The sequence below is a fragment of the Haliotis asinina genome, chromosome 5 (assembly GCF_037392515.1).
Source record: "Haliotis asinina isolate JCU_RB_2024 chromosome 5, JCU_Hal_asi_v2, whole genome shotgun sequence".
NCBI classification, from domain to species: Eukaryota; Metazoa; Mollusca; class Gastropoda; order Lepetellida; family Haliotidae; genus Haliotis; species Haliotis asinina.
The window spans coordinates 3,539,152-3,826,482 of record NC_090284.1 but is presented as its reverse complement, the minus strand read 5'-3'; the positions used below and the strand labels follow the sequence as shown (position 1 = coordinate 3,826,482).

Genomic DNA, 287,331 nt, shown 5'->3' with positions numbered 1-287,331 from the left:
ACATTCAACCCACAGTTTTTTCGAGGCTTGAGTGCACCATATTATATAAACGGACATAACTCTATGCAGCGATTTGGACGGCATATTCCAGCTATGTGTTCCAGTTTTACCAAATAGTTTTAAGGCAGGGCAGAGAGATGAAGCATTCCCCGCAATTCGAGACACTACCATATCTGCATCAATTGGAGGGTGACAGGTGCTTGCTACTGGTCCAGCAGTAGCCTCGATATGTATGTAGTGAAGGAAGACACGCGTTTGTCGTTGGTCTGTATGTAGGAAGGTTGGGAAGGTTGGTAAGGGTCTCTATGTACGGTAGGGCGATAATCACTTGTTGCTGGTCCATCAGTGGCATCAATTTGTTTGTAAGGACTTGTGACAAGCGTGATTGGTGAAAAGCGCTTGTTGCCTGGCTGTATGTAGGGAGTTGTTGTTGGTCTCTATGTAGGGGCTGGTGACAAGCGTTTGCTGTTGGTCTGTATGTGAGGAAGGGTGACAAGTGTTTGTTACCCTTCTGTATATAGGGAAGGTTGAAGAGCTTGTTGCTCGTCCAGCAGTTTCTGACAATCCATCTAACTACAGTTAGAAGAACAAGTGGGAAAAAACTTACGTGGCAATTACCCATGTTGTCACATAAGAGTTAAGACATTATGAATATACTGGACATTTAATTGTCCCCTTTTTTCAGCAGACCTTACACGAATTTGTACATACATACATATGACCTATTGTGGACTTCAGTGGATGTGTCTGTTATTGTTTAGTTATCTGTATCCACAAAGGAGGTGATTTCGTTTCTAACAATGGCATAATCTATATAATGATTGTTAAAGAACTTTGTTATCGCTACGTTGATTAAACGCTTTGTTACAACGATTTCACATTAGCCAGACAGACACTGTTATATTTGTGAACAAAACACAGTTAATTACTTGCCACGAAACTCTGGACCTAAATGCGTTTGCCCCTACATTGTTTCACCTTAGCCTAAGCTTTGTCTAGATAGTTCAACAGTTCACTATATCTATGCCTACAGTATCCCTTTCTATCCACTGTCTACTGCTTGGGAAAGAGTCGCAACTGTATGGCCTTCTACTTTGTCCATCTCCCCTGCAGGATCTACTCACCACGTTCCACATTACCCGAGCTATAATGACCTTTCTCCATCCGACACACCCCAACACACCATTCTCACATACCCCCACCCACCCCCACCCCACCCCACCCCACCTAACAGCAACCCCGATGCCTTTCATCAGTCCGTGACAATCCCCACCAGCCACTATATTAACTCAACCCACGTGTTCTCCTGATACAGTGATTTTCCACTTTCTTCCCAACAACAAATTCATTCTGTTTCCTCCCCCGATCCAGGCCCCGTCTCTCCATTGTTAACTCTTTTAAGAACCTACTGCTTTGCACTGCGAGGGGAGCAGGCATTTTCAAATCAACTCTTCTATCCCCGCCCCTGGACCTCATTTACGTGGGGTGTTAAGCTTCGGTATACAAAGTTTTTTAAACAGAAACTCATAATTTCAAACACAAAAATAAATTTGGGATTCCTGCAAGAAAATCAATAGCCCCTTCTAGTAATGCGCGTTAAACGCCCGATCATTCCAAGAGGTCTATTTGTTATGCAGTATTTGTGATATCGATGTACGGTTTGTCTTTGGTGTCTGTTCTGTGTCACATGCCGACAACTCGTTGTAGAAGGCACAATGCCAAACACTCCAGAATCATCTACAATTCAGCTTGCAAATGAACTGCAAATCTTTCCTACTGAATTTCAATTACATATTAGTGTCTATACAGATTGAAACTAAACTGCAGCCGGCGTGGGAAGGCTCCTCGGGGTGCTGTTCCGATCAGCAGCAGTAGTTGTCTGTGTTACATTGCTGGTGTGGTAGCCGATGTCCATGCTGTAGACGACACGTACTCGTGGTGGTAGTGAGGCATTTCCTGATCCTCTGCAGGTCTATTGTGTCTACACCCATCTTGTATCTGCAGCTCAAGTTGGTCCATTGTTGGGTTTCGTAAACATGCAGGTTAGATCAAGGTAACGCTCCCTCCACTTCATATTTCTACTGTTGATAGGAGTGTGTGTCTGTCGACTTGACGCTTCTGTTGATCAGCTGGCAGGCCGACTGTGTGGCTAGCAGCCACGTCCTATGTAGATGTGTAAGGCGCCTTTTTCTTCTTTCTTCTCGGTAGCTCAGTGTAAGGAAACAGCACCCAGTCATCCATCCTTGGCTCTTATTCAGTGGCACACACCCACACAGTGGCACAACACAACAGACTACTGATGCATGCCACCCAATCCCCACCCAGCTCCTCCATCAGAGACATAAATACACACTACCATCTCAGAAGCAAACACAATAACCTATGACCCGGAAATTGTACCATACACTGACCTTGACCCATCACGTGGTGACACAGGCAGGCATGGCGTCACACCAACAGCTCTCGGCACAGCAGTATGCAGTGTAAGGAATGTTCAGATTGATGCATGTTAGAGAGTGGCGATGTTTGGATTCGTATGTCTGTCATTCGAAGTAGATGTCTATTTGTTTCTGGAAACCGTGAATTTGTTACGTGAGGTTTACACTGAAGAAAACTGTTGACATAAACATTTCCAAGCATCTGCATGTAGACACGATCCCATTCAGACGAGGGAGAAGATTTACACCGAGGGCCAGGAACAAGATTATTCATGTTGAGAAATACCCACGTATATATACAAAATAGTAGACGAAATCCCAAAATGGAGCCCACAACAATGAATTACCAGGGACTGAGATTTGAATTTGTCATATCATTTCATATCATTTCAGATTTGAGTTTGATTCGTTTTTCAATTAATTGTTTGCTTCGGAGTATAGGGAACTGAGGTTCCATCAACTAAATATATTATGGTATCGTTTTTTATGATGAGTTTTGGAATATGTTAATGATTAATCTAATGTGATGGACAGTTGCAGAATGTGAGACCTCAAATCAGTACACCATAAGATTGACTGAGCACTCTGCACGCTATATCAGTCGGTATTTATAACGACCTGATTGAAGTAGGAAGACTGGTATTTGCTTACTGATAGAGAGTGTTACTTGTTTCAGCTTTGGGAAATTAGCAGTTTGTTCTCCGTGTGCAGCGAAGAGAACCTAGTGCCTCTTTGGTAGTCCTCACTGCACGTGTATGTCTGGAGCAGACTGGATAAATGGTCGCCTGATGCGTGTAGAGTAGAATGTCTTTTATTTGAATAGACGACTGTGTGTCTGTTGGAAGATACAGACTGTCTGTTGTGGGAACGAAGTAGCCCCGAATAATGGGTCCTGACTAAGCTAAATTGACTCAAAATGTGTGTGTGTGAGTGTGTGTGAGTGTGAGTGTGAGTGTGTGTGTGTGTGTGTGTGTGTGTGTGTGTGTGTGTGTGTTTGTGTTTGTGCAAGCAAGCGCCTGTTGGTGTTAATTCGCACATTTGGACACCTGGAGTCCACGTACCTGTAGTCATGTTCTTATAAACGGTCAGGCGTGACGAATCTGACTGTAGTCACTCAAACACTGCAAATGTCAGACCTCAAACACAAATATCATTCCAGCATCATTCTAAGCTAAATTGACTCAAAATGTGTGTGTGTGAGTGTGTGTGAGTGTGTGTGAGTGTGTGTGAGTGTGTGTGTGTGTGTGTGTGTGTGTGTGTGTGTGTGTGTGTGTGTGTGTGTGTGTGTGTGTGTGTGTGTGTGTGTGTGTGTTTCTGTGTATGTTTCTGCGTATGTCTCTGTGTGTGTGCACGGTCGTTTGTATGATGTGGGACTAAATGTAATCAACTGATCTGCGTCCGTTTGTAGGATAGACTGTTTTGGAATAATTGGAATTATCGGAGCCGACTTATGTGTGTATGCAGTGTGAATGAACTGTGTAAATGTAATTTTAGCTGAGTGATGTGTATTTGTGGGTAAGACAAACTGCTGTGTTAGTGAACAGGTACAGCAGACATGTGTCTGTGTGGAGACCGGGTTGTTCTGTGCGTCAAACGCATTGAGTGAAAGAAAGACCTGACGTCTTTAGCGGATTCTTGTTGAATGATATAGTCTGTATGTGACGTAGAGCGGTCAGCCATATAAGCTATAATGCTGTCATGTGTTAATTTGTATAGAGCATTGTGAAACACAGGATGACCCACGAAGTGTACCAGTAGCCCATAAACGTGTGTGTGTGCGTGCTTTTCCAATATTTGTTATTGAGTGAATGTGAGAAAAGTAATCTCCCCTTGGTGAAGGCTGCCGTGTACTGTCGTGAATGTGTCATCCACATACCAACAAACCCCACTGTCCCAACCATCCACACCAAAACAATGACACCAACCACCCCGATCACGAACCTGCAGCACCTACCCTTCAGATTCTTCTTTCTTCACACACACAACCCCCAAACACCCCCCCCACCCCACTACTGGGTCAACCCAACCGTCACCAACAAAGCTGTCCACACCCACCCTTGCTCGCCTAGACCTATGCTACTCCAACATGTTGTTGACAGTCCAGTGCTCAAATGTGTGCCATTATTACAAATTTCATTTTGCACGTTTCAATATCAATATGTAGTTAAATGCAAAAGTTCGGAACAATTCGGGAAAACTGAGCGTTTTTTACTCAACTGTTTATGTGTCGACGTGGTGATGCTATCGTGAACATGTCTAGTCACGTGACCTCGTCTATTTCGCCAACATTGTCGTATATGCCTGTGAAAGCCTAACTGAAAATATTCTCATTCGTACTAATATGAGTTATCTCCACCTTCACCCGTGCTTCTAAAGCAGGTGTCGAATAATACCTAAGTTAAGGAACATCAAATGATCCCATTTTGATAAAAGTATTTAATGAAGACTTTTCTACTTTCTTCCCGAACCATGACATATTGTATATGTTTATTGGTCTTCGACCTATCAGTATTCATACCAGAATAAGGGAGATAACCCATACGCGTACTTCTAGTACTCTAGCCTAATGCGTGTGATGAAGCATCTCGTGCTGGTATCTAGTCACGTGCTTTATATCTAGAGGTTGCGGTCAAGCTGACCGCCACATATTGCAGGTCGTGGATATTTACAACTTTTGTTCTTGGTTATATTTACGTATAGTCACTTATATAATTTTCTTATTTTGTAGCACTTGTTTATTTGTATCTGTCGACAACCGCGTTTAGATTGGTTCTACTTGTTTGTGACTGTATTGAACTGCTACTGTGTTACATATACAGAAGCCACGAATAAAGCTGTTTTGTCAGATACAGTTTCACTTTTTCATTGTGATGTGTCGAAAAACGTGATATGTGTGGAAAAATACATATTTCACTTTAGCCGCGAAAATGTGACATTCTCCTTTCTCTAAAGACGTCATTTACGCATCGTTTGCTGCGAAACTCATATTGATATGATACAATGTCGCATGTCAAATCAGCATCTAAGACATGATCTTTCAGCAATATCTGCATGCTACATTTTAGCATTCAAATATGTGTATACTTGCCTGGCTGTTTTGTGAATGTATTCGTATTCACCACGTGACCAGCAGAATATACAAGAGGCAGGTTTATGTGTTAGTGATTTGAACTACATTTCATGTTTGGCACGACATATCATATTGGTCTGAAATAAGAGGAATGCTGGGATGCTAGTGGTAAGACTAGAGGTATAATCACAGTGGATCTGAAGTCGAACCAAAATCATCTGTATCTGACAAAGGGTGAAAACTCTGCAGGACGAAAATCGGCGACCTAGACGACTGTGTCCCTTGTGCTTCCAGACATACGGAGGTGTGTTACAGGCATAAGGCAGTGATTAAGTGAGTAAAAGGGTGAATGAGTGAACGAGTTTGTGAATTAGAATGAATGAGTGTACTACTCAGAAATGTGCCTATGTCCGTGTTAGTATGTCTGTATGCCTGTGTGTGTTTGAGGGATTGACTCACTGAGTCTAGCATGATATTGTAATTCCAGTCAAGACGTATATTCACACAAAACATACGTGTTATGATCCCACGATGTTCATTATGAGGTGCTTTGCCTACAAGACTACCCACACCTCTGCAGGAATTTCCACTGAACACGGAAGATTGACCGAGTTGAGATGCTGTATAAACAATAACAAGGTATACAGTGGTATATTTAGCTGATACTGGGAAGTAGCTACAACCAATTCATGTCTCCGGAGTTTACTTCAAGGCAAATTAGTAACAAAGTGGCCACAAGGAACCACTTGTTCACTACCAACTACCAGTAAACAAGTCTAACAATAACACAAGCAACTACCTCTAACATTAACACTTATAACCCTCCGTAACACTACCAGGTGTAACCGTCAGTAACACGTGTAACCACCAGTAACACTATCACTACCCTGTAACCAAATGTAACATTAACACGTGTAACCACCAGCAACACTAACACGAGTAACTAGCAGTAACACCATCACTACCCTGTAACTATCAGTGAAAGTATCGCTTGTAATCGTCAGTAACACAACCATCCTTAACACCATTAATAGTAACCACCTGTAACCCCATTACCAGTACCAGTAACACTAGTTGCGGGCAGTAACACTGTCATTTGTAACTACCAGTTACACCGATATCACTTACACCGCCACCTACTAGTAACACTACCGCCGGTAACAGTAACACTGTCGCCAGTTTCCTTCATATTTCGGACACACATATATACTGAATAGCAAAAGAAAAGCAAGTCCCGAAAAAAAGAAATTTCACAAAAGTTAGCGTTCATGCTTGTGTCTTCTATTTTAATACCTGACTCAAAGACAGGTTGCGTTTCGTTTGCTGTTCCGGATACAATAAGAGAAGTATGAATGTCCTTAATGTCCTGCTAACATTTAAAATCCAAATTTATCAAACCTGTGCAGTCACTTAAAGATTGAAGCTCAGAGATTAGTGATATGTATTCAACTCGCATGCACGTGCCACTTTCCATGAAGTCAGTGGTTTCGTCCTTGAGACGTGCAATACGTTGTTGCACGTGCATTCCGAGAACGAGAAACAGACCAAATGAATGCCACACGATACTGTGACTTTGGAAACCTCAACCTCTGCTCTTGCGATCTTTAAAAAAATTAAACGGCTTTTGAAACGCATACCGTGCCAAGGCTAACGTCTGCACAACGTCATGACGTCATTGGGATGGTCCGTTGGCGAATGTCTCAACGACGAATGTCTGCACATTTCCACTGCCACCGGAACACTATTTCTGCACTGCGCTGCACCAGAATACAAATGACGTCATCGATCGACCACGTTGTGGACGTCCACGTGTAGCAACGCCAAGACAGGACGGGTGGATAATGCCCGGACCATCCCAGGACGTCGCCGTATTCACCTCAACACAGCTCGACAACGTTTACGTCATCATGGTATCAGACAACGACATCCCGCCATACGACCTATCCTGACAAACGTCATTGACATGCTCGCCGAATGTGGTGCCGAAATCATGTCCACAGACCCTTGTTATGTTGGAGAACTGTTGTTTTTACAGACGAGCCCCGGTTCAACATTTTTCATAGTGATATGTGTCAACGTGCCTGTGTCTTGGAGAAGGTATACCTTTGGTGGTCTTTCCGTGATGATTTTAGGTGGAATAACAGCACGCCAAAGAACTCCTTTGGTCATTGGTGCCGGCTACACGGATCAGATTCTTCGACCTGTGGCAATTCCTTTCTGCAACGTCAAGGCCCTCGGTTAACATTCCAACAGCACAATGCCCGCCCTTATGCGACAAGAGCTGCTATGGATTTCTTGCAACACTACAACGTTAGTGCCTTGGCCTGCAAATTCACCGGATCTCTTCCCAATAGAGCATGTTTGGGACGAGATGGATCGACGTCTACGCCGTCTTCCTCATCCGCCAGATATCGCCGTTGACCTTGCAACAGAACTTGAGACAATCTGGCTTGACATCCCACAAGCCTTCTTTGCACGTTTGATAGGCTCTATGCGTCATCGATGCACTGTTGTTCTCAATGCCGATGTTGGACATACCCGTTGTTGAGTTTGTGACGGGGTCGTTTGATCCTTGTCCCGCTTGTGGACTCGTGACGTTATTGTGACTGACCCTTTTAATTGAAATTCTCCCGACTTGGTATGATGGCATGATCCCTCAATTAAAGTTTATATATATCTTTGACATTGTTATCATACGTATCAACCGGGATAATATTTTTATAATACACAGTTTCTTTACGTGGCTAGTATATATTTCGCAGCACGCCAGTACGACTACCTTCAAAAGAGGTTGCACGCACACATGTAGACCTCTTTTGGTTCTTGTAAGTGCAACACCGTAAAACGTAAGGCTTTGTGGACAATCTCCTTCAACCTTTCAACAGCTGTCATGTGTAAAACATTTCTCAGGTTATGTTAATTCTGAATTAATCAACATGAATAATCTTGGCATCAGTAAGTTTTGTTATCGAGTGATGGTCTGAACTTTCCTTTATCTCAGACAACTGCCAGAATATTCTGTCAGCATACTCCACATAACATGGTGGTACTTACTTTCGTTGACTGTGTAGATTCTGTCATTTGTTGGTGCTGTTCCGTGGACTGTACAGCCTCTGTCATCCGTTGGTGCTGTTTCGTGGACGGTATAGCCTCTGTCATCCGTTGGTGCTGTTCCGTGGACGGTACAACCTCTGTCATCCGTTGGTGCTGTTTCGTGGACGGTACAGCCTCTGTCATCCGTTGGTGCTGTTTCGTGGACTGTATAACCTCTGTCATCCGTTGGTGCTGTTTCATGGACGGTACAGCCACTGTCATCCGTTGGTGCTGTTCCGTGGACTGTATAACCTCTGTCATCCGTTGGTGCTGTTTCGTGGACGGTACAGCCTCTGTCATCCGTTGGTGCTGTTTCGTGGACGGTACAGCCTCTGCCATCCGTTGGTGCTGTTTCGTGGACTGTATAACCTCTGTCATTCGTTGGTGCTGTTTCATGGACGATAGAGCCTCTGTCATCCGTTGGTGCTGTTCCGTGGACTGTATAACCTCTGTCATCCGTTGGTGCTGTTTCGTGGACGGTACAGCCTCTGTCATCCGTTGGTGCTGTTTCATGGACGGTACAGCCTCTGTCATCCGTTGGTGCTGTTTCGTGGACTGTATAACCTCTGTCATCCGTTGGTGCTGTTTCATGGACGATAGAGCCTCTGTCATCCGTTGGTGCTGTTCCGTGGACTGTATAACCTCTGTCATCTGTTGGTGCTGTTTCGTGGACGGTACAGCCTCTGTCATCCGTTGGTGCTGTTTCGTGGACGGTACAGCCTCTGTCATCCGTTGGTGCTGTTTCGTGGACGGTACAGCCTCTGTCATCCGTTGGTGCTGTTTCGTGGACTGTATAACCTCTGTCATCCGTTGGTGCTGTTTCGTGGACTGTATAACCTCTGTCATCCGTTGGTGCTGTTTCGTGGACGGTACAGCCTCTGTCATCCGTTGGTGCTGTTTCGTGGACGGTACAGCCTCTGTCATCCGTTGGTGCTGTTTCGTGGACGGTACAGCCTCTGTCATCCGTTGGTGCTGTTTCGTGGACGGTACAGCCTCTGTCATCCGTTGGTGCTGTTTCGTGGACTGTATAACCTCTGTCATCCGTTGGTGCTGTTTCATGGACGGTACAGCCTCTGTCATCCGTTGGTGCTGTTTCGTGGACTGTATAACCTCTGTCATCCGTTGGTGCTGTTTCGTGGACGGTACAGCCTCTGTCATCCGTTGGTGCTGTTTCGTGGACGGTACAGCCTCTGTCATCCGTTGGTGCTGTTTCGTGGCCTGTATAGCCTCTGTCATCCGTTGGTGCTGTTTCATGGACGGTACAGCCTCTGTCATCTGTTGGTGCTGTTTCGTGGACTGTATAACCTCTGTCATCCGTTGGTGCTGTTTCGTGGACGATAGAGCCTCTGTCATCCGTTGGTGCTGTTTCATGGACGGTACAGCCTCTGTCATCCGTTGGTGCTGTTTCGTGGACTGTATAACCTCTGTCATCCGTTGGTGCTGTTCCGTGGCCTGTGTAACCTCTGTCATCCGTTGGTGCTGTTTCATGGACGGTACAGCCACTGTCATCCGTTGGTGCTGTTTCGTGGACTGTATAACCTCTGTCATCCGTTGGTGCTGTTTCGTGGACGGTACAGCCTCTGTCATCCGTTGGTGCTGTTTCGTGGACGGTACAGCCTCTGTCATCCGTTGGTGCTGTTTCGTGGACGGTACAGCCTCTGTCATCCGTTGGTGCTGTTTCGTGGACTGTATAACCTCTGTCATCCGTTGGTGCTGTTTCGTGGACTGTATAACCTCTGTCATCCGTTGGTGCTGTTTCGTGGACGGTACAGCCTCTGTCATCCGTTGGTGCTGTTTCGTGGACGGTACAGCCTCTGTCATCCGTTGGTGCTGTTTCATGGACGGTACAGCCTCTGTCATCCGTTGGTGCTGTTTCGTGGACTGTATAACCTCTGTCATCCGTTGGTGCTGTTTCGTGGACTGTATAACCTCTGTCATCCGTTGGTGCTGTTTCGTGGACGGTACAGCCTCTGTCATCCGTTGGTGCTGTTTCGTGGCCTGTGTAACCTCTGTCTTCCGTTGGTGCTGTTTCATGGACGGTACAGCCACTGTCATCCGTTGGTGCTGTTTCGTGGACTGTATAACCTCTGTCATCCGTTGGTGCTGTTTCGTGGACTGTATAACCTCTGTCATCCGTTGGTGCTGTTTCGTGGACGATAGAGCCTCTGTCATCCGTTGGTGCTGTTTCGTGGACGGTACAGCCTCTGTCATCCGTTGGTGCTGTTTCGTGGACGGTACAGCCTCTGTCATCCGTTGGTGCTGTTTCGTGGACGGTACAGCCTCTGTCATCCGTTGGTGCTGTTTCGTGGACTGTATAACCTCTGTCATCCGTTGGTGCTGTTTCGTGGACTGTATAACCTCTGTCATCCGTTGGTGCTGTTTCATGGACGGTACAGCCTCTGTCATCCGTTGGTGCTGTTTCGTGGACGGTACAGCCTCTGTCATCCCTTGGTGCTGTTTCATGGACGGTACAGCCTCTGTCATCCGTTGGTGCTGTTTCGTGGACTGTATAACCTCTGTCATCCGTTGGTGCTGTTTCGTGGACGATAGAGCCTCTGTCATCCGTTGGTGCTGTTTCATGGACGGTACAGCCTCTGTCATCCGTTGGTGCTGTTTCGTGGACTGTATAACCTCTGTCATCCGTTGGTGCTGTTTCGTGGACTGTATAACCTCTCTCATCCGTTGGTGCTGTTTCATGGACTGTATAACCTCTGTCATCCGTTGGTGCTGTTTCGTGGACTGTACAGCCTCTGTCATCCGTTGGTGCTGTTTCGTGGACGGTACAGCCTCTGTCATCCGTTGGTGCTGTTTCGTGGACTGTATAACCTCTGTCATCCGTTGGTGCTGTTTCGTGGACTGTACAGCCTCTGTCATCCGTTGGTGCTGTTTCGTGGACGGTACAGCCTCTGTCATCCGTTGGTGCTGTTTCGTGGACTGTATAACCTCTGTCATCCGTTGGTGCTGTTTCGTGGACTGTATAACCTCTGTCATCCGTTGGTGCTGTTTCGTGGACTGTATAACCTCTGTCATCCGTTGGTGCTGTTTCATGGACGATAGAGCCTCTGTCATCCGTTGGTGCTGTTCCGTGGACTGTATAACCTCTGTCATCCGTTGGTGCTGTTTCGTGGACGGTACAGCCTCTGTCATCCGTTGGTGCTGTTTCGTGGACGGTACAGCCTCTGCCATCCGTTGGTGCTGTTTCGTGGACTGTATAACCTCTGTCATCCGTTGGTGCTGTTTCATGGACGATAGAGCCTCTGTCATCCGTTGGTGCTGTTCCGTGGACTGTATAACCTCTGTCATCCGTTGGTGCTGTTTCGTGGACGGTACAGCCTCTGTCATCCGTTGGTGCTGTTTCGTGGACGGTACAGCCTCTGTCATCCGTTGGTGCTGTTTCGTGGACTGTATAACCTCTGTCATCCGTTGGTGCTGTTTCGTGGACTGTATAACCTCTGTCATCCGTTGGTGCTGTTTCGTGGACGGTACAGCCTCTGCCATCCGTTGGTGCTGTTTCGTGGACTGTATAACCTCTGTCATCCGTTGGTGCTGTTTCATGGACGATAGAGCCTCTGTCATCCGTTGGTGCTGTTTCGTGGACTGTATAACCTCTGTCATCCGTTGGTGCTGTTTCATGGACGGTACAGCCTCTGTCATCCGTTGGTGCTGTTTCGTGGACGGTACAGCCTCTGTCATCCGTTGGTGCTGTTTCGTGGACGGTACAGCCTCTGTCATCCGTTGGTGCTGTTTCGTGGACGGTACAGCCTCTGTCATCCGTTGGTGCTGTTTCGTGGACTGTATAACCTCTGTCATCCGTTGGTGCTGTTCCGTGGACTGTATAACCTCTGTCATCCGTTGGTGCTGTTTCGTGGACGGTACAGCCTCTGTCATCCGTTGGTGCTGTTTCGTGGACGGTACAGCCTCTGTCATCCGTTGGTGCTGTTTCGTGGACTGTATAACCTCTGTCATCCGTTGGTGCTGTTTCGTGGACTGTATAACCTCTGTCATCCGTTGGTGCTGTTTCGTGGACGGTACAGCCTCTGTCATCTGTTGGTGCTGTTTCGTGGACTGTATAACCTCTGTCATCTGTTGGTGCTGTTTCATGGACGATGGAGCCTCTGTCATCCGTTGGTGTTGTTTCGTGGACTGTATAACCTCTGTCATCCGTTGGTGCTGTTTCGTGGACGGTACAGCCTCTGTCATCCGTTGGTGCTGTTTCGTGGACGGTACAGCCTCTGTCATCCGTTGGTGCTGTTTCGTGGACGGTACAGCCTCTGTCATCCGTTGGTGCTGTTTCGTGGACGGTACAGCCTCTGTCATCCGTTGGTGCTGTTTCGTGGCCTGTGTAACCTCTGTCATCCGTTGGTGCTGTTTCGTGGACGGTACAGCCACTGTCATCCGTTGGTGCTGTTTCGTGGACGGTACATCCTCTGTCATCCGTTGGTGCTGTTTCGTGGACTGTATAACCTCTGTCATCTGTTGGTGCTGTTTCATGGACGATGGAGCCTCTGTCGTCCGTTGGTGCTGTTTCGTGGACGGTACAGCCTCTGTCATCCGTTGGTGCTGTTTCGTGGCCTGTGTAACCTCTGTCATCCGTTGGTGCTGTTTCGTGGACGGTACAGCCTCTGTCATCTGTTGGTGCTGTTTCATGGACGATGGAGCCTCTGTCATCCGTTGGTGCTGTTTCGTGGACGGTACAGCCTCTGTCATCCGTTGGTGCTGTTTCGTGGCCTGTGTAACCTCTGTCATCCGTTGGTGCTGTTTCGTGGACGGTACAGCCACTGTCATCCGTTGGTGCTGTTTCGTGGACGGTACAGCCTCTGTCATCCGTTGGTGCTGTTTCGTGGACGGTACAGCCACTGTCATCCGTTGGTGTTGTTTCGTGGACGGTACAGCCTCTGTCATCCGTTGGTGCTGTTTCGTGGACTGTATAACCTCTGTCATCTGTTGGTGCTGTTTCATGGACGATGGAGCCTCTGTCATCCGTTGGTGCTGTTTCGTGGACGGTACAGCCTCTGTCATCCGTTGGTGCTGTTTCGTGGCCTGTGTAACCTCTGTCATCCGTTGGTGCTGTTTCGTGGACGGTACAGCCACTGTCATCCGTTGGTGCTGTTTCGTGGACGGTACAGCCTCTGTCATCCGTTGATGCTGTTTCGTGGCCTGTGTAACCTCTGTCATCCATAGGTGCTGTTTCGTGGACGGTACAGCCACTGTCATCCGTTGGTGCTGTTTCGTGGACGGTACAGCCTCTGTCATCCGTTGGTGCAGTTTCGTGGACTGTATAACCTCTGTCATCCGTTGGTGCTGTTTCGTGGACTGTATAACCTCTGTCATCCGTTGGTGCTGTTTCGTGGACTGTATAACCTCTGTCATCCGTTGGTGCTGTTTCGTGGACGGTACAGCCTCTGTCATCCGTTGGTGCTGTTTCGTGGACGGTACAGCCTCTGTCATCCGTTGGTGCTGTTTCGTGGCCTGTGTAACCTCTGTCATCCGTTGGTGCTGTTTCGTGGACGGTACAGCCACTGTCATCCGTTGGTGCTGTTTCGTGGACTGTATAACCTCTGTCATCCGTTGGTGCTGTTTCGTGGCCTGTGTAACCTCTGTCATCCGTTGGTGCTGTTTCGTGGACGGTACAGCCACTGTCATCCGTTGGTGCTGTTTCGTGGACTGTATAACCTCTGTCATCTGTTGGTGCTGTTTCGTGGCCTGTATAACCTCTGTCATCCGTTGGTGCTGTTTCATGGACGGTACAGCCTCTGTCATCCGTTGGTGCTGTTTCGTGGACTGTATAACCTCTGTCATCCGTTGGTGCTGTTTCGTGGACGGTACAGCCACTGTCATCCGTTGGTGCTGTTTCGTGGACTGTATAACCTCTGTCATCTGTTGGTGCTGTTTCGTGGCCTGTATAACCTCTGTCATCCGTTGGTGCTGTTTCATGGACGGTACAGCCTCTGTCATCCGTTGGTGCTGTTTCGTGGACGGTACAGCCACTGCCATCCGTTGGTGCTGTTTCGTGGACTGTATAACCTCTGTCATCCGTTGGTGCTGTTTCATGGACGGTACAGCCACTGCCATCCGTTGGTGCTGTTTCGTGGACGGTTCAGCCTCTGTCATCCGTTGGTGCTGTTTCGTGGACTGTATAACCTCTGTCATCTGTTGGTGCTGTTTCGTGGACGATAGAGCCTCTGTCATCCGTTGGTGCTGTTTCGTGGACTGTATAACCTCTGTCATCTGTTGGTGCTGTTTCGTGGCCTGTGTAACCTCTGTCATCCGTTGGTGCTGTTTCATGGACGGTACAGCCTCTGTCATCTGTTGGTGCTGTTTCGTGGACTGTATAACCTCTGTCATCCGTTGGTGCTGTTTCATGGACGGTACAGCCACTGTCATCCGTTGGTGCTGTTTCGTGGACTGTATAACCTCTGTCATCCGTTGGTGCTGTTTCGTGGACGGTATAGGCTCTGTCATCCGTTGGTGCTGTTTCATGGACGGTACAGCCTCTGTCATCCGTTGGTGCTGTTTCGTGGACGGTACAGCCTCTGTCATCCGTTGGTGCTGTTTCGTGGACTGTATAACCTCTGTCATCTGTTGGTGCTGTTTCGTGGACGATAGAGCCTCTGTCATCCGTTGGTGCTGTTTCGTGGACTGTATAACCTCTGTCATCTGTTGGTGCTGTTTCGTGGCCTGTGTAACCTCTGTCATCCGTTGGTGCTGTTTCATGGACGGTACAGCCTCTGTCATCTGTTGGTGCTGTTTCGTGGACTGTATAACCTCTGTCATCTGTTGGTGCTGTTTCATGGACGATAGAGCCTCTGTCATCCGTTGGTGCTGTTTCGTGGACGGTACAGCCTCTGTCATCCGTTGGTGCTGTTTCGTGGACTGTATAACCTCTGTCATCTGTTGGTGCTGTTTCGTGGACGATAGAGCCTCTGTCATCCGTTGGTGCTGTTTCATGGACGGTACAGCCTCTGTCATCCGTTGGTGCTGTTTCGTGGCCTGTGTAACCTCTGTCATCCGTTGGTGCTGTTTCGTGGCCTGTGTAACCTCTGTCATCCGTTGGTGCTGTTTCATGGACGGTACAGCCACTGTCATCCGTTGGTGCTGTTTCGTGGACTGTATAACCTCTGTCATCCGTTGGTGCTGTTTCGTGGACTGTATAACCTCTGTCATCCGTTGGTGCTGTTTCGTGGACTGTATAACGTCTGTCATCCGTTGGTGCTGTTTCATGGACGGTACAGCCACTGTCATCCGTTGGTGCTGTTTCGTGGCCTGTATAACCTCTGTCATCCGTTGGTGCTGTTTCGTGGACTGTATAACCTCTGTCATCCGTTGGTGCTGTTTCGTGGACGGTACAGCCACTGCCATCCGTTGGTGCTGTTTCGTGGACGGTACAGCCTCTGTCATCCGTTGGTGCTGTTTCGTGGACGGTACAGCCTCTGTCATCCGTTGGTGCTGTTTCGTGGACGGTACAGCCTCTGTCATCCGTTGGTGCTGTTTCGTGGACTGTACAGCCTCTGTCATCCGTTGGTGCTGTTTCATGGACGGTACAGCCACTGTCATCCGTTGGTGCTGTTTCGTGGACTGTATAACCTCTGTCATCCGTTGGTGCTGTTTCATGGACGGTACAGCCTCTGTCATCCGTTGGTGCTGTTTCGTGGACTGTATAACCTCTGTCATCCGTTGGTGCTGTTTCGTGGACTGTATAACCTCTGTCATCCGTTGGTGCTGTTTCGTGGCCTGTGTAACCTCTGTCATCCGTTGGTGCTGTTTCATGGACGGTACAGCCACTGTCATCCGTTGGTGCTGTTTCGTGGACGGTACAGCCTCTGTCATCCGTTGGTGCTGTTTCGTGGACTGTATAACCTCTGTCATCCGTTGGTGCTGTTTCGTGGACTGTATAACCTCTGTCATCCGTTGGTGCTGTTTCGTGGCCTGTGTAACCTCTGTCATCCGTTGGTGCTGTTTCATGGACGGTACAGCCACTGTCATCCGTTGGTGCTGTTTCGTGGACTGTATAGCCTCTGTCATGCGTTGGTGCTGTTTCGTGGCCTGTGTAACCTCTGTCATCCGTTGGTGCTGTTTCATGGACGGTACAGCCACTGTCATCCGTTGGTGCTGTTTCATGGACGGTATAGCCTCTGTCATCCGTTGGTGCTGTTTCGTGGCCTGTATAACCTCTGTCATCCGTTGGTGCTGTTTCGTGGACTGTATAACCTCTGTCATCCGTTGGTGCTGTTTCATGGACGGTACAGCCACTGTCATCCGTTGGTGCTGTTTCGTGGCCTGTATAACCTCTGTCATCCGTAGGTGCTGTTTCGTGGACTGTGTAACCTCTGTCATCCGTTGGTGCTGTTTCATGGACGATAGAGCCTCTGTCATCCGTTGGTGCTGTTCCGTGGACTGTATAGCCTCTGTCATCCGTTGGTGCTGTTTCGTGGACTGTACAGCCTCTGTCATCCGTTGGTGCTGTTTCGTGGACGGTATAGCCTCTGTCATCCGTTGGTGCTGTTTCGTGGACGGTACAGCCTCTGTCATCCGTTGGTGCTGTTTCGTGGACTGTATAACCTCTGTCATCCGTTGGTGCTGTTCCGTGGACTGTATAACCTCTATCATCCGTTGGTGCTGTTTCGTGGACGGTACAGCCTCTGTCATCCGTTGGTGCTGTTTCGTGGCCTGTATAACCTCTGTCATCCGTTGGTGCTGTTTCGTGGACTGTATAGCCTCTGTCATCCGTTGGTGTTGTTTCGTGGACGGTACAGCCTCTGTCATCCGTTGGTGCTGTTTCGTGGACTGTATAACCTCTGTCATCTGTTGGCGCTGTTTTATGGACTGTACAGCCTCTGTCATCCGTTGGTACTGTTTCGTGAACTGTATAACCTCTGTCATCCGTTGGCGCTGTGTCTCACCAGTGCAGCTCAGTAAGGCTAACTCGCAGAATAAAATTAATCCCCTTACCTAATCACAGACTTAAACTGGTAATCCTTCAAAAGTACGAGTCCACTGATTAGGCCAGTGGCTATGGAAACTCAGGATAAGGCTTATTATAATCGGATGTGTGTACTCGTAACTCGGCCATCTCTGTTTTTATGAAATGTAAGAGATAGTGATTAGCCAGTATAACGTCTTGTGGCTGTCTAAACCATGTGACTGATCAACGATTGTTCGACTACGCATCTGTATCTATCTACCTAAACGTGTCACAATGTTCATCGTATTACAGGCACACCCAGACGTCCTTGGAAAAGAGTGCACTTATGTTTCGCCAAACCAAGCGCCATCACAGGCACATCACAAGGTATTTACTTAATCACATTATGGTTAAGAAGGCTAGTGTTTGATGACAAAAAATAGTTGGAAGGTCGTGTAACCTCTGCTCTGGAGACTGACTCGGCAAATGTCACAAATGGGACGCCTCATAGCCTCTGCTATACATTAAAACTGCAGGTGATATATACAATGTAACCGTGCTCATTGGACGGGTGCATAAGTGTTACCTGATTATGTCGAAGACGCAAGTTCCTCATGAGTAAAACTTTGCTGTTGAACTTAATACTTCTGACCGCAATATAATAGAGCGCTTCGGTCCACACTTAGTACATGGATGGTAAAAGAGTGAAATAAAGAGGAAAAAAACAGAAATCACATGTAGATCCCAATCCTGTAGAACTGAAATGTAATAGTATCTATATGCAACAACGCAAGTCCTTGCCTTGTAAAGCCAACGCTGTGAGGCAAGAACGCATGTTCTCATCTTCCATGAGACTTGCGAGTCTAGCTCCTTGTTTATTAATCAAACATGACATTTGCCCGTTTATCTGGGTTAGAAGCCGGGGGTATGGGATCTGATCAGCCGCATGTGTGTAGTTTATCGGGGGATCTGCTGTATCTTACAGTCATAACAGGATGAAGCACACCCATCCGTACGTCACACTTAATGCTTACTTTCGCTGCTTAATCCAATTACAGCTATGATAAATGAAGGAATTTCTCTTTTTCTAAAGGTTTTGACAGAGTTTTTAATGCACTTCGCATAACGTCGCAGGAAAAATAGATTTAATCTTTGTAAAAACACAAGTCTTGTCGTGTACGAAAGCCAGACGCTGGTGTTCTTGTCAGGTTTCTGTGGCTTCGCCTTAGTGCTCAGAGCTTATCACAAACAAATTCTCTGCTGCTACGGCCTCATTGACAGACAAAAGATAATCAGTATTAAAAGAGCTCATGGTGAAAATATCCCAATTATTTTGAATGTTTACGTTGAAAAAAGGACTGTGAAGACAACCAAACAGCATCATGTGAGTATATGAGTGGACGTACGAGGAGCTCTGGGTAGCTTGCATGGAGTTCTCGTTACATGCGCATTGAGCATAAAGTATTGCAAAGAATATATTGGTGTGTAATAGTGCATCAGTCACAATTCTCGTGGTATGTAACACCTCATCCCTTCACACTCATGTTTATGTAATACTGCTACACTTGTTATGTTCAGACACGTTTATGATATATTTGTTTTGCGTTATTCATGCATATTGTGTGACATTTAACCGAATCTTCTCTATTTCCACTACATTAGTCGATATGTCAATCAAAATGTTAAAATATATTTTGCAAACATCGACCTATACCTCTGAGACCTATAGAGTGCCATTCGCCCATGTGCTTTACTGAAACGTTGCAACACTGCAACGAATGAGTCACAAAGACATTCTCATGACTCCGTTCAAGACATGGCTTCACAAAAATTACGATGAGTGTTAGACAATGTTTCTGCTAACATTCTACAGATGGCGTTGGGGAAATCCCTCGTGCGTTTGTTAAATGCCGGGAGACCTTGCTGCCGGCTACTAATCAACTAAACACCTCCACTCACCAGGTTATGTCAACTGCGCCGGTTTCTGCGCAGCCTCCAACAGCAAGATGCAGACTGGCAAAATGCACGATGAGAAACTGTTTAGACTTCTGTCCTCGCGTGCAGAATAGCGTCTTCTGAGCCCCCTTTAGTTTGTTTGCAGGAGGCACAAACCTCCAGGTGTTAAGGATAACCTTCTAGACGATATAGTCCTGTACTGTAGACGCTGGCATCCTAATGTTGGATTTAGGTGCTTAACATTTCATCGATGTCTGAGATAAAGACTTTCGTCAGTCTACAAGGAAATATTGTTAGAGGTACATCAGGCTGATCTGCTGAATGAAGCCTACAGACTATTCACTTAGGGGAGACAATTTACCTGCAGACTTGCTGTATGATGGGATAGTTCGATATCGTCGGGTAGCGCTCTTGAATCAATTCCACTGTTCTGCTTGGGCACCACTATTGAATCTCCTTCCATGAATTAAATATTTCCTCAGAGCAGCCCGGGTATTGATGCTTTAACTGTGCCTGGGATCTTTCCACCACAGCCGCATCTCAGCCTTTGATCTCTCCGGGCACAGCTATTCCATCTCTTCCTTTGAGCTATTGCATCTCCTCTGTTATTGTCCACCTGTTGCATGTCCTCCTGTGATCTCTTATTGTGCACAATTGGAGTGCTGTGGAATAAGCCCCTATCCCATTGTCTACCTGACAGAGCTGTGGAATACACCCCTACCCCATTGTTTACCTGACAGTGTTGTGGAATGAACTCTACCCTATTGTCTACCTGACAGTGCTGTGGAATAAACCCCTACCTCAATGTCTACCAGACAGTGCTGTGGAATAAACTCAACCCCATTGTCTACCTGACAGTGCTGTGGACTAACCCCTACCCCATTGTCTACCTGACAGTGCTGTGGAATAAACCCCTACCCCATTGTCTACCAGACAGTGCTGTGGAATATACCCTAATCCCTTGTCAGACAACATTACAAGTACAGGTCAGTGGTAGGCTGGCAGTGACAACAGGTGTGACAATGAAGGACAATGCTGCTCAAATGGAGATTAACGATGCAGTAGGTAAAGACTTCCGCGGCATGAAGTCAGTCAGTCACAGAATGCTGGCGACCTGTGATCTATAGGTTACTGTAAACATATCTAGGCCATGTTCCAGCAGCTAAAACAATGAAAACATTGAACAGCTCCGTGACTGCCCACTTTCTTTAGCTGCACTTCGCACCAGACACAGCCTCCACCTTCATCTTCACGAGCCTCGTTCCCAGTAATACAATTCAAATTCAATTTATATCCTATCAAAGTTGAATGCAAAACCTTTGATTTCAATACAAAAATAAAGTGACTTGAGTGTTGAAGTCATTACAGCAGATGGATACGTCGAAAGCCTGTGTTTAAAGTCAGCCCCAGAGACGTTGGTTTCAACGTAAACTCGATTTCTTCTGTTCTAAAGAGAGTAGGGCCACTGGAAAGCTGACCTTCGTGTCGAAAGGGATTTGAAGGTCACAGACCAAACTCACGCATAGGAGCCAAAACAAAAATGCATTTGCAGGATAGTTTATATTGTGAACCACTACTTCATCAACTTTCTTAACATTAGTTTCCAGAGGCGCTTGCAGTTATTATCAACACCTCGAGCGGTGCATACTGATGCTTTCAATACCACAGACATTAATATAGTGAGGAGGTATTTGCTTGACAATGGTGTGCATGCATACCAGAGTCTGCATTGCGAGAATGGTGTTGCATAACAAGGGTCACCTTACATACGGTGATGGTTTATATGCATCGCGTTAGCTGACGCATGGTTGGTAGATTAATAAATGCATGTCGACGTTGTGCATGCATACTGAAGTGGTAATGCATGTCAGGTGTTTGTACGCTGAGGCCCTAATCTTCCTGTGTCAAAATGGTAGTTCATAGAGAAACTTTAGCAAAGTTTTGTTTAACACCAAAGGAATCTAAATCCATATAATCCTGTTTCTCTATGCCAGAGTTTGATTACAACTCAGTAATCTAGAACTGACAGTCCACCGCATGATCCTTTCCAAATAACCAAGATTGATATTTTAGAATTAGCTTTATGAACACAACAGTATCAAAAGTGATACTTCAAGCTATTTTGACAGATCTTTTCAAGTGATGGCAGATTTCACGTATTGATTGACACATTACCGTTTCGAGGACAGGAAGGCGGGATCTTCCCGACAACTTCTTAATAATCCGTTTCAAAATCAAATGTGTTTGTGTCAGGTCTTTATCCCTTCACATAGGGAAGTGGAGAATGGATGGGTTTGATTGCCAGTGATGACAACGTCATAGACGGCTAAGCACATTATTACACGATGACGATATGGCTAAGATACGCCGTGATGTCCTTATCCCTGGTCTGTAATCCCCCTGTTCGGAATATGTGAGATTATTTTGTGGTAGAAACGATGCCAACTTGTAGCAATGTCTGATGGAGGGCGATGTCACAAGGCATTGCATGTCTGATGGCAACTACCAGCACAAGACAATGGATTGTGTTCCAGAAACAGAAAAAGATCTTCTGCAAAATATTGGGAGTGTCATTTTGACTGAGGTAGAGCTCATACGACCTTTGTTTGCAGGAGGATAATAACCTTAGACCTGTTGTGTCTATGTCTGTTGGGAAGGGATGTGTGATAAGATTAGACCTTATGTGTGGGAGAATTATGTCATTAGTACTGAATGTGTCTGTGGGAGGAGGATGAAATCAGAACTGATGTGTCTTTGTCTGTGTGAGGGTGATGCCATCAGACCTAATGTGTCTTTGTCTGTGTGAGGGTGATGCCATCAGACCTAATGTGTCTTTGTCTGTGTGAGGGTGATGCCATCAGACCTAATGTGTCTATGTCTGTGTGAGGGTGATGCCATCAGACCTAATGTATCTGTGTCCGTGTGAGGGTGATGCCATCAGACCTAATGTATCTGTGTCTGTGTGAGGGTGATGCCAAGTGACCTGATGTGCATGTGTCTCTGGCAGGGTGATGCCATTAGTCCTGATGTATCTCTGTTTGAGGGAGGATGGTGTCCAAGGACCTCTTGATTCTATGAAAGAGGGAGGGTTATGCAATTCTGCCTGGTGTGTCTATGTCTCTAGGAGGGCGATGCCATCACACCTGATGTGTCAGTGTCCCCGTTAGAGTGATGTCATTACACCTGATGTGTCTGTGTCTCAGGGAGGGTGATCCCATCAGACCTGACGTGTCAGTGAGCGGGTGATACCATTAGTCCTGGTGTGTCTATTGAATCCATTTTGTAGTTTAGAAAAACACTGCCATGAAGCTGGTTATTTCGTTTTGTTTGTTGTAGCTGTGGTTTAGTTTAGATAAAAGTGTCATGCAGTGATGATATGGTTTTTAGGTTGTTGTAGCTTTGATGTAGTTTAGATAGAACTTCCATATAGCTAATATAGTTATTTTTCATCATGTTTTTATCGCCCAATTCTGTCTATATATATCTTCGTACTGCAATACTCTCATTATCCCAAAAGGCAAATCTCACCTCTGACTTCTGTACTATGAAGAACCTCCTCGTAACCCCTAAACTTCATACTACCTCCCCTGTCCCCTAACCCGTCCTAGGACCTATTCCCATCTCCTTTTAATCTCCCGATCACATAAAAGCATGATTATTATCGTAGTAATGATATTAATCGCGTATCGCACTTCTCATCCTCCTTCAGACTACAATCCCTTTATTCAGATATTTCAACGTTTTAAGAATGCGTTAAATGAACGTGCGGAAGGCACGAGGCACCGCTACGTCAATTGCTAACCTAACGCACAGTTTACAAATGATTCCGCTCTGCTATTTCAAGAATCAATTTTGACCACTATGGTTTTACTTGTAACAAGACGATTGTGCGTTTATTCCATTAAATCATTGAGGTAACTCTTAACAGTAAAGGCCGGTTTGGCATCCCTGACTGCCCTCAAATCGTTAGATAGAGCCCCTGTATATACTCAGCTTCTTTCAAGACAATCATATCCTCGTTGCTTCAAACTTGCCCCACAATCGCTGGCAAATTAGTCTGAGTCGGCCGAAGCGCAGTAATAAGCATGGCGCAAGAATCAAAAGAAATCATTGATCCAGAAGTCTTTGCTATGGAAATGTTCTTCTGTAACATTCGCTATCTTCTTCGTCTGTTTACCACAACGGATCGAGTGGATCTCCTACCGTGGTAAATAGATAAACAAAGAGAGACCCCAATAACACTCCCTGAGTTCCGCTTCCGCGGCTGCCAATGAGTATTAAGGAACATCATATTAAGGAACGCTCTTCCTCCGCGTCAAAATAAATCTTTTATTGTTCCATCATACTGGACAAATATTTTCCACGGAAGAAATATGTGCTTGTCAAAACAGCCAGTATTCCAAAAGAGTTATTACGCGGATATGTGGGTATCGACAAATAACCAAAATCGAAATTCATACTTGAGGAGGCGATTCTTAACAAAACGTGGAAAAACGTTAAATTTTACAAATGTAATTTTGAACGAATGAGTGTGCATTTAGGACGACTTAGAACATCCATTACAAGTTGTGTTCAGGGCATACAGATATATACCTCTTGTTCCAGGCATACAGATCTATAGCTGCTGTTCCAGGCATACAGATCTATAGCTGCTGTTCCAGGCATACAGATCTATAGCTGCTGTTCCAGGCATACAGATCTATAGCTGCTGTTCCAGGCATACAGATCTATGTCTGGGGTTCTAGGCATACAGATCTGTAGCTGCTGTTCCAGGCATACAGATCTATAGCTGCTGTTCCAGGCATACAGATCTATAGCTGCTGTTCCAGGCATACAGATCTATAGCTGCTGTTCCAGGCATACAGATCTATGTCTGGGGTTCTAGGCATACAGATCTGTAGCTGCTGTTCCAGGCATACAGATATATAGTTGGTGTTACATAGATACAGATATATAGCTGGTTCTACTTAGATACAGATATATAGTTAGTGTTACACAGATACAGACGAATGGCTGGTGTTACATTTATATTATTGGGCATCTTATCTATCTCTATTCTATATTGCTATGAAAAACATTCATACATGATAAAAAACCATATTGCAGATGAATGCATTCACACATGACTGTAAAGGAAAACATCACACATAATACAACAATATATTGCACAGGAAAACATTCATACAAGATGCAACACCACATTGCACAGGAAAAGATTTATACATGATAAACACCATATTGCACAGGAAAACATTCAGAGATGATACAACACCATATTGCAGAGGAAAACATTCATACATGATACAACACCATATTGCACAGGAAAACATTCAGACATGATATAACACCATATTGCACAGGAAAACATTCATACATGATACTACACCATATTGCACAGGAAAACATTCTTACATGATACTACACCATATTGCACAGGAAAACATTCAGACATGATACAACACCATATTGCACAGGAAAACATTCATACATGATACAACACCATATTGCACAGGAAAACATTCATACATGATACTACACCATATTGCACAGGAAAACATTCAGACATGATATAACACCATATTGCACAGGAAAACATTCTTACATGAAACTACACCATATTGCACAGGAAAACATTCTTACATGATACAACACCATATTGCACAGGAAAACATTCATACATGATACAACACCATATTGCACAGGAAAACATTCTTACATGATACTACACCATATTGCACAGGAAAACATTCAGACATGATACTACACCATATTGCACAGGAAAACATTCATACATGATACTACACCATATCGCACAGGAAAACATTCTTACATGATACTACACCATATTGCACAGGAAAACATTCAGACATGATACAACACCATATTGCACAGGAAAACATTCTTACATGAAACTACACCATATTGCACAGGAAAACATTCTTATATGATACTACACCATATTGCACAGGAAAACATTCAGACATGACACTACACCATATTGCACAGGAAAACATTCAGACATGATACAACACCATATTGCACAGGAAAACATTCAGACATGATACTACACCATATTGCACAGGAAAACATTCAGACATGATACAACACCATATTGCACAGGAAAACATTCATACATGATACAACACCATATTGCACAGGAAAACATTCTTACATGATACTACACCATATTGCACAGGAAAACATTCAGACATGATACTACACCATATTGCACAGGAAAACATTCTTACATGATACAACACCATATTGCACAGGAAAACATTCTTACATGATACAACACCATATTGCACAGGAAAACATTCAGACATGATACTACACCATATTGCACAGGAAAACATTCTTACATGATACTACACCATATTGCACAGGAAAACATTCAGACATGATACAACACCATATTGCACAGGAAAACATTCAGACATGATACTACACCATATTGCACAGGAAAACATTCAGACATGATACTACACCATATTGCACAGGAAAACATTCAGACATGATACTACACCATATTGCACAGGAAAACATTCTTACATGATACAACACCATATTGCACAGGAAAACATTCTTACATGATACAACACCATATTGCACAGGAAAACATTCTTACATGATACTACACCATATTGCACAGGAAAACATTCAGACATGATATAACACCATATTGCACAGGAAAACATTCATACATGATACAACACCATATTGCACAGGAAAACATTCTTACATGATACTACACCATATTGCACAGGAAAACATTCAGACATGATACTACACCATATTGCACAGGAAAACATTCTTACATGATACTACACCATATTGCACAGGAAAACATTCAGAAATGATACTACACCATTTTGCACAGGAAAACATTCTTACATGATACTACACCATATTGCACAGGAAAACATTCAGACATGACACTACACCATATTGCACAGGAAAACATTCAGACATGATACAACACCATATTGCACAGGAAAACATTCTTACATGATACTACACCATATTGCACAGGAAAACATTCAGACATGATACAACACCATATTGCACAGGAAAACATTCATACATGATACAACACCATATTGCACAGGAAAACATTCTTACATGATACTACACCATATTGCACAGGAAAACATTCAGACATGATACTACACCATATTGCACAGGAAAACATTCCTACATGATACTACACCATATTGCACAGGAAAACATTCTTACATGACACTACACCATATTGCACAGGAAAACATTCAGACATGATATAACACCATATTGCACAGGAAAACATTCAGACATGATACTACACCATATTGCACAGGAAAACATTCATACATGATACAACACCATATTGCACAGGAAAACATTCAGACATGATACTACACCATATTGCACAGGAAAACATTCAGACATGATACTACACCATATTGCACAGGAAAACATTCTCACATGATACAACACCATATTGCACAGGAAAACATTCATACATGATACTACACCATATTGCACAGGAAAACATTCTTACATGATACTACACCATATTGCACAGGAAAACATTCAGACATGATACTACACCATATTGCACAGGAAAACATTCTTACATGATACTACACCATATTGCACAGGAAAACATTCAGACATGATACTACACCATATTGCACAGGAAAACATTCTTACATGATACTACACCATATTGCACAGGAAAACATTCAGACATGATACAACACCATATTGCACAGGAAAACATTCTTACATGATACTACACCATATTGCACAGGAAAACATTCAGACATGATACAACACCATATTGCACAGGAAAACATTCATACATGATACAACACCATATTGCACAGGAAAACATTCTTACATGATACTACACCATATTGCACAGGAAAACATTCTTACATGATACTACACCATATTGCACAGGAAAACATTCTTACATGATACAACACCATATTGCACAGGAAAACATTCATACATGATACAACACCATATTGCACAGGAAAACATTCTTACATGATACTACACCATATTGCACAGGAAAACATTCAGACATGATACTACACCATATTGCACAGGAAAACATTCCTACATGATACTACACCATATTGCACAGGAAAACATTCTTACATGACACTACACCATATTGCACAGGAAAACATTCAGACATGATACAACACCATATTGCACAGGAAAACATTCTTACATGATACTACACCATATTGCACAGGAAAACATTCAGACATGATACTACACCATATTGCACAGGAAAACATTCTTACATGATACAACACCATATTGCACAGGAAAACATTCTTACATGATACAACACCATATTGCACAGGAAAACATTCAGACATGATACTACACCATATTGCACAGGAAAACATTCTTACATGATACTACACCATATTGCACAGGAAAACATTCTTACATGATACAACACCATATTGCACAGGAAAACATTCTTACATGATACTACACCATATTGCACAGGAAAACATTCAGACATGATACTACACCATATTGCACAGGAAAACATTCAGACATGATACTACACCATATTGCACAGGAAAACATTCTTACATGATACAACACCATATTGCACAGGAAAACATTCTTACATGATACAACACCATATTGCACAGGAAAACATTCTTACATGATACTACACCATATTGCACAGGAAAACATTCAGACATGATACAACACCATATTGCACAGGAAAACATTCTTACATGATACTACACCATATTGCACAGGAAAACATTCAGACATGATACAACACCATATTGCACAGGAAAACATTCATACATGATACAACACCATATTGCACAGGAAAACATTCTTACATGATACTACACCATATTGCACAGGAAAACATTCTTACATGATACTACACCATATTGCACAGGAAAACATTCTTACATGATACAACACCATATTGCACAGGAAAACATTCATACATGATACAACACCATATTGCACAGGAAAACATTCTTACATGATACTACACCATATTGCACAGGAAAACATTCAGACATGATACTACACCATATTGCACAGGAAAACATTCTTACATGATACTACACCATATTGCACAGGAAAACATTCTTACATGACACTACACCATATTGCACAGGAAAACATTCAGACATGATACAACACCATATTGCACAGGAAAACATTCAGACATGATACTACACCATATTGCACAGGAAAACATTCAGACATGATACAACACCATATTGCACAGGAAAACATTCAGACATGATACTACACCATATTGCACAGGAAAACATTCTTACATGATACAACACCATATTGCACAGGAAAACATTCTTACATGATACAACACCATATTGCACAGGAAAACATTCAGACATGATACTACACCATATTGCACAGGAAAACATTCTTACATGATACTACACCATATTGCACAGGAAAACATTCTTACATGATACAACACCATATTGCACAGGAAAACATTCTTACATGATACTACACCATATTGCACAGGAAAACATTCAGACATGATACTACACCATATTGCACAGGAAAACATTCAGACATGATACTACACCATATTGCACAGGAAAACATTCTTACATGATACAACACCATATTGCACAGGAAAACATTCTTACATGATACAACACCATATTGCACAGGAAAACATTCTTACATGATACTACACCATATTGCACAGGAAAACATTCAGACATGATATAACACCATATTGCACAGGAAAACATTCATACATGATACAACACCATATTGCACAGGAAAACATTCTTACATGATACTACACCATATTGCACAGGAAAACATTCAGACATGATACTACACCATATTGCACAGGAAAACATTCTTACATGATACTACACCATATTGCACAGGAAAACATTCTTACATGATACTACACCATTTTGCACAGGAAAACATTCTTACATGATACTACACCATATTGCACAGGAAAACATTCAGACATGACACTACACCATATTGCACAGGAAAACATTCAGACATGATACAACACCATATTGCACAGGAAAACATTCTTACATGATACTACACCATATTGCACAGGAAAACATTCAGACATGATACAACACCATATTGCACAGGAAAACATTCATACATGATACAACACCATATTGCACAGGAAAACATTCCTACATGATACTACACCATATTGCACAGGAAAACATTCTTACATGACACTACACCATATTGCACAGGAAAACATTCAGACATGATACAACACCATATTGCACAGGAAAACATTCAGACATGATACTACACCATATTGCACAGGAAAACATTCAGACATGATACAACACCATATTGCACAGGAAAACATTCAGACATGATACTACACCATATTGCACAGGAAAACATTCTTACATGATACAACACCATATTGCACAGGAAAACATTCTTACATGATACAACACCATATTGCACAGGAAAACATTCAGACATGATACTACACCATATTGCACAGGAAAACATTCTTACATGATACTACACCATATTGCACAGGAAAACATTCTTACATGATACAACACCATATTGCACAGGAAAACATTCTTACATGATACTACACCATATTGCACAGGAAAACATTCAGACATGATACTACACCATATTGCACAGGAAAACATTCAGACATGATACTACACCATATTGCACAGGAAAACATTCTTACATGATACAACACCATATTGCACAGGAAAACATTCTTACATGATACAACACCATATTGCACAGGAAAACATTCTTACATGATACTACACCATATTGCACAGGAAAACATTCAGACATGATATAACACCATATTGCACAGGAAAACATTCATACATGATACAACACCATATTGCACAGGAAAACATTCTTACATGATACTACACCATATTGCACAGGAAAACATTCAGACATGATACTACACCATATTGCACAGGAAAACATTCTTACATGATACTACACCATATTGCACAGGAAAACATTCAGAAATGATACTACACCATTTTGCACAGGAAAACATTCTTACATGATACTACACCATATTGCACAGGAAAACATTCAGACATGACACTACACCATATTGCACAGGAAAACATTCAGACATGATACAACACCATATTGCACAGGAAAACATTCTTACATGATACTACACCATATTGCACAGGAAAACATTCAGACATGATACAACACCATATTGCACAGGAAAACATTCATACATGATACAACACCATATTGCACAGGAAAACATTCTTACATGATACTACACCATATTGCACAGGAAAACATTCAGACATGATACTACACCATATTGCACAGGAAAACATTCTTACATGATACAACACCATATTGCACAGGAAAACATTCATACATGATACAACACCATATTGCACAGGAAAACATTCTTACATGATACTACACCATATTGCACAGGAAAACATTCAGACATGATACTACACCATATTGCACAGGAAAACATTCAGACATGATACTACACCATATTGCACAGGAAAACATTCTTACATGATACTACACCATATTGCACAGGAAAACATTCAGACATGATACTACACCATATTGCACAGGAAAACATTCTTACATGATACAACACCATATTGCACAGGAAAACATTCATACATGATACTACACCATATTGCACAGGAAAACATTCTTACATGATACTACACCATATTGCACAGGAAAACATTCAGACATGATATAACACCATATTGCACAGGAAAACATTCAGACATGATACTACACCATATTGCACAGGAAAACATTCTTACATGATACTACACCATATTGCACAGGAAAACATTTAGACATGATACAACACCATATTGCACAGGAAAACATTCTTACATGATACTACACCATATTGCACAGGAAAACATTCATACATGATACTACACCATATTGCACAGGAAAACATTCAGACATGATACTACACCATATTGCACAGGAAAACATTCTTACATGATACTACACCATATTGCACAGGAAAACATTTAGACATGATACAACACCATATTGCACAGGAAAACATTCTTACATGATACTACACCATATTGCACAGGAAAACATTCATACATGATACTACACCATATTGCACAGGAAAACATTCCTACATGATACTACACCATATTGCACAGGAAAACATTCTTACATGACACTACACCATATTGCACAGGAAAACATTCAGACATGATACAACACCATATTGCACAGGAAAACATTCTTACATGATACTACACCATATTGCACAGGAAAACATTCAGACATGATACTACACCATATTGCACAGGAAAACATTCTTACATGATACAACACCATATTGCACAGGAAAACATTCTTACATGATACAACACCATATTGCACAGGAAAACATTCAGACATGATACTACACCATATTGCACAGGAAAACATTCTTACATGATACTACACCATATTGCACAGGAAAACATTCTTACATGATACAACACCATATTGCACAGGAAAACATTCTTACATGATACTACACCATATTGCACAGGAAAACATTCAGACATGATACTACACCATATTGCACAGGAAAACATTCAGACATGATACTACACCATATTGCACAGGAAAACATTCTTACATGATACAACACCATATTGCACAGGAAAACATTCTTACATGATACAACACCATATTGCACAGGAAAACATTCTTACATGATACTACACCATATTGCACAGGAAAACATTCAGACATGATATAACACCATATTGCACAGGAAAACATTCAGACATGATACTACACCATATTGCACAGGAAAACATTCTTACATGATACTACACCATATTGCACAGGAAAACATTCTTACATGATACAACACCATATTGCACAGGAAAACATTCTTACATGATACTACACCATATTGCACAAGAAAACATTCAGACATGATACTACACCATATTGCACAGGAAAACATTCAGACATGATACTACACCATATTGCACAGGAAAAAATTCTTACATGATACTACACCATATTGCACAGGAAAACATTCAGACATGATATAACACCATATTGCACAGGAAAACATTCAGACATGATACTACACCATATTGCACAGGAAAACATTCTTACATGATACTACACCATATTGCACAGGAAAACATTCTTACATGATACTACACCATATTGCACAGGAAAACATTTATACATGATACTACACCATATTGCACAGGAAAACTTTCAGACATGATACAACACCATGTTGCACAGGAAAACATTCTTACATGATACTACACCATATTGCACAGGAAAACATTCTTACATGATACTACACCATATTGCACAGGAAAACATTCTTACATGATACTACACCATATTGCACAGGAAAACATTTATACATGATACTACACCATATTGCACAGGAAAACATTCAGACATGATACAACACCATATTGCACAGGAAAACATTCTTACATGATACTACACCATATTGCACAGGAAAACATTCTTACATGATATAACACCATATTGCACAGGAAAACATTCAGACATGATACTACACCATATTGCACAGGAAAACATTCTTACATGATACTACACCATATTGCACAGGAAAACATTCTTACATGATACTACACCATATTGCACAGGAAAACATTCTTACATGATACTACACCATATTGCACAGGAAAACATTCTTACATGATACTACACCATATTGCACAGGAAAACATTCTTACATGATACTACACCATATTGCACAGGAAAACATTCTTACATGATACTACACCATATTGCACAGGAAAACATTCAGACATGATACAACACCATATTGCACAGGAAAACATTCTTACATGATACTACACCATATTGCACAGGAAAACATTCTTACATGATACTACACCATATTGCACAGGAAAACATTCATACATGATGCAACACCATATTGCACAGGAAAACATTCATACATGATACAACACCATATTGCACAGGAAAACATTCTTACATGATACTACACCATATTGCACAGGAAAACATTCAGACGTGATACAACACCATATTGCACAGGAAAACATTCTTACATGATACTACACCATATTGCACAGGAAAACATTCATACATGATATAACACCATACTGCACAGGAAAACATTCATACATGACACTACACCATATTGCAGGGGAATAATTTCGTATGTGATATAATGTCATATTGCCGGAAATGCAGTCATACTCGATTGAGCACCATATTGCAGGGAATTGCATAACACCAGGGTGCAGGGGAATATATAACATATATATAACATTTATACACAATATAGCTCCACATTTCAGAGAAAAAACTATCATACATTATTGCACGCTATCGTGGACAGGAATGTATTCACATATAATATAACACAAAATTGCAGCGGAAAACATTTGTTCATGGCTTAAAGCATTCACACACGATATGGTACCATAGTGAAGAGGAAAACTTTGATATATGATATAACACCATATTGCTTGGGAATACATTCACACATGATATAACACCTTAATGCAAGGGAATATATTCACACATGATATGATACCATATTGCTTGTGAATATGTTCACACATGATATAGCACCATAATGCTTGTGAATACATTCACACATGACGTAACACCATAATGCCGGGGAATATATTCACACATTACATAACACCATAATGCCGGGAAATATATTCACACATGATATAGCACCATAAGGCAGGCGAATACATTCACGCATGATATAGCACTATAATGCCGGTGCATGTATTCACACACATGGGGCTACAGAGACCATGGAACAACTCCATTCTACAGAAGAAGTTCAGGAACTTCCATCTCGCTTCGATCACGAGGACAATCAATTAGCTTCTACAAGTCATATTTAATTTTCCTAAGATGTTATTGTGCGAGATTAATGTCCTTGAAGCAAGCATGGGTCTGTCGCGGGGCACGTCCACGCGCCTCACAAGCAGTTCCACAATCGTACTCGCTACTCGCAAGGGGCTATAAATACCTTTTTAAATGGCTTTACTTTGAAAGTTTTCTCATAAAACGTGCTTTTCTCAAAGACCTAGCATTAAAAGGGGCCAGGGAGCGAAATCTGCAGCAGCTCTACTCGTCACTGCACACGAGCAGAGGTCTGTGCAGTGACGTGAGGAGGAGATCTCGCCTGAACGGAAACCCTGTCTCATGGCGAATCAGAGATGCTAGTTGTTCGGTTCCTAACCCCACACAGTCCGCTGCAAGCCACAACAGTCCAGATTAATCCCGGAGCTACACACGTTATCGCTACAGCTAGCTTACAGTTCATACCTGTGTAATGCATTTATCTCTGTTGTCTGTGCCAACCTATCATCCACACGTACTCAGATGTGCCACTGGTGGCATGGGCAACCTACGCCGTGTGTGCAGAACACCTGTACTGTCTGCACCTCGGACTGGGATGACTGTCGAAGTTTTGAGACTTTTATTTTGCATAAATTAATTATATTACCTTCCCTGGATATCCCAGAAACAGTGTTTGTGCACTCTTGTCTTTTATCGTTCGAGGTAATCTACAGTGTAAGCTCACTGCAATGCAAACAAATGGTATAGACTTTCAACCTTCCATGAAAGTGTCAAACTAAGGAACCATGTTCACTTTTGGACCCGAAAAGTATCGGGTAGGTGGTTTTGCAGACTTGGGAATTTTCCTTGGGAAGGAGGTGTCTTGATCTAGAGAACTTGCACCTAATCCCTTTAAACTGTTCGTACATAGACTACGTTTAAGACAATGTAACCAAATTTGACCACAGTGTCATGTTTGTCTTTGGCATGTATTCTTGTTTGTCACTTGCTGTAAGCATTCATAGTTCGTGGACGTTTCGTCAAATTCACTTGCGATCGGTCGTGGTATGGATAAAATCAAGTTTGGTTGTCTATTATTTTAGTTATTTTTAGATTACTTTCGCTTTCCTGTATCTCTACTTTTCCATTTGTGAGGTCAACAGGCGTGTCTTGCTGCAGTGAATTGCTGGTGTAAGTTTTGCTGTAGTGTAACCTTTGCTGTAGTGTAAACCTTGATGTAGTGCAAGTCTTGGTGCAGTTTAAGCATCGCTGTAGTGTAAGTCTCGCTGTATTGTGCGCCCTGCTCTAGTGTAAGCCTTGCTCTATTGTAAGTTGTGCTGTATTGTACGCCTTGTTCTAGTGTATGACTTGCTCCATTGTATGTTCTACTGTATTGTACGCCTTTTTCTAGTGCAAGCATTGATCTATTGTACGTTCTGCTGTATTGTACGCCATGCTCTAGTGTAAGCCTTGCTCTATTGTAAGTTCTGCAGTATTGTATGCTTTGTTCTAGTGTAAGCATTGATCTATTGAACGTTCTGCAGTATTGTACGCCCTGCTGTAGTGTAAGTCTTGTTCTAGTGTACGCTCTGCAGTATTGTACGCCCTACTGTAGTGTAAGCCTTGATCCATTGTACGTTCTGTTGTATTGTACGCCCTGCTCTTCTGTAAGCCTTGTTCTGTTGTGAGACCTGCTGTTTTGTACGCCCTGCTCTAGTGTACGCCTTGTTCTATTGTGAGACCTGCTGTTTTGTACGCCCTGCTCCAGTGTACGCCTTGTTCTATTGTGAGACCTGCTGTTTTGTACGCCCTGCTCTAGTGTACGCCTTGTTCTATTGTGAGACCTGCTGTTTTGTACGCCCTGCTCTAGTGTACGCCTTGTTCTATTGTGAGACCTGCTGTTTTGTACGCCCTGCTCTAGTGTACGCCTTGTTCTATTGTGAGACCTGCTGTTTTGTACGCCCTGCTCCAGTGTATGCCTTGTTCTGTTGTGAGACCTGCTGTTTTGTACGCCCTGCTCTAGTGTACGCCTTGTTCTATTGTGAGACCTGCTGTTTTGTACGCCCTGCTCTAGTGTACGCCTTGTTCTATTGTGAGACCTGCTGTTTTGTACGCCCTGCTCTAGTGTACGCCTTGTTCTATTGTGAGACCTGCTGTTTTGTACGCCCTGCTCCAGTGTATGCCTTGTTCTATTGTGAGACCTGCTGTTTTGTACGCCCTGCTCTAGTGTACGCCTTGTTCTATTGTGAGACCTGCTGTTTTGTACGCCCTGCTCCAGTGTATGCCTTGTTCTATTGTGAGACCTGCTGTTTTGTACGCCCTGCTCTAGTGTACGCCTTGTTCTATTGTGAGACCTGCTGTTTTGTACGCCCTGCTCCAGTGTATGCCTTGTTCTATTGTGAGACCTGCTGTTTTGTACGCCCTGCTCTGGTGTATGCCTTGCTGCAAGCCTGTGGTCGTTGCCTCGAATGCCCGATACCCTCTTACTATAAATATTCCTTGCCTTCGAGACAGTCACAAATTTCTATGACCTGTATTTTTCAAGATGGACACCGATATTAACTTTACACCCGCGCGATAAGGGGTGATGCCGTTTCTAAACAGTGTTCAAGCTCACAGCTCAATGTGAGATTCTAAGTTTGTTGGTTGTTTAACGCCAAGCTCAGCAATATTCTAGCTGTACGATGGCGGTCTGTGTATCACCGAGTCCCACACACAATGCAGTGATCATCAGTATTATTATACGATGACATGTGTCAACCAAATCAACGAGCCCCAAAGGCACGATTTCGTTTGTCGCCTCTTACGACAAGTATGGGTTACTGAAGAACCCAGACCTAAGCGGGTCCCAGTGTAAGAGTGAAGTCGGAATTGACGCAAGTCTTTGCACAACGAAATCTGGCGTCTAAGACGACTGACCAAACGCCTCGGCCCCACACTACCACCACCCGTGCCACAGGTCGTCGTGTTAATGAAATACTGTTCATTTCCCTCAAGGTAACTGTTGGGTATGCCGACACTTCAGTCAGACCATAAGGCCGACCCCGGACGAGTCTAAAGCTGATTCATATACCACAATGATTGATCGCTCTGTTTCGCAACTATAGCAAATTTAGATCGTTATTGTATCTCTGTGTATGTCTCACTGGCATCTCGCTTCTGCATGGACGCCCCCAGTTCTCTAAATCCGAAGATAGTCAATCGCTAACCCAGTTGTAAACCGTAAAGGTTTGACTAGTTACCAAGTGAGCCCAGAAGCTCAGCGTTTTGACATGTACAGCTAAGCACAACGCGTTGCCTTGTCAAACAGAAGTGTATTTCTAGCTCTCCCCATAGCCATATTGAACTCTTAGCTTAAATGTAATGCCTAATCTAACAAGCAGACAATATATTTCACTTTTTGTCATAACACTCAGTTTTCTTTAAAGAATAAAATACAAATGATATTTGTCTTACTGTTACGTATTTAAAGACATTCTATCATTTATTCGTCCGGGTGTCGTTGCATAGTGAATTGGCAGAACCGTTCCCTCATCGGGACTTGTGTCAGGGTTCGATTCGCAACACTGGCACTATGTGTTAGCAAATTTCTGATGTCTCCCTGGTATAGTTAATGTATAAATGAAATATGGTTAAATCAATATTTCTCCATCCATTGATTGTCTCGTGTTACACAAAGTTGTCTGTAAATACTGATATAACTTCACTTTTACGTGTAACCCGCTGATGTTCCTAATGATGACACGAATCCACACTTGGACATTAATTTCGCCAAACCAAAACCATTGCCCCGTTTTCACATGTTGTCGGCGTGTTTACTCCAATAGACCAAGACGCTTCTTGGTTTGGGTTTTTTCAAAAAGAAAGACACAACATTACATCCCAAATTCGATGTGTAACACTACTGTATATCCCAAATATATCATGTATACTCAGTCCCGTGTTTAACCCATAAATTTCCCTAGTACCATTCATAATCCACCGTACTTCCCAATACTTCATGTAACCCACTTAATTTCTATGAAGCATTTAACTCTTGTATACACTGAACCTGAAACTGTGGATGTATCAGGGGGCTGAGTGCTGAGCCTCCAAGTTCTGCATTCCATATCTATATAGGATAACCACCTGCTGTGAAGGTATGGAATATTTGGCATGTACTGTAGGAAGCCTGCTATTGTATTGGGACAGCGTCCAGTCATTGCAGTTAAGATTCATTCAAATTCAGGAGACCTCTCTCAGGGTTATTTCATCATAATCTGCTTCAGTGCCCAATGTCTGCTTATGCGATTGGTGTCTGTTCAGTTTGAATCAATTTCTTTTTTCCCTTATAAAACCGCTCTTTCTGAGTTGCATGTCGACCTTAGATTCCAGCGTGCTGCTTCGGTGTAGCAATTCTGCTCCTGTTTAGGGGCGGTCCAACAGGACTTAGTGTTTGCTGATATCCATCTCGGCTTACATTTCTTGTGTTTGCTCAATCTAAAATCTTAACTTAATGGTCTTGACGATACCAACCAATGCATGTTTTAGAGTTAGAGCCCAGAAGCCGAATCAATAAGGATTTTGTAATACAGCGAGCTCCAGTGATTCTGAGAATACATTAGAAGGTGGTCTTAAACACAGCCAAAGTCGTACTTCTAAAGATGTAAAGGCTCGAAGAAAATCCGCGTGCCTGTCATACGTAAGATGATTACCACTACATTACCATGTTAGCATGTTATCATCTGTGTTATCTATATTATCTGGGAGGTACTCGGATATTATCTGGATGGAATAGTCGGTTGAGTGGGGATGGCATCCGTGATAAGATATTAACACGTCACAATTTAATTCTGGACTCACAAAAGTCCAGAAACTCTCAGCACTGTGGCCACTCTCTCACAAGGGATTTCGCAAAATTAAACAGGCAGCTGTTATGTATATGTGCTAAGGATGAAAAAATGAAAAAAAAATTTTTCGAAAACTCAAAATTTAAACTCGCTCGCCCATGGGCACGCCCATGGGCGAACAGTGGCCAATGGGTAGGCCCATGGGCAGGCCCATGGGCGAAAGTGTTTAATTTCATCCAGAATAAATGTTTTGGAGGTTGTAAATGAATGAAAAAATGTTAATAAGTATCATGACACAAATGTCAGCTTGTTGTGACTTGACTCTGCTAACTGACAGCGATTTTAAAAAATCTCGCCCATGGGTGAAAAACATATTGGCCCATGGACGAGAATAATTAATTTCATTGAAACTACATGGTTTTTTTCCAGGCTTTGCAGTTTTTCAATAAATGAACGTGTATTTATTATTGTCTTGACACGAAATTAACCTTAGTTTGACTTAATTCGGCTAATTTAAAGTGATTTTTCAAAAAGTCTCGCCCATGGGCGAAAACCATTTGGCCCATGGGTGAGAATATTTACTTTTACTCAAAATACACCTTTTCCCATGTTTTGGAGGTTGTGAATGGATGAAAGTATGTTCATAAGTATCATGTCACAAAATTCAACTCATTTTGAATTAATTCCGTTAATTTAGAGCTATTTAACAAAATCTCACCCATGGGCGAAAAACATTTTGGCCCATGGGCGAGAATATTTCCTTTTACCCCAAACACATCTTTTCCAATATTTGGAGGATGTAAATGAATGAAAGTACATTTATGAGTATCATGACAGAAATTTCAACTCATTTTGACTTAATTCCTCTAAATGAGAGCAATTTTGAAAACTCTCTTTCTCCCATGGGCGAGAATATTTGCCTTCACTCAAAATACATCTTTTCCTGTGGCTTGGAGGTGTAAATGAATGAGGATATATTTGTAAGTATCATGGCACAAAATCCAACTCATTATGACTTAATTCTGCTAATTGAGACCGATTTTCAAAAACATATCGCCCATGGGCGAAAAACATTGGGCCCATGAGCAAGAATATTTCCTTTTCACTCCAAATACATCTTTTCTAATGTTTTCGAGGATGTAAATGAATGACAGTGCCATTATGAGTATCATGACACAAAATTCAACTGATTTTGACTTACTTTTGCGAGTTCAGGAAGATTTTTAAAAAATATGCCAGAATAATTACTTTTACTCAAAATACATCTTTTCCTGTGTTTTGGAGGTTGTAAATGAATGAGGATATATTTGTATGTATCATGGCACAAAATTCAACTCATTTTGACTTAATTCTGCTAATTTGTAACAAGTACAAGAATCTGGACTTCCACTTAAATTTTCATAGTTTTTTTTTATTGTCTTGGGGGTTGTAAATTTATAAATGAAAGTGTGTTTATAAGTATCACGACAAAAAAAATGAAATCATTCCGGTCTTAATTCAACTAATCTCGCTCATGGACGAAAATATTTCGTTTGCTCGTTTTCTTTATTTTGCAAACATGTGGTTTAAAAATAGATGACATTCTAATGACAATTCAGTTTAATTTCGTGAGTTTAGTTTTATGCAATATCCCAGCAATATGGCGGCGGTTTCTAGATAATCGAGTTTGGATCAGACAATCCAGTGATCAACAGCATGAGCATCTACCTGCACAATTGGGAACTGATGACATGTGTCAGCAAAAGTCAGCGAGTCTGACCACCCCATCCCGTTAGTCACCTCTTACGACAAGCATAGTCGCCTTTTATGGCAAGCATGGGTTGTTGAAGCCCTCTTCTACTCCAGATCTTCACGGGTCCCGAACACAGAGCTTTACTTCCAGCAACATATACAGTACACTTAGAATACCTAGCCTTGAGATTCTTTTGAATTTAGGTATTCTATAAATATAACAAAATTCAACCTATATCTATGAAGTTGAAGTTATTTGTGAAAGCCCTAATCAAGAGTGACCAAACTCCAGTGACTATGCTGGGACACATTAATAAACGGTGTTGTGAGATCTTTAAACTGTATTGAAATATGTCTTGTCAATTCCACTGACATTCGCCAAATGTACCTACCTAGTAGTTATAAGTGTACCTACCCAGTTTAGCAAGTTTCGTTTTAATAGTGTGGTCTCCATTTTTAGTAATTCCCGTTTGCCAGTCCCGGCTTTTTTTCGTCCGAGGTTTTATGGGGTATTCTCCTATTTGTCAGACCAGAAATTATCTACAACAGGGGTAGGTCACTCGCTTGTTTTCTTTACTATTTGTACTAATTAGTATGCGCCTCCTCGTGCTCCAATGCACACAGTGACCTGATTCGTCTCCATCGCAACTTAGGCTGCGTTTAACAGTACTTCAGCCAGTTTACTGTATCAGTCGAAATCTTACAATGAATGAATGAATGAATGAATAGCAAGAAGTATATGTGAATGAATGAAAGAAATGATAAAAGAAAGAAGTACATATGTGAATGAATGAGAAAGATATAATAAAAGAAAGAAGTACATATGTGAATGAATGAAAGAATAAATGATACACCACGGCCATCCCTTCCAAAAGAACGCAAAACTATCGTTAGATCACATGTGTTAACATCAGCTTGTTATTGTCTTCCTGGTCAGACGTAACAATTGTCAGACAGGTTAAAACAACAAACTATCTGGTTGACTGCACAGCTGCCTGTTGACGTAGTATACCCACATCACCTACTTTTCCTGCGTAACCTTCATCTACATCACCACCCTTAATATATTGAGCAGAGAGCACAGAAGGCCCTATAGCTGTAACCACTGAACCGTGGCGTCTCTCTGCTCCCAAGTTCCCAAGTGGGGGTGTCCTTCTCTACCTCTTCCATTAATCTTTAAAACATCTAACAAGCTCAACGCATGCATTTTTTTACTCAAATGTGATGTTATACATATCATAAGAGTATTTTTTTATGTATTATTCAGTTGATAAATTATTATTTCATGATACATATATGTACAATATTTTGCTTCGATTCTGTAACTACCCACATTATGACATTGAGACCATTCTGATTTATCGAGTAAAATACGATTGTATAGTTTTGAGTTTGAATCTTGGCATATTTTACCGGTTTGCCACTTTTGCACTCTGCCCTTTTAAAGGGGGCGTGCATATTTTGGTGGTTTTTAGCATTCCATCTATTCATTTGGATTTATTAATTTATTTGTTTTTGTTTTGTTTTGTTTTGTTTTTTACTGCTAGTGGGCCTGTTAGTCTGCTTTGATAACTGTAAATTTATTCTGACGTTTGACGAGCGAAACATGAAGTGTTGTTATCATGTATGTTATGTAATTATATTATTGGTATGGAGCGGCATTGATATGTATGTTTATGCTTGCCAATCCAGTCCCGATTACTTGAGGAGATTAGTTTAAACTATAGACTACCGTATCCATACTATTAATGTGTAATCATTATATCGGGCTATGAGGAATACGTAATGTAATCAAGATTGACTTTGCGTTTATGTTTCTATTCTTTAAATAAATTTTCAAATTTAAATTAGCAAAACACTCGAAAAGATTTACTTTGGCCTTCGTGATTGTGGTCTCTAAGTATTTTAGAAATTATGTTGTTGAGACAACTAGAACTGTTGATCTGCAGTCTTTCAAAATTCATTTTCACGAGATATATTCTCCCTTTTTACCAGTTCTCAAAAAGAACATATAGCTGTTTACACAAAGGTATCTTCCCGTAAAATAAGTAGGACATAGCATAGCAGCGCATTTGCCATAACTGAAGTTGTTAAAATGATCCTGAAAACTGTCATTTTCAACATTCACCTTGCAAGCAATTTTATCAAGAAACTAAATAACTCATTACTAATGGAAGGAGTGAACTGAAAGCCCATTTTATTAACTGAAGTCACTGATTGAACTCGCTAACATCGATTCACTTACATTCTGGTACACGTGTCTTATTTCGTTTCCTGAGGACACACATTTTACTTTTTTTATAGAAAATTCGTGTCTAATCCCATAAAACAACACCGTTGTCACTACACCAAACGATTTTGACCTCGACCTAAAACAAAGGTTTAACTGACAGGACTACCTGTAAGATATCCCTTTCTTGATAACGAGTTTAACAGCTACGCCGAAATGCTGCTTACCTTATAAGAAGTTGTATATCAATAGAACCTTCGTGTTTTTTTCCAAATGATCATGACCTGAACAGATATTACTTTGTCAAAGACTTCATGAGTGATTTTCAAGTTCTAATCCACACACTGATTTCCACTTTTTCATCATTTTGACTTTTATCTCAGTTTGTTGAGTATCTCCGCATAACTCGCAAAGACAGAGGAAACAGAGCGGAACGATGACGCTTTCTGTTTCTTCCGCGTTCACTTACGTAATTTCCGCAAAGCGCCTACGACAATTTCCACCGAAAGTCATGTCTCGTCCGCTGGTTTGTTTATTGGAGTAAAACAGCTGCCGCTTTCAAGTGTATTTTACTTGTCATATACAAAATTCATCCATGGATCACATTAGGTCATTAGGGGACACCAGCTTTGAAATGAACAGGTGTTCGTGAATGTATATGGATGAAAAAGACTGATTGCGCAAGACGCGCAGCCAAATATCTCACATTCAAAGGAAATCTCGAATTGATTGTTTTATAAGGCGTCGAGCTGACCAGTTGGTTTTGGTGTTGTGTATAAACCTCCTTTGCAAGAACTTTGTCAAGCAAACCTGCTTTGTCCTTTTGCAAGACCTGCACATATTAGTGTTTGAAAGACATTGACATTTATGTGCATGTGCTCTGGAAAACCTTGTCCGGCACGATTTTCCTTCCAATTTAGTTATTGTGTGCATGCTGCATTTCAATTTTGGAAATGTGCTTAAAACATATTTTGACTCTCAAAGAACGTGGTTCGTTTAGCAAGTAAAATATTGCTTAACACTTCACCAGTACTATGCAATATTACAGAATACACAAAACCGGATACACAAACACGACAAATTATAGCATTGTTATTAGGGGTATATGGGGTTATAGGAGTCCCTTTTTATACACCGAGACAAGTCCTACACGCCCTGGTGGGGTGTGGATTCGGGGGAGGGGGTAACGGAGGAGATGACCAAGAAACACGTACTCCATACGCTATCATGGTCTTCCTTACTGCTTGAAGATCGACCTTTTCTCACAGTGGTCTATGATGCCTTCGGTGAACGGAAAAGAACTTATTCACTGTGAAAACCAGAAAATAGTTGAATCCGTCCACGATTTTATCATAAAACACAAACCATGATTTTTAATTTTTTAACAGGAAACTAATTAACTTGTCAAAAACCTTCTCACAAATGTTCAGTGTTTCTACAAAGAGCTAGTCAGACACAACAAACCATAACTCTATTTTTCATGTTTACTTATATGATAGTTGTATTTTATGTAATGATATGTATGCATATGTTATTATATGATAGTTCATATGGATGACGACACATGCTTCATTTATATTTTGTATTATATGCTGTATGGGTGAGGTACTGTTCCGGACATGAAGGAAAACCAAATACGTTATAAAGTACAGTAATGTGGTCACTATGAGCGAGGCAGACGGTCTGATGAGCACAGCTCATTACGGAAATCTCTTGTCTTTGGAGCTGCTCGTTGAGTCGCTGAAGCCTTCTGTCAAGTTCTTCTTTATTCTTTATTGTGGCCACTGTGTCACAATATGCTGTTTACAATGCTCACAGACCCTCGATTCACGATGACGCCAACTTTCTCGACTACTGTTCGTGCGACGACTATCTTTCAGGAATTGGTTCCACAGCTCATTCTTTCACCGATGTCTTTGTGTATGTGTTTGTGTAATTAGCGTAGAGACGAGTCTTCTGCTATTCTCGGGCACAAGTTCTCCAAGGCAGTCGACGCTCCGGGTGTCATTAGAACAGTGTTGAGCACTGTCACACTCCACTGCTTTTCGACAGTCCTGTTGTGTATTTGATAAAACAATCGACAATCCGGGTGTGAACCAAAAGAGGATACCACCATTCTCATCGGTGGATGAAATGGGATGAAGAAAACCCGCATACTCTTCATCACATTGCTACACAGTATTTACCATAACGAATGTTTAAATATCACTTTATGTAAATAGAGCATCAAAACAAGCTGGAACCATGTATTATATTAAGATGGTACTAACTATACTCGATTCGAACCACTGCTTTACTGTTCACTGACTGCCGTGTATGCAGGCTTTTCCCACGTGGCGGGGTAAAACTTAATGATCTATTATCCCTCGCAAGGCCACGTGAACCAATCAGAAATGGACATTCTTAAATGGGGTAGGAGAAATGTGCCCTGTACGTCCTTATGAACCTTGATCTTTCAGGTACATCTCATCAGTTGTGTACAAATACTGGTCTAGAATAATGTTTCAAACACTTTAATACGTACTGATGCAGGGGCTCATTATATATGTTCTTGTTTACTTCCCTCTCGTCAAACGTCAGAATAATTTTGCAGGTACCAAGGCAGACTCACTCGCTGGGCCACTAGCAATAAAAAAAACAAACAAAGCAAAAACAGATAAATCAATTAATTTAAACAAATGGATGGAATACTAAAAATCACCTAAATATTAATATGCATGCGTCATTTAAAAAGATAGAGCCCTAAAGTGGCAAGATTCAAACTCAAAACTATTCAATCGTATTTTACTGGATAAATCAAAATGGTCCCAATGTCATAATGTGGGTAGTTACAGAATCAAAGCAAAAAATTTTACATGTCTTAGTAACGATTTATTTAGCAAAGCTAGAAAAATCCCCGACAAACACGGCCGCTTCTCCTCAATATGTGGGTTTGTGAGAGTGAGGGTACTCCCTACAAGGCTCGCTCCCATTAGTTAACAAGGAGTCCTCCCATTTTATGTATTTTTAACTCGATAGGTACGGAAAATTAATTAGGCGATGTGGGTACGTCATGACTGGTTGATTTCTCAGGATTAGGTGAATTGGGTATGGTAGAGTCGATATACTATGATCATAGGGGATTTAGCAACCATGTTGGAGTGAAGGAATCACAAAACTCTGTGATAGATTAATGAGTGTCTTTTTTAAGCATTATGAAAATGGTAATGGTAAATTAACGCAAAATGCCCTAAACCTGTCCAGCGTGTCATATATATAATTTATCAACTGAATAATACATAAAAATACTCTTATGATTATGTATAACATCACATTTTAATAAAAAGATGCATGCGTTGAGCTTGTTAGATGTTTTAAGATTAATGGAAGAGGTAGAGAAGGACACCCCCACTTGGGAACTTGGGAGCAGAGAGACGCCACGGTTCAGTGGTTACAGCTATAGGGCCTTCTGTGCTCCCTGCTCAATATATTAAGGGTGGTGATGTAGATGAAGGTTACGCAGGAAAAGTAGGTGATGTGGGTATACTACGTCAACAGGCAGCTGTGCAGTCAACCAGATAGTTTGTTGTTTTAACCTGTCTGACAATTGTTACGTCTGACCAGGAAGACAATAACAAGCTGATGTTAACACATGTGATCTAACGATAGTTTTGCGTTCTTTTGGAAGGGATGGCCGTGGTGTATCATTTATTCTTTCATTCATTCACATATGTACTTCTTTCTTTTATTATATCTTTCTCATTCATTCACATATGTACTTCTTTCTTTTATCATTTCTTTCATTCATTCACATATACTTCTTGCTATTCATTCATTCATTCATTCATTCATTGTAAGATTTCGACTGATACAGTAAACTGGCTGAAGTACTGTTAAACGCAGCCTAAGTTGCGATGGAGACGAATCAGGTCACTGTGTGCATTGGAGCATGAGGAGGCGCATACTAATTAGTACAAATGGTAAAGAAAACAAGCGAGTGACCTACCCCTGTTGTAGATAATTTCTGGTCTGACAAATAGGAGAATACCCCATAAAACCTCGGACGAAGAAAAGCCGGGACTGGCAAACGGGAATTACTAAAATGGAGACCACACTATTAAAACGAAACATGCTAAACTGGATAGGTACACTTATAACTACTAGGTAGGTACATTTGGCGAATGTCAGTGGAATTGACAAGACATATTTCAATACAGTTTAAAGATCTCACAACACCGTTTATTAATGTGTCCCAGCATAGTCACTGGAGTTTGGTCACTCTTGATTAGGGCTTTCACAAATAACTTCAACTTCATAGATATAGGTTGAATACCTAAATTCAAAAGAATCTCAAGGCTTAGTATTCTAAGTGTACTGTATATGTTGCTGGAAGTAAAGAGCTTCAACAGCCCATGCTTGCCATAAAAGGCGACTATGCGTGTCGTAAGAGGCGACTAACGGGATGGGGTGGTCAGGCTCGCTGACTTGGTTGACACATGTCATCAGTTCCCAATTGTGCAGGTAGATGCTCATGCTGTTGATCACTGGATTGTCTGATCCAAACTCGATTATCTAGAAACCGCCGCCATATTGCTGGGATATTACTGAGTGCGACATAAAACTAAACTCACGAAATTACACTGAATTGTCATTAGAATTTCATCTATTTTTAAACCACATGTTTGCAAAATAAAGAAAACAAGCAAACGAAAATATTTTCGTCCACGAGCGAGATTAGTCGAATTAAGACCGGAATGATTTCATGTTTTTTGGTCATGATACTTATAAACACACTTTCATTCATATATTTACAACCCCCAAGACAATAAAAAAAACTATGAAAATTTAAGTGGAAGTCCAGATTCTTGTACTTGTTACAAATTAGCAGAATTAAGTCAAAATGAGTTGAATTTTGTGCCATGATACATACAAATATATCCTCATTCATTTACAACCTCCAAAACACAGGAAAAGATGTATTTTGAGTAAAAGTAATTATTCGGACATATTTTTAAAAATCTTCCTGAACTCGCAAAATTAAGTCAAAATCAGTTGAATTTTGTGTCATGATACTCATAATGGCACTTTCATTCATTTACATCCTCCAAAACATTAGAAAAGATGTATTTGGAGTGAAAAGGAAATATTTTCGCACATGGGCCCAATGTTTTTCGCCCATGGGCGAGATGTTTTTTGAAACTCGGTCTCAATTAGCAGAATTAAGTCATAATGAGTTGGATTTTGTGCCATGATACTTACAAATATATCCTCATTCATTTACAACCTCCAAACCACAGGAAAAGATGTATTTTGAGTGAAGGCAAATATTCTCGCCCATGGGCCAAACTTTCTTTCTCCCATGGGCGAGAGTTTTCAAAATTGCTCTCATTTAGAGGAATTAAGTCAAAATGAGTTGAAATTTCTGTCATGATACTCATAAATGTACTTTCATTCATTTACATCCTCCAAATATTGGAAAAGATGTGTTTGGGGTAAAAGGAAATATTCTCGCCCATGGGCCAAAATGTTTTTCGCCCATGGGTGAGATTTTGTTAAATAGCTCTAAATTAACGGAATTAATTCAAAATGAGTTGAATTTTGTGACATGATACTTATGAACATACTTTCATCCATTCACAACCTCCAAAACATGGGAAAAGGTGTATTTTGAGTAAAAGTAAATATTCTCACCCATGGGCCAAATGGTTTTCGCCCATGGGCGAGACTTTTTGAAAAATCACTTTAAATTAGCCGAATTAAGTCAAACTAAGGTTAATTTCGTGTCAAGACAATAATAAATACACGTTCATTTATTGAAAAACTGCAAAGCCTGGAAAAAAACCATGTAGTTTCAATGAAATTAATTATTCTCGTCCATGGGCCAATATGTTTTTCACCCATGGGCGAGATTTTTTAAAATCGCTGTCAGTTAGCAGAGTCAAGTCACAACAAGCTGACATTTGTGTCATGATACTTATTAACATTTTTTCATTCATTTACAACCTCCAAAACATTTATTCTGGATGAAATTAAACACTTTCGCCCATGGGCCTGCCCATGGGCCTGCCCATGGGCCTACCCATTGGCCACTGTTCGCCCATGGGCGTGCCCATGGGCGAGCGAGTTTAAATTTTGAGTTTTCGAAAAATTTTTTTTTCATTTTTTCATCCTTAGCACATATACATAACAGCTGCCTGTTTAATTTTGCGAAATCCCTTGTGAGAGAGTGGCCACAGTGCTGAGAGTTTCTGGACTTTTGTGAGTCCAGAATTAAATTGTGACGTGTTTATTAATGAAGCATGGCAATGAAAACATTCAGTGTAGTGTGTTGCGTAAATAAATAATAGAATTTCACTAGAATTACTAGTGATTATTCTTAAATATTTAATTTACGTACACTATTAAACTGACGTGGGGAGGTCGTGTTGAATTAAGACTTAGGATAAGTATTTTTCGTCGATGTCCTAATTGAGGCGTATAAAGAGGAGGTAACCTCGTGAAACAGGCGTCCAGGAAAAAGGTTTGCAACACTGCAAAGCTTAACCCAGTTCTTGGGATAATACTCAATCAAACAAACAAGAATTGTCTGGGTTCACAATAGATCCTGGCACACAGTCCCTCTTTAACATATTATTAAGTTGTATCTGAGAATATAGTGTTAGAAATAGACAGTAATAATACATATATTGTATGTACGTATGTTACGCTCATGATAAGTTGTTTGCAACAAGCAATGTAATATTTGTTTGCTAAAGTGTATGCTACAAAGTAAAGTTGAAGATATACCTATGCCAATACTGCTTGTCATCTTCTATTTAATTAACAGGACAGGGGTGACAACCATTACTGGCATGAGTATAGGTTGTATGTAGCAATGGAGCATGAACGATACGCTCAGTGATGTATACATGTAAGAGAATGTGTCAATGAAAAGAAATTGTATATAAAATAATGTAACATTGGGGAATACATTGTGTGTAACAATGTAGCAATGACGCTAAAATTCATGTAACAATGACGCACTGGAGGTATTTCAGGTAGCTTTGAAGATAAGCGATATGTCCTATTGTCATAGAGCGAATGTTTCAGATAAGTAGATGAGGAGAGGTGAAATAGGTGGAACGTCGTACTTGACAATATTTCGCTCATATGAACGAGTGAGTGAGTTTACGCCGCACTCAACAATATTCAAGGTATATGGCGGTGGTCTGTAAATAATTAAGCCTGGACGAGACAATCCAGTGACCAACAACATGAGCATCGATGTGCACAGTTGGGAACGGATGACACGTGCCAACCAAGTCAGCGATCCTGACCACCCGATCCCCATAGTCGCCTGTTACGACAAGCATACTCGCCTTTTATTCTTATGACATGTGCATGCCTGTGTATGTGACGCTGCTTGTACTAGCCCTGCCTCGTGCTGATTTTAAGATAAACAAGTACTTATGAAACAATGTTACAACAAAGGTACTCAATGTCATAAATGGGAGGTTGAAAAGAAATTGATGCTTGTTTCTTATTATACAGTTACGTATTGAACTACACCAGATACCGACTACTGATCAAATGTGCCGTATTTGTTCCTGGACCGGTTCATCTATATGCTTTCCAAGTACCATTTTGAAGATCATGCATGGGATGTTGCAGTTCCGACAGCAAAGTCGCGATGGCGTTTGGACGTGTCCACGCACTACGATGTATTCACCGGAGAGTGTTTGTCGTTTGGGTGCCGCTTGCTATGTCCACATACCAGTGACACATTCATCTGTCAGTGTTGTAATCCAAGTGACGCTGGGTGACGCAAATCTCTTCATATATTCATCTGATAAAATATCCAGTCTATATGACGCTGGGTAAGATCACACTTATTGACAATTTCACCTGATAACATTTAAAGTCCAAGTGACGGCTGTCTGTCGTTCCAGTGACATCGGATTGGTCTACTCTTAATGACATATTCATCTGATAGCATGCTTAGTCCAAGTGCCGCTGAGTGTGAGCACACCATATGACATTCATCTGATAACATGTATAGCCTAAGAGACGCTGGGCGTGTCAACACTTAGTGACACATTTGAGAGTGTTTGTCGTTCCAGTGACGTCGGACTGGTCTACTCTTAATGACATATTCATCTGATACCATGTATAGTCCAAGTGACGCTGGGAGTGACCACACTTAATGACACATATACTTTAGAATGTCTGTCGTTCTAATGGAATCGTAGTTGCCTACTCTTCATGGTATATTCATATGATCATAACATTTGCAGTCAAAATGACGCTGGGTGTGACCACACTGTATGACAGATTCAACTGATAACATTTATAGTCCCAGTGACGCTGGTCGTGTCAACACTTAATGACATATTCATTTGAGAGTGTTTCTCGTTCCAGTGACGTAGGGCTTGTCTAGTCTTTATGACATATTCACGTGACAGTGTTTCGGCTTGCCATATGATCCGCAAATAGATCTAATTTTAGCTGTTTGATGTGATGGCTTTGTGTGTAGTATGTAAACAATGGCAGGACTGGGATCTGGAGATCACATGCGCTTCGCTGCCTCCCGTCGTCCCATAGCGATTCCCGGCTTATTTACGGGCCGTTTGCAGAATGAGATTGTTAGGACGCCAACTTTTACGATGGGTTCGTGGCTGTGATGAGGGCAAGAAGAAGCCTGTTAAATACGAAGACATAAAAATGTGAACAAACATTGAAAGGCCCCCTCCCCCACCCTTCCTGATCTATCTGGCGCAGCTCTGCTAGTCGTTGTCCATATAGCTTAAGTCCAGCGTCCGGTGCTAGCTGATAAGACCGCTTCCACCACACCAGTAATTTGCTCAAATTAAGCTATCAATAGGACTGGCGTGAGGAGATTTATCTCGTGTAAATGGTGATGATGTGTACGGCGAGCCTGCTCAGGGCGGCTAATTGTAACCCACACTGCCCCGATCCTAGCCCCCTTGCACTTGACTGGCTCGTCCCTCTCCCACAACAGCCAGCGCTTCCAGCCAGCCATTTAGAAAGTCATTTCCGAGCTGGGATCGTTTAGATAAATGAAAGTCCCATGAAATAGACACTAAGGAAATGTTGGGGGGAATTATTCGCCACCCCGACTGACATCGTTTTAAATTGTAGTGGTCACAACCGACGGGGCGATCCGTTGTCACTCAGGTTAGCATTGTTTTTGTGAGTTGCGCCCACAATATACCAAATTTGTTTTCAAACTGTTGACTAATCGATACATTTCAGTCTTAAACGTGGAAAGGGCAGGTTATGTTAGCTTGATACAAATGCTGCAAAACAGTTTCAAGGGGAAAAAACATAGTTTGCGAAATGTGTAATTAAGATTCCGAAATGAGAAAGGAGACACTTGGGATAAATTGTTTCAAAGAAGATGAGACATCAAATGGCAGGACAGGATGATTGTTTCACTCCTCAGGGCACTGGAATTATTTTACAAGGTGTTAACCGCTACAGATATTGTTATTCTTTGAATTGGAAACACGCTGCATGTTTTTGCCGCATTACATTTTCATTTAATTAGCGAGTGGGGCCAGACTCAGGTCTCCTAACGCGGACTACTTCCGGTCTCGCGATATCTGGCGTCCCCTTCCTGGGACCAGCCACCAGTCAACTATAGTTTCGTAACTCGGGCTTTCCTCGTATCAGACACATTTGCTCCATCACCAGGTGCGTAATCCGGGTTTCAGTCACTCTGCCTTGAACCTACTTTCTTGACATGTAAAACTTGCGTTAGTGGTCTGACCAGTGTCTCAAACGCCCCTTCGGGAGACACTTAAACAGAGCAACAAACATTTATTCTTGAACTTCCTAACCAGGATCACAAACACGCCATTTTGAGATTCCTAACGAAAGCGACAATAAACGTCATCATGAGGTTTCTGGCCACGGCAACAAGCATGTCTTCTTGAGATTCCTAGCGGGAGAAACAAGCATGTCATCTTTAGGTTCTTAGCTGGTTCAACAAGCATGCCTTTTTGAGGTTCCTAGCTGGGGGAGGAAGTATGGCTTCTTGAGGTGGTGCCTAGCTGGGGCAACAAGCATTTCATCTTCAGGTTCCTGGTTGGGGCAACAAGCATACCTTTTTGAGGTTCCTAGCTGGGGCAACAAGTATGGCTTCTTGAGGTGGTTCCTAGCTGGGGCAACAAGCATGGGTTTTTTAGGTTCCTAGCTGGGACAACAAACACGCATTCATTGGGCTCCCTCACCAAACGTGGTTTCATGGAATACCTAACCAGAGCCACAAACACGTCTTCTTAGTACACGTGGCCTGGGCAAAAAGCATGTAATCTGGAGGTTCCTAGCGAGGTCTACAGACACGTCTTCTTGAGTTAATGAACCAGAGCAACAGATATGCACTCTTGGGCTTCCTAACCAAGGTCACAAACACGCCATCTTGAGGTTCCTAGGCAGGGCAACAAGCTCACCCTACCGAACATCCTAACCCTGACTGCCCTGAAGGCTTCTCCTTATATTGTGTAAATACGACATAATGTGATTTATTCATTTTGTTTTAACATGCGAAACAACCCTCAGGAAATCGCACTCGTATTTGAAATTGCCCAGTATTGCCTTACCGAATTTCTTAAAAAATACATTTGAAGATGAAAGCCGGAAATAACAGTGATTACCAATGATTTTAGAGTATCACAATTGATTTGTTAATATGTACTGGGTTCTTTCAGGTTACTCCAATCTGATTCACTTGTTTCTGTAATACTTAAACTGTATCAGATAAAACGTGCTTTGTGTTCATGCAGTCGTAAACCTATTTGAAATACCTATTTTCTGCTCCAACTGCAACAAAAATTACCGAAGTGTCATTATCATGTAACCTCTAATTTTGTCAAGAAGAGAACATTACTCATAATGGGCCACGGGGCAGTAATCAGTGTTCACAAGATATCACCTGTGTGCCAAACATCATGATGATATATGTTTTTCTTGGCTTCTCAAATCGACCAATTTTACAAACTGAGCCGTTTCCAGCCTGTCGCTGTCGATCAATCCACACATGACATGAATTTTCCAGTTCCGTTTGAGGGATTAGTTGGAGTTAAATATTGATTTACATAGTTATGATAATAATTTATTTACCAACACAGCCAACAGCACTTCAGTGCTATATCGAGGACCTGAGAAGACAAGAATCTGACAGCCAGTGATATTATGATCATCTACAGGGTGGAATGTTATACATCCAGCAAGCGCAGCGTCACCGAGCCTAGCCACCACTGTCAGTCTGTATTACTCTCATGTGTATTCTATGTATCTGGTCTTCGAGAGGAGATGTACTCTGCGGCAGTTAATTTTTAGTATTCATTGTCGTTGTTCAGTATACAGTACTGTGTGTTTGTTCGTGGTTTCCAAGAGGGCGTATACTCTGTGTTTGTTCGTGGTTTCCAAGAGGGCGTATACTCTGTGTTTGTTCGTGGTTTCCAAGAGGGCGTATACTCTGTGTTTGATCGTGGTTTCCAAGAGGGCGTATACTCTGTGTTTGTTCGTGGTTTCCAAGAGGGCGTATACTCTGTGTTTGTTCGTGGTTTCCAAGAGGGCGTATACTCTGTGTTTGTTCGTGGTTTCCAAGAGGGCGTATACTCTGTGTTTGTTCGTGGTTTCCAAGAGGGCGTATACTCTGTGTTTGTTCGTGGTTTCCAAGAGGGCGTATACTCTGTGAGCAGCTACTCCTAAGTACTCGTTGTTATTGCTCTGTATACAGAATTCGGCATACAGTGTATAAAGTTGTAATTATTATGTGTTCACTGCATTATTTCGTATGCAGTTTTGAGAGTACAGTTTTATATTTACAGTGTTCGGTATGTAGTATTTTCCGTACATGTGTTTATGTAGTATTCGGCATACATTGTTCAGTATACATTGATTGATACACAGTGTTCAGGATAAAGTATTAAGAATGTGATGTGCAGTGGCCAGTGTTCTTCTTAAAGTATTCTGTATTCAGTACACGAGACTTCAGGCGTATAAAAACTGATCTGGCACAATGGATGTCATCAGTTTCCAGGCCATCACACATTCATTTTACAGGGATTGACAGATCACACATCTGTTATTCGAACCATGACAGATCACACGTTTGTCTTACCGGTCATGACAGATAACACATTTGTTTTATGGGCCATGACAGATCACACATTTGTTGTCCAGGACACGACAGATTACATTTGCTTTACAGACCGTGACAAACAACACATCTATTTTACAGGCCATTACAGATCGCACATTTGCTGCCCAGACCATGACAGAGTACACATTTGTTTTACAGGCCATGGCAGATCATACATTTGTTTTACAGACCATTGCAGATTTTACAGGCCATGACAGGCAACACCTTTATTTTACAGGAAATGAAATACAGGCCACGAACATCACACACTTGTTTTACAGGCCATGACACATCGCACATTTGTATACAGGCCACGACAGACCACACATTTGTTTTTCAAGCCCTGACAGACATTTATTTATAACTTAGATTTATTTCGCAGACCGTGAAGATCACATATTTGTTTTACAGACCATGTCTGACAACACTTTAGTGTTACATGCCATGACAGGTCACGCATTTGTTTTGCAGGCCATGACAGATCACACACTTGCTTTCCCGACCACGACAGATCATACATGTATTTTACAGGCCATGACAGATCACACATCCACACGGAAACATCCACACTATACATAAGGGACACTTTCCTGTAACAGACACACAGAGAGACTGATGGAGATCTGTGTTTATTTAGACATCTTCGTCATGTCACTGAACACAGAACCAGAAACATTAGAATTTCACACAGTGACCATCACAAAGTGGGAAGGACTTGTTCGCTGTAACAAAAAATAAATCTTTCGTGTACAGAATTCTCGTTAGTAGCTATCTGCGAAAAACCAAAACACTGTCTTAATACGTGGGCAAATATTACTTTCAAATAATTAGTTGAATGACTGCACATCCTAATCGCTAAATGTGTGTCAACATATAGCACAAGTCTATTTAAAACCGAGTGAAGATTTGGTCATTCTGATGTCAATCAGCAAGCCTATGTACGGAGTAATTACCACTGTGGTGTAATGTGCACGTGCGACCGATGACCCCGTGGGTGAGGATGTGTGTCTATGGTGCTGCTAACCAATCTGTATGGTTTGGGTCGAGAGTCTGATGAGGGCTTGTTGCAGTTACATAGAGCTCCAAGTCTGGTCAATTACAAAGTACTTCATTCTTACTACCGGGGTGTTACCGCTTTGCTAAGCCTTATTGCGTGTTCCTAAAACGGACGTTGGAGGGGCGAATGAAACACCCTTGCTAATCTCGGCCTCACCCTGGCTAATATACATGGGCAGTGGGCGAGAACTAGACAGTGTTTCATCACAAATAGACCTCCTTCCTGTCTGTGCTGGATATAGTTAAACATTGTCATGGCTTTGTGAGTGCAGCAACGTACCTGTGTCACAGAAATGTACATGACGTCAGCTATGTTTCGTGTAGTGTGTGCAATTCGCGCTGCATAACTGGCACACAGCTTCCATGATTGATGCGTCATATCTGCACCATAATGAAGAGATTTGATGCGTCTTGCGTAGTACAGTGTCTATGATTGATGCGTCCTAGTTTTGTTATATTGTGTCTATGACTGATGTGTCACAGTTGTGTTCTACAGTGTCTATGATATTTGCGTCATAGACCTGTTGTAGTATGTGTATAACTGATGCGTCATGGTTTTGTTATACCGTGTTTATAGTTGATGCGTCCTTGGTGTGTTATTTAGTGTAGATAGGGAATGGCTGTATCTTATTTTATGGATGATTGATGTGTCATAGTTGTGTCACAGAATGCACAGGGGCCAAAGCTGTGTTACATCGTAGAGATGATCGATGTGTCACATTTGTGTCATAGAATGTAGAAGGGTTAAACTGTTACATCTGAGAGATGGTTGATGTGTCATAGTTGTGTCATATAGAATTATAATATTCGGTTTTGTCATTGAATAATGAAGGAGAAAATTTTTGTGGATGAAATTTGAAATCATGACATAAAGATAATCACAAAAAATGCATTTTATTATATTATATACCGGTTCTCAGAAATAATATTGCAATACGTATCGTCTGAAAAGCGTATTGCGATATACCTGTACACGGTAATACCGTGTAGCAATACATAACACTGATAGTCGTCTCCATTATGACGGTTGGTAAGTAGCGCATGACACCAAGCACGGAGATGACCCTTTTCTCATTTGATGTGTACTTCGGTTCCAGTTATCAGATGAGGGTTTGCAGCACTTAGACTCGCCGTTTCAGCTCGATTTCATAGAGCCTGATTTGGACCATTCCACCCTGTACTGTCGTCAACGCTTCGGGTTTGTTGGTATGTTTTCATTACCTGCTTATCATAGACTGTGAACCACTGAACATCTTGGCCACTGCACGGCGACTTCTTCTGATGCCCAGTTGCCATCAGCTCGAAGACGCTCCTCACGTTTCTGCCAGGGAGTGAAATCATGTTGATCACTAAAGTAAATCGAGCCAAATCAATCAGGCTGACAGAAACAGTGGAGCAGAGATTAATAGAGAGCTCGATTCAGATACGTTTTAGTAGGTTCCAATATTCTGTACAAAGGTGTAAAATACAATTCAAAATTTTGAAGATATCATGCTAAATCAAATGAGTGAATTTAAGTGCCGCTGTGTGCAGTATTTCATACGCAGAAAAACTTTGGTAAATCCCCAGACAAGGCTATGCTGCTGGCAAACTTAAAGACGATTCGAAACCATGAAAACATAATCACGTCCAAGGGAAGCATCTGTGGACAGCAATGTGCCACCCATCTGAAAACCGGTCTAACATCTGTCCCAGTTCATGTTAGTTTTAACACTGTACTTTTTATAAAGAGGTAAATAATCATGAGTTTCTTCGGCACAAAGGACATCCTCGTGCCGCTTCCTAAACGTTTCAGGGGATATTTACCTCCTTTCTAGTAAATAATTACTCCAATTCATCGCTATAATTATGATGTTTGGAATCTGTCATTTTTCCCTACTCACTCATAATCGAGTACTAGTTTTTGCTTCGTCTCAAGGTGACGTAATAGGGACCTGACATTTTTAGCTCTGAGAATTGAAATCATGTCACAATGAGGCAGTTGTATGATCCAGGACGTTTTCCACTGCAAGGGGTTGCACAACACCGCAGATTACACAGTAATAGAGGCTATAACACGAGAAACTATGCGTTCGTGGTCGTCTGCGACTGTCTGTCTGTTTCGGCACGCGTGAGATGAGCGCGATGACAGGAATACCTTTGCCATACAGAAACAAATATTACGCGATTTTTTCCCGAACAGATCTACACGACTACAAGTCGAGCTCCTGTGATAATCACTTCATATCGCGGCCAATGTGAATGTCGCTTGTTTCATCCACTTTGCCTGCATGTGTCTAACGACATCCAGACTTGCAGGGGGGAGGACGTTAACTTAAGTATTTTCATAACTACACTAGCGGGGAGTTGAGATCAATATATCTATATTTATTCTGATCATATTTCCGAAAATATCACAACAATATACTGGTGAGCCACAGTTTACATGGGCACAGTGAGGGATTTGCTGGGAGCATAATACTCACACACGTGGTCTCTGAATAATTATTCAGCATTCAGAATCTCATAAGACACAATTTTTAACCTTAATTAACGTTTCCACAATGCTACGACTAACGGGTCATTGCGTCTTCGGAACGTGGAAGTACTGTGAAAAGCATTTTATTCTTTAAAATGTTCTTCAACCCACAATACACCTGTTGATAGGTGTGCCGTCAACAAGACAACCATATTCGGTTGGTGCATACTAAAGTGACTATCAAACTGGCACATAAATAGATGGGTATTGTCACAACATCCAACTCCGATGTTCACCCCAATGTAATCAGTCTTTAAGGTGGAGAGTACAATGTCCTCAGTCATTGGGATGGAGAATACAATGTCGTCAGTCTTTGCGGTTGAGAGTACATTGTCGTGAATCTTTGGGGTGGGCCAGCGCAATGTCGCGTCGCGGTTTGGGGGTATGAATGAAATGCTATATATGACATGACAACTCATGAGAGAACACAAAGCAACGGCTTGGTGTTCCCCTAGACCCCTCTAGTTTGGAAGGGGTCTAGAATGAGACTGACGTTACCTACGACATGACGATAACCGGCAAGCTTCAATCTGTGGTTGCCTTTTGAAAAACAGTTATATTCCAGAGGTGTCTTAAATGAGCCGCTGCTGCCTCAGTTGGCACAAATGGTGTATACGCCCGACATTCTTAAGTGAATCGTTGCACCTACACTCACGCTCAGGATTGGCATCGGTGTATCCAGTTACTAGCTTGGACCTTGCTGGTCAGTTTGCTATGACCAAAAATGAAGCACGAGCAAAGACTATTCTGTTATTAAATACCATGATGTATGACCACCACATCTACCATGTGTGGAATCCTACAAGACAATCTGACCGACACGAGTCTGCAGTTGTATCATTCGAACCAAGATTGGTATAATATTTCTCTTCTGGTGAAAGTTCTGTCCGGCTTTATTTTTGAACTCTGTAAACATTTTGACAAAACCTACCTACCAACGCCCATAACAACGACCGACATGTCACGTGTTGGGTGGGATATGATCACGTGGAATGACGCCATTGTGTATTTGCACTTGCAATATGACGGAGAAACACGGTATGCTGATATCTTATACGGTCACCTCCTTCCAACAGCCCGACCACTGTTTGAAAAGAGCTGGAATTTTCAGCATGAAAACGACCCAAAAGACATTACAGTCTACAAAAACAGTTGTTGCTGCACGAACATGTTTTAGGCCAGGTCAGCTACAACGCAGATATTAACACTACTGAGTATGTGTGAGGACAAATGAAGGACAAAATAGATCACGAAGGACTATTGAAGAACTATGTGTTCGAATATTGGGATACGCTATCATACGATTTCAGTCGGTTTGGTCGATGGTGTACATTGGCGCATTCAGTTGTGTATTGCAGGGCAAGGAGGTCTCACAAACTAAAGAAAAGGCACGTGGACTGTTAGAGAATCCCACCTCAACATATTCATATAAGTAAAACGGCTGTAGTTCATTAGAAATTTGCAGGAACAACTTTCTCAATAATTTATGGCTATACTATAAACACTGAAACAAAAGACTCGACTGCCCTCTTGGGGAGACAACAATGTTCAAGTGCTGAACACTAACACTTTGCTATGAACATGTTCAGTGTTACCTTTTCAATGTGAAGAAAGTTTTTCTTTGTATGTAATCGAAATGTAGCTGTTTTGCTGGAGCAACTACATACAGTCTTAATTTAAGAGAAAGATGTGGAGAAAGAAGAACTGTCGCTTATCGTGATATCCTCTCAAAACATCACAAAAAGAAACACCAAAACATCAATTTTATGGCCGATCATGAAACTAAATAGAATTTGCTGAGATTACCAGCGGAGTGTATATTGTATGCTGTCTGCTCTGCACTCAAGGATAATAGGGATCAAAACTGCTTCACCGACTCTTCTCATCTTAACGGGTCGATACAAGAATAGCAAATTGCTTAAACTGTACTCTGGATCGGCGTACTTTTTGTGTGTGAGCAAATATGTTATGGATGTGTTGTTAGTGTGATATAAGTCTCTGTTATTACCTTTTGAATGAGTTATAGTGTGACGTGGCTGTGTTCTTCAGAGTTCCCGGTGTTTGTTACCGAGTTGTGTGTCAGTGTTTCTGTGTTGCGTGTGTGTGTTAATGTGTTGCTATTATGGATGTGTGTTGCTGTGTTGTCTGTGAGTGTCACTGTGTTTAGGTTCTGTGTAAATGTGCTATGTATGTGTTACTGTGTTGTGTGTGTTAATGTGCTGCTCTGATGGATGTTTTATGATGTGTTGTATATGTGTGTTAATGTTCTGTGTATGTGTTACTGTGTTGTGTGCTTTACTGTGTTGTCTATGTGTGTTTATGTGCTGTGTATGTGTCACTGTGTTGTGTGTGTGTGCTAATGTGTCTGTCTATGTGTGTTAATGTGTTGTTTATGTGTGCTGATGTGTTCGAATCAACTCGCAATCGCATCTCCTCATATACCGTCAGCCTCCGGACCCTCCCTTGGTGTCTAACGTCGTGTCACATCCACCCTGCGGTATCAAACCTTTTGTCACATCCATGCCCAGGCATTAAACGGCATGTCACGAGGTATTCAACATCGGGTCACATCTATCCCGGGGTATTAAACAGTATATCACATTCGTCCCATGGTATCAAATGACATGTCACATCCATCACAGGATATCAAACGTTCTATCACATCCATCCCAGGGTATTAAACATCGCACGACATCCTGAGGTATCAAACGTCAAGTGTTCATCAGTCCCATAGTATCAAACGTCATGTCACATCCATACCGGGGTATCAGACGTCATGTCACATCCATACCGGGGTATCAGACGTCATGTCACATCCATACCGGGGTATCAAACGTCATGTCACATCCATCCCGCGGTATCAAACGATGTGTCACATCCAGACCCTGTATCACATCCATTCCGGGTTGTCAGACACCACGTCACATCCATCTTGTGTATCAAATGTCATGCCACACACGTCACGGATATCACATGCCAAGCCAAATTAATCCTTGGGTATCAAACGTCATGTCACGTGCATCAAACGTAACATATTCATTCCCTGTATCAAGTGTCATGTCACACACATCCCGGGATCTCAAGCATCATGTCACATCCGTTCCAAGATATCAAACGTCATGTCACATTCATCCGGGAGTGTCAAGAGTTGTGTCACATCTATCTCTGGCATCAGACGTTGAGTCACATCCATTCCCTTTATCAAACGTCATGTCACATCCGCCCCGTGTTATCAAACGCCGTGTCACATCCATCGTGCTGTGCCAAACGTTATGTCACGTCCATTCCCGGTATCAACATCTTGTCACATCCCTCTCGGGTGTCGAACGTCATGCAACGGTCCAAAACTATGCATGTTCCATCAACCATTCTTCATGTCTCTCTGCCTCTGTCCTATTCACTATGGGTAACAACATTCCTCTCTACTTTCTCATTCTCCCCTATAGCCATTACGTTTACAACGCGTAACATCATTCCCCTCTTCGCCCGCCTCATCCACCCACGAGATCAACACTCCCACACTCTAGCGTTCAGCGTACATACACGGCAGCACCAGACAGTGACTGTTTACTGTGCGGCAAAGTGATATATCTTCCTTTGTCATGTGCAGTGTAATTATAATTATATTATAGCACCAGATGATCTATGTAGTCTTCTCTATGTCGAAAACTGTATATACCATGAAAAGAGACAACCTGTCACTGTCTCTCTGGCCGGCTGTCAGCTGGAAGAGATCCACGTGTTATTCACAGAAATGACGCATCAGTCACGTTTGACTTGTCAACCCGGGTCGGAAATCAGCCATAATAATGCTGTCGATAGTCAAGTCTTGTTACGTGATTTATGGTGTTCCTTTGTAAATGTGTTAACGTGGAGAGTTCCGACTGTTGTTTCCTATTATTAAGCTCACATTTCTGCAAATCTCACAGATGTGGGCATTGGGGTGAGCGTCTTTGACATCTGAGGACAATATCTTTGGTATAAGCACCACCCTGGAAGACATATGATGCCCTTGCAGTATGCCGGCTTGGTTGATACCAATGTTTGAACGTGTGTGCATCAATATGCAATTATCACAACTATCCGACTGATCATGTGACCTTTATTATGATATACTCAATTTGTCTAATACTTCATCTCAATAAATTTGTCATAGATCATGCTTAAATAGATTCGGTAAGTTGATTACCGCCACCGCTGGTATGATTTGATAGCGATTATAGGGCTCTAGAGGGTGAATGTCAAGGTCAGCGTTATTGCACTTTACGGCAGGGGGGAGGGGGTTGGCTGTGAGGGTTGAAATGGGGACAAAGTACAGTCAAAGCAAAATCCACAAAAACCTGTATGTGTCAACAACATAAGAAAACAACCACGATGTGCTAATTCAAAACGGTGCACAGATTACCAGCACAGTTACACAGATTTGAAACACAATAACTCACGTACATATCCATACTTTCACACAATATTCTAGCATTAGACCAAAAAAACACATCAATGCACCACCACAACAAAGTAACATACTTTCACAACACAGCAACACAGTACCACAAATTGACAACACAGTAATACATTAACACGTGTAGACAACACAATGCCACACATAGACAGAATATTAACAGATTCACACACAACACAATGCCACACAAAGACAGCACATGAACACACACAGACAACACGGTAACACATTAACACACACAGACAACACATTAATACACATAAACAACACATTAACACACAAACAACACGGTAACACTGACACACATGCATAACACAGTAACACACACAGACAACGTAGTAACACATTAACACACATACACAACACAGTAACACACATCGACAACACAGTAACAGAAATATACATCACAGTACCACATTAACACACATAGACAACATATTAGCAAACTTTGACAACAAATAACACACAGAGACAACACAGTAACACAGATAGACAGCATATTAACACGCATAGACAACGCAGTAACACATTAACACACATACACAACATAGTTATACACATCGACAACACAGTAACAGAAATATACATCACAGTACCACATTAACACACATAGACAACATAGTTATACACATCGACAACACAGTAACACAAATATACATCACAGTACCACATTAACACACATAGACAACACAGTAACACATTAACACACACAGACAACACATTAATACACATAAACAACACATTAACACACAAACAACACGGTAACATTGACACACATACATAACACAGTAACACAGATAGACAGCATATTAACACACACAGACAACGTAGTAACACATTAACACACATACACAACACAGTAACACACATCGACAACACAGTAACAGAAATATACATCACAGTACCACATTAACACACATAGACAACATAGTTATACACATCGACAACACAGTAACACAAATATACATCACAGTACCACATTAACACACATAGACAACACAGTAACACACATCGACAACACAGTAACAGAAATATACATCACAGTACCACATTAACACACATAGACAACATATTAGCAAACTTTGACAACAAATAACACACACAGACAACACAGTAACACAGATAGACAGCATATTAACACGCATAGACAACAAAGTACTACACTTATTGTACTCTGAAGTACCTCCTAGAATTCTGTCGACACATGAAGTCTAAATGAAGCACACCACGGCCCCCTACTGAGAATGCATCACACTTGGAACTATATGTTTCACAATCAATGGTACTGTCATATAACAATATTTGATTTATAAAATAGTTGATTCCGTCACGGAAAGCTTAATATAAAATATATAAAGATTTAGTTTTTCAAATTGATATTTTTAAACAACGATTGGGTGATGGGGGTGAGGGGTGAGGCGGGGGGGGGGGGGGGGTAATATTATTCAGTTTAGTGGAAACCATTTTCCTTGCTGTTCCAAAATATCCACCCGGTGCTACGACATCATTGTACTAGTCGAAATAAACAACGACTACAGCGTTCTCAGTGAGAAGCCGAGCCAAGAGAATAAGGCATGTACAGATGTATGTAACCAGGGAAATATCACACACATGCTATGATGCACCTGATGAGAAAACAAAGCTTTCGTTAGACTCTGGCGTCTCTTAGTCCTATTTTCAAAATAAACAGCTTAACGTGATTTGTGTGTTTTTTGGTCTTTCGGAAGAGAGTTTACCTTAACGAAACCTTGAGACCACGTTTCCAACTGAAGGGGCGGTATTTTTGGCGGTAATGTCAAAAGAGTCCATTGTTCTGTTTGTTGCATGTTTAATTTGATCTTTATTGAACTGGCGGCTCAAGGCTTAGTGTACAGTTACAAACCTTGCAAGAACCCTTTCTTAATCAGCTTCAAACAGATGGCAGTTGACAGTGAAACAACTTGCTAACAGATTCGGGTGTCTGTGGATATCCCTCTAGGATATCTTGTAATGTCCACAACAAAGGATTTCACCACAGTTAGTTTATTCTGTGTGAGGCAAAAAGTACATCAAACAACATCTGTGACATCTTGTAATGCCAACGACAACAGACTTCACAGTACACAGTGCATCGTGTGTGAGGCTTCTATCATATCAAACAACATCTGTGACATCTTGTAATGCCAACGACAACAGACTTCACAGTACACAGTACATTCTGTGTGAGGCTTCTATCATATCAAACAACGTTCGTATTGCCATGTTTCACGACACACTTGAAGATTGATACTCAGAATGGAAATAGCATGATATCTGATACCTATGTTTGTTGTTACGTGATATACTCAGGTGTCATAACAGAATAGTTGATCCTTGGACTACATGTGACAAGTAGTTGATTCTTTTCATGTGTGTGACCCGAAAGCTGATACTCGGAATGGATGTGAATTGACTGCTGATACTCAAAATGGATCTGACTTGACTATTAGTACCAGGGTGGGTCGGGTGGATTTAAGCCGTTAGTATGTGTGGCAGACCACAATGGGTTAATCAAAATGACGGGAGTTTGCAAGTTATCATCTTTGTCGTCATGTAAACACATCGGAAGACAAGCGACGTTAACCAGACCGAGCTCCGTCTCTGCAATTGCTTTATGCATGCGTCTTTCCCCATGTATTGACGGCCGAGGGTTACAGCAAGTCGCAGTGGGCGCGGAGTCGGCGAATCCAGTTGAAAAACACCAACATCACATCTAGGACAGTTTTTTTTCAAATTATTGATTTTAGGCAATAGGCCTTGGAATTTTGAAACGATCTGTGTGTTCTTTTTCATTCTGATACAACACAGAACCATATTTTTGTCGTTCTTTCTCGCATTAAGTGATAAATGGTATGTTTAGCGTGCCCTTTACATTAATCATATCGAGGAGGTTATATCCCATTGGCGGTCTGAGACATCATGTTATTTAAAGAGATTCATTCTGTGACTTCTCTACAATTCTACAGAGACGAATAATCATGAACCATTTTAATGTCGTTCGCGACTGGATTTCGGTGTACGTTTATCAGTACAAGAGCCCTACTAAAAGCAACTGGTCGAACCACGCCGGATTCACATTTGGCAAATTGAACCTAGTAGATAATCTAGCTGGAAACCTCCACCGTTGCAACAGCAAGCAGCCGACTTGGCACCGTATCTTAGCCAGCGCACAATCTCACGGAGAGTGATTCCCCTCTCGGGATCTGCGAAACTAGTCTAAGGGAGACAACTGCTGGTCTACAACTCAAATCAATTGACTTTCGCAGTTGGGACGAGAGAACAGAAAGCCTTCACTAGTTGTAAAACTTGAGTCACTGTTCATATTAATTATGAGGCAAATCCAGCGTCTAAGCGATAGAGCTACTGATAAAATTTCAATTTGTCTTATCGAGACTGTTATTAAATAGGTTCATAAAAGTTCAAAATGAATCCTCCGGATTAATCAATACCTATACTGCCTTCCTCTGGGCCCCTCGGGTCTTCCCCCTCCCCCCCTCCCCCCTCCCCCTTCCCCCCTGCTACTCTTCACCCGCCACACTCTTATTACTCCCTGTGGTACAGAGAGAACGCCTGCAGCCGACTACGACGATTTGCCGTAATCTTTAGAAAAGCAAACGCTACATTTAGCAATCTCGGTTAACTGGCGGGGCAGAATCTCGTGGTGGAAATGTGGCAGACGACCAGAGAGTACGCTACCGGACATGTCTTGTTATTCCCCGCAATACAAGCAGAGGGAGGCGTACTATCGTCCCGACGTCGCACTTACAGCAGTCTGTCGTGCATGACGTCCCGTGGCATCATAGATTAGGAGGCAGCGACGCTACGTACAATCACGTCAAACTGAAAATCGCGCGTGACGTCAACAATATCCAAGAGGAATTAACATTACTGTGTACGTGACGTTACTTCAGTCTAACCAGTCGTCTACGGTTTGAGACGTTGCCGTATACAGTTTTGGGTTAACGTTCTACCGTCAATGACGTCGACTACCAATTGTCTGGCGTATACCACATCTTCTAGAATGTCAAGAACAAGGGGTCTCGTGTATAGAGGGTCACTGGGTGAGGGTATTTAGAATATTAAGGACGTGCTTTTACCTACGACAGTGTCTCACATACTATAATGAAATATGTTTATTTACCTAAAACCATCTTACAACGTATTGGTGGATGAGACAGGGATTAACCACGTTGGTCTGGCTTCGACTCACTAAACAATAACAAACAGACGCTTTAATCATGTTCTGAAGGCTAGATATTAGACACTGTACGTAGATTCTTACTCCGATCCCCACAGGAATACGAGATCGATACTCGCCATGAAACCGCTGATAGGGCGATGCGTTCTGTCTATAGAAGAAATGTTACCCAAGCGCCTGCTGTCATCAAGCAGCTCCTGAGCGGCGAAACATGGCGATATTAATACATGTACATGGATCAAACGTCTGGGCCGCCGACACTTCGTTAGGGTACGGCGTATATTAACTTCCTCACCTCCATCTCATGCAGGACCTCTAGCCAGCATTCAACACGCTTACACTTTGAGTTCGTCGAACTTGCCTTCTACTGCGATTTACAAGATTGGTTTGAAAATTCTAAAGTTGCTTGCAATTTTGTACTCACGAACCAGTGAACAGGCCATAGACTAGGTTTGAGAACCCTTACCAACCATAGACCCTAATATAGTTCCTAGCAGTTCTGGTCACTGTTCTGTTATTCATGCGCACTATATGGTACAATGTGTGCGTACGTCTGTCCGTACATGCCTACGATGAACTCGCCAGTCTACGGTACTTCAGCTTCCATCTGTGTAATGAACACACACAACAACAACACCATACAGCGGTGACGTCACTTTTGTACGTGTGTTGTATGCATTCTAAAATCGGAAACAGTGAATTAGGTAATGGCGACATATGACTCTGACTTAGAATATTGAACAGATAATCTATGGTGTTTGTCTTGTTCGTTTTGACATCTATATGTTATAATCAATAGCGATGTCCAGACAATTTACACAAAAATGACGTTTTCGGGGAGGCAATTTTCAAAATGAATGATTCACTCGGTCAGTTTACAAATTGATTAAACATTTGACAGGTTGCCTGATGGGAATCTGTTGACTGAAGTCTGTGTTCAGACCAAAGCAATATCACGTTTAAAAGAGTAAAAAATAAACGGGAGTCAAAAGTGATTTAATCCGTTTCCACTTTAGATTAAAAGGCAAAGGGTATTTTCGCATGCAATTTGTGCCCAGAATGGAATCTAATGGCTGAAAGGCTTCGAAAGATTTCGTTGAGAGTTTGCAAGAACCAAAGGTCATTATTAATTAGCCTACCTCAAGGGATAGAGCATACTTATTCCATGTAATTACCTCATTAGACACTCAATGTTAAATGTACTGCACCCACAACCAACATAGCTTACGTGTTGAGGTACAGTCTGTCTCACAGTCGCTGAACCGTGCAAGGCACAACACACAATCCGATCTGTGTTACAGGGCACAACACACAGTCTGATCTGTGTTACAGGGCACAACACGCAATCCGATCTGAGTTACAGGGCACAACACACAATCCGATCTGTGTTACAGGGCACAACACACAGTCCGATCTGTGTTACAGGGCACAACACACAACCCGATCAGTGTTACAGGGCACAACACACAGTCTGATCTGTGTTACAGGGCACAACACACAGTCCGATCTGTGTTACAGGGCACAACACACAACCCGATCTGAGTTACAGGGCACAACACACAGTCCGATCTGTGTTACAGGGCAGAGCACACTGTCCGATCTGAGTTACAGGGCACAACACACAGTCTGATCTGTGTTACAGGGCAGAACACACATTATTATCTGTGTTCCAGGGCAGAACATGCAACTAGATCTGTGTTACAGGACAAAACACGTAACCCGATCTGTTTTACACGTCAGAACATACAACCCGATCTGTTTTACAAGGCAAAACATACAGCCCGATCTACATGTGTTACAGGGCAGAACGTGCAACCAGATCTGTGTTACAGGGCAAAACACGCAATCCGATCTGAGGACACAACCATATCTGTGTTACAGCCAGAACACACAACCCGATCTATGTTACAGGTCAGATCACAGGACCCTATGTTACAGCTAGGGCAGAACACACAACCCGATCTATGTTACAGGTCAGATCACAGGACCCTATGTTACAGCTAGGGAAGAACACGTAACCCGATCTGTGTTACAGGGCAGAGCACACAACCCGATATATCTTACAGGGTCAACAGAAGGATCACATGCGACGTAAAACACAACTTTGCTGATTCTCATACCTTTCGGTGTGCACTTACCGAAACAAAACGTAAACAAATGCCAATTCAACCTTTAAAAGTTGAAAAAACGCGATGAAAATAAAGTGCGCTAAATCGAAGTTCAAATGATTCACTAAATTTCCCCCAGCGCTATGTAAAAACTGGTTTTTACATAACGCATGCGTAGTGAATAGGTTCGCGGAGCTTGAAACAGTATGCATGCCCGGAGTATGAGGTCGTGAGCAGTAGTCTAACCTTGGTTGTGTACACAAACAAGTAAATAATCTACTCGTTACTTAAAAAACAATTGTTGATTTTGGTAAGCAGCGTATGCAAACATTTTTCATGACTGGATCTGAGGGAAACTGTTGCAAACTGTTGTCATTTTAAGTCTGCGTGGTACTTGGACGAATGACAGTTTCCAGCCAGGCAGTAGTTCACCATCTCTACTGACATGATTTTCGATTGGATCGAACGCAAATTCAGAGTATGTAATTACAAAACCCGACATCTCTACATACATTCTTTATGGATAAAAACTTCTTTCAGTGTATATGACTTTGTTTGACAACGGTATATGAATCCATACTAAAACGAGTACAATTAAAGAAGTTGTTATCCATAAAGAATCTTACTTTCTTGTGACTCGCCATACTTCTAAAATGCCCATCAAACGCATCATCTTTCTGTACACAATGAGTCCTCAGCATATCAGCAAATGAACCAGTCAATCGGAAGCCGTCGTTACGCTTGAGTGCACTCCCAACCCCTTGACTGGGTTCGGTCTCCCGAGGACTTCGTTTCGAGGGAAGAAAGCCCTCATGAATCGCGATTGTAGGCTTATAATTTTGTTTATTTGTTTTTTACAAGCAGCAATGTATCTTATATGTCATGAATAAGTGAAAATTGTGTTTTAATTATGTTTGATTTTTTGGTTGCATGCGACCATTAACAATGTCCAAGAGGTCAAGAGGTTACGTGTTACGATCTGATTTCAAGATTGTCGATATGATTCCAGCGTGTTTCTTGACTAAGTTGACCGTAAGAAACTCCGAGTAGAGGAACGGTTGTGATTCGGTAAGATTCTCAAAATAGGTCATTGTCGCTAACAACCTAAGATCGCAGTCGGTTAAGTGAGTGAACTGATTGCAGTACATGCACAGACGCATGGTGAGAACTCAAAAATCAATACATCATACAAGCAGCTTACCATCAACTCATAATCCAGTCATAACCCTTGCGTTTATACTACAGGTTTCACCTGTTAGCGTTTTATACTCTGATCTTACCCCCCCTCTAGTTACCTGGCTTCTCCCTCTAACTAGAACTCTATTTAAATCAACTGCATAAACACACCATCATATTTGTGTATATGCCCCTAAACCCATACTCTCTACGTCACTTGCTTCATAACGGTGTTACATCCAACACCGAAACGTACATTATGACGAGGAGGTTGTCCATCCATGCATTCTTATCCTTCTTCATGATCAGATGTCCAACTTCTAAATACCTCTCAAGGATGTAGTTTGTAAGCCAGCTGTAAGTATCAGAATGTATTCATCGCATATTGTTGTTGTTTCCAGGATCACAGAATCAAAAATGTCTGTCATTTTCAGATATTTGAAGTCAGTTGGTGTTATATACAGAAGCAAGAGATAAGCGGAAGGTAACAGAGATGACATCGGGTATGATATCAGGTTTTGGCGTTCAACTGTTGCCCGTCATCGTTTTGTCATCCTCATAGCAGGCGCCACATACGGTACTAACCACTGAAGGACATCTCGTAGAATTTCCTACGGCAGTGAAATGGAGGTAGGATTATGTTTTCTTAAGCATCTCATACTCACATGGTTTGACGAGCCATTTCTACTGTCAGTTTTAGAAAATATATATTTTGTTACGTTTTAGTGAGATAACTCTGCATATGAGTGAATATTTTCCGCCATTTCATAAAAACGAACAAATATATTTTAATTAACGTCCTAAGGGAATTTAGATTTAGCAGTGTCAGATTTTCCAGTTGAATGTATTGCGAGGCCCTCTATGTGTACATACAATGGTTATATAGTGATTCAATCGTCGTAAAATGATCACCATAGCCTTCCAATGAAAAGATTCGGGGAAACCGGTTTCAGTAAACTTGAATCGGAACGAAGCTTCTGATGTACCATTGGTTAATACTTTGACATCCGCTTCCGGTAACGCAGTCTCTGTCGCTCTGTAGTGACATTCCAAACAAATACGAATCTTCACGTCTGGTTGATCTCACACTAACACCGTAAAGATGGTATGTTGTTTCTATTTTATTAATCAAAATAGTTTGACACGACATATCACGGACATACAACACTAATTCTGGTTTAGGATTAGTTTAGGATTCTTAAATGGCTGTATATTCCTGTTGATGCTTTCGTTGCTAGATTTTCGAAATAACAAGTGATTTCACAGCGATTCACGTTTATCAGTGTTATCGAGTCGAAGGAGTTCTCACTGATGCTATTTAGGTATATAGTTATGCAGACACAACCGGCTCCTAAAGATCTGTGTCCACTGATTTCAAATTTAGGTTCACATCTCACCCTCCCGAAAATAAGGCACAGGTCCAACCAAAAAATCCAGATGTACGCACTGTTAATGACAAAATAAGCATCTCACAAGTTATCATCTACACAGATATCCACTGTATAGGACGATTTCTTGAGCTTTAATTTCATTGACATACTATTATCTGCAATGCAGAAATATATTCAAGTAGTGTATGCATTTAAAAGGTTGTGATTTAGCCAGTACGTATAACTAGGAAATCAGATGTCAGCTGACGAACTTAAACAACAACATCCTTCCATTGATTGTTTCTTAGCACTTCAGAGTTATAAATGATGTTTTATTCATAGTCCACATGGTCAATACAGTTTTGGGTTTTTTTTAATGTATTTTTCAGATGCTGTCACGGATGAAACCGGCCATGGGGCCGGGGGCTGCCACAGGAGGAAAGGAACAGAAGAAAAAGAAGAAGTTTCCAAAGTTAGATGAGTTTTTGTCAGCTCGAGATTACACAGGTGCCATCACACTGCTGGAGGTACCTAGTCTTTTTCTTGCCTCTTTTCAGCATGCTAGCCATCACTTGTCAAGCATACTGTTTAGCAGTGCCATGTTTCAACAGTTTATGTCATATAATGAACATTGTTGTATGTACTCCAGTGAGAATAGTGAGCCATGGTTAAGTGTGATCCGCCATGATGTATACTGACAATAGTTCACAGCTGCATTTGCATTTTAAGTAAATTTGTGTCACCATGTTTTCTTACAGTTTAGCCGTAACAGTGGAAAGGGAAATGAAGAAGTAGACATGTGGATTGCATACTGCGCCTTCCACCTGGGAGACTACAAAAGGGCTATGGAGGTACGTAACCAAACCATTTTTGTACAACTTGTAAAGTTGAGGTAGCATAACAAGGGGGACAACTGTTTGAGGGTTCAGGACAACTCAGCTTCTGAGTACTGTTGTAAGAAACAATGTTTACTTATCATGGTTATCCTAGTTGATTGTGAAGTGATTGTTGTTCATGGATCTTGACTAGTGACTAACTTGACCAAATTGTGTACAGGAGTATGAGAGACTGTCCAAGAGGGATGGCTGTCACCCAGACATCTTCGCTTTCCTGGCCTGCTGCTACTTCTTCCTGGGGATGTATTCAGATGCTGATACAGCAGTAGCACGATGTCAGTACCCACTTTCTCTTGATCATGTGAAACAACAGTGCTTTCACCATGTCCACATGTTCCTAAGCATGAGTTAGCACAAATTCAGTTATCATATATATAGCATTAATTCCTGTACTATCAGAAAGCAGATGAATAATATACTATTGTGCATACAGCATACAAGTTTGACTTAATGGGCAAAATGGCCATGTCCACTGGTGGTGCTTTTTCATGATTTGTTGTCTGTGAGTGTGAAGTGCTCCTCAGGAACATGCAATTTATGTGCTAAACAAAGAATCGTGAAAAAGACAATGGTAGCACCAACATTTTGACTGATATGTATGTGCTTCCAGCACCCAAGAGTCGTCTTCAGAACCGCCTGCAGTTCCATCTGTCTCACAAGTTCAATGATGAGCGTCGGCTGATGGGACACCATCAGGCCCTGCAGGATATCATTGAGGACCAGCTATCCCTAGCCTCCATCCACTACCTGCGTTCACACTACCAAGAGGCCATCGACATCTACAAGCGCATACTGCTCGATAATCGGTAAGAAATACCAAATACCTGTCAATATTTTGACCATCTTTTCTCTATACTGTTTCACACAATGGATATGCAGACTTCTGATGCATAATAGAGAGGGAATGATGATGATGAGCTGAAATAATATAAATAATACATCTTTGTTTGGGAATGTTTCTGAACACCTGCCTCTGGCATGAGGTCACCTACCAGTCTTGGATTATGCCGAGATACGTCTCTGCAGGATCATGCAGAAATACAGGCCTTGAACACGAAAAAACATTGTTCTGTACTTTTCCTAATTTGAATTGAAATAAAAGGGTAATTTATTTGTTTATAGTTTGTAAGTAATTTACATATATATGTTTGGATGAGCACTGACAGAGCAACTATTTCTATACATTGTGAGGATTATCTTACACTAAATTGTGCGTATGTGATCTCAGACAGGTTCTACATGAGCAATGTCTTTACTTGCAGAGACTTCCTGGCTCTCAATGTGTATGTGGCGCTGTGTTACTACAAGCTGGACTACTATGACGTGTCACAGGTAGGAACCATGTGTCCATGTTGAACTGGCCATCTGCAAGAAAGAATACCTGGGTTCCACCCCTTTAAAATCATATAATTAAATTTCACCACTATTTTGATACAGGGACTAGGATCTCTGAATGTACCATTAGCAAGAAAAAATATCAGGTGCATTGGAATCCTGTTTAATATTTGCTGGAAAATGATGAATGTAAGTACCAGCTACCATGGTTATTTTTTATTTTTCTGTACCTACAACCATCAAGTCATTAATTCTTCTCTGTCTGCATCCTGCTGTCACAGGTTTCTTTTCTTCTGTAGGAAGTGTTGGCAGTCTACCTACAGCAGTTTCCAGACAGTGCCATTGCTCTTAATCTGAAAGCTTGCAACCACTTCCGGTTATACAATGGCAAAGCTGCAGAGGTCAGTAGTTCATCAGGGGCAGCCAACAAGTCTTAACTAGCAATGGAATGTAGAACCAGTACTAAACTTAACATTGATGGGACTTACAAACTCTAGTTTCTTAGTGACATGCTTAAAAAAGCTTCCACAGGTGTAGTCTGTGAACTCCACAGAAATGCCCATATGATGTCTCCACCAGCCCATGCTTGCTATAAGTAGGCACTAATATTAATAAATCAGATGCCTGGTTGATTGTTTGAAATTTGAAAAGAAGGTCATGATGTCAGTCACTGTATGTGTGTTCCAGACTTCATAACTGACATGTTTTAATGATATTATACCTGAAGTACATGCTGGGACAGTGACAAACAGACTACAACTTTGATGTTCTATCTCTGTGCTCTCTGCTTTAGCTATTTGGCATCGACTGGTCACTACTACATAGCTATGAATCCCTCCAACAGATCAGATTAAGTGTTGATATGCCTTTGCTAGCTATTGTTCCATCAGTTGCTGAAGTTGTTTTTGCTTCATATTCAGGCTGAACTAAAGGCTCTACAGGAAATGTCTTCACCATCGTTTACCTTCGCCAGGGACCTCATCAAGCATAATCTGGTATGTGGCTAAAAGTTTCACCATGCTATACGTCCATTTACATGTATTTGAGCAACTGCTCCAGTACAGTTCTCAATAATTTCATATCATTCATATATGCCTGTTCATATAAGCCTGTTCATGTGTGCTTTATTTTAATAAGTAATTAGGTGTGTCTTGTTCAGCTCATTGTAAAAACTGCTGACCAAAAATGTTTTCACTGGCCCTGCAGTATATTACACATGTCGGTCTGGGTGTCTGTCATTTGAAAATATCTGAAATTTTCCTTATACTAACTCATGCCTGTTATGTTTATCTACTCCCTCTTTGCAAAAATAGTGCAACACTTGAAATCCCTTGAAGTTCCCTTCTAAATGAAGCAGATGTACAATACACTCATCCACCTGAAGCCTAGTAGTCTTCAGCTACTAGGACAATGAAACTACACTCTACAGCTTCTACAAAGTCCTTCAGCGATGAGATCATCTCTCCCAACGAGCATCACATCTAGGACAACCCTCCACTAGCTCTACCTGAGGCATAGCTCATCAGCACTCCTGATCAACGTTCAGCATCTGCTAGACCTTCATCATCTACATTGACAACAACACTGCAACCTTCAGAAAGTCTACTTTCTGTGCCGACATCTACAACGTCTACACTCCTTTGAGTCAGATGCTTATATGAATCAACCGTCGCCACATGCACTGCAGTCACTGGACACCATCCTCTTCATGCAACAGTTCACCACTCATATGATGAATCTGATGGATCTCCATTTTGAAGAGGAATGGAACCGCCAGTTCATCAGCTGCACTAGCAGGGAATGGTTCTACCATTGGGAATGTCTTTGGCCCCGTGGCTATTTGCTTGGGTCACCAAACCAATTGTCACCTACCTGCATCGGCAGGGTCTTCGCAGCCCCTTTTAAGCGGACGACAGTATTCAAGCTAATCACAAGACAAGTCAACTCAGACTACAGTTAGACTTCACCATCAGGCTGCTGACTCGACTATGATGGCTTGTGAATCTATGGAAATCAGAATTAGAGCCACAGGAAGATACAACTGATTTGGTCGTGCCCTAATGGCGAGAGAGAGATTGATTCTCAGTACTCAGCAAGGAACTAGGACAACCAACACTGCAACTGCCAGAGTGGAAGAACCTACTCCTCCATCCGCACTTCAAACAAGCATGCAGCAAACCAAAATCATTCCACCTTCATGTCTGGATCATATCAGAGCCTGCTTAAAACATCAAGGATATTCTTTTAGAGCAGTGAAGACAGTCACCTGAGCTCTACATAGATCAACCCACACCTTATATGATAAATGATGAATGGATGAAGTTTGAAAGATATGTGATGAAGAAAGGCTTCACAGCAACAAATACCACACATTCTCAAGTAGCGCACTATTTATGTCATCTACGACATACCAGAGGACTGAAAGGCTCTTCACTCTCGACATACTTGGCAGCACTCAGCTCTGTTATCACCATGAAAACAGGGATACACGATACACAGGATTTATCATTATGCCCTGTCAGAGTGTTTAAAGTATATTTCCAATGAACTAGAACAAAGAGACAACATTTCAAGCGCCTATTCGTCCCATTATCTATTGAGACACCTACGGAAGTAATCCACAACACTATCTCAGTATGGATGAGAGGCATCATACTTAGGGCCTGCAAAGCAACAGAACTTGAACCTCCGAGAGCTTTCAATCCACACTAAGTGAGAGCCTTGGATTTGACACTGGCTCTACATGGAAACTGCTCGCTAACAACTATAATGGAGGACTGCCTTTGGAAATCAAATATGGTGTTTGACAACCACTACCCATGAGACATTCACCAATTCGGGCCACTTGTCGCAAAACAACTAACTTTTCCAAAAAGGTGCAGAGTTTCACTTACCTTTTATCTCATGACTTGATTGAGATCAAGATGCTCTGTGGAGTATAATGGTTGAAAGTCCATGTGCACATCTTGAACAGGCTAGTGACTATGGCCCTGTATTCTTAATGAAGATACCTGTACATGAAGAAGGGTCGTGACTGGTCTTGATAGAAATCTTGACATACTGTTGTAGCAGACACTAGGACGCAAGCTGATCAATATATATCATCACGTTTCAGTCAATGAATGCTTCACGAGAAGACTCTTTCGACTGGATGTGATTCCGTATTTCACAGATGAATATTTGAAGAACAGGAGCGAACTATTGCCATTATAGTTCCCGAAGGGGGAAAGTACTGGACGTACTTATATGGCAGTCAGCAGAATCCAGCATGACCTGACCCACCCCATTCACAGTAATTCTCATTTTGGGCTTATGATGAGATTTTGGAGAGAACGACAAGCATGGCTGGTCATCTGACTGTATTGGCAGGAAAAGGAGGCTTTTCCGGTGTTCCCCTGTCTTCTCATAGAGGGAGGAGATAAAGCATAATAAGCATGAGTCAGGAAAAGTATAAAATATCAATTCTATTCAGCAAATTACATTTTAAAACACTATTTTGAGTCAACCAGTGTGTGAACTGAAGCATTATAATCTGTTTATGTATACATAGGTTAATGAGTTATAAATATTTCACTTATTCATTTTGTAAACCTTTAAAGCTGAGCTGAGACCTTATTATGCAACTAACATACATGGTTTGATCAGTACATCAGGTACATATGTTAAGCAAGCCTGTAGCGTAAGTGTAACACTGTAGGCCAGCCCTGTCACACAGATACATCATGTGTACCTTATTGTTGATTCCGTCTGAGTCCAAAACTGAGTCATGTATAATCCCAGGTGGTGTTTCGTGGTGGCGAGGGGGCTCTTCAGGTGTTACCTCCCCTTATCGATGTTATCCCTGAAGCCCGCCTCAATCTGGTTATCTACTACCTCAAGCAAGGTGAGTGATACTGCCTGTACAACAGGCATTCTTTGTTAATGTCAGCAGGCTCTGTGTTTAGTGACTTGCACTATCAAGTATTAGAGTACTAAAGTGACATGTTTTCAGTCTATCATCAGTGTATAAATGAAAGGTGAAATGATTCAAAGTTCATGATAGGCTAAATATGGAAATGACAGAACTGAATGGATTAGATGCCAAGTGTTCATATCAAAGTATAACAGCTTCTTGTAGTCTTGTGTGACAAAATAGCATTCAGTTGCATCTTCAGTGGAATGTACAAGGTCCTTATTTTGATAGAAAAATATATAACTGTTTATGTTTTTATCCATATGCCTTTATATGAACAAACCTGTTAACATAGTGAGGGATATCCCAGAACAGAATCTCAGAAATAGTGATGGTATATGACGAATTTGGCATGGCAGTTAATGTATATATCTAGCCTTGTTATGATTATAGAGTACACGGGCAGTTGGGTACTGTAGGGTTGAAAGCATTTGTTCATATGGAAAACCCGGGTTCGATTCCCCACATGGGTACAATGTGTGAAGCCCATTTCTAGTGCCTCTGCCATGATATTGCTGGAATATTGCTAAAAGCAGCACATACTATCTCATAATACCTCTTCTTTAGATGCAGCAGCCATGACTTCTTACATATCTAGAAGTTAATACACTGAATACCAATGGTGTATAGGGTTTATGGTATCTGGATGTGAATGTTACAGATGATGTAGCTGAAGCATACAACCTGATCCGAGATCTGGAACCCACCACACCACAGGAGTACATCCTCAAGGGAGTAGTGAACGCTGCACTCGGACAGGAGCAGGGATCAGTATGTGCTCGCTGTGTCACTCTCATGTTCTTAACCATTAATTGATTTGTACCATTTATCTGTACCATATATGTAAACTGAAAAGCCTCTTTAGCCATAGGGATTGGGTAATGCAGAAATTATGAGAAGCTGTTGATTCTAGTTTGGGAATAGATAGAATTGAGCTATTTCTCTGGCAAGGACTATGGTGTGGTTAATGTATACCCACTCTCTCTATATATAAATTTGTAAATTGACCCAGAGGTTCAGAAAGGCCAGTAAATTCTTCACTTAAAAGCATCTGAAACTACAGTATTGTGACGTTCTTATGATGGTTTAAATGTTGTTAAAGGTACTAAGCATCCTATGCTAGACAATAAATGGCAAGAGGTAAATGGATCCCATGGTCAGATGCTCTGGGACCTTGTACGTGATAATATCCACTGGGATGTCATCAATATTCCCCAGAATAGAAGTGTTGGCAGTGTGACTTTCGGCATTAATGCTGATACAAGCCCTCTGTTTGGTTTTCAGAGAGAGCACTTGAAAATAGCACAACAGTATTTCCAGCTTGTGGGAGGTTCGGCCAGTGAATGTGGTATGTATGTACACAGGCGCTAGGTAGTCATAGATAGTCTCTCCAGAATCAAAGGTGTTGGTTCAACTCCTGTTACAAAATAGCTACCATTCATAACTTCAGTGATTGACACACTCAGTATGTCTGAAATGTTTTATATTTTGTGTACAAGTATCTCAGGTTTCTAAGGCAATGTTGTGCAGGGTTGTCTCCCTTTGAATCCCATTCAAAGATTCATTAACCCATGTGGATTCACTCACTGAATCGCCCATCTGTCTTAGCAATTGTTGTAAAAAATTTTGTTTTGTAAGATTAAGGTCTTTGTCCTAGCTTCACTGCATAAAATATTCACACCATTTGCCTTGTGTCTGAGTGTGGAGGCATAATGCTGAGTTGTCTCTGTCTTAGACACCATCCCTGGACGTCAGTGTATGTCAGAGTGCTTCTTCCTTCTCAAGCAGTTTGAAGATGTGCTCATCTATCTCAACTCAATTAAGGTACTTCGGTATTTCATTAAAGTCTTGTCTTCTATATCAGCAGGTTTTATTTCATCTAAAATGTTCTGTGTATAATTCGCAAAGACTGCTAGATTGTTAATGTTAAGTTTTCCATGATGGCATCAGGTATTCTGATTCAGTATTCCATGTTACAGAGCTACTTCTACAATGACGACATGTTTAACTTCAACTACGCACAAGCCAAGGCAGCTGTGGGCAACTTCAAAGAAGCAGAGGAGGTAGGTGATACCTCTCAAGCTTCAGATCAGCTCTTGTTCACATTAGCAGTACCAATACCATTTGTTTCAGATGTGTACAGTAGGTGATTCCTGTCACGTGTGCCAGATGATGTATGTACAAGACAGGTTAATGGTGATGTATCATATCTTATGCCAAAGTATCTGATGGAGCAAGTACCTTTCTTCAGTTTCTTATCGTTTGCAGGATGCATGCTGTCATGTAAATATTTGTGTTTCAGATATTTATGCTGATACAAAGCGACAAGGTGAAGAATGACTACACCTACCTTAGCTGGCTGGCCCGATGTTGTAAGTCATCACTTCAATAATCCCTTCAACACAGCTATTGTAAAGCACATGGCACTGATGTTGTTCACTTATTCTCACAATTTTCATATCTGCAGTGAAATTTGGTATACTTGTCATGTTGCTTGCTGAAGAAAGATGTGTCAAGGTTTTTGCCTATGCCATTTACTGTTTTTGCAATCACATATATTTAATTGCACATGTGGCAGATTTGGCCTATGCAAGAATCATCGTTATGCAGAGTTGTCCCCCTTTGTTATGGTAACGCATGGTCCTCAATCACATTCTCAGACTTGACCTGTTAATTGTTCATCTCTTTTATAAACAGTTGAATCTTTCATAACGTTTCCCTCATAATTGTGTGGGTGAATATGTTTTTTCAGTACTTTTGGCAATATTCAAACACAATCATCACAAGGGCCATCAGAGACAATCAGGGATAAATCTATCCACGTGTCCTGTGTAATATACGCTTGAAAATTTGAAAGGGCACACAAATATTTTACATGTGCATCATGTGGATGCATACTTATGCACTAATCATATATGTTTGGGCAACAGGTCCACAATAAAGTTGTCAAACAGCAAAGTAATGACGTTTTGTGTCAAACATACATAATAACATACTATTTCCATCTTTCTTGAGTGATCGTGTAATGTAATTCAAGAGACATCTCAGCTTTCGTCGCCTTAAATATGATGTTTAACGCGAAAATATTAGCATGAAGCATTTTTGTCACAGGTCATAACCTAGCATGATACGTCTGCTAAGTCCCATACATGTAGGTGGTGATTTTATTTTGCGTAACATGTTGAGAATACCATGATTTTACCCAAAACTTCTTTCAGAATCTATAAGTTTTTGTTTACTAGTACGATATGCATTGCTGTAATACGACTGGTTGCCTTAGGATCAAGTGCATGATTTCGACTAATCACAGTCTTCATAGTAAAATGTGCAAGATAAGCGTCATTAGAAACCAATCTTTGTCCAATAAAATCATTCCTTACAACTGTGGAAATACTTTTGGCAAGAGTACAGTGATATTGTTGATGTTCAGAGCTTTTGAATGACATCCACCATCAAACGAATCGAAAGTGGAGGTATTTTCCACTGTTGTGTCACGTTACTGAGCTGAAAGGCACTGATATCGGGAAACAGATGACCATACCTTTTATTTGAGAAATCCAATAAGACATACATAAAAATGAAACAAAAATAAATGAAAAAGGTAAGGGATATTATGGCAAGTTACAAACATTGGAAAACATTGCCACATTTTTGTCTTCGTTTGTGGTTTATCCAGACAGTATAATTGTGTAAACTTAACTGTCATAAGTTTTAGTTGTAATATTTGAATAATATGATAAAGGATAAAATGTTTAGGTCTATAGCATATTACCTCAAGCTTCACTTAGTAGGAGATCTGATGGAGTTGAATTGCTATTCAATCTTGAATGGCTACCTCGCAATCAACAACTGTCATGATACGGAAATATCTGGATCTCACTACTGCGCACACGCGCAGACTCCATGAGAACTTCGCTTTTACTTCAAGCGTTGTCTGATCGAGACATGTTTGGGATGCTAGATGTATTTTTCAGAACTAATATAGTTTGGCCATTCTACGCTTTTGTGCTGATTCTGTTCAGTTTTTTTGTGTGTGGTATGTGTATTTTTCAATCTTCGTGTCGATTTCAACGATTATTTTCATTATTGTACACTTGTAGGCTACCTTGTAAGGGGCATGGTAACGTGTCTCCTATTTTCGTTGTTGCCTCCATAATTTGTTACCGGATCGGTTTTAATTGTTAGTGGACTGTTTCAATGGATACTTGTTGTATCTGAGCTTTGTATTACTTAGCGCTGTATTTAGTGTAAATTTTGCTGTTCCTATTTGAAGAGGCAGCTATTTCACTTGTCTATTGCAAGCATGCTGCTGCACGGGTGAGTGGAACAGTCCATTATAGGGCAGGGGTATTTTTCTTCTGCCCTTATTATCACGTTGTGATTTCGGTTTATTACAGTTGTTGATGCATGACACGTCACTTTTGTGAAGTTTGTAAAAGCCTGAAGCTGGCAAGGACCCACACCCGTATTGTCCGGACTGTGCTGCTGTAACCTGCACCATCCTACAGCACTGTGCAGCATGTTCGGGACTGTCTATTCCGGTGTTCAAAGCGTTCTTGGCGGTAGTGAGGAAAAGGAATACGCAGAAATTATGGAAAATGTAATGGTCTCCTGCATCCTCTTCTGCTTCTAGAGTATCTCTACCTTGTACGCCGGAGATACAGACAGCACTGGAGATACCTGGAGCGGCATTGGATACTTCTGCTCAGGTGGAGACAGAATCATACAACGCTGCCGATGTCGATTCCGACGCCGACACCAGCCACCCAGCCAGGAGGTTGGATGGATTTGTGAAGACTTGACACTTTGGCACACCTGGAGGTGCAACGTATTTTAAGAGCACTACTTATACCTGCCCCATCAATGACGCCAGGCGCATCTCAAGAACAGGCGGCACCTCCAACCAGGGCGCCTCCGCTGATCCTGGACATTCAAGAGACGAGGCCGAGAGAGGAGCACATCTGATTACCGGCGCTGATGCCTGTGGGCACATCCCAAGCTACTGTTACACCCAACGCAGAGAAGTCAGCGCCAGGGTCGGGCGCACTAGCGTTTGGAGCACCACGAGGCGCCACAAGGGTTACCAGTGACAGGAGGAGAACAGGACGATCGGGCGTCAGGAGGTTTAGATCCAGAAGTCCCTGGAGTAGTTCCTGCAGTGTTTGTTGGCGCCGCCGTACGCTGTCTAGGTCACTGGATCGCAGGGGCAGATCCCTCCACCGCAGATGAAGGAGTTAGCGGTCGCGGTCCCGGTCAGCGTCACCTCCTCGTGTCAGACAGTCAACACACAGGAAGCAGGCGCTGGAACGCAAGTTGACCATTTCATGGAATACTGACGAAGAACAATACTTCTCCCCAGACTATGATGAGGACCCTGCTCTTGTGGAGGAGGAAGAGGTATTGTACCTGCCTTTGGATAGCTTGAGTGCCCTTCTCCGACGTCAGGGGTAGACAGCGCCAGAGCTATCAGGGTGGAACCCGAACTGATGATCCCGCCACATCCCATGGTGGCTGACACATATAAGAGTTTAAACGGCGTTTGATTAGAACTCCTTTCTCCTCTCAAGCCCTCTTCGGGAATGCCATTCCAGAGGTTTACAAGGAACGTGATGAATTAACAAACACGGAGGTGTCTTTGTCAGCATTTAAAGCCCTCTCATCTGCTTTTCATGTTAAAACAGGAACGCAGAGGAAAGAGACGTTACATCCTGAGGAGAGAATCTGTCAGATCTGCCTTTACAAGAGGTCGCGGCCAGGGCTTCGCAACAACCTGTCATCGCAAGCTATCACACACAACCAGGGATGCCTCCGCCAACACCAATAGAGGGAAGGGGAAGCGCCCCTGTTCAAGACGTTGAGGGTGTCATCTGTCACCTCGAAGCCAGAGCTCGTCATATTCCAGGTTGCAGAAACGTTCTAGCCGATGCTCTCTTGCAACGAGGGAAGCCGTCCCAACAGAGTGGATGCTTCACCAGGAGATCCAGAATTGTGCCGCCTCGCAGAAAGAGATCCATTTTGGCTTCCAGATCAGTTGGAATCAGTTGCTGCTCCATTCCCACAGTCAAACACTGCACCCGGACCAGCACGGTTTCATCTATGCACCTGGACCATTTGCAAAGGACCTTGAGGGCCAAGGGATACTCATTTCGCACAGGGCTTCCACTCAATCACTCTATGATGACAAGTGGGCTACATTTGAGAAGTTCTGTGCCCGAAAGTCGCAAGACCTGCTGTTAGCGTCACCCCCAATTCCTGGCGGAGTTTTTACGTTACTTGCAGTGCTCGAGGAAGCTCATGGGTAGCACTATCGGAAGTTACCTGTCAGCACTGAATTCAGTGTTAGCTGTCAGAGGAGATAGGAAGGTTTCAAAGATCCCAGAATTGGTCGCTATGTTACAGGCGTTCAAGCTGGAGGACCAAAAGATGGGACCTGAATGCCAGCATGGGACCTGAACATTGTGCTACAGCAGTTTAGAGGTCACCCTTACGAGTCACTAGACAGGGCATCATTTGACAACCTAACTAGGAAGATGGTGTTTGTGTTGGCGTTAGCTACACCGGCGAGAGTTAGCGAGATTCATGCGCTGGACGTGACCAGGATCCGGTTTGAACAGTCCAGACATGGGGCTCCACACTTTGCCTCCTCTGGGATTTCCTGGCAAAGAACCAGCTGCCAGGTCAACCAGACAGATTATCCACCATCTCGCCTCTTACCGCCATTGTTCGTCCGGTTCAGGCTCTCAGATTGTACATCAACAAGTCCTCTCCTCGTTGGGGAACCAGGAGGAGATTGTTCCTGCCTTTTTCGGCGACAGCTAGAGGGGAAGTCACCAGGAAGACAGTAGCGTTATGGTTGAGGCAGACCATCCTTGAGGCTTGCAATGCATAGAATCTTCCTCACCTGCACGAGATTCGGGCGTTAGCTTTCGACTATGGCCCTGCACAGGAACTACACAGTTCCTGACATTATGGCTTAGCGTTTCTGGCAGTCCTCGCCAGTATTTGCTAGCCATTACTTGTGGGACTTAGTGGTGGAAGATATGGAGGGGCTGCAGTCTTTTGGATGGAACAGACCGTCCTGTCTGTTGTATCCCATATGCTATAGACCTATGGTAAGGTAAGTAAAAATTTGTTAAAATCTAAATATCTTAGATATTTAAATACTTACCTTACCATAGGGCATTCAGTCCCTCCCAACGCGGGATGCTCCTCCCCTCTGCGGACTCTTTGGACTGAGAAGTAAAAGTGAAGTTCTCATGGAGTTTGCGCATATGCGCAGTTGCTCCCCAACAGATATTTCCGTATGATGACAGTCATTGATCGCAAGGTAGCCATTCAAGATTGAATAGCAATTCAACTCCATCAGATCTCCTACTATGCAAAGCTTGAGGTAATATGCTATAGACCTTGTAGATTTATCACTGGACAATATGTCCATGTGGAGAATAAAACCTAGGGCATCGATATGGTGAGCAAAACATCTGATCACGAGATAATCCCATTGCCCCCTACTCTACTGTACTGTACAAAAAGGCTTTATACCCAGTTACTTGTTTCTACCAGATATTATGAACCACAAAGCGAGGTTGGCCTGGGAACTGTACCTGAAGATGGAGACATCAGGGGAGTCATTCAGCCTGCTGCAGCTCATTGCCAATGACTGCTACAAGGTACTTTAGCTTGACATGACATACTCTTACTTGACATCGTTTATAGATACAGTAGAATACTTTTATAGCGAACACGGATACAACGAACTGACGGCTATAGCGAACTGTTTTAAAAGTCCCGAATAAACCACTATATGTTATCATATACAAAAGTCGTGAATAACAAATTCTCTATAACGAACTTACCGGCTATAGCGAACTGATTTGCAATCCCCGCACGTCCCAGGTAACACTAATTTACAGTGTGAATAACGAACTGAGCGAACTCAATCAGTGTCATTGCCAGTTAGCGATGCTCACTTTGAAATCCTCAACAGTTCCAATTAACACTACTTAATGGTGTGAATAGTCAATTGAGCAAATTCAGTCTGTGTCAATTAGTGGCGCCCACTTTGAAATCTGACCAATGAGTTAGACATCAAAACACACTCCAGTTTTTACACCCATGTGAAGTTGTAGTTTGTATTATTAACCAATCAGATTGCCGGAGGCCATAAAGCCCGTCGCTGATGTCCTAGTTTTGTATACTTCTGGCACAGCAACTCGGTCTTTGGCAATTTAATAGAAAATGACAAGTGCATCCCCTCAAAAGGCCTGTGTATATGCCACCCACACACATCAGAAATGTGGACAGAAGCTTTTGATACTCATGAGACTTTTAAAATATGATTTATTCAATGACAAGTGCGTAGTGACGAGTGACCTGTGTAAGATGACTGACTTTGTAGTGAAAAGAATGTAATATGAATGAATGTACAAATAAACTGAATACGAATGGGTTGTACTGTATAGTTTGTTTTACTGTTCTTTCAGTGGATTTTCGCGACTAGCGAACTACGGATATAACAAACTAATTTCAGTGGTCCCTTGTAGTTTGTTATAAAAGTATTTTACTGTAGAATATGCTAATTTTGTATTGTATCATTATAATATCTTACTGATTAAGAATCTGTCAGGCTTTAGAAGACATCTTCATCAACGCCTTCTATTATATTGATGAGTATATTTGCCTCAGCTAAGTAGATGTGAGTCACAATTTGTAAAACCACTTACTGGAGAACTGATATTTCTGTGCCCATGCAACCTTTATAACCTCCTGTTTTACATCATGTATGTAGAGTTTTGTCACTTCGGCAGGCCAGAAACCTCTGATCACAGGTTAACATCTGTGTTCTTCAGATTTTTATCCACCACAAAGTGTTTTGGAGTGGGGTGAGGTGTGTATTATAATGCACACTGTCCGGCTGTCCCTCTGTGCATGCATCCGTGCACATTCGTCTTTTCTGGACCAAAACTTCAAAACCGTTCACTAATTTTTTACCAAACCTGGCACTTAGATAGATCTGGTTGTATTCTGGTGCCTTTTGGAATTTGGTGGTAGTGTTCCATTCTGGAGCAGAAACTTTCAATACTCTCCTTCCACCTTGCCACATACACACCAAAATATTTGACATCATAACTAGTCAGAGGTTTAAAAATCCCATCGCCTGACCCCCGGGGCAAGTCAGTTTTCATTTCAGACAATCAAATAATGGTGTCTTACTTGTCCGTGGACTACCAGATAATTTCCACTTGTGGCATCAAACTACATATAATCTTGGATTTCATTTCATATCTGCTCATGATAAAGCTATTAAATTTTGTAATAATAATAAAGTAGAGCTAGTAGAGAGGGAAGTCATCATTCTTTGATAAATAACCAATGAACATTAACATCAAGCATGGTGTCATAAAACCAGGGCAAGTGGAAAATTAGTCAGGACATGTTACTTTGTTGAAGTCACTTGTCCTATGGCAAGTGGCTTTTCAACATATTTTTGAACCCCTGCTAGTAGATATATTCTTGAAGAGTATTTTGCCATTGCAGGGGATATTGATTACTTTTTCTTCTTGTTTACATTTGGACTTTTCCTCACATATCAAACTGATGTGCTGTACCTGAGTTGCAGTACTCGAGCTACAGCTCTGTCGCTGATGTGTTGTTATATTCTTATGTGTTGTGGCAGATGGGTCAATTCTACTATGCAGCTAAAGCATTTGATGTTCTGGAACGCTTAGACCCTAACCCCGAGTACTGGGAGGGCAAACGAGGTGCCTGTGTTGGCGTGTTCCAGATGATTATTGCCGGTCACGAACAGAGGTAAGTTCAGAACATGGCTACATTACACCGTGGAGCTTCCTCACCACCATGTACAACATGGTACAGTCCCTCCTGGATTTGGCGGCAGATTTAAGCAAATTCTGCACACCATCTTTCAATATTATGCAAAACATTCTGCGGTTATGGCATTTACAAAAAAACAACAAAAACTTTATACAGACCTTCATAGGTTAATTCTCAAGCACAGACATATAAAGTCAAGTTGACAATACATCTTGAGTAAGTTTAATGACAAAGCACCCACACCTTTTTCTGTGTTTGAGAATTAAACACTTGCAGAAAGTTACTTCTCTCCTCTCATTCGTAACTTTGATGCAGACGAACAACTGTTCAGTTTCATGCAAATAACAATTTTGTATTTAAATGAAATCTGAAATAATTTCAATTTTCTAAATGATTGATTTTGAGAACGTAATTGTAGTGTCAAATTCATCTAATATTATTTCAAAGATTCCTAAAACTTGCCTTATTAATAAAGTGTCTATAATCATGATTATTTTTAAAATGTTACAATAAATTTGTCAGTACGTTTTATGTGTCACTGATCCTACTTCTGACATGAACTCTACTTTTTGTTTCGGCTGACAGCCTGTTTTCACTCAATTTTTAAAATAAACTAATTCCGCGGCAGAAAAGTAGCAAATTCTGCAAGGATTCTGCATGAAAATACGTTTTCTGTGGACCAGACGTTTTTCTGCATGGAAAGGTAAATTCTATGATTTTTTTCTGCAAACGCAGAATCCAGGAGGGACTGATGATACAATAACACAGACCTGTGAAATCAGGGAATGAAGCAGAGCCCCTGTGGTACCACAGTACATGATTGTGGTGTATTTTTCTACAACATATCCAGCACTGGGATAGTGGAAAATGGCACCCCTCAAGTATGTGGTGTGTTGTTTATCGAGGTTACAGCATCTCCCATACCCAGTATGCTATATTTCCTTTCTGTTCTGAGAGATACCCAAGACCTACTTGTGGCACTGGGTCAGTTTCAGGCCTGTTTGAATGTCAAAAGAACTCAAATTATGCTTGAGGTAATTTTCATGTCAGGTAAGGGATGATAGAGAATAAGATGGCATTTCACTTCTGAAATGAAAATATGGTTGCAGGTATTGCAGGATAATTATCTTCATGAAAGTGAAATAAAATACAATGGGCATTAGGTTGGATGAAGACGGATAGTCTGTTTCAGATCAGGGCACAATGGAACAAAACAGAACAATGTCTTATCCTTTGTATCCATGTTTCTGTATATGACCAACAGGCTCCCTCCCCTACTATGGCCCATTACTGACCACAAGGATCCTTTGGTCTGTTGATCCTAGTGTAACTTTTCTTCAACTAGAGTTTGAGCAAGGCTGGAGTGATGGGGAATGAATGTTGTAGTGTGGAGATATGTGATAGGACTTATGTTAAAACCAAGTGTTTTTGACATGATTTCGTAGTGACTGGAGAATGCTGAGAGATTTGACATCGTGATAGTGAAAATTATAGCTGGACAACTTCAGTGGCAGTGAGGGTATCAATGTCGTGTGATCGTGGCATCATGGTAACTGAAGATGTCACAAAGGTCTAAATACACTAACTCCAGTAAAAGCAGTTTAATTTAATTTAAAGATAAGTGATGTGACATTCCTAGTGGCAGCTGCTTACTACTAACCAACTGCTTCACCTCCCACCTCAGTACCTACCATACACTAACTAGCACCCTGCACTGTCCCCTCAACCCATCCGCAGTCATGGGTGGCTGACAAACATGCTATATACCTACATGTAGTATCCTTGACTACAGGAAAAACACTATTTAGAACCATGTTCATGAAATTCTTAAGATGATATTTCTGCACAAATGCCCAAGCTTTGGTAGTACCTCCCTGTTTTCAATATGTCATACTGGAGGTCTTTATCCCTTTGCAGATGTTGAAAATATGTCCATTAATTTAACACCTTCGGGACCTTCAGACCTCATAAGACGGGCTCCCTCCCCTACTATGACAACTGACTAATCACCCCTATTGTGACTACAAACTGACTAATCACCCCTACTGTAACTACAAACCAACTAATCACCCCTACTGTCACTACAAACTGACTAATCAGCCCTACTGTAACAACAAACTGACTAAGCACCCCTACAGTGACTACAAACTGACTAATCACGCCTACTATGACTACAAACTGACCAATCACCCCTACTGTAACTACAAACCAACTAATCACCCCTACTGTGACTACAAAGTGACTAATCAGCCCTTCTGTAACAACAAATTGACTAAGCACCCCTACTGTGACTACAAACTGACTAATCACCCCTACTGTGACTACAAACTGACTTATCAGCCCTACTGTCACTACAAAGAGACTAATCACCCCTACTGTCACTACAAACTGACTAATCAATCCTACTGTGACTACAAACTGACTTATCTTACCTCACACATGAATGTCACTTTCTGATTGGCTAAGCACTATTCTTTTATTTTCAATGTACCCCGCTTACAGGCGATGTATTATTTTCAATGTACACAGTCAGGAATTCCGAACTCTTCTGGTGCTTCATGGTAGTACTTCTTTGTCTCGAATACCATTGAATCACGCATGATGCACGGAAATTACTGATGTTTTGCGATTGAAAATTGATGGAAGGCAGATAAATCTGTTTAACTTGTGTCATCTGCAAAATTCTGATTTGCCTCACATTCAGCAGAAGTGTTTCAAACAGTTCAAAATTAAAATTCAGGTGTTCAGTAAGATGTTCAGTTGTTCACTGGTCCCTCGGGGTCCATGGCCTCGGGGTCCATGGGCTCATGTTTGTTTATGATCGTGACCAGTCACCAAACTGGTGACTACAAACTGACTAATCACTCCTACTGTCACTACAAACTGACTGATCACTCCTACTGTCACTACAAATTGACTAATCACCAAGACTATGACTTCAAACTGACTAATCATGCTTTTCTAACTTTCTTCTTCCTTCTAAAATCTCCCATCCCTCACCTTCTACCCCTAGATCTCCTCTGCTGGAGGTGCAAGGTTAGTTATGGATGACAAGGTATACACAGTCTAGAAGTTTTCAGATCGGTAGGATAGTGAGGATCAGGCTGTAGGAATCCTTGCACTTCCAGTGGTGGTCATGCAGTGTGATGGTCCCCTGCTTGCTAGTAACTTGGCTGTGCTATTTGCCTCTGCAGGGAAAACTTACGTGAAGTTCTGCACCTCCTGAGAAACACCAGCAATCCACAAGTGGAATACATCACAAGGACCATGAAAAAATGGGCCCGCGACAACAAAGTTCATGTCTAGCAGACTGTGCCCTAGTTGTCTACTTTCTACCCGTTCACTCATTTCCTTGTGTTTATTGCCCTCTATCTAACACTCTTTTCCCTGTATCTAACATTCAACATCATGGCAAGCTTCAAAATTACTTGTAGTAACTCACTGCCAAAGATATATTTACAACTGTAATGGCAGAATGAAAATACACAATGTCCTGAAGGTTAGGGTTAGTTACAGTCAATATTCAGAAGTATGTTTTATAAATTTCATGAAAAGGTACATGAACTGACTTTCGAAGTTACAGTTGCCTTTTACCTAGGCCACAGTGTTTCTTCATTTGGACACAATGCCGAAAGCATAATAAGCATCCCTGTTAGCGCCCAGTGGTACACTTAGAAAGTGTACCTGTCCCTGCCTTAGGATGATCTTCACTCACCACAGTTCACGTGTCCCAAACATCATGGTTTGCATGGCCCTTGGCACCATCACAACTCTTGCTTCAGCGTCTCTATGCAGTAGTTCCTGGAGGCTTGTACAGGGTAGCATGTGTAATCCTAGCATTTGCTGTAGGGACCAATACCAGTCTTCAATCAAAGTATCTTTTTTGTGTACTGAACCTGATTTTCCACAATTCTCTGATTGATTTCCAGTCTTTGTCTATGTCCTGTTTGCATGCTGCGTGTGTGTCTTGTCATGTTGTGTCATGTGGACCATGTTTTAGGGAGATGCTGCGTGATGTCATCAACATGCTGCGTAATACCAGCAACCCGCAGGTGGAATACATCATCAGGACCATGAAGAAGTGGGCCAAGGAGAACCTGGTTCCTCTGCCCTGAGAATCACTCATCTCTGTACAGTCAACATGATCACTAAAGTACATGGTCATCTAGATCTCCATCCATTGTGCCACTCATACACTGGTTCGTCCAACAGATGACCACACACTTGAACCATATTCTACTAGCAAAGTCATCATTACCACCGTCACAAGTCTATGTTCATATACAGACTAACAAACAGTTGTTAGGTTTGCTCTGAAGATGGAGTACAAGAGTGAATTTATGATTAGGTTCCAACTTCGATCACTTGTGGACAATGTGAAATATTCTCACCATATTTTGTTGTGTTGCTCATTTCTGCAGAAGAAAGGGCAAACTGGATAAACACTTTTATTTAAATACAAAGAAATTTTTTGGATATTTTTTGTACCTCTAAGGCAATGTGTATGTTTGAAACATATGAAATCCACATTCAAAATGACATGGTTCTTCTGTGTTATTTGTTAACACAAAAAGTATGTCTTGAATTGAATTCAGACCAATCCTATATGGTTTCTTCTGAAGTTGATTGTTTCCAGGCTCACTTCAAACAATTTCACATTTTAGACACTAGCAACACTTACACAGAGAGAAGCTTGTATCTCATCTCTGTGATTAACTTATCATTGTTGATGAGTATTGTGGGACACAGCCAACTAGATTGTGGGTGTTCTTGGACTTATTTCCAGTAGTATACTTGTGTCATATTGGCAGTCTGTAAAAATAGTCATATTGTCATACTATTTATTGTCATCTACTAGTTTTCATGCTAACTGCAATGCAAGAAACACGGCCCATTATGAGATGCATCATACATGAGCGCTCAGACTGAAGTTGTTACTGACATACCTATATTCTGGTGAAGGCAATGTCACTTACAACAGGGAAGTATCCTGATATCCTACCAGGATGTGTTCTAGCCTTTCCCTAGGACACTCAAGAGAAGATATGAGGTTGTATTGTCTTTGTTCCCAAAATTCTGAACAACAAAAGAAATCTAATTCTGGCTTTTTCTGAATTTATTAGATAGAAGGCATAAACATGAACGCTAACTTTTCTGAGATTTAATTTTTTCGAAATTGCGTTTCTTTTGTAAGTGTGTACATAAGGTGTACAAATATAATAAAAGTTTTACATGTGCCTAAGACTTGTAATTTTGTAAAGATATCCGTCCATCTTTATTTATTGTTAATCTGCACATTCCAAGATTGTGTGCTTAATGCTTTGTCAAAAGTGATATTTATATGAATAAATGTTTTGAAAAGATCCTTGCATTGTTTATTCTGCTTTTGGTACTCAATGCCCTTTCAAGGAAAAACTGACTAATGTCAGTGTGTTTAAGCAGAATTCTATTATTAATGTAACAGGGAAGTTAAATTGGGATTAGCCAGAGACAATTAATGAAACCAGTGGTGGGGATGGATGAAGCAGGGTTTTCTTATATGTTTATGCATTGATATCTGTTTGTGGTTGGTTTGTCTCATAGGTGCATGAATTCTTATCTTACCTTCATTTAATCATTTCAATTTCATTGTTCAATGATGCTATAATAAGTTTTTGTGTGAACCCTCCCAGAAGGGTGACAGCTGGAAAAATATTACCCGATGCCACAGTAACTGTTGAGGCAGATGCCATTTAGTTTACATTTCATATAGCATCAGCGATCTTCAAGTTAATGTGATATTGTGTGCATTTAACATAGCGGTAAGATCTGTTGGTGAAAGGAATGTATTGGAGTACATGCATTGACATACATCTGTTGGCGGAAGGCTTATCTCATAGGTACTTGCTTTGACATCTCTTGGCGGAAGGCTTGTCTCATAGGTACTTGCTTTGACATCTGTTGGTGAAAGGCTTGTCTCATAGGTACTTGCATTGACAGTTGTTGGTGAAAAGCTTGTCTCATAGGTACTTGCTCTGACATCTGTTGGTGGAAGGCTTGTCTTAAGGTACATGCATTTATATCTGTTGGTGAAAGGCTTGTCATAAAGGTACATGCATTGATATCTGTTGGTGGAAGGCTTGTCTTAGAGGTACTTGCATTGACATCTCTTGGTGGAAGGCTTGTCTTAGAGGTACTTGCATTGACATCTGTTGGTGGAAGGCTTGTCTCATAGTAAGTTCGTCTCTTGCCTGGCTATATCCTGGTCAGGCTTGTTGATTATTTTTAGGCTGTCATGAGATGAATGTAAGGTGACTGAAACATTGATGAGACAAGATGCACACATGCTGAGATAATTGCATGCTAAGTCAATGATAATTTCTGTTTCATTTCTCACTGTTACTTAGACAATGATAATTTTAATCTCATTTCTCACTGTTACATGAAAGACAGAATCCACAGTATACGTCACATGATGTAGTGGAGCATATCTGCCACTGAAACCTATCACCAGGTCATAAATCGTTTACTGTATCCGTTAGTGAGGACAAGGTTTTCCTCATCACCTCAAACAGCTGGGTTATACCATCAGCTCAGGTCTCATTCAGATTTGGTTTTCCAGTTGCAGGATATTTACTCCAACAGTTCATTTGGACCCATTTTGAAATTGAAAGTGGGAAGTATATAACTTTTCACCGTAGCAGGATTTCAAACATGTTTTCAGTTCCCATTATGTGACATGTAATACATGGATAACATGTAACCTACATCCAATATATGTTGAGTTGTTTCCTCATATCCCAGGGTCTAGTTGTCTCATATGTTTTACAGTATTTCATAATAAACATTACATATTTCTGAAAATTAGTATACCTATAGACTATTTTTTTATATACCTGTAAAAGAATAAATCTGGATTAAATGTAAAAACTAACTTTGTCAATTATTAACCATCTGTACAAATAATGAGGAAATTTGACTTCTGCACTTAATTTTAATTACAACTGCTGTATTGATTTTGCAGTTTGTACTGCATTTAGCAATATTCAAGCAACATATGGAATGTGGGTGGGGGGAGGAGAGGGTGAGTGGGGTGGGGTATGTGTTCATTCACGCTTGATATTCGATGGAGCGTGGTGCTACAGTGGTAAGCCATCTGCTAATCATACTGAAAGCCTGGGTTCGATCTCCAGTGAAGGCACCTAGGTTCAGGTCCCGAGGTGGGCACATTTGCGTAATATCCTTGGACACGATAATTACATCCACATTGTCTCAGTTCACCCAGTTGTAGAATGGGTACCCATGAGGATGTGCTGGCAATATGAGTGTTGAGTTCATTGCTGCTAAACAGGCAGCAAGGCTCCCTGCTTTCCATATGTTTGAAAAAGTACTAGTATCCGTAAGTACGACCGTGACCTATGGCAGGGGATAGTAATGTACGTATGTGGCTTGTATACGCTCACTGTGGGCAGGCAGTGAGCTTGGGTAAGAGTACCATGTAAGCAGATTATTACTAGTACTATTTACATGACACTCATGTTGGGAATGGAACTGGGGCATGATAACATTGCACTCCGACCACCATGTGTGTGCCCCCTACTTTTCATGTGAGAGCATAATATCTTTGGACAATTTAAGTAACCGATGGGGCTGTAAACTGTGTTCACCTATATTGTCATGTTGATTTGTTTTTCAGTTTGTAACTTCCATGTCTCACATGTTCTAATGATGTGACATGCCTGACAACTGACGGTCCATTTTTTGACTCATGGACTATCGGTGAACAGAGTTTGGCCTGATCATTCTTAGTAAAACAAGAAACACTGTTTGACTGTGAGTGAATCATCCCACCTTTAGTGTTACACCACTTTTAACATATTAGAGACTCTGGGAGAAACATCAAGCATAACACTGTAGTAAGACGGGGCGAGACATGAAGTGTAGCACTGTAGTAGGAAGGGGAGAGACATTAACCGTAACACTGTAGTAAGAGGGGGAGAGACATCAAGTGTAGCACTGTAGTAGGAAGGGGTGAGACATCAAGCATAACACTGTAGTAGGAAGGGGAGAGACATTAACCGTAACACTGTAGTAGGAAGGGGAGAGACATTAACCGTAACACTGTAGTAAGACGGGGAGAGACATCAAGTGTAGCACTGTGGTAGGCAGGGGTGAGACATCAAGCATAACACTGTAGTAGGAAGGGGAGAGACATTAACCGTAACACTGTAGTAAGAGGGGGAGAGACGTTATCCGTAACACTGTAGTAGGAGGGGGAGAGACATCAAGCATAACACTGTTGTAAGAGGAGGAGAAACATCAAGTGGAGCACTGTAGTAGGAGGAGGAGAAACGTCAAGCGTAACACTGTGGTAGGAAGGGGAGAGACATCAATCATAGCATTGTAGTAGGAGGTGCGAGAGAGACATCAATTCTAACAATAGTAATAAAGGAGAGGCATCAAGCATAACATTAAAATAGAAAGGAAGAGAGCCACCAAGCATAACACTGTAGTTGGAAGGGGAGAGGCATCAAGCATAACCATATACTAGAGGGAGAGATACATCAAGTATGACACTGGTAGAAAAAGAGAGACATCAAGCGTAACACTAGTAGGAAGGTGAGAGACATCAAGTTTAACACAGGTAGGAAAGGAGAGACATCTAGTGCAACGCTGTAGCAGGAAGGGGAGAGACATTGTGGTAACAGTGTAGTAGGGTTAGAGATACATCAAGCATAACACTTTAATAAGAAGGGAGAGAGGCATCAAGCGTAACACTGTAGTAGGAAGGGAGAGAGCCATCAAGCATAACACTGTTTCAGTGGTGATAAATACGTAACAAATGTAGCACTGTTATAGGAGGGAAGTGGGGTCAGATACCTCTAGATAACACTATTGTTGTGGTTACAGATACCCCAATAATAACACTGTTAAGGGAAGGGTCAGATACCCCAAGTGTAACACTGTTGAAGGAGGGAACAGATACCTCAAGTGTAACATTGATAGGGGGGGCCAGATACCTCAAGTGTAACATTGTTGAAGGAGGGGCCAGATGCCTCAAGTGTCACACTGTTGAAGGAGGGGCCAGATACCTCAAGTGTAACACTGTTGAAGGAGGGAACATATACCTCAAGTGTAACATTGTTAAAGGAGGGGCCAGATACCTCAAATGTAACACTGATGAAGGAAGGGGCGGATACCTCTAGTGTAACACTGATGAAGGAAGCGGCAGATACCTCAAGTGTAACATTGTTAAAGGAGGGGCCAGATACCTCAAGTGTAACATTGTTAAAGGAGGGGCCAGATACCTCAAGTGTAACATTGTTAAAGGAGGGGCCAGATATCTCAAGTGTAACACTGTTAAAGGAGGGGCCAGATATCTCAAGTGTAACACTGTTAAAGGAGGGGCCAGATACCTCAAGTGTAACACTGTTGAAGGAAGGGTCAGATATCTCAGGTGTAATACTGATGAAGGAAGGGGCAGATGCCTCTATTGTAACACTGATGAAGGAAGGGGCATATACCTCAAGTATAACACTGATGAAGGAAGGGGAAGATACCTCAAGTGTAACATTGTTAAAGGAGGGGCCAGATACCTCAGGTGTAACATTGTTAAAGGAGGGGCCAAATACCTCAAGTGTAACACTGTTGAAGGAGGGAATAGATACCTCAAGTGTAACATTGTTAAAGGAGGGGCCAGATACCTGAAGTGTAACGCTGTTGAAGGAAGGGTCATATATCTCAGGTGTAACACTGATGGAGGAAGGGTCAGATACCTCAAGTGTAATACTGATGAAGGAAGGGGCATATACCTCAAGTGTAACACTGATGAAGGAAGGGTCAGATACCTCAAGTGTAACACTGATGAAGGAAGGGGCAGATACCTCAAGTGTAACACTGATGAAGGAAGGGGCATATACCTGAAGTGTAACATTGTTAAAGGAGGGGCCAGATGCCTCAAGTGTAACTGCTGTAGGAAGGAATAGGTACCTCAAGTGTACAATTATTGTAGGATATATCAGACGCCTAGCTAAAAGGAATGGATTTGTAGAATGGACCAGACACAAATTATGATGTAACATCAATCCGCCAGTTGGATACTATGCGCTATTCCACAAAACATGTATTCCTGACCACATCCTGTCTGCAATGTCTGTGACGCCTACTTCCGCCCCTGCTCACAAAGTCAACATGAATATGGCATATTGTAGGTGTCAGCTTCCGTTTATGTTCAGATGGGACTGGCATCCTGTGTGACTGCAGGGGTCTTTATATCGCCTATACATAGTAACTGCATGTCGACGGAATAGTTACATGGAGGAAAAAAGTCGTTTGACAATTCCAGGAAAATGTTTGAATGCATTAAACGATTAGCATTCACCCGGAGGAAACTTGTCGAAAATATACTTCTGCGTGTTTCGTTGTAGCAGTTCTTGAACTCCTGTTACCTGCAGCAGTGACAAGCACCTGAAGATGAGGGTGAACAAGTCAGATTGCGGGTGCTATGTTAGGTTGACGCCGCAATAGTCATCAACAGTTATACCGAGGAAGCAAACGTAAGATGCATACTGGACATAACGAGCCTGTCAAGGATAGAGTCACTGAAGTGATTCAGGAAATCTGAAGGACAGCTGCGTTACTTTGAGGCGGTGGTGAGGTCCCGTACTGAAGTAAAAGGTCGGTGTTGCCGCCACTGCCTTCAATGGTCGCGTACCATTTAACGACTTCTACACAGGACTGATACTGACTTTGACGAAAGTGGTATTTTGTGAAATCCATGATGAGCAACTACATGTATGGCAGGCTGGTAAAGCTGGTCTATGACGAACAGGTACGTCCAGGAATATAGCGTTAGGTCGGTTGTATGTACAGGGATATTGCATTGGTGCGATTGTACGTCCAGGGATATAGTGTTAGTCTGATTGTACGTCCAGGGATATAGCGTTAGTGTGATTGTACGTCCAGGGGTATAGTGTTAGTGTGACTGTACGTCCAGGGATATAGTGTAAGACCGATTGTACGTCCAGGGGATTTGCTTTACTGTGATTGTACGTCCAAGGGATTTGCTTTACTGTGATTGTACGTCCAGGGGATTTGCTTTACTGTGATTGTACGTCCAGGGGATTTGCTTTACTGTGATTGTACGTCCAGAGGATTTGCTTTACTGTGATTGTACGTCCAGGGGTATAGTGTTAGTTTGATTGCACGTCAGGGATGTAGCGTTAGTGTGATTGTACGTCCAAGGATATAGTGTTAGTCTGATTGTACGTCCAGGGATATAGTGTTAGACCGATTGTACGTCCAGGGGTTTTGCTTTACTGTGATTGTACGTCCAGGGATATGGTGTTAGTGTGATTGTACGCCCAGGCATATAGTGTTAGGCCGATTGTACGTCCAGGGGATTTGCTTTACTGTGATTGTACGTCCAGGGATATAGTGTTAGTCTGATTGTACGTCCAGGGATATAGCGTTAGTGTGATTGTACGTCCAGGGGTATAGTGTTAGTGTGACTGTACGTCCAGGGATATAGTGTTAGACCGATTGTACGTCCAGGGGATTTGCTTTACTGTGATTGTACGTCCAGAGGATTTGCTTTACTGTGATTGTACGTCCAGGGGATTTGCTTTACTGTGATTGTACGTCCAGGGATATAGTGTTAGTGTGATTGTACGTCCAGGGATATAGTGTTAATGTGATTGTACGTCCAGGGATATAGTGTTAGTCTGATTGTACGTCCAGGGATATAGTGTTAGACCGATTGTACGTCCAGGGGTTTTGCTTTACTGTGATTGTACGTCCAGGGATATGGTGTTAGTGTGATTGTACGCCCAGGGATATAGTGTTAGACCGATTGTACGTCCAGGGGATTTGATTTACTGTGATTGTACGTCCAAGGGATTTGCTTTACTGTGATTGTACGTCCAGGGGATTTGCTTTACTGTGATTGTACGTCCAGGGATATAGTGTTAGTCTGATTGTACGTCCAGGGATATAGCGTTAGTGTGATTGTACGTCCAGGGGTATAGTGTTAGTGTGACTGTACGTCCAGGGATATAGTGTTATACCGATTGTACGTCCAGGGATATAGTGTTAGTTTGATTGCACGTCAGAGGTATAGCGTTAGTGTGATTGTACGTCCAGGGGTTTTGCTTTACTGTGATTGTACGTCCAGGGGATTTGCTTTACTGTGATTGTACGTCCAGGGGTATGGCGTTAGTTTGATTGTACGTCCAGGGGTTTTGCTTTACTGTGATTGTACGTCCACGGGTATAGCGTTAGTTTGATTGTACGTCCAGGGGATTTGCTTTACTGTGATTGTACGTCCAGAGGATTTGCTTTACTGTGATTGTGCGTCCAGGGGTATAGTGTTAGTTTGATTGCACGTCAGGGATATAGCGTTAGTGTGATTGTACGTCCAGGGATATAGTGTTAGTCTGATTGTACGTCCAGGGATATAGTGTTAATGTGATTGTACGTCCAGGGATATAGTGTTAGTCTGACTGGACGTCCAGGGATATAGTGTTAGACCGATTGTACGTCCAGGGGTTTTGCTTTACTGTGATTGTACGTCCAGGGATATGATGTTAGTGTGATTGTACGCCCAGGCATATAGTGTTAGACCGATTGTACGTCCAGGGGATTTGCTTTACTGTGATTGTACGTCCAGGGATATAGTGTTAGTCTGATTGTACGTCCAGGGATATAGCGTTAGTGTGATTGTACGTCCATGGGTATAGTGTTAGTCTGACTGTACGTCCAGGGATATAGTGTTAGACCGATTGTACGTCCAGGGGATTTGCTTTACTGTGATTGTACGTCCAAGGGATTTGCTTTACTGTGATTGTACGTCCAGGGGATTTGCTTTACTGTGATTGTACGTCCAGGGGATTTGCTTTACTGTGATTGTACGTCCAGAGGATTTGCTTTACTGTGATTGTACGTCCAGGGGTATAGTGTTAGTTTGATTGCACGTCAGGGATATAGCGTTAGTGTGATTGTACGTCCAAGGATATAGTGTTAGACCGATTGTACGTCCAGGGGTTTTGCTTTACTGTGATTGTACGTCCAGGGATATGGTGTTAGTGTGATTGTACGCCCAGGCATATAGTGTTAGACCGATTGTACGTCCAGGGGATTTGCTTTACTGTGATTGTACGTCCAGGGATATAGTGTTAGTCTGATTGTACGTCCAGGGATATAGCGTTAGTGTGATTGTACGTCCAGGGGTATAGTGTTAGTGTGACTGTACGTCCAGGGATATAGTGTTAGACCGATTGTACGTCCAGGGGATTTGCTTTACTGTGATTGTACGTCCAAGGGATTTGCTTTACTGTGATTGTGCGTCCAGGGGTATAGTGTTAGTTTGATTGCACGTCAGGGATATAGCGTTAGTGTGATTGTACGTCCAAGGATATAGTGTTAGTCTGATTGTACGTCCAGGGATATAGTGTTAGACCGATTGTACGTCCAGGGGATTTGCTTTACTGTGATTGTACGTCCACGGGTATAGCGTTAGTTTGATTGTACGTCCAGGGGTATAGCGTTAGTTTGATTGTACGTCCAGGGGTTTTGCTTTACTGTGATTGTACGTCCACGGGTATAGCGTTAGTTTGATTGTACGTCCAGGGGTATAGCGTTAGTGTGATTGTACGTCCAGGGGTTTTGCTTTACTGTGATTGTACGTCCAGGGGATTTGCTTTACTGTGATTGTACGTCCAGGGGTATAGCGTTAGTTTGATTGTACGTCCAGGGGTTTTGCTTTACTGTGATTGTACGTCCACGGGTATAGCGTTAGTTTGATTGTACGTCCAGGGGTATAGCGTTAGTCTGATTGTACGTCCAGGGGTTTTGCTTTACTGTGATTGTACGTCCAGGGGTATAGCGTTAGTTTGATTGCACGTCAGGGGTATAGCGTTAGTGTGATTGTACGTCCAGGTGATTTGCTTTACTGTGATTGTACGTCTAGGGGTATAGCGTTAGTTTGATTGTACGTCCAGGGATATAGTGTTAGACCGATTGCACGTCCAGGGGTTTTGCTTTACTGTGATTGTACGCCCAGGCATATAGCGTTGGTTTTTACTGTACGCCCAGGGCCCATGTTGTTCTGATTGTACGTCCAAGTGTATGGTATTAGTCTGATTGTACGTCCAAGTGTATGGTATTAGTCTGATTGTACGTCCAAGTGCATGGTATTAGTCTGATTGTACGCCCATGAGTTTAGCTTTAATTTGATTTTACGTCCAGGGGGTTTAGCGTTAGTCTCATTGTACATCAAGGGATATATCGGTAGTCTGATCGTATCTCCAAGGATGTAGCGTTAGTCTGATTCTACGTCCAAGGATATAGCGCGTCAATCTGTCTGGGAGTTTAGCTTTAGTGTAATGGTAGGTACATGTAGATATACAGCGTTACTTTGATTGTACGTCCACACAGTGGCTGGTTCATTTCGCATGACGAAAAACGCAAGTAAAATTACCTACTCAGGGCATGCGTTAGTCTGTCAGTACGTCTAGGTGTAGAGCCTTGGAGTGCCAACACGTTCAAATACATTGTTTATTGTGTCGTGCAGGTACAGACTTTCGGATGTCAGTACAGCATGCCGCTACAGACTACGTGGTTGTCATGTAAATATACAAGTGACATAAAATGGAAACGGTTACTGTGAATATAAGTGTCACGGACGTCAACATGAACTACAGCAACTGCAGTGCTGCTTCCGCTGACACGATGTCCGCCGTGGAAGTGGTCACCGTCCTCATCAATCTGGTGTTGTGTGTGATCATCTGTGCAGGCAATACGCTGACCATTGTCGCCGTGTGGAAGACCGTCTCTCTGCGCACTGTGCCAAACATGTACGTGGTGTCTCTAGCCGTCGCGGACCTCCTTGCCGGGTTCATGTCATTGTACCAGTGTGTAAAATTCCTTCCAGACATGCAGAAAATATTTGACTGCTATAAATTTATGTGTCTGACTCGACACATGCTGCTTGTGACTTCACTCGGAGCTTCTGTGCTGACCATGGTTGTGCTGGCAGTTGACCGGCTAGTGTATATTAAATTCTGTCTATATTATGACCGGATGATAACCCCACGCCGAGCGCTTGTGATTCTGGGTGCCGCGTGGGGTTTGGCCATCCTAGTGGGGAGCGTCTCTCTTTATCACAACTCGTGGGAAACAGCGTCTCAATGTACAATGTTCGAAGTATTCACTATCTACCTCCACCTGTACACCCTGGTCCCGGCATACATTGTCTGCTGTATCGTTATCGCTTGCTGCTACTTGTACATCGGCTACATCTGCTACAGACATCGTCGTGACATTTTACGTCAGGAGCAGCTGACGGCACCAGACGTCGCCCACACATCGTCACGACTTCGTCAGGGGTGGAAACTGATACAGTTGTTCATGATGGTTTTCGGGACTTTCATTGTGTGCTGGACGCCGTGCATGGTGGCGTTAGCTGTCGGTTACACCAGTGGAATCAGCACAGACGTCATGAACTTTCTCGTTCCCCTCGCAGTGGCCAACTGCGGCATGAACTTCTTCATCTACGCTTTCAAAAACTCAGACTTTAGGCGTGCGTTTAAGAACATTCTGTGTGGAAGACATCGTAAGGCAGATGACTATTAGTTTTCTGCTGTGGTAATATTGCGTCGAGATGCTCCATTGTTTACTAATAATGAGTAAATGTGTTTGATGACGTTTATTGACCTGCACAGGGCGCCTTATGTCCAGCACGGGTCGTGTAAAATATTCAGTGGTTTGACGATTGCATCAGAATGCTGTATCATTTCCAACATTATATATTTAGTGTTTTCTATAAATATTGTCTACCATACAACTCTCACAGCGGACTCTCTAAGGTAGTGTAAGTGGCGAGATTCGGTGTGGCTGTACCCATGTCAGTTCCGTCTGTTTACAGTGCGTCGGCAGATTACTGTGTCCAAGATAAACTTATCCATCATTGATGTTACATAGCTAGGAACATAATGTAGTAGAATAAACAAGTGTCCTATCGTGGCTTTAGAAAATCGATCAGTAAGTCTGGCTGTCGGTAGGAGACGTGCGAAGGCAAAATGTATGAGTGAGTGAGTCAGCTGGTCAGCTGGACTTAAAACAGCTTTGATCAGTATGCCTGATGTGGAAGGAATGCTGGACATTGTGTAGCATTGAAACGTTTACTACTTTGGCGAGACCTGCGAACGTTGGAAGGTGATTGATTTTCAGCATTGAAACGTTTACTACTTTGGCGAGACCTGCGAACGTTGGAAGGTGAATGATTTTCAGCATTGAAACGTTTACTACTTTGGCGAGACCTGCGAACGTTGGCGAGACCTGCGAACGTTGGAAGGTGATTGATTTTCAGCATTGAAACATTTACTACTTTGGCGAGACCTGCGAACGTTGGCGAGACCTGCGAACGTTGGAAGGTGATTGATTTTCAGCATTGAAACGTTTACTACTTTGGCGAGACCTGCGAACGTTGGAAGGTGATTGATTTTCAGCATTGAAACGTTTACTACTTTGGCGAGACCTGCGAACGTTGGAAGGTGATTGATTTTCAGCATTGAAACGTTTACTACTTTGGCGAGACCTGCGAACGTTGGAAGGTGATTGATTTTCAGCATTGAAACGTTTACTACTTTGGCGAGACCTGCGAACGTTGGAAGGTGAATGATTTTCAGCATTGAAACGTTTACTACTTTGGCGAGACCTGCGAACGTTGGAAGGTGATTGATTTTCAGCATTGAAACGTTTACTACTTTGGCGAGACCTGCGAACGTTGGAAGGTGATTGATTTTCAGCATTGAAACGTTTACTACTTTGGCGAGACCTGCGAACGTTGGAAGGTGATTGATTTTCAGCATTGAAACGTTTACTACTTTGGCGAGACCTGCGAACGTTGGAAGGTGATTGATTTTCAGCATTGAAACGTTTACTACTTTGGCGAGACCTGCGAACGTTGGAAGGTGATTGATTTTCAGCATTGAAACGTTTACTACTTTGGCGAGACCTGCGAACGTTGGAAGGTGATTGATTTTCAGCATTGAAACGTTTACTACTTTGGCGAGACCTGCGAACGTTGGAAGGTGATTGATTTTCAGCATTGAAACGTTTACTACTTTGGCGAGACCTGCGAACGTTGGAAGGTGATTGATTTTCAGCATTGAAACGTTTACTACTTTGGCGAGACCTGCGAACGTTGGAAGGTGATTGATTTTCAGCATTGAAACGTTTACTACTTTGGAGAGACCTGCGAACGTTGGAAGGTGATTGATTTTCAGCATTGAAACGTTTACTACTTTGGCGAGACCTGCGAACGTTGGAAGGTGATTGATTTTCAGCATTGAAACGTTTACTACTTTGGCGAGACCTGCGAACGTTGGAAGGTGATTGATTTTCAGCATTGAAACGTTTACTACTTTGGCGAGACCTGCGAACGTTGGCGAGACCTGCGAACGTTGGAAGGTGATTGATTTTCAGCATTGAAACGTTTACTACTTTGGCGAGACCTGCGAACGTTGGAAGGTGAATGATTTTCAGCATTGAAACGTTTACTACTTTGGCGAGACCTGCGAACGTTGGAAGGTGATTGATTTTCAGCATTGAAACGTTTACTACTTTGGCGAGACCTGCGAACGTTGGAAGGTGATTGATTTTCAGCATTGAAACGTTTACTACTTTGGCGAGACCTGCGAACGTTGGAAGGTGATTGATTTTCAGCATTGAAACGTTTACTACTTTGGCGAGACCTGCGAACGTTGGAAGGTGATTGATTTTCAGCATTGAAACGTTTACTACTTTGGCGAGACCTGCGAACGTTGGAAGGTGATTGATTTTCAGCATTGAAACGTTTACTACTTTGGCGAGACCTGCGAACGTTGGAAGGTGATTGATTTTCAGCATTGAAACGTTTACTACTTTGGCGAGACCTGCGAACGTTGGAAGGTGATTGATTTTCAGCATTGAAACGTTTACTACTTTGGCGAGACCTGCGAACGTTGGAAGGTGATTGATTTTCAGCATTGAAACGTTTACTACTTTGGAGAGACCTGCGAACGTTGGAAGGTGATTGATTTTCAGCATTGAAACGTTTACTACTTTGGAGAGACCTTCGTACACTGGAAGGTGATTGATTTTCATCAATGAGCTACCTTGACGGGGATGGGAAGATGTTGGCAGGGGGTTTGTCTGTAACAGAGCAGTGTCGAACAGATCTCCAAAGACCAGGTTTTACACAAATGGCATACCTCCACGATGCAGAGCCTCAGGTCTTCTTTTTACCGTATCCTTAAAAAATAAATATAGAATTAGAGAGATATCTCTTTCTACCAAAACATCTTCCTCGATTTTACGATTCAGAACAATAATCACCACCTCCCTATAGACGTTGGCCGCAGGGCAAATGTTCCTACAGAATATCGTCTGTGTAGTTTATGTAGCTCTCATGCAGTGTGAGATGAACTCCATTATCTGTTCAAATGCGATGCTTTAACAGTACAAACATGTTTACCTTACCTGAATTCAATAAACTTGTGAAAAGTCGTCAAACTGTTTTCGTTTACACAAGCGCACAATCTTAACAATCTTGCTATGTACATTAATGTAAAATTTAAGTCTACAAAGATACATTAACTTTTGGTTCTCTTTCGCTTTTATCTGCCATTTTGGCATGTGTATAATTATATGACTACAGTAGTATTGTATTCTAATGTACCACCGTTGGTGGTGATTTGAGAGGAAAGATCCCCTTGAAGATCCGGGGTAGAACAGGTCTTTAGCAACCCATGCTTGGAAACATAACACTAACCTGGCTGTCGTGACAGGCGATTAACAGGATAGTTTGGACGGGCTTACTGACTTGGTTGACACATATCATCGGTTCCCAGTTGCACAGATCGATGCTCATGCTGTTTGTCACTGGAATGTCTGGTCGAGTCTCGGTTATTTACAGACCGCCTCCGTAAGGCTGGAATATTGCTGAGTGCGGCGTAAAACTGAACTGACTAACTCACCCAGTGTCAGCAGTATTGAAGATATTTTACCGCAGCTTCAAACAGTTGACACCATTACTATACTACCGTATAGCTTTAAATGCTTTCTTCATCTTTTGTGTTGGATGTACTCAAATTGCGGGTACACCAAAACTATTGACGGCCACGTGGACATGCATTACCGAACATATTACTGGATACATACTTGATATACAGGCAATATTTGGTGTTACTGGACATGTTGTACATATGCATGCATTGTCGAACATATTACTGGACACATACTTGACATAAAGGCAATACTTGGTGTTACTGGACATGTTGTACATATGCATGCATTGTTGAACATATTACTGGACACATACTTGACATAAAGGCAATACTTGGTGTTACTGGACATGTTGTACATATGCATGCATTGTCGAACATATTACTGGACACATACTTGACATAAAGGCAATACTTGGTGTTACTGGACATGTTGTACATATGCATGCATTGTCGAACATATTACTGGACACATACTTGACAGAAAGGCAATACTTGGTGTTACTGGACATGTTATACATATGCATGCATTGTCGAACATATTACTGGATACATACTTGATATACAGGCAATATTTGGTGTTACTGGACATGTTGTACATATGCATGCATTGTCGAACATATTACTGGACACATACTTGACATAAAGGCAATACTTGGTGTTACTGGACATGTTGTACATATGCATGCATTGTCGAACATATTACTGGACACATACTTGACAGAAAGGCAATACTTGGTGTTACTGGACATGTTATACATATGCATGCATTGTCGAACATATTACTGGACACATACTTGACATAAAGGCAATACTTGGTGTTACTGGACATGTTATACATATGCATGCATTGTCGAACATATTACTGGACACATACTTGACAGAAAGGCAATACTTGGTGTTACTGGACATGTTATACATATGCATGCATTGTCGAACATATTACTGGACACATACTTGACATAAAGGCAATACTTGGTGTTACTGGACATGTTATACATATGCATGCATTGTCGAACATATTACTGGACACATACTTGACATAAAGGCAATACTTGGTGTTACTGGACATGTTATACATATGCATGCATTGTTGAACATATTACTGGACACATACTTGACATAAAGGCAATACTTGGTGTTACTGGACATGTTATACATATGCATGCATTGTCGAACATATCACTGGACACATACTTGATATAAAGGCAATATTTGGTGTTACTGGACATGTTATACATATGCATGCATTGTCGAACATATTACTGGACACATACTTGACAGAAAGGCAATACTTGGTGTTACTGGACATGTTATACATATGCATGCATTGTCGAACATATTACTGGACACATACTTGACAGAAAGGCAATACTTGGTGTTACTGGACATGTTATACATATGCATGCATTGCCGAACATATTACTGGACACATACTTGACAGAAAGGCAATACTTGGTGTTACTGGACATGTTATACATATGCATGCATTGTCGAACATATCACTGGACACATACTTGATATAAAGGCAATATTTGGTGTTACTGGACATGTTGTACATATGCATGCATTGTCGAACATATCACTGGACACATACTTGACATAAAGGCAATACTTGGTGTTACTGGACATGTTATACATATGCATGCATTGTCGAACATATTACTGGACACATACTTGACAGAAAGGCAATACTTGGTGTTACTGGACATGTTATACATATGCATGCATTGTCGAACATATCACTGGACACATACTTGATATAAAGGCAATATTTGGTGTTACTGGACATGTTATACATATGCATGCATTGTCGAACATATTACTGGACACATACTTGACAGAAAGGCAATACTTGGTGTTACTGGACATGTTATACATATGCATGCATTGTTGAACATATTACTGGACACATACTTGACATAAAGGCAATACTTGGTGTTACTGGACATGTTATACATATGCATGCATTGTCGAACATATTACTGGACACATACTTGACATAAAGGCAATATTTGGTGTTACTGGACATGTTGTACATATGCATGCATTGTCGAACATATCACTGGACACATACTTGACATAAAGGCAATATTTGGTGTTACTGGACATGTTGTACATATGCATGCATTGTCGAACATATCACTGGACACATACTTGATATAAAGGCAATATTTGGTGTTACTGGACATGTTATACATATGCATGCATTGTCGAACATATCACTGGACACATACTTGATATAAAGGCAATACTTGGTGTTACTGGACATGTTATACATATGCATGCATTGTCGAACATATCACTGGACACATACTTGATATAAAGGCAATATTTGGTGTTACTGGACATGTTATACATATGCATGCATTGTTGTACATGTTACTGGACACAATTGATATACAGGCAATGCTTGGTGTTTCTGGACATATTAGAAATATACATGCATTAGTGAGTGAGTGAGTTTAGTTCTACGCCGCACTCAACAATATTCCAGGTATATGGCGGCGGTCTGTAAATAATCGAGTCTGGACCAGACAACCCAGTGATCAACAACATTAGCATCGATCTGTGCAAAAGGGAACCGATGACATGTGCCAACCAAGTCAGTGAGCCTGACCACCCGATCCCGTTAGTCGCCTCTTACGTCAAGCAGAGTCGCCTTTTATTGCAAGCATAGGTTGCTGAAGGCCTATTCTACCCCGGACCTTCACGGGTCATTACTGAAAACATCACTGGACACATACTTGATATGCGGGCAATATGTGATGTTACTGGACATATACATATGCATGCATTGCTGAAGATATTACTGGACACATAATTGATATGTAGCCAATATCTGGTGTTACGTACTGGACATAAAATTTATTTACATGTATTACTGAACACATTGACTGTGATATACTGGCAATACTTGGTGTTCTGGAAAAGAAATTACACATACATGTGTTACTGACTATGTTATTTTCGATGACTTGACACATACTTGATATACAGGCAGCACTTGATGTTACTGGACATGTTATACCTGTGCATGCATTACTGAACACATTCCTTTACACGTACTTGATGTGCAGGCAATGCTTTGTGTTGCTGGACATATTACACCTGTGCATGCATTACTGAACATATTCCTTGACACATAATTAATATACTGACAATACCTGATGTTGCTGGACATATTATTCACGTACAGGCATTAGTTGACTTATGTTTGATATCCATGCATTACTGGCTGTTTCTGAAACCCATATGCCGCACATGTATTATCACAGATACTGCACTATACGTATAGTCACCATTGTTATCTTCATGGTGGTATGTTGTGAATGTAACTTGCCATGCGTACACCATTCTCTCAGCTGATATTAACGCCGTTGAACTGTATGCATCAATAATCCATCCGATTCAAATCTCCGCTTGCTGGAGCGTTTCGGGTTCACATTATAATGTCTACCGGCTTGACCTATTTAACTGAACTCGAGCAAATGCAGGGGTGTGTACACTGGTTGTGGTATGTATATAACCCATGGATATATCCTCTGTCTGTACTACCTGCCGACCTCACCACACAATGAAACCAAGGGAGACTCATCATAACTCACTTATGGTGTCCTCTCCTCTATCTCTCCCTCCCCCTCTCCCCTCTCTCTCTCTCTTTGCCCTCTTTCTCCCCTCTCTCTCTCTTCCCCTCTCTCTGTCTCTCTCTCCATCCCTCTCTCTTCCCCTCTCTCTCTGTCTCTCTCTCCACCCCTCTCTCTCTCGCACACACACACACACACATACACGTACGTTTGCTCTCTTTCACTGACGCTCACCACTCTTGTGTACACTTAAAATGTAAAAATATGAGACAAAAATAATACACTGCGTACATGAAGCGTAGCCTGGGTCTGATGTAAAAGACAAACAGCTAACTGATCGTGTGTTGGCGCCTGCGCTCAATGTTATTTAAACAATTCACTACTGGGCTACAGCCATTAAAGGCTGAGTGGGTATGTAACCTCTCGTTCCCCAGCTGATCTGTCCGGAATAGATAGCTGACCCACATCAGACAACTCCCTCGACATGACTCGCGCCTTCGAGTCCTCACGTGCCCCCAGTAAGTGTAGGGACGGAGGGGGAGGAGGGTGTGACCACTGACTGAGTCACTCCACGTGGGTGCAACTACAGGATACCGAGTGATAGTCACTGTGTCTCCCGGTTGTTGTTGTTTCTCACACTAGGAAGGAAGTGTCGCCAGTTGCGTTGTATCGAAGAAGTTAATGTCACTTGGAAGTGTTTAACTGTGTTCAATGATCCTTAACTTGCTACATTGAAGCAGATCTCGGGACGATATCCAGTTTGATCAAAGACTGTGTCCTCGACAGTAAAGCAGCCACAGCGACACTACTGTGTTAAACAGTAACTACAATAATTATAACGGATGCAAACATCCGTTCGTGGACAGCCTCTGGAGCTGGGTTAAAGCAGGATGATTCCATTATAATCTCGCTTCATCATCAAAGCGGGCAGACGGATTCTCGCTAGTGGAGTTCTGTGATTGTGTATGGACCCACGACAACTGACTGTGAATTGAACAACTTACAGAGATTGTACTACCATTTTGTAAGCCGGTGTGATTAACAAATTTTCACTTGTGTGGCAAGTTCTGTGCTTGGTGATGTATATGGACCTCGGACAATTACTGTGAATTCCACAACTTCTGGAGATTGGACTACCGCTTTTTAAGCCGGCGTGAGTAAGATCTTTGCACCTTTGTAGCAGGACGTCTTATCGGAATGGAGTTAGCGACCGCGGCTCATGGTTCAACACCCGAGTACACCTTAAACAGTACGTATGCTATATCAAATACGAGCAGTGTCACAGAATCTGGGAATGGTTTAAATGTCGTTAACGCTGTCGTAATCGTCATACAGATGTTGATAGCAACCGTCATCATAGGCGGCAACATACTCACCATTTTAGCTGTCAAGAGAACACCCCGACTCCACACTGTGCCGAACATGTATGTTGTATCTCTCGCAGTCGCGGACTTAATCGTCGGACTAGTCCTGCCCTTCTATGCTATGAAAATGTTCCCTGGATTGGAAAACCTGTATAATGAAAACAAATATTTATGCCTCAGCCACCCGGTTCTCCTGATAGTATCCGCAGGGAGTTCAATTGTGTCGATGGTCCTCATATCCGTGGATCGCCTCATATACATCGTCTGCCCTTTAAGGTACGAGCACATCGCAACAGCTCGTCGAGCTCGCATCATCATCGGCACAACCTGGTGTATATGCATCTTCTACGGCACCCTACCCTTATACTACAACACATGGAGTCGTGAGAAACCGTGTGAATTGTTCAATATCCTACACATGGAGTACCAGTTGTATGGTCAGGTGACTATATTCTGCGGCTGCTGTGTAGTGGCAGGAGCTTGTTATGGATACATCTTTAAAATCTCGTACCATCACAGGAAGGCCATGCTCGATGTAACCCGTCAAAGTTTTGATACAGACACCAGGGCCGTGGTGTCCACGTTTAAGAGAGAATGGCCCATGATCAAAATGTTTGTTTTAGTGTTTGGTGTGTTCTTTGTCTGTTGGTGTCCGGCGATTGTGGGGATTGTACTGGGAACAACAGTCGGGATCAAAGTAACCACCATGAATTTATTAGTATTGTTTTGTATGCTCAATTCTGGAATGAACGTCATCATATATGGTGTGAAAAACCAAGATTTTCGCCGTGCGTACTGCCTCCTGCTATGTTCTACACGGATCGGATATTATGAACGCTCGGACACTGAGAACAGGTCCGCCTCTGGCAATGAGCTCATACATACGTGATACAGTGTGAATGGTACAGTGGTACAATACATGATACAGGGATAATGTGGTAGAACCATAGAGAATCTAACCCAAGTGTTAACTTATATCAAATATATCAACACGAGTTGATAAAGTAACAAATATCCGAGGATATTTTTACCTTTATCAACGAGTGTTTATATAATCGATATCAGTAGACACGAGGGTGGGAGTCTATTTATTATCCAAAATCATTCTTCATTAGTTTTCAATGAAAAATGTACATCTCTGAACACAGCGCTGGCATTAGATTTGCAGTCCCAGGATGTCTTAGCATTGTGACATCATCAAGTTCATGACGTCATAGCATTGTCATGCATTGTACAAAATCTACTGTCAAAGCGATAACTCCTAGGAGATATTTTCTGATCTCACACAAGCGATATCTCCTGTGGAACACAGTTTTGGATGATACATGTTTGTGTCTTAGTAGAGATGGAATCTCGATACAATGTGGATGGTACAGTGGTACAATACATGATACAGTGGGCCCGATACTGTGGTAGAGACATGGCTGTGACTTTATAGATGGAGTCTCGATACAATGTGAATGGTGCAGTGGTACAATACATGATACAACGGGCCCGATACTGTGGTAGAGACATTGCTGTGTCTATACAGATGGAGTCATACAAAATGAATGATACACTGATGTACAAGTGATGCAACGTGGATGATGCTGTGTACATGCCTCAGTCACACTGATACAGACAGTAATCACATGGAATGATTACTGATGACATAGTGAATTATTACTGATGCAGTCTGGATTTTGCGGTATTGCATAATCGACACAACATTGATGTTGCGGTGTGTATTACATGGTTATAATACTAAACATGGTTCATAGGTGCTGCAGACACGGAGAGAAACCTCATTGTCATCTGAAGGGATTTAGTCAAAGTTTGATACTATTATAATATAATGGCACGGAAGTGATGCTCGCAGGGAATGACAATGTTAGCTGTCAACACAATCAGGGTGCAAGGAGAAGTAACGGCCCCAGTCTGGTATCGCGAGTGTACATATGCCACGCGAGATAACACTGCACATTCTCGAGGTAACATTGACTGATGAGAACAAAGGACTTGGACGAGAGCTGTTCAGCGATCACGTGTGTTCATCCAATATGGTGATTTATTCACGAGAAACAGTCCGCTTCTGTAGCAGAATATGTGTTGTGTTCAAAAGTCAGCAATCATCACAACCCATAACAACACATTCCCAGCGAAACAGTAGGTATCAAATTACAACACGTTCTTTGTGAAGTGTCCAATGTGAAGACGAATGTTCCAACATTCACTCTGAGTCCAATGTAAAGATGAATGTTCCATCATTCTAAGTGTGTCCAATGAGAAGCCAAACGTCCCAACATTCTCCTTGTTTCCAGTGTGAAGAGGAATGTCCCAACATTCTCACTGATTGCAATGTGAGGACGAATGTCCCAACATTCTCACTGAGTCCAATGTGAGGACGAATGTCCCAACATTCTCACGGAGCCCAATGTGAGGACGAATGTCCCAACATTCTCACTGAGTCCAATGTGAACGCCTTAAATGAAGTAACGTGATGAAGAAGTACACAATATTGTGTGTATTCCATACCTTTTTGTTGTTTGGGTTTTTTCTGTCAAAATGTGATATACTTGAATAAACTGGTCCGAACTGACTATATATATATATATATATTGAACTCAGAACTGATGTTTGTCGGGTTTGTTCTTGTCGGGGTTTTCTAATGCTTGTCGGGTTTGTTCTTGTCGGGGTTTTCTAATGCTTGTCGGGTTTGTTCTTGTCGGGGTTTTCTAATGCTTGTCGGGTTTGTTCTTGTCGGGGTTTTCTAATGCTTGTCGGGTTTGTTCTTGTCGGGGTTTTCTTATGCTTGTCGGGTTTGTTCTTGTCGGGGTTTTCTAATGCTTGTCGGGTTTGTTCTTGTCGGGGTTTTCTAATGCTTGTCGGGTTTGTTCTTGTCGGGGTTTTCTAATGCTTGTCGGGTTTGTTCTTGTCGGGGTTTTCTAATGCTTGTCGGGTTTGTTCTTGTCGGGGTTTTCTAATGCTTGTCGGGTTTGTTCTTGTCGGGGTTTTCTTATGCTTGTCGGGTTTGTTCTTGTCGGGGTTTTCTAATGCTTGTCGGGTTAGTTCTTGTCGGGGTTTTCTAATGCTTGTCGGGTTTGTTCTTGTCGGGGTTTTCTAATGCTGGTCGGATTTGTTCTTGTCGGGGTTTTCTAATGCTTGTCGGGTTTGTTCTTGTCGGGGTTCTCTAATGCTTGTCGGGTTTGTTCTAACGGTAGACAGAGGTGGAGACTACTCGGCCACTCTATGCCTGACTTTTGGATCGTTTCTCAATCGGTCACTGGTTAGTGTGATTCAGACTGAAATCATCAAGAAGTGATGTTATAAATCAGGGCCTAGATTTGGAAGCCCTCTTAGCACTGAGATAGTCGTAAGTGCCATACATTAACATTAACTTACGACTATCTCCTAAAATCTAGGCCCACAACTATTTCTGACTTTAGGTACTGCATATCTCTGTCTACAAAGCATACGGTCCGTGAGAGTGATGGCATTGGGAGTGAGCAGTTGCATGAATGGTAACATCCACGGTAACCGAAAGAACACAAGCAGGGAACATGCACTGAGTAGACTTCTGGTCGCTACTGCATCTCGGTACATAGCAAAAGGATGATCCGAGCTTGTTCCTGTGACAAATTAATCATCATTAGCGGCAGACTTTGCATGGCTGAGTATTAAGACTCTAGCAAGGTTCTGAAAACAAATCAGATAATGGTGATATAAAATGTACTGTAGTCGATGTAGGCGTGCTGCACTAACAGACTGTTAACACCGTCAAGTCCACTGACGTCCATTGAGGCGCGGGGAAGATCCATATTATCATCAATAGTAAAGGTTGTGGTAAAGATCAGGCTTCTTGGCGTGTGATGGGTGGAAGTGTACACGGGTATAGGATCACAGTACCGCCCCGCTAGTGGCATTAACATTATGAATAACGAATATGGGAATTGATTGGGCAGAACATCATAACATGAGGCAGCGTCAGTGGGATTCCAGTTATTTATCCACATTATAGCAGAAGGGTGTTAGGAATGACGGCTGAAGCAAATGCATATTAATTATATTGTCAGAACTGTACGATCACCTCTGTTTCTAGCAGATGTTTTATGGATGTGGAAAGGGTTTTGTTGGTTCTACGTATAAATGTACACGTATCGTTATGACCCGGTTGCAACATTGGAAATAGGGGCTGACCTTTGGCTACAAGACCAGTCCTGGGTCTCTTCCCGAGTAGAAATGACTATCTCTTTGCTTCTAAGATCAGGATTACTCAGGTCGGCCCACAACAATGCTTGTCGAAATGATAATCCTCTGGGTAGTGTCACGCCAATCAACACTACTGAATACCGAGGCATGAATTCTGGTCTGTGTACTGTAGCCTCGCCATCTGCAACCCTGCAAGTTGAGAGGCTTATCGTCGACTTCATTCAGGACACATACACAGCAAGACAATACCTCTCCGGATCCTGTGAGTCCACAGTCGTTATCAATACTCATTCATCTACCGAACATGCAAGTTATGAGCATCGATTTTGTATTGTATTACCATATTTTCCATAAACACGCACGCACGCAAGCGCACGCGCACGCAAGCGCACGCACGCGCGCACACACACAAATATGCATCTGGCAGTTATAAACGTGTGTATTATAGTCCTAGGCAACTGAGTGAATTTCCATTCAATTATTCGTGGTGGTTGCTCAGCAAATGACTGGAAACCCACATGTATTTCATTATCCATTCTTTCAGACCGAGATGAGCAACAGAATTGTTGGTTTGGATGTTTTTACGCTTAGTTGCTATGACAACTTATATTATTCGTATTTATCGTATGAACTGACATATCAATATGACTGCTTCACATCGTACGATCAGACAAGACAGCACTACTTGACGTTGAACGTAAAACACGTATTCTCTAGACAATGATGAGGCAGATCACTATAGCTCGCAGAAGTAGACACATCCCACCCAAATCCATGCGTGCATGTACAAAGTGACCTTCGTATGGAATTAAGGAGGTTGGATACAAAATATCACAATGTCAAGAAATGGCTAAATTTGTATCATTTTGTAGAAAAATGTGCCCCGAATCTATTTATTATAATAAAAATTGAAAGACATTTTTTCAACTTATCAAGTAAGTTTTGACTTATTAATTAACTTGTAAACAAATCCAAGGAATTTAAAATAAGTATTGATTCATCAATACCAATAAAGATTTTTACACGATTTTTCCATGAAATGAAATTTTATGCAATAAATTCACATTTGTATTCCAAACCCCTCCAAACACATACTCCTGGATCCACCTATACAGTTTCTTACAGTATCTTACTGTGAACAGACGGATCCAAGTTTATATAGACATCGTTGGTTCCCGGTTTCCATGAGACAAGATCGGCCCAGTATAAACATTCGGGGTGGGGACTTACTGATAGAGGAGAACAGATGGACCATAGTATAAATGTAAACAAATGGATACTATTATAAATGTAAACATGTCTAGGTATTATTGTGCACAACTGGATCCCAGTATAAATGTGAACAGAGGTATCGTAGTAGATATCTGATTATAGTCGTAATCATTACGAACATGGTCCATAGAGGTGTCTTGTTTCTTCACTATCCCACGTCGGAGCTATACTCCCTTATCAGACAATTCTGAGAACACTTTTTTCTTCACATCCCCCAAGTTTTCTACGTGACGCACTGCAGCAAACAGTTACACTGATATCATGACCTTGAGAACGAGATAGTGTAAAGTGTAAACGAATTATCCAGACATTCTATAGCAAGTGCACCAGAACTGATATTCGCACATTGTAAAATGAAGAAGTTGTTATACGTGTTCACCAACGTATAGTCGAACTGTTGTTGCAATTGATGTAGCTTCATAGGTCCACGTCCCTGACTCGTCCAGGTTAATGTGTCGAGTTAATGTGTCGAGCTCGTCACAGGTTAACTAGGTGTCAATGCAATGTTCAGTGTTGTTTGAAGTTCTTCCTTTGGCTACCAAAAAGTACTGACGATTTAAGATACGAAAGGGGAAGAAAGTATAGCGAGTGTGTCAGGTGAAATCAAACTCGAAAAGAGAATAAAATGTTTAATCTGATTATGTCTATCCATCACTCATTCCGGCAACAGATTGTAAATGAAGAAGAAGAAGAGGAACTCAAGAAGTTGCTATTCATAAAATTTGTCCTGTATTGCTACGCCAACTTCTAACTGCCTTTGAAGAATCACAACAGATTGTAAAGATTGATTTGTAGTTTAATTAGTAATTGGTAAACTAAAATGTTATCCCATGAACTTCTTATGGAATATTTTGCTTTCTTAAAAACTATAAATTAGGTTACATTTAATGAAGGAGTATTGTTGGAGGGTTTTATACTTTTGTCTTTGTGGGTATAAAATCACTAACATATTTAAAAATTAAAACTAAACATTTGATGAAGACATTTGAGGTATCCCTTTTCTGCTCTGTCAGGAGAGTAGTTTGTGACTCGACGCTTTCTGGTGCTTTCGTGTACAAATGTTCAGAACAATCGTTAAACGCTGCGAAAAGTGGGTAGTGTATATGATATGATTGCTAATTTGAGTGCGTGATAACCAGATGGTCAACTGGTTTCAAGGCTTTCATCGACTGCAGCAAATTTTCTCGGACATAAAGAAAGTCAGTGTTTAAATCGATAGGGCTCCCTGCAGAGAGCTATGTTCTGTCTGAGATATAACTCCGCCAAACGGAATCGTTGAGTTTCTCTGAGAGGCATTTAGACAGGGTCGTGTAACTGATACTTTTTACAACCCACACAGCGATCCTTCATCGTTGAAGTGTTCATAGCTTCTACACTTTAATGAAGGTTACGAAGAACTAGCTCTTACTAGAATGCAGAAACCGGTATTCGTTGTGTGTATGGTATAGTTTACAAACAATCAGATAGAAGTGTATTTGGTCGAAGAAATAAAACGGTTTCGTTGTGTGAAGAATACACAATGCCTTTTACAAAGTTGCCAGATTAACAAATGTTCCATTTGCAATTCCTACATCCCAAGGAACGTACATAGTCTGATGCATTTTGGTGTGTGTGTGTTGTGGTGTGTGTTGTGGTGTGTGGTGTGTGTGTGTGGTGTGTGTGTGTGTGTGTGTGTGTGTGTGTGTGTGTGTGTGTGTGTGTGTGTGTGTGTGTGTGTGTGTGTGTGTGTGTGTGTGTGTGTGTATGTGTGTGTGTGTGTGTGTCCCACATTTTAACATCCACTTACTTTGAATGAGTGAGTAACATTGGTGTGGTTCTAAACTGATATCTGATATACAACAAACAAACGGGTACTGCGGTTGGACTATGAAATTTATATTCTTTGAATTATTTCACTTATAAAAGCCTATAAAACACAAAATAATTCTAAAGTAATGTCTTCATCTTTTAGTTATGTGTACACCAATTATGCCCGCATTAAACACTCTCGGCTCTACCCCTGATTATCCCACGTGCCACATCTCCACCATGCTAGGGTGAAGAGCAAAGATATGATGGAGAAGTGGCAGGGTGTATTTTGTGACAGAATCGTGATACGATACACTAAATCAATGATGTTGTCACGAACACAGATAGTTGTACAGCAATATTCTGATGCCTCGTGTCCATGTGGCCCTAACAAGTTGATTAAACATGATCCCGCTTGTCAATCGGCTTCGATGCCTTGTGCTGTTGTTTTGGAATCAGTTGGGAGATAGACAATAGCCGCTCGTCACAGACTGATGCAGACATGGTAATGTACTCCTAATGACTATTATTGATACAGTGACGGAAGGGAGCTATGTCCATACAATAATCATGAGGAATAATCATGGGCAAAATAATAGTTTCCTGAGAAAGATCAAATACTTTGTTTGGCCAAATTCGGCTTATTAGTATTGATGTTGCTAGATTGAGCACCGAACCACACGAATGTTTGTGTTTGTGAAAGTACCAGAATGACGATTATATAGATGGATCGTTGTCCGTCGATCCCAAATGCAACCACCTCAAGCCGTGACTAGAGGAGCAATATGCATGGTGATACAGGAGTGTTATATACAAATGTTCATTAGCCAAGCAACACGAACATATACTACCCATAGAAAATTTAGACTCACCTAAATTAAAGCACTCACTGTGTTATGTATGTGTGAACATATATGGTCACATCGGAGATCAATTTCTCTACTACCTTGGAGGAACCAACTGCAAACCATATGAAGATGAAATTCACGAGAATCATGCATCAGACTGCTGACTGGCATATGCAAACATCGTGGATGTAAACAGCTACCTTTTTATAACGTTTTGTTAAGAATTCTCCAATTTTCACTGAGTTTCATCATTTACCGATTTAATGACAATGATCTTTTCAGCGTAGAGAATGTGTTTTACTATACATCAGTTCATGTGTAAACAGTACCTTTAAACAGTATAGGATATTTTCAAAGTCTAGTTTAGAAAAGCTGCCTGAAGTAAGAGACTATATTTACACTAAAGATCTGAACTTTTGATGGGTAGTATACATCATCAGCATGTATCATACCCTTGTAAGATGCCCCGTTACAGCGCTAACATATGCTACAACGACCGTTGTCCAACCTCTTCAGCTGATGCCTAGGCATGGGTTACGGAAGATCTGATCTAACCCGGATCTTCACGGGTATCACTGTCAAGATCATAAGAGTGACAAGACCAGCGAACCAGCGTGTCAGTGGTCGCCCCATGAGATCGGAGATCCTTACGGATAGACAAACAAGTGGCACAGGTTGGCAGACAGGTGAACAACGGTTGGCAGACAAGAACACCGGTTGACGCTCAAGAAGACATCTTTTACGACGAGCACGGGTTTCTGAAAATCAGTTGTTACCCAGGTCTTCACAGGTGACATATCACTAAGAAAAACTCGTCTTTCAATTACAATATTGTAATATGTAGACTATTGAAACGCAACATTATAAATCGGCTTCATCGGCTCCTACTTTAGCTCTTAACTCATTAAGCCCGAGAGCTCGAGGACTTTTTTCACGGACTTTCGAAACGTTTTATATTCTGTGAAAGATTGTGGAAGACACATTTAAATTTACGAATCGGTGAAAAATAGATGGGGGGCCAATTCTGCTTTTGCCTTTCACTGTATATTTACTTTTTTTCAGGCGAACATTTCTCTAGCTTTTCATTGTGCTATAGGATCACCTGGACTAATGACTCTTTGATCGCGATCATTATCATAGTGACGATGCTCACAATACTGTCCCACCGGTACAATCGTCTGGTTTTTGTCTTGATTCGTTTGTGGATATCGGACAGATGTATTACTTTTATTCCCTCTTGAACTTGTATCATGTATATTTCAAGTCCAGACAGTATCTCTTTTCCAAATACCATTTACTATTTTTTGTCATAACATGTTTGAAAGATCTACTAGAACTGTTTACCCTCTGTTGCTTATCTGTTGCAGTGTTTACGGTTATTGTCGTTGTTGAATCCACAGGTGCGGGCATGGCGCAAACAAGACGGACATTGAGTTTGGAAACAGAAAGACAAGTCGTGTTAGTCAAACGTAACGATGGTTCGGTATGACCTCACACTAGCTTTCGACAACTCGCTCAGTAATTAAGATTCCAAGACAGTCTCACATTTCCAACAGAACAGGATATAGTTAAAGACGACGCGACCTCAAGATCACAAAACACATGTGTAAAACACCCCTTTCATCTTGCAACCTACAAATCTTCTATTAGACGTGTAAAGTGAAGGTCACAGCATGCCCAGCCGGTGCCCGAACGAACGGTGCCTGCTTTTCTCCTCATACAATTACACTGAACCAATTTAATCATGGGAAATCCGTGATATGGTCTGGCGCCGGTTTCGAGTAAATTAGTAATGCAGTAATCATCATAATAGCAGTTGGCTGCTATTCGTCTCTCCAAACACCTGAATTATATCAGTGTTGGGCCAGAAGACATAAGCAAAGACTACTTTCAGGTGGTTCCCAGTAGGGTCATATAAAGACACAGCACCCTTGGGTCATAGACGTATGACACGCGGAAATATGTACGTGTGTCTCACAATGAACGTGTGGTAAATGATTTAGAGGAGGGTTGTAAATAATGATCCCACTGGAGAACGTGAGTGAATAAAACAGTAAATGGTTAATAAAGGTGCATTACAAATGTGATATATCTATTTTTATCGCACATCTTCAAAGAACACCCCGGTTACTGATTAATACATGTGTTTTATCGCAAAAAGGTGACTTCCAGATGAACGCACAGGTGAGCAGACGCTGACAAACAGGTGAACACACGTGGACAGACAAACGACATAAGCTGTCTGACAGGTGGGCAGACATACTCAGGTGAATAAAAATTGACATAAGATTGTTGACAGACATTGACATACAGTTGACAGAGGAGGCTTGCTGGGGTTTTTTTTGTTCTTTAACGCCACAGTCCGCAATATTCCCAGTGATCAACATCATGAACATCGGCAAATGGGATACGACATGTGTCAACCAAGTCAGCGAGCCTGACCACCCGATTCTGTTAGTCGCCTTATACATCTGTCACAGTAACATCACATGTGCATATTATAGTCGCCTCATCAGCGCTGTCTGGCTGCATTATCGTAGACCAACATTCGTGGATAATGTACACATAGCACGTTATATACGTTGCATATTCATATGAGATAACGCTAACTACACACAATCGGAGCCAGGGGACTTGATCGAAGGCTGCTTGATCAACGCTCGCATGTGTTCATGCATTCGAAACACTGGGGAGACAAGCTCCACTCAACTGATGTTTAATAAATTACAGAGCCCTGGTGGCGTGTTTGGAAACACGCTGAGTTGCATTCTGATATATATATTTATAGATAGGTTCATTTTCAGCAACAGTAAAACTAGATCATGGCACAAGATATACAGAGTTTAGGACCGGTTTTGTAGGTATCATGCTTCATGACAAAGCATATTATGAAAATACAAAAGGGTGAGTTTACTTGTTACCTGACTATAATGTAGTGACATTATGTGGATACGCACAATATTATCGCACCGTACGATTTCATCCTGTTCATTTCATTTGGAGGAAATTGACTAGCAGTAATGACATTTACCGATGCCATTACACTTACAGGTGCCATTATAATTACAGGTGCCACTACACGCACAGGCGCCATTACACTTACAGGTGTCATTACACTCACAGGTGCCATTACACTTACAGGTACCATTACAGGTGCCAGACGCATTGATATGACTGAGTAGGATGTGGTAACATGGTGTTTGTCACTGTGGGTCGCCAGCGCCTTATACTTGTTGTCATTGAGGGTAGTGAGTCGGGATTAACGCCGAGAAGCACCCACCCCTGTCAAATCACGGGGTGGAAGCAGAACTTCCCAACGCTGTTACAAGAGCCGACATAAATGTTGATTGGGCCCTCAGTCTATGTAGTGTGAGTCGTTACTGTGAGTCACTGGTTAGTCTGCCCCACGCTCAAGGCTGATTTGAAATATCAGAAATATGACTGAGTTTAGAGCTGTATCCCTCTTTAGAAACCACATACAACCTGGTGTTCGCGAACAAGTGTTCGCATGAGGAGCGAGCGGTTCATTAAGTGACCACGCCCAAAAAAGCCCACGGGGACAGACTTCGTTTGAATGAACATGAACTGGGAACACGCACAGAATAGATTTCTTGTCGCCAGTGCAACTCCGAGTAAAGACGATGATTGCTTGTTTGGATTGTAAGGATGCTGGGATAATGCATGGTAGCAGCACTCTGATCATGGTTGGGCTTCGGAAATCAAGTTTATGGAGATAAACGGGAAGTTGGTCACTGCAGGATGCGATATTTTGGAAATGCAGGAAAACCGTAACCGGATCGAAACGCCGTACGATTCCTTACAATAAGAGAACGACAAGTAGCGTCACACTGTGAACACCCACTTCCTTCCTGATTACAGAGGGTCCTCTTTGCATAAGTTTCATCGACGCATTTCTATGGACCTTAGGGTATGGGATATACGACTAGTGGTGGTGGGTGATCACCAGTTTCAGATTCAAGAACAAGGAAAACACACAGCTCATCTGATAAACATTGACGCATAGCCCTGGCATTGATCATACATTGAATCAGCAGTCCTTATTGGCACATAATCTACATGTCAATCCGTGCCGTTACATAACTGTTCAACATGCAAGTTATGAACATTCATTTGGTATTCAGTTCCCTATTTTTCCATAAGTATATACACGCACCTGCAAGTGGCTGTTATAAACGTGTGTACTTTCAAGTAATAGGCAACAGAGTTTCCATCCAATTATTTGTAGTGATTGTTCAACAAATGTCTGGAATTCCTCATGCATGTTTTTCATCCTGTCACAACGACATGAGCTACAGACTTGTTGATTTATCTTTGGATGCTTAGTTGCTATGACAACTATTATCCGCTTTTTTCGAGGTAGTGATGCATCGCTATGACATTGCTACACATGGCACTACCAGACAATGACCATGCCGGACACAGCAGCTCCCAGGAGGAGGTACATCCGACACAAATGCACGTGATTAGTTAATGACATATACAAAAGCAATGTGACCTTTATGGAATTGATCAGATGGAACTATCCCATACAGTACCATAGTGGAGGTGTAAAACACTTTCTGGGTTCCATAAAACGCCAGATCACATCAATAAAGTATACGGTTTTGTTTTTCACCTTTTGTTCGTAATGAACAGCCTAGTGGTTAGTGCGTTCGCTATTCAAACCGATGATCCGGGTTCGATGTCCCACATGATTACAATGTGTGAAGCCCATTTATTGAGTGCCCTGTTGTGAAATTGTTGGACGATTGCTTTAAGCGGCGTAAAACCAAACTCACTCACTCACTGACGGATACATTCGGTCGGTACGATCTGATAGAAATGTATATTTTGGTGAAACCACGTCCTCAGGTATCGGCAATCGGCACACATCGGAATCTATCGGCCATTGGTTTGCCTAGCCTTGCTTCAAGAATTACAGACCACAACGTTAAGTTAATTGACTGCAGCGCTCGTTTACAGAGCATAGTTGGAAGTGCACTGGATCTAGTTTACAGAGCACATTTGGTTGTGTAGATGTTCTACTTTACACAGCACATATGTTTTGTAGATGTTCTAGTTTACAGAGGATAGTTGGGAATGTACTGGATCTAGTTTACAGAGCATAGTTGGTTTTGTATATGATCTAGTTTAGTAAGCGAGACTGACTGTGTATATGACCTAGTTTAGTAAGCGAGACTGACTGTGTATATGACCTAGTTTAGTAAGCGAGACTGACTGTGTATATGACCTAGTTTAGTAAGCGAGACTGACTGTGTATATGACCTAGTTTAGTAAGCGAGACTGACTGTGTATATGATCTAGTTTAGTAAGCGAGACTGACTGTGTATATGATCTAGTTTAGTAAGCGAGACTGACTGTGTATATGGCCTAGTTTAGTAAGCGAGACTGACTGTGTATATGATCTAGTTTAGTAAGCGAGACTGACTGTGTATATGATCTAGTTTAGTAAGCGAGACTGACTGTGTATATGACCTAGTTTAGTAAGCGAGACTGACTGTGTATATGACCTAGTTTAGTAAGCGAGACTGACTGTGTATATGATCTAGTTTAGTAAGCGAGACTGACTGTGTATATGATCTAGTTTAGTAAGCGAGACTGACTGTGTATATGACCTAGTTTAGTAAGCGAGACTGACTGTGTATATGACCTAGTTTAGTAAGCGAGACTGACTGTGTATATGACCTAGTTTAGTAAGCAAGACTGACTGTGTATATGACCTAGTTATACAGAGCATGGTTGATTCTGTATATGATCTAAGAAGAGCGAGATATGGATGCCAGATTCTTTATTGTGAATAACACGACGTTTCGGAAGGTATGCCTGTTCCTTCATCAGGTGATTGGTAGGAAGTATATATTTTATCTGGTATACAAACCAGTGTTGGTTACTGTTGGCCAAAACATAGTGTGTCAATACTGAAAGCATACACACATAACTTTCCTACATCACCAGATGTCTGTCCAGTCACCATGTGTATGTCTTTCCCTAGTCAAGCCTTAAAGCATACACACATAACTTTCCTACATCACCAGATGTCTGTCCAGTCACCATGTGTATGTCTTTCCCTAGTCAAGCCTTAAAGAGGCCAGTTCCGGCGGTCACTGATCCACAGACGTGACTGTCTTCCTGGTACATTCACATACACTCTGACTCATGTGGTTATACATAAAGCAACATCGATACTCATACGCCGAATTTGGCCACACAATGTATTTGATTTTCACAGAATAATCCTCAGATTTTTTTGTGCAGACATGACTCCCTTAAATCTGTAAACAATACTAGTCATTAGGAAAACATTATCAGCTCAACCGGTGACGCATGGATATTGTGTACGGCCCAAAGTTATTGTAGCATGATAACACACGACATCAATATGGATCAAGTGCAGTAAACTCACTTTGATATACATGTACTTTGTGCATTAGAATGTGTAATGCATCTATTTGTCACGGTTTGGGAACTCAAAACACTGGCGAAAGGACAGGAAAAGACATCATCGACAATGCAGCATATCTGGATTCTATCACAGAAATACTTCGAGCATGTCGCCATGATAGGTTTTTCATCACCCTATGATTTTGGAAATATGGTACGGGGGTGATGGAGGGTAGAGAACGGAGTGCTTAATGTATGGAGACAAATACGAAGCCACTTTTCTTAACATATTTCTATTATTATTGACGTTTATACAAAATAATACAAGTAATACACCGTTAGAAAAGTAGGGAATATTCCATTTTGCGAGCATACCATTAGCCAATGCCGATACATGTGAGAAAGAGGTAATATATATCCATACAGATGAAACATTTCCAAAGGAATGGAATAAATTGTCACATTTTACCTTAATTCCTTAATTTCTCTTAATCTTTTGTTTCCTCCTTAGCTTCATCATTTGCATTTTATGAAGCTTGTTAATCCGATATCCCTTGCATATTTAAATGGTATAATATATTTGATACGAAATGTCAAATGTTAAGGGGTACGTTTCGTGCACTTCAGTGACACAGCACTCTGACTTCACTTTAATATGCTTTGATAATATTGTTATTCTCACACTTTTTGTTAGCATATTTTCATTTAGAAGGAGGTTCCAGATACAGAAGATATCATGTATTTTGGCCAACAACTGAGAACAGGCGATAGTGCTTTAAAAAAATGCACAATCTATATGATCTCGTTGCGATATTCCTGAAGATCTGATTTATGCCACGATTAACGCTGGATCCCATTGTGGGACTCCGACTAGGAAAACGTATGTCATGAAGCACATTCACTATTATTAACGCATACCATTGAAAATCAGTCTTCGTTGACTCCTAGTGTACCACATACAAAATCAAGCAAAATCAAGAAATTGTTCATTTGCTTCAGAAGGTTGTATGGTTCACAGCGACATAAGAAAGATATTTTGAAATTTAACGAACACCTTAAGTGCGAGACAATTTTACTTCTGACGTGTACCGTGTATTCGCCTTTTTTCTGGTGAACAATTGACTTGTGTTGACAACGGATGCCACCGATAGAACAGGCTGTTTATCGATTCGTGGACACCTGGAGTCATCACTGTTTTATAGTCATTTATAAGCTCCTCATCATACAATCATAATCGTACAGTAAGCCATGCTGGTCAATCGAGGCGACTAACGGGATCAGGTGGTCAGATTCACTGACCTGGTTGACACATCTCATCGTAATGACTGTTGATCACCGGGTTGTCTGGTTCAGACGCCAGAACTTACAGACCGCCGCCATAGAGTTGGGATGCTACTGACTGCTGCGTTAAACAACCAACCATCTTATGCTATGGAAAGGGTGTGACTCTTATTATCCCAATCAACGTGTGTATTTCAAGTTCGAAAAGGACACACATTTCTTGCAAGTATAGTTTGCAAGAGAACTGATATAATAGAGCTGAAGTTCTTTCGGTTGCTGCGCTTTTATAAAACACTGTATGACTGGAACACCTTGTCCTTCGCCGATATCGCATGTTTGAGGGGAAAATATACACACAACTTAAAACCAGTATGTGCTCTAAAATATTCTGAACCGATGCAAAGACGACAGAACCAAATGTTCACTTTTCCTGGCATGGCAAGACGTCGACTGTCAGAAAACACACGATGGCGTGTGTTAATGGCAGGCATGTCCTGAGCTAACTTGAACATTCACCACACCAAGGAAGACGAATCAGCGTGACCTCGTCAGTCTCCATGCATTCTCATAACCCGTGTTGTGAAGGCAATGGAGAGTTGGGAGTCTCACCACCAGAAACCCCAGAGACGTACCTCCAATTACCCCCAGTAACCTCTGAGACTCAGCGCCAGTTACCCCAGGGACTCACCAACAGTAGCTCGATGGACTCACCAACACTAACCCCAGAGACTCGTCACCAGTAATCTCAGAGAACCACCACCAGTAACCCCCAGGGACTCACAGTAGCAGTAACCTCAGAGACTAACCTCTAATAATTCGAGGCGACCACCACCAGTTACCCCAGGGAATCACTACCAGTAACCTCAGGAACACACCAACAGTACCTCGAGGTACTCACCACAGTAAAAATAGAGAGAATCACCTACAGTAACCTATCAGACTGTAAATCCAGGGACTCGCCGACGCTAACCCCAGAGACTCACCACCAGTAATCCCAGAGACTAACAACCAATAACCCCAGAGACCCACCAACAGTACCTCTAGGTACTCACCACAGTAAAAATAGAGAGAATCACCGACAGTAACCTATCAGACTTACCACCAGAGTTCGGTGGTGAGGTGTTGCTTGGTGGAACAGATATTGTGGGCTCGTCGTACAAGGGTGGAGATGATTTTTTTCTTGACTTGGGGTGGATGGTTGGAAGCAAAGTGAAGGTACTGGTCTGTGTGGGTTTGTTTCCGGTACACTGTAGTACTGTAGCACTTAGATGATACTGTCAGTCACACAGACCACTACCTTAACATCGCTTCCAACCATCCTCCCCAAGACTTCATTACTTCATTAAGCTCAGCGAGGGTGGACATCAAGGACAAGTTACATCACTGTCAGCAGGCACTGGGTTTTACAATCTCTTGACAACAGGCAATAATTGACTTCATCATTCATGTCTGTTTAGGAAAAGACATATGATTTATTGTGCTATTTTTGCAGCACTTGGTGTAAAGGCAAGAGCTTCTCACACTATGGACAACCGGCACAGAAATGTGTATCTCCCAGTGTAGCCAGTATCATTATTACATGCCCATTGTATGACTGTTCAAACTAGTGTGTGATTGTTGTTTCAGTTGTATATGGAGTTAAGACAAGACATGTTTATCAATATCAGGGGCGTAGCTACGTGCCTGGATGCTTTGTTTAAACCAACATAACAATCGGACAGCTAGGCCACATATTTTCAACACCACTTCCTTCTGGGTGGGTGTAGATGACAAACAGTCGCTCCGAATTCAAGCCAACATTTACTACTGGGCTAAACGTTGACTCTGTCCTCACAAGGAACAAAAAAGATGACCGCGAAGCTTTGGTTCAGCTGCTTCTGTTGTTAAATCTCCTGTACAACTGTATTTGTCTAGCCTCTCCTACAGCTGCTTGTCTAGTTTGTACTGCAGCTGTATCTAGAATCACGCATCACGCACTGTCAGTCTCCAGTGCAGCTGTATGGTCAAGCCTCTACTACTACATTTGCGTCTAGTATCAAACGTCTGCTCCAGGTGCATGGCTTGTCAAGTCTAAATATACAGCTGTATTTGTCAAGCCTCTACTACAGTTGTATCTAGTATCAAACATCTGCTCCAGGTGCATGCTTTGTCAAGTCTACCGCTGTATTCGTCAAATAGTTGTTTTCCTAGCCCATACTACACCTGTATCAAGTATAACACATCTACTACAGCTGTTTGTCTAGCCTCTACAACAGGTGTATCTGTAGTCAAGCGTCCAGTACAATTTTACCTGACTAGCCTCTTCTACAGCTGTATCCAGTTGATATATACTGAACCGCAAAAGAAACGTCACCTTACCAAATTTTTTTTATCCAGATGTTTCATCTTAATCTCAATTTTTTTTCACCTGTCATGTATTAGCTCGACCTAGTTCGTAGCCAGTTTCCAAAAATTTGGTTTCAAATTCTGTATTTGATACAGGTTTTTCTATGCAAAGTTCATGAAAATGACAATGCCGAGATGTCATCCCTATTAGAAGAGCCAACGAACATGCAGCGAATCAATTACTGTTCGACAGTAGCAACATGCTAGGATTATCAAGGGAACAGATTGACCAAACGACTGGCTAGACTGCAAGACATGTTGTAACTCATATTTCTCTTCATGTTCGAACAATGTACAACCTGTAGCAATAAGTCAAAGCCACTGGAAAGCACAGCCAACGCAGTGGAATACCGCCATTGATAAAGCTGCGGCAAAATCGCAGACTGTCCGACATCACCTGTATAATCGTTTCGCTGTGGCTACGGAAACTACACGGACAACCATTGACAATCACCGGAGACCAATCAGTGCCGACACAGTGCGGAGGCGTTTCAGGCAGAGAAACGACAGATGTCACAGGCCTTACCGGGGTCGGATCCCCACCGTTCCACATCTTTGAGCTCGTCTTCAGTGGGTCACACATTATCGGAATTGGCGTCACCAGAAGTGATGAAAAACGAAAACCGGTACTGCATTTCGCTGATGGCAGAGCGAGAGTGTGGCGACGACGCGGGGAAGGTTTTGCAGATGATGTCCTTGAAAGAGAGTCGTGGAGAGGTCAGTGCATAATGGCGTGCGTTGCTGTTGCTCCCAATCACAAACTAGGCCCTATCGCGTTCCAGAGAACTGGTCCTCGTAGAGGAAATGTAGCATCTGCCCGTTACATTGATCAGGCGCTGAGACCCTTTGTCGTGCCACATTTTGATCTTCATGGGGAAAAAACATGCAACGCGTGTGCCCATACTGCCAGAGCAACTAGAGACTTTCTCTGTCAACACGGCAAAGAAACTCTTCATTGGCCTGCCCTCAGTCTCAAAGCCGATAGGGGCGAGATTCAGAGGACGCTAATTATGTTCGACCAAGGGCTGACAACAGCAGTTGAACTCTCTCAGCCGTATTGCCGAGTCTGGACATAAGTTCCCATGGCCTTCGTCAACCGTCTGATCCACTCCATGTACAGACGATGGAACGCTACTATCAACGCTCTGGGAGGCCATACACGCTATTGACTTTCGGATCGCTCTGTCGCGCCACCTGTCGTCATTTTGACTTTTGATTGTCTGAAATTCGTCTGTAAGTATTGATGATAAACCACGCCACATTTGAAATCTTTCCGACAATTATTATGTTATTTACTTGTGTTTGAATTAAACGGTGTACTAATTTCAAAAAGCGAATGACATTTTTGCAGACTACAGACTACAGTGGCATGGCCCGAGTGCACCAGGGTCATCTCCCAGTAGGATGTGGTGGTGAAGTGGGAAAGATGTAACATACGTTAAGTATGCAATATGGTGGCCTGACTGGGTGTAAAATATATAGCTTGAGATGTACTGGATAATGGTGTGAACTGTCAGTCTTACACTAAGATGTGTTGGATAATGGTGTCAAGTGAACCTTAGAGTAAGATGTGTTGGATAACGGTGTCATGTCAACCTTACAGTAAGATGTGTTGGATAACACTTTCATGTCAACCTTACAGTAAGATGTGTTGGATAATGGTGTCATGTCAACCTTAGAGTGACATGTGTTGGAATGTCAAAAATGTGGGACGTACTATGAATTCTGGATGGTTTCAAAGTTTCATCCATTTTTTAACACTAAAAGGTCAGAAGTAAAGGAGGTCTAGCTAACGGGATGCACTTAATTTGGAAATAGTTATTACAACATGATCACCTATATATAATGCTTACTTTATGCAATTGCTGGTAGCACAGCAGACATGCGTATGTCTGTGACTGTGTTAAGAGAAGCTGTCGGAGGGAACCAGCTGCTGTGATCATATTCCAGTTTTATTATGGCAACATGGACATAAGCAATGACAACGCTGGCCGTAAACACTGTATAGTTTGTTAAGCTAAAGACTGGACAGATGATCTTGAAAATTAGTAAACATTAAAAAGTCAGTGAAAGGCTGGTCATAATCAAAACATCATACCAACTCTGAAAGGTTTTTGCAGAATATTTGTTCTAAACATAAAACAGCTGTTTTACAAACCATCATCAAAATATCAACACAGTTCACTATTTGTTACTTACAGGGAAGGAGTACAGAGATAGGGTCAGCCAGCCAGCCATTGCTGATATCTAATCACCATTTCAGAGATAATGAAATATGGTGGTCCAAATCTTCTATTCCATGTATAGTCAAGAAACACAAGAGTGAACAAAACATCTGGACTCATTGTTGTGTTTATTACAGTAGATGCATCATTTATTACACAGTATTCACGCCTGCATGGTTACAGGCTGCCTCACTCACTTTCAAGATACACTCAACATTCATCCTTCACTCACACCCCTTCTACACACAACACCATATGTCAGCCCAGCTGTTTCAACTTGCGTTTCTGTCCATTTGAACCTTTCTTCATTTTCTTCCTGCTGCCTGGTGACTCAGAGACAGAAACTCTCAAGTCAGTCTGTACACTCAATGACCCCTTCTTGGAACTATTTTTCTTCATCTTCCTGCTACTTGGGGCATCACTGACAGAAACTCCTGAGCTAGCCTGTTCACTCAATGACCCCTTCTTAGAACTATTCTTCTCCATCTTCCTGCTACTTGAGGCATCACTGACAGAAACTCCTGAGCTAGCCTGTTCACTCAATGACCCCTTCTTGGAACTATTCTTCTTCATCATCTTCCTGCTACTTGGGGAATCCTCCTGGCAGACCTGTCCTGCTGAGAGTGATCTCTTCTTGCCTCCACTTGACAAAACCTAGAACACCCCAATGTTAGACCTAAACATCAACCATAAAGCCATAGTCACCACAGTAGTACCAGAAGACAGACAGGGTACAGGACAGAATATTGTAGTGTGCTCTACACATACTTCATACATGCATACTTATCACAGAGGACATGGACAGCCAGTCATTTGAGATGCAGTGTTTAGCTGTGCAACCATTGTTAGGGCAAAACAGAGATTGTTTTAAAGAATCCTTTTTCACCTGAATCATATTTTTGAATTTTCTGAACCATAAATCCAAGTTTCTCCAATATAGTAAATGTTTAAGATCTTCAATATCAACCGCCCTATCTTTTGAAGTGGACCTACCACAGTATAGACAGATTAATGTTCATTGTTAAACAAACTCCATACCAGCTGACAACATAAGGATACTCTAACTGACAACTGTGTCATGAATCCTTGAACATGGTAATTATTCCACAGTTTTCTGATCAGCTGATGATAGCATTTCATGCTTCTCATCTTTTCTGTTCTCCCTGCCAAACCAAACTTTTAAAATAGCGTTTCCTACAGCATTCCTTGATGTCTGCATAACACTGACCTTAGTTCCCTGTACAGGTTCATCCTTGCCTTCACTGTCAGACAAGTCTTCCGTCACATCGACTCTGTTTTCTGTTGTCTCAGATTCTGAATTCAAATCTGAGTCTGAGTCTGAGCCTGACCTTGAACCTGAGTTTGACTTTGATCTATCCCTTGTATTCCTGAGTGTCTTTTGAGAAAGTGCCTCTTCTCCCAAAGCTTCAGGCTGTGAACTGTTTACCCAAAACAGGACTTTCAACAACATTACAAAGGAATACAAACAGTGTCAGTGCAATGATGAGTAAAGCAAAGTTGCTTCCATCATTTATGAAAAGTAAATGTCAAACAAAGTCAAATGTCATCTCATGGGGAAACGAGAACATGAACTTTCTGCACCTGGTTCCAATGGACACAGTGTCTCTACATACCTGAATGCACTAGTGGAGGTGGTGGCTCCAACGGTACGGCTACACTGCCAGGTGTACTCAATGAAGCGGGACTGCTGGAACAGTTGAGTGAGCCGGTGGAAATGTCGCTCTAAAAGGAGGAGAGGAGGAGAACAACAGGTCATTACAGATCAGGTAACAGAGAACTTGTTTCTGTGCTTAGACTGGTGTCGGCAGGTGAAAGGGTCTACTTACCTGTATATGGCAGAAGTCCCTCAACAGTAGAACGGATGTTGGGGAGGTTGCCGATGTCGGCAGGTGAAAGTGTCTGAAGCACCACTCGGAGAAGAAGCTGTGCAATATGACAATGTTTACTGTTGGTGTTCCACTCAACGCTGAACCGGAGGATGGCATCTGTGAATACACAGGTCAAACCGATTCTCACAAGAGCATGAAGTCAAGCATCTCACAAGAGAACAGGAGGCATAAATAACGATACATATACGTCTGTCAACACATGAGCAGTCTACACAACCGGTCAGTCAAGATGATGACACACTGCCATTTAGGAAATGGTCAAATGTAACGTGTTATAATTGGGATTACACTTTCTTAGTAAAGTACAAATCGTACTTATTTCAGAGTCCCTTTCAGGATTCGAAAATGCAACCTCAGAGTCAGGCACCTAATCACCAGCACACAAAGTCAACATCCTACTGCACTCAGCCACTGCGACTTACACAGTCTAGACTACCAGTTGTCTGACTTCCATTTGTGGCTGGTCTCTAGTGGAGAATCTAGCAGAGGATCTAGCAAAGAGTGTAGCAGTGTTCTCTAGAGGAGGATCTAGCAGTGGTCTCTTGCAGAGCATAAAGTAGATACAACGGAAGATCATGCCTGTTGTAGTAGTTCAGTGCATACCTATCTGATCAGGACGCAGTCTGGACAAGGCCTCTTCCAGTTTTTTATGACCATCAACATCAAACAGAATTTCTACAAACAACAAATAGAAATACATAACATGGCATTGTAATACATCATGTTTAAATCTAGAATGAATAGTACATTAGAGGGTCCTGAGATATAATGTAATACAGTCATCCCTCGCAATAACGTGCTTCGTGATACCGCGGATTCGGTTAAACCACAGGGTAATCCGTGGCTCCCATAAAAAAAGTTGAACTGTGATCACACCTTTCACGAAATCGAAAATAGCTCATCAACAAATCCACTGTTGCACTCTATTAAATAATGTAAACCAGTGAAATTCAGTGCGGATGGCAGCTAACAATGTTTATCGTACATATCCATTGCTTTTCAGATGCTTAAAACATGCAGCTTTCTCAATAATAATCAAACCATCAGCGAAATAGCTTAGTAACTTATTAAAGATAAGACATGCCATCAGTCGAATACTTAGAATGTTTGCTGTGTGCAACACATCGTGCAATAGCATGGGTAAACACAGTCATCCGAGAACTTATGGTGTCAGAAAACACATCTTATTTAATTAAATTCAAGCACATTTTTTTCATTAAAACTGTTGACAGAAACAAGGGAGAGACCATGGCATTACCTCATTCCATACGCGTACAACTTCCGCTTACCACATTCCTGAGGGTCTGTTTTTTTTGCGCCTACCATGATAGCACCAATGGCTTCACACTCTCAGCAATCAAGAACAGATTACAGCCTCGTAATCTATGAACTCAGAGACCTGCGTTACTGAGCCATGGAAGTAATTTTTAAAAATTAAATGGACAACATTTTGTTTTTTACAAGTTCTGTGGGATGTCAGCGGTGACTTGTCAGATTGTCTCCTACGTAAAATGTATCCAGACAGGTAACGGCCTGTGTTCATTGTTATGTTAAATATGTTTGCAGAAAACATGCATTATGTACTAAATCGATAGCAATATATAATATATCTGTTACAACAACTGTTTAATATATAAAATATTCTGATAAAGGAATAGAAATTCATTGATGTAATATTATCGGATCATTTTTGACTGAGATCACCGGTACATTGGAACAAAACATCTGTGAACAGCTGATTTCTATTTCCTGCTTAGTTGAATAACAGGTAGCATAACATGAACAACAATTAAATTATCATGTCTAGTGATTTTTTAATTCAAGTGTCCCATACATATTATATGTTTTTATTTTCAAAGTTTGTGTATTTTCACCTTCAATGATACAATATAGCTTTGACTAAGCACAATACACAAAATAGCAGTTTTGCCATGTCTTTGGAAAATACAACTTTACTTGGTCTTTGTTCCACATTATGTAATAGGTACTATAACGCGGATCTCTAATAACGCGGGGGGTCATCTGTGGACCCCAAGACCCGCGTTATTGCGAGGGATGACTGTATATTGATATCCTATCCATACTGAAAGTTAAGCCCTTTACAGGAAGGATCTTCCAACATTCTGGATAATTGTGGCCAGCATGGATGTGGAGACAAATTGTATGCACTAGCTTACCCTTCATAACAGTCAGAGCTCGGTATGGCTGCTCCAGCGTGATGGCTAGCCCGATGGCTTTCAAGTACCGCTTCTCATGGATCAGGTTAGATAACTCTTGTTGTCTGCAACAGCACACAGAAGGACATACAGAAATTTGTAAATGTCTTACCAGTGAGGACGGTATTAGTGCAAGTGATGGGACCAATGTCAGCCTACCTGTATGTCATGTCACTATTCATGTTGTTATCTACCTTGCATGTCATGTCTCTATCCACGTTGTTATCCAGCTTGCATGTAATGTCCCTATCCATGTTGTTATCCTGCCATGAGATCACATCACTATCCATGTTCTTATTTTGCTTGCATGTCATGTCACTATCCATGTTGTTATCCTCCCTGCATGTAATGTCACTATCCATATTGTTATCTTCCTTGCATGTTATGTTACTATCCATGTTGTTATCCTGTCTCTATGTCATTACTATCCATGCTGCTATCCTGCTTGCATGTCATATCACTATCCAAGCTGTTATCAAGCTTGCATGTCATGTCACTATCCATGTTGTTATCCTGCCAAAACATCATGTCACTATCCATGTTATTATCCTGCCAAAACATCATGTCACTATCCATGTTGTTATCCTGCCAAAACATCATGTCACTATCCATGTTATTATCCTGCCTACATGCTATGTTACTGTCTATGTTTTTATCCTGCTTGCATGTCATGTCACTATTCATGTTAGTTTACATGTATGTCATGTCATGTTGCTATCCTGTACAGATCTCATACCATTTTCCACATTGTTAACCTGAATTCATGTCTGAAGTAATTTGCAATTACCGGTAATCATCAATTGTTTAAGGAAACACTTTTACTTAAAATAAAACTATTCTTCATATTTGAAACAATCTACTTAATAAAAAGGAACAAGAATTGTTAATGACATTTAAGAATTAAAAACAAATGTTTGGGAAAACTGTAAACAATTAGAAGAGAGAAAAAAAAGCCATTAGAAGACATTCATGAGATCAGATGGAAAAGAGGAGAACAAGTGAGCCATTATACACTTGCAATATTGTTGAGAACTGCAATATTGTTGGGAACAGCAACACGAGGACACAGATCTACTTACTGCAGTACTTGTTGTTCTTGCTGCAGGAGGATTTCCTCACCTTCCTGCTCTGACACATCCTGCAACACACCCTCTCAAATTACAGGATCTAAAAACATCTACTCCCATCTGGTCACCATACATACATATAAAGAAATTACAAAATACATTTAATCATCATTGTCTAGCGCAAACACATAAGTTGTCTGAAGTTCTGAGGGCCAACTTCTAAACCAATGTACACCCTATGCCTTTCTGCATCCATATATTTTCTTCTTGCCACAACACCCCAGTACAAATGTCTCAGCTCTTTTGCATTCACACACTTCCTTCTTGCCACAACACCCAAGTCAGAATATCTTAGCTCTTCTGCATCCATATACTTTCTTCTTATCCACACACTTTCTTCTTGACACTACACCTCAGTGAGAAAGTCTCAGCTGTTTCTGCATCAACATACTTTCTTCTTGCCACAACACCCAAGTCAGAATGTCTCAGCTCTTTCTGCATCCACACACTTTCCTCTTGCCACAACACCCAAGTGAGAATGTCTCAGCTCTTTTTGCATCCACACACTTCCTTCTTGCCACAACACCCAAGTGAGAATCTCTCAGCTCTTTCTGCATCAACATACTTTCCTCTTGCCACAACACCCAAGTCAGCATGTCTCAGCTCTTTCTGCATCCACACACTTTCTTCTTGCCACAACACCCAAGTCAGAATGTCTCAGCTCTTTTTGCATCCACACACTTTCCTCCTGCCACAACACCCAAGTGAGAATGTCTCAGCTCCTTTTGCATCCACACACTTTCTTCTTGCCACAACACCCAAGTCAGAATGTCTCAGCTCTTTTTGCATCCAAATACTTTCCTCTTGCCACAACACCCAAGTCAGCATGTCTCAGCTCTTTCTGCATCCACACACTTTCTTCTTGCCACAACACCCAAGTCAGAATGTCTCAGCTCTTTCTGCATCTACATACTTTCCTCTTGCCACAACACCCAAGTCAGAATGTCTCAGCTCTTTTTGCATCCACACACTTTCCTCTTGCCACAACACCCAAGTCAGAATGTCTCAGCTCTTTTTGCATCCACACACTTTCCTCTTGCCACAACACCCAAGTGAGAATGTCTCAGCTCTTTCTGCATCCACACACTTCCTTCTTGCCACAACACCCAAGTGAGAATGTCTCAGCTCTTTCTGCATCAACATACTTTCCTCTTGCCACAACACCCAAGTCAGCATGTCTCAGCTCTTTCTGCATCCACACACTTTCTTCTTGCCACAACACCCAAGTGAGAATGTCTCAGCTCTTTTTGCATCCACACACTTTCCTCTTGCCACAACACCCAAGTGAGAATGTCTCAGCTCTTTCTGCATCAACATACTTTCCTCTTGCCACAACACCCAAGTCAGCATGTCTCAGCTCTTTCTGCATCCACACACTTTCTTCTTGCCACAACACCCAAGTCAGAATGTCTCAGCTCTTTTTGCATCCACACACTTCCTTCTTGCCACAACACCCAAGTCAGAATGTCTCAGCTCTTTCTGCATCCACACATTTTCTTCTTGCCACAACACCCAAGTGAGAATGTCTCAGCTCTTTTTGCATCCAAATACTTTAATCTTGCCACAACACCCAAGTCAGCATGTCTCAGCTCTTTCTGCATCCACACACTTTCTTCTTGCCACAACACCCAAGTCAGAATGTCTCAGCTCTTTTTGCATCCACACACTTTCTTCTTGCCACAACACCCAAGTCAGAATGTCTCAGCTCTTTATGCATCCACATACTTTCCTCTTGCCACAACACCCAAGTCAGAATGTCTCAGCTCTTTTTGCATCCACACACTTTCCTCTTGCCACAACACCCAAGTGAGAATGTCTCAGCTCTTTTTGCATCCACACACTTCCTTCTTGCCACAACACCCAAGTGAGAATGTCTCAGCTCTTTCTGCATCAACATACTTTCCTCTTGCCACAACACCCAAGTCAGCATGTCTCAGCTCTTTCTGCATCCACACACTTTCTTCTTGCCACAACACCCAAGTCAGAATGTCTCAGCTCTTTTTGCATCCACACACTTCCTTCTTGCCACAACACCCAAGTGAGAATGTCTCAGCTCTTTCTGCATCAACATACTTCCTCTTGCCACAACACCCAAGTCAGCATGTCTCAGCTCTTTCTGCATCCACACACTTTCTTCTTGCCACAACACCCAAGTCAGAATGTCTCAGCTCTTTTTGCATCCACACACTTTCTTCTTGCCACAAAACCCAAGTCAGAATGTCTCAGCTCTTTCAGCATCCACATACTTTCCTCTTGCCACAACACCCAAGTGAGAATGTCTCAGCTCTTTTTGCATCCACACACTTTCTTCTTGCCACAACACCCAAGTCAGAATGTCTCAGCTCTTTCTCCATCCACATACTTTCCTCTTGCCACAACACCCAAGTGAGAATGTCTCAGCTCTTTCTGCATCCACATACTTTCCTCTTGCCACAACACCCAAGTCAGCATGTCTCAGCTCTTTCTGCATCCACATACTTTCTTCTTGCCACAACACCCAAGTCAGAATGTCTCAGCTCTTTTTGCATCAACACACTTTCCTCTTGCCACAACATCCAAGTGAGAATGTCTCAGCTCTTTTTGCATCAACATACTTTCCTCCTGCCACAACACCCAAGTGAGAATGTCTCAGCTCTTCTTGCATCCACACACTTTCTTCTTGCCACAACACCCAAGTGAGAATGTCTCAGCTCTTTTTGCATGCACACACTTTCCTCTTGCCACAACACCCAAGTCAGAATGTCTCAGCTCTTTCTGCATCAACATACTTTCCTCTTGCCACAACACCCAAGTCAGCATGTCTCAGCTCTTTCTGCATCCACACACTTTCTTCTTGCCACAACACCCAAGTCAGAATGTCTCAGCTCTTTTTGCATCCACACACTTTCTTCTTGCCACAACACCCAAGTCAGAATGCCTCAGCTCTTTTTGCATCCACACACTTTCCTCTTGCCACAACACCCAAGTGAGAATGTCTCAGCTCTTTTTGCATCCACACACTTTCCTCTTGCCACAACACCCAAGTGAGAATGTCTCAGCTCTTTCTGCATCAACATACTTTCCTCTTGCCACAACACCCAAGTCAGCATGTCTCAGCTCTTTCTGCATCCACACACTTCCTTCTTGCCACAACACCCAAGTCAGAATGTCTCAGCTCTTTTTGCATCCACACATTTTCTTCTTGCCACAACACCCAAGTGAGAATGTCTCAGCTCTTTTTGCATCCAAATACTTTAATCTTGCCACAACACCCAAGTCAGCATGTCTCAGCTCCTTCTGCATCCACACACTTTCTTCTTGCCACAACACCCAAGTCAGAATGTCTCAGCTCTTTTTGCATCCACACACTTTCTTCTTGCCACAACACCCAAGTGAGAATGTCTCAGCTCTTTATGCATCCACATACTTTCCTCTTGCCACAACACCCAAGTCAGAATGTCTCAGCTCTTTTTGCATCCACACACTTTCCTCTTGCCACAACACCCAAGTGAGAATGTCTCAGCTCTTTTTGCATCCACACACTTCCTTCTTGCCACAACACCCAAGTAAGAATGTCTCAGCTCTTTCTGCATCAACATACTTTCCTCTTGCCACAACACCCAAGTCAGCATGTCTCAGCTCTTTCTGCATCCACACACTTTCTTCTTGCCACAACACCCAAGTCAGAATGTCTCAGCTCTTTTTGCATCCACACACTTCCTTCTTGCCACAACACCCAAGTGAGAATGTCTCAGCTCTTTCTGCATCAACATACTTCCTCTTGCCACAACACCCAAGTCAGCATGTCTCAGCTCTTTCTGCATCCACACACTTTCTTCTTGCCACAACACCCAAGTCAGAATGTCTCAGCTCTTTTTGCATCCACACACTTTCTTCTTGCCACAAAACCCAAGTCAGAATGTCTCAGCTCTTTCAGCATCCACATACTTTCCTCTTGCCACAACACCCAAGTGAGAATGTCTCAGCTCTTTTTGCATCCACACACTTTCTTCTTGCCACAACACCCAAGTCAGAATGTCTCAGCTCTTTCTCCATCCACACACTTTCCTCTTGCCACAACACCCAAGTGAGAATGTCTCAGCTCTTTCTGCATCCACATACTTTCCTCTTGCCACAACACCCAAGTCAGCATGTCTCAGCTCTTTCTGCATCCACACACTTTCTTCTTGCCACAACACCCAAGTCAGAATGTCTCAGCTCTTTTTGCATCCACACACTTTCTTCTTGCCACAACACCCAAGTCAGAATGTCTCAGCTCTTTTTGCATCCACACACTTTCTTCTTGCCACAACACCCAAGTGAGAATGTCTCAGCTCTTTTTGCATCAACATACTTTCCTCTTGCCACAACATCCAAGTGAGAATGTCTCAGCTCTTTTTGCATCAACATACTTTCCTCCTGCCACAACACCCAAGTGAGAATGTCTCAGCTCTTTCTGCATCCACACACTTTCTTCTTGCCACAACACCCAAGTGAGAATGTCTCAGCTCTTTTTGCATCCACACACTTTCCTCTTGCCACAACACCCAAGTCAGAATGTCTCAGCTCTTTCTGCATCAACATACTTTCCTCTTGCCACAACACCCAAGTCAGCATGTCTCAGCTCTTTCTGCATCCACACACTGTCTTCTTGCCACAACACCCAAGTCAGAATGTCTCAGCTCTTTTTGCATCTACACACTTTCTTCTTGCCACAACACCCAAGTCAGAATGTCTCAGCTCTTTTTGCATCCACACACTTTCTTCTTGCCACAACACCCAAGTCAGAATGTCTCAGCTCTTTTTGCATCCACACACTTTCTTCTTGCCACAACACCCAAGTCAGAATGTCTCAGCTCTTTTTGCATCCACATACTTTCCTCTTGCCACAACACCCAAGTGAGAATGTCTCAGCTCTTTTTGCATCCACACACTTTCCTCTTGCCACAACACCCAAGTGAGAATGTCTCAGCTCTTTTTGCATCCACACACTTCCTTCTTGCCACAACACCCAAGTGAGAATGTCTCAGCTCTTTCTGCATCCACATACTTTCCTCTTGCCACAACACCCAAGTCAGCATGTCTCAGCTCTTTCTGCATCCACACACTTTCTTCTTGCCACAACACCCAAGTCAGAATGTCTCAGCTCTTTTTGCATCCACACACTTCCTTCTTGCCACAACACCCAAGTGAGAATGTCTCAGCTCTTTCTGCATCAACATACTTCCTCTTGCCACAACACCCAAGTCAGCATGTCTCAGCTCTTTCTGCATCCACACACTTTCTTCTTGCCACAACACCCAAGTGAGAATGTCTCAGCTCTTTTTGCATTCACACACTTTCTTCTTGCCACAAAACCCAAGTCAGAATGTCTCAGCTCTTTCTGCATCCACATACTTTCCTCTTGCCACAACACCCAAGTCAGAATGTCTCAGCTCTTTTTGCATCCACACACTTTCTTCTTGCCACAACACCCAAGTCAGAATGTCTCAGCTCTTTCTGCATCAACATACTTTCCTCTTGCCACAACACCCAAGTCAGCATGTCTCAGCTCTTTCTGCATCCACATACTTTCCTCTTGCCACAACACCGAAGTCAGAATGTCTCAGCTCTTTTTGCATCCACACACTTTCTTCTTGCCACAACACCCAAGTCAGAATGTCTCAGCTCTTTCTGCATCCACATACTTTCCTCTTGCCACAACACCCAAGTCAGCATGTCTCAGCTCTTTCTGCATCCACACACTTTCTTCTTGCCACAACACCCAAGTGAGAATGTCTCAGCTCTTTTTGCATCCACACACTTTCCTCTTGCCACAACACCCAAGTGAGAATGTCTCAGTTCTTTCTGCATCAACATACTTTCCTCTTGCCACAACACCCAAGTCAGCATGTCTCAGCTCTTTCTGCATCCACACACTTTCTTCTTGCCACAACACCCAAGTCAGCATGTCTCAGCTCTTTTTGCATCCACACACTTCCTTCTTGCCACAACACCCAAGTGAGAATGTCTCAGCTCTTTTTGCATCCACACATTTTCTTCTTGCCACAACACCCAAGTGAGAATGTCTCAGCTCTTTTTGCATCCAAATACTTTAATTTTGCCACAACACCCAAGTCAGCATGTCTCAGCTCTTTTTGCATCCACACACTTCCTTCTTGCCACAACACCCAAGTGAGAATGTCTCAGCTCTTTCTGCATCAACATACTTTCCTCTTGCCACAACACCCAAGTCAGCATGTCTCAGCTCTTTCTGCATCCACACACTTTCTTCTTGCCACAACACCCAAGTCAGAATGTCTCAGCTCTTTTTGCATCCACACACTTCCTTCTTGCCACAACACCCAAGTGAGAATGTCTCAGCTCTTTCTGCATCAACATACTTCCTCTTGCCACAACACCCAAGTCAGCATGTCTCAGCTCTTTTTGCATCCAAATACTTTCCTCTTGCCACAACATCCAAGTGAGAATGTCTCAGCTCTTTTTGCATCCACACACTTTCCTCCTGCCACAACACCCAAGTGAGAATGTCTCAGCTCTTTTTGCATCTACATACTTTCCTCTTGCCACAACACCCAAGTGAGAATGTCTCAGCTCCTTTTGCATCCACACACTTTCTTCTTGCCACAACACCCAAGTCAGAATGTCTCAGCTCTTTTTGCATCCAAATACTTTCCTCTTGCCACAACACCCAAGTCAGCATGTCTCAGCTCTTTCTGCATCCACACACTTTCTTCTTGCCACAACACCCAAGTCAGAATGTCTCAGCTCTTTCTGCATCTACATACTTTCCTCTTGCCACAACACCCAAGTCAGAATGTCTCAGCTCTTTCTGCATCCACACACTTTCTTCTTGCCACAACACCCAAGTGAGAATGTCTCAGCTCTTTTTGCATCCACACACTTTCTTCTTGCCATAACACCCAAGTCAGAATGTCTCAGCTCTTTTTGCATCCACACACTTTCTTCTTGCCATAACACCCAAGTCAGAATGTCTCAGCTCTTTCTGCATCCACATACTTTCCTCTTGCCACAACACCCAAGTGAGAATGTCTCAGCTCTTTTTGCATCCACACACTTTCCTCTTGCCACAACACCCAAGTCAGAATGTCTCAGCTCTTTCTGCATCCACACACTTTCCTCTTTCCACAACACCCAAGTGAGAATGTCTCAGCTCTTTTTGCATCCACATACTTTCCTCTTGCCACAACACCCAAGTGAGAATGTCTCAGCTCTTTATGCATCCACACACTTTCTTCTTGCCACAACACCGAAGTCAGAATGTCTCAGCTCTTTCTGCATCAACATACTTTCCTCTTGCCACAACACCCAAATCAGAATGTCTCAGCTCTTTCTGCATCCACACACTTTCCTCTTGCCACAACACCCAAGTGAGAATGTCTCAGCTCTTTTTGCATCCACACACTTTCCTCTTGCCACAACACCCAAGTCAGAATGTCTCAGCTCTTTTTGCATCTACATACTTTCCTCTTGCCACAACACCCAAGTCAGAATGTCTCAGCTCTTTCTGCATCCACATACTTTCTTCTTGCCACATTCCACAGTGAGAATGTCTCAGCTCTTTTTGCATCTACATACTTTCTTCTTGCCTCAACACCCCAGTGAGAATGTCTCAGCTCTATATGGTGGCCTACTATCATGATTAGACAAAACAAACCAGTCTTCAATATTGTGAATGGTGGTGTGAGTTACTTGAGTACAGCGACTCAAAATTAACCATAAAGTACTCTTGGGCGTAACCACTATATTGAATTTCATATTGATAACTAAAATATCTTTCATAAAAGGATGAGAAAGTGCTATCGCAATAGACTGTCATTAACAATAATTATTCAATGTGTATATTTTGTTTAAAAAGCTTGATGCAAAGGCGTTCAGGTTGACAGATGGACAATGTGCCACAATTTAGGGTCATGATGTTATTTTGTCAAGAGATGCATGAAGACTCCTCACCTTCCACAAGATAATATTGGACTCTGCATCTGCCGTGACAACTTTCTCCTCATCCTGGCTACATGACACACACCAGACTTTGGCGTCATGCTCATCAAACGTCTTCACACACTCATTTGTCTTGATGGTCCACAACTTCAGCAGGCCATCAGACCCTCTGCCACCATAAACACACGAGAGGTAATTACGCACGTCGAGTCTACATATACACATCAATGATCAAGGTCTAACAATAAGGTCTATGTACAAACATCAATGATCAAGGTCTAACAACTAAGTCTACAAACACACACATCCATGATCATGGTCTAACAACAAAGTCTATATACACACATCAATGATCAAGGTCTAACAACTAAGTCTACATACACACAGCAAACGTCTACAAGCACTCAACAATGTCTACTTACACCGACAGCAACTGCATGCCTCTGGAGATGAACATGACTTTCAGCACGGATGCATCATGGCCTTCAAAAGTCTGCAGAACCCAGAGAAAGACAATAATACCACAGATCCTGTACAGGTCGTTTATCTCTGTGTCTACAATATGCTTCTTCTGAATCAGTATGTGATGAAGACAAGAAGACTCAACACTTACCTTGAGACAAGAGAGGTCAGAAAGACTCCAGATGCGGACGCTGCCGTCAGTAGAGCTGGTGGCCAGACACTGAAGCAACAAAACATTTGTCTGAGTGTTTTGATAGGCTTAATCAACTATAAGGACTCTTTATTTGTGGATTAACTCCTGGCTTCCAGTTCAGTACCATTACTATTCTGCACCAATAAACTTCTACCTTCACTGGTTAAATACTCACCACTGTCATCTTATGTTTGTTGTTTCAGATGAACCTACACAGCTATCTGCTTTATAGTTTATCTATGAAGAAATAAGACTATGGTCCAAAACATGAGTTATCTGACAGTCGTGTGGCAGATATTGTTATCAAGGATGTTGAAGGATAAGTTCCTCAACACACGATAAATTAAACAACTTAACAAATAGCAATAAGCCAGATGAAAATAGACAATGTCAAGTTACATGTTCCATAAATTAACAAGATCATTTACAGGATAACTTAGAGTAGTGACATTGGCTTGATAATGTAATTAAAGAACTGTTGAATGCATGATAATCTAGACGTACCTGGTCTACAGGTGAGAACTGGACACACCATACACCCCGGGAGTGTCCTCGGAACACCCCTGCTAAGGACAGATTGGAAACTTTCCAAAGCTGAAATCATTAACATATAGCTCATGTAAGTCCTGTAAATAGAAGCAGTACAGGGGAACCAGCAATCACTACTGTGAGAAGAAGTGAGTGAGGAAGTGTGGTTTAATGCCGCTTTTAGCAATATTCCAGCAATATCATGTTTGGGGACACCAGAAATGGGTTTCACCCAATTTACAAATGTTGGTGATCGACCCCGAGTCTTGGGCGTGACAAGCATCACATTTGAGACTACATCAGAAGCAAATTAAACATATATATGTAGGAATCATTCCTGGAATTGAATCAGTCCTTGTTTTGCATGCCATGGCATGGTAGACATATAGAAAGGCTGAAATGTTTTCAGTGTGCCCTTGTGACACAACTGATATTACAACGATAATGCACAACACGATTCATTTACAGTAAAATGCGACAAGTAAGGCATTTTGAAATGGCTTTAAAACTTTTTGCATTCCATCAACTGTTTATCAGTGACAATCACAATCTCACTGCTTTAAGATGGGTGTGGCCATTTTGAACACCAGTGCAAAAAATAACAGAAAATTGTTTTTGCATGATACTAAAATAGGTTGTGGGTTAATTCATGGTTCCAGAAAACTGAAGTGAGTTTAGTTTTATGCCACACACAGCAATATTCCAGCTATATGTCAGCAGCCAGACAATCCCATGATCAACAACATGAGCATCAATCTGCACAATTGGGAACCGATGACATTTGTCAACCATGTCAGTGAGCCTGACCACTCAATCCCGTTACTTGCCTCTTGCGACAAGCACAGGCGCCTTTCATGGCAAGCATGGGTTGCTTCAGACCTACTTTACTCCAGATCAGGAAACTGAAGATGAACTATTCGTAATACTGTTTAGGCAATAGTGCTCACAGCTTAACGTGGGTGTCGCCATTTTGACTGCCAATGCAGAAAACAGTACATCCTCTTTAGGATAGTAGCATAGCTTGTAGGTCAGTTCATGGTTGATGACAAGAGAAGCAGAACTACTCTTGCAGTCTTGACAGTGCTTAGGAAATCAGTCTCTCCAGTTTACAGGTTCACATGACGTATATTGAACTACTGAACAATAAACTGAAATGTCGGAATCGCTGTGATGTTTTAAGGTTAATTGGATGACCACACTGTATGATTATTATTTATAACTTGAATAGTTTCAACAACACTGGAGCTTCACATTCACCCCAGATTATTTCTACTTGTCATACTAAACAGTTGCCTCAAAACTCATGTCCCTTAGTGAAGAACACTGCCATTAATTATGACACTTGACCCTTGAGCTTTGTGTTGGGCCTAACCCCCGACCTCACTTGGCAAGCGTGATCGATCTTCGGATGGTAAGAATCCGGGAGGTGAATACTGACACGGTCTGGATGGAACGCAGTCAGCGCCAGGTTTTGACAAGGCATGTAAATTGCCAACCCTTCTCCAAGATGTTACCGCCACCAGAAAAACGGTCTTTCATGTTAACAGCTGAATGGAAATAGCCGATAGGCGTAAGAAAGTGGGACCGGACAGCTAATCAAGCATGATTGACAAATCCCAAGGTGGGCGTATGAAAGGTGGAAATAGCGGTGGAGTAGCCATAAATAGTCGAAGCCACCAGGCCTTCTTCCAAACGAGCATGCAAAACTCCAATACTCGAACTAAATCCACAGAAAAGGGATCTTGCAATCCCCCTATCTTAACACCAGTGCACATAGCAGGACCACCTATCCTCATACTGAACATTTGTCGAATCCTGCCTCGAAGCCAGAATTGTGTCTGCAACTGCCACAGGAATTCCGCGTGCCTCGAGGCTGGACCTGAGAGAGGCCAAGCCACCTACTGAATCAAGGGAAGTGGCGGAACAGCATCTGCTCACACATTCTCCAGCCCAGGGAGATAAACCAGAATCACCTGACAGTCATACCTGTTGCACCAGAGGAGAAAATCCCAAAGGAGTGCCAGGGACACCATGCCACCGTGCTTCAGGATGTAAGTCATGGCCGTATGGTTATCCAACTGAAGACGAACCACCTGGCCCCTGACATGATCCAGAAAGCCACACTCCGGCGCAGTGATAACTTAGCATAACTACCACAGGTTAATTTGCATATCACGTGACCAGACTTTTTTATTGTTTGTAAATGAATGCGCACATTTGTAAATAAGCTGAGACTGGCATACCGCAAGCGATTCGACAATGTGTTCATATTATTTTACACTGTTACGTAAACATTCTTCTACAACTACGTCAATAAGGTTTATGACAATATATATTATATTTCAAAATGGCTACATATTGTTTCTTCTTCATAAGCCTTTGATGACAGCACGTGGGGCCGTACAAACTGAACCACTTTAACAACGACATTTAACTAGATGTGTAGACTCATAAGAAATAAACAGTTATGAAATGTGCACATTATATTGAATGAACTGTGTAAGATGTGAGGAATCGTCACATCTTTCTGGCCTGTGGCAGAGATACTATGCTGGCTCGCCGCATGGAACTCTGGGTAGGAGAGTGCCAGAAAGCGCTCGAAAACCAACTGCACAGCTCTCAGTTCTAAGACATTGATGTAAAGACTGGCTTCGGCTTCGGCTTAGGATCAGCGTCCAGACTGCCCAGATAGGCTGAAACCGAGTCCTTCGCTCTCATGGGGAGGGGTTTCTCATAGGCAGAGACCGGAACCCCAGGAATCCTCAACACACCCTGCGCCAAGACCGAGAGGGGGACTGGAAGCGAGCCCTCCCTCTCCGTGGTAGCTGAGGCGTCCGGACCTGCAGCCAAAGGCAATGGATCAACAGACATCTCCAGGCCAGCGGAGCGAGAAGAGCGCAGCGATCTGCCCCCCAGACTCTCCAACACCCACCCAGAGTGCGTTAGGAACTCCTGCTGGAGACCTCCAACAGACTCATGGACAAGGGACTTCACCGAGTCTATGTGCTGCTGAAACAACTGGCTGATTAGGGACATATCAAAACCAGTCTGATACGATGAGCACTGAGGCATAGGCGCAGACTTAGTTTTGCCGCTAGCTTTAGACTTAGCTCTATTAGTCTTAGACGAGGGGAAGCTCCATCAGCTCCCCTCCCACTCCCCTCCCGCCTCCAAACATCACAATCCTAAGGCTCATGGCCCATCTGTGTCGCGCTTGTCCTATGGAGGGATGTTTGTCCCACATGTAGAACACACTGTAAAAGTCTGAAAGCCAATATGCCAAGTATAAGCTAACGGCCTACACAGCAGCACATTGGTTTTTGGTTTTTTTAAACATACAAAAGATTGAAAATTATGTGACTCCTGGTTTAAATAAACATTCTGTTTCTCTATTAATGAACGAATAAACCATACATACAGTTGAGGAAGACTCAGTCATCTTCACAGTACGTATAGAGTAGAACTTTCTAACTTTCCAGCACACATATCGTATCTGAACGGTGACAGCAGAAGGAATGATGATAGGGGCTTAGATGCTTACCTGGTTGCCTGCGCATGCATGGCAGAGGGGTGACTCCACGTGGAGAGGGGACGTATAATGAACAAAAAAAAAGACTTTTTGTTTATTGTACAATATTTTATTAAAACATTGATACAACTGTCATGTGACATTTTCCAGCATCAGAAAATGCATATATGTACCCCAAGGACGATCTCTATGCAAAAGAATGGAATATTGCTAACAGCAGCAGTGCTAAACATCGAACAAACCAACTATGACAATATATTAATGACACTCAACTTAGCAGTTATTATCCTACAACCTGACTGCAATGACCTTGACATCTCAATTTTTAACCCTATAATCTTATGCAAAAATCCTGAAACTACAAGACACTCACCTTTGCCGTCTTATCCTGCGAGCCTGTGGCAATAAATTTGTCATTTGGTGCAACAGTTACACAATTGATGTCCTTCTCATGTCCACGCTCTGTGGCCCGACATGTCAGTTCTGTCGGATCATCAGTACTGGAGACATCTTCTACTGACCACAACTTCAGTGTGCTATCTCGACCACCACTCGCTATGAATGATGGGGACTTTCTGCAATGTCAAGCATGTCACTGATATAATCAGCCACGTAGATGCATCTATACTTATATAACTATGTGTCTTTAGGGAAGTAGAATGGGACAAACAGAAATTCTGTTGATTACGGACTGTCAATAATTCATAGCTAGGGGTTGATGATGATTGAAGGGGTGTCACTCATTTGTTCTGGGGAGGTAGGGGATCATCTATTTTGTACACACATACTAGAAGGGGTCATCAGTTATTTTGTACAGGACATGCAGCAGAATTAATTTTCTTTGTACATGAATTTTTGTGGGGGTTATTCACATTGTACATGCTTCTCCATAAAAAACATCATCCCACCACACCTAGCCGTAAGTTATGAAGAGACCCCTATCATGATTTTCTAGTGGACAGGATTGTAATCATGCTCTGGAAACAACTCAGTGGGGATTTCAAACAGAGAACATGCTGGAATATGAACAGAGATTACCTCCAGGTTAGACCTGAACAGAGATTACCTCCAGGTTAGACCTGAACAGAGATTACCTCCATGTTAGACCTGACCAGAGATTACCTCCAGATTGGACCTGAACAGGGATTACCTCCAGATTAGACCTGAACAGAGATTACCTCAAGATTAGACCTGCCCAGAGACTACCTCCAGGTTAGACCTCAATAGAGATTACCTCAAGATTAGACCTGAACAGAGATTACCTCCAGATTAGACCTGACCAGAGATTACCTCAAGATTAGACCTGCCCAGAGACTACCTCCAGGTTAGACCTGAACAGAGATTACCTCCATGTTAGACCTGAACAGAGATTACCTCCAGATTGGACCTGAACAGGGATTACCTCCAGATTAGACCTGAACAGAGATTACCTCAAGATTAGACCTGCCAAGAGACTACCTCCAGGTTAGACCTCAATAGAGATTACCTCCAGATTGGACCTGAACAGAGATTACTTCCAGGTTAGACCTGACCAGAGATTACCTCCAGATTGGACCTGAACAGGGATTACCTCCAGATTAGACCTGAACAGAGATTATGAGATTACCTCAAGATTAGACCTGCCCAGAGACTACCTCCAGGTTAGACCTCAATAGAGATTACCTCAAGATTAGACCTGAACAGAGATTACCTCCAGGTTAGACCTGACCAGAGATTACCTCCAGATTGGACCTGAACAGGGATTACCTCCAGATTAGACCTGAACAGAGATTATGAGATTACCTCAAGATTAGACCTGCCCAGAGACTACCTCCAGGTTAGACCTCAATAGAGATTACCTCAAGATTAGACCTGACCAGAGATTACCTCCAGATTAGACCTGACCAGAGATTACCTCAAGATTAGACCTGCCCAGAGACTACCTCCAGGTTAGACCTGAACAGAGATTACCTCCATGTTAGACCTGAACAGAGATTACCTCCAGATTGGACCTGAACAGGGATTACCTCCAGATTAGACCTGACCAGAGATTACCTCAAGATTAGACCTGCCAAGAGACTACCTCCAGGTTAGACCTCAATAGAGATTACCTCCAGATTGGACCTGAACAGAGATTACCTCCAGGTTAGACCTGACCAGAGATTACCTCCAGATTGGACCTGAACAGGGATTACCTCCAGATTAGACCTGAACAGAGATTATGAGATTACCTCAAGATTAGACCTGCCAAGAGACTACCTCCAGGTTAGACCTCAATAGAGATTACCTCAAGATTAGACCTGAACAGAGATTACCTCCAGGTTAGACCTGACCAGAGATTACCTCCAGATTGGACCTGAACAGGGATTACATCCAGATTAGACCTGAACAGAGATTATGAGATTACCTCAAGATTAGACCTGCCCAGAGACTACCTCCAGGTTAGACCTCAATAGAGATTACCTCAAGATTAGACCTGAACAGAGATTACCTCCATGTTAGACCTGACCAGAGATTACCTCCAGATTGGACCTGAACAGGGATTACCTCCAGATTAGACCTGATCAGAGATTACCTCAAGATTAGACCTGACCAGAGATTACCTCCAGATTAGACCTGAACAGGGATTACCTCCAGAATGGACCTGAACAGAGACTACCTCCAGATTGGACCTGAACAGGAATTACCTCCAGATTGGACCTGAACAGGGATTACCTCCAGGTTAGACCTGAACCGGGATTACCTCCAGGTTAGACCTGAACAGAGATTCTGTTTCTCCTGTTACCATCTGTCCTAAGAATCCCCAGTCTGCCTGTAGAAGGTGAGATGACCTCACCTGGAGAAGGCGACTGCGCTGACAGCCTGTACATGCCCATGGCAGACAGCAACACAGGACAGACTCCCAGTTTCTGGCAGAAACCTCCATAGTCTCACCGTTGAGTCCTGGAACACACAACCCAGTACAACTGCTCAAAAACATGTATAAGCAAACACACATTCTGCTCACACGCTAAATCACTGAACACATTCTGTGGACTTTGGTATGTCTAATGCTGTTTATGGTTCATTTGCCTATCTGATTGTCTAACCTAAATTGTCTAAAATACCAATCAGAAAGCAGGATGCAAATCATCTTCAATGTTACGCTGGCCATACGAACACCATGGCAGCAAATTCTATTGCTTATGATCTGGTTTGCCCAAGAAAATCTTTTTGATGGAATTGTTGTCTTTTGTGAACCATGGCAAAGGGTCTATAGGTTGGCATAGGTTTAGTAAGATGCCAGTCCCTGAGATACAAAGGATGTGGAAACTCATCTGCTTCTATTACTTCCTTACCTTGGAGCAAGTAGCTACAAGGCCTGTTTTAGCGTACACAGCTACACCCAGCACTATGTCCGAGTGCCCCTCCACAATCTGACATCCCCATGTGCTCACATTGAACACCTTCAGCTTGGCACTGTTGCTGACCACAACCAGGTGTGTGTCACCTTCGCCCACAAACTGTACATCCAGAACCTCATCAGCACTGCCAGACAGCTGAAACACAGAAACAAGAAGAACTTACATGAACTGCTTGATGTCCTTGGTCCATTTGTACAAAACAGCAAAGCGCCAACACAGCTGTATACTGCACAATAACAGCTGTTACACTAAAACAACTTTGAGCAAGGGAGTCTTGGATGTTCTGTCCTAGAACATGTACCCAGTCATATTACCCTGCTCCAGCGACATGTCCAGTCATAGCACTCTGTCCCAGCGACTTGTCCAGTCATAGCACCTTTGTTCCAGTGACTGGTCCTGTCAAATCATCCAGTTCCAGTGACTTGTCCAGTCATAGCACCTTGTTCCAGCGATTAGTCTAGTCCAGGGACTTGTTCAGTCATAGCACCCTGTCATGGCATCCTGTCCAGTCATGGCATCCTGTTCTGTCTTGCCATCCTGTCCAGTCATGGCGTCCTGTCCAGTCATGGCATCCTGTCCCGTCATGGTGCCTGTCCACTCATGGTGCCTGTCCACTCATGGTGTCCTGTCCAATCTTGACATCGTTATATTGTCTGGTTTTTACATCCTTATACTGTTCAGTCATGACTTCCTGGCAAATCATGTCCAGGCATTGCCTCGTGTCCCACTGTCTTGTCATATTTGTCTCTATGAAGCTGAGTATTGTTTAACAGAGCTTTGATAAATATCAAGTGATATCAAGACGAGTCACCTCAATGCAGGAAGGAAGCCCAAAGGGATGCAAACATCACACTTCTACCTCAATAAAACAAACGAGCACTGTTGCTAAGCTGACTAACTTAGAAATATTTCACTTCAGAGGGAGTCAGGTAGGAGACAGAGGATCTTGTCTGGTGAAAGGGAGGCAACTCTGCACTGAAATGCAGCCCCTTAAGACTGGGCCTTAAATATTCCTTCATTCTCATGTAATCTGATTATCTAACTGCTAATATCCAACATGCATGCATACATGTACAGTTCAAGTTCTCAAAACCATCAGCCCGCCAATCCAGCATGCTGTCAATATTGTCACTAGAATTTGGTCTCTGCAGAAGCTAGTGAATTCATTATCATTTACAAGCCCTCTAATCTGGCATCATTCTATTTGGCACTTTGGCACAACAATGACCGCTCAACTGACTGGTTTACAATAATTAACACTTTCTAAAGCAGCATCTGGCTCTCGCTGTGATTGGTTGTTTGGTTGACAATATACTGGCATGAAGTATAAAGATTAAGCTAACTGCTGAGTGATGCATTTCACTTGCATTATAAATTAATTGTCATGTCCCAATTTATCAATCAATCACCATGTCAAGATGGCTTGACCAGTCAAGTAAGCTAGACTGGAATCAAGAAGTAAAGTACCCCAATATGTTCAGACTTTGGAGACTGTCGCAAGGAACATTGCTCTTGAGTCAAGATCAAAGAAACTGCAAGCTAAGCTTACTGACTTTTTCACTTCATGAACTATAACGTAAATGGAAGCTATTCTGTACTTGTACATTTGTGTTGTATTCTTCTGATGATCTCTTTATTGAAGAATTAAGATAGTGATTGTCATCAAAATGTTGTTCAGTTGTATTTTACAGCACAGGAAGATAAGGCAAAAGTTCTAAAAACCAACAGACTCTTTTAGCAAGTCACAACGAAAGACAGTTTAGAGGGCTTCTACTGTGTCTACCTGCTTACAGCCAGAATGTATGTATGTATCTAACTCCTTACAGCCGGCATGTATGCATCTACCTGCTTATAGCCAGCAGGTATGTATGTATCTACCTGCCTATAGCCAGAATGTATGTATGTATCGAACTCCTTACAGCCAGCATGTATGTATCTACCTGCCTATAGCCAGCAGGTATGTATGTATCTAACTCCTTACAGCTGGCATGTATGTATCTACCTGTTTATAGCCAGAATGTATGTATCTACCTGCTTATAGCCAGCATGTACAGTATGGTTCAAAATTATTGAGAATAGCTAAAGCATTTCATATTATTAAACGAGAACAAATCAGATAAAATTGAATGTATTGTGAAAGTGAACTGACCTTTTCATGTTGTGTAGGTAACAATTTAATATTTTATCAAGTCTCCTTGAGCTTCACGGCACAGTCTAAGACAGGTAGGCATACTTCCTATCAGAGAGGTTAGTGTCTCGTGAGTTATGCTGTCCCAGTATCGGACCACTTCTCTCGTCATGTCTTCAATTTTTGTCAACCCCTTTTGATTCACACATTCCTTCATCATCCCCCAAATGTTCTCAATGGGATTTAAGTCAGGACTATATGCAGGAAATGGTAATGCAGTCACATTTTTCTCCTGAAACCACTGCTTGGCATGTTTTGCGGTGTGTTTAGGATCATTATCTTGCTGCAAAATCCAGTCATTTCCATAAAACACATGTGCACTTGGAAGGAGAAAATTATCTAATATGTTAGTGTAGCGTTGACATGTCAGATTTCCCTCAAACACACACAGCGGGGTCGTTCCTAATAAGGATATCCCTCCCCATACATGAAACTTTGGGCTGTATTTAGGTCGTCGATACAACGGTGCTGACGCAGACTTTGTCCATATTTTCACATTATTGGGATATACCCATATTGAGCTTTCATCAGTAAAAATCACATTTTCCCAGTCAAAGTTTTCATGTGCCAAACACCACTGAACACGCCTGTCTTTATGTTCTTGTTTCATGAGAGGAGAAGGAATTCCAGTCTTTTTCTCACATCCAAGATCAATCAAATTTCTTCTAACTGTAGATTTTGATACAACTGTTGATCCCCTTTCTATCATTTCATACCTGATGTTGGAGACGCTTGCCCTTTGCTTTTTAGACGCTAAAATTCCCAGCCGGACGCGATCTGAGAAGTCCAATTTTCTGGGTCTCCCTGCTCCTTTCTGGTGCCCCAAATCCTTTCCCTCTTTAAAATTCTTCCTAATCCTATATACAGTAGAAAGAGGAGTTCCTGTTCTCTCTGCCAATGTATTTACATCATCAATTCCTTGATTACACAACTCAAAAATCAACCTTCTTTTATCTTCAGCAGACATTGTTGATAGTGCTGAGGAAAATGACGTCTGCTACAAATTCAGGGGAGGTAACTCTAATTGTACTATACTCAGTAGGCCAAGATGAGTTACCTCCCTTATACCATTACTTAGTTTTAAGTATCAGTGAATCAGTTGAGGTGTTAGGATAGCTCAAAGTAAAAAGAATAATTCTCAATAATTATGAACCAGACTATATGTATCTAATTGCTTATAGCCAGCATGTAAGTATGTATCTAATTGCTTATATCCAGCATGTAAGTATGTATCTAATTGCTTATAGCCAGCATGTATGTATGTATCTAATTGCTTATAGCCAGCATGTATGTATGTATCTAACTGCTTATATGCCATTTGTAACTTACTTGTTTGGAGACTAAGAGATTTTGCTCATCATAGAAGATGATGTTGTGGTCGTATGTGACGATGACCACAGAGTTGATGGCTGGGCAGTGTATGGCCTGAGTGACCACCTGGTCATTGTCTTCTTCATCCACAGCAGCTGCAGCCATAGCTTCCTTCTTGTGAACACACCGCCCTGTCAGAGTGTTGATGACACGTATCTTGCCTGCAGGAAAACACCACACAATATACCTCAGTTAATACATACGAGTGTTTGCCACTACCATGGTAATGTCCTATGCCACTGAAAAAAATGAAATATATATTGTACCATGCCGCAATGAGGAACGGGTTATATGTCCTGATTCTTGCTGATGCAGCAATATCTCATGAGCTTTTGTACCAAATGTCTTCAAATTTGGTGATGCTTACACATTGGGGGATTACAGACATCAGTCAAAATAGGCAACACTTTGGTTATTAAATGTAACATACACTTCATTTTACTTATAACACATAACACTATATTTCAGATATAACACTGGCTATACTGCAGTTAAAACACATAGCACAATTTGGTTACAACAAATAACACAGGTTACACTTTGGTTATAACACATAACACATTATATTAAAATCTAAATATTCCAGATATTTAAATACTTACCTTACCATAAGTCTTATGCATATTACCTCAAACTCTGCTTACAAGAGATCAGACAGTCACTGATTCGCCATTCTCTGGAATGGCTATCTCATGTATCGACGAATGTACAGGAATGGGAGTGACATGATCTCCCCTCCCATGCAAGAGTGGACTATCAAAAAACTAAATAATACATGTCAAGAGAAGATCTCACCTTTACTGCTGGCTACAAGGACGTGTGGACAGTCTGGAGATGGTAGGTCAAGGTCACTGTAGTCCTGATCATCTTGTAGGAGCATCACAGACTCCACACTCTGAATAGGTAAAGGTACAGGTGAAGGGACAAGCCACAGGTCAAGCAACAGGTCAATGGACAAGGCACAGGTCAAGCAACAGGTCAACGGACAAGGCACTTCAACTTACAAAAATTCACATGTCACAAAAACCAGCATCAAGCACTGCCATACGAGCAGATGGTCTGAAACTTTACTGCTGCAATACTTACCTCGAACACTGGCAGCGTCCTCCTGACTGCCAACTTCTCCATGTCCCACACGACAACCACACTGTCACGGCCGCCACTGTAGACATAAATACATGTTTACTAGCCGAACATAACCAGATAGTGTTTACTTGACATGATCCAAGCGCCGTCACATGCTGTTGTATCAAGAAAAGGTAATGATGCATGTGGAGGTCCTACCTGTACATAGCTGCGCCATCAGGGGAGAAGACAAGGCTGGTTACAAGACTGTAGTGGACGTCCACGGTGGCAACACAGGAACTAGTCTCCAGATCCCACACACGGACCTTGTAGTCATCAGCAGCCGAGACCAGCTGGATACTGGAAGACTTCGGACGGAATGCCATCACACTGCAGTTGAGGGAACATTTTGCAGATAATATCTATAATGTGTTTTCATCATGTTCACATTGAATGCCTGGAAATTGACATACCTTTAATCCATTTGAATCAATCAAACTGCAGCACATGCTCCTATTTCTTTCAAACATAGCCCCCTGGATGCCAGGTTGTTTTTCAGACACACATTTAGTAAGATCTTAAACATGAACTCTGTATCTACCTTGAACTGCAATATTTCACAGAGGTGCGAGAAATTGCTAGGCTTTTTAATCAATACTGTGCAATGAATTTTGTAACCTGACATCTCTGCATAAACAGAACAAAGAAAATACTGTCATCACTGTCTGTGTCAAGACTGAGGGTGAAAATACCACAGCACTCTTACTTCAGCATTTACATTTGCCTGTTTACCAAAACATTTCAACTGATATGTTCCAATCAATGCCCCATGTATAATGCACAAAAAACCTAGTTAATGTACATAAGGTTTATTGTACAACAGATGTCAGAGAACTACTATGTACCTGATCACTCCCTGGTGGCCCTTGAAGTTGTGGGTACAGTACTGCTCAACAACATCCCACACCTTGATGGTTGCATCACTGCCCCCAGTAGCCAGCAGAGTGGACGTCCCATCAAACACCATGCAGGACACAGGGCTAGTGTGGACAGCCTGAAACAACAGTCCATCACCCATTAGATACAGGTGGCTGATGGGGTGGCCTAGTGGTACACAAGGGTACAATGTGTGAAGATCATTTCTAGTGTCCCCTGTCATGATATACTAATAACAATGGAATATTGGTATAGGCAGCGTAAAGCCATAATCTCTCACAAGATGCAGGACATTTCACATTCAGATATGTAATATGGTACAATACTTCACATTAGTAGATAGTGAGTGAGTGAGTGAGTTTAGTTTTATGCTGCACTCAGCAATGTTCCAGCTATATGGTGGTGGTCTGTAAATAATCGAGTCTGTACCAGACAATCCAGTGATCAACAACATGAGCATCAATCTGCGCAATTGGGAACCCATGACACGTATCAACCAAGTCAGCGAGTCTGACCACCCGATGCTGTTGGTCGCCTCTTATGACAAGCAAAGTCGCCTTTTATGGCAAGCATGGGTTGCTGAAGACCTATTCTACCCCGGAACCTTTATGGGTCCATTAGTAGATACAGGACAATACTTCCCATCACTAGATACAAGCACATACTTCCCATCAGTATACAAGAACATGGTCTGGTGAGTGTCCCCGCCTACTTACCCTCCATGTCATGGTGAGTGTCGATGTCAGAGTGAGTGTCCCCGCCTACCTAGCCACCTTGTCATGGTGAGTGTCGACGCCTATTTAGCCACCATGTCATAGTGAGTGTCCCTGTCTGCTTACCCTCCATGTCACGGTTAGTGTCCTCGCCTACTTAGCCACCATGTCATAGTGAGTGTCCCTGTCTGCTTACCCTCCATGTCATGGTGAGCGTCCCCGATTACTTAGCAACCATGTCATAGTGAGTACCCCTGCCTACTTACCCTCCATGTGATGGTGAGCCTCCCCGCCTACTTAGCCACCATGTCCTGGTGAGTGTCCCTGTCTGCTTACCCTCTATGTCACGGTGAGTGTCCTCGCCCGCCTACTTAGCCACCATGTCATAGTGAGTGTCCCCGCCTACTTACCCTCCATGTCATGGTGAGTGTCCCCGCCTGCTTAGCCACCATGTCATGGTGAGTGTCCCCGCCTACTTACCCTCCATGTCACGGTGAGTGTCGTCGCCTACTTACCCTCCATGTTCTGGTGAGTGTTCCCGCCTACCGAGCCGCCATGTCATGGTGAGTGTCGCTGTCTGCGCACCCATCATGGTCTGGTGAGCGTCCCCGCCTACTTACCCTCCATGTCATGGTGAGTGTTGACGCCTACCTAGCCACCATGTCATAGTGAGTGTCCCCGCCTACTTACCCTCCATGTCATGGTGAGTGTCCCCGCCTATCGAGCCACCATGTCATAGTGAGTGTCCCCGCCTATCGAGCCACCATGTCATGGTGAGTGTTCCCGCCTACCGAGCCACCATGTCATAGTGAGTGTCCCTGTCTGCTTACCCTCCATGTCATAGTGAGTGTCCCCGCCTATCGAGCCACCATGTCACGGTTAGTGTCCCCACCTATCGAGCCACCATGTCATAGTGAGTGTCCCTGTCTGCTTACCCTCCATGTCATAGTGAGTGTCCCCGCCTATCGAGCCACCATGTCACAGTGAGTGTCCCCGCCTATCGAGCCACCATGTCATAGTGAGTGTCCCTGTCTGCTTACCCTCCATGTCATAGTGAGTGTCCCCGCCTATCGAGCCACCATGTCATAGTGAGTGTCCCCGCCTATCGAGCCACCATGTCATAGTGAGTGTCTTCGCCTATTGAGCCACCATGTCATAGTGAGTGTCCCTGTCTGCTTACCCTCCATGTCATGGTGAGTGTCCCCGCCTATTTAGCCACCATGTCACAGTGAGTGTCCCCGCCAATCGAGCCACCATGTCATAGTGAGTGTCCCTGTCTGCTTACCCTCCATGTCATAGTGAGTGTCCCCGCCTATCGAGCCACCATGTCACGGTGAGTGTCCCTGTCTGCTTACCCTCCATGTCATAGTGAGTGTCCCCGCCCATCGAGCCACCATGTCACGGTGAGTGTCCCCGCCTATCGAGCCACCATGTCATAGTGAGTGTCCCTGTCTGCTTACCCTCCATGTCATAGTGAGTGTCCCCGCCTATCGAGCCACCATGTCACGGTGAGTGTCCCCGCCTATCGAGCCACCATGTCACGGTTAGTGTCCCTGCCTATCGAGCCACCATGTCATAGTGAGTGTCCCTGTCTGCTTACCCTCCATGTCATAGTGAGTGTCCCCGCCCATCGAGCCACCATGTCATGGTGAGTGTCCCCGCCAATCGAGCCACCATGTCATAGTGAGTGTCCCTGTCTGCTTACCCTCCATGTCATAGTGAGTGTCCCCGCCCATCGAGCCACCATGTCACGGTTAGTGTCCCTGCCTATCGAGCCACCATGTCATAGTGAGTGTCCCTGTCTGCTTACCCTCCATGTCATAGTGAGTGTCCCCGCCTATCGAGCCACAATGTCACGGTGAGTGTCCCCGCCTATCGAGCCACCATGACATAGTGAGTGTCCCTGTCTGCTTACCCTCCATGTCATAGTGAGTGTCCCCGTCTACCTAGCCATCATGTCATAGTGAGTGTCCCTGTCTGCTTACCCTCCATGTCATAGTGAGTGTCCCCGCCTATCGAGCCACCATGTCACGGTGAGTGTCCCCACCTATCGAGCCACCATGTCATAGTGAGTGTCCCTGTCTGCTTACCCTCCATGTCATAGTGAGTGTCCCCGCCTATCGAGCCACCATGTCACAGTGAGTGTCCCCGCCTATCGAGCCACCATGTCATAGTGAGTGTCCCTGTCTGCTTACCCTCCATGTCATAGTGAGTGTCCCCGCCTATCGAGCCACCATGTCATAGTGAGTGTCCCCGCCTATCGAGCCACCATGTCATAGTGAGTGTCTTCGCCTATTGAGCCACCATGTCATAGTGAGTGTCCCTGTCTGCTTACCCTCCATGTCATAGTGAGTGTCCCCGTCTACCTAGCCACCATGTCACGGTGAGTGTCCCCGCCTATCGAGCCACCATGTCATAGTGAGCGTCCCTGTCTGCTTACCCTCCATGTCATAGTGAGTGTCCCCGCCTATCGAGCCACCATGTCACGGTGAGTGTCCCCGCCTATCGAGCCACCATGTCACGGTGAGTGTCCCCGCCTATCGAGCCACCATGTCATAGTGAGTGTCCCTGTCTGCTTACCCTCCATGTCATAGTGAGTGTCCCCGCCTATCGAGCCACCATGTCATAGTGAGTGTCCCCGCCTATCGAGCCACCATGTCACGGTTAGTGTCCCCGCCTATCGAGCCACCATGTCATAGTGAGTGTCCCTGTCTGCTTACCCTCCATGTCATAGTGAGTGTCCCCGCCTATCGAGCCACCATGTCATGGTGAGTGTCCCCGCCAATCGAGCCACCATGTCATAGTGAGTGTCCCCGCCTATCGAGCCACCATGTCATGGTGAGTGTTCCCGCCTACCGAGCCACCATGTCATAGTGTCACTGCTTACCCTCCATGTCATAGTGAGTGTCCCCGTCTACTTACCCTTCATGTCATAGTGAGTGTCGACGCCTATCGAGCCACCATGTCACGGTGAGTGTCCCCGCCTATCGAGCCACCATGTCATAGTGAGTGTCCCCGCCTATCGAGCCACAATGTCACGGTGAGTGTCCCCGCCTATTGAGCCACCATGTCATAGTGAGTGTCCCTGTCTGCTTACCCTCCATGTCATAGTGAGTGTCCCCGTCTACCTAGCCATCATGTCATAGTGAGTGTCCGCGCCTACTTAGCCACCATGTCATAGTGAGTGTCCCTGTCTGCTTACCCTCCATGTCATGGTGAGTGTCCCCACTTCCTAGCCACCATGTCATAGTGAGTGTCCCTGCCTACTTACCCTCCATGTCCTGGTGAGTGTCCCTGCCTGCCAGTCCCACTGTCTCAGGAGCAGTGTCCGAGTAGCCAGGATCAGATGCTGAAGAACAGGACATAACACAAATGGAACATCACCAAATACATAATGTCTCCTCTCTCTCTAACTCTTTAATGTATTTACTTAATATTTGTCAAATAGGCATCACTCCAGCCCTGTGACAAGGCAGTCAGGGAATATTTGAGTCTGCCTACTCAATCTGCTCAATGGCCTCATAAAAGGAATAAAGGTTTCTGAAGAACAGTTCAAACCTAGAGTCCAGTGGACATTGAGAGGCCCACTCTACACTCATGAGATACAGAGTGAACTACAGCCAGTTTCTGGCAATCCTTACGTTCAACAGATGATTCAAGTCTGTGCAGTTTTAGTCTCAAACTATTTGAAACCTATATATAATCAATACTTCATTTGTCCAGTATAAAACAAGAAGATGTCACCAAGAAAAATCTCTGTGTTCAATACTTCCAGGATAAATTGAACCATTCCTAGGAAACACCACACCAACAATCATCACCAGGAAGACCTGAAGTAGAGGCAATGGTCATGTGCAGCTAGCACACAGCTCATAATAGTCATATCTCATTATCTTGCTTGTGCTTTATGAAAGTGGCAAATGGAGCCTCTATCATTCTCTTGATTTATTAGGACTTGTATACTTTTGAATCCATTCAAGTATGCCAACATGTCAGCACAACAAGAGGAAAGTCCAAGCTCACCTTATCATCAGGTGACACACAGAAGCTGGAGAGTTCCTCATCTTCATCCTGGTGAACAGATTCATCTCATAAGTGGTATAACATGCAATCACTCTCTGACTGGGTTACATACAAGGTCACGCTGAAATCTGAGTGAGTGAGTTTAGTTTTATGCCACACTCAGCTATCTGGTGCTGGTATGTAAATAATCGGGTATGGACTAGACAATCCACTGTCCAGTGATAAACACCATGAGCATCGATCTGCACAATCAGGAACCAATGATATGTGTCAACACAGTCAGCGAGCCTGGCCACTTGATCCTGCAAGTCGCCTCTTATGACAAGCATCGTCACCTCTTGTGACAAGCATTGGTTGCTGAAGACCTCTTCTACCCCGGATCTTCACAGGTCTGTTGAAATTTGAATTTCAGCAGGGATTTACAGGACGTGAAATTATAAGCTTGCAAACTAGGTACCCTCAAATACAGGACTCAAGGTAAAGCCCTGATTTCAGTAATATGCGAGTATATCAGCAAAGTTTGAGAACATATAAATATGGAGGAAATTACAGATACATCTCTTGAAAATGTTCAGCACTTAGTACAGTCTCATGGACATTTGTGTACAGTGACAGACTTAGGGTCCTAACTGGCAAAGTTAACAGAAGATCCTGGGTTGGATGGGAGGGAACTCTTGCTCAGGCAGAAATGGATTAAGATTAAAAAGCGTCTATACTTTGACGAATAAAACTCACCAGTCCAATAGTTTTGACAACTTTGCCCGTGTCTGTTTCCAGTATTGTGATCTTGGTGTTACAGGGACAGAACAGGTGCTTGCCATCATTGCTTACCTGCCAATATACATACGTCCCATGAATGATGAAACTCTTGGCTTTGGATACTCATACGAGCTACAAATCACTGCAGATTTTGTATATGATGCATTACACTTACCAGCAAAAGTATCGCATTAGTGACATTCAGTGCAGTTAAGCGAACTTGTTATATGGTATGATTCATAAAGTACATCATTATGATCATTTAAACAACACTTTAAACAGAAGTATCGAAAAGTACATGTTCAGTGCACCATTGCAACAAAGGAGCAATCTTATAATAAATCTATGACTGACTATAGTTTAACACCAGATTGATCATGCTGGATCAGAACATACTGCCTAAAGTGAGCAAGATAGTTTACTCTTACACTGCACTCTGTAATTTCCAGCCATGTGGTAGCGGTCCATAAATAATTGATTCTGAACCAGGCAATCCAGTGATCAACAGCATGAGTATTAGTCTAGGCAATTTGATATAAAGACATGTGTCAACCATGTCAACAAGCCTGACCACCAAACGCCGATTGTCGCCTCTTCTAATGTGAAAGTTCATGTACATCATGTCTAAAGATGATTATAGAAATATTAATGTGGCCTCAGAATTGGCAGATTTGAAACAGCATAATGGACAGTATTTATTCAAAAAAACAAGAATTACACCAAAAGCATGATTAGGGTATGATTACAGCTATCACTACAGGTGTTGATAACATAGGTATTAGTATATATCATTGGGTTTAAGAGGGCTCGTAAATTCCACTCTCCGCTCGTATTGACGATTAAAATTTGTTTTGGGCAAGTGAAAAACATAATTTGCTCATCCTAAAGGACAAGTGCATTTTTTCACCTAACTATTATTCAAAACAATTTAGAACAGATATCGTGCAGTGTGTTTTTTGTAACCTGAAGACTTTGAATATCATGACTGGCTGCTATAAAAAGGAAACTGACCAATGAGAAAATTCTTCACAACATGAATGTTACTGCTGTTGAATCAGAATAAGCTTTACTACTGGGAATTCCTTGCTTGTGATACCAATCATTTATCGTTGTCAACTTTTCCTCTTCGTTGATTTGTTTTTATTATTATACATAGGTAACTTGAAGGTTAGATGAAACACTTCCTATTTTATCATGGCAGCTAAACCGAAAATTAAACTAAACACATGAGGTGGAAACTTTGATATAACCTAATGTCTTAACAATTCTCACAGTTAGCTTCCCTCCATTTTGAGACAAGTCCTAATCGTTTCCATGGAAATCAAGAAAATGATACATCACAAAAACCTGTAAATAGCAAAAGGCACCACATTGGGGTGTGCCACAGATACCTACCAAGTTTAACTGAGAAATATTCGGAAGTTTTTGTTGTGCTCTGGAAACGAAACACACCTGTCAATATGAGACTAAGTCAGAAATGTTTCCATGGCAACCGAAAAAATAATAAATCAGAAAAACCTGTAAATAGCAAAAGGCACCACTTTAGGTTCTGACTGATATATCTACCAAGTTTTGCAGAAAAATATTGAATGGTTTTTGAGTTCCGTTCCGCAAACGAAGCCTATCCCTCCAATTTGAGACAAAGTCAGAAACCGAGAAAATGATAAAACATAAATTCCTGTAAATAGCAAAATGCACCACTTTGGGGTCTGCCACACATATCTATGGAAACGAAACACCCTTCTCACTTTTCATCCTCGATATCTCCAGGGTATACGTTCCGATAAGTCTCCACTATACCTTGGACGCATCTACGGCTCGGCCCGATAAATTTATTACCTCCCTTTGCTGTCTCCGCCTTCTCACAGTAGCCAATCAGCTAGGCCGCTGTTATAACTGATCTTGCCAGTGTCAACAAAGGTAGCGGTCACAACTGCAAAGGTTTGCTCGCTGTGCGTCCCAGATTTTAGGGAAATCATACAAACAATTTGACAGGTCCGAAACTTTAAAACAACATATGCAAGAACGCCTTCTACCTCTGCCAGAGAACCTCTGCATGGTTTCTGTTGCCAAGTATAATCGGTTAGATAATTAAAAAAACGAAAGTGAGTTGTGATTGGTTCGCTCTACTTCCCAGCGTAGACACCTGACTGGATCAAAAAACAGTCAAGGGAGGTAATAAATTTATCGAGCAGAGCCGTAGATGCGTCTAGGGTATAGTGGAGACTTATCGGAACGTATACCCTGGAGATATCGAGGATGCTCACTTTTGAGACAAAGTCCAAACGTTTCCATGGAAACCGATAAAACAGTAAATCACAAAAAGCTGTACATAGCATAAGGCACCACTTCTGATGATTCTGACTGATATATCTACCATGTTTTGCAGAAAAATATTCAACAGTTTTTGAGTTATGCTCCAGAAACGAACCCACCCCATCATTTGACTAAGACCAAAACGTTCCATGGAAAAAGAGGAAAAAGAAAAATGCCAAAACTCTGTAAATAGCAAAAGGCACAACCATAGGTTCAGTTACTGTATCTATCAATTTTGGTCTAAAAATATTGAATGGTGTTTGAGTTATGCTCCAGAAATAAAATGATTACGTATGAGGCGTCGACTATATCCCCCGCATTACAAGCCGGGGGGATAAAAAAAAACGCAGTCAAAAGAAATATGACACTGGAAAACAACAGCATTCTGTTCAAACAACATGGCTGACTGAGTTTGACTGGATGGAGTTCAATAAAGAATGACGATAGATGCAAGCTTTTGTGCACAGTGTGTCGCAAATATCCAAAGTTATCAGATCCAAAATCAAATCTTATAGTGGGATTGAAAGACAGTTTCAGGAAAGAGAGTTTAAGATTTCATGAGAAAAACAAAACACATATTCAATGTTGTGAACATGACAGAATTTGGGAAAAACCTGAAAGTGCACAATATGCCGAGGCAATGTGTAGAGTTGACGAAAATAATACTTTGGCATATGTAAAACTTCAAAATAATATTTTTCTTTTTCCTTGAAGTTCAGCAATCTTAAATGGTGAACAAATTCAATTTGTCACAGTCTTAGTTTGTACAGAAGACAAAGTAAATAATATTTATTGTAGTTTTATCCCAAGCAAACATTTTGAATTAAAATAATTTCATGTCACATTCATTGTGATACATGATCTATAGGGTAAGAACAATTTCAGAAAGACAAGTGAAAAGTTCATATTATTTGCCTTGTAGGGCATGTGCAGATCTTAAAATTTTTCGGGCCTGTTTAAATAATGTTCACAATGGCATAGAGCCCCATTTGCCCATACTCATAAACAGCAGACTGAGGGCACAGTCAAAACAGTGTCATATCATGATATGCTAGCCACGTTTTGTTAATCAAGGCCTCCTACACCTGTTGTGACAATGTACCAGCATAGTCTACAACTGCTAAGCCTGTGAATGATATTTGGCTTTAACTAAATAGTACTGTAATTAAACTGGCCAAAACTACTACTACTTACTTAACACCAAGGCTTTAGGTGTATGTTTTCCTTATGGTACAAAATGAACATCATATAGAGCTATATCTGATATGATTAATCAAACATCTCACCTGTATCCGACCGCCAGTGTAGAATGCTTCATATTTACTCACAATAGATAAGCTGTAAAAAAACCAAAGAAAAACAGTTGAATGAACAGTAACAATATGACTGTAAAGAGATTGTGACGTTTCAAAATGTTCTTTCATACTCATAGTGTCAGTTTCGGTTCCTTCCATTCCCCCACAATCCTTCTGCTGCAGATTACTGAGGTAAAACTAAGTGGTTCAAATTTCTTTACTATACTTTATTTTAGGGCTTTTAATTATTTTTCTGAGGCATCTAGAAAACTGTGTTAGGTTTTGTTAATAATTCTGGTATATGACAATGTATAAACATTTTCTCGGATGGGGGAACGGGAGAAACGCTCACCGTAATTTGACAACAGTAATCAGGAAGCAGTGTTACCAGTCACGGATAAATTAGTACTACTGGTATGATTATAAAATACGTTATCCGCGTATTTATGATGCTATGTCATCTGTTTACCACTATGTTTACCTTATTCGACCAATATTTCTTTTCCTCTGATAATCAAAGGGTTAGGGTTGGCTTGGGGTTAGAATAGAGTGGCCAACGTATTCAATAGCGGCTTCGTACTACTTGTTGTTGTTCAAACTGTACCGCAAACAAAATGTCCCAGTCATAAAAACACTAACTGGAATTAGCTAATGTACAGAATTGATCGAAAACTGAACATGCAGGACTACGCTTTCGAAGATTCTGTTACCAAGACTAGTTAAAGGAAAATGTCAGTCGAAATATGAGAATAACTTACTTCGATTTTAAAACACTCATAGCTACAAACGAACTTTGTAACTTCCACGAATACAGGAACAATATCCAGTCACATTATATTCAGGCATACAACGTGAACACACGTGGGGCAGACACTTCCGGTTTTCTAACTCATAACAGGGCTATTAAGGGACGTAAGCGATGTGCGGAGGTGAAGAGCAGCACTCCGCACGGCAACCCAGTTCGTGCCGCGTGTTATGTATTGTCAAATGTCATTTCTGCACATGCTGCAAATTTGTGCAAATATATGTGGTATGCAGTATCAACCCTATTTTATGTGAATATGTATTATATCCCAGAATTGGCCTGCTGTCCTGGAAACAGAAGAAACAAGTTGTGTTTTAAAGTTTTGTATCGCACATGAATCTACATACATGGATGTCTCTTGTCTGATGTTTGTCATGTTTATAAGGATCATGAATTTCACCAGTGTGTGAATGTCAACTGATAGTAAATTAAGCGCACGTAAGTTGTCTTGTAAGAAGTGCAGTAACGGGCGAAATGTCTTACAAATCTAGAACGTCCAAATTATCATTACATTGTTTTTCAGTGTCATGTCGAGAACACCATATATGGATATGACACGGTGTGGTGGAGGTTCATGATCGGATTATGTATGTCCTGTTTTATTTGTAAATTGCAAAGTATTTTACAGGATAGTTCCATCTATGGTGCAGTGACGTCAGTCAACGATGATGGAGTTCCTGGATACCATATGGCTATATGTACAATACGTACATTACCTGTAATTTGTTGTAGCTTTTCATCATTTGATTTCAAGTGTGTAGATACAGGAGTAATAACAGAAGCAATAGGAATGGAAAGCAAGAGTACTAATGCCGGATTTTTTTTTGCAAAAAAGTGTTGTGGAGATGGATAATACTGGTGAAAGTCGAATAACTTCTAACCAGGAGAATCCACAAGGACAAGCACAGAAATGGAGCAGCCAAAAGATTGTACGTGTTGTCTTTGACACTTTACACTAGTTTGATGGAAACACGAAGTCGAGAGAAAGGATCTTGAATCACGTTCTTACTTGATTGTTTGTTGATTTTACAGCAGTGTTGCAGCGGTCTGTAAAACAATCGAATCTGGACCAGACAAACCAGTGATCAACAGCATTAGGCACGATCTACGCAACTCGCAACAATGACATGTGCCAGCGAGCCTGCCCATCCAAGTTTGTGTGTCCTCTCATGCGGCATTCATCAGATGCTGATAACCAATTCTAACCCGAAACGTCAGGGGCGTTCTTACAGCCAATATAAAGATTGTAGAACTGGTTTAATATGCCCTGAAGTGGTGATTTTGAATTCGAAGCCATTGCGCAGTAATTTCTGTAAATGTAAACTGGTAATACACTAGAGATTAAAGTGACAGTTTCTAACAATACTGAATGCATCTTGCTATAACTTCAGTAGACTCTCGTCTCTGTTTTGTTAGCTAATCGACAGGAGATTGCTGTTTCAGTAGCCTAGTGTTCTCTGTACGAGGATCAACAAGCACACTTCCCGAGGTATAGGTTCTGTTTTTAGAAGATGATGGTAGCCTTTATAACAGGCCTTGCTTCCTGACTTTCCATTTTTAACCTTCCCATATAGTCATATGAAGAGAGTGATGATTTGGAATTGTCATTACGAACTGTGGTCTTGACGACAACTTGATCCCTGTTTGTATAGTGTTCAATAACTTCACGTGGGCGATAACTAACTGCCTAGAACACATAGCGTCTCGTGGTTGTACAGAGATAATCATAACAGCATACATGTTGTGCACGCAGACGCAAATGTGCATTCTTCCTACAAGTGATATTACGATTTTTTAACCGAAGCGAGGTAATTACGTTGCCAACCTTTGCTCGCTTCGCTCGCGTACAAGACATCTGGTCATATTCCCCACCCTGCGCAATCCCATTTGCGCTACGGTTTGCCTGTGGTGAGGCACACACCCAGCTCCATGTGTATGACATGGACGACATAGAGTAGACAGGTCGGTGTGACCCTTGAACCCATTAGATGATACATGGGTAGGTGGGAAATGTTCACCTTGGTTATAGCCTGTTTCATATAACTTGCCACCAAACACCCGGTGTATCAATGGACAATATCAGTTTCAGCCAGGAGAGGGGTAATGAGGTAGATTTACGTTTACAATCATTATTTGTATCTCCAGAATTTACCAATGCAGTATGTGGTAACATTTCAGATTTACACTGTCTCATGCATCCTGACATGATTAACAGGAACCTCCTTATGTAAAACCGATTAGGTCTCCATGTCACGTAAGTTGAATATTGGTCAGCCATAAATCCCAACTGTATCATATATGTACGTGAATGCACCCTACACTGCACAGATCCTGCATGAATACCAACACTGTTAGTACTGTGCACGTGACACGCTCACATGTTCAACAGGTCATGTTCACACGCACGCACAGTCATACGGAAAAACGACCGACAGTGCTCTTTTTTCCTGTTTGGTCAACATGCAAACCCATATGGCCAGGAGGTCACATCAGGTAGGGTTCAAAGGCAAGTGTGATATTGGGATGATAATAGGCTGCCTGTCATACCTCTCTCATTTGTATCAGTGGTGGCGGTGTGTAGAGAGGCTGAAACCGTCGTGATGATTCACCTGCTTAACTGCTCCAACAGGGTTGCTGGAGAGGGACTGATGGAGGGGGAAGATTTATCCCACCAAAGGGTGTGTCACCGGAACTGGCCACGCCTCAGTATATTGCTGGGATCACTCACCTTAGCAGCAGTGTTACTTCTCACCATCAGCCCAGCCGCACGATCCGTCCTCCACACGGACTATCCCTACCAATCACACACTCCTGTAACCTCCGCGGCAACTGACCGTCAACCCGGATCGCTAAGAGGGCAAACAAGTAGATATATCCGTAAAACATCTGTCTGGGATGACATGTTGTCGGAACATTGTGATATAACTCCATCCACCCGTCTAGACTGCCACCCTGTGGGGAATCTATCCCATTCTGCCTGCCAGAGCCGAGGATGTTGTTGGAACGATGTGGGTGGTCTGTCACCCACCTGCTTTTACCCTGCTAACTACCCCACATATACAATAGTGCAGAAGCAGATCTACGGGCCGGTGACTCTACAAGAACGCCACGATACCCTACACCAACAATATCCACCACCTAACTGTGTCCATAGTCCACCTGTCCACTACGTCGCTCAGGATACGGGTGAGTCAGATACCAATGTGGGAGGGTAGGTCTGTATGCCGGCTGCCTGCAAATAATCAAATCTGGATCAAATAAACTAGTGGTTAATGTCATAAGCATCGATCCACGTCCTCGGGATACCAAGACCCACAATCAGCATTTTCACTGACCCTGACTCTGAGATGTTTAGTCATCACATACGATCAGTACATGTTGCTTCAGTTGTTACCATGATGCACGACAAGGGACTTCCGGTGTAGATGTCATTGTGAACCCCGTCGGATATGTCTCCATCATCTGTCTTGCTACCATTTGGTATTATTCAGATAACCGACGCAACATCTGAAAGGTGGGAGGAGTAGGGAGAAATTAATCAGCCATACACATACAATAGCATTCCTGAACCAAACAATAGCATTCCAGAACCAAACAAAAGACATTCCTACAGGCTCAGCCTTAAAGAATGTAGGTTCATTACATTATGAATGACATTCCATAGGTTCAGTGGGTACAACAAAAGAAATTTCTACAGGCTCAGCCTTAAAGAATGTAGGTTCATTACATTATGAATGGCATTCCATAGGTTCAGTTGTTACAACAAAAGAAATGTCTACAGGCTCAGCCTTAAAGAATGTAGGTTCATTACATTATGAATGGCATTCCATAGGTTCAGTTGTTACAACAAAAGAAATTCCTACAGGCTCAGCCTTAAAGAATGTAGGTTCATTACATTATGAATGACATTCCATAGGTTCAGTTGTTACAACAAAAGAAATTCCTACAGGCTCAGCCTTAAAGAATGTAGGTTCATTACATTATGAATGGCATTCCATAGGTTCAGTTGTTACAACAAAAGAAATTTCTACAGGCTCAAAAGAAATTCCTTAAGGATCGCAAGACATTCCTTAAGGAGCGTAGAGCAGGTCAAAGACATTCCTTAAGGAACGTAGGAGTAACCATAGGGGTGAAACGACATTCCTACAGCTGCCCCTCAGGTATATACAGGTGCGCTAACTCTCAATCCATAAACACGGCATTTGTCTATACACATTCCTTCTATACAAATATCAAATTCTTATAGATTTTCATTGTTTCATGTAAAATATGCAATACAAGTTGTGTTACACTCCATTTAATCATGCTCAATTCAAAATCCGTTTTACATGCGTACAAGAGTCATGTAACGATGCCGTGAAAGGGTTAATCGCACGTATTCACCACATGCGGCAATCTCTCCCGTGTACGCTCAAACACCATGTTTACAAAACGATAAAATGTAGGTCGCCTATCTCGCTTCGCGTTGCATACACAATATTATAATCTCACTCCCGAGTAGTGCATAAAATTCAAACACAAAGTACACTACTCGGACAGTGAGTCGAATTCAAGTCATAATGCTGGTTGTTTCGTCTTGCATACTCATACCTAGACTTGTTTATTAGAACAGTGAGGTAAATTCAGCTTTAATCATTCAGTTTGTTTTACACTCCTAGTCGTGCTTGTTTAACACAGCCAGGTGCATTCACACCTCATGCTGTCATCACATGCTTTCATAACGTATATGATATAGTTCGTTCAACTTTGCCTTGTGCTAAATATACTCACAAGTTGTTCTAGTCTGGTTGTTGCGTAAATAATGACTAAGTTTATTTCAGTTGATGCCTGTATTTGATGTTCGAGGTTGACTAACAGTATTCATAGCAGTATATCACGATTTTTATCAATAAAACATGACTGGTTAAACTTTTTCAAAGCAGGTTAAAAAATAGCATATCACGATTTTTAAATATCACAACTAAAAACGTGACGGACGAATTGTTTTACTTTTATTTATCTATGACTAGTGATGTTTTTGGAAAACATATGATGGGTATATGTCATCAAAATGTTTTGAAATTGCAATAAAGAAGTTAGCACGACTTGTAAATTTTTATTGAAATGATTCATATATGGTTTGCTGCGAAACTGCGTTTTACCAGTTTTGTTTCATGATAAATATGCGAAGTGTAGATGTAAACTTCATTCTGCATCTACTACACTCCATTTACCATTGGCTGAGTTTTATAAGGTTAAGTCAGACGGAGATAAATTTGACTATATGTTTTTGGATAAGTCTTCACAAGAATTTAAACTGTGCGATTTTGATAAAATTGGTTTAAAGGAGGCATTGATTTACTTTTTGGAAGTCCACAATTATTTTTATTTATTATTGAAACCAATTTCAAACACAATAAGTAAGTCATTTCTCCAATTTACTCTTTGTCCTGACGACGAGTTTCCCGCTCTGTTTGAGGGAGACCTCCACCAGGGTATACATGTATTAAGAATAAGATTAACTGTAGAAGACAAAATATTTTATTTTACGCATTGTGAAGTCAACGGAATTTGGACAAAGATTATTAGAGGAAATGCAGAGCGAGAGATCCAACGAACGAACCGATATTTTCCATGAAGGTAAGTTAATTATCGTTTTTAATCATACATGCAGAAATGTATCACTTGTCTAACAAGAATATTCTGGTTCATGCTCTATGTCATGGAATTGTACTGCATAAATAAATAAATATAGTTCAACACCCTTAAGTGTGGCGGCAAACTTTGTCCTCACGTTTAAAACATATTACTCAAAGTAAAGCAAATAATAAATAAAACTTACATAAAGTCGAACAAAAGAGTGTTTGCATACACACTCCGCTGTTGTCATGTCAGAGATGCTTTCTTGTTTTTGTTTTTTTTGGTTTTTTTTTTGGTTTTTTTTTTGGTAATAATTTCAGTGTTCGTCTTTCCAGTTTCACTGAACAATCGGTCTTTAAACACAATTTTTCACATCACTTTTCAGGATAGGTTTCACATTCACAGAGTGATTAGTACAATATTTCCTTTGGAATATATCAACAGTTTTTTCCCTTATAAATCACGAAAAGTCCTTCTTTCATGAGAAAGTATCATTTACTTAGCATCCCCACACTTTTGTAATCATGTCAGGTTTAAACATCAGTTATAATCTACATATACAGTGAGGTTTCTGGCACCATGTATGAGTTATGCAAACATACTGATCAAATATCGTGATGCTTTCAGGGTCACAGGTAGCACGAACTTTTTATTCTAAGTAGGTAACGTAGTTTTACGAATCCTTTCAGTGGAAATCACTCAGATGTCAACTAGTGAAAAAAACATAATACATCTCACGCTATATATGCTGTAACGTTCATCGCACACCGACCTCTACCCAGCGCATTTTATACCAACCGATAAACTATAAATGTATCGCAAGTTTTCGTCGTATTGTCGGACACGTGTAAGCGTTATACAACAAATATCACGACTATCACGACTTTGTTAAAAATGTTACGAACAGGATTTTGCAATGCCAATAGGTTTAGTATATAAGACAAAAAACATCCATGCATTATAAGCGTTGTGTCTGTTCTGTTGATTTCACCTGTAACATTTGGCTTTGAGATTATTTATTTTTTATGCTAAGCATCAAATTTCTCTTTCTGAACATACCATTCCATTTATATTTTAAATCAAATTAGAAATTATCAACACTGTCTTATCTTTTCCCTGTTCATACATCCATTATTTTGTATGAAACTCAAAATTGCGAAATTAGTGTCACAGTTGATTTAAGGAAGGATCTGTGGAACAATTTATATGAACGGAGGTATTCGCAAATCCAGCAACATTACTAGAGGTAAGTTAAACCTTTTCAGCATTCGGAAGAAATCGTATCTTGCAAAGAGTTCGCGTAACTAGGCTACATGTTATTCTCCTATGAATTGTCTAGATGTATCAGGTATCAACATTATAAATTTATATGTGCCGCAATTCAATAGGCTTATAACACACACGTTCGCTTGTTATGGGTATAAAGGTTACGCTGGGATCAAATAGCTTCTTGTATGGTTCACATTCTGTCGCACTGTATTTCGATGTAGAAGTTGAAACTGCATCGTGCAGTCCTTAAAAGCTAAACATCTGTTTATTTTCATTTGAAAATATACTTGTATAGTAAGATTTGTTATAATGATCAATTTGTATTATACTGTGAATACAAATGGTTTAATCTAGTTATATTCACAGTAAAGAAAACAATCTGTAACATTTCGAACAGGTTCTTTATAAGTTGTTAAATTCCCCACATGTTTCAAGCGATTTGTGTACATGTGTTCTTCCTTAATGAAGTTTTGACTTTCATGTTGATCTATATTTCTGATGTTTGATTGGTGCATGTGTTTCGCGTGACGATGTTTTGAGCATGTGCACTCCTCTTATTGAGCGACATTGAATTTGTCAATCAAACCAGTTAGCTATATAAATACTGAAAGGGTAAATAATAACGACTCACAGTTACAGTATTGTTTACTGTTTTGTTGGTTGTAAATAGTGAACTGCTATTTGCAAGTAAATATAAACAGAGATCGCATGCTCCCTGTCAAGGCACATACATTGTCACATCTTGGAGCTGTGTATCCGAGGGTCATGATTAAGATATTGCATAGGTCTTGGGACGACTAAAGGATAAACGTTCCGTACATTCACCAGGAGATTCGAACCTACACCCACCCTTTTACAGTCTATCATTTTACACAACTGAGTTAAATTCGTAACTGGTTCAGAAATGTTAATTTACTGAGTCTGGTTTGTAAGAATAGTACTGTGCAAAACCGATATTAGTACATGTATCGCCAAATAAACTTAAAGCATGTGTTATGAGTTTAGTGTTTACTTACAGTCAACAAAGTTATTTGGAATTCCTCTGGCCTAGACGTCAGCCGCTACCGTATTATGTACGATCACGTTTGAATGAATGACAAAGCTGTAACTTGTAATCTATAGCTCAATCTTCTCTGCAGGCAAGAGATTGTTAGCTAGATGGTTTTCAAACAAAACGTTTACAAATCCAGCTATATGGTAACGATGTACCCCAGTGATCAACAACATGAGCATTGATATGTGCAACTGGGAGACGAAGTCAGCGAGTCTGACCACACAATCCCTTTAGTCGTCTCTCACGACGTGGATAGTTTGTGCGAAGCATGGGTTGCTGAAGACCTATTCTAACCCAGATCTTCACGGGTCTATGTGTATGGGTAAGGGAAAATGGTTCTTATGTCACATACACTGAGATTAATCACAAGCATCACTGTTCAAAGATAATTTCTTTATTTGATATCACACCATGAGAAAGGAAATGCGAACCAGGTGGTTACCAGTCCGTAGGTTGTCCGTTGCCTAAGTTGTGTGCTCCTGCTGCTGACACTGTAATACGGAGAAATGTGAATTTGCCATCTATGTACTTCAGTCTATATATTTAATTATAATCACTGGAAATACGCTGCCTCACACCCATTAAGATCTTTCCCAGCAGATTGTGACCACGCCAGCTTAATTCATTCCTAATCCTAGTATCTGATAGGGAGAGTCCAACTCCCCATATTCTGTCGTATGGGGATGCCTCTACTAACACCTTAGGGTATGTGTTTAGCAACAGAGACTTAAGTTCTTCAGACTGAGTGAATTTGGCATAATTGGCTCTTTCCACCACTTGTGGACTTATCGTATGCCAGACGGTGGGATTAAAGTTCTTCACGCGTTTACCTAACTGTTTCTGTTCAGATGGAGATGATGAATTCAAAATACACTCAGAAATAAATGTATCTCCAAATGTCAAAGCTTTGCAATACATATAGTACTGCTCAGAACAGTTAAAGGTTTTCCCATCCACTTCCATCTTTACAAGATAGTGTTGACTGAAAGGACTGTTTCTCGAATAGAAGTACACACAGCGTTCATCTTCAACAGTTCCCATGTTGCTGAATAAAGACTCGCCACGCGAATAGGGCGTTGGTCTGCTTACACGGCTTGGTTCTGAATATGGCGGTGGTGGTGACATAATGGTACCCGGTTTGTTCATGGGAGTGGGTGACGTTGCCCGTCCATGTCCAGTCATTGGAATTGTAGCATGCAGTGGGACACTGCTAGAGAAGCAGGTGAGGAGCTGTCTTGGGATTGTCTCGTAATCATCAAGTGTGGCCGTGTACTCCTTTGAAGAGCCGAGGAATGCTTTGAACACCTCTGATGTCATTGAGATGGTCTTTTTCATACCTTGCGAATTCCAGTTGGACAGATGCACATACACTACCCCATTGAAGTAGTTGATACTTAGATAGTGTTTGTCAGCAAACTGATAGACGGCTTCAGCAGCAGTAGTAGACATCATGCAAGAAGACTTGATCAACAACCAGAGAGACGTTGTGCTTGTAAGTGGTGAGTGGTTCTATTAATGCTCAAGATTTTTTATCATGTGATGTTCGAAATCTTTCTGGAAGCTTTGAAAACTTGCAAACTCATGTTTTATATAACCTGAAACTAATCCACGTGATATTACAGAAATAAATCTGAAAACTCATGATTTTCTATAAGGTATCACATGACAGTGCCATTCATCAAAAGGTTTATATAATCTGAGAAAACACAACCCTCTTTTATGACTCGACATGAGTTTACAAATTGTGTTATTATCCAATTTTACTAACTCATCCTCACGTGATGGGTGTGAGCTAGTTTCGTCATGACATCTATTCAGATCTTGCACATGGAACATATGAAAATAGGTTTTCTATTGAATTCATCATCACGATGTAGTTCGTCAGTGACAATCAGTTTTACCTAGTCATCTTGAACTTTAGAATTTGATTCAAGAAACGTATTCTATGGTGGGTATCTTTCTCAGGATACCTTATCCTCACGAAACCATGTGGACTTATGCAAGTGAGGGTATAAAAGGTTCGAACTTTGTCCTTTCTTATCACACCACATCATCTCCCATCACGCTTGAAGACTGACTTGTCTCTACACTTGAAGAAGACAAACTGACCTTAGTGGTATTTGTGTTGACGATTTGACAACAGTAAGGTAAGGATGTGTTCATTGAAAGAGAGTATGTGACATTACTGGTAATAGTGATAAGAAAGAGTGTTATTTTGTTTCACCTGAAATATTTTACATATACCCAGTTAACAAAGTTTGGTAGGAGCAACGTGGGTTCAATGACACTAGACCTTCGTCTGTATAACAATGAGACAACCATAAACACTAGATTGCACTGTACGCTACTTCACTATAGTAGTATATAGGGTGTTGGCTACATATGCTATTTTTTCTTTTACACAGGTTCTGAGCTGTTATGCATACTATTCTTGGTGAATAACCTCATAATGTCAAACCATACCACATGCCCAGTGTACGTTTGTAGTCATTGCAATGTCCGCTTTAGACATAAATCCAGTTTAGTACGTCATCTTCAGAATTGTGGTAGAACAGGTTCTTTATTTATATGTCAATTTTGTCAAAAGGCTTTTAATCGGAAAGATAATTTGAATCAACATGTCAAAACCTGTAAACAGAGAGTTGTCTATGGTCGTCAATGTCCACACTGCTTTAAGCAGTTTTCAAATGAAACTGATTATCAAAACCATCCCTGTGTAGGTTCATGTTCAAATAATGTTTCTGCTCATACCTGTCCAACCTGTGATCAATCCTTTCCCACCTCAAAGGCTTTGCGTATGCACAAAAGTCAATCAGGTCATGATATGATAGGACATGGTAAAGGAAGGGCTAAGAAAAAGTCTAAGCCAGCAACAGTGTCTGTAGCACCCCCTGATTCACCTCCTGTTTCCACTGCTCCTCCCGCTTCCTCCCACCATCCTAGTCAACCCAAAGATCATTCAAAGCCATGTTCTACTGAAGCTTTACAGGGTGATGTTAGGGAATATGACTTCAAAGGTAGGGGTGCAACTGATGCATTAGAATTTCTAGTCAGTGAACAGGGCAATATCATTTCATCGCTAGAATCAGAAATACATGAGAAAAAATCTGTGAAATGGGGTTTGTGTTTACACATTAAAATGGAAAAACCAAGTGATGATGGTGCATCAAATTATCATGAAGCCTATTTTAGAAGTGAAATGCAGACAGCTACAGTAGGGAGCGATCTGATTGAGCAGTATTTGGAAGCTATGAACAAAATGCTTCAAACTTTAGATGATTATGAAGGGGTTCATTCTGGTTTAAATGTGTCCGCCATTGTGCTTTTGAAACTCACTGTGGTCAAGTTTGCTCCATTTAGTGGAGGCACTTACATCCCATTACCACCAGCACTGGCAAAGCATACTTACTGCATTACCAATGTTAAAAATGAGGATAATAATTTATGTTTTCCCTTATCCATTCTTGCCAAATTGTTCCCATCTAAAGTCAACAAAGAAAGACAAAGTCATTACCTTCCCTATTTGAATCAACTGAATTTAGAAGGGTTCACTTTCCCTATGTCCTTGAAACAAATTCCTCGGTTTGAACAAGTGAATCAGTTGTCCATCAATGTGTATGGTTTTGAAGATGGTACCTTATACCCAATGTTCATCAGTGAGGTTCTGGATGTAGAAAAAAACAGACAGGTGGATTTGTTACTACTGTCAGAAGAAAGTGAACCCGATGATTTTGTAGGGGTGTTAGGATTAGAAGACCATGAGGAAGCCATGGAGATTGACAAGAGCCCAAACATGCATTACTGTCTGATCACTAGACTGAATGGCTTAGTCAGATACAGAAAAGGTGAAAAAAACATGTGCTTTGTTTGTAGAAAATGTTTATGGTCATTTTCATCCAAGACAAGGTTGGAAGCTCACAAAACGTACTGTTACACAAAGGCACAGAGGGTTGATTTACCTAAACCTGAAGAAGCAGTGTACCAGTTTGGTTTAAGATCACAAAGCAAAACTGAAAGAGCGAAGTTTCTGATTGTAGCTGACTTTGAAAGTTTATTAGTGCCTGAACAGGGAAATACGTCTCGTCTGAATCGGCATGTACCCTGTGCTTATGCCTACAAGGTGGTGTGTACTGATGAACAATATTCTAAACCTATTCAAACTTATGTAGGTCAAAATGCTGCAGAACATTTCATTGAAAACATTTTAAAAGAATATGATGAAATTATGAATCTGTTTGATTCTGTTAAACCTATCCAGCTCACTGAACAAGATCAACGTCTTATAGCTAGCACAACCCATTGTGGATTGTGTGGAGAGCTGCTGGGATCTGATAGGGTGTTAGACCATGACCATTTGTCAGGGAAATTTCGTCAGGTTTTGCATAATAAATGCAATCTAAATTTTCAGTTAAGGAAGAAGGTGGTTGTCATGTTTCACAATTTGGAACATTATGATGCTCATCTGTTGCTAGAGGTGGCTCAAAAATTTGGTGATCGTGAGATCACTGTCATACCCCATACCACTGAGCAATTTCTGTCCTTCACGGTTGACAAACATTTAGTCTTTTTGGATTCTTACAAATTTTTACAGAGTTCATTAGAGGCTCTAACTCAAAATCAGCTGAAGAAAGGAGAGGATACATTTGTGTATTTGAATGAACATTTTGGAGGCAAGGCTCATCATCTCACAAGAAAACTAAACTTTCCCTATGAATATATGCAATCCTGGAACACTTTAGAGGAGACATCTTTGCCTCCCAAAGAGAGCTTTTACAGTTCACTCAGTGAACAAAGTATCAGCGATGCAGATTATGCATATACACAACAATTATGGGAAACATTCCAGTGCCAAACCATCAGTGATTTCACGAGACTGTATGTCAAAACAGATGTATTACTGCTTACAGATATCATTGAGACTTTTCGAACAGGTTGCTTGAATGATTATGGGCTAGACATTTGCCATTACTATTCCATGCCTGGTTTCTGTTTGGACGCAGCTATGAAAATCACGGGAGCAAAATTGGATCTATTCACAGAGGTTGACACCTACAATTTCATTGAAAATTCTATTCGTGGTGGAGTGTCAGTCATTGGTAAGAAATATGCTGAAGCCAACAATGACCATATGGAACAATCTGACCCAGAGAAAGACACTTCCACCCTTCTCTACTTTGATGTGAATTCATTGTATGCCACTGTCATGTTACAACCTCTCCCCATTGGAAACTATCAATTCATCCCATCCACAGAGTTCAGTAAGATAGACTGGTACAATGTAGATACTCAGGGTGATACGGGTTATATCTTGGAAGTGGATTTGATGTATCCTCCTCACTTACACAAATCTCATGCAGCTTTCCCTATGGCTCCAACTCATGATGATATCTCTTTTGGGGAGTTTTCAGAGAAACACAAAGAATTGCTGGCTCATTTCCTCAAAAAAGACATGGATAAACTTCCTACAAAATCATCTGGTAGAAAACTGTTTTGTACCTTGAAAGACCGTACCAATTATGTGGTTCATTTCAAAACCTTACAGTTGTATCTAAAGCATGGTATAGTGTTACAGCAAATACACAGAGTTCTCAAATTTACCCAAGGCCCATGGTTGAAGCCCTATGTGCAGCTCAACTTGAGAAATCGCAAAAATGCAAAGGACGATTGTGACAAAGATCGTTACAAACTGATGAACAACTGTGTGTTTGGACGTTTCTGCATGAATAAACGCAAACACAAAACAGTGCAGCTGGTCACCCAACAAGCAAAACTTCAAAAACTGTGTGCAAAATCCAACTTCAAAAACTTCAAAATTTATTCAGAGGATGTGGTGGCAGTAGAAATGGAAAAGGTGTCTGTTCTATTAGATCAGCCTATTACTGTTGGGTTTACCATTCTGGACTTGGCCAAATATGAAATCTATTCATTTTACTATGACATTATGCAAAATCAATATGGACATGAACATTTGGATTTGCTCATGACCGATACTGACAGTCTGTTCATGCAAGTCCATGCCCCTCCGCATGAACCTCTCCTGGACCCCTATGTTTTTATGAAGCGAAACTTGGAGTTATTTGACACTTCCAATTATGCACCAGAAGATCCAAAAGGATTGTATTCTGAACACAATCGCAAAGTCACTGGGAAGATGAAGGATGAAGCAGGTGGAAACATTATTTTAGAATTTTGTGGTTTGAAAAGTAAGATGTACTCTTTCTTAATGCAAAACGACAAAGAACTCATGGAGAAAAAAACAGCCAAAGGTATAAAGAAATCTGTCATCAAAAAATTTCTCAGACATGAAATGTTTAGAGACTGTCTGTTTGATGGGAAACCTGTCTCATGTTCCTTTAATCTCATTAGGTCACATAATAACACTCTGTACACGGAACATCATACCAAAGTAGCATTGACAGCCATAGACAACAAACGTTTTATTTTAGAAGATGGTATTTATAGTGTTCCTTATGGTTATTCACCAGAATAATTGCTTACTGAACCATTAGGAAAGCAGTAGATGAAATCATAGTCAAGGAAATCAACCTCAGGTATGTTCCACTTTGTGTTTCCACTTCTTTAAAATTATGTTCCTAATTATAGACTTGAACATCAACTTTTTAGTTTGAGATTGCAGTTTCCATGTCTGTTCTTTTTTTCATTCACAGATGGAACAACCATCATATATCTGCACTACCTGTCACGGCTATCTACCTGTGGATGCTGATGGGGAAGACAGTTCAGGACTGTTTACGTGTGTCTATTGCAATACCAAGCTGAAATACACCTACCATAGATTCATGGTTCATACTGCCACCTGTCCTGTGAGAATACAAGTGCATAAGAAGAAATATGAGAAAAAGCCACGTGTGTGCACGTGTCATAGGACACACCACAATGACTGAAGGTGTTATTCATCCACTGTGTGTGTTTATGTGCACGATGATGTGCTAATTGCTCTATGAGTCACTGAGCAAAGACAACGAGAAGAATAAAAATGTCATTTATGTGTTTATTGAAAAAAGCATGAACACTACAGAACCTCTAATGCTCTCAGCTTTGTTGCTCCAGGCACACCATTAACTGGTTTTCCTTTGATATATAAAATCTTTGACTGACTTTTGTGTTTTGTTCTTCTTTTCAACAGTTGTTTTGGCGCATGCAAGCGCTTTAACAGTTTATGAAACTTATTATATCCTGGTGGTGTATGTTTCCTCTTAGGAGACAGGATCATAAACCGAATTAAGTCCACAATGTTGGTACCATACAACACTTTTCCACTCTCCAACACCAGTTGCAAATTTTCTGTTAATCCAATGTTTCCAGCTGTAATATTGTTTTTCAAAAAGAACCACATTGACATCAGCTTGCCAACAGAATTTGAAGATGAAATGCCTTGAATGAGTTGATCTGGAACTCGTAACATCACATTAAGATCTGGCTGTAGAGATGAGTCATGCTCTTCACTACCATCACTCACTGTCACTGGACTCACTGGAGGTTTCACTGTCAGATTCACTGTCGGATTCACTGTCGGATTCGCTTTCTCTTGTTCTTGTTTTGACACCAGTCTCTGGTAATTTTCTCTTGTCAAAACAACCATTGGTTTGGTCATGTTGTAGAGTGGTGAGATAGCTCCTTATGCAAATAGGTAGAATTGAATGGTGTAAGATGAGGAGTTCACGTTTTCTGTGTCTGCTGACACCCTTGTTGGCTAACAGGCGAATGACCTTCTTGCGACGAGACAACCACGTTTTATCTTTTTGTGTCACCTCTATGTTACCCATGAGAATATTATGCACAAGAGTAAGAATTGATAGGAATTGTTCTGAAGAAGCATGAGTCAGCATAGCTTTTCTCTGAGCAGGATTAGCTTCTGCTAACACTGTTAAGAAACTAACATGATGTTTTATCAGTCCACTCATGTTGAAGCTGTAGGGTAGCTGTTCCACTTTCAAATGAAGACATACATCTTTAGTTATTGTTATTTATCTAGACATCTTCTTGTTCATTGTCATCTTCTTCATTGACATTTTCACACTGACTACAATCATGAGGAGGATCTCTTTGCCAACTTTCCAACAAATCTTCACCCCCAACAGACACGGAGGTACTATGTTTTGAGTCTTCATAATCTTGTAAAGACATAGCCTTTCGGAAAATATTATAGGCAGTTGCTCGTTCGTTTTCGCTACTGAAGCATTCGTAGTCTACTTCCCCATCTGTCCATATATCTTCATCCAATATGTTGGGACACAGTCTGTTATTCCACAACAAGTCTTTAATGACTTCAGTCCATGAGTCATAGTGATCTTGTATTTGTAAAGCGGCATAATCGTCTCCCCACACTGACACTGTAAACAACATTCTAGAAGCTGTTTCATTCAATGTTGTACCATTCTTTCTGTGTTTTTCAATAATGTTGAACAAACAATTCCTTTCTTTCACTGCATACATTTTGTTTGCGGAAGGCAAGCCAACTGTAGAATGACTGAAGTAAAGTGAACTGGTTGTTATATAGAAAACTATGATGATGAATTCATAGTTGTATGTTTCGGAGCTGCTATCATGTTGATATAACCACAATGTGGAGACAGTCTGAAATGTTCAATCAGAGGATCATCTTCTGGTATCCACGAATGGGCTCGCAGCCTACATTGGAAACAGTAGACTTTATCAGATTGTCCCGTGTAAATAAATCCAGCTTCAGCCATGGCTTTAGGTGACTGATTCATCTGAATGGGCCAAGTCTTGAATGAACCCAGTCTATCAGTAAACCTTTTTCCATCAGGAGAATTATGTGTCACACCAACACAATCAGACTCCACATTAAAGTGTCCACAAACATCCATAGCTCTGATCAGTTCAGAGGTTGTAAACGAAATGGTGTATGACAGGCATGTAATTTGTATATTTAGTGAAGTTATTTCTGAGGTAGGTAGACTGTGCACATTCCATCATCAGTAAATATGTTGGTCCGTAAACGTCCATACTGTTCATCAGCATAAGGTGACACATCTAAGACAAGATAACCATATTTCTTTCCTCCTACTGCATCTTGAAACGATTCAGCAAAATACTTAGCTTGACCTGGAAATACTTGCGATGCTAAAATCTTGTATTCATGTGCTGAACGTGGATTGGACAACAAGACAAAGTAATGTGTGTTCAGTGACATTGTTCTTGCATATTCGCCTTTGGGGTAGACACTTTGCATAATGTTGATCACTGTAATCCCTAAATGATGCGATAGTGTGGTATACAGATCTAAAATCAATGGACTTTTACACATTTGTTGCATGTAATCATCCAGGACAAGTAAACATTGTTTGTCTGATTCATGAGAATAAGCTTTCAGTTCCTCTTCAGTAGGCAAATGATCTTGAAATCTAATATTGGAAACACTTTTTTCAAGCTCTGAATAAATGTCTTGCCACACAACATAACAGTAAATAATCAAGTGAGGTGGTGGATCAAACATGGTATCTGCTTGTTTTATAAGACGAGCAGTCCAAACACTTTTACCACTAGAGGATCCTCCAGCTACAGAAATTGTAGTAGGTGTATGAAAGGGTAACAGACATTCTTCCATGGTGACTTGCACACTTTGCCTGTGTATTGTACTAGTGAGTTAAAACCTCACATGGCTTCTTTTTTATACAAAGAACAACCACAGGATTTAAACTAAGCTACTTTTTATTGAAAGTTTTCTTTCCATGCAACTATAACACATAATTTCATTGAAAACAGGAAGGAGTGCAATATTTAAAATAGTGACAAATATATCGTGATACAAACATATCATTCCAATTCAAGTTTTTTACATCAAACTGATGATAAAAGTGGTGAAAAGTCCAGTTAGCTTTAAATGCACACAACAGATAATACAGACAATATGATCCACAGACATTTGAATCTACTGATTGTAAAGGTATGCTACTGTATATGTAGAATTGAACATATGACTTTAAATAGTCATCAAATGTTGTACTGATAGGTTCAGCCAGACTGTCAAACAGTTCTGCTCTGTTTCCTTTCAAATACATAGCAACCCAATGACGACCATCTTTAGTTCTCACATCAGTATTAACAATAAGCCCAACACCTCTCATCAACATTGAAGATGTAAGCACAGGTAAAGTGTCTCTAGCATACACTCCTAAGACATGGTTTCTAAGCACAGGATCGCATTGAATAGCACATAACAATTCTGTAGCCTTCATCTTGTTCATTTGACATATACATTCCTGGCTTGGTCAATTTCTATGAGCGAGGTCCTTTCAGTCATGACAATGCAACTCAGTGTTTTGGTTAAGGCTGCATTGAACTGAATTTCTAGCGATACATTTCCACGTCTTACTAGACTGAGATGTTCAGTGCCAGTTTCATTCAGTTCAAACACAAAAAGGGCACTTCCAAGTAAAAATTCTTTTCTGCTGATAAAGTTGCCTTTACTTTCTCTCTTTACATTCACACCATCAAATAGATTCAGATAGGTATCTGCATCATCTGCATTGGATGCTCTCCCAGGGAGACTGACACCATTGACATTCAGAGTAACCTTTTTGATCATACTCGATTGAAAGTTGTATGGATTCTTCACCAAAGAACCTGACATACTACTGCTCTCAACAAATGCAACTGTGTATCGATGGGCGACAGGATTTGAAATATTTTCAATAGTAAATGATTCAGTAGACACAGGAATAGTGGTTGATTTGACTTCTGTCTTCACATAGGGATACAGTGCATTGTTTGGTTTCCCATTGGTCTTTTCTTCAAACAAAGTGTTATGAGCCAGAATTAAAGCTGGGTTCACTTTCAAATAACACACTTTAAGTGCTGCATCTAAAATGCTTATTTTGTATTTAGCATTAGCAACTCCACTCATAAGACAAAACTGAGGATTGGTTCTATACAAGGTTACATTCAATTTTACTCCATTAATCAAATAGCGATCCATGTTGAACACATCTTCAAACAAATTCCCAACCATTGTGATCTCTTGACTTTTAGCAATGAAGTCACCACGTTTCAACAATCCATCATTACCACCAGCAACAGCATCAGTTGATTCAATGTCGTCATTGTCATTGCCAGTATCTTTATAGAACAACTGTGATGTTAACTGAGAATTCTTGGCATCTGCTCCATAATTCAACAATGTCTTGAACATGCTTTTATAGGGATAGTGATTATTTGCACTTGATACCAATTGATTTCCTAGGGAAACAGACATTTGCGAGATCAACGATTGTAAAAATAGGTTGATGGGCCCAACTTTCTCATCCTCAACCAGTGAAGATGATGTAGCATCATCATGCACCACTTTAAGTTTCACATGTAGTCTTGTTCTCTTCAAATCAATGTACTCACTACCCTGATTAGGGATAGCAAATTCCGATGGTGACGAGTCATTGATTTGGCTTAATGGACGTACATCATTGAAATAGAACATCTCTGTGGTTGTTGTGTAACTTGGAAGCGAAAAAAGGGAGTAAGAATCTGGGAGATATTCCGAAAAGTTACTGCTGGATAAGAGCGCCATTATGCTAACTGAAAATATCGTTTCCTGCAACAGGTGTACACGTTAAAACATTAGCTGTCTTAGAAGGAGTAGTGTTCTCTGTCTGACGTATCCTCTTGGTAGTGATGATCTGTTCTCCTGCAGCTCTTTTTAAAGACTTGCGTCGTCTCTCTTTGGCATCTGCTTTCTCTACTGTGCTCTGAGTCTCTGATGTCATTTGCAATTCAACTGAAGGTCCTTCTTCTTTTCTTTTCACTGTATGAGATGGTATTACTTTAGCTGATAATTTTCCATTGTGGTATTGCTGGTGACTTGTGCTCAGTTTCTTGAAGTAATGTTTCCAATTTTCATAGTGAGGTACATAGAGAGGATAGTCTTCCATCTTAACTTGCAAATGGATATCGCTGTAAGTGAAGTGTTGCACTGGTCTCCTCGCTCAAGAATGACAAGGCCACTTCATCACTGGGTTTTATAACAATTTCTATGACAGGTGATTCTTTCAATACCACATGAATATTATATTCGTTTGCAAAGGTGAAATTAGGTCCCAACCTCAAGTCAATGCGTCTCAGCAATGGTAGCTGAGCATCTCCTACCAGTGAACTATCACACAAGTTGCACAGTATGTTTACATATGGATCTTGGATTTTGTCCACATCAGTCAGTTTCCCAAAATTCAACTCTGTTAATGAAACAACCCAAAATCCATCCAACATCAGTCTTTGATTCAGTTTCACACGGAAATGATAGGGGCTGTTGTCCTTATAATAGTTTTCTTTTGAATCTGAAGACTTGAGGAAAATATATTTCTCCATCACAAATCTTTCAACTGACTTTCCTCCACAAAAGAATCAAACGTGCTTGGCCATCCTAACCATCGCACAAGAACATAGGTTTTACCTCCTCTACGTTGACGTTTCAGGATTTTTTCCACCTGCCACTCAATGTCCTCACCTTTGTTTACTTTTTGAAGTTCTTGAGTATAAAATGTTCCTTTAATTGGTTGATCATGAAAGTCTCTAATTCTGTACAAGGGTATTTCTTGCCTTTTGTAGCGATGAGCTATTTTGAACAATTCTTGAGTCCAGCGTAAATCAAGTTCTTTACTGAATGGTTTCCTCAGATATGGAATGCGAACAATATCTCCAACCTTATATTTGAATTTCTTCACTACATACTTGGATTTACTCTTGAGGTGTTTCCTCAAAGGTTTGACATACAGGTGATGCCATACTTTCAATTCAGTGCTTTTATTCACTTGTGCTGGTGATAAATAAGGCAGTGATGAATGTAAAGTGTGATTGTAATTCTGTACCAGTTGAGGCAATATAGAAAGGTATTCTTTGGTGTTGTTATGCGTCATATAACGCGTGATCAAAGATTTCAGTGTTCTGTTGAAACGTTCCACATAATTGCTTTTAATGTTTTCATTACGTGTGATGATGTGGGTGATGTTTTCCTTTTTCAAAAATGATTCAAATTCTCCTCGAAACTCAGATCCTGCATCAGTACGAACTTTCTTTGGTCGTCTTGATTTGAGTATCTTTTTGAAAGATTTCACCACTGTAAGTGGTCTCTTATTCTCCAAAGGCGAGACAAAAGCATAGCGTGAAAGAATGTCCACAACTACCAACAGATATCTGACACCATCATTCCATTTCATGTACCTTGTCATATCTGCTAAATCTGCATCAAACATTTCATTCATTGCATTAACTCTTACTTTCATCCTTTTAAATTTATGTCTAACTGGTTTGTGTAAACTGTAAGCATCTTGCTCATTCACAAACCGTTTCACCTTCCTCAACCTGATATTGTGTTGCTTGTTTTTCTTCAATTCATCACGCAGTTTAGATGGACCATAGAAAGCACCTGGGTTTTGTGGGTTGAAATAATACTTTTCTAATGCACTGTTCTTCTTTCGAGAACTCATGATGAATTGAAACAAGGCAATGTGTTGAACAAGAATTTATACAACTAAAAAAGAAGTGAACAGAATTTATTTCACCACAGAACATTCTATACATCATCAGTTGAACATAGCAATCATCATACACGACAACATAAGAACCAATGATCGTCATCTCAGTCATATGTCTTCTGTTGGAATGCAACAACTTATACTGTGAGGATATGTCCACGAAAGTCCTGAGATATCATGTCATCCACCATCCCCTCTGGATCATGATAACACATACAGTTCATCAGATCCATACAACATACATGACACTGAACCTGTCCACTATTGCAACTGATATATCGCAACATATTATTATGACGGCATACACTACAATTCTTTTGAAGAGGAGTTAGTTTGTGTTCTTCATAAGGATCATCCACTACTGCATTTGACTCTTGTTGCTCAATATCTTCCATAAGCCGATTGTAATCCTGCCACCAGTCGTTTGGGGTAGTAGATTGACAGTCGGCTACAAGAGTGTCTTCATCCACAAACAAGTTGACTTCACTGGAAACATGTAGGTTAGCTTCAGTTGGAGGAGGTGAAATAGGTTCTGTAACAAGCGATGGTTGACTTGAGTTCTTGTCCATTACCCTACCAACAAAAAGAAAAGAAAAAGATATGAATATATAACAAAAATTGTTGATGTTACAAATTAAATAGATAGAACACAGTCGCATGTAACACAAATATATACTTACTTTGCTTTCTTAACCTGCCGTTTCTTTGGTTTCTTCACACTGGGCTGAAACAGACCATCCTCCATTTTTCTGCTTCTCTTCTTTTTCTTAGCAACAACTGTTTTCTGTGTTGTTGCTGTCTCTGAAGTTTGCTCCTGAGCAGAGGAGAAAGATCCTATGAGATGAGTGTAATCCGTCAACCATTTCAAGAAAGCAGGTGACATTGGTTGAAGTTTCCCTTCTAAGGCGTTGGTCTTCTCCAACATGTCCATATAAATGGTTTTGTACAACTCACTCGATCTCATCATAACTTCATGTAGATAAACTTGACTATCAAGAATATCCTTTACTTTCAGAAATGTATCATCAAATGTCTCCTCTGAGGAAAAAGCAACACGTTTCACATCCACACTTTTCTGCGTCATGACGAATATATGTAGGAGATAGACGATCTTCAGCACCTTCTTGCCCCACGTTGGTGATAAAACTGATTTGAAATAGCTAAAACGTTTGAGTGTAAGATAGGATTTGTAGAGAATGGTTTGTCTGATTGGTTTATGTGTAATACACATTCAGTTTGATTGGTTAAGAGATATGGAATGATGAGAATTTTGCTTCAAGTTTGAATTGAAATAAATAGATGCAAATATGTGATGTCATTATAAACAATTCTGTGATAATATTTGTTAAGATAAGAATTTGGTTTTGTATAGAAGGAATGTGTACTGACAAATGATGTATCTATGGAATGTGAGTTAGCGCACCTGTATATACCTGGGTGGTAGCTGTAGGAATGTCGTTTCACCTCTATGGTTACTCCTACGCTCCTTAAGGAATGTCTTTGTCCTGCTCTATGCTCCTTAAGGAATGTCTTTTGATCCTTAAGGAATTTCTTTTGAGCCTGTAGGAATTTCTTTTGTTGTAACCACTGAACCTATGGATTGTCATTCATAATGGAATGAACCTACATTCTTTAAGGCTGAGCCTGTAGGAATTTCTTTTGTTGTAACCACTGAACCTAGCCTGTAGGAATTTCTTTTGTTGTAACCACTGAACCTATGGAATGTCATTCATAATGGAATGAACCTACATTCTTTAAGGCTGAGCCTGTAGGAATTTCTTTTGTTGTAACCACTGAACCTAGCCTGTAGGAATTTCTTTTGTTGTAACCACTGAACCTATGGAATGTCATTCATAATGGAATGAACCTACATTCTTTAAGGCTGAGCCTGTAGGAATGCTATTGTTTGGCTCAGGAATGCCATTGTTTGGCTCAGGAATGCCATTGTTTGGTTCAGGAATGCTATTGTGTGTGTATGGCTGATTAATTTCTTACTACTGGGAGGTGCCTATCAACGGTTCCAGCTTCAGTTTCGAGATGCCAGACACAGCACAGACACAGATGCCCGACACAGACAAATACCTCTACACTGTGAACACTCCCGGCCTACAGCAATCATTTGCATTCAACGTCCAGAGAAAGACTTCTGGAACTCAAATGTATACTATATACGTGACCCTGTTGACATTATTCCAAAATGATAGTAATATTCCAAGAACGGGATTCTCAGTCGTCTCCGTAATGTTCATCCCCTGCACCCTGAATCAGTATCTAGGTTCTTGATACCCTTGCTGGTGGGTTACCAAGGTTGTAAAAGTTTAAGTCGGCACAACGTCGTCTTAACCTCGAGCGTCAACTAACTCCTACACAAAGCAGATGTAGCCAACCGTGCTCCTGGGCTCCAGGACTGTCTTTGGACTGTAAGCTTACAGTATATCTGAACTGTTAAGGTTACGGGGATTGGTCACATGACTTGTTTGTTTCTAACGCAGTCTGCAGACGCTAGGCCCTTTGTTGTTCGCTGACCAGTTCCTGCAGCTGAGTTACCGCGTTGCCAGCACCTTTGTGTACGGGTTGGGCGAACACAGGGACGCCTTCATGCACAGCTTCAATTGGTCACGCTTCGTCATGTGGAACCGAGGGACACCGCCGGAGGTGAGGAAGTTAACATTTACCAAAATATATGTATCAAATCAATACCTTACAAACCCCATTCTGAGGATCGTTTAGAGTGACATTGTGATTTTCGTTAATGATATGTATATGGCATATGAACATCGGAAGCAAGTTGAGACCAGGTGATTTGGTAATTGTGGTAAATTAAACATGGACGCAGAAAGAAACGAAAGGTATATCTTTGTCATTCTGTAATTTGCTGGACGCGAACAATTACTGGTTGTTTTAGCTCATTTTCATGTATGGATTAAATGTGACAGTGCCAGTGTGCCATCCACATAATATTATAATGTATGAGATGTGATTGTGTCGAGGAGGGATTAAGCCATGTGTGTTCTGTGACTGTGTCGATGTGTCATCTCCCGTAATGTAAGGATTACATGGAACCGTGTTACTGTGTCCGTGCCACCAGGAAAACAGGAACCTGTACGGCTCCCATCCCTTCTACCTGATGATGGAGGAAGACGGCAGCAGTCACCGCGTTCTTCTCCTTAACAGCAACGCTTTAGGTCAGTGAATAGAGTCTCTACACACATTGGCCATTGCTGATTGACCTTTTAGAAGATGCTAACACCCGGTAACAATGGACTTGTGACCGTTTTACGACCGAAAATTGGCCTCTGCCCAGCATCACTCGCTAAATTCGCAATACGGTCGCAAATTAGTCTCATCTCGGTCTGTATGGTTTCAGACATGATCCTTTTGGTCGGAATTACTCTCCAGTAGCAATTTGGTTTGCGAATGTTTTGAGGGTTGTGAGACCCATGACAGTCGCAGGAGGTCTCAAATGTGGTCGCAATGAGATCGCAAAGGCCACAGTGCACTCTCAGTTCTGTCTCACTGATCGACTGACCATTCGGTTGCATCAAAGATCGTGAAGTTTTAGCAGTTTTTCAGCCGTTAAGGATTACTTATACCAATTCTCATTGAGTTGCGACGCGACCGCATACACTCGCAGTGATCGCCGATAGTTCCAATGATCGCCACTGGGCTTGTACAGCTCTCTCAATGTGTGGTAGCGTGTCGATCTCTAATGGTTGCAAGGGGATTGCATCAAGGCCTAGCACACTCGCATACAGACTAGTAAACTAGATGCGATTTTATTGAGACTCGAATGGGGTCTCTGGGACCAATGAGAGCGGTCTCATAATCAGGTCACAATACAGGCAAGTATGCTAAAGGATTTTCTTTGTTTTGATGCGATGTTTCGGTAAGGGTCCATATACCGTGAACAAGCAGGAATCTTGTCTTCTTGACATGGTCTGATATCTGCCGTTCCCGCAGAGGTAATGCTTCAACCAGCCCCCCCCCCCCCCCCCCCCCCCCGTCACGTGGCGCACCACTGGGGGGATACTCGACTTTTAGGTGTTCCTTGCAATGGGACCTGATGACGTCATCCAGCAATTCACACAGTTGATTGGACGTAGCTTCATGCCGCCATATTGGACTCTTGGATTTCACGTGTGTCGCTATGGCTACAACACTGCCAACAGGACACGCCAGGTGCTTGAGAGGATCAGGGACGCTGGAGTTCCTGTAGTAAGTCCACTTACAGAATTGCTGGATCTCTTTCTACATGAATCAATAAAATAGTTTTATGTGTTACGCATGAACTGTATTTATTCATGATAAGCTCTGTTTAATATTTGGTAACTTATAACTCGTCAGCCATATTTTTGTATTCATATATTTTGGAATTAAATTTCGTTTTGTTAAATTTTGTTCCTCGAAACGTTTGATGATAGAGAATCTTGTCGTGATCACCCTGACCTTTCCTTTGATCAAAGACTTAAGATTTGAATATCCCACAATACTACAGGTTTAACATATTACGTATTCCCATGTTCCGGTGTCAACCTGGGATACGTCGTTCTCTTTGTACATTGGCTGGGAAGGCCAAGTTTGATCATTCGCCATTGAACTGTCTGGGCTACACTCGATTGTTTTTCTTGTGTGTGTGTGTGTGTGTGTGTGTGTGTGTGTGTGTGTGTGTGTGTGTGTGTGTGTGTGTGTGTGTGTGTGTGTGTGTGTGTGTGTGTGTGTGTGTGTGTGTGTGTGTGTTCAGTGTTCACTTAAGATTTACAAGCTTTCTGTAACCACATGACCTATTCATGACATGACTGCAGGATGTCCAGTGGAACGACATCGACTACATGGATGGTCTGAAGGATTTCACGACTTTGCCGACATTTGGCGACCAGACAGGATTAGTGGATTATGTCCACTCCCTCGGCATGCACATGCACTACGTGATCATCACGGTAAGACAACGTAATGGACATTCGCAGGGGCGATGGAGTAGCCACGTGGTTGAAGAGTTCGCTCGACATACCAAAGACCCTTACACACTTCCCGAAGTTCCTGTTTATGGCAACACTGAGCAATCTTCAAACTGTACACGAAAGAATATGAGAATCTAGAAAGGTTTCCAAATGAAGAGACCATATAACAAACATGTTTCCACGTGCAATACCAACAAGTGACCTTGACATTGTTTTCACAGGACCCCGGGATAAGCATCACCCAACCCGCAGGCTCCTATGCCCCATATGACCTTGGGATGAAGATGGAGATCTTTATTCGAAATGCAGACAACGATGGCCCCTTGGTGTCAAGAGTAAGAAAATCTTTGTACTATGGACATTCCTGCCTGGGCAGATGAAACCCTGGGGTTGCTGCTGTTATATACTGTTCATTCGCAGGTCAAGTGTCTGTATCGACAACAGCTTTATTAATTAGTTTAACTAACAGATAAGTCTATGAATGATCAGCTTACTTATTGTACATTAGCGACGTTTCGGTATTAAGTTTGTATGCATGTATGTTTTAAAACGGTGGAAGTATCTATAACAGTAGATGATTTACATATATACATGTAGTGGGTACGTTTCTCAACGTCAATGCATATCGATTAACATGCAAATAGAAAATCTTCTTTATTGGGAACAAGCTGCATCACGTCCACGGTTCTACTGTCTCCTTTCTGACTCCAACAGGTGTGGCCCGGCGTCACAGTGTTCCCCGACTTCACTCACCCCGACTCACAGCGCTACTGGACGATGATGGTCAGATCGTTCCATGACAAGGTCCAGTTTGATGGCATGTGGCTGGTAGGCATTGGATAAACACAGGTAGTAATGAAGATACCACGAGTCTTGTACTTAAACAGGAGGGTCGTGTGTGTTATGAGCTGACACACGCCTTGTGCGATCCATGTGATGATATACAGTTGTGACATCTTAAGGCAAACGCCGATGGACGAAATGAAAGAAATGAGTTATATCACTGTTCCTTGTAGGACATGAACGACATTGCAAAGCTTCGTGGACGGCTCTGTGGCCGGTTGCCCTGGGGCCAACACCACCTACGACAACCCACCGTATGTGCCAGGCACTAGATATCATTGTGTAATAATGTTTTGAGGAAAATGTATCCAATAGAATGTAGCCAGCTATTCCTTTTGCATCTTTACAATAAGTTATACTTATAAGACACTACTTTAAGCTGTTGTATGTATTTGTATTTAGTCCCCATGACTGTGAGGGTATGCACACGTGTTTCTAGTAAGTTAATGACAAGGGAAAGCCTGCGAGCTTTAAGGATTAACTGCCAAGCCAGAATGGAAATGTCCACTTATAAACGGCAGGGGTGCTACTGAATAAGTATAAAGCTTTCACGTCATACAAGCGTTGGAGTACAATGCCTGCAATCCATAGTGTAACAGCGTTGTAATATTTATTGTGGAATATACATACTCGACCCCTCCCCTCTAATATCGTTAGCTGTGTACGGCGGCCACCTCTCACGTCATCACGACAGTACTGGTCCCGGAACTACAACATCCACAACATGTACAGCTTGACGGAGACCAATGCTACCTTTCAGTAAGTGGTAGAGATTCGATGTATCTCAGTGACACGGCAAACGGATGATCTTGGAGCAGAAAGACGGACACATCTGAAGCTCCTACCACACTAGAATAGTTTGACGTCTGACAGATCCTTCAAGCGTAATCTCGCGAGGTGATCCCAAACGCACATGGGATAATTTAAACGAAATCGTGTAGTTTCTTGTGTGTTTAAGCTTCGTCGAATAAAAAGAAAGCAAATGACAAAATAAATCCAATATTTCTTCTGTGGGTGCAGTGACTGGAAGACTGAGCTTTCCGCATAAGCATAAAAAAACACGTCATACATGTATTCTCGTTATTTGTAGGGCTTTGAAGGAAGTCAGGAAAGGTCATAGACCTTTCATCATATCAAGGTCAAGTTTTCCAGGTCAAGGTCACTATGGAGGGCACTGGAGCGGCGACATTGCAGCATCCTATGAAGACATGACGCGGTCAATATCCGGTCACTTTCCGTCATGACAAACATGCTGCTCATATATTACATCTTCGTCTTCGACCCTGTAGTGTTATCTGTATTGCATTAATAAATCACCCCATCAGTTAAAGCACAATTTAATGACTGTATGTTGTCGATTTTGTTTCTTAATTTATTCTTTCTTAATAATTGATTTAAACTAAAAAATGTGATGAGTGCATGCAACATGTTTATTAGCAAAACGCCATGGGCAGAGAACGATGGAAACTAATACATACGATATATACAGAAATTCTCAGTTTCTCACTGTTCGGGATACCACTTGTCGGGGCGGACATCTGTGGCTTCAGGGACAACACCACAGAAGCTCTGTGCCAGCGCTGGTACCAGCTGGGTGCATTTTACTCTTTCTCCAGGGTACACAACAGTAAAATCTCCAGGGTAGGTTCTTTGTAGCTTCTGTAGAACCGACCCTCTTTGTCTGTGGCAACATTGTCTCCCTTTCCTGACAAGGCTTTCCACCGGGCCCATTAAACGGCGGTTAACACAACTCTTTTGATTAATAATATAATTTTTATAGTTTTCTTGATTGATCCTTTCGAATGAAGAATGTCTGAAACAGTTCAACAACTTCGGAACTTTGGGCAGTAGAATCTGGTGGGATAATCGCTGATATGATAGCATTGTGATGTAATCATAGATATGGGTATTAAGACTAATGCTTGTCATCCCCACCCGATCTAGGACCAAGATCCTGGTGCGTTCGGCCCCGCCCTCGCCGCGGCCACCCGGAAGGCGCTCCTCACCCGGTACTCTCTCGTGCCATACCTGTACACCCTGTTCCACAAGAGCAGCGGTATGGGAGAGACTGTCGCCAGGCCTCTGTTCTTTGAGTTAGTGTCACAGCATCACTTAGTCACTTCAGTCATACCAAAACTTAGACAGCCTTTCTAAAAGCAGCTTGTATCAACAATGTGAGCGTGTACGTAATTCCTCAGCTGCTTAATATTAGAAAATGTTCAGAATGCCCTATTAAACGTCAGCATTCTACTATTACTACACTTGGTCAGTAAGTGCCACAGCATCAGTTAATGACGATTCAGTTTGCAATAATTTTTTAAGCATCAGATTTGACTCTGTACCTACAACGACACACACGTGTTTTCGTTCCACTAGGTTCCCGAAGTACAGAGCGACATATCCCGTGGACACTCAGTTCCTGTGGGGGCCAGCTCTCATGATACTGCCAGTATTGTCTGAGGTCTGCATCTTGTCCTATTTAGTCAGTTAGTGCTCATATATAGCAGTAGTCTCACTCTGGTCCATAACACTAGTCAGACTGATTTTCATAGTGGTTAAGTGGCTTGAGGATAATTCTAATTACTAGATCGTTGGTGAAGAAGGTTCGGTTTAAAATAATATTTTGGACTGTTAATTGAATTAGCTCAACACTGAAAACGAATAATCTACATCTCCTAAAGTCACACTCCACACAGAACCTTGCTCCTTTGCCAATTGTTTACATAAATAGATCTGTCTCTTGTCGCTGTTACCTGCGATATAAACAGAACGAGAGGGTGCTCTTTCATTATAAACATATGTCAACTATTCAAGCAAATTGTTGTCTTGACGCTGTGTAGGGAGCAACGTCTGTGACAGCCTACCTACCCGACACACCTTGGTACGACTTCTACAACGGCAGACAGATACTCGTGCAAGGAGGAAGAGTTGAGTTTGACGCCCCAAATGACGTGATCAACGTCCTGGTGCGGTCTGGCTACATCCTCCCACTGCAAGAACCGGCGACAACGACGGCACAGAGGTAAGGCAACGGTGCTGCCGCTCTCACGGCGATAATCAGTTCCAGTAGTGAAAGTTACTGTAGACCTGTGGCCTACCAACAATAGAACCAAGACTAAACTAAAAGGCGCACTCACGTCTCAGTGGGGCATATTTCGGTTTAAGCGGGCATATTAAGACACTATTAGGGCACAATAACACTCTTATGGACATATTAAGACCATATTAGGGCACAATAAAACACTCTAAGCTGGCACATTAAGACAATACTAGGGCACAATAACACTCTTAGCGGGCATATTAAGACACTATTAGAGCTCAATAACGCCCAACCAGGTCACGATAACGCTCAACCAGGACACCGATATACTCAATGGCAGGGGGCAGTAATCCACCATTAGGGCACAATAACATTCTAGTGCACGATACCTTTCCATCACAACATGCATGCCTCTTTCCTAAGTATTACTGGTCGCGGTGTGAAGAAGGGGGCATGTCAAAACATTGGTTACAGAATAGTCTCGTTTCCTGTTTTCTGGGTTTCCTCCTATTGCGCAACTCAGTGCGATAATCAGTCCCGAATATTGTCATTTAACTGGATGCATTAATATTTATCAGTATGATGTGATAAGTTTAAGCACTTGTATATTGCAACATTAACACTACGATCCTTCTAATCAAACATGTCGAACGGTGTGCTTTTCGGTACAGCGAGCTCTGACAAACGGAAACCTGGAAATCATGGAAATCTCAAAACGAGGCTCTCTGTGAGAAATGTTTCTCGATCTGGTACGGAACTCATATTACATCAATCTCATTGTGCGTTGCAGATCTACGCTTAATAAGCGCAGGAACACATAACAGGTTTACCCAGGGAGCAGATGCATTGTGAATCATTTTACGACCTCATCAAACAGGGGTAGTATGTGATTCCATAGTTAAGGTATGCTGCCTGAACCTCGTCTTAAAGTATAGAAAGACGGTGTTAATAAAGTTTGAATTAAAATTCATTTGTAAATGCCATATTCCTATAAAACAAGGAATTGATATTCACTTTAACCCAAATTTTGTTTGTGGTATCCATTTTCACTTTCACACGAGAAAATTAGGGATCGGATGAAAAGTAGGTCATTGTCTGCATGTGACTTATGTTTCGGTATGTTCATGGTTTAATGTGTGATAGGTTATCAAGGTCCGGACGTGTGCGTTCAGTAGACTCACATTTTCACCACATTTCTTGTCTTAACAGTCGACGCAACCCGTTCTGGCTGTTGGTGTCCCTGAACGCCATTGGGGGAGCTGAGGGAGATATGTTCTGGGATGATGGGGACACTCCTGGTGAGTGGTACCACGAGGCGAACCATAGGTAACACAGGCTACAGTGAAACATTTCGCCAGGCTCCAGTGTACGATCAATAGTGCCTTCTTCCACTGTGACCGTCAGAACCCATCAGTTATTGTAACATGTGTTTGTTGCAGATGCCCACGAGCAGAGGCTGTTCAATATGCTGTGGTTTTATGCAGCAAATGTGAGTGTGTGCTTTGAAGAGCAAATGGAGTGAGTGAGTGGTTCAGGTTCAAAGTGAACGTGTAGGAGAAACCTGAAGTGATGCATATCTCACATGTTGCAATCACTACGTTTATGAAATTAAGAACACAGGTGTGATGCTGTCAGCAGGTGCATGATACAATCTTAAGATACCGATAAGTTGTTTCAAAAGCATTTAGAAGTTGGAGGAATCAAACTAAAAGTGCTTTATGGTTCAACTTCTTTATTATACAAGGTCACAACGTTTCGAGACAGATTCTAGTCTCTTCTTCAGGTGAGGAAGAGACAGAGTCTAGTCTCTTCTTCAGGTGAGGAAGAAGTCCTCACCTGAAGAAGAGACTAGAATCTGTCTCGAAACGTTGTGACCTTGTATAATAAAGAAGTTGAACCATAAAGCACTTTTAGTTTAGTTTAAGATACCGAGCCACAAGCATGGACTCTACGGTTCTTGACTCCGATCATCAAAGAGACACAACTCTTCAATCCGGAATTTCCTTGGACTCCTGTCTTGTCGCTTCATCTCTGGGCCTAATGGATGTCACCATATTAGAATCTAAGAAGTTCGTGTTCATGAACACAAAGACGCAGGTTTAGAATAACAATTACATTTACAAACATTAATCCCGTCACTGTCAACGGCGAGAGTGTCAGTTTCTACTACTACACAGGCAATAAAGTGACCGTCTGTATTGCAAAACATATCGAATATTCTTGAACATTAGGCAACGTTCCGTTCTATGTCATTACTTAAAGCCGGGTCCTCGTTCTCCTTACTAAAATGGTTTGTTGTGGTCCTGTAGGTTCTGATGGTACCAGACCTGTTTGTCAATCTGCTCAAAGTCATTGAATCATTCAGAGTGACCTCCCCTGCCGTCGACATCGCTGAATTGGACCACGTTTAAAGGGGCACTGATGCTGAACGAATAATGTTTCTCACCAACGGTCTAATTAATGAAACAAAGCTGTCCGTGACGGACAAAGGGACTGGACTCATGTCCACATTAGCAGAATTTCTTCCGCATGCCCAGCACATGCCGTTATTTAAAAATATCCATGGTATTCGTGGTCTAATTGAAACAAAATATCCCAGCACTGTAGGTTTTTTTCTGATGCCTGGATGGTATAGTGACTGATCCAATTTGATCCTATTTCTGTGTTTTTTACCTCGATATTTAATCATGTCATGTGAAAATATGATGTCTACATACACGTGGCAAGCCATTTGTTTCATATAAGTCCGAAAGATTGCAAAGCTTTATATTTAGATAGTTTTGAGGGTTGGTCCAGCCGTCATAGCAAACATCATACGTAAATTTGGGTAGCTATGGTAGCGACCCTGGTTTGCTATCTATGATAATAATAAAAAACACACAGTTGATTTATCTGAATACGTAAACTAATAACAACGACTTTGTCATTGGTAGAGAAATCTGAAAATTTTCTTACGTGTAAAAAATCCCTGATTATACCCATTTACCCAAGTACACAGCAAACACGTATGTGCATTTCTTACGTAGCAACGAAGTTCCGTTCGTATCCTCAAAACAGTTTCAGCCCGAAAGTGTTTTCAGGCTGCATGCGACACAGAGATTACATCTTTCTTGATGTAACTCGTGTTTGATGGTATAAATCTACACGTGTTAATTGTCATCATTCACTTGATAGTCAGTTAATGAATTTATAACGGGTATAAATAGTGGTAACACCACTAAAATTACTCGACATAGCTTCCCATTTGGCATTCCCCTGTCTGGAATAAATACTCAACATTATAAATTAAGGTCTGTAGTGGCAAATGTATTGTATGTTATGTAATATGTGCATGTAAGTGATGCAAGAGGGTTTATCAGCTGAGTTATAAAAACAAACATCGATCAAATGATTAACCGATAACACACTGATTTATTAATTACTTCCACAGCGGATTTGTCAAAAAGGCAGCGTTTATGAGTGTAGATTTACGTAATCTATACTGAATACACCCTGTCGTAATGTACGAGTGTAAAAACAATATTCTGCCTTGATTGATTTATTGTTGCTCATTATTGGCTAACTAATGGCGGACATCATACAGTTAGTTGCCAGGTGTGCTGTCATGGGTGACCAGTGAGATTATGTATACACCGGCGTGAAAATTTCTCAAACGATGTGTCACTTTTTCGCATATTAGACTGTTGAAAGACACGAGATATAGAGCAGGATTATTTACCAGCTGCAGTTGAATGGAATATCGTTCTTTTATGTGTATGTTGATGGATACATTCCTGAACGGGGTAATAGCCTGACATTGTTGCTATAACTTTCGTCATTCTATATTTACATTTTGTATTAATTTATTTCTAGTAGCATTCAGCAGAATCTGTATTACAGAAAACATGCTCTATAATTAAATATGGTGTGTGTGAAATATGATTCTCGTTGGCAATGTATACCATGTTTAGACATTAAAATCATGTCAGAAATTCAGTTTTAATTAACTTTCAAAATGCATACAAATGTGACAAGGAACTAAATATAAAGACCTTCACTGACTTCGTTTATTTTTCAGTCCTAACGTGTAAGTAAAATGACTTCATCTTTGTTGATCAGTCTACACATATTGCGCATATGGGAGGCACAGCAGAGATCACGAACCAGTAATGAATTCTGGGATATCATTCGGGTGCTCACGGGAGAAAAACAATAACAAAAGAAACCACCAGTCCACGGAAATTACCTCGCATTAGTGCCCCTGTAAGTGCAAATACTTGCAATACCTGAAGTAACCGCCTTGTGTGTGGCACAAGAAGACATGCTAGGTTTTGAAATGTTTGTTGTTGTTCATCGCCCTCAGCAAAAGACTGGATAAACTAATGTTTCGTGTTAACAGTCCAGTTAGTCCAAAGTCCATGCTGTTGGGACATTTGGATACACGTGGGTCCATCTGTAGGTATAGCCTGTGAAACAACCGTCAGACAGTAGACTGAGGTAAACATTTTCTGGGTTGTTGAATCGATGAAGAATGTATGTCAGTTATATCTCAGGTCGTTAGCAGTGCTCATCTCAAGGAACCCGCATGAGCCGCAGAAGTTGAACAATGTTTCGACTTTAGATATCTTTAAGATAATAACAGTAAAGCCACGCAGAGAGAAACTCGAACACATACCACTAGACCCTTCGGGTAATCCACCTGTCCACAGCTCAACATGGAGGAAAGTCAGTAGTACTTGTACTGGGGATAGTACATATAGTCTTGGTGCTACCAGCCATGTCACTCTGGTTACGTTCACATAATTTATACCGACTTCTCATTCATAAAACACACTCCGTGTTCTGTATTTACTTTGCATCTTGAAATTAAAGATCAAATTAACATAGGGCTTCAACGATTACGTTTAAACAAAATTATTATCTGCATATCCTGCATACTATTTTGTATTATTGCAATACAGTTATTTACACTGACATGGAAAAACGAGTTTCCAGACTAGCAGAGAAAAAACGTTATCTAAACCTGACTTTCTGACTTGTTTTGTCGACAACTAAGCGATGAACTGTTGAGCTATCTTTTTCCTCTAACTAGTTTCTGTACATCTGTCGGAATGAATGTGGAAGTACTCATGTTAACATAATTACGTATTTACTGACCAGCAAAAGAAACGCAAGCCTGGCCTTTCTCAATTTTGTAAATAGAAGACAAAAGGAATTGTATCTAATCGTTTATATTATAGACAACACAACACCGTCAACTTGACAGCTGAAAATTGATGCTGACATTTAATTGCAATAAGTTCAAACTGATCACAGTCCATCAATTCGACATATTCCTGAACTCGAAAAGTTCACAAGAGTTCACAAGAGTCTCAAAAAGTGCCTGGGGCACGTGGTTCCACCCAAACACCAATTTCTGTTCCAACTGTGAAAGTGTGAGTGTCTGTCCACCTGCAGTAATCTTAGGTCAAATTTCGTCCCAGAATGTTGAATGAGATCCATATCCGGGCAGAAGGACGGCCATGGAAGAACGCTTATGTTGTTCTGAGCCAGAACATCCATCTAACTTTGTCCCATGGGCTAAGGTTGCTGTTCCTGCTGCTGCATGGGTTAGATGAGTAAACCGGATGAGCCGACCTTGCGCACGAGTTGTCACTCGTGGCCGTCCAGTACCGGGACGAGCAGCAATAAGCCCAGTTTGCCGATGACTTTCAGCAAGCCATGTAATGGTGGTACGAAGACGGCCCGATTGACTAGGTACAGTGGTTGCAGAGCCAACTCCATGCAACATTTCAACAACTAAAGTCGTGTTCTTCGTTCTCCGGTGCCGACAGAGTGTGATTGTCAACCGAACTACCGCTCTGCAGATTGAAGCAGGGTTAGCTCACAGATGCAGTCATAGTTTCCTTGGAAACAATGTTTGAGAAGGTATAGCTGGACCAGAGGGAGACCAGAGATTAAGAACCTCTGAAAATTCTAGACTTGCCTCTTTTAGGGCTTTAGTATTGCAGGGTGAGCTAGGCATTAGCGTAATGCGGTTCAGAGACTGTGAGGCAGATCAACATGCAGGAAGTGAGCGGAGATCCAGTACTTCCTCCGGCAGTTTCCTCCCGACCGCCGCAAAACAAATGTATTACCGCTGGAAGCGCCTTAGAACCAAATTCTCTCACTTGTCTGTTTTCTGTACCTTATGGTCAAGCATTGTCCAGATAACTGAGATGGTACTTCAATAACCGTATCAGGCTCCGTCTCGGGAGCCTGATACATGGGTATATTTAAAGGAATCGGTTTGGGAAGACATTCGGTAATGACATCTGAGGTACAACACAACGTGGAGGTCCCTGTAGAGGGAAGTTGTGATAGTTGTGACAGCTTATGCTCATGGACGACTCCACGTAAAGATGACTAGAATCTATCTGAGTACTATTAACTGAAGCAGGAGAACACCTCAAGGAAAGAGTGAGAAACACTGTTATATAACTCCATATTGATGATGATACGTACAGATCTCCATGAAGTTATATATTTCGAACAGATGTCTTTGTCAAGCATGGAGGTACTTAGCAAAACTGTTCCCACTTTCGTAAAGGATGGGAGTTATAGGTAGGTAGGTAGGTAGACAGATTGACTGAAGAAAGCGTAATAATACGGCAACATGGGAATAATTTTAGACACCCATCGATTGTGTTGGTGGCCTATATCTGACATGTTTGAAAATCAATGCAAAGTGATATGGCAATCGATCACTTTCATGCCAGGTGTGTATTGAAATACACACAGTACGTCATGATGAAGTATGAACGAAATGGTGAAATAACTTCACGCAAGTAAAGATCCAAGGGCAGTTTGTACATGACAAAATGCAGAAAACAAGATTGCAACAGAACCTTTGCCGATGACTTTCAAAAAGGTTACAATGTCGGTCATGAAAGTGCCTGGGGAAGACGGACATCAGACTTCTTGACTTCTAGAATTCCAGGTGAATTAGTGCATTAAAGTGCGACACCATTCCATACAATTAGGCCCAAGAACATATGCACGCTCATAAGTGTATATACATAACAATGATTGCACGTCTAGTTCAAACTGGATAGTACTTAAAACTGATGTGACAAGATGTCACCACACTGTCAAATGTGTCCAAACATTGCCTGCCATAACGAACGATTGAATAGACCGCGTTCATAGTAAGACCATCTGTATTAGGTTTGCGAACGTTGCACAGGCATTGAGAGCGACGAAGCGGTACAGGTCCGCCGCACTAAGACGGTTCTCCCGCTATGCAATTTGCCATTCACGATTCACTCATCTTAAAACCACACTGCGCGGGAGCCCTGGGGCGGACAGATTGTTACACTGGGGCAGTGGATGGAGGGAGGGGAGACGACTGAAATCTACAGGGATGAGGAAACAGGGACGGGAGGGCGATCGGACAGACCCCATGGCATCCACCATCACCAGGACAAGACGCGGAGATGCCATGTATGTATGAGTCGTAGAGCTGTGTGATGGTAGATTCTGTAGTCAGCCCGCGTCCACTGTAAATACACCAGTGCTGGGTAATAGTGATCAATACTTGCATTTCACAGTGTGTATCTGACCGTGATGGGTGGAGAAAGCTATTACCTCGCCACGTCGTCTGTGTTCAGTTATACGTACTGAATATAGAGACTTGTGTGAATGAACTGGTTAATCAAATAATATAAGTGTTATTATGCAGCATAAACATAAGTCTCCTTCTCAGGCCACAAGACACGGGTTGTACGACTAGTATCATTAGCAGGCAACTCAGGCCGTCCGGTTGGCCTTTGTGGGTGATGTCATAACCTCACCCCATACAATGGAAACCCTCCCCAAAATGCGGAGCGGTTGGAAATACAAAATGAATTTACCATTTCCTACCGGTATATCGGGGAAATAGGTCACGCGTGTTATTAAAAATGCCTTATATAGTCAGTGGCAAAACGTGACGGTACTATAATTAACCAGCTTATATCCCACCTGTTAACAGAATAAAGTATTAGGTATGACTCTCAACGTTGTCAACAGCTCGGAATGTACTGTACGGTAGATATCTCGCCCTGCGTGTTTTATCATTCAACATGAATGTATTTCAGTTTTTACTACTTAGTGTGACGTCAGCTTACTGACATCGGGCGATTGAACACACAGACGGATATAGGCCGATTGATCTCGCCATGTATGTGTTAAATCAACATATATAAGGCATATATTCAAGTCAATAACAAACGAGAAACAACACCTTACGGTACTGGACGATTAAACAGACCTTTTTGATGACATACCAACCTATCCCTGCTGCTTAGATTATTTTTCATGAAGTAAACCACTGGAATCTGATCTATATACGATTATTTACAAACCGCATATATAGTGTCTATGAAAGTTCATGTGGCCTGAATTCTGCTAAACATATTTTACATTCAGATGTATAGTGTCTATGAAAGTTCATGTGGTCTGAATTCTGCTAGACATATCTTTTACATTCAGATGTATAGTGTCTGTGAAAGTTCATATGGCTCTTACCCGAGACAAGTTTACAGTTGTTTTATGAGAGACCTGGTATATTGTAGAGTGGGCACCGGCTGATGAGCACCATGGTCTCCGTCATAGAGGACATGCATCAAACGGGAGCATTGTTTGTAACCAGCATTTACTTTCTGTATTATATCAGTATCGGTACATGATCCCTGTCAAATTCCGAGCAGTCAGTATTTGGGGTGGCAATTGTTAGAACACTGAGCAAGATCCTGCATACAATTGTACCATGTTTACGCAGTGTTCTAAGGTACACTGGGTAAGGCAATAATTTCCATTATGTATCACCCCATGTTATCATAAAACTTCCTCGTTTACTCATGTAAGACGCATATCACTCAGACCACTGCCATGTTGTGTAGAGCAAACAAGATGTAAATATAATGTGAAATGAGAGTGTTGTTATGTCTCAGTGATGTCTCCACATGTCTCGCAGCAGGTGTTGTCTATTGTGTAACTTGAGTTACGTTTCTTTATGCGGACATCACGGAAGTTTAAACACATCCCAGCGTGTGGTGGCTGTCGCGATATGTCATGCTGACATTGTGTCATTTGGCATTGTTACTTATTTTAATAATCGTCAGACTTGTGTAAGTGTACGTGGAAATCTGAAGTTGAGGGGTAGTATAAAATCACTTAAAGCACTCCCTATATGTTGTGTGTGTCTATCTATCTATCTATCTATCTATCTATCTATCTATCGTTCTATCTATCGTTCTATCTATCGTTCTATCTATCGTTCTATCGTTCTATCTATCGTTCTATCGTTCTATCTATCGTTCTATCTATCGTTCTATCTATCGTTCTATCGGAGATGTATTACTCCAGTGACTTGGGGGAACCAACTGCAAACCCTACGAAGATGAGTTGCATGAGAATCATGCTTCACATTGGGGAAAGTCATGTGCAGATATCGTGCATGTGAACAGATGCGTTTTGATGTAAAGTGTTGTTAAGAATTCGGTAATTTTCGCTGAGTTTCATCATTTATTGAACTGGTGACACTAATCTTTTCAACGTTACGAATTTGTTTTACAATGCATCAGTCCATGTGCAAGAAGTGTTTGTAAACAGTACGGGATATTTGGTAAAATCTAGAACAGTTGACTGAAGTATTCGTAAGTAGCTACATTTACACTCGTGAGTCTACACATGTGACGGGTCATGTATACTGAAACTATGGCATATCTGTACGCCCCTGATATGGACACCACAGTGTCCCCGGTTCATATACCAAACAATAACACCAGTTATGATAAGATGACTGCGCGTGCACATCACCTCAACGATCAATATGCAGGCTTCCATGACAAGCTGTGGACATGGTACATGGACGACCTGTCCATTTGTTCAGCACAACAGAAAGTACCTGGCGGTGTTGAGTACATGAGCATGTCCTAAGATATTGGTGATAAGAGCAGACTTTTGTCTGCATTTAGAAGACATTTATTACATATTTATTTCTAAAGATGGTATCACAGTTTAGAGTCGTCTTCCTTTTTAGTGGCTTATGTTAATATAAAATTTATTTTCCAACCTGACTTAAATCATAGTGATAGAATAATATTCGAAAACATATTTAACTCCTGTGATATTAATGTACCATGCACAATGGCTTTATATATTTATGGAGGTTAATCAAAATGAGATCGACAGCAATTTAACACTGTCAATATGTCACCAAAAAATATTATACACTTTTATTTCAAAGTAAAAACAGGTATCAATCACACAATGCAATTACATGAACAGAGAATGACAGGAAGACCGGAGTATGTAATTATAAAGCAACACTGACTCTATTTGTCATTTCAAATGCTCATTTAGTAATATGATGAGAATCACGGACTTGGCGAGTTAACATTTGGAAGGTTGGCAGTCTTTTTTCTGTTTATGGACAGAGGAAATCTTTTTTGAAACTCTGGATGATTATATTTAGTGGGTCTTCGTTTCTCTCACTGGAACACGAATGAGTAATCCTTACTTTATTCAAATGGATTTCTATTTGAGCCCGACTGGCTAGCAAAATTTGGAGACAATTTCGCACAGTGCAACTTAATCAAACCGAGTCGTGTGAATCATGAATCAGCGTAGTACTGCCCAGGGGCTTCCTTTCACAAAGCACTAAGGTGATCGTAAGTCACTAAGGTAACCATAGAGCGATGCTAAAGAATGGGAGATAAGGTTAAAATTAGTTAAGGTTGCTTCGTGAACGGAGCCCCTGACCTCTAGGTATTGTTCTACAACTGAGACAACGAGATGTATCTTTAGTGACTGCTTTTGCTAGCTTTAAGCAGGGATTCGAGGACGACACGTCAAGCCATACAACCAATGTAGGTCCGAAATATAAATATTTTTAATTAAATCAGAATAGGTTTTCTGTTACACTTACCCATTCTACAACATATGTGTAATAGATGTGTAAACACATAAAGAAGAAACATTTAGAAAGAAAATCATACACAATTTATTGAAAAGACTCTGTAAGTTGTGATGAAATGTCTCCGGCTCTGGAATCATTGGTGACCGCATGGCACTCAGATTATGTGTCACATGTGTTTGTCTTCTACCATCTGTTCGTTCACCACATGGGTATTGTAATATGAACATACTGGTGCAGATGGAGATAGAACTAGGATGTACATACACATTTGTGTGTGGCATCTGACAAAACTGCGACATCTGCTTTATTGTCCATTCTACGTTCAACAAGGTCGTTATTAATGGCAATAGGTCGTGCAAAGCAAGTACATGTACGCGTGTATGTATATACACACTGTTACGAGGATAACGTCTGTATGATGTCTGCCACGGACGACACATGTATCAATCTGAATGCTAAACGCGATGGTGTAAGTTACCAAAGTACCACCATGGTACCAGTATGAGTGTGCATCGTGTAGAATAGTGTCTGTTGCCGCAGCAGTCGAAGTCAGTTTTGATGACAGAATTGTGTCTGTTACCGCAATAATCGAGGTGAGTGTTGATAACAGGATAGTGTCTGTTGCCGCAGTAATCGAGGTAATTGTTGATAACAGAATTGTGTCTGTTATTCCAGTATTGGGACCCGTGAGGTAAGTGTTGATAACAGAATTGTATCTGTTATCCCAGTATTGGGACCCGTGAAGATCTGGATTAGAATTGGTCCTCACTATTCAGCAAGCCAGACTTGTCGTGAGGGGCGACGAACGAGATCGGATGGTCAGACATGGTGATTTGGTATCCCACTTGCGTAGGTCGATGCTCATGATGTTGATCACTGGAATGTCACAGTAGTGCGTTTAATCAAAGGCTAACTGTAACGCAAATTGCTTGCGCAGCATAGAGAAAATGACAAGTCTTCTTACATGCGAGCGAAGCCAGCAATGGTTGGCAACGTACTTTCCTCGCTTCGGTTCGAAAAATGTTTTTCATGTCAAAATAAAATATTGCTACCATCAAAAGTATACACCCATTTCTTCGCCGGGTTGTGCTCTCACATTTCCAACCCCATGTTGAACAATGACTCACGTGAAATATTTTTATTCAACATTTTAAGAGCAACTCGTGGTGTACCAGACCGTTCTTCGCCTCCACTCCCCCTTCCAGCCTCCGGGTCAATGGAGTGAAGGAACAGGAGGGTATTATTATATATGGAATACGTAGAGTTACCTCCCCTGCTTCATTCACCCAATACGCCAGAAATGATTTTACCAGAGACCATATAATAGATTATATGGTCTCTGATTTTACGTAGAATAAATGTTACAAAAGTTCTAACAATAGCGACGACAGATTAGACACATAACTTCCAACGTGTTCATGATAAAAGTAGGCAATGTGGTATTTCTTTTTGATTTCTGCTTATTTCTTGTTCCATCACTCTTTTCAACCGGTAGCTGTCGGGGATAATGGTGGCGAAGAACGATCTGAATACCACGAGTGGCGCTTAAAATTTGAATAAAACATACTTCAAGTGAGTAATTACTAAATATGGGGTAAGAAATGTGACAGCACAGCCAAGTGGGAAATGGGAGTGTACCTTGATGGTGGCGATATTTCATTTTCACATGAAAAACATTTTTCGATCCGAAGCGAGGAAAGTACGTTGCCAACCTTTGCTCGCATATAAGAAGACTTGTCATATTATCTGTGCTGCGCAACCCCATTTGCGATACAGTTTGCCCGTGGTTTGATATACACAAATATTCACATGACATCGTTGCATTGAGTACAAGGGCAGCATACGTCCAAAGTTTAAGTCCTTTCAGGAGATGCGCAATTCTTTTTACATTGTGGTTCACCATGAGCACTGGTAATGGTTTATTAATATGAATTCAAGGAAATGGGTATTATGAAAATGGTAATAACTGCACAGACGTTATTGCAAATAACCATCTCTGTAACCAATGACACACTGAACGTAACACCGCTGAAAGTGTCTACAGATATGCAAAGAGTAATAGGTCATGCCCGAATAATTCGCCCTACCAGCGCAGTTCAGATCCAAGGGTTGATAGTTCTGCCACTTAAGAGGTGAGAAGGTTCCCCAATTTTCGTTTGTTACCTGTTAGAATCAGTTTTTCTTCTCATTGTATAACAAAACATAATCAAAGGACTAACTATTAGTTGTCATTATGAGGAAACATTATCTTGAAAATATATCTCTGATTAAAGCTACACAAGATAGCAATCTGTTGTTGCCTATCTTCTCCGCTTTTTTGCTGAATATGAATCCTTTCTAATGAAAGTGAACGCTGGATTTATTTTGCACTGACGTTTGTGACCAGGGTAGGTCGTGGTGGTGGTGATTGAGAATAAAATACTGCCTAACAGTCTAAAACTTCAAATGCTGCAACGTGTCGGTACACAGGTGACAGAGAAGCCGTACGTTGTTTGTCCCAGACTCCTTATATGAAAACGCCTGATCGTGGGCAAACCCTGCATCAGTTCGACCCGAGCTGACACCTGTGGACTGTTCACTGTATTTAACTAACGTGGGATTAAACTGAAGTCGGTTCTGTAATTCCTCTGGAAAGGAGGGAAGTATGTCGTAGTGTTAACGTCATACAGAACGTCTTCACCTTAATTGCATCACTCTGGAGTTCTCTAGGGTGCGGTTGCCCCAGCATTTAACGCCCCTCCAATCTCGCCAGAAACTATAGTAATATATCTACAAAGGCTTCTACTAACTTTTCTTTTCTGAACTGAATGATCACGTAGTGCCCGTAAGATGGTTATACGGAACAGAGAAGAACATTTTCATCAGTTAATCTAGCCCTATAGAACAGTCGGTTGTGTTATTTTGAGGACGTGTTCCCGAAAATACAGGAATAGTAATGACGTAGATAATTTCAAGACCAAGCTTACCCAAGCTACTCGCCGGATGTTTTTTTAAAAGCGCGTGTGAAATATTGTTCCTCCCCTGCTGGGGGAAACTTAAATGATTTGAAGCAGTAGCCAGAACTGGTCTGTTTCACAGATCCCCCTTCCTTTCTTCAAAGTTTTGTATCAACAAACTTCTTCCCTATCTTGCAACAGATTACCGTAAAGCGCCCACATCCCCATACCCACCATTCATTTCATCTGATCACTGGAACACAAAAATCCCTACCTGCCACCTGTTTACTGGAACTTTCCAACCATTTAGGTACATAATTTCTCTCCACGTGTTGCAAGATGGCAAGATTGTCTGTCTCCTGTTCATCTGTGTTGTAACAGTAACCAGCATCACGAGAGGCAAAAGGGTTTGCGCTCCATAACGAATTGAACAGCTTCAGTTCAATGACAAAATGTCAAGATTCTTTTATGATTATATAGTAGGAATGGGATTTCGTCTCACGATCGATACCTGCTACTACATCCTCGTTTATTGTGTTGCAGACTTGGTTGAGATACCCGAACAGATGTACGTTGGCATATGATGACCCAGCAGAAGACCGATGGTGAGATCCAGGTGTGTCTGCCAGACCTTCCGAAGACCGAAGGTGAAACAACGGGCGGTGACTCTTCCACTCACACATCACATGACGAACCTATCCTTGATGGAGGATGGGGATGGGTGGTTCTTGTTGGGTGCTTTACCATCAACTTCATCTCAGACGGATGTGCCTACTCTTTCGGCGTGCTATACACGGAACTGCTGGACAGTTTCAATGAAAGCAAGAGCAAGACGTCATGGGTGGGATCTCTGTTTTTCTCAGTTCCCCTACTGTGTGGTCCAGTGTCCAGTGTCATCACGGAAAGGGTGGGTTGCAGGACAGCCACCATTATGGGTGGACTCATCGCTGCCGCGGGCTTCCTGTCAAGCAGTTTCGTCCAGTCAGTAGAGGCCATGTATTTCACCTATGGCATTGTAGCTGGATTCGGGATGTCCTTACCCTATCTCACATCCATCCTCGTCATTAGTCAGTACTTTAAGAAGCGGTTGGCGTTCGCGACCGGCGTGGCAGAATGTGGAGCAGGGGTGGGGACCATTGCATTTGCCCCTGTCACAGCGGCGTTGTTCTCCACCTACAGCTGGCGGGGCACCATGTACATCCTGTCTGGCATTGCTGCCAATATCGTGGTGTGCGGAGCCCTATTCAGACCGATAAAAGGTAAAAATCTCTGTACAAATATGAAAAAGGATTGCCAAAAAAAGGAACCACAGGATGATGAGACAGAGAGCGCACTTTTGGGACATGCGAGAGAAGCTCATGGAGACGATTCGTTGTGTTGTGAAACAGATACTTGTCCTAATGGCGACATCACTTGCGCCAAACCAGCAGCACAAGATACCACAACTGAAGGCGAGACGCCTTCTTACGCACATATGCTTCCAAAGACTGAAAAGTCGCCCAAAGATAACAGGAAACAAAGCAATGATCCTCATCCTGAATGTGTGTCTACCTGCCACCCACACCTCCGTCGACTCAGCAGGTCGCTCCACCTTACCCTATTTACCCACCCCATCTTCCTTCTGTTCATCACCTCCAACTTCATCCTTTACTTCTGGTTCGACGTGCCCTTCGTCTTCCTGGCCAACAGGGCGGTGTTGTCGGGGATGACAGAGGCCCGGGCAGCATTGCTGGTGTCTGTCATTGGAATCCTCCACACCGTGGGCAACCTTGTGTATGGTGTAGCCGGGGACATGCGAAGACTCAGTCTACCTTTGTTGTATGGCGTATCAATATCTTTATGTGGGGTGACTTTGTTAGCGGTTCCGTCTTCGTCAGCGTTCCTGCCCTTGGCGTGTATGGCTGGTGTGTTCGGACTTCTGTCTGCTTCCAGCGAGGCGCTCAGCTCCATACTTCTGATCGACATCGTTGGCGAGGCAAGTCTCAGTCAGAGTTATGGCTTCACAATGCTGCTCAAAGGGATTGCAAATCTGGTTGGACCACCAGTTGCAGGTACTGTATCATTAATGGGGTTGTTTTTAGCTTGATCTGTTGAACGTGAAGGGACTGTACTGGAATTATCTTCTGGAAAGTGTATTGGGTATTCCCAGTTCGCATGTCTGTTGCCTTTGGTTTGGAAAAAACTAATGTGTAGTTTATATACATTAAGACTAATAATATTTTACAGCATGCGTTTGGTTTAGTTGATGTGTATTTTCTCTCCATATTAATCTCTAATTATGTAGCTGCTACGGAAGCATGCAATGTCGTCAAGATTTCTAAAAAATGACAGCATTTCAGAGTTACACCTTGCGTATGTCACAATTTCGTGTTGTCGAAGATGTTTTTTGTTTGTTGTTCCGCGTTATCCATTGTACACCACGACGGTTTGTAAATAAATCGGGATTGGGACAGACCATCAATAATTACTTGACACAATGAGCATCGTTGTAAGCAACAAGGGTACGATGTCATCTGTCAAAACGTGCTTCATCAAGTTATGTTTCATTTTCCGTCGTTCCATCGTCAGTTCACAAAAACGTGTGAGGACAAAAACTGCACGATGACAAATTTGTTTTTCGAAACACTTGCTGTTCATCCCAAAATTAGCAGAGAGCGTCGGAGATGAAGGTCGTCAAAAGGTGTTTAAAGATGTTGTTACCTTACCTGACACTCACTTAAAAGGGAGACAACTACTGGATGGGTTCAAAGGCAGTACGTGTTTAAGTCACATTAGCTAGAAAATCGCCGTAAATCCTGCTTGTTACCTGTGCAAGCTACGCTGTTTTCCTATCTGTTCCAGGGTGGCTGTATGATGTCTCAGGTAGCTATAACAACACTTTCTACGCAGCCGGAACCTGCCTGGTGATAGCTGGGTTGATGTACACCCCGACACCCCTGTTGAGACGATGTAGCAGGTGTCATCACGCCGATGAAAACACACTGAAGTAAAATACACCAGCAGCCATGTATAGCATCTTGCTGCTAAGCACACCGTCACTCTGGCTGCTTAGACGTCGGTATACTTCGTGTAGGAGATATCAGGGAGGAGGATACTCCGGTCGGGTACCTATGCATTAGAAAAGAAGGGAAAGGGATGGGTGGGTCGAGGTCCAGGGGGGAAGAGGTCTAGGGGTCCTTTGTACTGTCTCGTCAGGGCAGTAGACCAAGTGGATATCAACCGCTCAGTCAAACAACCAGGATTCACAAAGTAAATTTGATTCCACCCATCTGATTACTGTACACGTTTTCTTTTTCAGTGTTTATGTCAATCTTGCTATGAACTGTTACGATACTTACACTATTTCACTGTCCCACAAGACGGTAAAAACGATATCAGAGTACTGCGATAATGTTAGAAACAACTAAGTCAGTGAGCACGATGTCAGTGATCATGGTGTAGATGACCCCGGTCAAGGCAGCTATGTTGATGGTTCAAGCGGTTAATGACAGAAGAGGAACTGAAGCCTCTAATATCACAAATGACACAAATGACACAAACGACAAAACGACAGATGAGGAGAAATCTTATGGATGAACGACTTCTTTATTCAGGTGACACGATGTTTACTTGTTTACTCAGGTCACACGATGTTTACTTCTTTATTCAGGTGACACGATGTTTACTTCTTTATTCAGGTGACGCGATGTTTCGATGCAGATTACTTGCTTGACAACGATGAAATAATCTGTATTGAAATGTCACATCACCTGAATAAAGAAAGTGATCCTCCATAAAGTTTCGCCTTATCTGATTCCCCAAATATGCCACTCAAAGAAGACCAAACGGCAGCTCTAAGCTTCGATGAAGGAGCACAGACACTTATCCGGTTTATCTCTTCACAATGACTTTACTTGTTGTCTGAGGACATGCACAGGTAATACACTACCTCATGATACAAGACTGGATGCAATATACATGTATACAGTGCGACGTATCATTACACGAGGTTTTAGACACAATAACGTTTGACACGAAGAGTATTTTTGTAATAAAGTTTATAAATAACTCTAATCTGAGGTGTTTTTGTCAATTTGCAAGGATTCCAACGAAATGTACAATCATCCGTATTACATACTTGTAGCTTTTAGTTTTATATTTTTGTGCGAAAGTTAAGAGTCGTGTCACTACCGATAATGAGGCACCCGTGATGGATGCCCTCCTTACATATAAACTGCAAAAGAGACGCAAGTTTCGAAAAAGTGAAATCTCATAAAAGTAAGCGTTCGTGCTTGTGTCTTGTTTAGAAACTCGACAAAAACAGAGTTGCGTTTCTTTTGCTGTCAGTATATGTACACTTATTTATAACAGCTGTCCAGTGGGTTAGTGAAAGCTACTATTGCTGGTCTATTGCGGATTTCATGGTCGGTGATTTTGTGGATGTCTACACCCGTCATCGTTACACACAATACATGTATTAGTGTCTGGTGTGTCTAGTACAGATGTCATTATGTCCCTGTCGCTGGTATGTTGTAAAATTGATAACCACACTCGCGTTAGCCATGACTACCCCCCACTGTATGCCCTGATTAGACATGCACCCATTAGCCTGCCAAAAGCCCTTAGGAAAAGCCCGTAGCCTAATGGCTAAAGCGTTCACTCGTCAGGCCGGCGAAAGGCGGTTCGATTCCCAACATTGCTACAATGCGTGAAGCACATTTTTGGTGTCCCCCGTAGTGATATTGCTAGACCTTTAGCGGCGTGAAACCACGCGCTATGCTTATTGTTTTACAAAAGTGGTTAACGATATGATCGTACGGCTGATCAAAGTACGGTAGACCCATCACCTACTAATCTGGCACCTTCTGCACTCTTCAGCCTACAGTTGACGGTGCATGTGCCTACATGAACTATCTGCTATCACAACGCTCTGACACATAATATTATGGTCTACCTGCGGCGCTGCCATGGCATCTATACTTTGATCATCTGGCCATCCAATTGTAAGAAGAGTGGGGTATCATTCCGTATGGAAGTCTTCGTGTGTTGCCAATGGTGGCCATGCCAAGTCCGGACTTTGACGCCATGTTGTGGACTCGCGTAAACAGAAACACAACAATAAAGGCTGCTGTTGTGCTTGCGAACTCCTTGTATATACACACGTGAATCTTCACATTTTTTAATTGAAATTACACTGTGACAACAACCAGTGTCCAATGTCTATACTCTGCATCGGAAGTCCCCCTTCCACATTCCTCAAATATGGTGCTGGTGTGTTTCAACACCTGTTTTGACAATCTTTTCAAACTCAACGAATATTACATCAGTTGCTTCACTGCATATTCTAACAAGTCGTTTAAAGTGCCCGCTAAGCACTTGCATTTACCTTAGAGTATTCTTCACCTCACCAAGATTAAGTCTACACTTGACTATCAAATTCTAGGGTGTTCCCCAAATCTTTGTTTATAGTACACATCAATAAATTCATTAGGATTAAGAATGAAGATTTTTATGGATTTCAACTTCTTTATTATGAGAACACAACGATACGGAGTTACTGCTTACTCCTTCATCAGGTGGAGTGTCACCTGATGAAGGAGTAAGCATTAACCCCGAAACGTTGTGTTTTCATAATGAAGAAGTTGATATCCATAAAATCTTCATTCATATGTATTTCACTTCTAAATGCCCTTCAAAGACTTCCTTAGGATGATATGACAAACATAAAGACGTACACTGACTTTGACGAGTTTCAGTCCTTACAACTGCCACTGCAGTTATTGCAGCAGAGAGGTACACCCAGTCAATGAATATTCTGGGATACCATCTGGGTACTCGCAGGGTAAAAACAACAACTAGCTGCAGTTTCTGGTAATTGCTCGTGATCAGTGTCCCTTTAAGACAACACAGAAAATCGTTCAAGTTGAGCAAAACTGACAAAAGAGACACCCCAAAATACACCTCTACTGGATTAGGGTAATGAAACAATTCACTCAAGCAGAAACACAGCCGCTATACATAAAATGAGTCATGAAACACACAAATCGGCAACAATGAAGTCACTTACAGTTAACTGTCTAGGTAATTAGAGCCTACGTGCAATTCAATCTCAGGACGTTACGAAGTCCGATTAATTATCACCACATGGGTGAGTGCAAATTCACTTGTACACCCGTGCTGCAAACAGAATTAGGGACTCTAAATATCACTGAGTGAGTATATGATACCACGGCAGCCTATTGTACAAAAGTACAGAAGTTACATGAAACAACGATCAACAGACACTGCTGCGACAGCTACACACCCAAGACTGCTGATTCAGGTACGTGTTTCGTGGAGTATGAACGTCAGGTAACAAATGTCAGTTTCCACTGTTGACGTATTGCATACAGTGCTTCATGCAAGTCACGTCCGTCAGTCGAACGTGGTGCTTGATGCGTATATTGACATAGACGACCGCGAGGCCATTGTCCGACTGTCGTCGTGCACCACGTCCAGCTTTCGACCTTCATGGAACCGACACAGACAGAGGATGACAGTAGTCAGCCTCGTGTGGAAAAGAAAAACGAGATACCCGATGAAGCACTGATTCTGTCTCCACTGAACAAGGCAGGAAAGGATATGGAAAACGCGCCTGTTTTCTGTACGGGAAATTCGTTTTTAGCAGATGAAAAGCAAGATGGAAGCAGCTTCATTTTCCCCACAACCCCACCTGCGTCCGTGACATTGCTTCACGGAAACAGAACTGAACCATCTGTATCAGGAAGAACAAACACCACAAATGTGGAATCACCTTCAGATATCCCTAGTGGACATGGTCGCTCTTCCCCAGCTATACTTCCAGTAGAGGGCCAATCAGCTACCGGGGACTGTGATGGCAGTGACTCGACCCCTAAACTCCGTGGGTCATGCGGATCATACAGGAAGTATCTGGTTGTAGTTGGATCTTTCTTCTCCAATGCCATCCTCGAGGGGTCTTTCAATGCCTTCGGTGTACTCTACACCGATATTTGGAAATATTTCGACGGGTCAAAAAGCAGGATAGCATTAGTCGGTTCACTGTTCATCTCTCTTCCTCTCATTGGCGGGGCTATGGCCAGTGTTGTCACTGTCAAACTGGGATGTCGGACCACGGCCATGGTAGGTGGGGTCGTCACAGCAATTGGAATATTGGCTAGCGTGTTTGTACAGTCTTTAGGTCTGATGTACTTGACGTTTGGTTGTATTGCCGGGATAGCAGCTTCTTTGCCCTACCTGTCCTCATCCGTTATACTTGGTCAAACGTTTAGAAGTAAACTAGGTTTAGCGACTGGGATCTCGGAGTGCGGTGGTGGGATGGGGACGGTGTTCCTGCCCATGGTGTTCGAGACCTTGTTAGTGACTTATGGATGGAGAGGAACCCTCATGGTTCTGTCTGCAATCATGCTGAATGTGTGTGTGTGTGGTGCCCTCTTTCAGTCACCATCGCCTCAGAAAGCCGATAAAACCCGAATGAGGAATGAAAAGTTTGAACGATTTGTTGGCGAAAGTATATATCCAACGGAAAATATTTCAACGTACATTCTTCAGAATTACAATAATGACAATGTTGTCATTACCGACAAAGACAAAAACTTTGATTTATCTCGAGGAGATTGTTTGAAGGAAATCACAAAAGCCTGTTCATCGAAATTCAGCCTACATATTTTCACCAATCCCAAGTATATACTATACACTTGTGCTGTGTTTTTCTTCAACCTGTGGGTGGGTATCCCCTATGTATACCTTTCTGACAAAGCCATAGAACATGGTGTGAATAAAGAGAAGGCGTCCTTGCTGCTATCTATCACAGGCGCATCACAGCTAGTTGGCTGCCTCACAGTCGGGTGTGTAGTGGACAACAGAAAAGTTGATAAGAAGACCATGTTTGGTGTCACCGCAGTTCTGTCTGGCACTGCTCTGGCACTTATGCCTCTGTTCTCTACGTTCACGCCACTTGCAGTATTGGCAGCAGTGTTTGGCTTCTTCTCGGCGCCTGTAGACTCCATGAACCTGGTGATGCTCACTGATATCCTTGACTCGAATCAGCTCAGCTCCGGGTTTGGCTACATTATGACTCTAAAGGGCTTCGGGGAACTGCTAGGCCCGCCTATTGCAGGTAGGTGGCTCGTGATCAGGGGTACCCTGATGGTACAGGGTTGAACCTGATACGTATATCTGAAAACAGTTTTCTTGGTTGCAAGAGTAGGAGTAGTAACTAAGAAAAAGAGGTTTACTTGTCACTTGGCAGCCTGTATTGGGTTTAGTACTTAGGATTGCACTATATAGTACTGAACATAGTTTTGTCCCTTTTCAAGTTCACTTGTATCGGGATTCGAAACCCCAGTGAGGCACCACATCGCCGGGTATATAGTTCTAGAATTTGTACTGTACCTAGAATGGATAATCCCAAATATTTTGTTTGCTGCATGTAACCGCCATCTGAAAAACATAAAAAAACATCTGCGTATTCATAGTTTTCGGGAGCTGCGCACATTTACATTGTCAACAGGGGCTATGTGGTTTACACTATATCTTGTGGGGTTTTTACCTTTGGATTAGATCGCTAACATATTGTGTTTGCGACTTAATGGAACTTATCAGCAAATGACGTATTCACCAGAACAACTCTCCATTTTAGTCACGTACTGTCGAAACGAGACAGATGATGAAAACGTGACATGTTTTGTCAGATAACAACTTTCTGCAGAATCTTCGTCCCTTCATTTGTGACCTGTATCGAGAATTATAGAAATATACACAACAAAGTACATTCACTGAGTGAAAACGACAAAAGATTAACTGTGCCCTTAACCATTTGCCTTTTCATAAGCTGCATTCTGTATAATGTTCTTTATCATAAACAAATACAAACATAATAATGTGGTTACCCACATAGGCACAGGGTCTTAGATTGTCATCACATAAAGTGGGCTTGTTTCTTTTGGCAAATAATGGAAGGAATGGGGTATCGTTTTACCAGGAAATACTTTTCCCGTACTTTCTTTGCACCGCAAAAGTGGGATGCCGTCGATACTGCATTTTGGTTTTCTTCCTACACAATGTCTGGTTTGTTTTCATTCATTATTGAACCATGGTTTACGAATATGTAGTTTCAGAGGACTGTAGTATTGTTTTGTCAGCAATGTTAAGTATATTCGAAAATGGCTGTGTAGGATCCTCATTGTTGGTGGAAAGGTCATGTTTCAAATGTTCAAAGCATAAAGTATTTTATAGTGACCAGTCAGCCTTGGTGATGTTGGTCTGAGAGTTGTAAAACGAATGGGAAGTGATAACTCCCGCATAGGTCATCCTGGTCCAGTCAACCATATACATTGTACAAGACTGAGTCGATGAGTATCAGATCGATGGCAGAGTATGTTCCAGTAGCTGGGTGTAGACTAGTGTTTGATTCATAGTTAAATTTACAAGGGTTGTCTGAAATAGATTCCCCAAGGACATTATTGTTAGTATGGACACTTCCCCAAAGCGGACTGTGTCCGTTCAAATCGCCCATGATGATACATGGTTTTGGAGTGTAATCACACAATTCCAAACCAATTATTTACCGCAATTGAGTCCAGTTCTGTGGATATTGTCCTATTTCTGGGGCGGTATTTCAGCTGAAAATTGAGTACGGGGAAAAAAGGAACTTGTTTTCATTTTATTTTACTGTTTGAATAACAAAATATATGAACACATTCTAATGAGTTTACACTTCGAGGAATTGATCGGGGAGCCTCTGGAGGTCACCACGCTTAAAGTAACGTGAATCATCAGAATGGTTCAAACACTAAACACTTTATTCAGCTTCATTTACTTCTATACTGCGAATCTTTATATTGGAGCTTTTAGAGAAATGCTGTTTCTAAATGCCCATGCCAGAACAAGGACAATATGCATAAATACATTAAATTTACATGATATTCGATACACGGCCTGTCAGTTGATGGGAAGGCGGCGACAGAGTAACATGGGACATGTAAATGAGATTTGAATTCGTCGTTGAGCATCGTTGACGTTTTAACTGACTGACAAAAACGCGCTACTGTCCAGCACGTCATATATCATGTCACGTGAATCTGCCTGAATTCTCAGGACAATGCCGGATTCCATGATGTTTACTCCAGACTTCCCAAACCCAGTCTCATAAACAAGTTCAGACAATGGCCTACCTTCAGCCGATCCGATTTTTCTCGTCTGAAAGTGAAAAGGGACTCCACAAATAACCATGCTTACATTAAGTTCCAATTTATTTCTTTCATAAGAAAAGTGTATTTACTGATTAATTTCAGTTTTAAACATGAAAAAGTCGTAATTCTATATTTCAATTTACTTTTAGGTCGCATGTCGTTAACTAAGACGTCACTCACTGGCCCCGTTTGAAGAGGTCGCTCAACGATTCACAAATCAACGGGCTCACTTGTTGCACCTGTTACGTGTTCTTTGTGCACTTTTGTAACGTACAGTGTGATTGATAAAGCGCCAAGTCCGTACCAGACCGCAAAACTGTTCTAGCGGCCGGGCCTCGTTTTGAGATTTCCACGATTTCCAGATTTCCGTTTGTCAGAGCACATTTGTACGTGCACGATACGCTTCACGATATGTTTGCAAGGATTAGAAGGAGTGTAGTGCTGCAATATACAAGTTAAATATACTGATTAACATTTATATATCCAGCTGTATGCGTCGGTCTCAAAAGTCTGTTGATTGTACTAAGTTGCTTAACAGGGCGGAACCCAGGGCACAAACGAGTCTGTCGTGTAATCAATGTTTCAACTTGAAGTCAGTTTGGTTTATTTCATCGTATTCTTCATGCAGGGCATATTCAAGTTCCTAAAGAGTGGGCGGTGGTTGTAGACGGCGACCACTGTCCGAGGATATCCCTTACATGTTTGATGAGTGACAAGTCTGAGTCCTGACCATGGCAAGGTAGTCGTGTTTTCCTGTTGGAGGTACACGGGAACAATCCGAGTCCTCACACTTCTTGCCTTGTCATCCTGAAATCCAAAATACAATGTTCACGAGGGCACCACGTTTGGCTAAAAGGATGTTGCCTCGGTAGTACTGCCCAGGGACGCGTCCGTGAATTACAAGCAAAGGTCTTCTGTTAGTCGCTGTGATCCCACCCCAAACCATTATAGAACCATCCCCTATGTGACTATTCGGTTCAATATTAACGGCACCGATAACGCTCACTCCGTAGACGCCACACTCTGTTGCTTCTGTCAGAGTAAGCTTTGATCCATCCGAAACACAATGTCAGCCCTCCGACGATTGGCCCAGCATTGCCGCTCTTGACATCAATTATTGACGGCTTGAAATAATAGTCAGTCAATCGTAGGATAACCCGTGGACCTCGTTCATGCAGGTTGCATCTGTGACCTCCAGTTCTGTGAAGTTCATTTCCATTTTCTGAGCCACTTTGAACTAGGTGATGAAACGGTTGTGAACGCCAGTTCTCTCCCTTTGGTCGACCAGGTAGACGTCTGGCAGCTGTCACCTATATCATATATCATAATAATAATCTGATGAAACCTTGAGACGTTAAGAGCTCGTGCCACAACGCCAACACCCAAACTGCACGTTCGGGTTCCATCTGTGAGATATGGTGTACATCAAATACGTTTACACTTAAAACAATATCAAAATACTTTCGATCACTAAACTGCACAGCAACACGCTGACACTTTTCAATGTAAAGTGAATTTTACCCCCACCATGTTCAGGTACATATCATGAAAATGACTGCATGAAATTCACAACACGTAGTCAATGAAATTCAGAGAAAGCTAAACTGCGTATTTACATAAAATCATGGAAATATAACACATATTACGTTTATTGCGTACACGTTTGCTTAAAAGTTTATAAATACTCAGTAAATTTGATCTTACAAACGAAAATAGATGAAATAACTCAGATATATATTGAGATTTCTATTTCGGCACATGAACTTGGCAACTTACTGTTGGAATATCAACTTTCCTGCAGCATTTGAAAGAGCGTCATACCATTCTTGCTCGAAGTCGTTCAAAGTTTCAATACTCAATGCCTCAAAGCTTGCAAAAGGTCTTATGGTAGACATGTCGAGCAAACTTCCAACATTGACGAATCGGTGACTTTACTGAATGTTTCATGATTGCGATAACTGACTAGCCTTTGCCTTTGTTAATGACGGGTGCCAGAAGGTGGGTATGCCATCTTCTCATCTTATCATGAACATTTGATAGTGATTTATAAACCCACGATCGCACCTGCTCTTGGCAGGGGTGTCTTATTGGTGAGGAAAAGGGTCACAATTATTTATGTACGTATTTATGACAGGTGCTAGCGGTGGGGCACTTACGTTCACCTGTTCCAAACACCTGGTATATCATTGTTATGAGGCGATTCATTAACGCGTGCTCATGATTTTTTCAATACCGTTGGATTGGATGTTGATAGTGTAGTGGAATTCTTGAGGGTGTGGGTAGAGTTACGTTCCTTTTCGAGACAAACATAAACAGCATGAAACATTTTACTCACCATAATTCTACCGGTACAGACCATCAAGCGCCACCTACACTGGCGGACAGTCGTCAATTCAACTTGAGACCAGGGAAGAAAATTGAAAATGTGATCGAATTGAGCCTCGAAAATCCAAAGCGACAAACATGAGAACATGTGTGTGTGCCGTGGTCTAATATGCCGACAACTGCAAGTTGCACTCATTGTCTGTGTTCTAATGGTAGTGTGCGGAGCGGCCTGAGCCTAACTCGGGACCAGGTAGCACAGGACCTGGATTACGGGGGTCGCCCTCGTCAGGCCCGACTCTCTGCTATAGAAACCGTACTGGACTAGGGCAGGTGGATACACTGCTATAGAAACCGTACTGGACTAGGGCACGTGGATAACACATGATGAATCTGTAGAACACTTTGACTTAAAACAATCAGAGATATCCATCGCAAAGTGACAACCAACCAAGATGTCATTGAGGGAATGAGAGAGGATATGAAAACATCGACAGTGAACGAACTGAGTCATGACAAAGACGCCCTATAATGGCCTATGGGAAGACAATGAAAAGCTACGAAAAGAGGTCGAATACCCACACAAACAGGCAGACAGAAATGAGGAGCAGGTGAGAAGAAATAACCTTATCTTATTTGGCATCGACGAAGACAGTGCCGAGATATGGGATCAGGCCGAACGGAAGGAGAGGCATTTTCTGAAAAAGGATCTAAGCATGGAAAATTCGGATGTGATTGGTTTTCAGCATGTTCAAAGACTTAACACGAACTCATCGCCTCGGCAAGTCATCATGCGATTCTCACCCTCTAATGATAAAATGTCAGTAAAATCAAAAGCAAGAGACAAACTGAAAACAAACAAAACATTGAGAATACCAGATGATCACGCCAAAGTAGTTTGTGAGAAAAGGGCCAAACAGAATTTCAAGCAGAGCTTAAACAAAAGAGAGAAAACTGTTCGATCTCTTTTGATAAAATGATTGTTGCAGACAAGATACACAAGTTGGTGGAGATTGGAACTCCCAGCACCCTAATTGCAGGATCAACACCATCCATATACGAAGAAGACACCAAACAGCCTAGCAGCCAACACACTGATGCCAACAACGAGAACATTCACAGCAATGCCTAGCACCCTGGCCGAGACCTCGACAAAGCAAGATTGGAACAACAAGAAGAGCAACAGACCATCACCACAGGTTTCATCATCTCATGCCGGAACATAAACGAAATATCGTCCATTGTTGCAAAACACAAACACACACGTAAGGACATTTATTGAAACATGCGCAAAAAGGGAAAAAAACGAAACAGACTTTGAGAATATACCGAATGAAAGGGTGAGGGGAGGGGGGCAGTTGGGTCCTTATAGGAAACTGATTTCCCATGTGTAGGTACTAAGACTATACTAGGTTTTGTGTACACACAACCTGACAAACATAATGTTACCCCTAATCTAGAAGATCTTTCATATTTATTGTCATTTTCCACAATGTAAGTTTATATTGCAAGGCGATTTTAACGTATATCTTTTCACGAGAACAAGTGCCAAATACCATCATAACAACTATGTCAAAGAGAAGGATTGTTTCATGAAACTTTGTGACAAAAAGAAGGCGGCCTACGAACGCGGATAACCGACATAACTATGGCAGCTCGTGATAAAGATTGTAGATCTCTCTGGAAATTAGTTTTAAAAATTGGCAATGGTGGACTACATAGGGTAAATAGTACCTCGCCTAACACGTGGTTTGGATCTTCTCAGTCGTGTTTTATCCAATAATTCCGAGTTTGACCATGGGGTTGAATCGTTTTTAGCTAACCACAACATACATACATACCTGTGGAACTTGTGGTGATTGTGATGACACTCCAGGAAGTGTGATCACGTCGGATGAAATTGCAAGTGCACTAAATAACCAGTTTTGTTTTTTGGGTGTTTTTTTTTTGTTTGTTTTTGTTTTGTTTTGTTTGTTTTTTTAAAATGGTTTTGCGTTTATGACTGAGCAGAAGTGTTTCATATGCAGTGGTAAAAAGGGTACCAAAAATTGAGTTTATTCGTTCTTTAAAACAAATAAATGTGCAGGGACAGATGGGATGCTGTCAGATGTTACTGAAGCCGTATCGGATGCCTTGTATTATTTGACATTATTGTTTAAAAACATTTTACACACGGGTAAATTCCAGGACGAAAGGAAAACAAGTTTAATTTTCCCAGTATACAAGAGAAGGAAGCCAAGTTGACCCAGTTATCTTGGTATTAGTCTATTGAACAACAAGGGAAAATTATTCACCACTATCGACTTGCGTCTCAAATTATGGCTCGAGTTGTTTGTTATCACGTACGCACGCACGCACGCACGCACGCACATGAAAACGTGAAAGCGTGCGTAAGAACTGGTAACTGTACTGATGTCTCTATGTCGTCAGCTGGTGTCCGTCAGGAGAGAATTTTGTCCCAAATATTGTTTCGCTCTCACTCACTCACTCACTCACACACGCACGCGCGCACGCACGCACGCACGCACGCACGAACACACATACATAGCGACAGGCTAGTCAAGTCAAAGTCACAAAGGTTTGGTGTACAAAAGGCCTCCGGCCCATATACAAGAGAGTATGTATATACCATAAAGGTACAAGTCATTCCTTTTGACTAAAGCATGTGTAATATATAGGGAAAGGTTTAATATTTGAGATTCGTTCTTAGCAGTTAAAACATATACGAAAGCTTGCGATGGCCGCATCTTTATCAAATGATCTTGAATATACTTCTTTCGAAGGTCACTATTAAATGGACAGACGAACACAAAGTGAATTTCATTCTCTATTTCTATATTGCATAACTGACAAATTCGTTTCGATTTTGCAATGGACACATTTCTTCCCTTATTTTTGACAAAGTCTAATAAATCTAATCGATATTTAATAAAATGGTTCTTTAACAGTTCCGTCGTGAGAATTGATAAATAAATTTCTGGTTGGGGTAAAGTCTTGAAAGTTCTGTAAAAAGCATAACGTGAGCAATCTTCTAAAGTTGAATGCCATTCCTGGTAAAACATATTTGCAGACCGGGTTCTCTAGTCCACGCTATTATTTTTTTATTATAAGACACACATGCGATGTTTCGTTGTAGTGATATAGAAGAGATTTTTCTGCTACTGTTTGCCGACGATGTTGCAATGTTTGCGGACTCCGTTATTTATCAACAGCGTAAAATTGATATCTCAGCAAGTTACTGTGTGAAATGGGGATTTACAGTTCATTCTGATAAAAAGAATAAGTAGTGAAATCACGGTGTTTACAAAGGGTTGTTGTGTTTACAAAGGGTTGTTGTGTTTACAAAGGGTTGTTGCGTTTACAAAGGGTTGTTGTGTATACAAAGGGTTGTTGCTATGTTGAAAAAAATTATGCTCAAGGCTATTCAAATTGAGTGTCTAGTGTTCGCCACATCCTATTTTCACACGACTTTGCTTTCCTTTGGCAAGCTCATGTGCTGGTTATATTGAAAACTTTATTATTGTATTTAAGCAGCGACTGAAAGATGTATGTATGCAGGGATGTTATCTTCGTATTGTACATTCAAAACCATACTTCAACCAGAGCTTGATTTACATCTCGTTACGTCTGCTAAACCGCGCCGTGCTTTAACTACATTTCATCATCCGATTTTAAGCGTTTCTGCTGGTTCCGCGATTACGTTAACGGATGTAATCTGTCCCAGTATCAGTACACCTATGCACAGTACTTTTCGTTACACTCCACCAACACTCCACCACTGAGACTCAGTGGTGCAGTGTAACGAAAAGTACTGAGGATAAGTTTACTTAGACTGTAACCTGTCCCTTCCGTAATGATTTTGAAGACGAATATCACATCCTGTTAGTTTGTCCTCTGTAACAAAACATCACAGAGAAGTATATACCACGTTATTACTTTACACGCCACACAAGGTTTAATTTTACACAACTGATATCCTGTCAACATGAATCTGTATTGTTTAATACTGCTATCTATCTGACCAAAATGTTTACACTTCGAAACTGTGAACAGGTGCTCATGTCATTATGATTTTCCCATACTAATTTCGTCCTTGTACTACTAAAGGTCTCAACGGCCATCATCTACAAAAATATAAAGTCTGAGAGTCTGAAATAACACCTTTCACTACGTTACAATGAAGAAGTATGTTCAAAATATGGTATAAAATCACCAAATCTATGGCACAAGACGTTCATGTACTATGGTAAGACAGCCTTGGACAAGGTGTTTGGGCAAAACAGACTTAATTTGACATTAGAAAGTCGTAAAATTGGAGAACAGTACCAATGACTGAATGAGCATATACTCGCTTTAAAGGCGTACAGAGAAGTCCCAGTATAGCCCATAAGTGGGCACACCCAGACTTGCTCACTGGAATTTAAAACATTGGAAGCGCACTATCTAGTAATGTATTGCCAAGTGTTAATATTTATTTGTATACGTATTCTACAGGATTGCTGTATGATGGATCGGGAAATTATGACAACACCTTCTATGCCGCTGGAGGAAGTATGATTGCGTGTGGTGTGCTCTACCTACTACTCTCCAAGGTGACGTTGGGACATTGCACACATAACTCACCACGAGTTGCTGCTGACGCTCCTGAAGTAATCTTGAAATGATGTTGGACAGTTAACACCGAAGTACACGTACTTACATCACGATTCAGGCGTCGCCCGATACCTGTCATCACATGCACCCTTCCTCCACCAAGGATTTCAGCACATTACACATTGAATATTTCATACATGCCATTAAGGGTTATGGTCTCCTAAATAAAACAGGTGAAGCACTGTTGATGTTGTATACATTTAGTCAGCAGATGATGTGATTATCACGTTTGTGGGATGTTAAAACAAGACTGACATACTGTGTAGCCATTCTGTACAAACCGAACAGTATTCACTTATTACATTCAGTTAATCAATGACAACTTTCGGTGAGCAAATAAATAACTTCACCTTCCTTGGAAATAATCTCAGGAGACGATTTCGGTAAGGCGGCTTCAAGCAGATACTTTCAAACGTGTTCACGATATTTTGATGAAAGATCAGTGGTAGATTAAATACAAGACCAAGCGGTATTTTCAGAGAGTTTGGGAAGTCATCCATTTCTGAAAGAGATCGACAGGCATGGCCTATGATCAACAAAGTGTGACTGCATGAAGCAGTGGTACAATATGTCAGAGTCTGACAGCTTGAAGAACTGATGAGCTGATGTAGCTAAAGCTTTGCACGGAGAAGTGAGGGGTTGCAACGAGACTAGATCGTAACGCTACATGCCTGAAAAAGGCCGATACATAGACAACATCGTCTCATTAACTGCTCACTAAGTACTGTTAGAGCAATGTCCTAAGCAGCCCGCTTCAAAGCTTGGAAGCTCGCTGCTTCCTCCCCTGACCATGATCAGTATGGTGTCGGTAGTGTTAGCATTGTTATGAAAGGTGAAGTCCTGTTGTTGTTTCATTTTCTAGAAGTATCAGAAAGTTCGCAATCTAAGATGACAATGCCATATCATACTGTGTCAAGGTCGTCAACGATTATGTCCGACGAGAAGGCATGTTGTCACTAGACAGTTCTGTTAACAGTCTTGGTATTTGGGGGACGTAGATGCGTGGACTGCATATGCAAAGGACCTAGCACTCGCCAACAAGGTCCACCATGAGGTAGACTTTTGGGGTGAATGGAGGGACATATCGATGGCATTCAACCACAATTTTGTCAACTGTATGTGTGGTGCATGTACAATATACAAAAACACGATATATAAAGCACAATGTTGTCCCAAGGCCGAATTGAATTCTACGCATCTATCATCATAACACCTCTCTCATCATATCAGTTATGTTTGTGGTCAGAAGTGTGTGTATATTCCTGAGTCCAAGGACAATGTACTAAATAAACCTTCCCTCGCAGCTGGCAGACTACTCTCAAGAATGCCAGCAGGTACACACAGGAAAAAGGGAACTGCACCAAGCATAAGACAATGAATCAACAAAGATAACGATGTGTGATGACTGAACATTCTTAACTCAGCCACAACACTGCTAGTAGGGTAAAGACCAAAGTAAAGTAGACTGCCTTCAAAGTTTATTCTCATAAGACAATAAAACGTGTAGTAAGTATTGTACAAGGACAAGCAATTGGATTTCAAAAGTTGAAGTGAAAAGTTAGAAATAGAGATAACACAGCAAATTGTTTATATATTCTCATAAACAACCTGGTTAAATAAAATGCCATACAAGTCATACTGCTGAATAACAAGGAACGCTATTGTCATCCACAAACACATTATGCCCCCTCGGGTACAAAATAATAAAATAACAACACTAAAACAAATATAATAAACATATTTAACAACTTTGATGCATAACAAAATAGTTGTGCTTCTCATACGTCAGCTCCATGTGTTCCGATGTCCTGTACAGCTATGTCTTGCCTGTCTTTGGCCTGCCCCTCCTCAAACTTCTATATGATGATCCCAGCATTCCTCTAGTCCAAACAGTCATTTATTGCTCAGATCATTTTGTGGAACAAAGCCCTGGCACAAAGTTTGCAGAAACTGGTGAGGTAGAAAAAGCTTTACCCACAAATGGACATAAAGACTGTTGTTACTTCAATATCTAAAATAATCTCAGATCCCAGAAAAGGACCAGGTATGTATGTTTGTACAGGTATTTTCATTTCAACCCTATTTCGATAAGCGCTCCACATTAACTTTGGTATGACAAACACCAATAACACAAGAAGCCTGAAGACTCTGCTCCAAGGCCTGGTGACACAGCAGTGAGTTGTCACTAGTGAACTTCACATTTTCACTTTGTCTGATGATGATGATAACCAGGCCTATTCAGCTGACAGTGTTGGCACATAGATGGGGATGTACAATGTATTCCTGGCAGAGCAGATACTGGACCTTCTAGGAGGAGGGGGGAGGTGCAGCATGACAGTTTTATGGGTACATCAGGACTGCCTGACACACAACTATGCAGTGATAGAAAAATACACATCGGGCTTCATAAGTCATACTTATCTTGCTATCCGGGCATCACATCACACGAGTCGTCAGATCTGTGATGTGATGCTTGTTTCAGTCGTAGGTGACCAGTCCTAATATGTATACGTCTCATGATCACACTGCCTTCTGGGCCATATCACAGCTCCGCTTGAGACAAAAGCACTCGGGGTGTCTCACTCGGACTGTCAGCAAACACTCAGTTTCTAGCTAAGCATCTGTAGATGCACAAAAGACAATGACTGCTTGAACAACAGCCATGCCCACTTCACACAACAGACAATGAATCTAGATGCTAACAAAACATTGTCAAAGGTTCATTTCTACTACTTAACCCATCTCATGAGACAGCAGTACACGCAAGTTGTTTTCAAATTCAAATTCAAACTTAGGAAGCCTATGAGAGTCATGGAACATGCAGAAGTCTACTGAAGTGCAGGCAAAAGAGTATTAGAGGGAGATGTCTGGTATCACAGCTGCAGGTGAGCAAGCAGGGACTTGGCTAGTGCTGTTCTAACACTGAGTGTGGCAAGAGATAGCCAAGTTGCAGGCATATATGGTTAAGGCAGTAAAATAGCGTCATTGAACACTTCACAGCTTCAGCAAGGCAACAAAATACTTAGCTATTTCACCCTACCCTAAATGATTGCAATGCATCACATTATGCTCATAACACTTTCTCTGCCCCTAGTTTGTATTTTTATGGCTCAGCACAAAATACCAACCAAGTTTAAGAAAACCAGACTACGTGATACAGACCTGTAATGTCACAATTGGATGTAAGAGTGCCATTTCCCAGAAGTTTGTTTACACAGAACAGTTCAAAACATGTTGTTTGGTGGCACTGCATGTTCAAATTGATACCAGCTACATATGGCACTTATCCAGCAGTGAAAGCAAAGGCAGACAAACATGTACACTGTATTACAGAACAGGTAATTCCATTCACATCATAACACAGCTTCAGCTCTGAAGGCAAGATCCAGTGACAATTTCCTGAGACATTTCTTATCCATGTACCAGTATCCTGATGTCATCCAACAACAACACAACCATCAGTCAGACAGTTCTATCCACAACTTCAACACACAGGTCTATCCACTTCTAACATCTAACTTTCCACACAGTGTCTCATCACCAACATTTTCCGTCAGATGTCTCACTTACTGATCCATAAAACACATGGAAAACATGACTCGAAAATCACTGTATTTCAATGCAATGAACTGCCTACAAATATTAAACCCTCAAAATGCTTCAAAGACAGCCTAGGAATAGAAATAAAACCAGACGTTGAACCTATCACCAAAGTTATTATGTCAAAATGCATCTGGGGGCAACCCTAGAGCACCTTTTCCCATTTGACCAAAACTAGAACCTTGAGTAGATTAACTTCCAGTTTATAAGTTAACACAACACCAAGAAAAAATCTATCATAGACAAGTTTATCTAAAAACAAGCTATGAAAGCATTCCTACCGACTTTTCAACACTACACTTCTCAAAGAGTGTCATTTTACAACATTGACCCACAAACTGAGGTTGAGGGGCAATACATGAACATGTTGACTACAGATGTTGAGTCAACTACTGAGCTCAAGCATCTACAGCATTCAAGAGGATTTGCCTTTCTAGTTGAACCGCAGCTGAAATCACCATAGAATCACGCTTACTCAAAGATTCAAACTGCCCTAATTCTTCTGATATTCTTAATTTGATTATCAACACACCAGGTAGAACAGTTCATAACACAGTTTAGAAATATTCTAAGTATACTGTACTGGGGTTGAAGCAAACTAAATGGGCAACTGAGCAAATGTACAAGCACATTAATAGTAATACAAGCACATTAACAGTAATACCACTCTGACTTTTTATCTACATAACAAGCTAATGTTCTGACGTATTTCCGCTACTCATTTAGTCTACAGTTAAACAACCGCAGCAAACACAAATTTATGTGATATCCCATGTAAGTAGTAATACACACTTCTCCAAAACATGCACATGGTTTAAGCAGACCCAATATAAGAAAGCCCAGGGTACAGACACATAAAGATACACCAAACAAGAAGTAACTGAATAACAAATACAGTCAAACCCCGTTTATCTGGACGTTTTGGTTTCACTAAAAAATCATCCGAATAGTGAGAAGTCCGGTTAACTGGATCAAACATTAAATGAAAGCAAACAATGTTCATGTATGTACATCAATAAATCAACAGGCAATACTTATAACAGCAAATCTCATACGTAATCATGTAGTAAGTTAGATGAAAAAATTGATGAGAAAAAGTCTCTATTTTGCCAAATGCATATTCTTTTTTTTTAATTTTAAATGCCCTCAAAACATAGGACATTGCGTTGAACGTATGCTGTCTTCCAGGTGGGATCACATGACTTAGATCATGTGGCAGGCTATTTTTAACTTAGATCGCAACAGATGTACATCGTAGGATTCGATTTATAAGTGTTATATACAGTACAATTACAGTGTTGTTTACCTTATTCTTTCTTAACAATGTGTTTTCATTACTGATGAGATGTTCCCACACCTGCCAAATCCTAATGAACAACCCTGGTGACACGCGTCCCTAGTGTTTTGATGGATAATTAATCAATTCACATCAAATGCCTTCCAATAGATTAAGAGTGAAATCACCTAGTCGTGTGGTAAACGATAGTGACATGACACATACACATGCATGTTGCACATATCCATCCGGATAACTGGATCATTTTGCAACGGAAATCTATAGGAATGGTTTGAAAATTCGCTGTCCGGGTCCAGAAGCGTGGGGTCCGATTAAGCAAGTACAATTAATGAGCGTAAGTTTCCGAGTTTCCGGATATGTGGGGTGCAAGTAAACGGGGTTCAACTGTACCCCTCTTCCTTAAGTGCTGCAGACACCCTTGTTGGTCTGGGAGGACTGTTTGGCACCAAGTCACTTGAGGAACTCATGTCAGAACACTTGTATCTATGTCTAAACAAATATATATTTTGCAAACAAGTTCAAATTGAAATAGACAATAAAATTTAAATGCATTTTGAAAACATCCTGTGAATTTAGGTAAAGAATGTGAATACAAGATGACATAGTTTAACAGTGATCAACACATTATGAGACTTATACTGTCTTTCTGGGTGTCAGAAAAACTAAGGTGACCATTCTCACATGCAGAGCTGATGAAACAACTGAGTTGACTGCATATGCATGAGATGATTTTGTAAGATTTGAAAAATATGTAAATAATACATACAAAAAATAGCTCTCTAAAGTTCACACACGACTCTTGACTGTGCATAATATGAGAAGAGATGAAATAACATGGAATTAAAAACTTAAGTGAAACATGCCACATTAAAGTGTGACAGGAAAACTGTCTCAGGTTATGTTAAAGGTGCATTTGCTTTCCCTGGTCTAGGTTGTTGTTATTTTTCTTGCATATTCTGAATAGAGAAATATTTGTTACCACAATGTTCACTTCCTACACAAAACTGACGCAACTGTATTTGTACAAACCCTCTACACTGAACTAAGTTAATCTCCACAGAGTCTAAGATGTGCATCCTTCCAACGAATAGGACCTGGCAGTATTCGCATTGCATCAACATATATGTTCTGATGAATGTAATGGGATTTTGATGCATAGAACAAAAACAGCTCCTTTGACCTCCTTAAAAAATGAAGTCATCAGTTGATGAAATTGTGACATTAAACAGCAGCATGATCAGAGTCCAGTTCTACAAAGCAAACTTGATAATACAACTATGGTATGTCTATGTGGAGTTGTTACCATCACTTTGTGGACACAGACCCAGGTAAGTCATCCATCTGTCCTCAGATCAACATTTTACACAGAGTACCACCTGCATCATTCTCTTCCCACAGTGGTTACTTGTCACATCTTCCTACGTAACATCTGCTCTAATACAACCCTTTCATGGTGCGAGTATTCAAGACTCGTGATTGGAGGCAATCAGATTTAGTAGTGTAATCAGCGACCTTGTTTCAAAAGTTCGAAAGATCTCGGCAATTTCCGGATGCATTGTGAAAACTAGAACCTCTTCCCAAGTGCGATACTCAAAGGTTTCTTCTAGACAGAACTCAGTCATGTCATTTTTTTTTTCTCCACATTGCTTGCATTTGTCAAGTTGAATCTAAGTCGATATAACACGTGTTCTGATTGGACAGAAAAAAAGGGAGATAAATCTGGGAGGATTTTATGAGAACCGCGAAATATGGCCGTATTAGAACAGAGGTTCGTAGGAAGATATGACAAGTAACCTCTGTGGGAAGAGAATGCACCTGCATTAGCCATCAGGAAGATCTACAGTGGGGTGTCGGTGAACGTGTGCATGGGGTGGGGTGGGGTGGTTTATAACCAGGAATGTGTGTTAGGACTTCTTTCCATAACTTAAAGAACTTTTAGTGTTTATCATCACATTTTGGTGACATAATAAACAGGCCAAACTTACTCACAGTTCACAAGTGTTTTCTAAGCTGTTTTTAGACATCTCTAAAAATGACCTAACAAGAAGTTTTCTGGAAAAGGACAGTGTACATTGACCTCACTATCAAGAGAAGCAGTTAGCACAAACTCACACAAATATCATGCATTCATGATACAAACAAGTTGATTTCTTTAGTATCTTTATAATGAAGGTTTGGTTAGGATTTAACATCCCAAATGAACATCAGATCCTGCATGTCCAGACTACTGCTATGTAAAGTAAAGTGGAAAGTGCCCTATTCTCAACTACCAAACTGGATATAGGTTGACTACCAGTGATATTCACATACACAACATACAAACAATGAGGTAAAGAAAGCAGGGTAATACACAAGATAATAAAGTTATGGATAAGATTCTGTGGGATATATAAAACTCCTAGTAGAAGTACATGTTCAAATCAAAAGAAAAACACAGATCAAATCTGAGGTTGATCTGGAACACAAAAACAAAACGCCCACAGATAATTATGACTACTAATATTCACAGAGATACAGATATCACATCACTGGAAGTGTCCCTTATCCAAGTGAAGAACAATACTTGGACAACTGTGCGAATGATAAGCTAGAAACTATGTTATTGACATGAGTTGTATTTAACACTTATCTGGAGCGTGCTATAAACAAAATGATATAACAAGAATGATTATCAGGGGAAAGATTTAAACCCATGAGCAAAGCTTCCGCTCCCAAGGGATGCAACTCTTCACAGTAAGTCGCCTGTATCCATATAATTTCAAAGAAGATTTGTTTCAAGAATACAGGGTTTTCAATTGGATTTTTCACTTCCAGTTCTAACAGGATGATCAAGATCATACAATACAACCAATAATAAATAAATATACATTAACAAAAGAAGACACCACCGTTTGTGTATATAAACAAAGTTGCAATAATCACTTTGATTCACAAAGAGTACATTTGATTTGTTGGCTCTTTTGAATCAGAAAACAGGAGACATCACTGAATGATTTCAATCTGAATGATCATAGTTGTATCGTCACTGAAATAACACATCCTGCTTGTGTCAATAAAGCACTAATGACTTTTTAACAATATTTGAGTTGAAATAAAGATGGTAAATAGGACAGGTATTTCGATATTTTACCTTGTAAAATAAGACCTATTACCTTGATGGCAAAGATGCCAGAGAATTTGTCATGACACAAAGAGAGGATAAGACTGAAAAACCTCTAATGTCTTCAAAATAAAACATACAACATGTACAGATTATACTTAAAGAGCACAGGAAATTATAGTTCACTGTCATCATACCGATGCTGAAAGTGGGTAAAATAACAAAAACTTCAACTAAATTGAAATCATATTTGTAACAATTATCACAAACAAAGACATCTGTATTTTTGTAATAATAATGCATTTAAGCACCAAACAAGATATCTGTCAAAATAGTAAGAAAATCAGATATAAAAATAGTGACATGTCATCTTGTCTTCCCAGTATGTATTCTGGTTAGTCAAAGACAAAATTAATAGTACGTAGACAAAACCAAAACAAGAATGATGAAATCAACTATGAACTACCGCAAGGGGAAAACTTCTCACTTTTTTCAAAGGGATAGATAGCAAATGGAGCCAAACTTCATGAACAGAAAATGTCTAACACGAAGCGAAATATATAACCTCATTTGACTATTGGTGCAGATGAACTACCAGTCTATACACACTATGACTAAACATCTGCTAGCTGTTATGTAGACAGCACGAGATTAACATCATTGAAATTGAGATCTGTGATGAGTAACAGTAAAATAAGGAAGAAATAACTGACCTCAAATCAATGTTTCGATTAATATGCAAAATATACACCTTGTTCATAAATTTACCCCATTCATCTCCAACATGGCATTTAAAGTATCCACAGACTCGGACTATGTGTTATGCAACTCATTTATCACCATTGACCTCACCCTAGACTATTCGGCACACAACTCAAGCGCCAACGTGGTCTCACCTTAAACATCTGGCACACGCCTCAAAAGCCAACGTGGTCTCACCTTAAAACATCCTCAATATCTCCAGGGTATACGTTCCAATAAGTCTCCACTATACCCAGGATGCATCTACGGCTCGGTCCGAAAATTTTATTACCCCCCTTTGCTGGCTCGCATTCTCACAATCAGCCAATCAGCTAAGCAGCCGTTACAATTGAACTTGTCAGTTTCAATAAAGATAGCGGTTGCAACTGTGAAGGTATGTTCACAGTGTGACTCAGATTTAGGAGAAATCATACAGACACATTGATAGATCAAAAAAATTTTAAAAATATATGCAAGAACTCCTTCTGCCTCTTTCAGAGAATTTGTGCATGGTTCGTGTTGCCTAGTTTAATCGGTTAGATAATTTAAAAAGCGAAAGTGTTTTGTGATTGGCTCGCTCAACTTCCCAGCGTATACACCTGAATGGTTATAAAGCCAGCCAAGGGAGGTAATAAATTTATCGGGCTTAGCTGCAGATGCATCCAGGGTATAGTGCAGACTTATCGGAACGTATACCCTGGAGACATCGAGGATGACCTTAAATCATCTGGCACAAAATTCAAATGCCAACATAGTCTCATGTTAAAACATCTGGCACACAATTCAAATGCCAACATGGTCTCATGTTAAAACATCTGGCACAAAATTCAAATGCCAACATGGTCTCATCTTAGACCATCTGGCAAACAATTCAAATGCCAACATGGCTCCACCTTAAAGCATCTGGCACACAACATGAGCTCACCTTAAACCATCTGGCACACAGCTTACTTGCCAACATGTGCTCACCTTAGACCATCTGGCGCACAGCTTACATGCCAACATGGGCTCCACCTTAAATACACATGCCACACTCAATCTTATCCGCAGTCAGTGCACAAGCACATGTCCCTGAGCAAGCTATCAGTATATATTGCCAAGAACCCACTCCACACATGCACCACCTAACAGGTGCACTTTTCTGGCATTAGTACCACACAGGTGTATTGAAATACTGGATCAACTACAGATGTCCCACACTGACAGGTGCATTCACACCACAGACTCAATCTCCACCACAACACAGCTGGGCTCCTGTATCTGTACCCGCCTTCCACTTGAAGATGCCTTCACCACTATATCCCGATTATAGTGACGCATCCGTTTCCACTTTCTCAACCGCTTCAGACACTTGATTACAAGCAGCATTGCACCGGCTATGATTATGAAGGCACCAGCAGCATAGAATGTGGCATCGTAGCTCTTTGTCTCATCATACATCCAACCTGTGGGAGATAACAGAAGTCATCATGGCCAAATCTCTCTCTGCTTGTCTGTAGAGATTTAGTTCTGATCAATAGTATACTGACCATACAATATTCTCCTCTGAAATGGGATTTTATGAAAAATATGAAACTGTCCCAGAAAATGTGTGCAAAATAAGAAAATTGTCTGCTACCAAATTACATTGTCAAAAGTCCATTGATTTTTTTTGAGGCTCATAATGTTTCACACATCTAGTTTTTCAACTGAAATACAAGAGGTTCACTACAGGGTAAGGATATACATAAATTTTATAAATATGAAAGAGTAAGGCTTCAGATATTTTTTCCAATATGGTTGCCTTCATATTTTTAGTGAAACAGGCATGTGGTGTTTCAGCCTCATTGGTATGGTGGAGAAGATGTTTATAGAAGCTGATGCCTGAACAATGCAGGGACATGACAAAAGATCACTTGACTTTTGGTCAGGAGTGCTCAAAAATATAGTCACATTTCAGTACTCCACATTGTCATCTAAAGCAAAGAGATTAGAAAAGAAATCTTCATACTGAGAGTACAATGTCTCACTTACCAGCAACAGGGGGCCCAATCAGATTGGCAATTCCCTGAATCATCATCAGCAGTCCACAGGCATTGGTCAGTTTGTCTATCCCCAAGAACTCCACCAGCATGACGGTGGTCAGGGCATAGTTGGAGCCGATGAAGAAGCCAAAGCTGCCTGCTAGGGTGCACATGTACCAGTAGGAGTGTAAGAGTGGCACCAGCAACACACTCACACCAGACAGGATGCAGGACACAGCATACAACAAGTTGAGGCTGATGTCCTTGTCACCCAGGTAGCCATACAGTACCTGGCCAATTGTGTTGACTATGCCAATCACAGAGATTATCAGCGAAGCCCTCTCCTCTGAAACACCCAGCTCTGTTGCCCTATCAGCCATGAAAACATATGGTACATCATACCAGAAATAAAGAATAAAGTTGGAGACTGCAAATACTAAGAACAAAGGGTTACCGAGAATCTTCACATCAAACATTGTTTTCATCACCCTCTTCACTTGTTTTGATAAGCGGAGAATTTTGCAAAGAGGACATATGTCAAATATATCATCATCATCATCATCATCATCATCCTCAAAAGAACTTATGTACAGTTCTGGGCAGCTGCTGGATCTGTAATGTGTGCCAGACAATTTAAGGAGGTTTCCCCTATAGAAAATGTCCTTCCTATAGAGGGGAAGGTACTGCACCATCTTGCTAGGTTTCACTGGTGTCTTACGTTGCCACACCCCATGTCCACGATGTGGATGCTGTTTCTGGCGATTTTGAGGAGTATCATTGCTTGTACTGGACACACCATTGGTGAGTTTATTTTCCTGAGGTTCTTGTGTCATAAACACAATCTGATCATCACTTGTAACAGTCAATAATTCTGCAGTCTTTACCTGCGCATCAGCTACTGTGAAATTCAGACTATGGAAGAATCTTTGAAGGGTTACTTCGATGTTTGAACCATTTTTACGAAATTTGGCAAGAACCTCTTGTGGAATTTCGGTTTTTTGGTCTGAATTGACATATGTAGGGAGCTGCACTTGAGAATGACTTATTTGTTCAAGTTCAAATTGGTTGTCTTTGTTCTCTTCCTCAGAACTGTCTGAGTGACTTACTTCACTGCTATAGCGGCTACGTCCTCGTGAGGGCAGGCTTTGGCGCGAAATGGTTCGGGATAATTTGTCAAACTGTTCCAGTGCCCTCCTTCTCCTTTCTGCTCTTGTAAACTTTAGTGGACGAAATAAAGCTCCACAAACAACAATATTCAAGAGCACACCTCCCAGAATAAGCACAGTGCCTCTCCACCCATATTTATCAATCAGTAGTTCCGTCAATGGTGCAAATATAAACGTTCCTATTCCTGACCCACACACTGCAAGTCCTGTTGCAAGTGCTCTCTTTTGTTCAAAGTAAAAAGCCACTATAACTACTGACGTGACATAACAGAACGACATTCCTACTCCTGCAACCAATCCGAATGTTATGCACAGCATCTCTATTGAGCTTCCGAAAGAACTGAGGATGAATCCAGCAGAGGAGATAAATCCCGCAACTATTGTCATTTTTCGACATCCAAATTTGGTCACCAGCGCACTGGCTAGAGGCCCACAAACGAGTGGTACACCCACAAACAGAGAGCCAATCCATGATGTTTTACTTTTGCTCTCACCAAAATGGTCTAAAAGTTCTGTATACAAGACTCCAAAGGAAAATGCACATCCATCACAAACAGCAGAGACTATGAAAGCCCCAAGAACAACCACCCAGCCCCATCCACCATCTGGAGCATGTGGAAGACTTACCACTGAGCTGTCAGATGAGGAGGAGCTATCAGAGTGCTCCGTGTTACAGCTCGTGCTGCTGTCAGATGACTGGTGGCGGGACCGAGGCACAAATAAGTTCTTAGTCTCTGCCATATTAAAGAATTACTACTGAAGAACTCCGCAGCATAGATTGAGAAGAGGGTGGAGAGGCATAGTTTAGTCATTGGCCTGCTGAGGTGTAAAATGCTTTTAAGTGTTGAGGTCTTGGTACTCCTGGAAGGTTTCTTTCCACAGTGACTTGCCATACAGATGCTCCAATCCAGGAAAACCCTGCAAGCCAACAAGATTCATTACTTTGCAATTTGCGTAAAACAAACTCATAAAATATACTGAGAGAAACAAATAGGGGAATACAGGAAAATTCAAAAGTTCCTTTGATATTTTCGTGTTTTCATCACCAGCTTTTAATAGCGCTGTGAGAGAAAATCTGACACTAAAAAAGGAACACTCCCATGAAGTTATGTTCAATAACTTATTTCCCTTAGTGAATATTGTGCTAAATACTACTCTTATTGTCCACTAATATATATATAACACGTCACTTAACAGGTATGTGGTTCATTTGGAGTATACTTCATGGGATTTTCTTAAAGACAATATTTATCATGTCTTGATGGCATTGCTATAAAGACCAAATATATCATACATGGTTATAGATACATAAGTAGTGTTAAGTTTGGTCATTTATTGTTTTACCTATTATGTAAGGAAAGTAAGTATCAAGGAAAAGAAAATTTGGTGGTGGTAGATAAATAACTGAGTTTTTGCCACACAAATCAGTGATCAATAGTATGAACACTGATCTACACAGTAGGGATTGAATGACGTGTCAACAAAGTCAGTGAGTCTGACCACCAGATCGTGTTAGTCATCTCCTATAACAAGCATGAGCTACTGAAGATGAAGTCTAAGTATAACCCGGATCTTCACCGGTTTCCCTCTCATAAAAGGGACATCCTCTCTGGGAAATGTCACAAACTTGTGGGAGTTGTCAACAAGTCATTATCAGAGAGATGCTTCCTGTACTATCCCAACAATACACAACGCCACGCCACGCCCTTCCTTCCTCCACCGAGTGTAATGTATACAAGATATTTATTCCTGGTTATGGCCTGACTCATATCTGTATCCAAACACGATGGTCAGTAAAAAGCATCCAGGGAACCAATCTCAACCAACTGGAGCGTGCTACCTCAACTATTTCACTCTTTGGAGATTTTGAGACTGAAACACAGCTACCGATACTTGAAATACAACAGTAATATCTGTCCCCAAATGACAAAATTACATATTCAGAAGCATATGGTGTCATACTAGTTTGAAGCATGATGAAAACTGGTTCTGCCTGTAATTGTTGACATGCAGAGGGCACAAATGTTTCAAGGTTGTGGATGGACACCACTTAACATGGTTTGTGCTGTGTATGTGCTATGTGCACTGGGTGAGACTGACACATTGTTTGTGTAAGTTAGCATAGATATTTGAAAGGTGATGTGTTTTGAGATTCATATAGAAACTGTTGACTTTAATTCATCAAAGTGAGTCATTTTAAAATGACCCACCTCAAAACTGACGTACATTTGCTGTACATGTCAAGATTTTATCAGAGTGTTTAAGAAGTGGTTCCCTTGGCTGCTAGATAAGTACTCCAAAGCTGCATGATTTCTTTGTTTGAACCAAACAAGTTCAAACAACTGCTTTCTTCATGTTTAAGAACAGATTAACGTTATCTACTGAATGTAAAGTGTAATGAAGATTGGTTGGGTAAATACTGACACTTACACAGTTGTATCAATATATACTTCACTGAGCAATAAAACGATATTAGTGGCTGGCATTCAGCTTTTCACCTCACTCCACTAGTCTCAGCTCAGCTCAGGCAAATTCCCCACAATGATTGTAATGTTTACTAGACATACATTCACATAAAAGTGTACTACATATTACCTCTTTGCGACACCTCATGGAGTCAGCAATCATGGAAAATATGTGTGTGGAGTGATAACAGATTAACTATTAAAGTAGCTCTAGACAGCTGAGTATCTAGCCGATATAAAAATACCTGTACCACGTGGAAATTCCTGAGTTAATTATTGCAGTAATGATATATATATCCTATCATTACATTTGTCACTAAAGCATCATTGATGCCACTAAAATGTTCTCTAATCCATTTCTTCATATACATGTATTATCTCGATCAACAGTTTGTAGCTGCACATGACAGCATGAACAGACTGTTTGTCCTGATGGAGAAACTAGTGAATTTGACGCATCTCAAATATGGAGGGAATTTAGAGGGTTGCATCATTGTTGACACAACACTACTGGGCCTAAAACTCATATAATCTACTTGAAATTTGCTGTTGCTTAAAACTGCTTACTTTATTGTTTGCCAGTTAACTGTTCAGTACGGATTAAATACCTGGCCTGCAGTACCTTGTTTTTTGTTTTTATTAAACAATCACAGCTGATGTCTTGATGAAGGTTCCAAACTGAAGTTGCCGAGAATTTCTCTTTTCAAGCCCCTGGCTTAACGGAAAATCACTGTTCTGGTGATGGAATATTTTAACCATCTTTAAGCCAAGGGCATAAATTCGAAAATGTAAAATATTTTGATAAAAAGAAAAAGAATTCAAATTTTACAGAACCCTTTAATCGGGAAAATGGTCCATAAATTCAAAATTGAAAGTTTAGTCACGTGGGAAAATGTGAACTTGAATGAGGAAGTTAAGAGTCTATTTAAAGCAAACATGAACTTCAAACTATTACGACAGGAGTGACTGATTGACTGATGTCTATGACAATGACACTATTCAATGTGAAGGTCTCGTTCAGGCAACTCTTCCTCGGAATCACCTGGATCATCAGCATCATTGCCACCCATACTGACTTCCTCGAAACCGGAATGGAATCCCAGAACTTCATGTAATCTGCCATTCAGATGATCTACTGGAACTTTATTTCCATTTTTGGCAATGCTACATAACTTAAAAAAAGCGGGTAACTGTGGATCCTTGAATGGCTTCGATTGCTTTGGATACCATCTCAGTACGAGGTAATTTTGTTCTTAAATCAGATAAAGATACATGATGCAGGAATTTCAAGTCCTCCATGTGGCAGATTTGAACGTCTGGGTTGAGTGTCACACACCAGCGCTTGACGACTCCCACCTCTTCTTATAAAGAAATTTCACACATTAGCTCACGTGGAATATGTCCAATTACCACATGATTCAATTTATCTGCAACTGCATACACCTAAGGATTAAGATCAACAATTTCTGTCTCTAATAACTGCAATGTAACTGGTGTCCAAAATGTTCTGTAAATGTGATAACCTCTAGTCGCACGGCACTACTCAAGTTGAAAACATCAAGTTACGCCATGCACTTAGAAAGGGATGTCACTCTAAACACCCAAGAATCAAATCCAAAATTAAGCCCATGGACCTAAATACATGAATAAATTCTGTATTTAAGCCCACGGGCCTAAATACACGAAAAAATCCTGTATTTTAGCCTATGGGCTAAATTTCGCATGGGTCTAAATATGGGAATTCCCGGTAACTCTCCAAAACATGTCCACGACTCACCCTGATGACACCAGGGAGTCATGATGACTGCTAAATTTTATGGCTCGTGCGAACACTGCATGAAGGATCAGTACATTTTGTATCAAGAACTCATTTTTACTGTTTGAATGCCACAAGTGTTCCAACCAATACCATCATTGAGTTTAAAAATGGCCTGATTTGTAATAGCTATCAGTTTACTAAGTGAGGTAGTTTTAGTTTTAGCAACATTCCAGCAATATCATTGTAAGGGACACTAGAAATTGGCTTCACACATTCTGCCAATGTGGGGACACAAACCTAGGTTAGTGATTGCAAGGAATTTTTTGTGTCCACAGTACCATATGAAGACTTTGGCATAGACACCCGAAGCATGGAACGACACATGATCGTCCTCAGTCAGGAACAGATTGAATGACCACATCTACCCAGGACACGTTCACGACTGCATCCTCTGCAGCATCTGTAGTGGCAGAACATCGTCAAACCTCGGACAAAACTGTCAGGAACCGCCTGGTTTAAGCTTATATTGATCCTAGGGGACCTCATCCTCGATATCTCTAGGGTATACGTTCCGATAAGTCTCCACTATTCCCTGGACGCATCTATGGCTCTGCCAGATAAATTTATTACCTCCCTTGGCTGTCTTTTGATCCAATCAGGTGTCTACGCTGGGAAGTTGAACGAACCAATCACAACTCACTTTCGTTTTTTTAATTATCTCACCGATTATACTTGGCAACAGAAACCATGCAGAGGTTCTCTGGCAGAGGTAGAAGGCGTTCTTGCATATGTTGTTTTAAAGTTTCGGACCTGTCAGTTTGTTTGTATGATTTCCCTAAAATCTGAGTCGCACTGCGAGCAAACCTTCGCAGTTGCAACTGCTACCTTTGTTGACACTGGCAAGCTCGGTTATAACGGCGGTCTAGCTGATTAGCTACTGTGAGAAGGCGGAGCCAGCAAAGGGAGGTAATAAATTTATCTGGCAGAGCCGTAGATGCGTCCAGGGTATAGTGGAGACTTATCGGAACGTATACCCTGGAGATATCGAGGATGAGGGGACGTTTGCAGGGACCTTTCCTTTCATCATCATTAGGAACAACATACCCAGTGGAGTCGAAACCATCTCCTTGATGCCAAAATGGAAAACTGACATGTTCAGTAATGATATCACTGTCTGGTATATGGTCAGGTGTCCTGGCAGATGAGTGTGTGTACAGATGATGTCATGAAGAGTATTCTCCAAGTTGTGGACAGGATGCAGATAGACTTGGTGGAGAAAGTGTTATGGTTTGGGCAAGCAGTGGAAGATCTGTTGGATGAACTGCATTCACATCCAAAAAAGTCTTACAGCTCAAACGTTACTGTGATAAAACCATCAGACCTTATGTCATTACATACAGGAACTGTCAGAACGTCATTTTCCAGCATGACAATGCTCAACCGCATACCGCAAGATTCACATAAACAAAGATTTTCTTGCTCAGCACAACATTAACATTCAGGCTCTTGCATTGCCCTCCCGATCACCAGACCTGAACCAGTCTCACTCAGAACCTTAGATGCTTTGTTTCTGGGTTTACAGGAAGAATATTAGGACACCCTCACAGAGTTCCACTGGAACAATCTATTGGATACAAAATTACAAGCACTGATGTCAGGCATCAATTAATCCTAATGGCGGTCACACAAGATGCTCTATGACCTTGACCTTTATGGCATATGTCATTTGTTACATTCCACATCCACATATATATATGACAATTAGTTTCCAAAATAATAACACAACATGTGTCACTCAGCCCCTGCGAAATTCAGTTCATGAGTTCATGAAGTCTTCATGAAGTTCATGAAGATTTCATGAAGAGTTCATGAAGACTTCATCAACTTCATGAAGTAATTTCACACTTCATGAAGTTTTGTTACTTCATGAAGACACACTTCATGAAGACTTCTTCAACTTCATGAAGTTATTTCACACTTCATGAAGTTTTGTTACTTCATGAAGACATATTTCATAAAGACTTCTTCAACTTCATGAAGTTATTTCACACTTCATGAAGTTATATGTTACTTCATGAAGTTTTTGTTCATGAAGTAAGTTTAATCTTATTCACTACTAATTTCCAGAGTAAACTGCATTAAAAAGAAAATACAGAATAAATATTACAAGCTACAATACTTTTATTCATGTTAGATAAGTTGTTATGTAAACGATTACAGATGAGGCATAAACATACTTTCAACATATTTAATTAAGTTTAAATTATCTGTAAATCCTATCTCTCGTGGCATTACTAGTGTTTGTCTAGTAACTTTTGTTGTTGTTTCATAATATATACAACAAACAATGCATAAAAGAACGCTAAACGATTCTGTGCCTAACAGGAATTGTTTTAGTAACATAGGGACAGTTCAAGTTAAAACTTACCTTCTTAAAATAGCTGCGTAACCAGTTGGTACTGTGGAAGTTTTCTACTTGTCTTCCTTATTCATATTTACTCCATAAGGTAAAGTTTTCCTGTCAAAATCGTCTCATTTCTTTGAATTTATCCCGTGATTGCTCACGATGCATGCAGATACTTTACTATCACAAGAACGTCTTCCGCAAAGTTCATAACGAAGCAAAAACATAAAACAGTCAAAAACATTAACAGTCGACTCAGTACTAGAAAAAAAAGAAATGTGGAAAAATATTTTGATATCGCCATGCTTCTGACAGCTTTCATAACCCGCAAGTTTATCTTCTCGTTGAAAACATTCAATGCTCTCGATTTTAGAACACATTCCACTGTCACTCCCTGTCCAGCACGATATGACCCTAAAACTACAGCATTTTAGCCTAATGAAATAAAATTTACGACCAGGGACGTGCATTATAAACTATTCTTCCAAGTTATGATTGACAACGGAACGTGAACTCAGAACATGTTTTTACGGGATCCCCGCCATTGACAATAATACGACATGTATAATGACAAGTTGTAATTTCGATATTGATACCTAAATATTGTAATTCTTGCCATTAATTGTTCATAAGATGAGAAATTATACACTGTCGGTATGATGGAGTAACTTTCGCGCCCAAACTGCCCCGCCCTTCGTTCTTCCGAAATCTGTTGTGACTTTAAGAACAGATAACAATAATCATACATCTTATTTTATTTATAGACACGATTTATTCCTGATCTAAGCTTTATATTTACACTTAATTTTTCTTTTCTGTCAAAAAATGTCTTTACTTCAAACTTGCAACATTCGATACGGAAAGACGCGACCGTTTCCCGGCATGACGTCATTGCTGCTGTCTTCGAGCGCGAGAGCGAGGCAGAAGGCGCCAAATGCAACTTCGCCAACAGACAACGATTCAGGCGATGAATATCACTAATGAATTTGCGAATCGCGCATTTCGTGGATAATACAACGATGGATATGTCAAGAACTGACTCAAGATAAAGGAATCGCCTATGGATGCATCCCAAGTTGATTTCCATGAGCGGTACGTAAATAAAAACAATTTTGAAATTATTTTGAGTGCCGGAATATGCATATACAAACATTGGTGAAGGGATAAGCAACTCTCTTTGAGGAGAATGACAGAAACATTTTTTAAACAGATAGCAGTGTACCAAGTGTTGGTTTTACACAGTGTATGTCTCTTAGTCTCAGAAGGAAAATCAGTAATGTGTACTGAATGATAATGCGAACTTTGTGTACGATGGGACTTACACAGGGGCATGTAACGCTGGTGACTTAAATCTGAGCACATACAGATGGTGTCAGAGTTCAAGGTGCTAGTTTGGTGCTAAGTTTGTTTGGCTTTGATTATAAACAACAAAATATATTCAAATGAAAAGGGAGATAATTGCTATAGGCACTTTCCGGGATGTTTCATTTTCTCTTTGTCGTTTTTGTATTCAGTTTTGGAATAATTACCGATTGTAAATTAAAAGTGAATGTGCCACAATGTTTAGTCATCTATTTGAATTGGAAATAGGTTCAGTTACATGAAGATACGTTTTTCTATTTTATGATGTGCTGATTATTTTAAGTCTTGGGAAATGCAGATATTTCAGAATATATTTGATCATGAATGTAGACTAGTGATTTAGAAGCCATTTTTGTTACTTGATATGCACTCTTTGTATTAAAAAAATTATTAAATTATTTAAAATAGTTTAATTAATCAGGTGAAAAATTATCTGAAACAAGTTATATATACTTAACATTTTGAGCAATTATTTTTTTTTAAACAACAAAGTTTCAGTATTTGCTTTAGACTCTTTGAAATGGAAAGACTATGATTAAATGTTGTTGGTTACAATGTTTTTCAGATTTCCACTGGGCGAATCTGAGGAAATGGTCCTAATCATGCAAATGTTGAGACACAAATATGAAGTTCTGCTCAATGATTATATTCCTGAGCCAAAGTGTTCACTCTTCACACTGAAGACTTGGGTTTGATTCGTCACATGAGTACAATGTATGTAGCCCTTCTCTTGGGTTCCTTGTTGTGGTATTGCTGGAACTCAACTCACTCAGTCACTAACCATTCTTAAACCAACGTGGGCATCTTCAGTGATGTTACCACTGCTTTTCCTGAAGGTTCTTCCATCCTGTTTCTTCTGAGATTAATTGTGATGCCCCATGTACAACTTCCAGGTAGATGATTATAGGCCCTGTTGTAAATTCTCTGTTGGTTGTGACTCTCATTGTCTACTTAAAAAACATATAGTCTGAAGGGATTACACTTTCTGAAATTGTATATTTCAATCTACTGCATGAAATGGTGTTCCTGAATAAGTTCATTTTCCTGGATACAGACTGATTGACATCCAAGCTGTAGTAAAGATAGAACAAGTATATATGGATGACAGCTTCTTTAATTCTAGAGCACAATGTTTGGATACAGGTTCTTGTGTTGTTTTTAAATAATTAATCAGAATTTTCTGCTGAAGATTTGAATAAAAAGGAAATCCCATCAAAATCTAGTCTTCTGTTTGTGTCCTCTTTGCTGCTTGATATTTAATTTATGTTACATCTATTGGTGATGAATTTATATGTTGCCTGCCAGCTTGCATGGCATGGTCAGATTATGTGACTTGTGTTGCAGAAAAAGGCTGAAAAAGCTCTTCAGGAAGTATCTTCATGAACAGTTCAGGGGGTCTTCATGAACTTTTCAGGAAGTATCTTCATGAACTCTTCAGGAAGTATCTTCATGAACTCTTCAGGAAGTCTTCATGAAGTAGATGTCTCATTTAATGTTCATGAATTCTTCATGAAGTATCTTCATGAACTCTTCATGAAGTATCTTCATGAACTCTTCATGAATTCTTCAGGAAGTATCTTCATGAAGTATCTTCATGAACTCTTCATGAAGTATCTTCATGAACTCTTCAGGAAGTATCTTCATGAACTCTTCAGGAAGTAGATGTCTCATTTAATGTTCATGAATTCTTCATGAAGTCTTCATGAAGAATTCATGAAGAATTCATGATCTTTTCGACAGGGTGTACCAAAGTGAACATGTGTGCAAATTTTGTTGCCTTTATCACAAAGTGAACGATTTTGCCATCATCTGCCATACTATAATCAGATTTGCTAGGTGCATAATCTGTCGTAATTTTGAGGATCAGACACGTATTTACAGTATCGCTCACACTGCACATGAAGTCTATTCACTGGAGATGTGGGTAGAGTCATACAAAGAAACAGATCTTATCTTTCACTCCTTTGACATCAAACAGAGGGCCCATGTATTATATAACCTACAAACAGATGTGAGCTTGGATAGGTAGAAAAAAAACTGATCCTGAATTTTATACCTGACAACTCTTGCATTTCTTGGCCTGATAATGTCTCGTGGACACTTTAGTCATCACATACCATGACTGAAATATCTGCATGACATGTAATCAAAACCAGTCTATCCAGCCTTATTCCATGACCACATATGTATCGACTTGCACAATATTGGGGACAGGTTTTGACCAGACAATTCAGTGATATAATATACTGGGGGAACCCGGTAAAGGATTACATGAAAGCACAAGAGTTCCCTAATACTTTTCCACCGTTTCTTCACAAGCTTTGTACTGCACAGCATGTGCTCAAATCTGGAAAAATATACAGGAATACTTGTGTTTTCATGTGATCCGTTAATTTGTTCCTTCAGTATATTATGATCAATGATCCATAAAATTGGCACCACAGTCTCAAACAAGCTAACTACTTGATCTGTAAGTCACCTCCACTGCCAGAGGTTTTTGGGGACAAACAATATTCTTATTTTTATATGCAAAATATGTAACAGTTCTACTCGTTTAAATTTTCACAAAACACTGTTATCTGTAATCTATCAAAAAAGATACAGATACAGAGCTGATACTCGCAGTATCTTTATTTACTGTGCTTGTTTGTGGGAACTGATGTTTGTTCTTGTTGGCACTGAATGCAAAGCAAATGGCTTGCTATCAACAATGTTGTAAATGTGTAAGCCTCTCTAGGCATGCAGACAGCATGTACAGTGAGTTGATTCTAGCTATTACCAGGACATCTGCACACTAGACATATATCAGGATTACTTCCTGGACTCACCAACTATAATGGATTTGCTTTTCATTATGATATATTCTAGCTTGGTTTTTCACTTTCTTTTGATGCACTCATCCAAGTCTGACCACAAGATCCATTTAGTGTCCTGGTTAATCTGCATAGGTTGTTCGGACATACTGTCTACAGGTACCTGAATTCAGGGTTACTTATCGTATAAAAACTAATGTTTATTATCACATGGAGTTTAATATAGAGGTGGTAGATCATAGGGAACATCACCGCAAGAAACCATTCTGAGACACATTTTGATAGCTGTCTAGGTAAGCCATAATCAGAAGTTTGTCACCACACAAATGACACAGGTCATGCAAAGGATATTACAGACAGCATAAATACAAAACCAGGTCTGTTGAAAATTCACAGCTTTGGTCACTTTTGAAAATACCATCACCACCTACTGTCACCTGAACGATACTGTGTCAATGGTGTCACCTGGCACGGATAAATATAATCATCCATGTGTGATAAATCCTAGGATATTACACATGATATTACACTTCCCTGATTCCTGATCATGGAAATGCACAAACATGAGCTAAATTTGCACCAGTGAAAGTTCATGTACTGATTACATTGATCAGCATAACTTTTACCATTGCTATGTCTTTGTATTGATTCACAGGAAGTTTGTTTTTAGATATTCCCCTTGGTCATGTAATGGCATCGCTTCACTAAATTGTGAATGTGAAACCTATTTCTACTTAAAAACATCTTTGTATTGATTCACAGGATGTTTTTTGTAAACATTACAGCATGAAAATGTAGTGGTCTCCAATCACTGAAATATGAATGTCAATACTTATTCTATTATGATAAACATTTCTGAACTTGCCCCACTAAATATTTTGTTGGCTTCATTGCCCATCAGGAAAATACATACAAACACACACATCTCTATTTATTACAAGAATTAACTTCTATGTGGCACAAGCTGCTGCCCATGGCAGTTTGTACAAATGTGTAGTTACCACATTTCAGTTATGATATTATAAGACTGCACCAGGAAGTGTTTCTCAACACACAGTCAACATGATCAAGGTTTACAATATGTATATACATGTAACATGGATGAACATAACATCCACTCATAAAAGAAAACAGACACTGCAATCACTGAAAACCTGAATGCTACTTTTACTGCTTTCATCTGAAAGGAATGCTTGATTGTATGGACATAGGTACTGATCCAGGCTGCATCAAGTTTAAAGATCAATTATTCCTCATGCAGGTCATGTTAAACGTCAGGTTGCATTCAGCGAAATTATCTTCTCTTGTCATGCAGATCACCAAAAGCAATTACCATAAGCAAAATTATGAAAAGTCTGTTTTCATGCTCATAAATCAGTTACCATGACCATATTATATATGCACATGATCTTGTGATATCTGATGGAAGGTTTGAGGTCAGTGTGTAGAACATCACTTGTAACTCACAGTACACTATAGTTGATTCTGTCATTTGGAAAAAAAAATTAAATCCATGACAGAACCTTGCCACTAAAAAGAAACCATCTTATGAACACATTTTTTCCTACATTATGTTATGTGAACACTTTTCCGAGATAGTGAAATGCATTATGAATAATTCACTCACTTCACTGGCTGTCTGCTTGACAGACTGACTGAGCAACAGCTTGTTGTTAACATGATACGGCTAATATCATAAATTGATGGTGCAGGCTGATTACCTCACATGGCTGCATCTTGCCCATGTAGTTAAAAAGGAAAATAGAAACCATACACTGGAACTGTCCATTGAAGAAAAGAAAGGAAATACATTTTCAGATTATTCAAGTTCGATCACAATGTGAAAGTCAAGGGTCAACTGACATTTGGCATGACAGCAATGGTCACTGTCATCTGTTATAGTCTGAAAGAACTGTGTCATCCTTAGCGTCTGTTAAGACATACATAACCACTTGAATCACACACTTTATACTTTATTTGATGCTAGTAAAATGATCACTCCTGCACCCCAATATTAATAACTAGTCCCTTCAAATTAATTACTATATAATATAAAGAACTCATAACTATACTGACCCTGTAAAATCCTTGCAAAAATATTCCGATGATGTAGTGATAATGCAGTGAAACGTATACAAATGCCATGCTTCAAAATAGTGATGAAATAACTTTGCACAACATCCAACAAGGAGTTTGACTGACTGTAAATGAATGTGAGAGGTGAAAGTAATATTCTCCCATTAAATTATCAAGGCATCCAGGCATCATCTCAGGACATGGGTCCACAGGATCTTACCTTTGGAAATAAATGTTACATTTAATCATGGTTGTGACTACTAGCATGTCTCACTTGTACTTCAGTAGTGTACTGATTCACAATGTGCTGTGAAACTGCAGACATAGTTGAATAACAGCTGATGCACGGATATATATCATACACAAACATAAATCTGTTAGTAGTATTACACAAGTTTTGTTGTACATAGCATATTTATGAAAAATATAGTAATTCAATTTCACAGATGATGCAGAGTAATGCATGAACACATGGTAATAACAATGTAATAACGTTGAGATAAAACTGCTTGTCATAAGACATGCAGCATGCAAGATATCAAAATGAGTTCTGAAGATCAAACAGCCATGGCAGCATGACATCTCCACTTTTGTTCACACACATGAAATAGGACCATATGAACTGACATACATGATCATGAATTAGATGACAACAAGATCATCTGCTCGCGTATGCACACATTCAAAACTCTCACCCACACATTTAAGGAACCTCTGACTGTACCGCTCAGCAGAAACAGTACTTATTTACACTAATCAGTCTTACCTTACACCTATTTCTAGAAAAGATAGAACATGCTGTAAAGTCGAGACTTGTTGATCATAAAAGTGTAAAAGAAACATTGGTGCACGAAGGTGAGTGATTATCACTTGGAGGAGGCCTGCTGGCTGGTGCTTGTGCAGGGGGTGAGGCTAGGGGGAGAGGCAGGGCGAGGGGGTAGGAGCAGGCAATGCCGGGGAGCTGGCACACCACAGTGCTGATGGTATTTCAGGTAAGTGATACCACACAAACCAGCCAGTCACAACAAACAAGCTTTCAGCTGTCACCCTCAAAAACATCATGCAGCAATAAGGAAAATGTCTCTACCAAACACCTTCCTCCTCTTCTGCTATCCATCATTAGAACTGTCACATCTCTGGGTTTGTCCTGCCAACTCACACTAGGGGTCACTGAATTGGGACCTTATCATGGACAGTCTGCAGATTTTATGCCTAGTAATATGTATGTCACTATGTTTTCATTCACCACAATTTTCCAACACTGTCACATGTCACTGTAATATTCACAACTCTTCATCAAGTAAAACAGAAGCACCACAAAATCTTCTACTTGCTGGTTTGCAGACTCACACAGTAACCAGCCCATATACGAGGTGGAGTCCTGCCAAGTAATAATACCATCTTTGTTATTACTATCAGTTACATAACATCAACCTGCACTCAGAGCTGATGCTCGGCTGTGTATGGAGACATTTCCCAAACCTCTCTGAAGACAGTACTTATCACCTAGACGCTCACTATCCTTAACAGGTACCAGGAGATCAGCAATGGCACAGCTCCAGATAAAAACGAACAAGTCAGCTGCTATACCAATCCTCAGCCAACTTTAAAGCAATGCTGGTATACACAACTGTTAGCCAATGCAATGTGATCATTAAGGGGATAATTCAAGGCTGAATAATGAATATGGACTTACAGTACATGCCCAGGGGGGTGGGGGTGGGGGGTGGATATAAAAGTGTCACGTATTCATGTTTATCCATTTTCTGAATGCCTTGCAAAGAGAATTATTATATCATTAGTCTTTCAGCTTTAGTTTTAGTAAAACAGCTGAATTCTAAAATGTGTTAGAAAATTTATCACAAAAGATAGGTCTGTGTTAATTTAACATTCTGAAGATCTACATTATAAGGGTTTATGGATACTTATTCAGTACTTGCATTTGTCTACAATTGTCTATGACACGTCAGTCTTGGTAAATGTATTTTTCAGATTCTCAAGCTGCCAGCTCTCCATTTTCATTTTCAATAAAATGCCTCCACTCATGAAATATGTTCCACCAATGAGAGTCACACAATGAAAACAGTGTGTACGTGTGGAATACTCAGTGCCTGGCCAGCTGCCCAGCTGTCACAGCTGACCTCATCCAACAAGCCAATTTATCTTCTTAATGTATCAGTGTTGATGCAACATTCAGAGTAACAATTGTATTGTCACTGTACTTGAATTTGAATTAACAGTGCACTTATTTAGTGTTCTAGGTCTATCCAGTATAAAGTATATAAAGGATGTCATTTAAATTATAAACAGAGAATGAACTGATACCAGTATTGTTCCTGGTGTTTAAAACATAACTGTGGTGCCTAAATATTTTCAGACAATTGTAACACCTGAAAGCAGTACCTACTAGGGCTGCAATGAATCATCATAGGAGAACATACATATATATCACAGGTAGACATGGGCCATTGTAACAACTGAAAGCAGTACCTACTAGGCTGCAATGAATCATCATAGGAGAACATACATATATATCACAGGTAGACATGGGCCATTGTAACAACTGAAAGCAGTACCTACTAGGCTGCAATGAATCATCATAGGAGAACATACATATATATCACAGGTAGACATGGGCCATTGTAACAACTGAAAGCAGTACCTACTAGGGCTGCAATGAATCATCATAGGAGAACATACATATATATCACAGGTAGACATGGGCCATTGTAACAACTGAAAGCAGTACCTACTAGGCTGCAATGAATCATCATAGGAGAACATACATATATATCACAGGTAGACATGGGCCATTGTAACAACTGAAAGCAGTACCTACTAGGCTGCAATGAATCATCATAGGAGAACATACATATATATCACAGGTAGACATGGGCCATTGTAACAACTGAAAGCAGTACCTACTAGGGCTGCAATGAATCATCATAGGAGAACATACATATATATCACAGGTAGACATGGGCCATTGTAACAACTGAAAGCAGTACCTACTAGGGCTGCAATGAATCATCATAGGAGAACATACATATATATCACAGGCAGACATGGGCCATTGTAACAACTGAAAGCAGTACCTACTAGGGCTGCAATGAATCCTCATGGGAGAACATACATATATATCACAGGCAGACATGGGCCATTGTAACAACTGAAAGCAGTACCTACTAGGGCTGCAATGAATCATCATAGGAGAACATACATATATATCACAGGTAGACATGGGCCATTGTAACAACTGAAAGCAGTACCTACTAGGGCTGCAATGAATCATCATAGGAGAACATACATATATATCACAGGTAGACACGGGCCATTGTAACAACTGAAAGCAGTACCTACTAGGGCTGCAATGAATCATCATAGGAGAACATACATATATATCACAGGTAGACATGGGCCATTGTAACAACTGAAAGCAGTACCTACTAGGGCTGCAATGAATCATCATAGGAGAACATACATATATATCACAGTTATGAGGTAACAAACATGAATGTTGAGTAGAGAAAACAATAACAAAAGCGCAGTTGGTGAATTGTTCATTACATTCAGTGAAACAACATGTAATGAGATTTTCAGACCTGTTTTGACCACGTTCACAGAGTAAACAACAATTTCAGAGTTATGTCTGTTATCCACTTGAATACAATCCATTTTGCATATCTTATTTGATAAATGACACCCACTTTCAAGTAAAAAGATTCCTTTTAAACAAAATCACGAGCATTCAGTTCCATTGATTATGAAACAATAAAATGAATTCATGTAAAAATATGGTTTGATTTGCTGAATATGAATGAATCTTCATTGCCAAAGATTCTAGTGTATGTACATGTACCTTCTTGACCTTTCACAGATGCATTTGTATCAGTATGACCCCTTATGGTACTGTTTTATCCACCAGCTTTATCATGAATGAAAAACCTACCCACTATAGATAAATGATTAGATGTGTAATGTGAGCCATTTTCAAAATAGACTCTCCAAGAACAACTGGCATAGTGACACATTTTAATAGTAGGTGTTGAGGACAGTTCATCTACCTGACTTTGCTCCTGAACTAGGATGACTGGTTTCATTTTCCAAACTGTTTTCATACGAGTCAGATTTAGGAGCTAACTGATCATACGTGTATCACATCACCTGCCAGTGGGTTTTTGACATGAAACAAAAATTCTAATATGCATAGTGTCATGGTTTGAATGCTGAAACTTTTAAGCAGTGTAATAAAGCACATAAAAAACGTTAAATTCATAAACTGATTGCATCAATGGACTGAAAAGTCACTGAGTTTCCTAATACACATAAAGTAATATCATGTAAGGGTGTAATGATGCATCGACTGTGAGTCCCCCAATAGTACTTTATCGATAGGTGTATGAAACGACGATTAAATGCATCAACAGTTGCATCAACAATCGATACTATCGCTTCAATTTGTTTTGTATTGAAGTATTGAAGTATTGTGGAAATACAACCAGTTTGACTGATCATGTGTGCTGGAGGCACAGTCTTGATGCGCTAGTCCCAACCAAAGGAATGAATAATCCTGATAGTACTGAATGGCAATACTACTCTGCTTTCACTATCAGAACGAGCAAGATACATTTCAGAGCCATTCTTGAATTTATTGTGAAAGATTTGCAGCCTTCAGTGTTGTCCAGAATTATGGGTATAGGAACATGTTCAGAGTTTAGGAAGCATGTTACACAATCCCATTGTGACAGTTTTTCTCAGATTCTACCTTGCCCATTTTGTATGAGACAGGTAAAACTGAGGTCAGGAATGACCTATCCTGTCTTGTTTCACTCACAGCTAATGGATGGACTAGCAGACTCTTAAATCTGCACGTGGACAGATTTTTGTTTCTAAAGATGAATTGGAAAGTTGGAAACCAAGAAAAAAAATGAACTGTTTTCTGCCTTCATCAAACTATTTGAGTAAAATAAGAGCTAATCTGAAATGCTACCATTTGCCAATTATGTTTACCTTACCTTTCAACTTGAGTCACCAAGTTATCTGTGGACAGGTTTACTTGTGAGATTTCTTGATACTTTCATAGTGACAAAAGTTACTGTCTCCTTTAAATCTGTTAAGTCTGTTGACTGTTCAGTGCATTCAATAAATATATTGTTTTCATGTTCTTAAATCTAAAACATATCTACCTGTGAACTGTTTAATTTTCAACATTTACACACACTAAGTGTTTTATATTGAAACTGAAAGGTGACCAACTGTCAAATATGTGACAGAACTACAGAGCCAGTATTTGTTCTTTATTTTTTATGGTATTTTACATACAAACTTGTAGGGATCAAAGAGCCTGCAAACCACAGTTTTGTAATACATAGTATTGAATCATGTGTACATGTGCTGGTTTGTTGTGGAATGTTTGCTACGCCATGTTCATGAAGAAGTCATCATGGCAACCAGACTTATACTGACCTGAAACTTATAAGGAATCAACAGCTGAACATATTTTATGGTTTAGTAGTTTAACGTAAAAGAAGTTGGTAGAAAATGACAATTTATCCAAAATTTGATTTTTTTTCTGAACTATCACATACGTTATCTCAATAGTAGCTTGCAATAGTCTATCGACATCGCACTATTAGCATGAAATAGTCTATCGATTTTGCAATAGTTCCTTCGACTTCAACAGTCACCCCTAATAATGTCGAATCTAAAATGATAGTGTTTCACATGACACTTATAGCGTGACCATCAAACCAAGTAAAACACCTGTTTTGAACAGCTTCAGCTTTTACAACAAATCGTGCAAATGTCTATCATGTGACACTTTACAAAATATTGACCAATATCTCAAAGATAGTTAACAGTAACCTTAAATTGAATGTCAGATATGTAAATTGACACAGACTGCAGTATAAGCTTCATACGTCCCTAAAATATGGAAAATGAACCACAACATGCCACCTCATTTCAAGCTGCTTGCATACAAACACACACAAAATGTAAAGTCACACGATAACATCACTGCATGATTTCACAGCATACATTAACACCATACAAAGTAAAATGAAAAACTATGGTTAATATTAGATTTACCCTTTAAAGTAGCCATGGTGAACTCAGTATTTTGAGTGACATTCTACTGGGGCCAGTCCTGGTGTTCATATAACGTTTAACACATATTCTGTGTTGGGTAACACACAAGTGAACTCACACTCAGTGAGATTGAACTATTACATCTACACCATATGCACCATCATTTTGCCAGGTTATAAAACACACAAGTGGTTACTGCAAAAACCACATGGCCGTTTTATTATTTAATACTGACTTCTGGTGATATCCCTTCATGAATTCAAATCATTATTAGACCTCACTAAATATGACTAGTTATGAGTGTTTATATTATAAGAATGCTTTTTTCTTGGAAATAGTTGCCAGTTATGTATGTGAGATAAGCAATGTAATACACAGTATATCCTGGCAATATAATGGTACAATCGGCATGGTTCATGAACTGTTACTTTATAGAATAAAAATGGCATAAATGTGTCAACTTAAAGGTCAGATGCAACGAAAAACACAACTTTGCAGATTCTGATACCTGATCATCAAAAATGCAAACTCAACCTATAAAGTTAAAAAAAAAAATGATGAAAAAAAAGACTGCAAAAGTTAACAAAGCTTGAGATAGTATGCATGCCTGGAGTATGAGGTTGTGAACAGTAGTCAAATCTTGGTTGTGCACTCAAACAAGTAATAATTTACTTATTACATAAAAAAAACCCCAAAAAAACAATCATGTTGATTGTGTTAAGCAGACTCTGTCACGGAGAAAACAAAATGTCTGGTTATTCACACCTATATGTCTGCCTGACTGTCTGCTAATTAGAGTTGTGACGATTAATCGATACGCAAGTTATCACGATTCAAGAGCTACACGATACGATACATCGATACGATTGTCGTGTATCGATTCAACACAATACTTAGATACTTAGCAGTCTATGAAACACCATCTCCCTTTCTATTTAGATTTTTGTGGAAAACTCAGACTGAGATAATTTTCACAAATTTATTTTGTTATCTGTGCAAAAAAGCCAGTTGTGCCAATGTTGATCCTTGCTGTTCCATTTTTGGGGAAAACACTACTTTACTGACACATGCTAAACATTTTTAATAAAATGTCTTTCATGATGACGTGTTTAATTTTTCTTGGGAGAAGAATACCTTCCCTGAAATGATAACATTACAGCACATTATTTCCAGTACTTTATTTTTCTGTGTACAAGGACAAAATATCGTGATACATATCGTATCATATGTATCGGACTACCAGTATCGTGATACGTATCGTATCGTGGCATGGGCGTATCATCACAACTCTACTGCTAATGACAATATGCCATGCACAGTGTCTGTCATTACCACACCCAATTTGAAATTAACACTTATTTGCTTATACACCATAAACAAAGAGCCAGCTAAGCATATGGACAAAATGAACCAGTGGCCAATGAAATGGCTTCGTTACACTTGAGTGCACACCTACCAGCTCTAACTGGGTTCGGTATCATGACTGCTTCGTTTCGGGGGTGGTAAACCAAAGTACAAAATACTGCACTTTTGATTTGCGATTATACTTCTAATTCTGTTTATATTTTTCTTAATCAGCAGTGCATTAAATACATCATGAATTGTTTTAATTAGGTTTAATTGTTTGGTTGCATGTGACATTTAAGCAACTAAATCACATGTTTCCATTCCTTGGTATTCAACAAAGTATCCATGAAAAAATATTCACATTCAAAACAGTACATTCATAATCATATCACTTTCACGTCAGAATATTTACACTGAAGCAGTAATATGTATACACCTATAAGCATCACCTAAGCAATATACTGACAAGCTGTAACTGGAAACCCATATCAGCCATTACTCTATTTCAATATATATTATTGTTATGTGGATCAGAACACTAAAAATGCAGTTATTATGTAGCATGTATTGCCATTATTAAAAAAGAAAAATACAGGGGACCCCTTGCAATACGAAGGTGTGTCACTGAATGTTTCTTTGCATATTCTTAAATACAAGGGTACATGTAGTGCTCTTTGTATGATGTGGCAAAATTATGTTTACAGCTTGTGTTATGTACATGTTAGTGTATACAGATAGCTATACACTGTGTGTCAGGTGGTATATTGGGTGGTTGTTGTGCTGGTGACTGAAAGCTACTACCTAAGGCACTGTAAGTGTGAGGCTTTCTTCAGTTTTGCCTGTGAACAAAGATTCTGTAACCTTGGTCACCTGATAATGGTTGTTCTCAGTTTACCTCTATATGCAGTAATGACACGCTTTGCACACTGAAACCATGTGGAGATTTGAACTTGTGTCTTATGCTTGATGACTGAACACTCTAACAAAACTAGTTTTTCTCGAAATCCATTCTTGCAATGCTAAAACCCTAAATGATGAAACAAGTATTGATTTCCCCAGGTTCTCGATCTCTGGTCTCCTTGGGGTTCCCTTTCAAATGAGTTAATTTGTTACAATCAAAATTATATTATTCAGAGACTAAATGTTAGTCTACTTAACAACCATGCCACCAAATCCCCTTTGTAATGCTAAGAAAACTATCATCCAGTACACATCATGATTTCTGACTGCAAATCAAAGCATATAACATAAATTCATGGATAGATACAATGAAACAAAGACAAGCAAGTCATCACAATATTGTAAATGTCCCTGTGATTGATATAAATGTGGATTGCATTAACATTAATTTTATTCCTTTGCCTGTTTAAGAAGTTTCAAACCTCGAGTCTGTGCATGGAACTTCATATAGCGTGATTGTCTGTGACTTTTCATCTCACTTCCAACAGACAATCCTAAATAATCACAAACTAAAGCAGTCAGCACGAGAACAGATATTTCCTGTCAATTATACACAAACATATCACAAAACACTCTTCAAGAATTTATACAATTATCAAAGCTGCAGCAAAATGCTTTGTTTCATCGAAACACATTTCACATGATCCAACATTGAGGATAAAAGTGACTAAGAATCTCCAAGCGGGTGATGTAGTTGCGACTTATATTGAGATGAAAATGAGAAAGAACAAAAAAAAGTTGCTACACGCACTATTCTATTCAAATTACTGAAGCATTATCTTCTTTCATGATTGGCGGACTGAGATGGTCCCATTGTCTCTTCACATAACAAACTGTTCTTACGTTTTCAAACAATAACAAAACATGAATAATGTGTACATCTCCGTTCATACCGAAATAATACCAAAGCAAAACCACAACGTAAAACATAATATATATGTTGCGCTGATGAGGAGATGTATATCAAGTAGATTTCGCAGAGAAACAACTTGGACGTCTGTCAAATAAATAACTCGATCTACCGATATGTTACAGTACGCAACTAGATATTTGGCCTACAAAAACGCAAACATAAATTAACCTACCTCATATCCTTGCAGTATTTCTAGATAACATTAATCAGAGGTTTGCAACGGGGGGTGGTTCTTCGAACATTTTATTTCCTGCGGACAATAAACTGTCAGATTTACACAACGAAGAGGACAGTCGCAGCTGATATGGAAGTGTTTCACGACCTTCACCTATGGCAGCGTCCCAATGACCTCCAACCTTTCCTTGATATAAAACTCCCTACAGCGTGATGTAGTGGAGCTTGGAACCGTTGACCCACTTCAGCAGGAACGACTGAATTATTGTTAAAATACCCTATGTATACATGGTTTACCTCCCCTGGATATAAGTGAAACGATGTTGTATTAGTGAAACGCAATCGTTCACTTTTCCAGAGGTATGATAACGCAACTACAGGGATAACTCCAGGGAATAACTGGGTTGTTTACCTTTGTACATTTTTAGTAACTGCCTGTGTTAGGCTCAGCACAGGGAATAATTGATGCCTTGCTTGCCACCAGTCATTGTTACTACACTGTTCACGTGACTATTTATGCCATAACTGGACACACATAATCTATTGCGTAACATTTTGTGGGTTGGCATGCCGCGACTGCAGATATCTGCAGGTCTAGGGGACGGGAGTTTATGAAAATGACTTATGACCATGTCCACTGCAGGTTTTTCCGGTGTTGACGTTGTGTGTATGTGTGTGTGTGTGTGTGTGTGTGTGTGTGTGTGTGTGTGTGTGTGATTGATTCCCCCATGTATTCACCCCATTTGTATTTGTATTGTAACTCCCTCTCAAACTGAGAATGTAGGTAAGCTGTAGGTAGTCTACCTACAGCGACAGCGGGTATACTGCAGTCAAGGTTACCTGTTGAATGATTAAACCGAATATTGCGAAGAAATCGATTGCCATATAATCACCTATAGTTCCTGAACTTACAAGTTTCTAATCTTGGTTGTTGCCATTTCTATGCAAATGGTGTGGCGGGTTCGAGTCTCTTCTTGTCCGAGACAAATATGATGAGACGGAGTTTATTCTAACGGAACGCGAACGCGGAGGAGTGCAACCGTTAACGTTAGGAGGTAGGTGTAGTGACTGACGCATTCGCACACACATGTACGCACGTGATGTAAACAATGACAAATGACAAACAACCAAGACTGATGACAACACTTGACTAAGCTAAATATTACACACCTTTAAAAACGGTGAGATTAAGATAAGATTATAAAACTAAACTAGCTTAAACTAAATACGATCAGCGAGTGAACAATTAAAAGGCATGAGTTGCAGTTGTAAATACACTAGTTCAAAACGATAGATGTATAATACAGGGCGCGAGAAGATTCTTGCCCAGGGAGCTGAGTGTTCGAGAAGGTTGATGAACGGTCAGTGAAGCAGCAAGATATGAAGGAGCAGATCGAGAAAGGAATTGAAACGTTAGGCATAGAAGTTTATACTGTATCCTGTACTGGATCGGCAACCAGTGGCGGGATTGGAGGAGAGGCTTAACTTCAGCGTATTTTCTGGATTTCGTAACAATGCGAGCACCTGCATTTTGAATGCGCTGAAGTTTGTTTATTTGGGTTTGGGTTCCACCAGGGATACTCTCTATATAGGCTCCCTGGTTCCACCAACAAGTAAGGAGTTGCAATACTCAATGCGACTGATGACTAAGGCTAGAACCAGGATTTTAGTTGATTCAGTGGTGAGGCAGGAACGAATGTGACCGATGTTGCGGAGTTGACCGAAACAACCTCGGACAGTGTGTGAGAGATGGCTGTCAAGACTAGAGTCCAGAATAACGCCCAGGTCTTTAACTGTGTCTGAGACTGCAGTGGATGCATTGTCAAATTCAAGACAGTTATTATCACATATTTCTCGCCTCTTTACAGGTCCCAGGATGATACACTCCGTCTTCGAGCTATTGAGTTTTACCTTGTTGTCATGCATCCAAGTTATTGTTTCTTCACAACACACAGAAAGTTCAGTTAGAGCAGAGCTGGCCAGAGTGGAGGTTGGATTGAAGACATTATATAACTGCGAGTCATCTGCATAAAGGTGGCGATAGATGTGGTGTCAATCAATGACACTTCCCAGCCCTTTTACATAAAGAGTAAAAGTGTCGGCACAGATGACAGTAAGAAGTGAATTCAAATTGTGCTGACGTCACAGGCAAAAGCTCGTGAATTACCTGTGCGTCAGATATAGGAAGCACGTACAGGTGAGTGAGTGAGTTTAGTTTTACGCCGCTTTTTAGCAATATTCCAGCAATATCACGGCGGGGGACACCAGAAAATGGGCTTCACACATTGTACCCATATGGGGAATCGAACCCGGGTCTTCGGCGTGACGAGCGAACGCTTTAACCATTAGGCTACCCCACCGCCCCGGAAGCACGTACAACTTCTTATTATTTGATTGTTGAGAGGCAGCCACAGGACTGAAGAAAGAAGAAATACGGGTGCCAACGACATGGTAACGCACTATGCTTTGTATTAAAGTGGATTTTAGCTTGTATATCATGTACTATCGGTGAGTGGGTTTTAACTTGTATCTCCTGTACTATCGGTGAGTGGGTTTTAGCTTGTATCTCATGTACTATCGGTGAGTGGGTTTTAGCTTGTATCTCCTGTACTATCGGTGAGTGGGTTTTAACTTGTATCTCCTGTACTATCGGTGAGTGGATTTTAGCTTGTATCCCCTGTACTATCGGTGAGTGGGTTTTAACTTGTATCTCCTGTACTATCGGTGAGTGGGTTTTAACTTGTATCTCCTGTACTATCGGTGAGTGGGTTTTAACTTGTATCTCATGTACTATAGGTGAGTGGGTTTTACGCCGCTTGTTACAATAGCCCCGGGCCCTTGTTTTAAAAAAGTTCGTAGTCCTAAGAAATCTTAACTTTGAACGTGGACAAGTGTGTTAAGATAGATTTAACGACTTCGAAGGGCTACAAACATTTCGAAAATATAGACCCAGCATTATGACAGCGGGGGACACTGAAACGGGCTTCACACATTGTACCCATTGTCGAACTCGGGCCTTCGGCAGGATATACGCGAACGCGTTAAACTCTAGGCTACCCCATGGCCAGTAGTGTGCCATCAAAAATCACGCATAAAGTACAAGATGGAAAACGAGCCTTATGTTTTCATGCGGAAGGCTCTGAACTGAAAGTTTCAAATTCATCCAACGTTTGACACAGTTCAACAGTACGTAAAAGTAACATTTTCACTTTCCTGAGATAATCAAATGGCACCAATGCTTATTACAACCTGACGGAAGTGATACCAGCGAGAAGGATATCATTCAAAGGAATGCATGTTTATTGTTTGGACAAACCATCCACTTTGTATGGAATCGTGCAGTTCTCTTTCTCATGTCACTGTTGGAGTTTGTGCAATCTACAATGTCTTTACAGCGCATTTGGAAGTGATACACATAAAGACAAGAGTTTTGTTATCGATGAAACTTCTTTATTGTGAAGGGTCACCTGATAAAGAAGTAAGAACATACTTCGAAACGTCGTGACCCTTCACTATAAAGAAGCTGCGTAAAAACACTCTTGTCTTTACAATGTCTTGCTCGGGGAACGTGAGCATTTACCTGTGATCTATTGATGGGTAGAGATTACTCGTGCCTCAGTTGTCTATGGATATTAACGTATTGTCGCGAGAACAAAGGGCTCGTCCTCGTACATTGACATCCCGGTAAAGTGAATATATGCACAGGTCCCCAGAAGAGAATATTTATTGCTTGTAGGCCCCTAACCGGGCACATGGAATTCAAGGTTCTATATCGTTCAAAGTACATGCTTGGTGGGAGGTAACACAATCGGATATATTTATGTATACACTAAGTCAAAAGAATTGTGTACATGGTAGATGAAAGATTATCTGGAGTACTTGTAGCATAAGAAGAGAACAGAATTCACTGAACTTTCCAAGCACAGATTTGTTTTACTTTTAAATAGATTGCTAAGTTATAACACGTTTGGATGAAGATAAAAGCATGGTGACAGCAGGTGTTTTCTATATTCCCTAAAGTAATCACAACATAAAAGTGTATGATAGTCATCACCAGTCATTCCACTCAATGATCCCATTTGTTGAGTTGACCCCACCTACAAGAGATAGATACGACCGACGTAACTAAACGCCAGAGGGACTTAAGCAAGAGGCATGATGTGTAGGTCTGCATAGGTAAGAATACAGAACACAGACAAACAATCTGAACCTGGTCGCAGATGGTAACTAGGAATACATAAAGGCATAACGCCACTGTATGTAAACTAGGACTGTAGGCATCGTGCCACAGTATGTAAACTAGGACTGTAGGCATCGTGCCACAGTATGTAAACTAGGACTGTAGGCATCGTGCCACAGTATGTAAACTAGGACTGTAGGCATCGTGCCACAGTATGTAAACTAGGACTGTAGGCATCGTGCCACAGTATGTAAACTAGGACTGTAGGCATCGTGCCACAGTAGGTAAACTAGGACTGTAGGCATCGTGCCACAGTATGTAAACTAGGATTGTAGACATCGTGCCACAGTATGTAAACTAGGACTGTAGGCATCATGCCACTGTATGTAAACTAGGACTGTAGGCATCGTGCCACAGTATGTAAACTAGGACTGTAGCCATCGTGCCACAGTATGTAAACTAGGACTGTAGGCATCGTGCCACAGTATGTAAACTAGGACTGTAGGCATCGTGCCACAGTATGTAAACTAGGACTGTAGGCATCGTGCCACAGTATGTAAACTAGGACTGTAGGCATCGTGCCACAGGATGTAAACTAGGACTGTAGGTATCGTGCCACAGGATGTAAACTAGGACTGTAGGCATCGTGCCACTGTATGTAAACTAGGATGGTAGACATTGTGCTACTGTATGTAAACTAGGATTGTAGACATTGTACTACTGTATGTAAATTAGCACTGCAGACATTGTGCTACTGTATGTAAACTAGGATTGTAGACATCGTGCCACAGTATGTAAACTAGGATTGTAGACATTGTGCTACTGTATGTAAACTAGGATTGTAGACATTGTACTACTGTATGTAAATTAGCACTGCAGACATTGTGCTACTGTATGTAAACTAGGATTGTAGACATCGTGCCACTGTATGTAAATTAGGACTGCAGACATTGTGCTACTGTATGTAAACTAGGATTGTAGACATTGTGCTACTGTATGTAAAATAGCACTGCAGACATTGTGCTACTGTATGTAAACTAGGATTGTAGACATCGTGCCACAGTATGTAAACTAGAATTGTAGACATTGTGCTACTGTATGTAAACTAGGATTGTAGACATCGTGCCACTGTATGTAAACTAGGATTGTAGGCATTGTGCTACTGTATGTAAATTAGCACTGCAGACATTGTGCTACTGTATGTAAACTAGGATTGTAGACATTGTGCTACTGTATGTAAACTAGCACTGCAGACATTGTGCTACTGTATGTAAACTAGGATTGTAGACATTGTGCTACTGTATGTAAACTAGGATTGTAGACATCGTGCCACTGTATGTAAACTAGGATTGTAGACATCGCGCCACTCTATGTAAACTAGGATTGTAGACATCGCGCCACTGTATGTAAACTAGGATTGTAGACATTGTACTACTGTATGTAAACTAGGATGGTAGACATCGTGCCACAGTATGTAAACTAGGATTGTAGACATCGTGCCACAGTGTGTAAACTAAGATTGTAGACATCGCGCCACAGTATGTAAACTAGGATTGTAGACATCGCGCCACTGTATGTAAACTAGGATTGTAGACATTGTACTGCTGTATGTAAACTAGGATGGTAGACATTGTACTACTGTATGTAAACTAGGATTGTAGACATCGTGCCACAGTATGTAAACTAGGATTGTAGACATCGTGCCACAGTATGTAAACTAGGATTGTAGACATCGCGCCACTGTATGTAAACTAGGATGGTAGACATTGTACTACTGTATGTAAACTAGGATGGTAGACATCGTGCCACAGTATGTAAACTAGGATTGTAGACATTGTGCCACAGTATGCAAACTACGACTGCAGACATTGTACTACTGTATGTAAACTAGGACTGCAGACATTGTGCTACTGTATGTAAACTAGGTTTGTAGACATTGTGCCACAGTATGTAAACTAGGATGGTAGACATCGTGCCACAGTATGTAAACTAGGATTGTAGATATTGTGCTACTGTATGTAAACTAGGATTGTAGACATCGTGCCACAGTATGTAAACTAGGACTGCAGACATTGTACTACTGTATGTAAACTAGGATTGTAGATATTGTGCTACTGTATGTAAACTAGGATTGAAGACATCGTGCCACAGTATGTAAACTAGGACTGCAGACATTGTACTACTGTATGTAAACTAGGATTGTAGACATTGTACTACTGTATGTAAACTAGGATTGTAGATATTGTGCTACTGTATGTAAACTAGGATTGTAGATATTGTGCTACTGTATGTAAACTAGCACTGCAGATATTGTGCTACTGTATGTAAACTAGGATTGCAGACATTGTGCTACTGTATGTAAACTAGGATTGTAGACATCGTGCCACAGTATGTAAACTAGGACTGCAGACATTGTACTACTGTATGTAAACTAGGATTGTAGACATTGTGCCACTGTATGTAAACTAGGATTGTAGACATCGTGCCACAGTATGTAAACTAGGACTGTAGGCATCGTGCCACAGTATGTAAACTAGGACTGTAGGCATCGTGCCACAGTATGTAAACTAGGATGGTAGACATTGTACTACTGTATGTAAACTAGGACTGCAGACATCGTGCCACAGTATGTAAACTAGGAATGTAGCCATCGTGCCACAGTATGTAAACAAGGACTGTAGGCATCGTGCCACAGTATGTAAACTAGGATGGTAGACATTGTGCTACTGTATGTAAACTAGGATTGTAGACATTGTACTACTGTATGTAAATTAGCACTGCAGACATTGTGCTACTGTATGTAAACTAGGATTGTAGACATCGTGCCACAGTATGTAAACTAGGATTGTAGACATTGTGCTACTGTATGTAAACTAGGATTGTAGACATTGTACTACTGTATGTAAATTAGGACTGCAGACATTGTGCTACTGTATGTAAACTAGGATTGTAGACATCGTGCCACTGTATGTAAATTAGGACTGCAGACATTGTGCTACTGTATGTAAACTAGGATTGTAGACATTGTGCTACTGTATGTAAATTAGCACTGCAGACATTGTGCTACTGTATGTAAACTAGGATTGTAGACATTGTGCTACTGTATGTAAACTAGGATTGTAGACATCGTGCCACTGTATGTAAACTAGGATTGTAGACATCGCGCCACTCTATGTAAACTAGGATGGTAGACATCGCGCCACTCTATGTAAACTAGGATTGTAGACATTGTACTACTGTATGTAAACTAGGATGGTAGACATCGTGCCACAGTATGTAAACTAGGATTGTAGACATCGTGCCACAGTGTGTAAACTAGGATTGTAGACATTGTGCTACTGTATGTAAATTCGCACTGCAGACATTGTGCTACTGTATGTAAACTAGGATTGTAGACATTGTGCTACTGTATGTAAATTAGCACTGCAGACATTGTGCTACTGTATGTAAACTAGGATTGTAGACATTGTGCTACTGTATGTAAATTAGCACTGCAGACATTGTGCTACTGTATGTAAACTAGGATTGTAGACATCGTGCCACAGTATGTAAACTAGGATTGCAGACATTGTGCTACTGTATGTAAACTAGGATTGTAGACATCGTGCCACAGTATGTAAACTAGGATTGTAGACATCGTGCCACAGTGTGTAAACTAGGATTGTAGACATCGTGCCACAGTGTGTAAACTAAGATTGTAGACATCGCGCCACAGTATGTAAACTAGGATTGTAGACATCGCGCCACTGTATGTAAACTAGGATTGTAGACATCGTGCCACAGTGTGTAAACTAGGATTGTAGACATCGTTCCACAGTATGTAAACTAGGATTGTAGACATCGTGCCACAGTGTGTAAACTAAGATTGTAGACATCGCGCCACAGTATGTAAACTAGGATTGTAGACATCGCGCCACTGTATGTAAACTAGGATTGTAGACATTGTACTGCTGTATGTAAACTAGGATGGTAGACATTGTACTACTGTATGTAAACTAGGACTGCAGACATTGTGCTACTGTATGTAAACTAGGATTGTAGACATTGTGCCACAGTATGTAAACTAGGATGGTAGACATCGTGCCACAGTATGTAAACTAGGATTGTAGATATTGTGCTACTATATGTAAACTAGGATTGTAGACATCGTGCCACTGTATGTAAACTAGGACTGCAGACATTGTACTACTGTATGTAAACCAGGATTGTAGATATTGTGCTACTGTATGTAAACTAGGATTGAAGACATCGTGCCACAGTATGTAAACTAGGACTGCAGACATTGTACTACTGTATGTAAACTAGGATTGTAGACATTGTACTACTGTATGTAAACTAGGATTGTAGACATTGTGCTACTGTATGTAAACTAGGATTGTAGATATTGTGCTACTGTATGTAAACTAGCACTGCAGAGATTGTGCTACTGTATGTAAACTAGGATTGCAGACATTGTGCTACTGTATGTAAACTAGGATTGTAGACATCGTGCCACAGTATGTAAACTAGGACTGCAGACATTGTACTACTGTATGTAGACTAGGATTGTAGACATTGTGCCACTGTATGTAAACTAGGATTGTAGACATCGTGCCACAGTATGTAAACTAGGACTGTAGGCATCGTGCCACAGTATGTAAACTAGGACTGTAGGCATCGTGCCACAGTATGTAAACTAGGATGGTAGACATTGTACTGCTGTATGTAAACTAGGACTGCAGACATCGTGCCACAGTATGTAAACTAGGAATGTAGCAATCGTGCCACAGTATGTAAACTAGGACTGTAGGCATCGTGCCACAGTCTGTAAACTAGGATGGTAGACATTGTGCTACTGTATGTAAACTAGGATTGTAGACATTGTACTACTGTATGTAAATTAGCACTGCAGACATTGTGCTACTGTATGTAAACTAGGATTGTAGACATCGTGCCACAGTATGTAAACTAGGATTGTAGACATTGTGCTACTGTATGTAAACTAGGATTGTAGACATTGTACTACTGTATGTAAATTAGCACTGCAGACATTGTGCTACTGTATGTAAACTAGGATTGTAGACATCGTGCCACTGTATGTAAATTAGGACTGCAGACATTGTGCTACTGTATGTAAACTAGGATTGTAGACATTGTGCTACTGTATGTAAACTAGGATTGTAGACATCGTGCCACAGTATGTAAACTAGGATTGTAGACATCGTGCCACAGTATGTAAACTAGGATTGTAGACATTGTGCTACTGTATGTAAACTAGGATTGTAGACATCGCGCCACTGTATGTAAACTAGGATTGTAGGCATTGTGCTACTGTATGTAAATTCGCACTGCAGACATTGTGCTACTGTATGTAAACTAGGATTGTAGACATTGTGCTACTGTATGTAAATTCGCACTGCAGACATTGTGCTACTGTATGTAAACTAGGATTGTAGACATTGTGCTACTGTATGTAAATTAGCACTGCAGACATTGTGCTACTGTATGTAAACTAGGATTGTAGACATTGTGCTACTGTATGTAAATTAGCACTGCAGACATTGTGCTTCTGTATGTAAACTAGGATTGTAGACATCGTGCCACAGTATGTAAACTAGGATTGTAGACATTGTGCTACTGTATGTAAACTAGGATTGTAGACATCGTGCCACAGTATGTAAACTAGGATGGTAGACATCGTGCCACAGTATGTAAACTAGGATTGTAGACATCGTGCCACAGTATGTAAACTAAGATTGTAGACATCGCGCCACAGTATGTAAACTAGGATGGTAGACATCGCGCCACTGTATGTAAACTAGGATTGTAGACATTGTACTGCTGTATGTAAACTAGGATGGTAGACATTGTACTACTGTATGTAAACTAGGATTGTAGACATCGTGCCACAGTATGTAAACTAGGATTGTAGACATCGTGCCACAGTATGTAAACTAGGATTGTAGACATCGCGCCACTGTATGTAAACTAGGATGGTAGACATTGTACTACTGTATGTAAACTAGGATGGTAGACATCGTGCCACCGTATGTAAACTAGGATTGTAGACATCGTGCCACAGTATGCAAACTACGACTGCAGACATTGTACTACTGTATGTAAACTAGGACTGCAGACATTGTGCTACTGTATGTAAACTAGGATTGTAGACATTGTGCTACTGTATGTAAACTAGGATTGTAGACATCGTGCCACTGTATGTAAACTAGGATTGTAGACATCGCGCCACTGGATGTAAACTAGGATTGTAGACATCGCGCCACTGTATGTAAACTAGGATTGTAGACATTGTACTACTGTATGTAAACTAGGATGGTAGACATCGTGCCACAGTATGTAAACTAGGATTGTAGACATCGTGCCACAGTATGTAAACTAAGATTGTAGACATCGCGCCACAGTTTGTAAACTAGGATTGTAGACATCGCGCCACTGTATGTAAACTAGGATTGTAGACATTGTACTGCTGTATGTAAACTAGGATGGTAGACATTGTACAACTGTATGTAAACTAGGATTGTAGACATCGTGCCACAGTATGTAAACTAGGATTGTAGACATCGCGCCAATGTATGTAAACTAGGATGGTACACATTGTACTACTGTATGTAAACTAGGATGGTAGACATCGTGCCACAGTATGTAAACTAGGATTGTAGACATCGTGCCACAGTATGCAAACTACGACTGCAGACATTGTACTACTGCATTTAAACTAGGACTGCAGACATTGTGCTACTGTATGTAAACTAGGATTGTAGACATTGTGCCACAGTATGTAAACTAGGATGGTAGACATCGTGCCACAGTATGTAAACTAGGATTGTAGATATTGTGCTACTGTATGTAAACTAGGATTGTAGACATCGTGCCACTGTATGTAAACTAGGACTGCAGACATTGTACTACTGTATGTAAACTAGGATTGTAGATATTGTGCTACTGTATGTAAACTAGGATTGAAGACATCGTGCCACAGTATGTAAACTAGGACTGGAGACATTGTACTACTGTATGTAAACTAGGATTGTAGACATTGTACTACTGTATGTAAACTAGGATTGTAGATATTGTGCTACTGTATGTAAACTAGGATTGTAGATATTGTGCTACTGTATGTAAACTAGCACTGCAGATATTGTGCTACTGTATGTAAACTAGGATTGCAGACATTGTGCTACTGTATGTAAACTAGGATTGTAGACATCGTGCCACAGTATGTAAACTAGGACTGCAGACATTGTTCTACTGTATGTAAACTAGGATTGTAGACATTGTGCTACTGTATGTAAACTAGGATTGTAGACATTGTGCTACTGTATGTAAACTAGGATTGTAGACATTGTGCTACTGTATGTAAACTAGGATTGTAGACATCGTGCCACCGTATGTAAACTAGGATTGTAGATATTGTGCTACTGTATGTAAACTAGGATTGTAGACATTGTACTACTGTATGTAAATTAGGACTGCAGACATTGTGCTACTGTATGTAAACTAGGATTGTAGACATTGTGCTACTGTATGTAAACTAGGATTGTAGACATCGTGCCACAGTATGTAAACTAGGATTGTAGACATTTGCTACTGTATGTAAACTAGGATTGTAGACATTGTGCTACTGTATGTAAACTAGGATTGTAGACATTGTACTACTGTATGTAAATTAGGACTGCAGACATTGTGCCACTGTATGTAAACTACGATTGTAGACATCGTGCCACAGTATGTAAACTAGGATTGTAGACATTGTGCTACTGTATGTAAACTAGGATTGTAGACATTGTGCTACTGTATGTAAACTAGGATTGTAGACATTGTGCTACTGTATGGAAACTAGGATTGTAGACATTGTGAAACTGTATGTAAACTAGGATTATAGACATTGTGCTACTGTATGTAAACTAGGATTGTAGACATTGTGCTACTGTATGTAAACTAGGATTGTAGACATCGTGAAACTGTATGTAAACTAGGATTGTAGACATCGTGAAACTGTATGTAAACTAAGATTGTAGACATCGTGAAACTGTATGTAAACTAGGATTGTAGACATCGTGAAACTGTATGTAAACTAGGATTGTAGACATCGTGAAACTGTATGTAAACTAGGATTGTAGACATCGTGAAACTGTATGTAAACTAGGATGGTAGACATCGTGCCACCGTATGTAAACTAGGATTGTAGACATCGTGCCACAGTATGCAAACTACGACTGCAGACATTGTACTACTGTATGTAAACTAGGACTGCAGACATTGTGCTACTGTATGTAAACTAGGATTGTAGACATTGTGCTACTGTATGTAAACTAGGATTGTAGACATCGTGCCACTGTATGTAAACTAGGATTGTAGACATCGCGCCACTGGATGTAAACTAGGATTGTAGACATCGCGCCACTGTATGTAAACTAGGATTGTAGACATTGTACTACTGTATGTAAACTAGGATGGTAGACATCGTGCCACAGTATGTAAACTAGGATTGTAGACATCGTGCCACAGTATGTAAACTAAGATTGTAGACATCGCGCCACAGTTTGTAAACTAGGATTGTAGACATCGCGCCACTGTATGTAAACTAGGATTGTAGACATTGTACTGCTGTATGTAAACTAGGATGGTAGACATTGTACAACTGTATGTAAACTAGGATTGTAGACATCGTGCCACAGTATGTAAACTAGGATTGTAGACATCGCGCCAATGTATGTAAACTAGGATGGTACACATTGTACTACTGTATGTAAACTAGGATGGTAGACATCGTGCCACAGTATGTAAACTAGGATTGTAGACATCGTGCCACAGTATGCAAACTACGACTGCAGACATTGTACTACTGCATTTAAACTAGGACTGCAGACATTGTGCTACTGTATGTAAACTAGGATTGTAGACATTGTGCCACAGTATGTAAACTAGGATGGTAGACATCGTGCCACAGTATGTAAACTAGGATTGTAGATATTGTGCTACTGTATGTAAACTAGGATTGTAGACATCGTGCCACTGTATGTAAACTAGGACTGCAGACATTGTACTACTGTATGTAAACTAGGATTGTAGATATTGTGCTACTGTATGTAAACTAGGATTGAAGACATCGTGCCACAGTATGTAAACTAGGACTGGAGACATTGTACTACTGTATGTAAACTAGGATTGTAGACATTGTACTACTGTATGTAAACTAGGATTGTAGATATTGTGCTACTGTATGTAAACTAGGATTGTAGATATTGTGCTACTGTATGTAAACTAGCACTGCAGATATTGTGCTACTGTATGTAAACTAGGATTGCAGACATTGTGCTACTGTATGTAAACTAGGATTGTAGACATCGTGCCACAGTATGTAAACTAGGACTGCAGACATTGTTCTACTGTATGTAAACTAGGATTGTAGACATTGTGCTACTGTATGTAAACTAGGATTGTAGACATTGTGCTACTGTATGTAAACTAGGATTGTAGACATTGTGCTACTGTATGTAAACTAGGATTGTAGACATCGTGCCACCGTATGTAAACTAGGATTGTAGATATTGTGCTACTGTATGTAAACTAGGATTGTAGACATTGTACTACTGTATGTAAATTAGGACTGCAGACATTGTGCTACTGTATGTAAACTAGGATTGTAGACATTGTGCTACTGTATGTAAACTAGGATTGTAGACATCGTGCCACAGTATGTAAACTAGGATTGTAGACATTTGCTACTGTATGTAAACTAGGATTGTAGACATTGTGCTACTGTATGTAAACTAGGATTGTAGACATTGTACTACTGTATGTAAATTAGGACTGCAGACATTGTGCCACTGTATGTAAACTACGATTGTAGACATCGTGCCACAGTATGTAAACTAGGATTGTAGACATTGTGCTACTGTATGTAAACTAGGATTGTAGACATTGTGCTACTGTATGTAAACTAGGATTGTAGACATTGTGCTACTGTATGGAAACTAGGATTGTAGACATTGTGAAACTGTATGTAAACTAGGATTATAGACATTGTGCTACTGTATGTAAACTAGGATTGTAGACATTGTGCTACTGTATGTAAACTAGGATTGTAGACATCGTGAAACTGTATGTAAACTAGGATTGTAGACATCGTGAAACTGTATGTAAACTAAGATTGTAGACATCGTGAAACTGTATGTAAACTAGGATTGTAGACATCGTGAAACTGTATGTAAACTAGGATTGTAGACATCGTGAAACTGTATGTAAACTAGGATTGTAGACATCGTGAAACTGTATGTAAACTAGGATTGTAGACATCGTGCCACAGTATGTATACTGGGATTGTAGACATCGTGAAACTGTATGTAAACTAGGATTGTAAACATCGTGAAACTGTATGTAAACTAAGATTGTAGACATCGTGCCACAGTATGTATACTAGGATTGTAGACATTGTGCTACTGTATGTAAACTAGGATTGTAGACATTGTACTGCTGTATGTAAACTAGGATTGTAGACGTTGTGCTGCTGTATGTAAACTAGGATTGTAGACATCGTGCCACAGTATGTAAACTAGGATTGCAGACATCGTGAAACTGTATGTAAACTAGGCTTTTAGACATCGTGAAACTGTATGTAAACTAGGATTTTAGACATCGTGAAACTGTATGTAAACTAGGATTGTAAACATCGTGCCACAGTATGTATACTAGGATTGTAGACATCGTGAAACTGTATGTAAACTAGGATTGTAGACATTGTGCTACTGTATGTAAACTAGGATTGTAGACATCGCGCCACTGTATGTAAACTAGGATTGTAGACGTTGTGCTACTGTATGTAAACTAGGATTGTAGACATCGTGCCACTGTATGTAAACTAAGATTGTAGGCATCGTGTTGAATGCACACCCGAGTTTAAAGTCTGTGTGTGTGTCTGCGTGTCTCTGTGTGCGCTTGTGTTTGGAAATGAGTTTGTGATGACAATACTCGTCTGCTGTACATTTTTAAATTATTTGTATTGCCACGTAATTGTCATGTTCCCAAAATGTATCCTGACTTTGTGAACGTCATTTTCCCCTTATGTTTGCCAGAGTAAACTCCGTTCCTCGGTATTCGAAGCTGTTTGTAAGAGGTCTGCAATAGTTCTGTAAGACACCTGAGGTTTGTTGGTGGTTGTACAGGACTCTCACGCATTTCAAACTTCATACACATCTGTCATTACCACTCCAGTGTTGGTATGTGCAGTGCATTTTACACATTCCTATTATGTTGTTTACAGTCCGCTTTTATTTTTACAAAAACCCGAATTCATAAAATGTGTCAGAAAAAATGTCCCATCAATGACAGAGAGACAATGAAAGCAGCTTGTACGTGCGGAATACTGCCCGACCTGCATCTCGCCTGCAACAGCTGATCCCAGCCAACATTCCACTTTGTTCTGATTGCCTCTCCCTCTCTCGTGGTACGTGTCGCATTCAGTGTTGCAACAATGTTAGCCTTAAAGCAGTCATTGTAAGTGCTCGGTGTAAATCCAACCAGAATCAAACACCCCAAATATGACTAAGAACTGTTTTCTAAAAGTAACTCAGCTTTCAAATTAATACAAACCACTAAAAGGCTGTACTATAACTCTCAAAATAGGTTTTCAGTACAACTACAATAATTATTGCAATATGCAAACAAATAAACACAGTGATTATTATATTCGCTTCAAAGGTGGCTAGATCTAAGATTTTAGATCAACCCAACGCTGAGAAACTATGTTGTCATTGATGTCAACCACTCATTACTGAATTTTCACAAAAACTAATTACTTGACCCGTATTACAAACCCATGTTTATCAAACATCAGCTTACCACTCTGCTGTGTTCGTGAACGTCTAAATGTCTTATGTTCCCCGACCATTTTCATGTTCCCAACCATTTTCTTCCTGCCCCGAGAAATATTTCATCTGTATGTCGACGGTCTATACATAATCGACGCTGGATCAGACAATTCAGTGATTCACATCATGATCATCGATATGACAAGCATGGATTGCTAAAGACCTATTCTAATCCGGGTGGATCTTCCCGAGTTCTAAATAAATGAGCATGTATGGGAAATACATATGGAACAATGAAATGCCGCCAAGTTGTGCATGATGCGTGATGTGTAACATTCAAGTACGATCACGTCCGAAAAATGGTTTAGTCACGTTTATACCGGGTGATTAAGGTGCAGTAAATTAGAGTGCTTTCTAATACTTCCGTTTATTTAAACTATTAACTTGGAGAACGTGGACAAGGTATTTATCACTGTACTTGAGACATGTTATCAACTACATGTAAGTGAAAGGTAAACAATGAGGAAATATTAGACTCAGAGGCCCACTTCCATTGACGAGTATATATCATATTGTGGCGGCCAGATAAAACACGACCAACTCATTATAGGCGTGATACCTTTATCTGTATCTAGTTTTATCATGCACTCTTATCAAACCGCCCATACACTAATAATATCAATGTATATTCACTCGAGTTGGAGACGTTACTATCTTGCAGGATTTTAAATCTTGTTTGCTGCAACCCTTGGCACCAGGTCTACCCGACAGTTTATGTAGTAACATGTCATTGTGTATAGTTGAGTAGTTGTCATACTGTTATGAATAGATAAATAACCTGGGTCAACATTAATGTGCTGCTTAGTGCTTACTTTGGAATGTGACTTACTTAGGCTGCATCTTCTGTGATAGTCTGTCTCCAAGGCAATAGGGAATAAATAAGGGAGACCACTGATGTCTAGAATAATTGGCAAGTCTAGATTGCCACAGCTCTATAGGAGGGGACTGGAACTTTCAGTTGCATAGCTACTGTTATTAAAAAAGTCCGTGCTTACATATGTTTGCTGTTAAAAAATGTGGGCAAGCCTCCAATGCTATCCAGATATAACGCTTTGTAACCTATCGGACTTACGAGAAAGAAATTGGCTTGCTACGCACCCGTATTTGTAGCAATATAGAACTATTCTCTCTACGTTTACGTTTTTCCTGAACATATGTACATGTTATTCCAAATAAAATAACTCGAAATTTGTTTCTGACACTTAAGTCAGTCTACCTGCGTGATTGCCCTATCGGGAGTGTGTATGGGGAGTGTGTATTGGGAGTGTGTATCGGGAGTGTGTATCGGGAGTGTGTATTGGGAGTGTGTATTGGGAGTGTGTATTGGGTGTGCGTATCAGGAGTGTGTATTGGGAGTGTGTATTGGGAGCGTGTATCGGGAGTGTGTATTGGGAGCGTGTATGGGGAGTGTGTATGGGGAGTGTGTATTGGGAGTGTGTATTGGGAGTGTGTATTGGGACTGTGTATCGGGAGTGTGTATTGGGAGTGTGTGTCGGGAGTGTGTATCGGGAGTGTGTATGGGGAATGTGTATCGGGAGTGTGTATTGGGAGTGTGTATTGGGAGTGTGTATTGGGAGTGTGTATTGGAAGTGTGTATGGGGAGTGTGTATGGGGAGTGTGTATTGGGAGTGTGTATTGGGACTGTCTATCGGGAGTGTGTATTGGGAGTGTGTATCGGGAGTGTGTATTGGGGGTGTGTATCGGGAGTGTGTATTGGGAGTGTGTATCGGGAGTGTGTATTCGGAGTGTGTATGGGGAGTGTGTATTGGGAGTGTGTATCGGGAGTGTGTATTGGGAGTGTGTATCGGGAGTGTGTATCGGGAGTGTGTATTGGGAGTGTGTATTGGGAGTGTGTATTGGGAGTGTGTATTGGGTGTGTGTATTGGGAGTGTGTAGCGGGAGTGTGTAGCGGGGGTGTGTATTGGAAGTGTGTATGGGGAGTGTGTATGGGGAGTGTGTATTGGGAGTGTGTATTGGGAGTGTGTATTGGGAGTGTGTATTGGGAGTGTGTATTCGGACTGTGTATCGGGAGTGTGTATCGGGAGTGTGTATTGGGAGTGTGTGTCGGGAGTGTGTATCAGGAGCGTGTATCGGGAGTGTGTATTGGGAGTGTGTATTGGGAGTGTGTATTGGGAGTGTGTATCGGGAGTGTGTATCGGGAGTGTGTATTGGGAGTGTGTATCGGGAGTGTGTATTGGGAGTGTGTATTGGGACTGTGCATCATGAGTGTGTATTGGGAGTGTGTATTGGGGGTGTGTATTGGGGGGTGTCGGTTGTATCATATTCAGTCCTACGTTAAATCTCGTGTTACTTTATTTACCGTGCAAATATGTCGCGTGACTAATACAGTATATGCCTTATGTAATCCTTCTATAGCATATTCATCTCATGTTCTTCATATATTTGAATAACTGGTGGTATTGTCAGCTGATGAAACCGATGTCTGTGGCTGACTGATATACTGTTTGCTCACGCAGATGTTGTATTATGAAGGTTGACCCTGTACAGTGGTAACCCAGCTAAACGAGTTGATTCCCCTTTAATCAAACGAATATAAATGGTCAACTCCCAGTGTAATCCTAGGGTATGTGCAAACGTCATACTTTGTTTCGGTGTTGGGTTAACCCATCACCTGTGTATTCCCGTCTTATTTTTTTGTAACAGTCCTCGCTTCAATTGATTAAAGCGCCACGTTGGAGCGCCATCTTCATGATGCTGCCTTTGGTCGGAGTTACAGTCACATCAATGAGCAGCAGTCCCGAGCAGTTTATTTTTTAACAGAGGTAATATCACGCATGCGTTAGCACCGGGTTCACGCACACCGGAGACGAACCAGATTACCTAGCCGCATTAATTACAGATTACACAACACGAAGGCGTATCGATGGGAAGACGCCATATTAAATCTTTTCTGAAGGTATCGTACCAACTGGGATTCGGTCCATTCACATTCACGTGGAATTCCGTCGAAAACTGTTGTGGAAATTTTCATTTTTAAATTAAAACAAAGTTGAGAAAACAATTTATTTACATACAAGTTAATGGGAAAAACGAGATTCATCTTCCTATCGATTACGTTTGATTTCGAGAGCATTTTACCCCGAGAGCACACAGCATGTTTGTGTGTCCGTGTGCGTGCGTGTGCGTGTGCGTGTGCGTGTGCGTGTGCGTGTGCGTGTGCGCGTGCGCGTGCGTGTGTGTGTGCGTGTGCGTGTACGTGCATGCTCTGGGGATCAAACTGTGTCCAACAAACTAGTGCACCTACTGGGCACGATCGAACATCTATTCATTCTGACTATTAACACACCTTTTTCGTCCCTCAAAAGAATTTTATTTTCAACGCTACCAAGAAAATATTCACGAGTGCGTGCGTGTGTGTGCGTTTCGTGTGTGAGCGCGCGCATATGTATAAGATAGAGTCCAGATATTTCTTTTTGTCAGAACTCCTTATCTATTTAATATAGTCTATTAAGTCTATTCATTTCACCTTCCCACTTGAAGTTTAAATAATTTTGTTGCAAAGTTAGACATCTGTCAGATTTCTGGCCACGCCTATTGTCAACATAGACTGGTGCCTACCAAGAGTTATACTGACGTGGCTGCAACCGCTAAATGTAAACCTTTATTCCAGGGCCTTCTTTATGAAATCATCTAATGCAGGAAACCCGAGCCCTAAGTGTGTGGTTGAGGCCAATTTGGACGAAGACAGTTGTCATGAGCGAGTTAGATTGCGATTTAACCTACTGTGAGACGGTCCGTTTTTTTCACCCTGTACCGTTGGATAGCACGCGCAATTCGTGTTGTTTCTCTTAACGCTGTGTCCCCTGTAGATAAGGTGTCCCTTGAGCACTTATTTCCTAAACAGATTTTCCCAGTATCATTGTATGGATGTCCGGTTAACAAATAACTTGCGTACGTGTATTCATTGCTGCATTAACATTTAATATGCTGTTCTAGATTCTCAGTTATTTTACAAATGATCGTTCTAATTTGGATACAAATCGATTACATTCTATTATTCTCCTTATGTATGAAACTGCTTGATAACAGGAAGTTAGTACGTGGCCCCTCAAATTACGATCGCTATTAACGCGTTACTTGCTTGAAACCCTCATTCATAAATCAATTAAAAACAAATGTCCAAACCATGACTATGATACAGTATGAAAGGAACGAATAACCATTTCATATTGCAATTTGGCCCGTCAAAAGTAGGCTTCCTTCGTACGCCAGTTCATGGAGGTTTCTTGCGGGTCTCCCCTGACATCTATTTTACACTTCTAATTATAGAACAAAATACTAAACTGGACTACCTGTTGACCTGAAAAGGGTTCTGGTCAAGAGGTATTTCACAAATAAACACTGTAAGTACAGAGTGGCGAGTGTTTTGTCATCCAGCAGCAATCACTCCTGGTGGAGGTGGTGTGATTTTACGAAAGCTTCAGAAGTGTCGGAAGTGTCAGCAATCGACATGTTGATTTGACTGGACATACATTTGGACACAGTCTTTGGATCGCATTCTGAGGTAATTTGGCTATTTTATTTACTTATTGTTGATGCGATATCGTATTGGGACATATCTAGTAGTTGTATAAGTGTTTGTTTTTCTCAAATGCATAGTACTGTGTATTTGATGTTCTTATTGGTGTAAATGGCCCAATAAATATTCTGCATCCATTATAATGCGATATTAATAACATAATTGATATAAAGCAAGGTGTGTGATAAACAGATGAACACAAGTATAGTTTTGTAACCATGAATGAATGAATGAATGAATGAATGAATGAATGAGATCTTATTCTTGTATTGTTTTTATCTTGCTCAGCTACAGCCAAATTTGTATGTTTGAATACTGTATCATTGCTGAGTATTCTTTGTATATATTCGTATTAGCATGTCTGTACATATTAGTATTATTGTTTTCTCTACAGACAATCATTTGATAGAGACAACAGCGTCCCCAGGTGTAAAATAAACCTAGACCCACACACCTGGTAGGTTTATGTATTGTTTATATACCAGTATGATATAACTCAAATGGAAGACATTTTGTACAAAGTAATTGGTTACTGAAGCAACTATTTTATAACGTTACAGCATATATATGAATAATATGTGTATATCTGTCTAAATAGCATGTCTATATTGCTGCATCTGTTGTATTGTGCACCTGATTGTTTCAGGGATATTGTTTTCACCTGTATTCATCACAAATAAACCGTCGGCCATTGAGGAACAACAAAAGCAGTTTCTGTTGTCTGTGCGTGACTGACACAGCCCTGCTGCATATACTTTACCAGACCACGTTTACTTCAAATCTAGTCTTAATCTACCAACTAAAAATGTAAGACTGAAAAAAAAAAGAAAAACACTTTTCGCATAAGCCACGACATAGAATTTCAGTATAAATTTAACGATAGATATTTCAACAAAATTAACCAATTTACAAACAAATAATCTTCGGTGTGCATTTTGCAAAGCAAACATATTATTTCAGTAAACAAACTGACACTACTTGTAAAATCTAAATGGATAACTCCAGTACTACTGATCTGTAACGCGTCAACATGGCAAATATATAATTACAACATGCCACGAAGGGAACAAAGTTCTGTTTCTCTCTGTCTGCTCTATCTCTGGTCACCTGGAATGTCAGGTGATGTGCAACGATTTACAGTTACAGTTACTGTACCTTCATGGACTCTATATGCGCTGTATGCACTCGTATTTGACCACAATTCACATGAGATAAACCGCCTCTGTGGTGTTGCGGTTAGAGAGTCCACCAGGAGTGCGGGAGATCGCGGGTTCGGACACGGACCACGTCGTTCGTTAGTTTAGTGCTTTTGAGGTCGCCTTCGCCGGTTGGCATGTCGGCAGACCTATGACCACGTCATGCCAAAAGACTTTAAATATGATACGTGATGGTCCCTGCCTGGAGCCCGGCATTGATGGGTACAACAAGGACTGGTCAGCTCGAGGTCAGTATGATGTGTCCGAGAGGGATTATTCATGCTTAACTGCAGCATGGCGTCTCAGTGAGCAAGCACTAAACCACCAGCTTAAGTAGAGGCTAGTACAAACAGACACACAACCACAAGCATGCACGTCGTCAAGAGTGAAATATTCTTACGTGCGACGTTAATTAACCCAGTTCATCTCGCTTCCAGTTTTACGCATTTGTTTTACAAGGTATTCCGGAAGAGACCTGTCGTATGCGCTTGTTTTACAACGTATTCCAGATGAAATGTATATTGTGCAGCTTCATTGGTGCATATTCCAGGTGAGATAAGTGTGCTGTGCGCCTTGATCAGTGTATATACCAGCCGAGGCAGGTAACTGGTCATCTCTCGTTGTGATTGTTTGTATGAAGTAATCACTGAAAACAAGCAAAATAACCGGA

At 41.2% G+C, this 287,331-nt stretch overlaps 9 protein-coding genes and 1 pseudogene across 10 annotated transcripts; 7 read left to right on the top strand and 3 right to left on the bottom strand.

Moving 5' to 3' along the window:
• Positions 1 to 7,636: 7,636 nt before the first annotated feature.
• LOC137283317 (mesocentin-like) lies at positions 7,637 to 23,036 on the bottom strand. The gene is made up of 12 exons (XM_067814770.1): positions 22,988 to 23,036; positions 16,264 to 17,061; positions 15,559 to 16,008; positions 15,250 to 15,423; positions 14,821 to 15,111; positions 14,509 to 14,682; positions 13,999 to 14,253; positions 12,868 to 13,824; positions 10,960 to 11,133; positions 9,982 to 10,158; positions 8,563 to 8,871; positions 7,637 to 7,725 (listed from the first exon to the last, which is right to left on the bottom strand). The coding sequence occupies exons 1-12, from the start codon at positions 23,034 to 23,036 to the stop codon at positions 7,637 to 7,639; spliced, it is 3,897 nt and encodes a 1,298-aa protein (XP_067670871.1).
• A 48,741-nt stretch (positions 23,037 to 71,777) lies between these two features.
• LOC137283595 (intraflagellar transport protein 56-like) lies at positions 71,778 to 93,534 on the top strand. Of its 2 annotated transcripts, none has more exons than XM_067815183.1 (17): positions 71,778 to 71,888; positions 72,543 to 72,680; positions 72,912 to 73,004; positions 73,210 to 73,324; positions 73,660 to 73,855; positions 74,312 to 74,381; positions 74,684 to 74,785; positions 75,305 to 75,379; positions 78,165 to 78,267; positions 78,998 to 79,107; positions 79,621 to 79,684; positions 80,072 to 80,160; positions 80,316 to 80,399; positions 80,639 to 80,708; positions 85,900 to 86,006; positions 88,013 to 88,146; positions 92,171 to 93,534. In XM_067815183.1, the coding sequence occupies exons 1-17, from the start codon at positions 71,886 to 71,888 to the stop codon at positions 92,283 to 92,285; spliced, it is 1,668 nt and encodes a 555-aa protein (XP_067671284.1). In that variant the 5' UTR covers positions 71,778 to 71,885; the 3' UTR covers positions 92,286 to 93,534. The 2 variants fall into 2 exon arrangements, with proteins under 2 accessions (XP_067671284.1, XP_067671285.1); XM_067815184.1 differs by having other exon boundaries at positions 71,816 to 71,888; positions 91,365 to 93,534.
• A 5,379-nt stretch (positions 93,535 to 98,913) lies between these two features.
• On the top strand, positions 98,914 to 246,363 carry LOC137283526 (adenosine receptor A3-like). The gene is made up of 3 exons (XM_067815079.1): positions 98,914 to 98,980; positions 102,719 to 103,772; positions 246,357 to 246,363. The coding sequence occupies exons 2-3, from the start codon at positions 102,796 to 102,798 to the stop codon at positions 246,361 to 246,363; spliced, it is 984 nt and encodes a 327-aa protein (XP_067671180.1). The 5' UTR covers positions 98,914 to 98,980; positions 102,719 to 102,795.
• Positions 111,190 to 114,597, top strand: LOC137283676 (adenosine receptor A3-like). Its single transcript, XM_067815321.1, has one exon. It carries the CDS (start codon positions 111,977 to 111,979, stop codon positions 113,030 to 113,032), a length of 1,056 nt encoding a protein of 351 aa, XP_067671422.1. The 5' UTR covers positions 111,190 to 111,976; the 3' UTR covers positions 113,033 to 114,597.
• LOC137284931 (transducin beta-like protein 3) lies at positions 132,644 to 169,411 on the bottom strand. Its single transcript, XM_067816983.1, has 24 exons — positions 169,246 to 169,411; positions 168,479 to 168,530; positions 164,853 to 164,948; positions 164,118 to 164,165; positions 163,366 to 163,443; positions 159,351 to 159,499; positions 158,665 to 158,835; positions 158,467 to 158,542; positions 158,176 to 158,275; positions 157,339 to 157,541; positions 153,756 to 153,956; positions 153,254 to 153,360; positions 150,812 to 151,013; positions 146,886 to 146,975; positions 146,340 to 146,408; positions 146,149 to 146,219; positions 145,739 to 145,895; positions 137,738 to 137,796; positions 136,620 to 136,723; positions 135,046 to 135,117; positions 134,380 to 134,538; positions 134,167 to 134,275; positions 133,761 to 133,971; positions 132,644 to 133,186 (listed from the first exon to the last, which is right to left on the bottom strand). Exons 1-24 carry the CDS (start codon positions 169,263 to 169,265, stop codon positions 132,791 to 132,793), a joined length of 3,000 nt encoding a protein of 999 aa, XP_067673084.1. The 5' UTR covers positions 169,266 to 169,411; the 3' UTR covers positions 132,644 to 132,790.
• Positions 171,893 to 201,994, top strand: LOC137283203 (lysosomal alpha-glucosidase-like; annotated as a pseudogene).
• Positions 179,296 to 184,353, top strand: LOC137284930 (uncharacterized). The gene is made up of 3 exons (XM_067816982.1): positions 179,296 to 179,381; positions 179,640 to 183,785; positions 183,903 to 184,353. Exon 2 carries the CDS (start codon positions 179,684 to 179,686, stop codon positions 183,722 to 183,724), a length of 4,041 nt encoding a protein of 1,346 aa, XP_067673083.1. The 5' UTR covers positions 179,296 to 179,381; positions 179,640 to 179,683; the 3' UTR covers positions 183,725 to 183,785; positions 183,903 to 184,353.
• On the top strand, positions 206,881 to 217,493 carry LOC137284600 (monocarboxylate transporter 12-like). The gene is made up of 3 exons (XM_067816482.1): positions 206,881 to 207,044; positions 213,984 to 215,491; positions 216,282 to 217,493. The coding sequence occupies exons 2-3, from the start codon at positions 214,021 to 214,023 to the stop codon at positions 216,428 to 216,430; spliced, it is 1,620 nt and encodes a 539-aa protein (XP_067672583.1). The 5' UTR covers positions 206,881 to 207,044; positions 213,984 to 214,020; the 3' UTR covers positions 216,431 to 217,493.
• Positions 219,930 to 230,616, top strand: LOC137283202 (monocarboxylate transporter 13-like). The gene is made up of 2 exons (XM_067814644.1): positions 219,930 to 221,556; positions 230,447 to 230,616. Exons 1-2 carry the CDS (start codon positions 219,930 to 219,932, stop codon positions 230,614 to 230,616), a joined length of 1,797 nt encoding a protein of 598 aa, XP_067670745.1.
• LOC137283525 (monocarboxylate transporter 9-like) lies at positions 232,071 to 265,033 on the bottom strand. Its single transcript, XM_067815078.1, has 3 exons — positions 264,874 to 265,033; positions 241,357 to 243,430; positions 232,071 to 240,788 (listed from the first exon to the last, which is right to left on the bottom strand). The coding sequence occupies exons 2-3, from the start codon at positions 243,251 to 243,253 to the stop codon at positions 240,556 to 240,558; spliced, it is 2,130 nt and encodes a 709-aa protein (XP_067671179.1). The 5' UTR covers positions 243,254 to 243,430; positions 264,874 to 265,033; the 3' UTR covers positions 232,071 to 240,555.
• Positions 265,034 to 287,331: the final 22,298 nt, after the last annotated feature.

What these genes read in the sequence shown, in the direction of transcription:
- LOC137283317 (XM_067814770.1), bottom strand. Translation starts at nt 23,036, where the DNA reads ATGAAGTTTAGGGGTTACGAGGAGGTTCTTCATAGTACAGAAGTCAGA. An exon ending in TCATAGTACAGAAGTCAGAG is followed by an intron (nt 17,062 to 22,987) that starts GTGAGATTTGCC and finishes TCCACGAAACAG; the next exon opens with CACCAACGGATGACAGAGGC. An exon ending in AGCACCAACAGATGACAGAG is followed by an intron (nt 15,112 to 15,249) that starts GTTATACAGTCC and finishes TCCACGAAACAG; the next exon opens with CACCAACGGATGACAGAGGC.
- LOC137283595 (XM_067815183.1), top strand. An exon ending in ACCTCATCAAGCATAATCTG is followed by an intron (nt 75,380 to 78,164) that starts GTATGTGGCTAA and finishes GTATAATCCCAG; the next exon opens with GTGGTGTTTCGTGGTGGCGA. An exon ending in TCGGACAGGAGCAGGGATCA is followed by an intron (nt 79,108 to 79,620) that starts GTATGTGCTCGC and finishes TTTGGTTTTCAG; the next exon opens with AGAGAGCACTTGAAAATAGC.
- LOC137283526 (XM_067815079.1), top strand. Translation starts at nt 102,796, where the DNA reads ATGGAAACGGTTACTGTGAATATAAGTGTCACGGACGTCAACATGAAC.
- LOC137283676 (XM_067815321.1), top strand. Translation starts at nt 111,977, where the DNA reads ATGGAGTTAGCGACCGCGGCTCATGGTTCAACACCCGAGTACACCTTA.
- LOC137284931 (XM_067816983.1), bottom strand. Translation starts at nt 169,265, where the DNA reads ATGAGTGTTTTAAAATCGAA. An exon ending in GTGTGTCACCTGATGATAAG is followed by an intron (nt 163,444 to 164,117) that starts GTGAGCTTGGAC and finishes CCTGTTCTTCAG; the next exon opens with CATCTGATCCTGGCTACTCG. An exon ending in TTGTAGCTACTTGCTCCAAG is followed by an intron (nt 153,361 to 153,755) that starts GTAAGGAAGTAA and finishes TGTGTGTTCCAG; the next exon opens with GACTCAACGGTGAGACTATG.
- LOC137284930 (XM_067816982.1), top strand. Translation starts at nt 179,684, where the DNA reads ATGTCAAACCATACCACATGCCCAGTGTACGTTTGTAGTCATTGCAAT.
- LOC137284600 (XM_067816482.1), top strand. Translation starts at nt 214,021, where the DNA reads ATGATGACCCAGCAGAAGACCGATGGTGAGATCCAGGTGTGTCTGCCA. An exon ending in GGTTGGACCACCAGTTGCAG is followed by an intron (nt 215,492 to 216,281) that starts GTACTGTATCAT and finishes TATCTGTTCCAG; the next exon opens with GGTGGCTGTATGATGTCTCA.
- LOC137283202 (XM_067814644.1), top strand. Translation starts at nt 219,930, where the DNA reads ATGGAACCGACACAGACAGAGGATGACAGTAGTCAGCCTCGTGTGGAA. An exon ending in GCTAGGCCCGCCTATTGCAG is followed by an intron (nt 221,557 to 230,446) that starts GTAGGTGGCTCG and finishes CGTATTCTACAG; the next exon opens with GATTGCTGTATGATGGATCG.
- LOC137283525 (XM_067815078.1), bottom strand. Translation starts at nt 243,253, where the DNA reads ATGGCAGAGACTAAGAACTTATTTGTGCCTCGGTCCCGCCACCAGTCA. An exon ending in GATTGGGCCCCCTGTTGCTG is followed by an intron (nt 240,789 to 241,356) that starts GTAAGTGAGACA and finishes TATCTCCCACAG; the next exon opens with GTTGGATGTATGATGAGACA.